The 288,358-nt window shown below is 35.1% G+C and overlaps 2 protein-coding genes across 4 annotated transcripts; both read left to right on the top strand.

The window, feature by feature from the left end:
• The first annotated feature begins 48,064 nt into the window (after positions 1-48,064).
• Positions 48,065-203,279, top strand: RET (ret proto-oncogene). Of its 2 annotated transcripts, none has more exons than XM_074296688.1 (20): positions 48,065-48,532; positions 145,726-145,989; positions 149,642-149,929; positions 155,255-155,496; positions 158,805-159,000; positions 160,735-160,934; positions 167,315-167,573; positions 169,146-169,271; positions 169,889-169,999; positions 170,785-170,904; positions 173,774-174,030; positions 178,843-178,990; positions 180,987-181,094; positions 186,074-186,288; positions 186,466-186,588; positions 191,252-191,322; positions 196,339-196,476; positions 197,618-197,717; positions 199,229-199,376; positions 200,930-203,279. In XM_074296688.1, exons 1-20 carry the CDS (start codon positions 48,487-48,489, stop codon positions 201,085-201,087), a joined length of 3,318 nt encoding a protein of 1,105 aa, XP_074152789.1. In that variant the 5' UTR covers positions 48,065-48,486; the 3' UTR covers positions 201,088-203,279. The 2 variants fall into 2 exon arrangements, with proteins under 2 accessions (XP_074152789.1, XP_074152790.1); XM_074296689.1 differs by having other exon boundaries at positions 48,066-48,532; positions 199,229-199,316.
• Positions 203,280-222,471: 19,192 nt separating this feature from the next.
• On the top strand, positions 222,472-271,285 carry CSGALNACT2 (chondroitin sulfate N-acetylgalactosaminyltransferase 2). 2 transcript variants are annotated; one of them, XM_074296686.1, is made up of 10 exons: positions 222,473-222,867; positions 230,802-230,918; positions 244,647-244,720; positions 245,071-246,020; positions 260,724-260,940; positions 261,225-261,326; positions 263,095-263,273; positions 266,685-266,779; positions 267,448-267,529; positions 268,442-271,285. In XM_074296686.1, exons 4-10 carry the CDS (start codon positions 245,348-245,350, stop codon positions 268,732-268,734), a joined length of 1,641 nt encoding a protein of 546 aa, XP_074152787.1. In that variant the 5' UTR covers positions 222,473-222,867; positions 230,802-230,918; positions 244,647-244,720; positions 245,071-245,347; the 3' UTR covers positions 268,735-271,285. The 2 variants fall into 2 exon arrangements, with proteins under 2 accessions (XP_074152788.1, XP_074152787.1); XM_074296687.1 differs by lacking the exon at positions 244,647-244,720 and having other exon boundaries at positions 222,472-222,867.
• The last annotated feature ends 17,073 nt before the right edge of the window (positions 271,286-288,358 follow it).

Below are 288,358 nucleotides of genomic sequence, written 5' to 3'. Positions count from 1 at the left end.
ATAAATTCCCCAAAATATGGCGCCCAACGTGGGGCAAGGACTTTTGCTTATCTTGACAAGAGGAGCTAGACCAGACCTTCACAATTCCCGTGGAACTACAATTAATCAGGAGAATAGGAATACATCATGGGATGCGAATGCGTCATTGATTGGCAGGCTAATTCCATGGAAGAGTTTAGAACTCTAAAAGAGTCAGTTATAAGGAGGAGAAAGACACCATGAAGGGTGAAGGGGATGAAGAGAAAGATACTAAAGGCAGAACGCTGTGATGGGCTATTCCAAAAAGGTTAGCAAAGATGGCATGGGCCCTAGAAAGATTTATAGGGGAAATTTAACCTTGGGGGTTTGACATTTGGTTGGATACAATAAGATGGGGTTACCCAAGACATCCACTGGGAATGGAATTGTAGGGTTAAACTGATCCCCATCAGTGCCTTTTCAGGTAATAATCTTATCAGGGCTTCAGCTAACAACCGAGGACCTCATCATTTGGGCAGGGAGTATTTTGGGGAATTTATTGTTAATATAGTGGCTGGTAGAGGGTACTTAATAAATGCTATTTGAATAAGAATATCTTTATGACAAGGACACACCCATAACTAGACTCTAACTTAGTGATGTCATTCTGGTCCTCTTTGAGAACAAAGGACAACAACCAACCACCAATCAATCAATGAGATGCCTGGGATATAGGGACAGCTTAATCCAGAGTCATTTGGCCAGAATGTGCTAATGACAAGAATGGAAATCAGATCTTTATGACTGCAGGGCTAAATCTCTGGAGGAGTGACTTCCCTTCCTGCAGAGAGCCCCGTCAAGCCTGATGCAATTCAGAGTCTTCTTCTATCTCTGGGAGTCCTCTCTTTTATTCTCCCAGAGAATGGGCGTGGGATAATGCAAGGGCTTCTGGGAAGAACCACCTCAGCCAATGAGCCTGCTCCTTCCATCAAGTCAACCTGAGTTCTCACCTTGTAATTGTCCAACCTGAATTCTCACCTTGTCACTATCCAGACAACCCGAGTTCTCACTTAGTAATCCTAACAGGGCAGAACAGGATAAAGGGCAATAAGGAAATGCTTCCTGTAGAAGAAGAGATTTTAGTTATGATTTAAAGGAAGCCAAGGAAGCTAGAAGGCTGATATGAGGAGGGAGAGAATTTCAGACATGGGGGACAGTCAGCAAAAAGCATGGAATAGTGACATACTATTGTTCAAGGAACAGCACAAAAACTAGTCCCCCTATATCACAATTTAGGTTGAGTGGATATTAAGTGGTGTTGAATAAAGTTATAAGAACCCTGGTAAACTAAGAGAGGCCAGGTTTTAAAGGGCTTCAAGTGCTAAATAGAGGAATTTATATCTTACCCAGAAAATGATTAGTATATAGTGAATAGGTGGAAGCATGGGAGAAAAGTTATAGTCATACCTGAGCTTTAGGAATATGTGTTTGAAAGCTGAATGGGGAATGGGTAAGAGTGAGATTCAAGACAGAATAGACTTAACTAATGGGTTATTGCAATCATTTAGGTGTGAAGCGATTAAAGTAGCCATGACAGAACAGGAAAAGGGCACATAAGAAAGATGTTGAGAAAATTAAATCACTAAAATTTAAAAACTAATTTCAAGATTAAGTCAAGTTTAAGATGTCTATGGGCCATCCAATTCAAAATACTGAATAGGCAGTTGGAGATATATGTCAGGAGGTTATGACTGGATAAGGCGATCTCAGAATGTCTATAACATACAAGGATTATTTCAGATGGACTTACTTTAAGGTTTACTCCAGCTTTACATTTAGGATCCTATGAGTCTGGTCTCTCTTCTCTATAACAACCTTTTAGATAGTTGAAGTAAGATATGATTTCTATCCTTCCTCTTCTCTTCTCAAGGCTAAGCCAACTCCTCATTTTTATAAATTAAAAAGCAGAGGTAAAATGGCTTGTCTAAAAAGACAATAAGAGATAGAGCTAGGATTCAACTCTTTTCAGCACTTGATTTTGCCCCTGTGCTTAAATAAGTTTTTTTTTTCTTTCTGGCAATGGAAGATAGAGGATATTTTAAATCCCACAAATCTGCTAGCCATGCTCCATATTAGTCTCACAAGATAACCTTGCCCAGGTCCACATTCACATGCTGCTTGTTCTATAAAGGAAAAAATACTTCCTTCAGTCATTTTCAGTTTCCCCTTATCATGAGAAGCTTTCCTTAACTGTGGTTCCCAGGAGCCTCACTGAGCAACCTGTCAGATACAGGCAGAAACAAAAGGCCATTTTCCATAGGTGGCTTTGCCCATGCTCACCAAGCCAGAATTCTGTGATACTGTAGGAATACTGTGTAGATTTTCTCAGTTCTTCATTTATGTAGTGACTAGAAACACTGGAGTGGAGGAAAGAGTGACTAAAAAACAGGAGTGAGTCTAATGATTGAAATGTGTATATGGGATTTTGAAAAGAAGGATATATAACTGGGTAATTTATGGCTAACCTAGTAAACAAAAGGAAGAAATCACAATGGGGAAAAATTCATTGAAATGATCATTATTACTCCCATTTTATTAGTTTAACAAGTCTTACAGTCAGTTGATAACCTAGTTGAAACTTGAATTTAAATTTCCTGACTCCCAAATTCAGTTATTTTATTTTTTATCTTTTTGAGGCAACTGAGGTTAAATAATCACTCATCTAGTAAGCCTGGATTTGAACTCAAGTTGTCCTGACTCCAGGGCCAGTGATCCATCTACTGTGTCACTTAGCTATCCATCAATGATCTTTTCGTTAGCACCTTGACGGTATGACAATTTCTTATACACAAGAACAATAACAGCTTGAGATTTTGGCTTTATATTCCCAGCAGCTAGTAGAGTGACTGACACAAAGCACTTAATAAATGTTTGTTCAGTTGAACCAAATTTATTTGAATGAAATCTATAGACACTGATAAATGAGTAACATTTGAGGAAAGGGCACACAACTGAGTTACAGAAACTTCTCTGCCCCTGGAACAGTGAATGAAACAAAAAGAAAAGGTTTATTTTCCTAGACCAAAGCTTTTTAGTTTCCACATGGAGAGACAAAGAAGGCAGACAGTCTTGTTGTCCTATAGGTTGCCTGTGACGTGATAGAGTACAATTTAGTCACTGGGTCTCAGCCAAAATCAGCCCTCCAGTTCCTTTCATTTCTGTACTCGATCACCACTGGCTGTCTGGGATGATACCACTTCTCGAATGATTTCACTCAAGTACTGAGTGCTTTTCTGTCCAAGGAACAAAGTGAGGTCTTGCCGACAGACAATTGGCTGAATGCTAATTTGCATCAATTGACTCTGTGCCCAGCCTCTTCTCTCTGAGACGAGGAGTTTCTTGCCAGCCATAGAAGGAGACAAATGTCAGGGAAACCATGAAAGATGATGGCAACCTGCAGAATAACAGTCTTTGGAGATGGGTCATACATGCCCCAGCACCTTGACAATGGCTTGAAGCACTGCTGCTATATCCCTGGAGGGCCCAGTGGGATGAGAAATAAAACTGACTGAGCCAAACTTATCCAAGAATGCTTGAGTGTATGTGGTAGGAATGTGTGACAACATCAATAAAGACAAGGGAAAGGTTTGCAAAATTCTGGGCAAGACATAATTGCAAAATAGTTCAATCTTCTATAACATTTTAAGGCTTGCAAAATAAATTATAAAAGATTGTATCATTTGGCCCTCCCAACAATCCTGTGAAGTAGATGTTATTAACAGAACTTATTTTAAAGATGAGGGAACTGAAACTTAAAGCTGTTCATGATCATAGAATTGGTCAGTGTCTCAGGCAATATTCAAACCCATTTCTTCTTAACTCCAGAACCAGTGCTCTAGTTCTTGTACCACCCTGATTCTTTAGGTCAAGGCAAGCCACAAGAAAGAGTAGTTTAAATAAAAGCTAGTCAGGACCCAGAATCTGGGGATGAGCAAATATTGGCCCATCATCATGGATAGAGTCATCAGCAGTATTGATTAAGTACTTTTCCTACCCTTGGCACTTTTACAAAATGAATCACAGAATCATCATTTTTAAAGAGTTGAAAGGTACCTTATGATAAGTCCAGGCCCTTCAATGGGAAAATGAGAACAAGATAAGTAAAGTGACTTCTATGGTCACACAGCTAGTTAGGAAGAGATTCCTAGGACTAAAATCCATGTGTATTGGCTAAGGGTACTTTCTACTGTATCATCCAAACTCATGCAAAATAACTGCCTGTATTTTCACATAGCACATGTCTGATACAGCTTTGTGTTTAATAAACACTTACTGATAAAGTAATAAAGGAAGAAGATAATTAAGGACATCCTCACTCTTTCCAATTCAGTTTAATTCAATTCAGTGCAACAGTTAGAGTGTAACACTTCTGTCTACTTAGTACTTGCAAGTTAAGGTACAAAGGATGTAAAAAGAAAGCATTGTCCTTGCCTTCAAAGAAGCTTAAAATTAAGAGATAGCAAAGACTAATTTTAAAGACATTTTCACAATTTGTTGTTGATTTATGTCACAGGTCTAACTTTCCTTTGCTAAAAATTAAAAAAATTATAAAGATAAATTTCAAAGATAGTTCCACAATTTCTTAATTTATTACATGAATCTAATTTTCCTTACTATTACTTTCATCATCCTATTTTAATCATCTGTAAGGGAAACTGGGGGTCATAGGGTATGACTTCTGACATTTACTCCCAAGATGTCAAATTATTGGGCAAATTATGTCTCTTCTTTGAGACCCAATTTCCTCATCTGTGAAATAAAAATACTAGCTCTCTGAGGTTCCTTCTCAGTCTAGATCTATGAGCTTCAGAGACAATTATGGAGTAACACAAAACAAGCCACGGTAAACTGGCATTTCTGTCTTATAAATAGTTGCAGTCTTAGATTAGATATAGCACATCCAGATTTCACAGAAAAAAATCTTTAACAAAATCTTTAATGATCTGATTTTGGATCTTGGGATAGATGTGGCCTGCATAAAACATAATATAGTTAGATAGGCATGGAATTGGTTAAAATATAAATTCCAGTTTAAAAGAAGGAAAGAAATAAACATTAGGTTCATAGGAGGCCCCATTCACTTTACAAATATCTCATTTCATACTCATAATCACCTTATGGTAAGTGTTATTATTTTCCTCTTTTTACAGCTAAGGAAACTAAAGCATATAGAGATTATGTGACTTCTCCAGAATAACACAGCTAACAGGTGTCTGAGGCCAGATTTAAACTCAGTTTTTTCTAATTCTATACCCAGCATTCTATCATTTGTGCTTCTTACCTGCCTAGGAAAATTTCCAGAGGGCCCTCAGGGCAGAATCCTAAAACTAACTCCTTTCAATATTTCTATCATTAATTTGGATGAAGTCATAGATAAGAAGATTATCACATTTTCAAGTGAAATAGAACTGAGAGCTACAGCTTATTTTTTGAATGAAAGAAATAGGTTCCAAAAAGATTTCATCAGATTGGAATGATAGACAAAATGAAACAAGAAATGAATATGGACAAAGGTAAATTCCTCTCCTTTATTTAAAACATTTAAAACATATAATACCAATATAAGATGTAGCTAAAAAGCAGCTCATGTAAAATAATTTGAGGGTTTTAAATACACTGTGATATAGCATGAAAAGAAGTATAATGAACTTCACTGAATTATGAAAGTCATACTCTCTAGTAATTGATAGCATATTGAATAGTGTTGGAGTCAAGAAGAGACACTAAGCCACTAAACTTCTGGTTTCCTCATCTGGGGAATGAGGATAATAAATAATAGCACAGACCTCTCAGAGAGCTTGTGAGAACAAAAAGAGATAATATTTGTAAAATGCTATGCAAATCCTAAAGGACTATACAAACGCTAGTTATTATGGTTATTATTATCTAAATGCACTTGCTATCTCATCCTGAGATTGTAAGCTCTTATAAAGATTCTTTCACTTTGTGTACTTATATTCCCCAGGAATTATCACAATATCTAGTGCATTGAAAAAATATTCATTGACTAATCAATTGTACCTTGCACTAGTCAAACCATACCTGTTCCTTTCTGTGTATCACATTTAAAGAAAGACTGTTAATTGTATAATGTCCAGCGATGGTAACCAGAATGACAAGAAAATCATGCTAAATAATTAGATAAGGGAAGAGAAGACAGGGGGAAGAGTTCAGTTGGGCAAATACCATAATTTCTTTCAAATCTTAAGTGGGATTTTTGATCATAGAAGGACTTGATTTATTCTAGCAAAAGATTTGGACCAATGAGTAACCAGCCAGGAATGGTGCAGCTGAAGTGACTTCAACTTGGAGTCACAGAGGATCTGGCTTTTAATCCTGGTTCTGTCACCTATGTCACCACCAAGAAGTACCTTGGCCAAGACATTTAACTTTTCTATGTCTCTGTTACTTCATCTATAAAAGGAAGGTGTTACATATATTGTATCTAGGATATACTGTAACACATTTATTATATATGGGATTGCCTGTCATCTAGGGGAGGGAGTAAAGAGAGGGAGAGGAAAATTTGGAAAAGTGAATACAAGGGATAATGTTGTAAAAAATTATCCATGCATATGTACTGTCAAAAAATATATAATTATAAAATTAATTTTAAAAAGGAAGGTGTTGAACTTGATGACCTTCAAGGTCCTTTTCAGGTCTAGATTTATGATTCTATATTTGGTTCAGTATCAGAAATTTCAAATAATTAGAGCTGTTCATAGACATTGAATGGACTGTCCTTTGAACTTGTACTCTGCCTCTAAAGGTTTGAGCATATTTGATGGTTGCTTGTCCATACATTATAGAGGTAGCTTGTGTAAGATGTAGAATAATTCCTATCTCATATCCAAGGGTCTTCCAAATCTGAGTCTTTATGATTCTGTGTTCTTCAGTGAATATAATCTCACAATTGTTTGCCTACATTTCTTAGCTCTACCCCAACTTGTGCAAAGTACCAGACACTGTGAAAACACTCATTTTTTTCTCTCATCCATTCATATCATATTTAAATACACTAAAAAAGGGTGCCTGGAGTAAATCTTTTCATAAAGCAAGGAATCTCCCAAAACTTTTTTTTTTATTTTGATGCTATGAAATATTTTAGTTGTATTATTACAGAGAAAAAACTGTGGTAACCCAGGTACTACCTGAGTAAATACACTTGCTCCTGTATCAAGTAAACTAATTTGATATATGGTGCTTAGGAAAGACTTGTGGCCTTTTACTCTATATCTCTAAAACTGTACCATTTCTCTGGGCAACAACTTTCCTTTAATTGGTAACTTCTTCCCAGAGACCTGGGTATAATTATCTGCTCAAATCCAATAGCTTCCTTCCTCTAAAGGCATCTCTAATCTACATCCTCAGGCTGGAAGGTGGTCATTTCCTTTTTTGAGTATTTAGTTTCTTTTAGTATTCAAGACTTCAGAAAACTTGGCAACTCTGTATTCCTTTATTGCCTAACAGAGCATTTGAAAAGTCTTTCATGTGCTGAGATTCTTCTCCTTTCATGCCCACCGTTTCAGATTGAAGCAGAGATGCTATCTAGTTCCTGCAAACCTGAAATGAACTCAGACCAAAGATTGGTTGTGTTGATAACAGTCTCTCCTCAGATTTATTTTTTTTCCTAATTCTTTAAGACTCTTAATTTAAAATTCAAATAGTCCCTTTTTGCCTTAGGGAAAGGAACTGACTGGGTTGCAGAAACCAACTGATATGAAATGCTATGATGGAAAGAATAGTGAACTGAGATCACAGATTCTGAGCTACAAGGGATCTTAGTATAACCTCACTCAGTTTACAAATGATTAAATGTTTTCCATTTTATTGCAATGGGTTCTAATATTAGTTTTGCTACAAAAGTAGCTATTAACAAGTCATCTTACTTTTCTGAGCATTTATTTCCCATTTAGAAAATTGAATTGGACTAGAAAAACCTCTGTATCTTTTTCAGCTTTAAAATTACATGATTTCCCTCTTTAATTTTTTTCTTGCTTCTGAAACACATAGACATAGTCAAGTAAAATATCCCTACTTTTGCTGTGTCTGAAAATGTATATCATTCTGCATCTTTAATCAATTGATTCTCTGACAAAATATGGGTAGCAAATTTCCTCATCAGTTATTTGGAGTCATAGTTAATCATTACATTGTTTGGTATTTTCAAGTCATTTTTTATAATGTCTGGAATATTGGCTTCGACTGCCTGCCCATGTGCCAGATTGTCTCTGTTATAGAAATTGAATGAAATATTAGTGTGCTCCTTGCTATTTGGTCTCCAATCTTCCCTTCATCAGATACCTTTAGTCTGGGAACTGAGATCATACCTGCAGGTTTTAGTTATATTACCTTCATAGTATTAACAGCAGAAAAAAAAAATTCAGACACCATCTAGTCCAACTTCCTAATTTTATAGTTGAAAAAACAGTTAATAGCTGGTTAAGAAACCAGCTCAAACTCACAACAGTTAGAACAAAGCAGAAATGGAATTCATATGCACATCCAGTGCTCTGTCCACTCTAAAATCCTGCCTTATCTTGCACTTGCTATCTTTTACAAAGATCAATTAAGGAAGAATCATAGATATAAAGGTGTATGAACTTTGGAGATCATTTGCTTTGACCTCATTTTACAACTGAGGAAACTAAGGCTTAGAGAGATTATTACTTGCTCCAGATCAGAGAGGAAATGGTAAAAAGTGGTATCTCAACCTGGGTTCCTTGATTCCCAAAAAATACTGTTTGCATTTTTTCCTGTATTCCCTTCCTAGCTGAAGATGTTTATCAGTGATTTTCCATGGGTACAACTTTAGGGAAAATGGAAATGAACCATATATGGGAAGGCACTTAGAGAAAAGGAAGGTGGGAAAGATATGGATCAATCAATTCTCAGAGTTTTCAGTTAAGGTGAGGACCCAATATAAAAAAACATTAGATGCTACATGTAGGGATGTGTTATCTTTGGTCTAAAAAACTGAAATGTTCTCTCTCCTTTAAGGAAAGAATCTCAGTACTATTCAGTCTATTTAAAAAGTAAATGAAATAATCATGGAGGTGGGAGGAAATCTAGCAAGATGTGAAAAGAACTGAATTTGGAGTCAGGGAACATGATTCAAAATTTGATTCTGTCATGGGCTATCTGTGTGAACTTTGGCAAATTATTCACTTCTCAGTGTCTTCATCTATTAAAGAAGGGGTCAGATTTGTAGGTCCCCTTTCCAAATGATCTATGATTAAAACCTCAATCTCATTTAAATCAGGAAATTCCTACATGGGTCCTCCTGACTTAAGTCAAGTTCACAGAGGTCACATAGAAAGCACTTTGCCAAAATTATATTACCTAGAGATCATGCTGATAAGTTCAAGATCATAACTACAGGATATTTTCAAGGGTGAAATGAATGTTACTATAGAAAAAATTATTTTGGAATTTTATTCAGGATGGTGACTTTTCAACCACAACATTGAATTAAATAAGTTGGCATTAGTAAATGAAAAAGAACCCTCAATTTGGAATTTTAACAACTGAGTTCAAAGCCTGGCTCCACTACTTATTACCTGTGTTGCTTTGGGAAGCTCATTTCAGCATGAAATTTTAAATGGATACAGAACTGTTGAGAATTTACAAAAGTAACTCCAAATTCATAATGGATAAATTTCAAAAGAAAAAAAAACTAAATTATTAGTAATCATAGGAGAAATGCTTACTCTTACTGATAACCACAGAAAGGCAAATAATTTTTGAAAGGCAAATTTAAACTTAGGGATACAACCTCATAACTATTAGATTGGCAAAAGTAATGGAAAGCAACAAATATCTGATATATTGAGAGACTTTCATTCATTGCTGAATGAATGAATCACTGAATCACAACTTAGTGGGGCTTTGGGTGAAAGCCATCTGGCAGAGTGTAGTAAATGGAATGAATATAATCATGCCCTTTGGTCCTGTTATGGGAACATACCCCCCAGAATGTTCTTTTGAAAATAAAAACAGAAAAGGACTTACCACTTCCAAGGGTTCTTTAAAGGTAGCTAGGTGACACAATAGATTGAATGCAGGTCTGAGAGTAAGGAAGACCTGAGTTCAAATCAGACTCCAGTAACTTATTAGTTGGGTGACCCTGAGCAAGCCAGTTAACTTCTGTTTGTCTCAGTTTCCTCTTCTATTAAATGGGGATAATTATAGCATTTAATTCCCAGGTTTATTATGAGGATCTAATGAGAGTTTTAAAGCATTTGAAATAGTGCATATTACACAGTAGGCACCATAGATAGATAGATAGATAGAAATATAGATGCTTATATTTCCTTTTAATAGCATTGATTAACATTGTAAAAACTTGGAGAAGAAGTTCAATAATAGGTGAATGATTAAACAAATATTGGCCCCATTTATACTACAGGCTATTGTAATATCATTATGATTGACAAGTAAGGAGAATACAAAGAAATATGGAAATAGTCTATGTGGAAATAGACTAGCAAGGTTCTTAATTTTTTTTTCTTTCATGAACTTCTCTGGTAGTCTAGAGAAGTCTATGGACCCAGGCTCAAAATAAAGTTTTTAAATGCATAAAATAAAATTCATGGAACTGCAAAGGAAACTGACTATACTGAAACATAATTATCAAACTTTTAAAAACAAATTCATGAATCCCAAGTTAAGCATCCCTGGTTTGGTTGGTCTCCAAGTTATCTTTCTTCTGTAAAGCTTTGATCCTTTGACTCCTTATTTTACAGATGAGGAAATGGAAGTACAGAGAGTTGTGTTGATTTGCCCAAGGTCACCAAAGTCGTAAATATCAAAGGTGAGATTTGTATCCAGGTCCTATCATTCCAATGGTATTATTCTTTCCTACATAATCCACTCTTACCTAGGTACAATTCAGTTTTAATTGGTTGCTTTGATGTTCACTATTTAATTCATCATAAATCATTATTGTTTTCCTAAAAAGAAAGAAAAAATAAACTGATGCTGCTTCAGGTTCCAGTGACTCTAATCCATTGCATTTTGCTGTGACTGTCACATCCTCCATAAGACCCTGAGCTTATCAAAGAGGAGATTCATGGTTTTGGAAGCATCTGTGGAACTTGGTTTAGGCTCATACCTCTATAGGACTATTTTTTTAGTTATACTCAGGGGAGCCTTCCAATTTATAGTTAAGGATAATTATATTATTCATTGCCTGAATACTTGTGTTCCTTCTCTAGGACATCAGTTTCCCAGTTAGTCAAACCTAGGATGATGAGTTAGTAATCAGAAAGTTGCTTGGTTAGCCTGGAATAAAGTCAAGGGAATGTGGACAATCTTATAAGATATTATAAGCAGATCAATGGAGAATTCTCCTACTTCCATGACAGTTTTTTTTCCTAGCGATCTGAGTACTTATGCATATCAAACATAGTGTTTCTCACCCTTGAACTATGAGAAATAAATAGAAATTCTGTACTAATTCTCCTTTTTTTTTCAATATTTCTTATCAGTTATAAAGAACATCTATCATTGCAACATTGCCTCAGAAGAATGTGACAATCAATTAGATTATAGCTTATCTTACATTAGTTACATTTTTAGACATGATTTATGAGCCATATTTACACATTTTCTCTTAGGGCAGATTATTTTCTGGGAAGATTTCCATAGGTGGTAAATCTCATAATTTTATAATGATCTCTTATCAATTCCAATTTCAGAGGATGAAATTTTCTAACCATACCCTTGGATTCTACATCTTTTGGTGATTTCTTCTTCCAGGTATTCAGCTTTAGTGTTTTGCTGATGACTATTAAAGCTAAACTCCAGCTGTGCCCTCTTTCTTGAGCTCAATGTAGTTGAGAACTAGATTTCCAACAATCTACTGAAGAAATGTTCCTGGATACCTGTAGTAAGTCTAGAGTTCTCCCTCTTCCCACCATTCATGGCAGGAATTAGTTTTCACTAGGAGAGACAAAGCTGTTCTCAGGACTTGATTGGCCTCTGCCTCCCATGATGTAGTTTCATGGTCTCTTAAAAGCATATGATAGGGGCCTTTCCGAAGTCAGAAGACCTTAAGAGTTATCACACCCTACCTTGCTGACCATGATGAGAATTAGGTAAGGGATAAACCCCTTTTGGTTCGGTGAAAAGATACATAGTTAAATCCAGTCTAGTGATGGCACAGAGTCCCCTATAAAGGAATTTACAGATCCGAAAACCTAGACTGATTAAAAAAAAGGCTTATTGTAGGGGTTTGGAAGTAAGGGTAAAGGTAGAAAGATGCCAGGGCCAGAACTGGTCACCGGGCAGACAGGAACCCTTACATGGCCAGAAGCATACCATGTTTGGGGGCTCTGCAAAGACTGGGCTCCAGGGTTCCCTTTTTATAATGGGGCCTCTTGGTGATCTTGAAGGTAGGTGGAGTCCCAGGCTCCTGGCTGGTTTTGGCCAGGATTAGCATTGAATAGAATTCAATGGGTTTTTAGATAAGGAAGAAGCTGTTTGTGGGGGTTGGGGAAACCTGAGCAGATAGTGGGGAACTGGGAAAGCTCAAGTTAGCTCAGATCCATGGGGGCTGGGAAAGCCCAAGTTCATTGGAATTCAAAAGAGTGCTTTTGACTAGGATTTGTGAATCAAAGCTTCTTCAGCCATGGTGGGGTTGGGAATCAGAAAGGAATCTTAAAGGGACCTCAACCCACATCAATCAGACCTGTTTCCTTATAGGGAATTTCTAATTCCCCAACTACCCTCACATTCAAATAGTCATATCAGTTCTATCCCTGAAATAATTCTCTTCTTTTATCAATTCTCCAAGCCACCAACTTAGTTTAGAGTTTCATTATCTCTTATCTGGGTTATTATAAGAAACTCCTAACCAATCCTCCCCAACTTCAATCTATCTAAGTAACTGCTGAACTAATCTTCCTCATGCACAAATCTGATCATATCACTGACTTCTCCCCAACCATCAATAATTCCTCCATTGCTTACTAATATAGAACTCTTTAGCTCTCATTCAGGGGCCTCTATAATTATACTCAACATCAATCATTTTCTATTTATCTCACTCCAGATGAAGATGCCCTTCATTTTTTCTATAATAAGTTAGTCTGTAAATATTTTTGAAGTACCTTCTATGTGTCTGACACTGGGCTAAGCACTGGTTACACCCAAAAAAATTAGTCCCTATTCTCAAGGAGTTCACAAGTTAAAGGGGCAGACAGTAAACCTATCCAGTTTACAGATGAGGAAATAGGCTTAGAACTGTTAGTGATTTAACAAAGATAATACAGTTAAGGAAATGTTCTGAGGCAGTATTCAAATGCCAATCTTCCTGATTCTGAACCTTTCTATTGTATCCCATATCTGTCTCAAATTTGATCCTCAGAACAATTTTTACAGATAAGGAAACAGAGCCTGGAAGAGATTGTGGAACTTGTCCTGGAACAAACAGTTAATGAGTGGATGAGATAGAACTTGGACATAGGTCTTCCTGAATCTAAGTTGACTACTCTATACATTTCCCGAAGCATGCTTTGTGCCAGCTCAAAATAGGTTCTTGGGAGTCTACTGTTAAATTTTAGAGGTAAGTATTTGCATCTTGGAAATGGGCAAATGATACACATAAGAACTTGATTAGATCAATCCATTTCCTTTTTCTTTTACAAACCTCAAATTTCCCATGTCTACAATTTTATTCATACAGTTTTCTATGTCTGGTTTAAATCCTCAAAATTTATTTGAAATTCCATATAACCTTCTCTTTGGCCAGAAATAAATTTGTCCTTCTATACCCTATATCCATTCCTAACTTGAGGATTTAGATTATCCAGTTCTTCTGCTGGAGCATTCTTCCTGTCTCTCTGTCTGCCTTTCTCATTTTCTTTCTTTCTATATCTATCTTTCTCTCCCTTCTTCCCTTTAATATCAATTTAATATGTATTTCCTTCTCTCTCTTCCTCCTCTTTCCCCCCTCAACCAAAAAAGCAAACAAAAAAAGGTGCATTTAATAAGTTCTTGACTTACCTTTTAACTTTATTTTTCAAAATGTGGAGGAGATACCAATGATGGTACCTTCTATTTTGACCAATAAGGAAGAATTGATTGCCAAAATGCAAATGGCAGGAATCTTGAAGGAAAATTACCATTTATTCTCAGAACTTAAGATAAAGAGAAGAAAATTGGGATGTCTACATTTCAAAATATTCACAAAAATAAGAGGTAGGAGTTTGTCTTAAAATGTGATAGAGAAAAAATATCTGAGGATGACTGGGAAGTACTAAAGAATAAATAAAGAATAAATAAAATAAAGAAGTACTACCAAAACTGTAAAAAAAATTAAAAAGGAGGAAGTTTAAAATTTTAAATATTTATTCACTTAAAATAATTAAGTCCATTACATCTTAATGTAAATAACATTTTAATGAAAAAAAAAAGTAGTGAGAAGAGCAAAATTATTTTACATACTTTTACAAATCTCTTTAAAATCTTGCTCAGTAAAAGACTGCTGGATTCTTCTTCTGCATTCAATCTGTTGTAATATTGCCATTTTGATTGAAGTTTTCCTCACCTGAAGAAAAACTGGTCTTACACAGACGTGTATTTGGAAAGGGAAGGATTATTTTAATAGGCAAATAATACCTTAGGGTTGTTATGAAAATGTTTGATCTTGTAATACCCCTTTGTTTTCTTTTTTTGGAAGCTTATTTTCCTTCCTTCCTTCCTTCCTTCCTTCCTTCCTTCCTTCCTTCCTTCCTTCCTTCCTTCCTTCCTTCCTTCCTTCCTTCCTTCCTTCCTTCCTTCCTTCCTTCCTTCCTTCCTTCCTTCCTTCCTTCCTTCCTTTCTCCTGAGGCAATTGGGGTTAAGTGACTTGCCCAGGGTCACAAAACTAAGAAGTACTAAGTATCTGAGGCCAGATTTGAACTCAGATCCTCCTGACTGCAGGGCTGGTGCTCTTATCTACTGCACCATCTAGCTTCCCCCCCTTTATTTTCTTAATGATATTTTATTCCCCCCCAATTACATGTTAAAAACAAATTTTAACATTTGTTGTTTTTTTAGTTTTGAATTAAAAATTTAAATCTTCCCTCCCTATTCTTTCCTCTATCTGAGATAGTAAGCAATTTGATATAGGTTTATACCTATGAAATCATGTAAAACATTTCTATATTAGTTATTTTTGTGGAAAAAACTCAAACCCACATCAAAAAATGAAATAAGGGAAAAAAGTTTAAAATATCATGCTTCCATCTGTATTTAGATACTATCAGATTTTCCTTTGAAGGTATATAGCATTTTTCATCATAAGTCCTTTGGGATTGTATTAGGACATTGTATTGATGAGAATAGCTAAGTCATTCACAGTTGATCATCATACAATATTGTTGTTACTATATGCAATGTTCTCCTGTTTCTGTTTACCTTACCCTGCATTAGTTCATTTAGGTCTTTCCCATTTTTTTTCTAAAATCATCAAGGTTGTCCTTCCTCTCTCTCTCTCTCTCTCTCTCTCTCTCTCTCTCTCTCTCTCTCTCTCTCTCTCTCTCTCTCTCTTTTTCTTTCTCTTTTCCTGGCAACACAATCAGGGCTAAATGACTTAACAGGTTCACACAATTAGTAAATCACACAACTAGTAAAAGTGTCCGAGGCTGGATTTGAACTAAAAGTGTCCGTAGGCTGGATTAGTGAACTGATTCCTGTAAAACCCTGTGTTCCAAATTTTTCTCCCTCTCTCCCCCCTTTTCCTTCCTTAAAACTGAAAGCAATCTGATAGAGATTAAACATGTGCGGTTCTTTTAAACATATTTCCATATTTATCATGCTGCACAAAATAATCAGATCAAAAGGGGGAAAACATACGAGAAAAAAAATACAAGAAAACAAATAACATCAAAAACAAAGATGAAAATACTATACTTTGATCCACATTCAGTCTCCCTTGGTCTCTTTCTGGATGTGGATGGCACTTTCTATCATAAGTCTATTGAAATTGCCTGGAATCACCTCATTGTTGAAAAAAGCCAAATCACAGTCAATTATCACATTGATTTTCTTATTGTGTGCAATGTTCTTTTGATTCTGCTCACTTCACTTAGCATCAATTCAAGTAAGTCTGAGGAAGAACTTTTAAAAGAGACAATTGTGGATACACAGGGAACTCAGCAACTGACATCAATTTTTAAAAGACATATGGAGGTACCTGTAAACAATATAAAATGCTTGGGAGTCTACCTGCCAAAGCAAACCCAGGAACCATATGAACACAATTACAAAACACTTTTCCCACAAATAAAATGAGATTTAAACTGTTGAAAATATCAATTACTCATATGTAGGCCAAGTCAATATAATAAAATGGCATTTCTACCTAAATGAATTTAGTTATTCAATGCCATACTAATTAAACTATCAAAAATTATTTGATAACAGCAAGGTGATTCAGGCCAGTTCCAATGGTCTTGGGATGGAGAGGGCCATCTGCACTCAGAAAGATGATTGCAGGGACTGAGTGTGGATCACAACATAGTATTTTCACTATTGTTTTCATTGTTTTTATTGTTTGCTCACATTTTGTTTTCTTTTCATTTTTCCCCTTTTTGATATATTTTTTGTGCAACATAATAGTTGTGGAAATGTGCACAGAAGATTTGCATGTGTTTTACATATATTGGATTACTTGCCATCTAGGGGAAGAGATGGGGGAAAGGGAGGGAGAAAAAAATTGGAACACAAGGTTTTGCAAGGGTTAATGTTGAAAATTATCCATGCATATGTTTTGAAAATAAAAGGCTTTCAAAATAAAAATAAATTGGGGCAGCTAGGTGGTACAGTGGATAGAGCACCAGCCCTGAAGTCAGAAGGACATGAGTTCAAATCAGGTCTCAGATACTTAACACTTCCTAGTTGTGTGACCCTGGGCAAGTCACAACTCCAATTGTTTCAGGAAAAAAAATTAAGTAAAAATAAAAATAAATTAGTTGATAGAGCTAGAAAAAATAATAACCCAATTCATCTGGAAGAACAAAAATCCAGAATACCAAAGAAATTGATGAAAACAAGACAAAGGAAGATGTCATAGCAATACCAGAGCTCAAAATATATTATAAAGCAGTAATCATCAAAACTATTTGGTACTGGCTAAAAAATAAACCAGTGGAAAAGTTTTGGTTCACAAATCACAGTGCTCAATGATTATAGTAACTTGGTGTTTGATAAATTGCAGTTTTTGTACTAAAAACTCACTATTTGACAAAAATTACTGGGAAAACTAGAAAATAATAGGTATAGACTAATATTTCACTCCATTTACCAAAATAAGGTCAAAATGGGTGCATAATATAGACATAAAGAGTATTACCATAGGCAAATTAAAAGAGCAAGGAATAGTCTACCTATCAGGTCTATGAATAAGGAAATAATTCCTGACTAAAAAGGAGAGAGAATGCATTAAAAATATAAAATAGATAATTTTCATTATATTAAATTATAAAGCTTTTGTACAAACAAAACCAATGCTGCATTCGAAAGAAAGCAGATAGCTAGAAAACTGTATGGCAAGTATTTCTGTTAGAGGTCTCATTTTAAAAATATATAGAGAATTGAGTCAAATTTATAAGAATAACAGCAATTTCCCAAATGGAAAATGGTCAAAGAATATGAATAGGCAGTTTTCAGATGAAGAAATCAAAGCTATCTATAGGTAAATAACAAAGTGTTCTAAATCACTTTTTATTAGAGAAATGCACATTAAAACAACTCTGAGATACTACCTCACACCTATCAGAATGACCAATATGAGAAAAATGGAAATTGATAAACGTTGGAAAGGATGTGGAAAAATTGAGACATTGATGCATTATTGGTGGAATTGTGAACTGATTCAACAATCCTGAAGAGTAATTTGTAGCTATGTCCCAAGGACAATGAAATTGTACATACCCTGGAGACAGCCATACCCACTACTGGATCTGTATTCCAAAAAGATCATTAAAAAAGTAAAAGGATCTAATGCAAAAATATTTATAGCAGCCTTTTTCATGGTGGTAAAATATTGAAAATTGAGGGGAATGGCTGAACAGGTTGGGGTATATGAATGTAATGGGATATTATTGTGCAATAAGAAATGATGAACACGCAGATTTCAGGAAAAAAAACTGACTTGTATGAATTGATGCAAAGTAAAAAGAGGAAAACATTGTACACAGAAACAGCAATATTGTGTGATGACCAGCTAATGACTCAGCTCTTCTCAGCAATGATCTAAGACATGTACAAAGGACTCACAAAGGAAAATGCTTTCTATATTCAGATAAAGAACTATTGAATTCTGAATGCAGATTTAAGTTTTTTTAGTTACTTTATTAATTTTTTGTTTTTTTTTCTTTGATCTGTTTCTTTTTTTACAACTCTGACTGATATGGAAATATGTTCTACATAATAGCACATATATAACATAAATCAAATTGCCTATCATTTTCAGAAGAGAGAGATAAATTTTGAACTCAAAATTTTCTAAAAATGAATGTTAAAAATTGTCTTGGCACATAATTGAGAGAAAATAAAATGCTATTAAAAATTTTAAAGATATATGAAGGCCACAGTATCAGCAGCATATAATGAAGAATGAATACACATTCTTATAACTATAGCACAGAATGAGTTGAGGGAAAGAATACAAAGGACAACAAAAGAAAAAAAAAACAAATTAAAGCTCCATTAGGGAAAAAAGATCAAAGAATGAATAGGATTGTTGCTCAGGGTAGATGAAACAGTGATAAGAGATTGCTCAGGGTAGATGAAATAGTGATAAGAGATAACAAAGAAGAGACAAAATTTCTCCAATCTTAAATACTTTCTTTCTCTTCCTTCCTTCCTTCCTTCCTTCCTTCTTTCCTTCCTTCCTTCCTTCCTTCCTTCCTTCCTTCCTTCCTTCCTTCCTTCCTTCCTTCCTTCCTTCCTTCCTTCCTTCCTTCCTTCCTTCCTTCCTTCCTTCCTTCCTTTCTTCTTCCCTTTCTTCCTACAAAACCCAAGGAAAATAAAAGGATAAGTTTAAAAGTACTTGATGGCTTTAATGACTTTATGTCTATAGACCTTGATGAACTATATTTCAGACTCTTGTACGATATGGTTGCTGAATCATTCATTGTCAATGATCTTTGAAAATGTATGAAGAAAGTGAAAAGAACAAACATCCCAGTTTTCAAAAAGGTCAGGGGCAGTTGATTCAAGCAGATGACAAACTGACAGCTTTCCTTAGATTCCTATAACAAAATTCTAGATCATATTACTAGAGGCAAGATTGGTATATAACTAGTAAAGGAAGAAGTCATCACAAAGAGACTGAGTGGTGTTTTGTTTTGTTTTTATATCAAGAACAAGTCATGGTAGATCAACTTCATTTCCTTCTCAACATTGTGAGTATATGGGATATTTTCCTAGAACACTATAGATTATTTGCCCAGCATGGACCCACACTTAACACCACATACTAAGATAAGATCAAAATGGGTCCATGATTTAGGCATAAAGAACGAGATCATAAATAAATTAGAGGAACAGAGGATAGTTTACCTCTCAGACTTGTGGAGGAGGAAGGAATTTGTGACCAAAGGAGAACTAGAGATCATTATTGATCACAAAATAGAAAATTTTGATTACATAAAATTAAAAAGCTTTTTGTACAAACAAAACTAATGCAAACAAGATTAGAAGGGAAGTAACAAATTGGGAAAATTTTGATTACATAAAATTAAAAAGCTTTTTGTACAAACAAAACTAATGCAAACAAGATTAGAAGGGAAGTAACAAATTGGGAAAACATTTTTACAGTTAAAGGTTCTGATAAAGGCCTCATCTCCAAAATATACAGAGAATTGATTCTATAAGAAATCAAGCCATTCTCCAATTGATAAATGGTCAAAGGATATGAACAGACAATTTTCAGATGATGAAATTGAAACTATTTCCACTCATATGAAAGAGTGCCAACAATTCTGGAGAGCAATCTGGAATTATGCCCCAAAAGTTATCAAACTGTGCATACCCTTTGATCCAGCAGTGCTACTACTGGGCTTATATCCCAAGGAAATACTAAAGAAGGGAAAGGGACCTGTATGTGCCAAAATGTTTGTGGCAGCCCTTTTTGTAGTGGCTAGAAACTGGAAAATGAATGGATGTCCATCAATTGGAGAATGGTTGGGTAAATTATGGTATATGAATGTTATGGAATATTACTGTTCTGTAAGAAATGATCAGCAGGATGAATACAGAGAGGCTTGGAGAGACATCAATTGATGCTAAGTGAAATGAGCAGAACTAGGAGATCATTATGAACTTCAACAACAATACTGTATGAGGATGTATTCTGATGGAAGTGGATATCTTCAACATAGAGAAGAGCTAATGGATCAGAATAAGCTACACCCAGAGAAGGAACACTGGGAAATGAGTGTAAACTGTTTGCATTTTTTGCTTTTCTTGCCAGGTGATTTTTACTTTCCGAATCCAATTCTTCCTTTGCAACAACAACAACAACAAAATTCGGTTCTGCACATATATATTGTATCTAGGATATAATATAACATATTTAATATTTATGGGAATGCCTGCCATCTAGGGGAGGGGGCGGAGGGAAGGAGGGGAAAATTCGGAACAGAAGGGAGTACAAGGGATAATGTTGCAAAAAATTACCTATGCATATGTACTGTCAAAAATGTTATAATTATAAAATTAATTAAAAAAAGATTATTTGCCCATATTTCAACAAAATTTCATGTTTTTCTTGAAGATATGGAAGTAGTTTAGTTTAGTAGAGTCAACATCTGAGTGAATGACTGAAATCAGAGTACTAATTAGTAGTTGATATCATGAAGGGAAGCATCTAGTTCAAGCTCTAAAGACATAGCCTAATCTCCCTGTGGCCTTTCATTTATATCAGTTATTTAGATGAAGTCATAGAGAGAAAGTTTTATCAAATTTATAGATAATATAAATCTGGGAGAGGTTGCTTATGATAGAGGTCAAGTTTCCAATAACACCTTGAAAAACTAGAATATTGGGATAAATTTAATAAGATGAAATTTAAATGGAATAAATTTAAAGTCTTATGCTGGGTTAAATATATATATATATATATATATATATATATATATATATATATATATATATTTCAAATTAATAAGAAGATGTGTATAGATAGCTGCTCATCTACAAAAGACATCAGAGTGCCTGTGTACTTCGAGTCCAATATCAGCCATATTTTGATAAGGGCAGCCAAGAAAGTTGATGTCCTATTAGGTTTCATGAAGAGAAGGAATAGTGCCAGAGAGAAGACAATAGTCCTTGAACTGTGTCTTGGTGAAGCCACATCTGAACATTTGTTCAGTTATGCATATTAAAGTTTAAGAAGAATATTGATAAGCTGGACAGCCTCTGGAGAACAATCAAGATAATGAAAGGCTTGGAGATCATACCATAAGAGAAACAATTCAGAAAATTGGGAATAGTTAATCTGGAGAAGAGACTTAGAACATTATATGACATCTTCAAGGATTTGAAAGACGTACATGGATGAGAAATCATGCTTGATCTACTTCATCCCAGAAGGCAGAATAGGGCTTAAAGAGTAGAAGTTGCAAAGAGCCAAAGTTAAACTTGATTTAAGGGAAAAAACTAACTCCCTAAATGTATATTGGGTTGCTGCAGGAAGTAGAGCAAAGGTTGGATGATCACATGTTGATGATGTCTTAGATGGGTCTTGGTGAAATGCATGCTTCAGTTAAGTAACCTCAGGGGTCTCTCCTAACTCAGATTGTGTGATTTTTTTGAATTTCCATGATACCTTGTACTTTTCACATAGATCTCATATCTTAGAATCCTTTCAGTCTACACATTATATTTATTTGTAAATATCTTTTATCCACTATAAGACTATAGCTCCCTGAAAGCAAGGATTTATAATATTCATCACTGTGTCATTCCCAGTGCTTAGCATAAGGTTTTGCACATAGCAGAGCTTCCATAATTTCTGAATTGAATGAAATGGAAAGATAAAAGAAAGCAGTGGAGGAAGGAGGAGGGAGAAAAAGGGAGGAAAGGCCAGAAAAAGGAAAGGAGAGGGGGAAGGAGCAAAAAAAGAGACAATTATCTAGTAAAAAAAAGTCAAATATCCTCCCCACCCAACAATTTTTTCAGAGGACTGTCAGTGGCACCCATTTGATGGGTTAATTTTCCAAGCTCTTCACTAGATTCCCCCTAAAATAAAGAAGTTAAGTATTACCCTTACAAAGGCAAGATTCAGATTCTTGCAGGCAATGTAAAAGAAATTATAAAGAAAGAATGTGACCTGCCAGCTAAACCCTTCAGGGTTTTTCCTCCCTTAATGACCACAGCTCCATATATTTAAAGGTCCAAGATAGCACAGACTAGAGAGATTTTCAAGCAGGCCTAGCTCATATTTCCTAATCTATATTGATTGTAATAGTGAAACATATGGTACCAAATGTAAATCAGTTTAAACAGATCATTTAACTCAGAGGGGGTTAACTTATAGGTGAAATCCCTTGTAAGTCCCAAACCTGATATTTTTATATTAATTCCTATAGTGACTAAATTAATTTTTATTCCACCGAATGTTATCTCTTCTTTATTGACTTGAGACATCTCTTCACAGTGTGTATCTAGTTAAATAGCAGTAATTCACTGGGTATTTCCCCCTCCTCCTCTTTCATAAGGTTTTTATTTAAAGAAATGAAAGCCAAGCATGGAAAACTAGATGAATTCCTTTATTCTAAAATATCAGTCTTTGGATGACTGTAGACAATATGCTTTCCATCCTTTGTGAGTGTCATTTGAGGTTGCTCTGAGATTCTCATAATAATAACTGACATTTATCTATTGCCTCAAGTTTGTAATGTTCTTTACATATATTATTTCATTCGAACCTATTGGTAAATGCTAATGGTATTATCATCCCCATTTGACAGATGAGAAAACTAGGTCTGGAAAGCACATGCCTGTCTATAACCATAGTTCAGAATGTGATTTTAAGCAAAGTAACTAATAATAGTGTGAAAGGTTTGGGGTCTGATTTCAAGTCTGAGGAGTTAAAGGCAAAGTCAAGTGTCCTTTTACTCAGTCTTCTCTGGGCCTCAGTTTCTTCATCTGTAAAATGGTATATTAATACTACTTACCTCCCAGGATAACTCTGAGGATCAAAAGTGATAATATTTATAAAGAACTTTACACATCTCAAAGTAATATATAATGCTAGTTATTATTAGATACTGGCTGTACCATTACCTATAAGTGTGACTGTGTAAGTCACCTCTCTAGGACTCTAAAAGAATGCTAAATTTAGACTCAAAGACATGGGTTCAAGACCTCTCTTTTTTGTTATCTAGTAAATGTTGCATTAGGAATTTGGCCATATTCTCCAATTGATAAATGGTCAAAGGATATGAACAGACAATTCTCAGATAATGAAATTGAAACTATATCCACTCATATGAAGGAGTGTTCCAAATCACTACTGATCAGAGAAATGCATATTAAGACAACTCTGAGATACCACTACACACCTGTCAGATTGGCTAAGATGACAGGAACAAATAATGATGAATGTTGGAGGGGCTGTGGGAAAACTGGGACACTAATACATTGCTGGTGGAGTTGTGAAAGAATCCAGCCATTCTGGAGAGCAAGTTAGAACTATGCCCCAAAAGTTATCAAACTGTGCATACCCTTTGATCCAGCAGTGCTACTACTGGGTTTATATCCCAAAGAAATACTAAGGAGGGGAAAGGGACCTGTGTGTGCCAAAATGTTTGTAGCAGCTCTTTTCATAGTGGCTAGAAACTGAAAAATGAATGGATGTCCATCAATTGGAGAATGGTTGGGTAAATTATGGTATATGAATGTTATGGAATATTATTGTTCTGTAAGAAATGACCAGCAGGATGAATTCAGAAAGGCTTGGAGAGACTTGCATGAACTGATGCTGAGTGAAATGAACAGAACCAGAAGATCACTATACACTTCAACAACAATACTGTATGAAGATGTATTCTGATGGAAGTGGATATCTTCAACATAAAGAAGATCCAACTCACTTCCAGCTGATCAATGATGGACAGAAATAACCACACCCAGAGAAGGAACACTGGGAAGTGAATGTAAATTGTTAGCACTACTATCTATCTACCCAAGTTACTTATACCTTCGGAATCCAATACTTAACATGCAACAAGAAAATGGGATTTACACACATATATTATATATAGGTTATACTGTAACACATGTCAAATGTATGGGATTGCTTGTCATCTAGGAGAGGGAGTAGAGGGAGGGAGGGAGGGGAAACTTTTTAAAAATGAATATAAGGGATAATGTTATAAAAATTACTCATTACAGCATATATACTGTCAAAAAATTTCTAATTATAAAATTAATTAAAACATTAAATTAAATTTAATTTAAAAAAAAGGAATTTGGCCATTTTTCAGTCATCCTTATGAATAATTAATAAATTAACAGCTACTTAACTTCTAGCTGTTTGGAATGAAGGAAGGGAGAATGGGCCCCTGTTCCTCCTCCTTGGCCCCATTATGAAGGTGGAATGCAATATGTCATGTTGATTAAATCGAGCAGTTGATTTTCCATCATGAATAGAGCACAACACTACTGATTCAAAATTGACTTGTACCTTGCAGGAACCACCATATCTGAACTCAGTACTTACTAGTCTATGAATAGGAATTTGCCACTTTGGAGAAGTAACTAAGAACATAGAGATAGTAAGCAAGAAAGGTGAGATTTGAACCCATGTTCTCTGACTAGAGTGAATGTTTTTTTGCAGGGGATCACACTGCTTCTAGGAACTTGTAAATTCATAGTTATAACCAACAAGTAGCCAAAAAATTGTGCTAAGCAGGGGAGTAAGGTTGGGATTTAAAGGGGTAGAAGATTTATGCTTACACTGATATTGGAAACTTTTAATGTCATAAAATTCCTTCTACCAATGCTATCCACACTTCTCTGCAAGATGTATGTGTGCTTGTATGCATATGTATGGCTCTCATACATTTTTGTTTTGAGAAATGTATTCCATTTATTTCCTTTGTGACTCTTCTGGTAGTTTCTACCCAAATTCTTCTTCTCTCATCTAATAACAATATAATTCACTTGTGTCTTTTATCTTTTTTTATTAAATCTTTTTATTTACAAAACATATGCATGGGTAATTTTTCCACACTGACCCTTGCAAAGCCTTCTGTTCTAAATTATCCCTTCCTTCCCCCCACCTTCTCCCCTAGATGGCAGGTAGTCCAACACATCTTAAATATATTAAAATATATGTTAAATCCAACACATGTATACATATTTATACAATTATCTTGCTGCACAAGAAAAATCTGATCAAGAAGGGAAAAAACTGGGAAAGAAAACAACATGCAAGCAAACAGCAACAGAAAGAATGAGAATGCTATGAGGATGCTTCCTCTCTTTGGGTGTATATAGCTCTCTTCATCATTGAACAATTGGAATTAGTTTGAATCATCTCATTGTTGAAGGGAGCCACATCCATCAGAATTGATCATTGTATAGTCTTGTTGTTGCCATCTATAATGATCTCCTGGTTCTGCTCATTTCACTTGGCATCAGTTTTCATGTAAGTCTCTCCAGGCTTCTCTGAAATCATCCTGCTGATCATTTCTTATAGAACAATAATATTCCATAACATCCATATACCATAACATATTCAGCCATTCTCCAGTTGATGGGCATCCACTCAGAAATGGCTGCCACAAACATTTTTGCACATGTGGGTCCCTTTAAGATCTCTTTGAGATATAAGCCCAGTAGAAACACTGCTGGGGCAAAGAATATGCACAGTTTGATAACTTTTTGAGCATAGTTCTAAATTGCTCTCTAGAATGGTTGGATCCATTCACAATTCCAACAGCAATGTATCAGTATCCCAGTTTTCCCACATCCCCTCCAACATTTGTCATTATCTTTTCTTGTCATCTTAGCCAATTTGACAGATGTGTAGTGGTATCTCAGAGTTGTCTTAATTTGCATTTCTCTGATTAATAGTGATTTGGAACACCTTTTCATATGACTACAAGTAGTTTCAGTTTCTTCATCTGAAAGTTGTCTGTTCATATCTTTTGATCATTTATCAATTGGAGAATGGCTTTATTCTTATAAATTTGAATCAATTCTCTATATATTTTAGAAATGAGGCCTTTATCAGAATCTTTGAATGTAAAAATGTTTTCCCACTTTATTGCTTTTTTTCTAATTTTCTCGGCATTATTTTTGTTTGTACAAAACCTTTTTAACTTAATAAAATCAAAATTATCTATTTTGTGATCAATAATGATCTTTAGTTCTTCTTTGGTCACAAATTCCTTCCTCATCCACAGATCTGAGGCTCTCATACATTTTTAACTGAATTAATTTTGATTGGTGTCTTTCCTGATGCATAGGTTTTCTTACCTTGCTTTTGGTACATTTGTAACAAAATGGGAAAAGAGAAAAAGAAAAAAGCTCCAGAAGAGTTTACTGCATTCCTCCTCCAATTATACTCCAAGAATCAACAATTAGTATAACTTATTATATTTGTTCCATCAAGACATTAAAATAATAAGAAGAAAACATTGAGTATATTGGATAGCCCCTCTATGAGAGATTTCTGGAAAGATAGGAAATGAGAAAAGTTTGGGTTTAAAAGCGATACAGAAAGTAAAATTCAAAGGACTAGTTGAATCACAAATTCATAGAAGAATTTATGTCACAAGTGCTCAACTTTTCAGCATTTTTTTAAGTATTTCACCCTTTCTGCCATTTAGACTTTCTTATATTGTGCTTAGTGGGAAAAAGAGAGAACATACAACAGCTAAAGATGTGGCTTTTTCAGCAAAATCTTACTATTTTTTGCTAATGGGAAATACATTCACAATTTTGAAAAATCAACAACAACAAAACCCCAGGCACTGTGGAATTTGGAGAATGCTAGGAAATGCCAGACACAGATGATCTGCCATTCTAAATATTGAATGGTTTCACTCCCAACAATCAAAAATAAAACATTCCTAGACTTAGGCTAATGTCTTTCTCTCCTTCACTGAAAACTGACAAGGCAAAGAAAGTCCCCCAAAGATGTATTATATTTTCTTAGCTGGTTTTAATTTATTAGCTGCCAGTTTCGATACACAGTCCTTCTTCAAAAGGTTGCTGTGCATTTCAGCAAAGACATCACACAAAAGCAGTCTGGTTCCCACTAAGAAAGAGAAGGAAGGTAAAGCTTTAGAATACTGAATAACATTTCATACTTTCAAAATCTCATCTTCCCTTTTAATTTTTCTCCTTTGGCCAGCCCCTATTAACCCTTGGTGATGAAGTGCAGGAAGAAAGATGGGGAATGGGAGGTGTTGTTTGACAAAGGGACAACATCTGAACATCTGTACTGTTAACTGTGCTGTGGATGGGGACACAAGTCTAATGAGCTTAACTGATGCTGTCTATTTGCATCTCAGAAAAATTAATAGTTCCTGGGGAACTGAATCGACATAGAAATGGAAAATCAAGCTGTCTGTTGGTTACAGCTGTTGGGACTATTTAAAATATGGTTTCAGTCACCCAAAAAGATGTTGCTTCTGTGGAAATATGAGCTCAGTGGGAAAAACACACTTTCCCCTTATCCATCCATGCTATGAATTTTTGTTTGTTGCTTAAAGTTTATTTATTTCCTTCTTTCAGATTAGAATTAGAAGAAAAGGAAGCTTATAGATCATAACTTTCTTTTATATTCTTCTTTATCTCTATATTCTTATATATACTATCTACCCCACTCACTCCCAAAATCAAGGAGCTCCCACCCACATTAAAAATGAACATTTGTATTCTCATTAATTCTAATAACAAAGACATCTGTCCAATCTGGATATTTTCTGCCAAGAGAAGCAAAGAACTTGTCTGTGGGGAAGCCATTTTTTCCCTACTTCTCTCTTTCTCTTTTTTTTCCAGAAGTCATTAAAAATTATTGCTGTCTTGTTTTTACACCATAGTCATTTTTCCCAGTTTGTCCACACATACCCAAAAACCCACACACACCCACACCCACATCCACACCCATTTCCCCCACACACTCAAATTGAACTCTCACGTTACAAAGAAAAACACTTAAGTGCAACCCACCATATATAGTGAATAGGTCTGACAGTACATCAGACATTCTTCATCCCCTGTCTTCCTTATCTCTACTTGGGGAAAAGAAAACTATTTCATTATGAATTCTCCAGGAATGAGACTGGTCATTACAATTAATCAATGTTTGGCTGCCTTTGGTGTCATTTTCAGTTATATTCTTGTGAACATTATGTATGTTTTCCTTATTTCACCCTGCACAATTTCATACAAGTCTTCCCATGTTTCTCTGATTTCCTCATATTTGTATATCCTTATTGTGTAATAGTATTTCATTACTGTTATATTCCCCAGTTTGTCCAGATATCCCAAATGATAGCTGGCCACTATTTCCCCACCCTCCAAATATTTTAGTATCATTTAAAAAGTGTCTATAAATCAGTTTTCAGCCCGGGAGGAGAGAAGAAACATAGCTGAATGAAGAAGTATCAAACTCTTACAGACTTTGCAATCTAACTTCTTCCAAAGTTATAGTTTAGACCTTGAACTAAACAATGAACCCCAAATTCCACTCAAGCACAAGTTTAGGTCAGTACAAAATAACTGCATAAATTAAATAGAGTAAAATGTGCAGAATGAAGCTTCTGAGTGAAAATTGAAATTACTGGTCTTGGGCATTTGCATTATCAATTATCCAAATCAGCTGTATAAAGGTTACACAAACATTGAAGCACATACTATCAATAAACAAATCAACAGATAATGTTGAATTCTTTTTTTTTTTTTTGAGAAAAATACATGCATTCTTGCATTCTTTTTAGGGGTTTAAGAAATTTAAGATCCATGTCTTCAAGGCTTCAAGGCACTTTGAATCCAATTGAGTAAATAATATGAAATGGTAAGTAATGGCGTGAAGTAATTTATATGTATTTATAGTATCATTGAACCAGCCCCCTTTTTTGTAGAGTTCTAAGAACTTCCCATTACCTCCAGGATCAAATATAAACTTGTCTCCAGCATTTAAAGTCTTTCAAAACCTGGCTTATTTTTTATCATTTTAGCCTTAAAATACCTCATTCTCCTCCATGAATTCTACAATCCAGCCTCAATGGCATGTAGTTTTATCTTCCACATTACCACTTTACCCATCATGGTATCAATATATTGTAGTCAGCATAAGAAATTAAATAAGAATTTGGAGGCAGTTTTGGAGGAACCACAGACAACATGCAAAAGCCAGTAGATGACACAAAAAAAGTTAAGAAACTCAGAAATACCTAAAATAAATGTAAAATAGTGTATATTATCAATACAAATTTTATAAGATACTGTGAAACTTCCATTCAAAACAAAACAAAACAAAAAACTCAGACTTCTTCTCTCATATGAAGGGAGGACCAAAAAAAAAAGTATATGGGTTTTCCAGATCATGGGGCATTATGTCCCTAATCCCCACGATATGGAAGGGATAATTATTTCCTTTAACTATTGCTTTAATGGGACATTCCATCTCCCCTCTCCTATTGGCTGTACTGCATGCCTAGAATGCTCTGATCTCTCAGGCCATCTCTTGATTTTTTGGGGGAGGGTTGTTTTTTTTTTTTTTTTAATTCTTCAAGGCTCATCTTCTGCAGTATACTTTTTAATGTTTCTTTTAGATGATAATAACTTTCCATTTTAGGTTACTTTATATATTCTGATTATGCCTTGTATGTACCTAGTATCTGCCTATTGTCTATCCCATTTGAGTATATACTCCTTGAGAACAGGATTGCTTTATTCCCTTCTTTCTTTGTATTCCCAGTGCTTATCACAGTTCCTGGTTTATAGTAGATGTTTAATAGATACTTATTCAATGATTTAGGAAGAATGCTTACTAAAAGGAGACTTATAAATGCAACATATTAAGAGGATAGTATATTTTATCCACCACTTTTTATTCCCCATTGATTCATTGTCCAATTGAATATCGTGGGTATTGGACTTTGTCTCTCTTTTCCTTTCCTCTCTAATAATAGATATATAATTATCTTTTTGTTACTACTAAGACTCAGTCAGAGGCAGTGCTTTTGGCAAAACTCTTAGTGTTTGTTAGATATACCTCTACTTCTTTGTGATTATCTCCCTTTTATTTGTCTCTTCCATGAAGAAACTAAAAGAAAGCAAAGTGATGAAGAATTATTGACTTGAAGTTTGTAGTTCAGTGGAGTTTCAGAAATACAATTTCTGTCTCAACATAGCTCATGCATGATTAGTTCAAGCAGCCTTACTACCACAGTCCTAGTACCTTTTTTATGGCAATTACTTCTTCCTGCACATTTTTCCTTTCTTATGACTTCTTCTAACTTCCTGCTTCATAATTCCATTTATCTTGTCATCTTATCAGAAGCTGCATTTTTCCTTGATTCATTCTCCTGGACACAGTGAACTTATTCAGAGGCATGGCCCATCATTCTTCACCCTATCCTATGGTGACCTCTTTGATTCACTTGAAAGTCTAAGTCTTACCTCATAAAAGAATCACCTAAAAGAATGAATTTTTAGTTAGTTTAACTCCTCAGTACTCAGCCGCTTTTCTGTTCTTAGCTAACTCCTTTACCTAAATAAAATGAGTGTGGCCCTTGAGCAAGACAAAAAAAATCATAATTTTATTTTTCTCTTTCATCAAATTTATTATAACATTTCATCTGTAACTGAAAATATTTCTGTCCAATTTTCCATTATAATTTGAGTTAACATTATTTGTATATTTACTATTTTTTTGCTTCTTGGAGGTACTAATTATATTTTATTCATCTTTATATCTCTCATAGTTTTTTGCATATAATAGAAGCCAGTGCCTAAAGGTCATCAGCACTAACAGCACCATTACCATCATTCACATTTGTATCATATTAAAATTTTCAATGTATTTTGGAAACATTATCTCTTTATATTCTCACAACAACCCTGTTAAAAAAAAGTTATCATTATACAGATGAGGAAACTGAGGCACAATGACATTATACCACTTACATAAGAATATCATTAAAATCAAGTCCAGTTTTCTAGCCTCTAAGCCATATTGTTTCTCTAATATTACTTTCACATTCTTGGGCTTTCAATAGTATAAGATTTTAGCTGTTTTCCCTAAATGACACAAAATCAATCTGCAGGTGTTTATTTCTATATATGGCTCTTCATTAGGTGTTTAGGGAATGGAGATACCTTAAATATTAGGTTTAGTCCAGCACTGAGCTTAAAATTAAATTGGTTAGATAACATGAAAAAAATTGATACACACATACACACACACACCCACAAACTGAAATCAGACATAAAGGGTACAAAAAGTAAAGTTTTAGAATTGTATCCTTTGTCACTTGACATGTATGCAGATTTTCAGCCTTTATTGGAGTACATTGAATTTGTGTATCGGTGATAAAATAAAAATTTATCTGTGAACAATGGATTTTCTTGGTAGTTAAAACATGCAAATTTATTAAAAAGTCAAATTAAAAAGTACTCTTAGTCATAACACCACATCCCTCACTACACCCATGAGTGCCCTACTTTATAGCCTATCATGCTTACTCCTAATCTCAGCCTTGATCCAAACCTTTCCTGTCTGTCTTCTGGAAAAAAGAAACTTGTTATTAAGAAAGCAATTGTGACCATTTTGATCCAAGACCTGTATCTAAAGTTAACCAATCAAAGGAATCCAGATAATGGTAAAGCAACTCCCCATTTAAATATTGTTTCCCCTCTCTTGTTTAGAGTTGTTTGGCTAAGTGCTCCTTCTTCAAATTAGATTTTAGGTCTTTAGTTCTGGAGATCTGGAAGATAGAACTCTTTGGCTCTAGCAGTAGTGATTCCAGGCAGTCACTACTTCCAGAGAAAAAGCTGAAAGGTCTATATATTTTACCAGAGCCTAAAAAGGGGTTTATTTTCCATCGATGCAAAAAAAAAAGAATTCAAAGAAAAATCTTCATTTGGTTGTGTGGATCCTTCAAGAAGCATTTGTGCACAATACTTTTAAGATGAGAAGATGTATAATTCGGTTGTATTTACTAGCTTGTAATCTTGCACTAGTGGAAGAAAAACCCAAATTAATGAGATGAGGAGTCTGTGAAGGCATCCAAGCAGTGGTCACTACTATGTTCCTTTATTTAAAGAGCCTATTGAGCTTCCTTTCAGAGATTTTGCAAAATGGCCTGCAGTTTTATTACATTCTTGAATCTATTTAACACTTGTGGCTGACAGTGAAAAACATGTTACATTCATATACTCTTCTCCTGGATCACTTTTCATAATGTATTAATCTAAAGAGTGTTACTGTTTCATCTTAAAATCCCTAAATGTCAGCACTCAAACAATTTATTGGAGGTAAGTGTTTTTTTTTTTTAAGTTCTCTCTGGTTATATTCTAGCTAAATCTTTTTGTCAGTTCTTTCTATCAAAATATGTTTAAGGTGCAGCCTAGATTCATTTGACAGAAGGAAGAAGGGCTATAGAGAATGGCTTCTAGCTGGTTAGATGTGACTCTTTCCAACCAATTTAAATGTGTTTAATTTGGGGGGGGGGAATATGAGTTATTTTTAGCAGAGTGCATTTTTATTTTCCTGCCACTCACTTCTTGAGAACTTTAGGTGAGAAAAGAAAGAAAAAAGGAAAATATACCTGTTTTTACTTTTTCCAGTGGCATTGGGCAAGCAATTACCTTTCTTGGTATCAGTTTTCTCATCAGAAAAATAATAGAGCTAAAATTAATAATCTCCAAGTTTCTTTTCAGCACCAATAGTGTAGAAGTCTATGAATTTGATTGTCTCAGATTGAGATGTTTATAGGTTAGAGTGCAAAGAACACTGGATAAGGAATCAGGAAAATTGAATTCTGGTCCTGACTTTACCACCAGCAGCAATGTGGTTTTAGCAAATTGCTTAATGTCTTCATTTCATCTTCTGTAAAAATGACAGTTACTTAAAGCATGAGATACAATATTTATTCCATATTCTTTTATTATAATATTATATACATATTACATAATAATTATATAATACATTATAGAGCAGTTAGAATGCCAGTCCTGGAGTCAGAAGAATCAGAGTTCAAATTCAGCCTCAGACGCTTATGGGCAAGTTGTTTAACCCTGTTTGACTCAGTTTCCTTATCTGTAAAATGAGATGAAAAAAAAAAAGTGACAAAGAACTCTAGTATCCATGCCAAGAAAACTCCAAATGACTGAACTTTATCTCTCTCTCTCTTCTCTGTCTTTATGTCTCTGACCGCCTGCCTGTCTGTCACTATTTATACATATAGATAGATATGTGTGTATATATTTATGTGTATATATGTATATATTACACATATATACATACATTACATATATACATAATAAATTATATAATCCTGTGGTTGGAATGGATCTGTGTAAGTCATGAAATACAGTGGGATAGGAGTAGAGTAAAAGGGAAGATAGATAGAGCCTAAGGTATTAAAGATTGAATTGATTCTTTCCTGCTGTTTGTGCCCTTGTATTCATTGAGTATGTAATAAGAAAAGCATAAGTTTGAGGCACATTGTAAGTCAATATCCAATGAAAACTATGGATCCTGAGCCCCCATAGATGTATATTCTTTTAGTAGAGAAACCATAAGTCATACTAGTTCAAAGCAAAACATACTTAATAAAATAACATCGCTAAATAAGTACAAAAGAGAGCTTTCATACCCACAGATTGCTTATATTTATGTTTTGAAGAAAGAAAAATATTACTAAAGAAATTTGTTCTTAGTAGTTTCTAGGACTGTAGGTGCTGGAAATCAAAGGATTTCTGGTTTTACCCACATGTGTATAGCTCTCTCCTTTTTGCCATCTGAAGTTTGTACCCTGTCTCCATCCTCCATCTTTCTTTTCATTCTTGCCTCTGCTTCTCCTTTAGAATTCTCTCAACTATTTGTTACCATGTTAGCATAGATTAAGGGATATATAGGAAAAAACATATGAAGGACCATACACAGTAAATGCATTTGGGTACACATACTAAATGCATAACTGAGGATTTCATAGCCTGACAATTAAAAATTCTAACGTTCCTAGAAAACTGTGGTCTCCATTGAGCTGAAATCTCCCATGCTCTGACATCTCTGGCACAGTAATCTCTGCTAGATATCATAGCTGACTTTTCAATATACCCACATATTTCTCTCTGCTGTCATCAGGTGGTGTTTATTTGCAGTTTGATTTTTTTCTTCATAGGAGAAGAGCTATTTATTTTTTTTTAATTTATAGTTCAGAGGTTATCATTAGTCTTTTTGTGATATAAATCCAACCAGAAACAATATTATTGTGTTTCTACATATAGACTTCTCTTTCCTGACAAATCCCACATTATCCTTCCATGCTTCTTGTGAATGAATGGCCAGCTTCATTGTAAAGAATCTGCTAGCCCCTTAAAACCAGACCCAATCAGAGGGAGGAAGTCTAGAATCAGAGAGTGCTGAGAAGATATGAGTTTCAGAGTTTTTACACTTTTTTAGGAAAGAAACATGTTTCTAAAGAAATTCATCCTTAGTAGTTTCAAGAAATGTAGGTGCCGGAAATCAAAGGACATTCTGAACTTCTGGCTTTACTCACATGTATTATGGCTCCCTCCTGTTTGTCATCTGAAGATTGTACCCTATCTCCATCTTTCATCTGTCTTTTCTCTCTTGTCTTTGCTTCTCCCTCAGAAGTATATATGTGGCATCACTGAGTTGTTTCTGTGATGGCACAGAAATTTATATTTTATTACAGAGCTCTTTCCTTCCTGTCCCTCCAGGAAACCAGTTGATGTAGAATGCTAGACCAGCAGTCAGGAAGACCAAAGACCAAAGTGTTATCAGATGTTTACTAGCTATGGACAAATAACTTCTGCATTAATTTCTCCACCTGTAAAATGGGAATAATTATAAAACTTATCTTTCATGATTTTTGCAAGGATAAAATGAGATCAAATTTGTAATACATTTTGCATTAAACTACTACATAAATGCTAAATATTGTCCCCCTTACCACAATCATCATCATCAATACCATATGGAAGTGGGGCTATATATGAATAAAATAATAGGAAGAATTTTGGGAATGCCCAAATAATTCCCTCAATGATACCTGGAATTTAATAAATTTCAATTCTTTGAGTTGAGGTATCATCCTCTATCAGGATGCAAGTACCTAAGGACTAGTAAAAACAACCAGCCATTAGTATTTTGGTGTAAATTTGCTTATATATTTTCCAATAAACTGATTGCACTAGTAGAATTCTCTGGAAAGAGAAAGAGGGGAAATTAAGTCTCATGCTTGTGAAGTTAAGCTTGAGTACAGTGTGGAAGAAATCACAAGACAGAACCAAAACAGAGAGAAGAGGATCACATTCTAAAGAGACAAGAGCTATTAAAATGTAAAGTGGGAAATGTTGAAGGCTGACTCTGTTACAGAATGTGCCCTTCCAAAAACTGTAAGGAAATAATAAAATAGATCAATAGGGATTTATATTTCTTTTTCCATGACTGTAAAAACCATGGACTTTGTAGGCCATTTGCTACTACTATTCCTTCCTGTCTTAAGTTATGGTTCTTAATGTAGTCTCAATGCTTATTCGAAGAAGGGAGAGATATTCAAAATCCTGGAGAAGTTTTGAAGCCAAAGACTGATTGAGAAGTCCTGACATTTTATGTAGAGATGAATTGAGGATGGATTGTTGTCCTGGAGGAGTTATTATGGGGCATTAAATGCATAACCTTCTTATTTATTAAACATTCCTGAAGTAATTGTTGGCACAGCAGGTTTTGTCAACTCAAAAAGACCACCTGGGTCCAAATCTGCTCTTTAAATATCCCAGCAATAAATACTTAGAGAGGCTAGATGTGAAGGCATAGATGAAGGCAAGTGTGAGGCTGCCAAGGAAACCCTGTTCTGGGAATAAAATGAAAAATGACTTTTTAAGTCTGAAACTCTCATAACATGTGCCTTGTGGGTGAGTTAATGTTGTTGTCTGAATTTCCTGCCTTTTCTGTCTTCTAATGTGTAATGTTACTAACTATATTCCTTAAATTTATTTAGAAAACAGAAGGGGTATAACAAAAGGACTACTTTATTAAAATATGAATTTCTGCACCATAACAATGTTTCTCTGTGTTCTGATTCTCATACTAGTTTAACAATTAGTTTTTTTTTTCATTATGAAACCTCCACTCAAATCCTCTTTCTCATTATGGGAAAAAAGACATCCCTGTTTTTCAAGGCTTCACCTGTAATGCTCAAGTTCTATCAAGTCCTCCCAAGCTAGAAAATGTCATGGGGATATGGGACTGGATGAAGAATAGCCCAGCTAAGTTTGAAGAACTTCTGATGACTTTGGTCTTGGGGCAGCGAAACTTTGCTCTATGGCAAATCACAAAAGTCAACTTTTAAGTTATGGAAGGGTCATCATATGAGTGGTAGGAGTAACAAAATCACTAACAAAAATCATATTCTTGAATTCTTGAAGCATTGAACTGTCTGTTGAAATGCTAATACATTTTTAAATATCTCCACTGTAGGGGAGAGATCTAAGATCTAACTCCACAACTGAATGGCTATGTGATTTTGGATGCCACTTAATCTAGGCAGGCTTCTTTCTCCATATACTGAGAAGTTAGACTTTTAGGGTTCTTCCCTTGGAGTCTGAACTTGTTTTTTGTAATATTTTCATAATTGTATTTTGATATAATTTATTTTATTTGCAATACTATGTATTTTAATTTTGTGCATTATTCTTGGAAGGGTTCACTGGCTTCACCATCCTGCCAAAGGAGATTATGAAGCCAGTAAAAGGTTAAGAACTTTTGGCTTGATGATATGACAGATTTCCAGTAGCTTTAATTTTCTAAAATTCTATTATGCACCAATTCTGCAGAAAAGCTATGGAAAGAGTACTGATTGCAGAATGAGAGAATCTGGGTTCAAATTTTCTCTCTGATATTGTGACTTTGGGGAAGCTGCTTAACTTCTCTGCACTTCAGTTTCCTTATTTACAAAATAAAGAAATTGAATTAGAGACCTCTGAGGTCCCTTCCAGCTATCAATTTGTGTTTATAGATTTGCAGTGTGTTATAATGCTCTATTTAGTAGTCAAAAAAACATGGATTCGAATTCTTCATCTGACATATTGACTATATGACTCTGGACCATTAACTTACCTTCTCTCAGCCTCAGGTTTTCCATTAGTGGAATTTAAAAATATAGCATCTGTCTCTTAGGGTCTTTGTGAGGGTCAAATGAACAAATGCATATAAACTGCTTTGTAATGATAATTATTATGGTTTTAAAAATATCTATCATTTTTGCCCAAGAATTGGTGATCTTGAGATTGCCCAGAGTTTTAACTTTCTTTCAAAATGAGCCATAGACCAAAATTCCAGCCATATTCATCTTATGAAGTTTTGTATTTTAGAATTATGAAAAAATAAGGAAATGCCATAAATAGATCTAATTATGGGAAAGGTATATTTTATTTTTCATCTATACCTAGCTAACAAATGACTGGAACATGTGTTTTTCAGAATTGAAAGAGGAGAAAAGAAGAAAAAAAGAAAAGAAAGACAAATGAAGGAAAGAAAGGAAGGAAGAAAAGAAAGAAAGAAAAAACAAAGTAAAGAAACAAAGAAAGAAGAGATAGAGGGATAGAGGAAAATAGGAAAGAAAAAGGGAGAGAGGAAAGAAAGAAGGAAGGAAGAAGGAAGAAAGGAAGGAAGGAAAAAAGGGAGAGAAGGAGAGAGGGAAGAAATAAGATGGGAGGGAAGGAAAGGAGGGAAGAAAAAGGAAGGGAGAGGCAAGAAGAAAGGAAGGAAAGAAAGATATATGGAAAGAAGAGAAAAAGGAAAGAAAGAAAAGAGAAGATTCACAGTTACAGGATAATTTGTTAGAAAGTTATGAGTGAGTAAAAGCATGGAGCTGTATAGGAAGTGTATATTGAACAATGTGATATACTAGATTATAATTGCTGGTGCCTTTCTGATCAATAATACATGTTTTCAAAAAGCCTCCTGTTTGCATTTACACAATGGACAGTAACCACTGCAAAGAATCCATTAAGGTCTATTTTAAAAAGTGCATTTGTAAAAAGTTGTCTAAAACTGCATTACAAGGCAGATTATGAAACCTCCTTGAGAAATAAAAAGCATGCCAGCCATGTTTGAGTTAAGACTAAATCTCCATTCGTAGGTTGCTTCATTATTTCTACATGAATTAGCCCTACATAGTATGGCAGAAAATGTTGGATTGGGAAGCAAGAGACCTAGGTCCAGAACCTTTCTTGACATTCCTTAGTTGTCATGGGAAAGGAGTTGAAGCTCTTTGCATCTTGGTGTCCTTATCTATAAATGGGCCTAATAATAACTATTTTTTCTTATTACCCTTAGTCATTGTGAATTATGTGAAATCTGTTAGTGTAACATATGGGAAGTGTTTCAAGAATCTTCAAGTGATGTGTAAATGTTATTATAATTGATTATTTTAAGTATCTCTTTTGAAATCCTGAAGCTAGGCACAATGGAATCCCTACTATTCTCTCTTCACTATGGAGAGGACTAAATTTTAACAAGAAAAATAATGCTTACCTGCATAATGACTGCTATAAGTAACATAGACTTTCTTTTTTAAAGTGTCTGTTTTAAACATTTAGTTTTTTAATTTAGTTCCAAATTTTCTTTCTCTCTCCTGCCCCTTTCCAACCCTTGAGAAGGCAAGCAATATGATATCAACTATATATGTGAAATCATGCAAAACATATTTCCATATTAGCCACAACAAAAAAATCCATCAAAAGTCTTTTCTTTTCCATATTTCCATACTTAAATCACCTCTGGATTAAGTCCTTTGTTATAGTCTCAGAGAAAGATGTGACCTTTCTCCTTGCAAACAATAATCATCTCTATTGATACTCTTAATGTCATTCCCTTCTTTTCTCCAGAAGCTAGTCCTGTTCATCATTCTTTTTCTGTCTAATCTTTAAATCTTTCCTTATCCAATAGATCCTTCCCTATTGCTTATATTTTCTAATTTTCCCTTTCATTTAAAAAATTCATTTCAAAAAAACCTTTTCATCTGATTCTATCTTCTCTCAAATTCTCATCTTATGTACTACCTCATTTTTACAAACACCTAAAAAACTCACTTAGATAAGTCACTTAACCTCTTGAATTGTGATATTTTTACTGAAAATCTAAGATGATCAATTCTTCCGCTCGTATTTCCAGGCTAATAAATGGATAAGATAAGGATGTGTCTTCTGCTTAAAGGAATTGGGGAGGGTGAGGTATGGCAAAAAAAACAAAAACAAAAACAAAAATAAAAAAACATTTTCTGTTTAGTGTGAAAATAATAAATGGAAAACAGTCTTTTAAAGAAATAAGATCAGGAAAGAGATGGTTAAAAAGAACAAAAAAACAAAACATGCATTTTGTTCAGTGATAGCCAAAGTGTAAATTGCCAAAAGAAGGGCAATAGAGAGAGAGGGACAATGTGGAGTAGGATGACTGTGGAGATTCATCACTTTACTTCAAGTGAAAATAGCTCTCATATGAATAACCTTTCCCCAAAAGCTAAGTGGTCAAAGGATAGGAATAAATATTCTTAAAAGAAAAAAATAGTAAATTAATAACAACCATAAGAAAGATTGTATCAAATAACTGATGAGAGAGATTAAAAATAAAAAAAAAAAAACAACAACTGAGGTTTTACCTCATGTTCCATAAATTGGCAAAAGTGATAAAAGACAAAAATGCGATGTTGGAGGTATTGAGGAAAGATAGGCACACAAATATACTGTCAGTCAAGTTGGGAATTAGTTTAGACATTATGGAAAACAATTTGTAATATTACTTTAAAGGTGACCAAACTATTCATGCCCTTTGACCCTGAGATTCTGCTGCTAAGCATATTACATTAAAAAAGTCAAAGAAAGACAGATCCTATATGTGGTGAACTATAAAAAAGTGTATCACTTTTTGTGTTAAAGAAATGAAACAAAGTAGATGTTTATTATTTGGGGAATAGCTGAAGAAATTATGGTATATTAACATAAGAGAATTTCATAATATGATAAAACTTGACACATGAAGGATTTAGAGATATTTGGGAAGATCTATATGAATTAATGATGAGTGAAGTAAATGGAACCAAGAAAATAATATTGCATATACAATGAGTACTACAATGTAAATTGAAGGAAAATAAGATAAAATTGAATGTTGTAAAGATCATAATTTTCAAACTTTTCCCTACTGAAGAGATGAGAAAATGTACCTCCCCTTCCTTCTTGCATAGCTGGGGGAGTATGACTATATAATATGGTATGTACAAGAACATTTATTCTTATGTATATAGCATTCTACCCCATACACATAGTTGATACATAGGTTAGTTTTTCTGAGTTGCCTTTTCCCCATTTCTTTTAACTTTTAGTTTAAACAAAGAATGGCTCACTGGATAAGGAAGAGAGAGAGGCTATATTAGAAGCTGAATATGACATAAACCTAAAAGGTATCAACAAAAATAAAATTTAATAAAAATGGATTTTACATTGACATTATTAAGATTATTTCCTTCCTAGAATCAACAAGTATTAGAGAAGAAAGAAACCTTAGAAAGAAACACATTTATGTCACAGATAAAAGATACTAAGCAAGTATCAGAGCTAGGAACATAGCTAGAAAGGAAGAGCTGGCATTAAAACCCAAGTAGATGGATGACAAGTCTGACCTTTATACCATGCTTGCTCTCCAGCTAGTTTGTAAACTCCTTGAGGGCAGGTCTGTTTCTCATATATGTCAAAATATCTAGAATAGTACTTCATACACATGCTTGGGAAATACTTCAATAAGTATCAATATACTTGTATCAATACAATATCAATAATTTAAAGCATTTGGAGCTAAACAATTTTAGAATCATAGACTCTCAAATTTGGAAGAGATTATTCACATCCAAAGTGATATAGGAATTCCTTCTCAATATAGCTGATAAGTGGTTATGTACTTAAAAGTCAAATACTTGAAAATAGCTATGTCATTCAAGCATCTTTAATTTTCCAGCCTAAATATTTCCAGTACTTTCTCCTTACACTTTGTGTGATATGATTTCTGGTCCCTTTCCATTCTGAATGCCCTTCTCTAGAAATGCTTCAGTTTGTCAATGTCATTCCTGAAACATGGTGCACAGAATTGAACAAAATATTCCAATTGTTCTCTACTCAGGACAAAGTAAAATGGGATTATTATTTCCCTGTCTTGGATACTAGCACTACATAAAAACAGTCTTTAAATATCATTAACTTTTTGGGATAATTTAGCTTGCTATTCTATTGACTCATACTGAGCTTATAATTCACCAAAATTCTCCAGATATTTTTTAGAACTGTTGTACAGGCTCATTTCTTCTATCTCTTTTGAATTTGTGAACTTGATTGTTTTGAACCCAGATAGGAGACTTTACATTTATCTCCACTGGATTTCATTTTTATCAAATCCCACCCATCATTTTTGGGGGGGAATCCTAATTGGGGTTTAGTGATTTACCCAAGATCACACAGTTAGTAAATGTCTAAGGTTTGGATTTGAACTCAGGTTCTCCTGACTTCAGGGCTCGTTCTCTATCCACTGTGCCACCTAGCTATCCCTAAGGGAATCCTTCTAACCTGTTGAGTTCTTCTTAGATTCTCTTTTTTTCAACCACCTTGCTTGCTATCCTTCCCAAATTCTATATCATTTGTAAATTTTATAAACCTGCCACATATGTTTCTTATAAATCATTGAAAAAAATTAAAGGCACATGTCCAAGGACAGATTACTGGGGCATTACACTAGAGACATGGTTAACATGGTTAACATGGTTGACATGGTTGACATTAATGCTTACTTTTTGGATCCAGTCATTCAGCCAATTCTGAATTTAAGTAACTGTACTATTCTCTAGAATATATCTCTCCATCTTGTCTACAAGGACATCATGTAAATGATAATGTGCTAGGTGTTTCAGTGGATAGAATGCTGAGGTAACAGTCAGAAAGACTCATTTTCCTGAGTTCAAATATAGTTTCAAATATATATTAGCTGTATGACTTAAGCCTATTTGCCTCATATCTAAAATGAACTAGAGAAGGAAACGGCAAACTGCTTTAGTACCTTTGTCAAGAAAAGCTCAAACAGGATTCTGAAAAGTCATTCACAAAGAAAACAACTGAACAATAATAATTACCAAGAGAGTGCATGATTAGAATGACCAGGGAGTTGACCTATATTTAAATCCTGCTTCTGATACCTGCCCTTTAAGTATTTCCAAGTAATTCTTTATGTATGACTATTAGTTGAAATATGAATGGCTAATTGACATTGGAGGAATTTCCTCCCTGGGAGTTCTCTTCACAAATGAAATCACAGATTCAGGCTTCTCTTTCCTCCTTTCTCCCAAACTAATTGTAAAAAGGTGTTTAATAAGAAAAGAAGGTCATGGGGATGAGTAGTAGAGGCTTCTCAGAACCAAAGATAGCTATAGCCTTCTTGGGCACCAAGTTCCTGTCTTGTTTTGGAGAGGGAGATTTCAACTGAGTAGAAAAGTCTGAGATACTTATGAATATTATTTTCCACATACAGTTTACTTTACATAGTTATGATTTTAAGAAGCAGGTGAATGTGTGTGGTAGGTATTTAAGAAGAGAAATATTCAATGGTCAATATTCAATGTGTTTATTCAAAGTGTAGTGTCTAGTATATGTCAGACACTGTACTAGACTCTAAACTAAAAAGAAACTGTGTCTGCCCTCAAGGAACTTTGCTCTAGTGGATGAAAAGGAATTACTATCATCTCATTTCATTTCTCCTTATTAATCTCCAATCTTACTCCATGAAAAACACAATATCCTCCTTTATTCTTTAGTGCAGGAAAAAAAAAGTGGAAATGGAAACAAAAAAGAGAATGGAATAAAGCAGAGTGTCCAGAGAAGTCAGTACATATCCAGAATGAAACTAAAGTCTTCTGAAAAATGAGATTCCTTTATTCCTTCCTCTCTACTCTACTCCCAAGCTCTGTAGCAGATGAATTGCATTCAAAAGGTACTCAAAAACTCTTCTAATGTCCCTGCTGGAGCAAATGGATCAGTGCACAGAATAAACTGGGACAACCACACAGTTCAGAAATGCAAGTTTCTGAGGAGTAAATCCCCAAAGAAGCCCTGGTTTAAGATGAGGCAACCTAAAGAGGTATTTCTCTAAGAGACTCAAAGGGAGAGAGAGAAAACAGAAAGGATAGCGAAAGACAGAAACTTTTTTTTTAGGACTACTTCAATGGTCCTCCTCCAATCAATCAGTTATTTATCAAGTTTTTTAAAATTTATATTTGTGTTTATTTTGTTATATATTTCCAAATTACACATAAATTTTTTAACATTCATTTTTTAAAATTTTGAGTTCCAAATTATTTTCCTTCTTCCCACCCCTCCTCAATCCCTTAAAAAAGCATGCACTATGTCAATTATACAAGTATCCATATTAGCCATGTTGCAAAAATAACCAAGAAAAATAAAGTTCACTCTGCACCCAGAGTTCATCGGTTCTTTCTTTGAAGGTAGATAGCATTTTTTGCCATATGTCCTTTGGAACTGTCTTGGATTATTATCTTGATCAGAGCAGCTATTCATTCACAGTTAATCATTGTACAATATTGCTGTTACTGTGTGACAATGATTTCTTGGTTCTGCTCACTTCACATTGGATTAGTTCATATAAGTCTTTCCAGGTTTTTCTAAAACCATTCTACTCATCATTTCTTATAGCGTAATAGTATTCTGTCACAATTAATACCACAATTTGTTTAATCATTCCTCAATTGATGGAATCCCCTCAGTTGTTAATCTTTGCCACTACAAAAAGATCAGCAATTATTTATTGACCAGCCTACTACAGTACTCAGTTTGTCCCATCCCATGTACTCTTCCTTATGCAAATAGCTTGTTTTTTGCCATCTGGGTGCTTAGAAAATGATTTTTAAAAATATTTGTATATGAAAATATCTTTATAGAAAGTATGATGCACCAAATGCATAGCTGCTGCAATATGGTGCAAAAGATCAAGCACTCACTTTGAAGTCAGAAAACCTGAGTTTGAATCTTGTTCCACTAACTACCTGTTTATTATACAATTATTGCTACAGAACTGGCTAAAGAACTTCAGAGATAGTCTAGCTCCAGAATTGGAAGGTACAGTAAATCCATTTAGTACAACCATCTCCTTTCACAAATAAGGAAACTTAGAACTAATAAAGTTGTGACTTATCAAAATTAGGTAGATAGTATCATACATTCTCCTCTTCCCCTTATCTATAGATGAAAAAATTAGAGCCCAAAGTAATGTACTACTTTGGTACATTAATTTGCCCAAAGTCACACAGATAATCAAGCAGTAGAGCAGAGATTCCAACCCAGATCCTTTGCTTCTCGAAGCAGTGTTCTTTCCACTGTGCTGCAGGATCTCCCTGGGCTGGGTTTTTCATTTGCAAAATGACGAAGTTTGGTTAGGTAATCTCTGAGGCCCATTCCAGCACTAACTCCCATGGTCCTATGAGTCTAAATACAATTTAGTCAAGTGACATAGCCATCCTAAGAAGGCAAAAGAAGTCAGGACTGCAGGAAGAAATGGGCAGAAGGCTGAGGTACTGTCACTAGTACTCCCTCTGGTACTACCCAGACTACTTGTAAGACAGCACCTGTGCTTCAGCCCTGCCCTCTACTGGAAGAGATGCCTCTTCCAGTTCTTGTGGGTACAAATCGGAGTTGTATCTCTAATTGATCCCCAGGGTCATCATCCTTAATGCAAAAGGAGACCTCAGTGCTCACTAAGAAACGACAACTACCTGTTTGTTTGCATTTGGATACACATAGTCCTCAGTGAAAGAGAAAAGCCAGGGAGGGCATGGCTCCCAAGTGAGTCTATCAGAGAGACACCAGCTAGTCATCTGTGATGCACTAAGCTGAAGGGGTTTCCCTAGAGTGTTATGATTAAGACTGCAAAGGGCTGAATAAGTCAAGAGGGAGGCCTTGGGGAGAGGATAGAGGGTCACAATCTTTAAAAGATGAAAGGAAAAGGGCCTTCAATGCCCTTCTCTCTGGTCTTTATGTCTTCCTCCTTTCCTCCCACAGGGAAGTGTGAGATCCTGTCCTGGCAGCAAATGAGTCTGTGTCAGGAAGTTTCAGAAAGTGTCATGGAGAATGTGGGGGTGAGTGGTTTACTGTTTCCCACTGTCTTGTAACTAATTTTTGTTCATGTTCCCTATATCTGAACCAAGTCCCAGGCAAAGTTTAGAAGATAAGAATCTAAAATGGGGAGATGGTTCAATAAACTGGACTGGATACTTCTATAGGGGAGAAGAGGTGGAAAAAATAATATCCCAGACTCACTAAACAATGTCTGAGGTACAAGCAGTAGTTTCTGCTTTCAGAACTTCCCTAACCTAGGTCAGCTCCTAGGGTGCATGTCCTTATTGCCTTCCAAACTGAACCACCCAGAGAGACCATATAGCTGCTCTGAAAGCTGGTCCTTGCCCTACCTTATGACTGAGTGTTTTGCCATTATTGGGTAGAACATACTGGGTCAGAGCCAATTTGTGTATATGCCAAAGCCTTGAAGCATTTTCTCATCCATCCTGCTGGCTGGTTCTCCTCACAGTGCAGGCTGATTTCACTTTGACTTCCTATCTGCAGGGTGATTTGCAATTGCTTATTTAGTTCTGACTCCATCTCAGTGAGGGAGGGCTAGGGAATTGGAATCCCTACTGTAGGACAGATTCCTTCTAATCACATCGAAGATTCTGGATCCCTCAGATTTCCTCCATCCTCAGCCAGAGGCTTCAGTCTTCCTGCCACCCTGAAGAACAAAGGCCCCTTTCCTTTTGGATTTGATCTACAGGACTGAGCCTGGGATTTCCAAAACCTGTTTCTATTGGAAGAGGCTGCTGCAATTTGGGGAGGAGTTCTTAGCATACTGCTGAGCCTTCTGAAAACTCATAATAATTTTAAGTGGTATTTCCTAGAACCTACTTTAGAGGTGGGAAAGTTTAAGTGGCATTTCCTAGAGCCTAGAGGGGGAAAGCATCTAGAAATGAATTGTTTTCCCTGACAGCCTCTGGTTCCCTTAACTTAAAAAGTACCTTTTTCTTTTCTTTTCTTTTTTTTTTTTTTTCATTGCCAAGCAAGAAACAATTAGAAGGACTCACTGTGATATACCTACCCATACCCAAAGATTGAATTTGGGCCCATCTCCCACTGTCTGCTTTTTTGGTTATTCAGCATTAATGTAATGTGTTCTTCCTAGAGCCTTTTGGTGCCTTACAGGAGATGGGCCCTAGGTATTTGAAGGATTTGCTAAACTTTGGAAGATTCTACTAAGTGAGGAAGTTTTGAAGGTAGGAAGAGTCAGAACTTCAGACTGTAGGCCTTTAGTGTGAAGACCAGTTCAGTTCAGACTATCTCATCAATAAAATGATGGTACCCACTAGGCAATGAACTGAGGAGGGGCCACAGAAGTTCATGAAGACCCTACTGAAAATTGAAGACAAGAAGTATCTACACTACTAAATTCCCAGAGATTTTCAATTTCTTGTGTCAAGGAGGTTGGGTTTTTTGTTTTCTTTTTTCTCTTTCTTTCTTTGTTTCTTTTCTTTTTCTTTTTCTTTTTCTTTTTTTTTTTTTTTTTGAGAGAAAGGCAAAATTAAGTTTATGTGGGTTTGTCATTCAAGATAAACCTCCCGCATTTTTCCCTTTTATCACCCTGGAAGTCTACTTATTCTGTGAGAGTGCACATTCCCATCCCTTCACCCAATGACAGTGAGAAGTGTCCCATTTTAGGATCACACAATTTGTAAGTGGAAAGGCCGTTAACTTCATCGAATCCAACTCTTTCATATTACAGGTAAGTAAATTAAGGCCCGGAAAGGTGGATAGCTTGCCCAAGGTGATTCAGACAAGAAAGGAGTGCAGGTCGTGCTTCTCTACCCATCCCCTAACCTTTCCACTCAATACTTTAAGGAATCTATGGAGTCCCTTTCCCTACAACCCAGGAGCCAAGAACCGCACCTTCAGCCTTCCCTCGGGGCCTCACATCTCCATTTCCAGAAAGAGCCGCCCAGTTCCATTTTTGTGTCAATCCTCCACTTATCTGGATCGCACCGCGCCGCACCCAGGTGGTGATGCGCCTGGAGACTGCCCTTCCAGCATCTGTCTCTTTGCAGCAGCTGGTCCACGGGTCCTAGTAGCGGCGCTCCGCGCCTCAGTACCCCGCCCCCCTCCTTAGGAAGAAGTGCAAGCCAAGCTGAGCTGCCCGAACCCCCGCCCCGCCCCGAGCCGGGATCGCTTCTCTGCAGAGCGCTCCCGGCTCCTCTCAATGCTCAAACCCAACCCAGCCCTCCTTACCCAGACCCCCAGACAGCCCCTTCCACGAGCGCAGCCTTTGGGAGAGAAGGCAGCAGCATCCTTTTCCCTATCGCCATCTCCCACTCTTCTCTCTTTTCGCTTCTGGAAAGTTGCGCAGCTAGCGCCGCTTTGAGAGCTAGGCTGGGCGGGAGGGGCCTTCCCCGGAGCTCGGACCACGGCCCCGCGGGAGCGAGCCCTTAGGGGAAATATAATAGAAGGGTCAGACAGAACACGTAGGGTGGGGGGATATGAGGAGCCCTCCCCATCAGAAGTAAAAGACCTAGAGAGCAGCACACCCAGGTCAGGGGCTACAGGCAGCTCTGTTTAAGGGCCTCTGGGCTGCAGGTTCACACCCTTCTCCCTCTGCCGTGTGTCTGTGTCCGTGCGCGTATCCGTGTGTGTGTGTGTGTGTGTATCTCTGTGTGTGTGTGTGTCCGCCTGCATCCCCACTTCTCCCTCCCCACCCCTCCCTCTCCTATTTTCTCTCCCCTCCCTCTCGCGCTCTCTCTCTCCCTCTCTCCTCCTCCTGGTCGTATCGCCACAGTTCCCAGAGAACAGAAGAGAGAGCGCACCTCCCAGCAGATCCGCATTCTTCCCAGACTATGGGGCAACCGGGCTGAGACTGCCCAGGCAGACCCTGCAGCAGCAGCAGCAGCAGCAGCAGCAGCAGCAGCAGCAGCAGCAGCAGCAGCAGCAGCAGCCGCAGCTGCTGCAAGTCAGCCAGCCACCCAACGCGGAGACCCGCAGGCGGCCAGCGGCACCTCTCGGAGGACGGACTCTCAGAGCCAGCGCCTTGCCCGCCTGCGCCCGCGGGACGCACGCGTGCCCGGTTCTCTTGCTAGTTCGCTCCGCTCTCGGATTTACTGGCGGGCGAAAACGATGTCTCTTCGCTGGGGGCTCGCGGGGCTGCTCCTTCTTTGTGAAGGTGAGTCGAGCTCAGTTCTGTCGGGCAAGTTAGTTTTGTCTGGTCCAGGAGCCCCCAGATGTGGGATGTGGGGGCTGGGAGAAGGATGGGAAAGAAAAAGATAAACAAGATGCTAATAATGCTGATATTTCGCTCTACTATTTCAGCTTCGAAACTAAGTTAGAACAGATGTGTATTCGCTTGCCCGTAAATTTATGGCGTGGAGCAGATGGATATTAAAGTGTGTTTCTATTTTAAGGTTGTGAAAGATGATTTTTCTCCCCCCCCCCAATGGTTTTAATATCAGCGAAGTAAATTTTGTTTAGATTAATAAACGAAAAAGACTGAAAGATGAAAAGTTATTGGCTTGTAACATTGACGAGGTTTTCCACAGCTGTTGGGTTTCCAATGCAAACAGAAAATCATTGTATTTTCTCTTATCTCCATATGGACATGTTTTGCTAACGTGTTTTTCTGATGTTCACGCGAATAAATCAGAATTGTAGTGTTGAGTGTCTCCCCCCCCTTTCCCCAGGGAACTTTTCTCAGTCCCCTCTGGAGACATCCGAGAATGGGGATTTTTTTTTTTTTTTTTTTTTTTTTTTTTGGTGGGGGAGGGCAGAAAGTCCCTTTCTGGGGAAAAAAATCAAAACACCATAGTGTTTGTTGATCAAGGGCGGGGGTGGGTGGGTAGGGTGGGGGGGAACGTGTTGGTTAGGCTTTCTCATTTTCTGTCCTAGCTGGTAGTATTTCATAGATGACTAGAAATATCACAGTTTAGTTGCTAGAAAAGATCTACTCAATTATGTTTCCTATTTTAATAGGTAATTGATTGGATCCTTTATTTCTTAGAAGCAGTTTGCACCTAAAGTTGAAAGGACCTGCGGAACTGGGGAGTGGGGAGGGACGAAGAAAAAATGCAGAATGTCAGGTTTTAATTTATATAATAAGAAAATTCTGTCCTACCTTGAAGCTCTATCAAATGTCTGATGCTTGTTTGAAAATTGTATCATTTTCCTTAGTCGGCATTAGAAAACATAATGTGTATTTCAAGATTACTGTATTGCCTGCAAATACTTTTTATCATAGCTGAATTTTCTGTCCTTCCCACTCTACTAGGCTTTTTTCCCTCCCCATGAGTTAATTTGAAAGTAAATTTTCTTCTTGGCCCAGGTAAGTTTAAATACAAGTGAACATACTTGACATATTGAAATTGTTTGTATTTTTATGAATCAGATTTACTCTTTGAAATTGTCATTCTCTTTAACTGTCATTTCCTTTTTTTTTTTTTTTCTAGGTCAGTAAACTCATTTGTCAAATAGACATTTATTTCCCATGGCAAGTCTTAGCAGAGGATGTTGGGGGGGGGCTCCCTGCTGTTTGTTTTAATATGATTTTTGCTTGGGGAGGGGGGAACTGCCTAAAAGTACCTGAAAGTGCCTTTACATGTATTTCTCAGAAAATTTTCATTGAGCCAAATTGTAGGCATTTAGGTGTAGCTTTAACTTCTTTTCATCTGAAATACCACACTTGCTCATTTTAATCTTTTAGTATCACAACTTTCTTGGTTCTTAATATCCGAATATTAAAGCTTCACCTGAAGAGAAAGGATCTGTGTCCTCAGCTAGGTTGAGAAAGTTGACAATATTAAGTTGTAGAAATCCAGAAATGATCTTAATGACTCCTGCTTAATTCAGGAGGACCCTGGAAAATTTGTTATTAAATGGTCTTCCTTAAGTGTTAACTATGGTATGCTAATTCTAGACAGCACTAAACTTGAACCTCAGTTATGTGTCTTCTTGCCTTGGTTTACCAATTGTAGAATCATTTGCTTTAGGGAAGATAACTTTGAGAAATGTTCCAATCTATCAAACCTCTTTTGTTCATCCATTATAGTATGTAATAACCCCTTCACTAAGAAGAATTTCTTTTTGCTGGGGTGACCTCAAGCCCAAGTGTTCCAAGCAGAATCTTACTGCCTTCTGTTTTCATCTCAGTGGAGAAGAAGGGCTCACTTTTTGTGATGGTCCTTTAAGTATTCTCTCCTTTTCAAAGACCTTTTGGTTGTTTTTCCATCTTTCTCTGTTCTCAACATCCCAGTGTCCTTATTGGTGAGGGAGTGAGACTTTTGTCACGTTGTTTTACAGCCCTCTGTCTAATCAAAGATACCCATCACCTTTAATGTTGATTCAGACTGGCTTCTTAATATTAACAAATAGCCCAGCTGTGTGAGGGCTTAAGGGGAGGGAAGTTCGAAGACAGATCCCCCACATCGGGTGGAGTCCTGTGTTCTTAGGAAGAGAAATTGCTTTTAGAGCTGATGAGAGGTAAGATCTCTGCTTGCCAAAGGGGAATAAGAAGGGAAAGAAATAAGTATTTTAAGATTTTCCTCATAACCTTTTCCCAATGACAGCCTGTCTTCACCCTAAAATGTTGTGTGTTAGAAAAGCTCAGCTTTCTCTCATGGGCTTGGAAACTTTATTCATCTATGAACTTTGTTTTTCCTCTTAGCTTCTCTACCCAGTCGCACCCCCACTAGGTGAACAAGAAAAGAGATACTTAGATTCTATCTTTCCCTCCCTCCTTTGATTTCGATGAATGTGTATCGTGGAACCTCCTCCCTGCAGAGCTGAGGAAAGCAAAATCTTTTTCCAAATCCCAGGGGACTCTTGCCCGGTGAATTGGGGCTTAGGGTCATCCTGACCCATAGGCAAAAGAAACAGGGATCATGCTTGCTAGGGTTTGGTTTTTGACTGCCAGCGGGAGGAAGCAGGGGCTGAGAATTTTGGCAGAGGAGTAAATGAGGATGTTTTTAAAGCTCTCTTGTGACCCTGAGTGGGCAACTTTGTATTCACAGAGGTTTGATGTGTATTCTCAATACTGTCAGTAGCAATAGGAGAAATTGTTCTTCTGGGAGACTGATTGATGATGTCCTCCCTGAAGAGCTTCCTCTCTGCCCCTCTAGATGTATCTCTGGTGCCTAGGATTTGAGGAATTTGCCTCCACAGGATGGGTTGCTTCCTCTGAAAGAGCAAATCCTGCTGGCTTCAGATTGCTTAGCTCTGTATCCTCATCTTTCCTGAACTGTCATCTCCTCTCCAAATCACGTGGCCATTAACTTTGATCTGTTTTTATTTTTCAAGGTTAAAAAAATCTCTGTCTCAGTCTCTGTCTCTGTCTCTCTCACACACATACTTGTTCATGTATACGTATACATACACACAACTGTAAATCCCATTCTCATCCACACAAATCCCTTCACTATATAGAATACAGATATTTATTTGCTTTTCCCTCCCAGCTTTGCTAGCTCAAAAAAGATTCCCTCAGTTTCCTGGTCAGATAAGGTTGCAATGATCAAAACAGAATGTATCTTGCTTCAAAAGTAAGATAGGGTCAGAGACTGTGATGTTTTACTTGGCAGTATATATGTGAGCCTCGTCCCCCATTAGGGAATCAGGTTTTTTCAGGGAGATGTTATTTCTCTTGTTTACATTATGATAAGTTACAGGATACAGTCTAGGAAGTAGAGAACTGAAGAGATGGAGAAGGAATATAGGCCTCTTTTTTTCCACACACTCTCCCCCCCATCCCCATCCCAACAAAGGTGCAGACTTTTTACCTCTGTGCACCCTCTTTTATTGGGAAAGGGAGTTAGACTAAAACCTTTCTACCCTTAACCCCCAGAGACATTGAGATGCTTGGAGATTAGATTAAAGAGACCTTAGGGACCTGAGGCTAATTAGAGCCTCTCTAAGGAATGAATATTCCTAAGAGAGGAATAATAGAGCCTCCCAAACTTTGGATTTTGCAACTAAGCCATAGAGAATGGGTTATTACCACACAGATGATCTGCTCACATTTAAAGAACCCCAAGATCTGAACTAGAAGTTCCTAAAATGGAACATCAAATACTCTCTTTCTGAAGCTTGGAAATAATTGGGTATAAATAGGAAAGTGCAATAAAGTGCAATGGATGGCTCCCTTCCCATCCTTGCTAGACCCAGGATCATAATTAAATGGAAGGGATGTTAGATTAATCTCATTCAGACTTCTCCTTCTACAGGTGAGGAAACTGAGACCCAGAATGACTTGCCCAAGGTCATGAAGAGAGCAAGTGGTAGAACCTAGGCTTAAAACTAAATGACTCCATAGGCAGCATTTTTCCTACTGTGCTGAACAGCCTTTATTTACCCTTGTAGTGAATTCACACTGTCTCCCGTAAAGCCATGGAAGCTACAGCCAGAGAAGATACTAGAACAAAGTATCTCTCAGTGCTGATGTGTTTCTGGGGCCAGGGCAAGGCAGAGAAGGAGGAAGTGTGATTAGGGTTACATAGAAAGCCTCATGTGGATCATAAAGCTTGACTGACCCTTGTGCTCTCTGAGAATTAAACTTTAGGGAGATCTACCACTTCCAGGACATCTCAAGGCCGAGGGATGTAAATAACTTTGGTTCAGGAGATGTGTATTAACCAAAACCCAAGCCAGTTTTTGTGTGCATGTTCACTCATAGTCTTTGCCTTTCTCTGCCCCTTTGTCTCTATGACTCTGTATCTCTTTGTTAATTTGTGTTTCTCCCTGTCTCCCTCTGTCTCTGTCTCTCTTTCTGTGTCTCTATCTCTTTCTGTCTGTCTGTCTTTCTATGTCTGTTTGTGTGTATGTGTCTGTTTCTGTCTTGTCTCCCTCCCTACTAACTCTGCCCTCTCTCTCTCTCTGCCTTCCCCACCTGTCTCTTTCTTTCTCTCCTTTTCTTTTCTCCTCTCTCCCTCTTTGTTTCTTTCTGCCTCCCCCTCATTCCCATATTCCAGGAGAGTATTGTTTTTCCATTTGGATTATGACATTGGATATCTAGTTCCACTCGATTATAATTCTATCTCCAAACTGGCATGGATTATTGGATGTGTCTCCCAACATCCTAGTTAGGGACTTTCCAATATATTTTTAATCCAGGGACAAAACCTCTTGCCCAAGGCAGCAACAGGCCTGAGCTGCATTAACCAATCAGTTTCTCCACTGTCCCCAGAGTCTTCTTAGTTGCTTCTTGGTAGTTCATCACTTGTATGTTTCTGGCCAACGGCTTTTTACCTGGGCTCTCCCTAGAGAAAAACTAAGGTAAGAGAGAAAAACTGAGCCCAACTTACCTGTCTTTTTCAATTAGACTGAGCCCTAAATTAGCACTGGTGCAGATGCATTAAAACAAAAGTTATGTTTATGGAAAAGTTGTGAGGCAAAGGATAAAAGCCCAAATTCACTATTTTCAGAATATTGTATAAGGTACCCCAAAATCTTACTGCAGTTTTAAGCTTATTAAAGCTAAATTAAAGTAATTTATTTAAAGATATAAAATACCTTCTTGTTTAGAGGCATGTCAATCTTTTAAAAAATAACTTTAATACTTGAGGCTTTTTAAAAAAAAAATCTTTTAAAGATAGCTGACAATCTATAGATACAGACTTAAATGCAGAAGCATGAACCTAAAGAAATCCTTTTTTTAAAAATTCTTTTAAATTTCCCTGCCATGTTCTCTTGGGTTTTGGTATTTTCTTAAAATATGGTCTACTTATACTTGGCTCTTTATTAGAAAGTAAGTAAAATTTCACTCATTGGTCTCTAGGGCTCCTTCCACTTCTTCCATATGATGTATTTGGAAGCACATCAGTATCACTGATATAATGAGCAATTGGATCAAATTGGAACTTCTTGGTGAGTTTCCCATGGTATTATGGATTAGGAAAATAAAAAGACTGAGCCAAATTCAACTAACTCCTACCTTTCCTTCCCCTAAGTGAAAGGATTTCCTGGGATAACAGATATCATTTAGATAAGGCAATAAGATTTGAGGACAATATTTGCCCACCCCAGAGAACCTTATATAATGGGAAATTTATTTTGGAGGATTATTCTGACACATAATATAGTGTTTTCCAAGGCACCATATTTGGCCTCTCCCTTTACACTTTTCTTGCTTCCTTGCTGATTTTATTAGATCCCATGGGTTCAATAGCTTTTACATAGATAACTTTCAACCCTATATACATCTACTCCTAATCCCTTCCCTAACTGTAAGGCCATCATTTCCAAGGGCCTACTCATTCTCTTAGCCTGGATGCTCTTCTTAGCAATTCAGACTTAACTTGTCCAAATTGTAGCTTATTTTCCATCTCACCCCTTTAACCCCAAAATCTTTACCAACTTTATTTATTTCTCTTGAGCATACTATGATTCCTAGGTTTACAACTTAAAGTTTTAATTCAGTTTTGACTTTTCTGTCTTCCTCACCATATGCCACATTCAGTTATTTTCCAAATCATATTTATTCTACTTTTGACAGTGGGACTTCTTAATATGTGTGTGTGTGTGTATGTGTGTGTGTTTGTGTTTGTGTGTGTGTTTGTGCACGCGTGCGTACACTCATGTGAGAGATTGACCCCTTTGAATGAAAGTTTGGTGAAGCCTCTGAACCTCCCAGCATAATGTTTTTAAAGTATAAAACAAAATTACAAATGAATCTAGTACAGAAATAAAGTTATTATTGCTCCCCCCCAAGTTCAAGGACCCCAGATTAATGACACCAGATTTGTCCTCTTCTTTCTGTTCATATAAACCTCTCCCTAGTTCAAATCCTCATCATAGTTTGCTTGAAGGATTGAAATTATTTAATAATTTGGTCTTCCCACTTCCAGGCCTTCCCTTTCAAGTCCATCATCTACTATACACTGTTCTTAAAACCTAGATTGGACCATTTACCAAAGCCTAAAGACAGAAGGATTAAAATGGTCAAATCCATGTTATGTCTCTAGGATCAAATACAAATTTTTCTGCCTTCCATTTAAATACCTTTGCCATCTGGCTACATCTGACATATATAGACTTACTTGTTTTATATTACTTCACTTTGTATATTTTTTATGTCTAAATTGTCTTGCTATTCTATTCTTGCTACTACCATACTTCCATAAAAATTATCCATCGTGCCTGGAATTCCCTTCTTCCCACCTCTGCTTCTCAGACTCCTTGCCTTTTGAGTCAACTCAGGTGCTATCCCTTATGGAAAACTCCCATTCCAACTCCCTACATACTTGTTTATATGATATGTTTGTGCCGCAGATTCCTTTGAAAATTTGATGAAGTCTCCATACCCTTTCTCAGAATAAGGCTTTTTGCCTTATACATGTTAAAAATGTAATACAATTTCATATATGTTAAAAAAAAAAACCCTACAAGTGCAAGGAAGCCATAAATTTTTGTACCCTGAGACAAAGCCCCACTTGCCATTCCTTAGTTACTAATGTAAAGGAGATCAGGAAGCTACCACTTCTTAAAGATGGAATGCTTGCTATCATTTCTCCTCCCCATTCTAGTCTGTCATAATGGACAGAAAACATTGCTCCCCTTTAAAAGATGTGGGCTCTTGTCTTGACTGGGCCAATAATGATCTATATAACCTTGGAAGGTCATAACATCTTTTTTATCTTGGTTTGTTTTTCTGTAAACTAGAACAATAATAGCTAATATAACCCTTTAAAGTTTATAAAATGCCTCCCATATTTTCTCATTTGATCTTCTCAGCAACCCCATGAAGTGTATGCTGTTATCCCCATGTTACAGATGAGGAAAAAGAGGCTGCAAAAGTTAAAATAATTGCTCAGAATTACACAGATCTAGTAAATGTTGGTCAGCATTTGAACTCAGATCTTTTTGTCTTTAGATCCAGTGTTCTGTGTACTTTACTTACCAGCCATGCTCTGTCCTGCTTTATGTCACAGAGTACTTATGAGGTTGAAATGATACTTTTGACTGGTTTATAAAAGCCTTTAGAAAATACTAATAATTCACATTTATATAGCATTCTAAAGTTCAAAAAGTGCTTTCTTCACAGTCTTAGACAAAATAGGTAGCATAGAAATTATTCTCTTCATTTTATATTTAGGGAGCAGGTACAACATTGCACAGATGCCAAGAGTAAGTAAATTTCCCTGGCCTCAGTTTCCTCATCTGTAAAATAAAGGAATTGGGCTGGATGGCTTTGGAGGTGCCTTCCAAACTTAGAACTATAACTCTATGACCCTTCAGATTGATTGTGGACATTCTTGCTACCAGTGCACAGCTCCCTATAACCGAGATGGCCTTGAAGAGATTTACTGGCCAAAAACATTGATTGCTTTGACACTAATCTGGTGACAGATTTTCTCTAACTTTACTTAGGTTGACTCTCAACAGGCTTCAGTGGCCCAAACTCAACACCTTTCTAGCTTTTTAGCATGGGTCCTAGTTTGTACTCTATTAGCATAATCTCAGAGAATTCATGGATTTAGAAGGCCTGGGTTGAAATCCTATTTCTAATGCCTACAAATTTTCTACCTGTGTTGTTCAGTCCTGCCCAACTTTTTGTGACCCTACTTAGGATTTTGTTGGCAAAGATACTGAACTGAAGTCGTTTCTGTTACTTTCTTTAGCCCATTTTATAGATGAGGCCCTGAAGCAAATAAGGTTGTGACTCACTCAGAGTCATACAGCTAGTAAGTGTATAGACTTGGTCTAAACTCATGAAGACGAGCCTGATCTAAACTCACTCTCCCCCCTGCACCATTTAACTGTGTAATCTTGGACAAAGCACCAATGCTTTCTGGACATCAGTGTCATTAGTTATAAAATAAATGGGTTGGACAAGGTGACCTCTGATGACTCTCTTTCAACTCTGGATCTAAACTCATGTCTTTTGTTGTATATTCTATACATATGTTTTGTATATATTATTGTATATGTGATATCTATGTCTATATCTATATCTATATTCACAAAAATGTACATGTGCATAAATATATCAGAGGAATACATCAGGAATAATCTGTGCAAATATATGTTTGAATACACATACACATTATTATTTTTTTTTCCTGTGGCCTGCTGTTAGAAAGGAGAAATACTTGGGGATGATAATGATGATCTGTCATCAGACTTCTTTTCAAGTGTACCTGAAGAATCTGGTGTTTTTTTGGGAGAAGGGTTTGGAAGTCCATAGAGCACCCTACTTTCTTCCCTGGAGAATTCCCCCACAGCAGGGATAGGGAGCTGCCAAACTGCTGATGTATCTTGAATTTCCTGTAATATGGTGCTATAGTTGCTGTATGCAGCTGTGGGTATCTTTTGTATCTTTAATGAGCCCGTTACCGGGAAGGCAAAACTGCTGGATGAGATTCTGACTTAAGTTATAGCTGCTGGTTGGCCTGCCTGTTGCTGGCTGATTCAATTTCTTTCTGGGAATCTCTCTGCGTCACACGCAAGAGTCTGGTGCTCTCTGTCGGTTTGTGTGGCGATGAGAGAGGCAGATAGAGCTGCTTGATGTGCAAAAGGAAAACCCAGCTTTTCCTTTTAGTGGCTTCCTTTAGTTCTAAGCTTTCAGGAAAGTCAAAACAGTGGTGAACATAGGTGAGGCTGAGGTTGGGAGGAGAGCTCCTGGTAAGGCTGTGATTGATGACTTTGGCCATACCTGTCCTTGGGATCTTAAAAACAGCCACGTTTGTTTTTTAGAACACCTGCAAAATTTCCACTGGGGCAGCCATATGGTACAGTGAACAGACCCCTGGGCCAAGAGTCATGAAAACTCATTTTCATGAGTTCAAATCTGGCCTCAGACACTAGCTATGAAATGTTGGACAAGTCACTTAATTCCTATTTCCTTTAGTTTCCTCATCTGTAGAATTAGCTGGAAAAAGAATTGGCAAACTGTTCCAGTATCTTTGCCAAGAAAACCCCAAATGGGGTCATGAAGAGGCGGACAAAATGAAACCTGAAATGACTGAATAACGACAAAAGAATATTTTTTAATCTTCTTCTTTTCTGACTTTGTGCCACTCACTCCCTATCTCCTGCACCAACACATATAGTAAGTACACAATGGGGTCCTTACCTTTGTCTGCCTATTTGCAGATGTCTTGAGCTCTTAAGGAGCAAAACACTAGAGATATACCTGATCTTAGGGATTTATACACAGGTAAAATAGGCAGTCACCTATTTTCCTGGTTCCCTCCTGTTCCAAGCCTTTTTCATTGTAGCAAATATTATCAGAACCATAAAACATCTGGAAGAACTCCTTTAGGGAAAACTGGAAGTCAAGAGCCACCTTGAAAAGATATATATGTCCTCAAGATGCCAAATGTAGCAAATTATTAGAGGATTCCCTTTTAGCTGCTATCAGAAATGGCAGCAAATCTGAGCTGAGGCCATATCTCTTTACTGGTTCTTTGAACTCTGCTGATCCAACCGTATGCTGACTCATGTCTTTGAGCAGACCTTGCTCTCTGATTTGGAACCCTTTGCTTGATGCCATCTCCTGGTTCTGTGATATTGACCTAATGCTTCTAGTCCCTCACCAAAAGCTCCAAAATTTTCCTGATCCCCATTTTGAGGATGACAAAATGTCACCCCCCAGCTAATGGTCTGCTGTGGCTTTTGGGTGAAGAAAATGGATTCAGAGTAACATTGTAGTGGTGTTGGTAAACCTATTTCCTAAAAGAGCTCCTACATATAGTGAAGGAAGTCCAACCATTAGTGAGTCATTTCTTTAATTATTGCTCAGTCCAGGCTTCTCTTTAAAGAAAAAATACAATCTTTCTTGGAAGGTACAAGATAAACCTTGTAGTATACAACAGATATAAAGCATATAATATACCATATAAATTATAACTGCAGAACATCAGAAGTGGAAGTAGCATCTAGGACAACCCCCCTTTTTTGTTCAGTTGAAAAAAATAACTGAATTAACTTGAAGTACTGAATTAGTAGCAAAGTAACTTTGTCGGTCACTTTCTGGAGGCACTGGACACTTAGGTGGGGATGTCATGAAGAAAAGAAAGGGTGTGGGGAAGCAGAAGAAAGCAAAAGTAGCTAACAACACATTATCTGACTGCCAAGAGTTAATGTCTACTTGCACATGAGGTAGGAGAGGCCAAAACAGTGAGGGGAGATGAGCAAGTTGTGTCATTGCTCACCCTCCTATGTTGGCAGCATGGTACATGTCTCCGCCACAATGTTGGCTGAATCAATTATTACCATCTTCACTTGGGCTGTTTTTACAAAATCATAGGCAAGTTAACAGCAGTAGCATTCCATCACATTTTAAAATCTGCTTGGATTTATTCTTTGGCGACTAACCTTTGTCTTAAAACAATGGGGAAAAAGAATTGAAATAATTATCACTACCATGTGCTGTCAAGCTTAAGGGTTCTCTCTGTGGGAGAGTTTTGCCCTGGGGGCTTGTTATCTGAACTTGGGAATCTGAGAGCACCCACTTGCCTCACTTCCCCAGTGTGTGTTCAAGTGCAGAAGCTACTTTGGATTATTGAAAGTCTCTTATATCATATTTTAAAAAAAATAGATGTGGAGAGATGTGTGCCCAAAACAGCTGCACAGTTTTGGCAATGCAGAACATTGTATTTAGGGTCACTTAGAAACAAGAACATTGTGCATCATTGGTCTCAGAAACCTCCTGCCAGAAAGATGCTCGGCTCCTAAGGGATGGGATGAGGAGGAGGGTGGGGGTAGGAAGAACAGACTTTATAGACAGACTCTGGAGACACAATTTTCCTACCCAGTTGCTTGATGACTCTTAATCCAGATCTCTGGATCAAGGAAGAGCTAAAATTTAGCACTTCTCACAGTGCCTACCCTCTGGTTTTCCTAATTGGCCTATGTTTTCAGGAAGAACAAAATTTAGACCTCTGCTTTTGTTATAGATTCAGTCACTTATTTCTTTCTCCTCTTTCACCCCATGATGTTATCACATTATTGACCAGCTCTCTTTTCACCATTTTCTTAAAATTGGGGAAGGATGTGTGTTTGTGTGTGTGTGTGTGTGTGTGTGTGTGTGTGTTTGTCTGTCTTGGTACATTCTGAATTAATCTATAGATAATGTGCCCTTTGTACTTGAAGAGGCCCAAAATGATATCACAATGTCAGGGTAAAGGAACAGTGTTTCTGTAGGCAGTGGCCAGCACAACATTACTGGTTCCAAGAAAAGGGGCAAAGTATATTGTATAACCTTGAACTTGTAATAGTGAAAAGAATGCTGGGCTAAGGATCAGGGTATTCAAATTCTACTTTTGTGGCTCTGATGCTAACCACTTTTGAGACCATGAACTGCATCTTTTATCCTCCCCCACTTGGCTCACCTGTCAAGTGACATCATGGGGATAATCCCTAAATTTCTTTTGCCACTTATGAGAGTCTGTGATTCTTATCTGGTTTCTCTTGACCACAGAACAGTAATGAAGAAAAGTTACTGTGGCCAACAGGAATTGACAGATGAAACCAGATGATGCTTCCCATACTCAGCTTTGTGAATGTAAAGCTGAGTGTAAACTACCCTCCTTGCCTAGTTGACTTTTGAGACAAGATGACATAATTGAATAAACGAAGTTTATGTTCCTGCCAAAGAAAAACTTGAAGATGGGGGATGCAGTTTCTCATCTACCATCCATTTTCTTTCTTTTGTAAATTGAAATAAATGGGGAGAGTACTGTTTTAGTATTCACACTACAATGAACTGTTATGATCACTTGTGACTTTGGGACAATCAACCTGTGGGCCTCAGTTTCCTAATCTGTTAATTGAGGATGGTTAAGCTTGCCTGTCATCTCCCAATACTGTGGTTAGCATCTAGTAAGATTTGAAAGGGCTTGGTAAACTGTTAAAAACTATACAAATGATGGCATCAATAATTTCCATTCAGTCACTGCATTCTCTTCTAACCTTGGTCATGATGGGGAAGCTAAGTTTTGAAGCTTCCTTTGGTCCTTCCTTTGCCTATTCTTATTTTCTTCCTCTTCTTTTTCTTGACATAAGACAGTGAAAAGATCACCAGCTCTGGATGTAAAGGTTCTGAATTCAAATTCTATCTTGAATGCTTGGTGATTTTGTGGTCTTGAGCAAGTGACCTCCCATCTTGGATATCATTTTTCTTAAGGGGAAAAAGAGGAGGTTGGACCAGATGATCTCTGAGGTTTCTTCCAGTTCTAAAACTATAACCTTAAAGTTTTCTCTTAGTTGTCTCACTCTTCTCTAGGGTCTGAATTAAGTATTTCTCTTCCTGATCGGAGACTGGCGTTTTAAGATGGATCAAAGGACAAAATAATAATGGAATTTGAAGTTTTGGTAAATGGTGCTGAAGTCATAGTAGGAAGCCATTCTGTGTATGAATGGATCCACTTTACCTGACCCTGTCTAAATCTTGTCCTATTTACATCTTTTCCCTCTTCCTGAGATGGTTTCATTGACAACTTAGCCCTGTTGTTAGCATAAATGGTTTCACACCATTTCCCAGGAAGGAGCTCTGATTACCGGATGGATGGATGGTCTGGAAGGCAAATGGTCAGCTGGAGAAAAGCCCAAGACTGAAGTTGATAGTGGTATAGTGGGGTGGGGTAGGGTGGGGTAATCTGTGTATCCCCCTAGCAGAAAGGAAATGTGAAAGTTTATTGAGCTCATTGTACTAAATGGCCTTTATTCTTCAGAATTACTTTAGGAATTGAGCTAAGTAAATCAGTGTTTCCTTTGATTGTAGGAAGAAAATGGGCTACATTATACCTAATGGTTAGCTAATGGCCTTTTAGCTATGTGTTTAGAAAACTAATTATAAATTATATTTAGCTGTTAAAACTTTGTCCCAGATTGGTGGCATGCCATGACTTAGAGCACAGGACTGGGAGCCAGAATTCTAGATTTTCTGGCTCCACTGGAGGCAAATTGCTTAATTGTCCTGGGTCTGATTTGCTTAATTGCCCCCGGTACTGTGGAAGTGGGAATGATCATATCAATCCTTCTTTGTTCCTCAGGAATGCTTTAAGGCTACCTTACTTCAACACAGTAAAGGAGCCAAAATTTCTTTGAGGCACCCCCTTCACCACTGCAAATTTCCAACCCTGTGTAGTTTTTATGAGTTACTATGGGTGAAAAATGTATCCCCTTGTAGCCAATCTGATGGTGAACCTCTGTAACAGCTGAGTTGGTCCTAGAATTAGCTTATTCAAACCTCAATTTCCCCATCTGAAAATTAGTCATGGATGAAGATGATGATACTCAAGATCCCTCCTAGCTCTCAAATTGTTCAGTGATATGATTTCAGGTCATCAAGCCGTTTTCCTGTAGTTAACAAGATTTTGGCAACTCTGGGTCTTTTGTTCGTTTTAAGCACTGTCTGAAAAGGGTGGCTTGAAAGCTCCAATTATGGTCTGTCAGTCTAACAAAGTAGTGAATGGGGGGGCGGTTTACACCATAGTCCAGGTCCACTGAGCATGCTTCTGTGTCTAAATAAGTGATCCCTTCCAAGCTCTCATCTGTGACTAGAGCCCTAAAAAACTACTTAATTTTCCTGTCTGTTTATAAAACACTTCCTTTTCTTTCTTTTCTAGTTGTTGTTGTTGTTGTTGTTGTTGTTTTTAATTTACTTCACTTCCAGATTCTAAATCTTATCTGACTAATACTTTCCCTTATACCAGTGCCAGAATTCTGTAGCATTCTTTCCTGGGCCTGATGGGACGAAGGCAAAACTTAACTACAAGCCACAATGTCATTGTCTAGGGTGGTTCTGGGATGATTTTTTTCAGAGGTGCTAGCTTTTTAGTTGCCAGAGTTAATATGATGACAGTGGTAATGATAAAAATAGTTATTATAATTATATGATGTTAAAGTTTGCAAAACGCTTTACAAATATCTCAATCGAAACCTAAATGCAACCCTGGAAGGAAGGCATTATTGTTCTTATCTTCATTTTACAGATGAAGAAACAGAGATAGATCAGGGTTAACTGACTTGCCAAGGGTCACGCAACTAGAAAGCAACTGAGTAATTCAGGCCTTCCTGATTCCAGATACACTGCTATATCTATTGTGCCACCAAAAGTAAGACCCAAGGTAATGAAGAATTGGTAAGAGAGCATATAGCTGCTCACCAAGGAAGTCAGACCATTAGATCCAGAACTCTCCTTTCTCAATTGAATTGTTACCAATGGGATCATGGAAAGATCTTTGAAAATCAGAAGATAAAAATATGTAGGTGTTGACTCAGTTTTTTAAAGAAGGAGAAGTTAGTAGTGATGTCCTATTTAATATCTATTCCAGAAAATTTTAGAAAATATTAAAGACGATGGTCTGGGAACATGGAGAAATGGAAGCAGTAAAATGAACAGCCACTAGGGCTTCATCAAGAACAGATGTGATTAACTACACACATTTTCCTCTTTGGCAAGGGAATCTAAGACAGAAAAATGCTGTAGACAAAATACCTCAAATTTAGCAAAATATTGAATTCTACAAAGGCAATTAGTCCATTGTGATCAAGATGGGAAAGAGGTGGAGGAGATAGAACAGTTAAACAAATTCATAACTGGTTGACTGATGGGGCTCCAAGAGTCCCATTAAGAAAAATCTCAAGTTGAGTTCTCCAGTGGCATCATAAGTCTTGGGCTGTTTAACATTTTTATAGTGTTAGTACTTTGGAAGAAGGCACAGATGTCATATTTATCAGAATTGTAGATAACACAAAGTTGAAGATAAAGTACAGATAAATTAGGTGGGATAGGCAAATAACATGTTTCATGAAAGAGTTAGGATACAAAAAAATTTCAGAAGGTTATTAAAATCTGAAAAAAGGACTTCATGAAGACAAATATAAAATCTTATACTTAAGTACAAGATGGGATGGGCAGGCTAAGACCACTCCTTGTAAACAAAAATTGGGCATCTTAGAGAATTACCAGGTTTTAAATTGGAAGGGATCTTGGGAGGAGGATGTAGTCTTTTCCATATATTTGCTCTATCCATTGAGCCACCTAGCTGCCTCTCTAATTATACAGACATTTTGAAAAGTTATCTAGGCCCATAATGGTTTAAGGCAATTCATCTTTCCTCTCTGATGGGTCTATCTTCTGCAGCCACCTATATGTAGTTTTCCAAAAGTGGGGAAACTTCCCCCAAAGAGAAAAAGCACCAAAGGAAAATAATTCTAGAGAATAAACCTCACTGATTCTTACCTATCAATATATCACACATTATCAGTAAGGTACTATGTCTGGCCTAAATTTCAACCTCGGTCTTTTTCCCATAGTTCCTGGCTTTGAATCATATCTTTGGTTTTATCCAAAAACTTCTCAGCTTGGTACAAACTGTTCCTATTCCTTGGCCATTATGTTCCTTGCCCAGATTCCTACAGGCCCAAGATAGGGGCCTCACTATAGTTGCTAATTCTGGAAAAGAATTGGATTTGGGGTAAGAAAGACCCAAATTGAAATCCTGTTATGTACTAAGTGTAGGACTCTAACTCTTCTGAACTTTAATTATATCATTTGTAAAATAGAGAGAGCAGATTTGGTGACTTCCAAAGTTCTTACCAGTTCTAAATCATGTCCCTTTGATTTTATGAACTTTATCCTCAGTGTTGTGTCATCTCCTCAATGAGAATTCAGGAGATGCTATCACACCCATCAAAGAGTTGACCTTGTCCTGACTATTCTGCACCTTGTTCAAGAGATATTTGGAAATAGTCGCTTCCAGGGACATACCTCAACCTGTCTCCCATGTTGCTATTGTTGTTCATTCTTTATTCTCAAAGCAGACCAGTGACATCATGAGGATTGTGTCTTGACTTGAGCATGAAGTGGATTTAAGTGAGGCAGAGGCTCACAAAGTCATTAGCTTTCTCTTTCTACTAAGTCATGGAAAACAGTGACAAGAAGGAAGTCAAAATGACTGGTGATATTTTGGGTTGAGGTGACCTTGCCCTTTCTAAAAGTCTTTCCCAGGCTTCATTTGTCTGAAGCAAGGCCCTTTCTATGACATGCTGTTATCTTATTCCTGGATCCTAGCTTATACCTTCCTCGTAATTGGAGTTGCAGAATCCTATAATTGTAGCACTAGAAGAGACTCTGAAACCTACTTTATTACAAAGAAACAGGGCTGAAAATCAGGATTCCAGTTTCTCTTCTGCCAGAATAATGTTGAGTGTTTGCCACATTGGGATTTAGGAACTGTGGGATAATCTCGGCTCAGTGTTTGCTGGGCCAAGTCTGTAAGAGTTCATCTCCAGGTCCCTGGCCATCTCTTGTCAAAGAGCTAACAGCTAGAGTTGCCTGTCTCTAGCAGGAAAAATAAAAGCAGGGTGGTACGCTAAATAGCCACTGAACAAGAATCTGAGCTCACCTTGGCATTTTCTGTTTGCTAATTCCATTGATTCGCGCTCTGGCTTCTCAGTCTATTTGCTTTGTCTCCTTGGTTTCATGTACCTGCTTGACCTTTTATGCCTCTCAAACAACTCCTTTGCACTTGACCTTCCTACTTTTTTATCCTTAGTATCCACATAAAATCTGCAAGGTTCATACAGATTTTTATTTCATTAGGCCACCCCATTTGTAATACCTGTCAGTCTCTTCCTGCTTCTACAGAGATGCCTGTTCTTGATACTATTTGATCAGTTTTGTCCCGCTGACTCCCACATAGGGGCTTGTTGGAAGATTATGGTATGAGTTCAAGCTTGAAATGAATGAATGAATGAATGAATGAATGAATGAATGAATGAAAAAGCATTTAAGTCTTTTCTCTAATACAAAACATAGTAAATGAGGTAAATGAGATCATCCCTGCTGTGAAGGAACTAAATTGTATTGGGGGATATTGCACCACAAGGATAGTAACAAACATCAAGTAACCCAGTTTGGTTGTATGGTAGAATTTATCTAAATCCACTTGCAAGACAAAAGTCAAGATATCCAGACATTGTTCTTTTAATGTCATTGGTTCTCTTCAAGAGCAAAAGATCAACAACAATAATAATGTAGAGTTTCATCATTATGTGGTTGATATACCAAACATCTTCTCTGCTAACATTTTGATCGATAACAATTGTTTGACTTTGTGAAGGACTTTGGTGACAAGAACTTTGCCTATAGGTCCTTCCATAGATGTGACAACAGATCACATGAGGGTCATAGCATCCACAGGGGTAGCCACCAGCTGTCCCCACTGGGTTTGCTCCCCTGAAAAATGTGGGTAGGTCAGACTGGAGACAAGGCTAGGTGCTTGGGGACCACTCTACTCTAGAGCTCTTGGACTATCTTAATTGGATTCTGAAAAGAGAAGTGATTGTGGTTTGCCCAACCTCCCTCCTGCACCTCCAGGAAAAAGGAACATAGGGTGTGGCAGGAAGGAAGGGGAAGAGAGAACAATCTTTTATATTCTTATTAGGCTAATTGGACACTTCATTTCACTTGCATGTCTCTTTGGGGTTGATGGCAGGTGAAGAAATATTTGTAACAATTTCAGTAAAATGTAAGCTCATTTTAAGTAAGGCAGGAAATTTCTCACGTTTGCTTTTGTTTGTATCCTCAGTGCCTAGCACAAAGAGAGGAAGGATACAAGCATTTATTAGTTTATTATTTATTTAGCCAGGCACTGTGCCAGTAAGCACTTGACAAATGTTATTCTTATTTGATCTTCAAAACTACTCTTTGAGATAGATGCTATTATTATCTTCATTATACAATTGAGGATAAGTCTATGGGCATATATTAATGCCTGAAGTCAAATTTGAATTCAAATCTTTATGACTCCAGACACAGTGTTCTTTAACTACTTCTACTGGTTGGTGAATTGATTGACAGGGAAAATTTTTTTTAAATTAACAGATTTTGCTTGATTTTTAACATAGATCCCTCCCCTCAGCTTTTTTTTTCCAGACCTGGGAGACATGAAATTCCTACTCTGACCTCCTTTATGTGACAGCCCAACTGGTCTAGCCCACAGAGGTCTCCTCATAAAGTTGTCATGGTAGTTGGATGGTAACCAGGACCCAGATTGATAAATGCATCTGTTAAGGGAGTTCCCCAGCATCTCTAGCTAAGACCTGACCTAGCCCTGAAAGTTTTTTTTTTTTTTTCTCTCTCTCTCCCGCTGTTTAGATCATAAAAAAGCCAGCTTGGGATGGAAATCCATTAACATGTGGGACAGTTCTTACTGTTTCTTAATCTCTTTGAGATTCCAGGGGTTTGACATTTCCTTTGCTGGAGATGATGGAGGCAGGCATTATTTCTTATTCAGGGGTAGGTCATTTGGAAGCTATTTACTTGGGCTAGCCTTTTTTTAGTTATTGGGTCAATGCACTCAGGGATGTTGTAAATCATTGTAACATGGATGTTTCTTATAAGACTCTTCCCTAAAATTTTATCCTAAGCACCTGGAAGGAACTAGGAAACATGCCTCTCAATGCAAAGTGAACAATGTCTTCCTTTTTGTCATCACATTGTACATTATGCATGACTTAAACCTCAAAATGGGCTCAATTATCCAAGTGCATCTGCTCAGTTCTAGCCCTCTACATAGAAGACCACTGGGCTTCTGTCTAGGAAGCTTGAATCTTAAAGTTCAAGAACATTGACTGCTGCCATAAAGAAAATACGTTGAATTTTTCTGAGTGAGATCAATAAACTAATAAGGATAAGTAAACTAGTTCTGGGGAATACAAAGAAAAAATTTCATTTCAGCTCTAGGAGTTAAATTCTATCAGAGAACTATCAATGTTGATAGCTTAGTAAATATAGGATGAATATAGAACATATAGGAATTAGAAAGGGACACAACATCTGGGACAATTAGGAAAAAACAAGTAATGATGGTATTACTTGAAATGAGCCTTCAAGGGAAGTAGGAATTTCCAAGTTTCCTTTAGTTAAGAAGGGAACATTATAGGTATGGGGGGATAGTCCATTCAGAAACATGGAGGCAAGAGGTAGAATATTGTTTACAGGGAACAAGTGGGCCAATTTGGTTGGAACACAGTGGAAAACAGGAGATCATGATTGGGCCAGTCTTATCAAGAAGTTTAATTGATACATATTTTACATAAAGACAAATGGTGAGTAACTAAAATTTATTGAACAGAGGGGTGATACGAAGAGATGGTGCTTTAGGAAGATTATTGTGGTAGCTATGTCAAGATAAACTGGAAAGGCAGGTGGCAAGGTAGTCTGGTTAGGAGATTGACAAAATAAAGGAAAATGACTTCTTTCCTGACTCAATCCTTTTCTACCTGTGTGATCTATGGCAGGTCATTGTTTTCTCTGGACCTATATTTCTTCATTCATAAAATGATGATGATGTCTTAGGTTATGTGATTATTCTACTATTCATATCTGTTGGGTAGGATTTTGTCAATGGAGAAAAAAAAAGTTCTTACATTACATTAACAATCAAAAGGAACTTAATTTTGTATAATGGCCCAATGTAATTTAGGCATATCTCTTATACTTTTTAACCTAATGTAAACTTCACAGGAAGTATGGGAGTGAGGTGGGATATTTTTTTTCTCAAATTTTAGCCCTCATGCTTCCTGCATGAGTAACCTTGTTGCCTTTACTTTCTGCCCTCCTCCTACCTAGAAGGGTTATATAAGAGATCATGTATTTCTTAGGAATAGAAGCTAAGTCCAGAGCCTGGATTTATTTTGTGGAAGGGCACAGGGGGATAATAACTATATTTGGAGGCAGAAAATTTAGGATTGCAGTTTTGGCCTGGACACTCAATAGTTGCAAGAGCCAATCACTCAAACTCTTTGAGCCTCAGCTTCTTCACCTGCATGTAATCAGTTAATCAAAGGACATTTAAGTGCCTACAGTGTTTCAGATACTGTGCTAAACCCTAGGGATACAAAAAAAGAAACACCAGCCCTGCCTCATGCAGCATACAATCTAGGGAAAGATGATAATAGTATCAATTATAATATTTTCCTCATGACTCTGAAGCTCAGAGTTGGAGCCATCTTCTGAATTTTAAAGAGATAGAGAAAGCACTGTGCTCCATGCTCCTCCTTGAAGAACTGGAGAATTAGAGGAAGGTTAGGGGCTGTTCACAAGAGGCCTGTGAAGTTTATTTTCACATATAGTAACAAAAAAAATGCCTTATGTAAGTCTATTACGTTGCAAATAGGGGTTGATCTTCATTCCTAGAAAGAATTCCCTTTAAAAAAAAATAAGCCTAAGGACCTACTAGAAACAAACCAAAAAAATGCCTTATGACTCTTGTCCAATTAATCACTTGGTTTTGTGTTTCTCAGATGACTTTTTGAAACATACCTAAGTGGTATAGGGCCAGAGTCTTCAGGAAGAATCTCACAAGTTGCTTACTAGCAGAGTGATACTGGGCAAGATAGAGCCTCAATTTCCTTATCTGTACAATGGAGATGTAAATAGTAATCCCTACTTCACAAGGCTTTAGAGAGAAACAAATGAGATATTTGGAAATTGTTTTGCAAACCTTGAAGCTCTTTATAAATATCAACTGTTATCATTATCATAATAATCAGTTATTTCTTAGCTGAGTAATTGAGTATTTTTTTTAATGTTTGTGTGTGAAATACAATTATATTTTCCAAAACAAACGAAATTAACAAGAATGGCATTGCTTTGAATATTTTTTACAAACCTCTTTAATGTCTAGCTTAGTGAAAGGCAGCTGGGTTCTCATATTTTTTGTATTAAATTTTTGTGGTATGTTGAGATAGTCTAAGTATGTTATGATATGTTGTGGTACAATAGGTAGGACATTAGACTTGGTGTTAGGAAGTGTCCTGATGCTTATTAGCTTTGGAATCTGTGCAAATCACTTAACTATTTGCCTTATCTCATTTGACCTCTATTTGTCTCAGTTTCCTCATCTGTAAACTAGTGATAATAATAGCACTTATATACCAGAGTTGTTAAAATCAAATGAGATAATATTTGTGAAACATTTTACAGTCTTTTAAGTACTATGTAAAGGTCATTATTGTTAAATTATTTTTGCTGTATAATTAAAATACAGAGTATCTCAAACATCTTAGAGCAGTTTTAAACTATTAAAGCTGCACTAAAACTTTTGGGACACACTCTATAACAAACACAGTCTTATACAGCCATGTAGTTGGAAGAGCAAGGGGCATTTTGATGGGTAAAATAATGTCTTGGCATTATTATTAAAATAGTTTTGACTCCATAGACCCCCTGAAAAGACTTCAAGTACCTTCAAGAACACTTTCTGAGTACTTATATCTTAGAGCAGGACTTCTTAAACTTTATCAACTGAGAAATTTTCATGTGACCCCTTGGGTATATAGGTATATAAAACAGGTTTACAAATCAAGCATTAATTGAAATTAAATCATAGTTTTTCAACTCCCACATTCAATTATGAGACCCCATATGGGGTTAAGACCCATTGTTTAAAAAGTTGAGACTTAGAGAACTATCTGGGAGGACTAAGCTTTGAACATCCTCTTCCCCACCCCTCCCCTTTGCCCAACCATAACTAGTATGTATTACGGTAGGGCAGGGCTTGATTTCAGATCTTGTTGACACTGGCTGGGTTTCTAACCATTTCACCAATCTGCTTTTCCTTAACTATAATAACAATATTATAACACCCCACCTACCTAAAAGCAGGTAAGATTGGCAAGTTCCTAAGGTTCCTTAAATCATTAAACTGTAGGTTGCTCTGACATCTCAGTGCATTGTTTTAGGCAGCCTATGTGATTAGGGAGGCTGATCCTCACAAACAATTTTTACATTAGAACATCCCCCAAAGTCTTTAGTGGTCACTTTGAATCCCATCTTTTCTCAGCTTTCAGAAACCTAAGACTTGGTGTGTGTGAGGGAGAGAGAGAGAGAGAAATAGAGTTGTTTTCTTTTTAACTCTTAACCATGAATTCCACATACCTCCATCTCCAGTACTTGCAATGCTTGCCTAAACTGGAAGGAAGGGAAAGGAGACAGATGAGGAAAAAGAAGGAGGTAGAATAGGATTGATGACTTTTAAGAAATGGGAGAGTATAGAAGTAGACTAACCCCCCCCCTACTTTAGACACCAGTGGAAATTGGGCCCTGTTGTGAATGAATAATAGATCTCCTGCCAGGAAAGGGGCCTTGTTCTAAACTAGAGGGAAAGCAGGTGGGAGAGAGCAGGTGAACTTGCATGAGCAAACACCTTTGTTTATTTTTTGCTCAAATGGCTCTTATTAAAGGGAAACAATGAGCCTGGCTTCTAAATTCAGCAGGCACCACCATATCATTGAGGGTGTGGTGACCATTGTCCATTGACATCATCACAGTCCCTCTGGGAGAAGCAGCATCCTGGGTGTTTAGCTCCCACATCTGTCATCCCATAGTAAGCCTGTTACTTCCTGGACCTGGGATCCAGGTTACTGGGAGATGGAGGAGGCTTTGTTGGTATAGATATAGTGGTTCCATTTTCCCATCCTGTTTCAGAAGAGGGAAATGCATTTCCAACTCTCTAAAGGTTCATTTTAATAGGAAAATGGGAGAATCCAGATCCTAAATTATGGGAGAAAGTACCTTATAAGTTGTGAAATAGAATAAATGGCACTTCTAAAAAAATAAGCTGAGCTAGTTGTGGGGGCAGGGGCCTGGGACAAAAGGAGAAACAAATTTTCAAGAGAATATTACTTGTCTCTTAGACCTCTGAGGTTTTTCATCCCTTTCTCTAGAAGGAAGAGAGGAAGGAGCTTGAAATAAATAAATGAGAGATAAAGACAGAGAGAGTTATAGGCAGTCATTTGATCTCTCTCTCTCTCTCTCTCTCTCTCTCTCTCTCTCTCTCTCTCTCTCTCTCTCCCTCCCTCCTTCCCTCCCTCCCTCCCTCTCTCCCTCCCTCTCTCCCTCCCTCTCTCTCTCTCTCTCTCTCTCTCTTTCTCTCTCTCTCTCTCTCTCTCTCTCTCTCTCTCTCTCTCTCTCTCTCTCTCTCTCTCTCTCTCTCTCTCTCTCTCTCTCTCTCTCTCTCTTGTTTGTTTGTTTGTTTATTGGTTCTATTCCCTAGAATTTTGCTGTCAGCCAAACTTGTAAGCTGGAGGGAACATGCCAGGTATCAGTGCTGTGGGAAACAGACATTTTCAGATTGCCAGGTCTGAGCTCAGAGTTTCCATGCCCTGAGGCCCTCTTGTACCTCAAGTTACATGACCCCACAACTGACCAGACTGTAAGTTCCAGGCTGTGCTAACAATATTTCTCCTTGGTTGTCCAGAGTCTGTAGAAGCATTTGTTCTCTTAGCATTAAGTTTCTGCCCAGATTTAATTTCCATAGCTACCCAAATCCCCAAGACCCTCTTTGTAGCAGATGAGTTTATCTTTAATCTCAGTAAAAGTGAAGAGGGAGGAGCCTGCCAGGTGTGGTGAAATCATCATCATAGAAGTCAACATGGGCCTCCTTTGTAACCTGGAAGAGGCCCAGAGGAAGATCAAAGGCAAGAAATCATTTTTTCAACCAAGCCTCCTCTTCACTGTCCCCCTCCCCACTACACTAAAAAGGGAGTGTTGTAATCCTGGCCAATGTATTAAAGATTCTGGAGAAGCCCATCTTTGAAGGAGGATGGGAAGGGGAAGAGAAGATCAGACAGGGTCAGTGCAATCTCAGGATTCAGGTCACAATCCCCACCTTATAGGGAAAAACTGGATCTGATGGCATCTTTGCCAAATAGAGTTTTAGTCTCTCTTGATAACTCTCAATAAAGTCTCTAAAAATAACTAAGCAGATACACTGTAAATGGATTATAGGTAATTGCACTGGCTTAATGTAGTCACAGCTGTATCAAGTCATGAGGTCATCCTTCTTAAAGCAATTTTTGCGGGGAAGTGCCCCCAAGCCCACATCATCCTCCTCCCATCACTAATCGAGGGCTCCTTCTGAATTGCTCAGCTCCATAACTCTGACATGAATCCACTCTGCTTCAGCTCTTTTATCTGTAACTGTTCTTCTCTTCCCCTCTCCCTCCCCTCCCCTTCTCTAAATGGCCTTGCCATTGCAGGAGGAGATAGAGAATGCCTTGGATCCTCTAATGAGTTCAGACTGCATGAGCACAGTTAAGGGAATGTAATTACTTAGTCAAAGGTTCCGAATCTGCTATGGGCAAAGCTCTTAGAGTATCTGATCTGTCTCTTTGCCAGTGTACCCTCTTGTTTGTTATTCATCCTCCAAGCTTCCCCTCCTTCCCCTTTTTCAGATCACACTCCACCCTTTTCATGGCTGCCACTAATCAATTAATCTTCATTTGGATTTTCCCAGGAGCTACTTTCAGGGAGTACAATGAACAGTGGATTTGAAGTCACAGGATTTGTGTTCAAACTCTACACTTGTGGGACAAAGTGGGATTTTGAGTTCCTAGCTTAGTGACTTTTTAAAAGTCTATTAATCTTTCTGAGCATCCTCGTCCTAAAAGGACTAGGTGGCCTCTAAGGACCTTTGTGGCTGAAAAATCCCCAAATCCCTATGAACTAGGAAAGTTTTGGCTATTGGTCTGATAAGAAAACTGACTCTTATTGGATGATTCTTATCACTGATAAGTTGGGCACTGGGTGATGAATTGTTTCTATATTTCTTAGGGGTGGAAGGGCCAAACAAATACTGCCATCCAGGTGATAAATGTACACAAAAAACTAGGATATAAGGTAGAAAGAGAGAAGTGGATAGGAAGATCAGAGGAGATGACTTAGTATTTGTTTGACTGTGGTTAAGTCACTCAACCTAACAGTCTTTCACTGGCTTCATTTATAAAATGAAAGGGTTAGAATTGATGATTCTGTGGTTCTCTGTTATCTTGTATAGCAACATTATGTGGTTTATGGGTTCTTCTGAGGATTGGGAATAGGGAGGTTTCTTTGAATCTAGATTCTTAGGAAATAACCAGTTAATAAAGGCATGCAATTACATTGACATCATATTGGAGAACCATGGATCTCCTTGTTCAGTGTGTTCACTGGAGCCAGACAATTAGGTGGTGAAGTGAAATATCTTTTTTGGTTGTTGGGGAACATTGTCTGTTCCAAAACTTTTCCTGTGTCCCCATTCATTGGGTGGGTGAAATTAATCCTTTTATCTCTCTTTTAAAAGGCAAAGCATCTTGTTCTGGTGAAAGGATAATGAGGACTGAGGCTTGATGGGAGTCATGGTGGGGGAGGGAGAATCTTTCAGATTTCCCTATAATTGGAGGTTCTTTTGATCTCTTTCTGATATTCAAATTTATTTGATTTGTAGAATTCTGCATATTTTTCAGTTTTTGAAAAATATATTTATTTTAATACACATTGTTTTATGAATCATGTTGGGAGAGAAAAATCAATAAAAGGGAAAAACCATGGGAGAGATTTAAAAAAAAAAAGTGAATATAGCATATGTTGATTTACATTCAGTTTCCTTAATTTTTTTTTCCCCCAGATGTAGATTGCATTTTTTTGTCTAAAGTCTGTTGGGATTGCTTTGGATCATTGAACCAGAGAAGAGCCAAATCTTTCATAACTGATCTTTGCACATACTTGCTGTTATTGTGTGCAGTATATTCTTGGTTCTGCTTATTTCACTCAGCATCAGTTCATGTAAATTTTCTAGACGTTTTTAAAATCAGCTTGTCATTTTTATAGAACAATAATATTCCATTATATTCACATATCACAACTTGTTCAGCCATTCCCCAATTGATGGGCATCTACTCATTTTCCAATTCTTTGCTACCATAAAAAGAACTGCTATAAGCATTTTTGCAAATGTGGGCCCTTTCCTCTCCTTTATGATTTCCTTGAGATTCAGACTGGGTCAAAGGGTATGCACAGTTTTATAACCTTTTGGGCATAGTTCCAAATTGCTCTCTAAAATTATTGGATCATTTCACAGCTCTTCCAATAATGCATGTGTCCCAGTTTCCCACATCCTTCCAACATTTATCATTATCTTTTCCTGTTTAGGAATTAGCCAATTTAAAAGGTGTGAGGTGGTACCTCAAAGTTATTTTAATTTGCATTTCTCTAATCAATAGTAAATTAAAGCATTTTTTCATATAACTATAGATGGCTTTAATTTCATCATCTGAAAATTATCTGTTCATATTCTTTTACTATTCAATTGGGGAATTACTTGTATTCTTATGAATTTGACACAGTTTCTTATATATTTTAGAAATGAAACCTTTATAGGTTTCTGTAAAGATTTTTTCCCCAGCTTTGTGTTTCCTTTTTAATCTTGTTTCTGTCAGTTTTGCTTGTGCAAAACCTTTTTAATTTAATGTAATCAAAGTTGCCCATTTTGCCTTTCATAATGTTCTAGAATTCATGCTAAAGCTGTCTCAGAACTACCACCGCCATCTTTCCAGACCTGAAAAGGTTAGAACATTGTTTCTTTAATTTCTTATGATGAATCCAGATTCCTGCCTCTTGTATCTTCCCCTCCAAGGTTACTTTACATCTATTCTATGCATATTTTGTTTTTACCTAATTATTTACATGTTGTCTCTCCTGTTAAAATGTAAGTTCCTTGTGAGCAAGCACCTCTCATCACCCCTAAAGAACTTTAATTTCTATTCAGGACTGGCTGTTAGGACAACTAACAAGTTCCTCATAGATTTTTAAGTCAAAAAAAGCCCAGATCAAGCTTAATGCAGAAGAATTCAACATCTCACTGACAGTCCACAGCACTGACTTGAGGCAATTCCTGCCCACTGTTGCTTACCTGAGAAGGAATAGGATTTAATGGAATGGTGAATTCCTAGCTTTGAAGGCAACACTGAAGCTTGAGAATGTTTCAGATGATGACCAAGACTTGGATTTAGGGGGTGTTAGCCCACAAAACTGTCTTCTTTCCCTTTAGCCCCAAGTTTTAAAGCTTTGCTTGGTCTTTACGGCCTAGTTTGATACAAAGACCATGGGTTTTTGTTTGTTTGTTTGTTTTCTGTTTTGATTTGAGTCTCTGTGGCCATGGCAAGATGCAGCAAATTACTGTATGATGGGTAAATGAAGCAGGCTACCTCAGGGGTGGCAGTGTTGAGATAAAGAAAGAAGTAAAGCCAGAGAAAACAAGCATGGGCTAGATTTTGACAGAATAATGCAGCGTGTGTGAGAAATCCGATTCATCAAAATTGCCATCTTTCAACATAAACAACCTAGAGAGCCAGGGCTCATTTTGAGTGGTATGTCCCAGGCTTTCCCTTCCTTTTCTTTCTTTGCTAAGGCATTTGGGGTTAAATGTCTTGCCCAGGGTCACACAGCTAGGAAGTATTAATTGTTTGAGGTCATATTTGAACTCAGGTCCTTCTGACTTCAGGGCTGGTGCTCTATCCACTTCACCACCTAGCTGCCCTTTTTCCTTTCCTTTCAAATGGTGAGGGAAAGGATGGATGTTGAGTCTTCTACCCTGAACAGCAATTGAGAGATCAGATGCTGTCTGTCTAAAACCCTAAGTTGTGTATCAAAAATGATTGCCAGTGAAGGAACATGATATATTCTTTAATAGAGTGTGTATGGCTTGGCCTCAAGAGCAGTCAGTCATCCAGTCACTCTAATGCTCTTTCTTCTTGAGCTTCCAGAAAAATTCAAAGTGTAGTAGGGGAAAAAAAAGCCTCAAAGGCCCCAACAGCAATCCAGGAAATGGAAATCATATTATATACTACTTGCTTTGTACACATGGATTAAAGGACATTTGTTCTGCTAATGGATTTTACTTCCTCTCCTTATATAGAATGACTGTAGTCCATGTTGGTCTCATTAAGACCAGTTGCCCTGAAAACTAATTCTGAAAGCAGAGAGGGTGGGATTGAATTTGAGATTAGTGGGGGGTGGCAAGTGTGCAGGGTTCAGAGAGAGGCAAAGGCTGAATGTATGAGAAGCAAGGGGAAAAGGAAAATTTTTGAAGTAATAGAAATAAATAGTACCAAAACTAGATATGCTAAGGAGATTACTGTTCTACTGGGGAAACTACATGTGAACATGTCATTGTTTTCAAACCAAATAAGTATAAAGTTCTTGCTACTTAGGGGGATTAGGAAAAAAGAAAATAAACTATAGTATAATATAGCTTTGGGAGTGAGCTTTAAAGACAAAACTAGGGATCCTATCAGGTAAATAGGAAGAGGGAGTGAATTCCAGGCACAAGAGAAAGAGAAGATGAGAGATGGAGTGTTTGATATACTGTTAAGAAGATTGGGTCATAACGTTCATAAAAGTAGTAAGGTTAGATCTCACAAGCTTGCCTGGAAAGGAATGGGAAAGTATTGACCTCCTTTTTCCAGGAAAACTGAGGATCCAGGTTTATCAAGTGATTTATTTAGTGCTGTTCAGGGAAATAGCAAGTAATGGTAGGTAGTAACAAAAGGAACTAAGTAAAAATATGGGAAGATAGACTGAAGATTTTCTTCTTAGTTTGGAGAATGTCACTATATGGCTTAGTGTACAATAATGTATTATTGACTTTCATATACCATTATTTAATGCCCTTAAAAGAATTCTATTTTTACATCATTCAGTCAATTCCCATGCATCTCTGACTGACTGCAAGTTAATCAGCCCAGATGGAAATGTCTTATACTTTGTATGTGACCCTGATCTTTGTTATGTCTTCTTTCTATTGCCAGAAATGGAATTCTTATCTACTGTCATTGGAGCATCATTATTTTTACTGTAGTAGAAATAGATTACATTGAAAAAAAATTTATCTTTATCTAGAATCCTTTATAACTTGGCCGTAATCAAGATGGTGGCTGACTTTGGTTGGAACAGGGTTAAGAGTGAAACTATGTTCTTGTAATTAAGCTTATTCCTGGAGGGACTTCAGACTCATTATGATGGCCTCATGCTTTCCCCAGTTGCTGGTGTTATTACTTCCCAAATTACTTTTTACTTATTTTGTTTTTATTTTGTATATATTTAGATGTGATCATGTTTACTCCCCCATTGGAAGGTAAGCCCCTTGAAAGCAAGGGTTGTTTCATTTTTGTGTTTGTATCTCCAGTGTTTAGTTAACTGCCTGACACTTAGGTAATAGAAACAGATGCTCCCAACTGATAGGTCCTTGTTATTATTATTATGCTTACTGCAGATTAAATCAATAAACTAATGATTTGGAGTATCATCTAGATAAGCTATATGTGTCTCTCAGGTTCAGCTGATTTAATGATAGCATTTGGAATATTTTGGTACTGAAAATATCAATGTTTGAAATTATTTTCTTAAAAATGAAAGCCTAAAATATGGCTAGAAGCCTGTATTCAGGAAGGTAAATGTTTTAACTGGTAAAGGAGGTAAATGTTCCTAAAAAAATAGTCTATAACTTTTCTCTCTCCAGGCCCATCTGGTCTGCCATATTCTTATTTCTTTCCACCTCTTTAAAACCTACTTATCATTTTCTCCATGTGGTCTTCTCAGTGTTGGAGTATCATGAGTTCTGCACCAGATGTACTCTTAAGGAAGATGCTTCAGAAGGTACTGAATTTCCAAAACACATTTTCTGCTGAACTTGTAGAACATCTGTCACAGCCAAAATTCTGGAATATTTTCTACAACCAAAGACTTTGACTTAGGGAAAGTCATCTTAGAAAATAGAAAAATTAAACAGCTACAGAGTGGAAAACCTAGGACAAGGGAAATACCAAATGAGTACCCAGGGGAAAACTATTCAGAAGCTCCTGACCCATATGTCTATGCTATATTTTTTTGCAGTTAGATTTTTTTTCCCTTTTGGATAATACTCTGAGATCTTAGTTTAAAAAATGTCAGGCAAGAAATTATCCTGTATTTAGAGGGCTACCATTTCAGTTGCTTCCTCTGTCCTTCCTTCACATACATTTGTTCTGTTATATAGGTTTCTGTCCATATGATAAAGGTCAGTTTCTAGATACCAGTGAAAAGCTTGTTGATTCTTGTTGACATTTGTCTATGAAGATGAAGAAAAGAGAGTCTGGGATTCTCATCATGGCTTATGGTCACAGCTTTTGCCTTCTATATCCAAATCTGCTGTGGTTACCATCTTGATGATGCCAAATTTTGCTAAATTCCATTCTCTAAACTTCTCTTTACTGTATGAATACGCAATTTTGTGCTGAATGTTTGGTCTTGTGTTGTCTTCCACTTTCTTCATTTGGATGTGACTTTTTCCAGTGTATAAGTAGTAATTCAGACTTGGGTCAAATATGTTATGCCTGGCAAGTGAGTATGTGCCTCTGTATATATAAACATATTACCAGGAAGGAGAAGGAAAACTTGGGGTGGTATTAGCCACAAGAAGGCAGCATAGGATCATAGTTTTAGAAATGGTCATCCAGTCCATGCTCTTCATTTTCCATTTGAAAAATTAAACCTGGAGACATGAAGTGACTTGCTTTGGGATCCCCTATCTAGCAAATGACAGAACTGGAATTTAAACTCAATTTCATCAGTTCCAAATATAACACTTTTTCTTTGAACTTCCTTGAGCCAGGAGAGACCAGACTGAGGAAGAACTCACTAGGATAAGAAAAAGCCTCAGAATCTCAATCATGAATATAATCTTACTGAAACTCTGGGAGTAATAATAGTTTATCCTTCAGGGAATCCTGGTTAACCTTCAATCCCAAAGCCTTCCAATTAGGGTGTAGCTTTCTAAGAATTAAATTGTACAGAGAATAATCAATGACCCAAGTAAACGATCTAGCCATTTTGGGTAGTGGGAAAGCTAGTTTAAGGAATCCACAGAAACAGACCAGTTGTTGTAGATTGTAAGCCAGGGGTTCTGGGGTTCAAGGATGCCAGTGGTGAAAGCATATAGAAAAGTAATTATTTCAATAAATGCCCCAAATTCATAATTATCTTACTTTCCCCATATCGATAGTCAGATCCTTTTGCAGTTTGATTATTATGGTGATTCCCCTTTTACTGAATTATCTTGAGAATGTTGCTAAATATCACAAGCTTTTAAAGTTCTTCTGGCAATGATTCTCAATTTGGCCTTGCATTTTTTGGAATTAGAAAGCATAGTTTTGGGATCAGAAACCTATGCTTTGCCTAAAACTTCTAAAAGATAAGGCAAATAATGCTTTATCACTTCCCTTAGTGATCTGGCTATTTTTGCCTGATATCAACCAGTAGATACTTTATGTGTAGACACTTGTTAGGAGAAGAAATGGCACCTCTTAACTTTGACACCTAGTGTATATTGCTTATCTCTCTTCATTCCCCTCCCCTCTCTTTTCTTTTTGAATTATGATGTTTTTTTTTCCCCAAGTGGATTATAAACCTCTTGAGGAAAGTGAACCTCCTTCTCCATTCTATGCACATAGTAGTTATTCAATAAAGACTTTATTGAAGTGGATAGCTTTCCATGAACAGAAATGTGCTGAGGCAGTCAGTGTAGGAAAGCTTCATGGGACAGCAGAAAGAACACTAGCCCTCTAAGCAAAAGTTCAAATCCCATATACTTGATGTCGGTGTGAAATCTGAACAGTCACTCAATTCCACATCTATAAACTTGCAGTTTGGACTAAAGGACTCTGAAGTCCCTTCTGTGAACCTACAGTGGGGTGAAAAGCATTGGATTAGAGCTGCATCTTTGCTAACAGCTGTATGACCTTGGGTAAATAAACTCTGTAGTAATGTCTCCAGATGTATGGGGCAGTTGTGAAGATCTAATTGGACTATCATTATTAATAGCTATGTACATATGAGGCATCTTGTGGCTCAGGGTGTAGATCACTAGGTTTAAAGATCTGAGTTCAAATCCAGCCAAAGACACTTCCTAACTATGTGACCCCATGAGTCACTTAATTTCTGTTTACCTTAATCTACTGGAGGGGGAAAATAACAAATTACTCCAATTTCTTTGTGGAGAAAAAAAAAACATGAACAACTGTGGTCCATGAAATGACAAAGAGTTAGACAGAACCGAACAATTGAACAACTATATTCATATGTTGGAAATACAAAAACAAAGGGAACGAGATCTTGCTTTCAAAAAGATTACATTTTTTTCAGAGAAGTTAATATGTAGATATAAAGTGATGTGGGGGATGGTGGGGTGGATCAGAAAGAATTGTAGAAGGTGACTCTTGAGAAGTCTTGAAAGAGACTAGGGACAGACTTTGCAAACTGCAGGCACCATCTATTCAAATTTATGTTATTAGGTTTATTATAATATCTGTTTTTTATGGAGCAGTCTTATGAGAATTAAGTTGAACTGACTTATTGGGAAGTAAGGCCAGTGTTTTCCTTGAGCAGAAAAATGAATAGCTTCTAAGTGTATTTTTGTAGGATAGTGGGGAAGGCTGTTGAGAAACAAGATGAAAGGGCAACTAGGTGGCGCAGTGGATAGAGCACCAGCCCTGAAGTCAAGAAGACCTGAGTTCAAATATGGTCTCAGACACTTAACACTTCCTAGCTGTGTGCTCCTGGGGAAGTCACTTAACTCCAATTGCCTCAGAAAACAAAAAAACAAAGAAATATGATGCGGAGGATTATAACTGGATTTTGCTGCAGTACTTTTGTTAAGCTTCCAGGCCAGAGAAAGGAATTTGTAAATGCAGTTATAACCCACAACTTCTGCTCACTAGAACAAACAGATGGAAATTCCTAGAAAGTAGATTTTTAACTCTGTCCATAAGAAGAGCTTAGAATCCTTGTCTAGAATAATGTTATAATTTGGAAGGATTTCAGAGTACATATACAAACTATTACTAAATTGTGAATTCTTTCTCAACATGTTTAAGAAATAGTCATTCAGTCTCTACTTATTGATTAAAAAAAAAAGTCCAGTTCTCATGCCACTATATCACTCTCCTGGTACAAGATGATGAGACAAAGAAAGATTTAGCAGATTATAAATTCAGCACTGGTTTTTGTCAACAAAACTACAATGCCAGCTACTGTGATCCAGTACCATATTGAACCAGCAGCATTAGTATAATGTCCATAATTATAGAAAATAAATAAGGGAAAAAATAGTTCCTCTTCCCCCTCCCTCCTTTTCTCCCAGCCTACATCTCCTCTCTCTAATCTCTATCATCTCTACACTGGTCATACAACATACCTAGGTCTGGGTGCTGTATTTTCAGACACAGATTTGAATTCAACCAGAAGCAAATGACCAGGATGGTGACAACAATTTCATATAATTATGGATTTAGGGGGTTCAGAATGTTTAGTTCAGAAAAGACACAACTTGGAAGCATTATATCTAACTTCAAATACCTGAAGGATTGTCAGTCAGTAGTCAGAATTAGGAATGATAGATTCAAATAAGTCAGGGGGAATGTAATGAGACTATAATATTCTTGTTGCTTTTCTGGAGGTCTTTGGATCAGTCTTCCTTTTCAAATCCTTTATTATCTCCTTCACAATCTAGTTTCCTTGCCTGGGGCCTGGGCTAGCTTTCTTAGAAGCCTTCTGGAGTCTTGGTTTTTAGTGGAGAATCTAAGGAGGAGAGCCCTGCCACCATGATGATGTGAGATGGGATGGATGAATCTGTCTCTCAGGCCCTGCTGGCTGCTATATACTCTATTATAATTACATGATTGTAGGTGTGAATCTTATAGAACTATATTAAGTACTAAGTATAAGTACTGAACTAGAGAACTATTAATCATCTTGCTAAACTAGATAACCATTGTCTTATTAATTCCACTTAGTTAGAACCCTGTACGAATCTTTGTTTTAAGTACAAGAATTCTGGCCCATAAAATGAGACCATGTTGATTGTGGTTTAGCTGGATAAATGAACACTTCTTAGGTGACATGGTTGGTACATATCTATACTATCCTGATTGGCCTTAGAGAGAACATCAGTTTCCTAATGTTTGAATTCCCTCCTCTGCAAATGCATGGGGACAGTGCCAGTAAGTGACTGGCCAAAAATCATCATAAGTTCAAATGAGTTCAGGACAGAAAGGGTCACCAAGTATGTTCAGACCTGGCACTTGTGTGTCAGGGAGAACGGGTGAACATTCCTTTCTTGACAAGATACTGTCCATGCCCAGTGTTTCCATGTGGGCCTTCCAGGAAAATTCAAGCTAGTCAGCCCGGAAGAAATAAGACTATGCCTGGAAAGGACTGCTGTCAGGTTCAAGGGAACTTTCCTTCGTGCTTGTCCAAAAATAACTAGATTTTTAAAATAGCACTATGCTTGTGTATCCCTCTCTTTAATTTTCTTTCTCCTCCCAGAAATCACTTCTCTGTTAAGTCATTAGTGTAGCCAAGGAAGAATGAGGAGAAACCCTTTAAGGCAGTGACAAGTGAAAGAAATTAGTTTTTCACCAGATATTCTCTGAACTAGATTTAAGAATTTCAGATCTAAAGATTGTTAAGCCCTATGTAGTCACATTGCACTCGAGATATTCAGTGGTTATATCTAATGTCTTCATTTCCTTATGTTTCTCTGACTGTCACTCACTTGCCAAATGCATCTCATGCTCTTTGAGAACCTCTGAGTCATGCAAGACTAACTAAAATGCAACTTTTGATTCCTTCCTGATATTATTTTTTCTCCACTTTTCCTACCTAGGATATTAACTAGTTTCTGATGTTCTTGATTTTATTTTAACTTTTTTTCCAAAAGGCTTATCTGAAAAACAGTGATGTTGAACTTGATATGATCTATTTGTTCTTTTCTGAATCCCATTGACACTTGTAATCAACATTCCTGAGATGAGGATTCCATCTGTCCAATAAAGTGGGACAGCTAATTGAATTTGTACTCAAATTTTTAAACCAAAGCAGAAATAATTAACTAGCCTTTTGCAAATCTGATTATATTTTATCCTCACAACAAGTCTAGGAAAATAGAGGGGAAATTGCAAAGGAATGTGATTCAGTAAGGATTTATTAAATGCATATTTGTGTCTAAAGTCTTATGTTTTGTGAGGGCAAAGCAAAGAAGAAAGAAAAGCAACCCAAAGAATGTGTTTTCTGTCAAAAGGTTAAGACACATACACAGACACATAATATAAGACAAATTGGAGAGAGTACCAATGGCTGGATAGTGGGAGAGATTCATAGCTCAGATGCCACCTAGGCTGAGGTTCTGAAAAAAGATAAGCATTCTGAGAAGCCCAGATGTGGAGGGTATTCAGTTCAATCTTGAAAGACAATCTGGGGGGATGGTTGGAGGTAGGATATAAGATGTTGCCGATCTCAATAGACAATTTTGACTGAAACAGACTGTATGAAGGGATTGTGGGAGAAGTGTCTGAGGAAAGAATAATGTTAATACAGTTTTGGCAAGTTGGTTGGAGTTAGATTAAGTAAGGCTTTAAGAATGTAATTTGAGTTTGTATTTATCTTAAAAGCAATAGAGAGGCACTTTTGAGAAGGGGAGTGTCACAATGAGATCCTGTGCCCTGGGGAGATTATTTTGACAATTATCTGGAGGATATATTTTGGAGGAGAGAGAATAAAAGTAGGAAGACTGGTTTGGAGGATATTGTAGTGATCTAGGTGAAAGATGAGGGTTTGAATTAAGGTATGAGTGGAGAATAGGAAGGAAGGGATTAAAGATTTGACAACTTGGAAAGAGAGAAGATTCAGAATGACTACAGCAGTATGAACTTGCATGATGAGGAAAAGGGTAATATTTTCAACTAAATTACAGAAGTTTAAAGGAAGAATGAATATGAAACTAAAGATATATAGAGGGTATGATTTGAGGGGTTTTGAAGGTTCCTTCCTTAACCAAGATCAGAAATTATTTTGTTTGAGAATGTAAATACCTATCATTGGTAATATTTTATTACCATATATTTTGGTAAGAAAGAATTCAGGGGGCAGCTAGTTGGTGCAGTGAATAGAACACCAGCCCTGAATTTAGGAGGACCTGAGTTCAATCTGGCCTCAGACACTTAACACTTCCTAGCTGTGTGATTCTGGGGAAGTCTCAACCTCAACTGCCTCAGCAAAAAAGGAAAAAAAGAAAGAAAGAAAGAAAGAATTTATCCAATTTTTGTTTTGTTTTGTTTTGTTTTGTTTTTCTTGATGGGAAAGATCCTTATAATAGAGGCCTAGGGTTCTGATTTTGTAGATGAAAGGAAGAAGAATGAAAGAGACCAAGGAAGCTGAAAAGGGGCAAAATGGTTCAGAGGGGATATGAGATTTACCACTTAAGAATTTTGTATGTGATTGACTTTTATTACATGTTTGTATTTAAATGACTCTGAGCCCTGGGTGAGAATATTCTCTGGCTACCACATGCCCCAGAGAGATGAAGAGCCAGATGAGACTTAGAAATTAATCATGGGGCTTTCTCTGGGTGGTCATTACCTTTCCAGCCAGGCCTTGCCCTGGGAGAGAAATTAATTGTAACTCTAATTGGCAGTTTCCTTCTCAAAGAAGCCGGAAGGAACTGCCAGAAAGCCCAGTGATTATCCAGAACAGCAGCTGGAGAAATCAGATTTAGGAGGGAAATGTTCATCATTCTCAAAGGGAGACAGCACAAGCCTGGTCAGTGGACCTTAGGGCAAGTTTAAGTTGAGTTAAATCCCCATTTAGAAATTCCATGTTCTCCTCATGACTAAGGCATGATTTGGTACAAGTCATTTTTCTGCCTTACCCAAGAGTTAGGACAGTGCTCTGAAGTGAGAGTCAAGAGGTCTGGACTTTAGCACCAGCCCTACCACAAAGTAGCTGTCTTATCATAGGCAAATAGCTTCATTGGAGCAGTTTTATTTTTGATTTTTGATGGAGTGTATTTGCTGCTCTTCATTTTCTTGGAAGTCTCAGTACCATTAAGATATGGCAGTAGATGGGGATGTTGCTGACTCTAAAACTGATGGACAGAGCAGGAAATAATTAAAGCATCCCCTTCAAAGGAATAGTATTTGAGAAGATATTTGTAAATTACTTAGCACAATGGCTAGCACATATTTGCTCCTTTTCTTCCTTCCCATCCCAGTCAACAAATAAAGACAGTTGTACAGAGTGGGGCCAGGTAACAGTAGCCATATTGGAGACATGCCAGTTGGAACTCTGATTGTAGGTTTCTACCTACTAGTTTGTAATCCCAGAATCTATGAGATTCTTTCCAGCTAAAGAAATTCTTTGATTTCCAGGGAAGGTAAACAGACATCTTAAATTAGTCCCAGTAGAAAAGTGAACAAAGGAAATACATATGCATTTGTTAAGGGTAGAAATGCAAACTATCAACAACTATATGAAAGAATACCTTAGACAACAACTATCTTGTATATGGGTGCAGGAATCTTTTGAGAAAAGAGAGGTAAAGGAGGGTGATTTTGGGAAAGGTAGTAGTCAGTAGCAAAACACTTTTGAGGAAGGACAGGGTGAAAGGAGAAAGAATAAATGGGGGAAATACAATTAACAATAGTAAGTATAAAAATTTTTCCAAAGTAGGTTTCTCTGATGAAATGTTATTGTTTTCTGGGAAATGATGAGCAGGATGCTCTCAGGGGGAAAAAAAGTCTGGGATGTCCTCCACAAACAAAGTAAAATATATTGCATATAAAGTAATAGCAATGTTCTGCAATGACCAGCTGTAAATGACTTTGTTATTCTCAGTAGTACAATCATCTAAGGACTTATGATGAAAAATCCTACCTATTCCCAGAGAAGGAACTGATTAAGTCTGATTATAGATCAAGGCATTTTCTATTATTCTCTCTATTTCTCTATTTTTAGCTTTATTTTCTTGAGGGTTTTTGTTTTCATTAGGGTGGGAGATCTATGTTTTCTTTCACAACTTGACTTGTATGGAAATGGTTTTTATAACTGAACACATAGTTTCTTAACTGTGGATTGGGATAAGAGAGAGAACCTGGAAATCAAAAATCTTAAAAATAAATGTAAAAAATTGTTTTGAATTTAACAAGGGGAAGGTATCAAATAAATAAAACAAAATAAAGAGAATAGAAAGGGAGCAAGAGGCTAAGTGAACTTTCATAATCTGAAGTTGTTGAAAGGGTTCTTAGCTGCCATAAATTCCAACTCAAGCAAATGATCAGTCAGCCTTTATTTGAAGAATTTCAGTGATGGGGAGCCTACTTCCTCCATTCTTTTTTTAGACAGCTATAATTTTTTTTTCTTTACATGTAGCCTAATCTTCTCTGTGTAACTTTTGCTTATTGCAATTCTCTCATTCCTGGACAAGAAAGTGGCCCAAAAGTCTTACTTCTTTTTTCATATGATACTGCTTCAAATATTAGAAGACAATGATCTATCCTACCCAAGGCTTCTCTTTGTCAGGGTAAACCTTACCATATGGTGTAGGATTCAGTCCCCTTTCTATTGTTATGACCTTCTATGTCCTTTGAAAAATTTGTACCCAGAACTGAACATAGTAATTGAGAAATAATATGACCAGGGCAGAACCATGTAGTATGATTAGGGAAAGGTTATCACTGCTGTCATATCACACAGCTTATACATTCATTGGAAATACAATCTATTAAAATTCCAGGTCTAGTTCATATGAATTATTAGTTAGCTATTTTTCCCTTCCTCTGTTCTTGTGAATTTGTTGAGGTTGTTGTTGTTTTTTAAACCAAGCATAGGGACTTGACAGGTATCCCTATTAAATCCCTTTATTTTTTGATATGGTCTCTCATTCCATTCTGGGATGGGGCCTAACAGTTATTCATCAAGTTGATTTCTAAATTGTGCCATCTCTGATTACCTGTGCTTTCTTTTATACCACTGATAAAAAATGCTAGAGTAGTATACTAGCAATTTCTACTTTAGATATATAGGACATTCTAGTAAATACTTCAAATTAACATCCATAATCAACCTTGATTATTTTCATTAAACCAGCTGTGAATCTACTTTTTTTTCAAATTCTTTCCTGAAATCCAGTTGTACATTGTCTATGGTATTCTTTTGAGATGAGATGCTTTTAAGAATGTAATTCTGATTTTATATACTATGAATGAGTGGATTGAATGAATGACAAGCATTTATTAGGCTCTGAGTATGGGCAAAGCACTGTACTAAGTACTGTGGATATAAAGAAAGAAGCAAAATAGTCTGCTCTCAACAAACTCCTATTCTCATGGGGAGGCATATACAAGTTTTCAGCTATAAATCAGATGAAAAGGTTTCATCAACTTGAGTGTACAAGAAGAAAGCAGATGTAAATGATACAATTTAAAAGCTATTTCGAGAAATAAAAATCACCTTTTGGCAGATTAGATTTCAATAAATTTTTATTCACGATTTCTCTTCTTACATTAACGTAGTTACCTCAGTTTCCCTTTGTCTATTTCCAGAGAACCATTCCATAAAACAGTATTTTTTTAGAGAGGGAAAAAAACATCAGTGCAACTGATCAATAAGTTGAAAAATTCCCCCAATTATGGCCAAACTTGTAGGCATACCATTTTCACAAAAGGGATATCCTCTCTCATATCTTTTCATTTGATTCCTCCTTGATCTTCATATTTTTAGCATTTTCTTTTGGTTTTTGGTGTGTAAATTGTTTTCATTTATATTATAGTTACCCATAACTATAATATGGGTAATTGTTTTGATTTATATTGTAGTTATAGGTATATTATCTTCTTGGCTCTGTTTACTTCACTTGGCATTAGTTCATATAGATCTTTCTAAGCTTCTCTGTGTTCATCATATGCATCATTTCTTACAACACAGTAATATTCTATGACATCCTTATGCCACAATTTGTTTAGACTTTTTCTAAGCAATGATCATTTACTTTGTTTCCAATTCCTTGCTATTATAAAATTGCTGTTCCAACTATATTGGTGTATATGGGAATTTCTTCTTATCATTAGCTTCCTTGGAGTATAAGCCTAGTATCAGTTTCTTATGTGGAACCATTTGATAGTGCCAAGGACTTTATTTTTTGAATATTCAATAGATAAGGTTGTAATATCTATAGTAATAATTGCAGGTCAGCTTCACCATAAAGATTACTTCCCCAAATTTCTATTTCTAAGGTTCTTAGAAGCTTGGTCTGGATGGCTTTATTAGGATGCAAGGAAAGATGGTGGTCAAAGTGGTAATGGGGGTTTGACCTCCTTTTGGTATATGGTATATACTTGTTGCTTCAGTTTGGCTGGTTCTTATGTCCTGTGAATGAATAGCTGCTCCTTCTCTACAGGAATTGTACCCTTGGATGACTACTATAAGGGCTAGGCTGGAAGCAAGAGCAGCCAGTACTGTCACTTTGAGTGGGACTCATCTCTTCAAATGAGAAAGAAAAGGCAACAATGTGAATGACCAAGGAACTTAACAAAATTAAATACAAAATCAAGAAATTTCTAGCTATATTTACCATCTCTGTGTCCAAATAACCTTTTTTTCCCCAGTAGCAAATAATACATAGATATTCAAGCATTTATTAAGTATCTCAGACATGCCAGTAACTGTACTAGGCACAGAAGATACAAAGACAGAAAAAAATCAGACTTTGCACTCAAAGAGCTTAGGAGATAAAATATGTAAATATAGAAAAATATAGAAAAATAAATTTTTTTGGGCAGGAACTATTGTGAATAAAATACACAAATGCTTTCATTTTAATTTAATGAATCTTTATTGAGTACCTATTACATACTAACCATTGTGCTTTCACTAATATAATTATACTATGAAGTATCACATGTATTATTGAAATTGCCTTTGCAGTTATCTCCTCCTCTCCCTCTCATCTTTAATCTTGCCCTTCCTATTTGTTCTTTCTTTGTTGTCTACAAGTATGTCCATGGCTTCCCCATCCTTAAAAAGCTTTTGCTACATCATATAATGCCTACCAGCTGTCTTCTTTTTATCTTTCCTCCCCTTTTCAGTTAGATATAAAAAAGCCATCTATACCCCATGCCTCTACTTCCTCTCCTTTCATTTTTTTAACCTCGCTGCAATTTGGTTTCCAAACTCATCATTCATATGAAAATTACTCTCCCAAGTTACCACTCATCACTTAATTGTCAAATTTAATATCCTATTCTCAATCCTCATCTTTCTTAATTCATTCTGTATAATTTAATACTATTGATCACCTCCTAGATACTTTTTCCTCTCTGAGTTTCTCCTGCTATCTCTGTGACTGCTGATATCCTTTATGCAGGTCATACCCACTAACCGTGGATGTTCCTATAAATGCTTTGTCCTAAATCCTTTTCTCTTTTTATATGCCAATTTATTAAATTTTGTTAACTTTTAATTTTATTTTATATCTTCTCTTCCTTCTACCTATTGAGAATTCTTAAGAAAGCAAGAAATAGAAGAAAATATGTTTCCATCTGCACTCTGAAGTCTGTCAGTTCTATTTTTTCAGGTGGATAACACATTTCATCATGAATCCTTTGAAATTTTGGTTAGTCATTGTGTTAATTATCAGAGATACCAAATATTTCAAAGTTGATTATCTTTACAATATTGCAGTCACCATAGAAATAGTTTTTCTGGCACTGTTCATTTCACTTAGTATCAATTCATACGGGTCTTTCCAGGTTTTTCTGTAACCTTCATTTTTATCATTTTTTTATAGCACAATAATATTCTATCACACTTGTATATCGTAAATTATTCAGCTATTCCCCAATTGGAGGAATTCCTCAATTCAAATTATTTGCTATCACGAAAAAGTTGCTTTAAATATTTTTGTACATAGAGACCCCTCTCCTCTTTCTTTGATCTTTTGGGTACAGACCTAGTAGAGATATCTCTGGGTCAGAAGCTCTGTACAGTTTAACAGCTTTTAGGACATAATTCTATATCACTTTCTAGAATGATTGACCTCCACCAGTAGGGAATTAGTGTACCTTTTTTTCCTCTCATATCCCCTCCATTATTAGTCATTTTTCTTTTTTGTCATCTTGATAGATATAGTATGATAGATGTGGGAAGGTTCCTAGGAGTTGTTTTTTAATTTGTATTTCTCTAATTGTTAGTGATTCAAATCATTTCTATGTGAATACCAAGAGCTTTGATTTCTTCCTATGAAAATTGTCAATTCATATCCTTTGACAGTCTATCAATTGGAAAATGGTGTTTATTCTTGTAAATTTGATGCAGGTGTCTGTATATTTTAGAAATAAAAACTGTCAGAGAAACTTGCTGCAAAGATTCTTCCCACCTAATTTCCTGTTTTTCTTTTCATTTTAACTGCATTGATTTTGTTTCTGCAAAAACTTTAATAATATGTAATCAAAGTTATCATAATATTTTTTATCTCCTATGAACCTTTCTATCTTTTGTTTAGTCAAAACTTCTTTTCCCTTCCTTAGATCTGACAGGTAGTCTCTTCTGTATTTCCCTAATTAGTTTGTGATGTTTCCCTTTATGTCTAAATCACTTAAGACACTTTGAGCTTCTTCTGGTTCAGTGTGAGATATTGGTCTATACCTAGGTTTCTGCCAGGCTACTTTCCAATTGTCCCAGAAGTTTTTGTCAAATAGTGAGTTCCTGGCCCAATATTTGGAATCTTGGGTTTTGTTGAATGCTGGGTTGCTGGGCTTATTTGCTTCTCCATACTGTCTTATTCAATCTGTTCCACTGATTAGCCTCTCTATTTCTTTTCCAGTACTAAATTGTTTTTTGACAATTATAGCTCTTTGTGTTATTTGAGTTCTGGTAATAAGAGGCTCCCTTCCATCCTGTGTTTTTTTAAAATGATTCGCATGACATTGATTTTTTTTTCCTCATGATTTTTGTTATTTTTTCTAGCTCTATTTTTTGAGGAGTGATTTGATTGGAATGGCACTAAATAGATAAATTATTTTGGGTAATAGTGTCATTTTTATTATATTGGCAAAGGTGACTCTGAACAGTTATTCTGTATTTGTACAAAGTGTTTTATAATTGTATTCATATAATTACTTAGCAAGTAATCTCTCAAGTATTTTGTATGCCCTGTAACTGTTTTACATGGAATTTCTCCTATCTCTTGCTGGTTTGTTGGAAATATATGGAGATGCTGATGATTTGTGTATATTTATTTTATATCCTGCAACTTTGCTGAAGTTGTTTTTTGTTTTGATTGGATTTTTAGTTGACTCTCTAGGGTTCTCTAAGTAAACAATCAAATCATCTGCAAAGAGTGATAGTTTGTTTCTTCATTGCCTATGCTTATTTCTGCAGTATCCTTTTCTTATTTATTGCTATAGCTAGCATTTCTAGTACAATATTGAGTAGTAATTGTGATAATGGACATTCTTGCTTCACTCGATATTATTGAAAAGTCCTCAAGCTTATCTTTTTTTTTTTTTTTTTTTTTTTAACAGATAATACTTATCATTTCAAAGGAAACCTGTGCTAGCTGGTATTTATAACAGGAATAGCTACTGCATTTTATCAAAAGCTTTTTCTCCTCTGTTGACATACTTATAAAATATTTGTTGTTTAATATGCTCAGACATGATTATAGATTAATTAATATTGAACCATCCCTACATGCCTGGTATAAATTCCATTTGGTGATAGTATATGATCATTATGATATCGTGTGATAATTCTTTTGCTAGGAGTTTAAATTTTAGTTTTGGAATTTAGTATTGAAAATTTGCATTAAATTTCCTTAAAGAAATTGGTTTATAGTGTTCCTCTTTTTTTGACTCTTCCTGGCTTAAATATCCAGATCATATTTGTGTCATAGCAAGAATTTGGTGGGACTCCTTCTTTATGTATTTTTCAAATTTATGTAATATTGGAATTAATTTCTCCTTAAATGTTTGGTAGAATTTTGCTTGTAAGTCCATCTGTTCCTGTTTTTTTTTTCCTTAAGGAATTCATTTATATCTTATTCAATTTATGTTTCTAAGATATAGGTGTTTAAGCCTTTACATATAAGGAATTAATCTTTTTGTAAATATTCATCTATTTCATTAGGATTATTAGTTTTATTGGCATAGAGTTGGGCAAAGTAACTCCTAATAATTTTTCTCTTCTTCTCCTTTTCCTTTTCCTTCCTCTCTTGTCTCTCTAATACATCTCTCCTCCTCCTGTGTCTATTTTTTATCTTTGCCCCTTATGTTCTTTCTCTTTCTGTTATATTCCAGATAAACACAAAGACCTCTCACAGGTGTATCAGTTCCCTATCAAATCTGTCCTTGCAAAGTGTTCTTGCATGTGAATGTTGTAGGTTCTTTTAGGATTAAAAATTGCATTATTAATCCATAATGATCATTGTTGAGAGAAAATGAATTGAACTAGAAATTTCCTCCAAAGTCTAGATCAATTGCTTGTCTTCATTAAGTAGACAAATTTTCAAGAAAAAGTTGTATCTGTCTTACCGAATAAGATCTAGCCCACTATAATATTATTTTACATCCTTGTTCTTCATCTCAGAAATTACTCTTTGGGAAGGGAAGTTGAATTCCCCCTATTCCCTGATATAGAAAACTTTTAAAAATATACTTCAAGTATGAAGAGAGAAATGAATCAACACCCAGATTCACATCCAGAGATGATAGGAGTAGAATTGAAGTGACCAAGTACCATGCCTCTTCCTGAGGGAAAGGGAACTGAATCTCAATTAGGTGACAGATATGAAGTCACAAGTAACCCTTTCATAGCATGTTTGCCTGTGGCATAATCTTCTGGACAGTCAACCAATACTGTCTGATCTCTATGCCACAACTTCATTGATTTTTCTATCAGAACTTTTTTTCTTCTTCTTCTTTCCTCTTCCCTCTAGTAAAACAGGTTCCCTGAGATAAGCAAGAGCTCTTAGGACTGATGGATGCTGACAGAAATAAGTATTTTGTCATGGTGATCCAATATTATTCAGAGGGAGCAAAGCTGGAATGAAAAATATTGTCTTCTATTAATAATGGTCATTTATAGGACTTTTGGCCAAAATAGAACAAATTCAAAGGAGGAGCAGTCTTCTGCTTTTAAAAATGCTAAGGAACATTTTCTTGCATACATTTCTTCTAATGTGGTATTATGATATATGATATGAATTAAGAGTTATAAGTTCATTAATTGTTAGATTTTAAAAGTTAATCTTTGTGAGGAGGCCTAGGGATAATTCAAGAGGGGTGATACCCACTTCTCTGAAGAACTACAATAGTCCCAGGTCCATATTCTGAAAATATTTTGCCTGCCAAATGGTGGGTAGGATCTCATCACATGCAGACGAAAGCTTTTTGTTGAATGGGGAAAAAAGCAATGTAGAAACAAATGAGGTTAATACAAATTTTAAACTGCCTTTATTGCTCTAGCAATGAGTGAAAAATAACTTTAAAATAAGTTTTCTATGCATTTAAACCTAGAACAATTATGAGCAATGTTTTTATATTACATAAGTATTTTATCTTCCATCATTTTAATAAATTATTAAGAGATTCTGTTGGCCTTTGGCCAAGTTTTTCCTGCCAATCTGCAAATGGATTGATCCTTCTGTAGAAATGATGTCCTTTCTCTCTCTATGTCTCACCATGCACATCACATATTTTTGATACATATACATATATTAAATATAGAGAGGCTGACCTAAGTATTCTCCATAGGATACTAGAAACAACTGTGGGACTTTAAAGTGGCTTCATAGATTTAAGATTTTTTGTGTTCTAGGTGCCAAATACATTTCTTGGCATCTTTGCCATGAAAATCACAAGGTCTTTCAAATGCTTTAAATCCATGAGAAAAGATCTACATCCTTAATTTTTTAAACTTTCTAAATTCACATTAGTCTCTTTAAATAAGCTAACATCTATTATGATCCACTTTATTGTTATCATTCCTTATCAGGCTGACATCCTGAGTCATAATGGTTAAAAAGTTGGTCAAAGAATCTGACTACTTACAAATCCCAATAAACCACCTAACAAATTCAGGAGGGGGCAAAATGATATCCTTGGGGGGAATATCAAAATATAGAAACAGTAAATATAACTGGAGATACTCTATGTCTTGTTTGTGGGGAGAGATCCAACTGTGCTGACATAAACAGCAACAAGCTGCAGTCATTACCCTGCTGCAGCTGCTATGCAGTAACATTAAAAACACATTCCACCACATAACTCTCCCCCCCCAATATGCTAGAATTTGTCTTTTACTGGCCAAGTATTTCTATGTTTTGTTTTCCATTTGTGGTAGTGTGAAAACAGAAAGAAGTTCCAGTAGTATGAAACTGTACATTAAAAATAACTTGTGTATGTGTGTGTGTGTGTGGGGGGGGGTTACTCTAAATATATATTGAGCCAGTATGAGCCAACAGTGTTTATGATGAGAGAGGCAGCAAAATTTTATCTTTTACAAAATGAGGGAAGGAGAACGAGTGGAGGAGTTGTAATGTGTAGAACACAGGGCACGAAAAGCTATAAAACATTTAAAAATAGTTTAGTGCTATGAAAATGGCTGGTGAGGACTGCATGCAGTTTTATTGGCTAGCAAATGGGAAGGTTAACAGCAAACAAGAAGAGTTCAAGATAAAAGAACAACAGTTCGTGATTTGGGGTTGGGCCAGGCATAATGGAGGGAATGGAATTCCCCCAAGAGGGTGCAAAGGAATACCAAGGGAAAAGGAGGAAAGAAGAGTGAAACCCTCTCCGAAGAATACTTCTTTCGGAGCTAACATAGATATCCAAAACTTATTATTGTTACTGGGAGAACATTATAGCTATTTCTCCTTCCCACCCCAATAGTCCTTAGTGATAGGTCTTGGGAATTCAGACCTGGCTTCTGTGGCATATAGGGATTACTTAAGCATTCACTAAAAAATACTTTAGAAAATGCCAATTAAAGACAGTAACTATGTGTTGGAGCCATCACAAAAGTAATCTGTGGGGGATGACACACACACACACACACACACACACACACACACACACACACACAGAAAGACAGAGATAGAGAGGGGGGGAAGGAGAGGAAGGGAGGCAGAGACTGAGAAAGAAAGATGGAGAGAGAACACAATCATTATACTATATGGCTGGCACTGGATAATGCAAGGAGGATATAAAAATATAAACACACATGACAATGTCTAGCCTCAAGGCTCTTGCACTGTAATGGAGACTTCAGCATTTAAAGGAGAAATAACCAACACATGAACACCAGTTTTTTTTTTTTTTTTTTCTATTTGAAATAACAAAACATGGGAAATGTGTATGCATCACAAGCAAAGGAAAGTGAACAGAACCAGGAGAACAATTTATCCAATAACAAGACTAAAAATCACCATTAAAACTAATGATTTTGAAAGACTTGAAAAATGATCAATGCAATGATCAACTTCAGTTCCAGAAAACTAAGGTTATACAATGTTACTGTCTTCTTGATAAAGACGTAATAGTTTCATTAAACAGAATAAGACATACATTGTTGTCATAGACAATGTAGAAATTTGTTTTGTTAGACTGAATATTTGCTACATGGGTTTTTTTTTTCTTTTTAAATTGAAGGAGAATGAAGAAAATTTTAATGAATGAGTGAATTTAAAAATAAAAAATAGAATGAATAAAAAAAGAGTTTGTTAACTGAAAAAAAATGAAAGGGAAGAAGAAAGATTACTGGTAGATAAGCCCCATTCCAAGCTGTAGTTCAAAAAAGCAGATCCTTTTGTTCAGCTCCAATATCAGGACTAAGAACAAAGTGACCTTCTATGCTTATTTTGAAAAATACAGCCCTCTAAATAATTGGAGAGTACATAGCAAGATCAGTCCTTGAGAGTGATAAAAGAGTTAGGGCAGTTCATGCATGGATCTACCCTAAGAAGAAATCCGTCCTTGTAACATATGGCATGGGGGCCCATTTTCTCTTGCATCTTCGAGGAGACATATTTCCTTCAATATCATAGATTTTAATCCAGGGAAAATGGATTTGGATTTTCATGTCCCTTAGAGAACCTTGTTTCTGCTTGTATATGTAGGAGTTGGGGAAATCAGATGGGGTTCCTGAGCTAGGCAAGGTCAATAATGAATATTTATAGGGTCACTGATTTAGAACAAAAAGGAGTCTTGCAGGTGGTTTACACCTAAGCTTCTTAATCTTTGGGTCATCACCCCATGGAGGGTCATATAATGGAATTTGGGGATCAGGAAATTATGATTTACTATTAGTAAATGTTTGGTTTGTATTAACCTAATTATATATCTATATAACTACATTTATGTAAACATTTCTTTAGTGAAAAAGGGTCGTGAGTGGAGAAAGTTTTAAGAAGCCCTGATCTACATTGTAGACTGATCTACAGTTTCTTTATTCTGTATATGAAGAAACTGAGACTCACAGACTTTAAGACACTTATACATTACAAAGTTACAAAGAAGCACATATTGTCACCATCCTGACATAGACCTTCATTTTCTCATCCCTGAATTACTGCAGTAGCTGCCTGGCCTTCTTGTCATAACATTTTTCCTTATTCCACTCCGTCCTCCACTGAGCCACTAAGGTGATTTTTCTAAAGCATAGGACTGACTATGTCACCTTTCAGTTCAATAAATTCCAGTGGCTTCTCATCTACAACAGTGGCGTAAAATTTAAACCACATATTGACTAAGAAAATGACGGATCAATGTCATCTATGTTGCATTGTATTTTTATTTCTTTTGTTAAACATTCCTCAGGTACATTCTAATTTAGATTACAAAGTTTTGTACCTTTGAAAGGTCAAATATAAAATCTTGTTTGGCATTCAAATCCCTTTATGACCTAACCACATATTTCCTACTTTCCAATTTTCTTATACCTTATACCACCCCACCCCAGTCAAACTTATACTCACTCTTTGATCCCACCTTCTTGCTGTTCCTTAAACCAGACACTCCACCTTCTGATTAGTCATTTTCACTGACTATCCCTCAGGCATGGAGTTTTCTCACTCTTCATTATCTCCTCTTGACTTTGTTAAGAATGACATTTTCCTTCATGTTCCTGGTAAAAATTTCACTTTCTTTAAGAAGCCTTTACCAATCCTTCTTAATTCTAGTATTTCCTTATTTCCTCTTTAACTTATATATAGATTTGTTTGTTTGTTTTTTAAATGTTAGGAGACTTGGAGTTCCAAGAGACCTGAACTGTCTTCTGCCTTATTTTGTTTCCTCAGTGCTTAATAAATGTTTATTGGCTGTCTTCAAATCCATTCTTTGCATTGATCTACTCAATGATGACATCAGGCCAATCTGGAGACATAAATGAATACTTTTCTGAGAGCTATCTCTTTGTAGTTGTCTTATCTCTAAAGTGTTTTAAATGTGAAAAATCAACCCATTATGATATCTTGATTTCGGGAATACTGGAGATCAAGCCCTATCCCAATACAAACTGGGATGTCATTGTTACCATGGGCAACTTCCTTAACCCATCTCTGTAAGACTGTTGAGCTGCAGACCAGCATTATTAGGGAAAGTTTCCCGATTTGGAAAGTTACAAGTATCTGTGAAATCATTAGGTATAGATAGTATTACCCATCCCAAGGTATAGTATTACCTCTATGGATTTTTCTTCCTAAAATTGTGATAACCCAGGATGAGAGTATATCAGTAAATACCTTTGCTACGATTAAAGATTTATGAGATCTTAAAAGATTAAAGTATATTGAGTATTTTTCAGAATGGCACATCTATATAAAAGATGGCCTAATATGCTAATTTTTACATTAAATATTTTGAGATTGCTATTAATAATGACATAAACTAAGTGCTTCCAACAGAGGTGATGACTCATGTGAAATGGAATGGATTAGAACTAAACCTTTTTTTAAACATACAGTAGACAGCACAAGAATATTTGCTAAAACCAACAGTTAATTTACATTGGGCAGGGCTGAAATGGTCCTATCTACTTTTTTCAGAGACAGCAAATAAATTAAGTTGTCAGCATACACTCCAAGGTTACAAGTCCTAACTCACAAAACTAGAAGGTGTAATATACAGGTATTCACACTGGTAATTGGGACATTTCACTACAGATTCCACATATACCCAAAGAAATCTCTTCTGATTTTCTTCCAGGCACTCAGGCCCTTGTTTTGCATTTTCTTAGAGACCCACTGATAAATGAAGGAAGGATAATCGGTTTTCTTTCTCTTGCCCTCCATATCTCACAAGGACCCAATAATAAAGGCCCCAAACCTGTTTTTAATCATCTAAATTCTTAATTTTAAAGTCTTGAAGCCAGTAGGTAAAGGTTTCATTCAGATTTTACAGACTGAGTGCAACAGATAGGTGATAAAAATAGGATTTCAAAGTTCCTGTGATGGGGAGGAAGGTTGGGGAAATTTGTGGGAAATAGGACTAACACATTAGATGCACCATCAGAAGATACAAATGATAAACACTCAATAAGATACTGACTGAATCTCCCTCTAATATTTACTAGGATTTGGGTAGAATTTGGAACCTCCTTTTCCTCTCTCTCTCTCTCTCTCTCTCTCTCTCTCTCTCTCTCTCTCTCTCTCTCTCTCTCTCTCTCTCTCTCTCTCTTTAATGAGTTATCTAATGTAAATACGTGGGGATATAATGCCATTCTATCATATGAGAAAAATAAGGGGTTTTCTCCAAAGAACTTTCCAGACTGTCTTTCTTCCTCTCCTGTGAACATTATTCAGTATGATTTCCCTCTTTATCTTCAAAGAGTTAAGTAAGCTATAATGGGAAAAAAAAAAAACTTTGGGCCTTGAATCAGGAGAGACTCCAATTCAAATCATAGCTCATCTTGGTACAAGTCACCTAAACTCTCTGATCCATGATCAATCAACAATAATTTATTACAGAGTTACTATCTTCCAAACATTATGAGAATCACTGGGTATACAAATAAAAACAATAATGTCAGCCTTCAAAGAGCTCTTTTTCTGATGAGGGATTATGTAAATATAGTACTAGATGGTAGCCTTAAAAGGAAGGTCACTAGTGGCTGGAAAGTGATACCAGGAAAGCATCCTAGAGGGGTAGTGCTTAAGATGAATATGAAAGAAAGCCATGGATTCTAAGTCAATCATCTAGCACTTATTAAGAGCCTAATATATGCCAGGCTCTGTGTTAAGTGCTGGAGAGAATTTAAAGAGGAAAAGCATTCCAGCAAGTGAAGATGTAAAGAGACAGGAGACAGGATCTCATATGAGGAACACCAAGCAGACCCGTATGGCTGGATCTTAGGCAAATGAAGGAGAGTAAGAGGTGGATAGAATAGGAAGGAAGCAGATTTTGAAAAGTTTAAATGTTAAAGAAAGAGTTAATATTTGATCTTGGAGAAAATAAACATTGATATTTGAAAAGTAATGAGTTAACAGGGTCAGATACACACTTTAAGAAGATCTTTTTGGCAGTTGAGGAGGGGATAGATTGTTGTAGAAGGTATAGAGGGCTTTGAGGCTGAACATTTCATTAGAAAACTTGAAATAATCATAGTTCTAGAACTGAAATGCATCTCAGAGGCCAATCAAACCTCTAATTTTACAGATGGGGAAACTGAGATTGAGAAAAGTGAAATGATTTCTCCAGTCACCTGAATAATAAATAAGTGAGGGAGAATTTGAATTAAGTTCTTCCTGACTTTGTATACACTATCTACTAAACTACCTAGCTGTGTGAACTAGTATGATGAGAGTCTGAGTGAGATCTCTATATTGAAGAGATGGGAACCTATGTAAATGATGTCATAAAGAAGAAAATGAAAGATTTGTTGATTGGATATGTGGAATAAGTAGGAGTGAAACATCAAGAATGATAGGGTTTCTAAGTCTGAGTGACTAAAATTATGATGGTTCCCTTAAGAGTACTAACCAGGTTCAGAAGTAGGATAGTATGAGGGGGATGGAGAGGATAAAGAGTTTTGTTTTAGACTTGTAGAATTTGAGGTGCCTTTGGAATATCCATTTTGAAATGCCTTAACAGGCAGGTGATATAAGAGTAGAATTCAGGAGGGAAACTTAAGGCATGAAAATTATTAAGACATGATAATTATCTGCATAGAAATGATAACTGAACCTATGGAAGTGATGAGATCACTGATTGAAAAAATATAGACAAGAGGCCGAGCCAAGATGGTGGTGTAATTTTTTCCCTAGTTTTCCTAATACATTTGAATTTTGATCGGGAAAATCAAGAAAAAGTCAGAGTGAGTCATTTTTTTTTTTTTCCAATGCCGGGTAACTCAGTCAGACAGAGCTCTTCAAACATTGGAGTTGGGGCTAGCCTAGAGCAAGAGGCATAGGACAATGGATTGGTGGCTTCTTTAAAGACTTAGCTCAATCACCATCTTCCATATAAAGCTCAGCAACCAGTGCCTGATCTTCCTATGTTCATTTGACAAAAATAATGTACCTGCTTATATATGTAAATGTTGTTTCCCCTGTTGGAATGTAGCATCCTTGAGGACAAAGGATTGTTTCACTTTTGTTTCTGTGTCTTCAACAGTACTTATCTCAAAGCCTGGTACAGAGTACGTACCTAGTAAATATTAGTTGATTGGTTGGTTGATTGTAGAGGAGTATGATGAGTACATAACAGAAGCAATCAATTCTGAAGGTGATGCATTTAAAAAGAAAAAAGCTTTTTATTTTCAAAACACATGCATAGATAGTTTTCAACATTCACCCCTGCCAAACCTTGTGTTCCAAATATTTCCCCTCCCTTCTCCCCATACTCTTCCCTAGAAGCCAAATAATCTATGTTAAGCGTGTGCAGTTCTTCTGTATATATTCCCATAATTATCATGTTGCATAAGAAAACACAAATCAAAAAGAAAAAAAATGAGAAAGAAAAGAAAATGTAAGCAAACAACAACAAAAAAGTGAAACTACTATGTTGTGATCCATACTTAATGCCCATAGTCCTCTCTCTGGGTGCAACTTGATCTCTCTATTACAAGACCATTGGAACTGGCCTGAGAGGTGATGCGTTTTTTTGTTTTTTTTTTGAGGTGATATTTTTTAAAGGCACTTGGAACTATCTTGAAACTTGAATCTCCAGTGTTAAGTGAAGTGAGTAGAACCAAGACAAAATTGTCCATAGCAACAAGAACATTATGGGATGATCGACTGTGATGAACTTGACTCTTCAATAATGGGGTGATTCAAGACAATTCCAATAGACTTGTGATGGAAAGTGCTGTCCATAACCAGAGAGAACTGTGGAGACTGAATGTGAATCAAAGCATAAGTGTATCTTTTATTTATTTTTTGGATGATTTTTTTTCTTTCTTGTGTTTTTTCCCCTCCTGGTCTGATTTTTCCTGCACAGCATGACAAATATGGAAATGTGTGTAGAAGAAATGCACATGTTTAACCTATATTGAATTGCTTGCTATCTATGGCAGGGGTATGGCAGAGGGAGGGAGAAAAAAATTGGAACACAAGATTTTGCGAAGGCGAATATTGAAAATTCTCTTTGCATGTATTTGGAAAAATAAAAAGCTTTTAAAAATAAAATTGATTCCCAGCAGAGGAAGATTCCAAGAGTGTAATAATTTATTAATGATACTATTGGTCCTAAAAGGTGATAGTGAAGGTATCAGTAATTACTAAATCATAAACCTTTCTTCTCTCTGCCCATTCTTGACTCTCGCCTTTCTTTTTATGGTTATTGCAGTCTCTCCTTGCTGTTTTACATCCATGATATTACACTTTTGAGTTCTGGGACTTGGTACACACTGTCTGGAATACCTGCAATGAATTGCCTCTATGGCCTCTAGCTTTCTTTAAGGCTCAGCTCAAGCTCTCCTTCCTAGAACACCTGGTTTTTCCTGATTTCTTCATTGTCCCTCCTTCCACATTGTTAGGGCTGTTCCTCCCCTAAAATCTGCTATTACTTTGTTCAGTCAATTGATGATCAACTTCAATAAGAGGAAATACATGGACAGATGTATGCTGACAAAAACATTTGCTACTTTCATGGAGGAGGTCCTGAGACAAGTTCAAGAAGGATTCTTTCTAGACATTGGGAACCTTCCCATGTGTTTGTGGGTGGCCTCATGCTGATTACATCAGGCCCATGAGATCTATCACCATGAAGAGGTCAGCCTACCAGTGTACATAAGCTGGCAGACAAATAGCACTGTGACTCTTTCAATATGCCAATATGACAAAGATCTCATAGTTCAGTGAATCAAAAGATGATGGATTTAAAACTGGGACTCTCTGGGCCATCAAATTCCACCCTGTCTTTTTCCACATGAGGAAATTGAGCAAGCAGAGGTTAAATTCATACAATTACTAAATGTGTGAGGCTAAATTTAAACTAAGCTCTTACTGATTCCAGATTTGATATTCTATCCATTGTCTGAGAGCCCTTTACACTTGAGGTAGAAAAAAAGTCATTTGAAATAGACCTAGATATTTTATTTTTAAAAATGCCACTTTTAGTTTTAGTTTCAAATTCTTTCTCTCCCTCTATCTCCCTTCTTCCACCCACTGAGAAGTTAAGAAATATGATACCAATTATATAAATGAATAGAATTAGGTATTTTCCTTTTTCTAATTTAACTTTTTAAAAAATTTTTAGTTCCCAATTCTCTCCTCCTTTTTAAATCCTTCCCTACCCATTAAGAAGGCAAAAATACAGTTCCTATTATGTATATGAATAGTATTAAATTTTTCAAGAGCTCTATAATAACCTGCAAATTATGGAAATTGTTTATTTGTTGATATCACTACCTGGGATTTATTTAGATTTCTAGTTATCCATTTGGAGCTCTATATCTCATATCTAAGCTAATTTGCTTAAATTCAATATCTGTCTTTGGTCATTATTCCTTTATATGTATTTTTCTCCTCATTAGAACATATGCTCCTTGAGGGATCCTTATTTTTGTATTTTATCTTCAGGTCTTAAAATAGTGTTGGGTACTTAGTAAGTTCTTAATAATGCCTTTTCACTTATTTTTCCACCGAATTTCCACTTGGTGTTCTTTTTATCTTATATACCTTAGTATTTAACCCTTCTTATATGTTTTGTCAGTTGCATTTAACTATCTGCTTTCGTAGCTAGATAATAAGCTCCTTCAGGACAAGCAGATTCTATTATATTTGCCATACAATCATTATTCTAGACATATAAGTCCTCAGTAAAAATTTACTCTTGAATTTTCAGTAAATATTGCTTAGTTTGCAAATACAAAATATTTAATATTTGTTTGCAGTAAACAATGGCAGCAACCAAAAATAGTGTAACAAAATAATTTCATTTCTTTTTAGATTAGTTTACCTAATCCAGAAGATCTCAAAATTTCTGGTCTCAGAACTCTTATATTCTCTTTTTTTTTAATTATTAATTTTATAATTATAATTTTTTTGACAGTACATATGCATGGGTAATTTTTTTTAAACATTATCCCTTGTATTCACTTCTCCAAATTTTCCCCTCCCCCCTCCCTCTACTCCCTTCCCTAGATGACAGGCAATCCCATACATAATAAATGTGTTACAGTATATCCTAGATACAATATATGTGGGTAAAACCGAATTTCTTGTTGCACGGTAAAAATTGGATTCCGAAGGTATAACTAACCTGGGTAGAAAGACAATAGTGCAAACAGCTTACACTCATTTCCCAGAGTTCCTTCTCTGGGTGTAGATGATTCTGTCCATCATTGATCAACTGGAACTGAATTGGATCTTCTCTATGTTGAAGATATCCACTTCAATTAGAATATATCTTCATACAATATCGTTGTTGAAGTGTACAGTGATCTCTGGTTCTGCTTATTTCACTCAGCATCAAGAACTCTTATATTCTCAAGAATTATTGAGAATCTTTCCCCAAGAGTTTTTGCTTATGAGGGGGTCATATTTATAAAGATTTACAATATTAGAAGTTTAAACCACCTTAGTATTATCATAAAATAGTTTTGATCTTCTGGATCACCCATAAAGGTCTTAAATACAATAAATCAATAAACATTTATTAATTGCCTAATATGTGCCAGGTACTGTGCTAAGCACAGGGAATACTAATAGAGAAAGTCAGTCCGTGGTCTCAAGGAGCTTAAATTCTAATGGGGGAGATATCATACAAAAAGTAGCCAAAGAGGAGGAATGAAGGGAAGAGGACAAAAGTACCTGACATGGAGGCATGGTGAAGTTAGAGAAGTCTTAAAATAGTGCAGTCAAATGAGAAATTTGATGTCTAAACTGAGCTCTCCTCCCAAATAAAGATTTAGAGTTCATGACTCCAACTTCCAACCAGAGAGGCAGAGAAAAATGATGAGATACACAGTACCAGCTGATGAGATTTTACAGGATGATGAAGTTATTCACCTGTGAGTTATCTCTGCTAATAAAATCACAGGTCTGGTTCCTATTCCCCTCCCTATCTCTATCCCTACACACAAGACATGTAATAGATAAAAGAACTAGAGATAAAAAGACTCATTCCTTAAGTAACACAGGAGGTAATAATGTTATTGTTCAGTCATTTTTAGTCATATCTGACTTTTCAGGACCCCATTTGGGGCTTTCTTTTGGTAAAGAAACTGGAGTGATTGCATTTCTTTCACTTAACATATGAGGAAATTGAGTCATACAGTGACATATGCCTAGGGACACAAATCTAGTAAGTATATGAGTTCAGATTTGAACTCAGGAAGAATCATCTTCCTGATTCCAAGCCAAGTGCTCTATTCACTGTTTCACTTAGGCACCCAGGAGGTGTAATAAGTGAATTTAAATATATGCAAATATTTGGAGAAAGGAGGCAGAATTCACTAATAATCATGGAGACAAGATTTGGGATTTCACTTAATAGTAGAGAGTTTGGTTGTTTTTGTTTGCTTGTTTGTTTCTTTAAATTTGAATCTCTTTTTCAAAGCTTAAACTGAAAAGAGTTCTTTAGAAATTATTCTTGGGAACAAGAGTAAAATAAGCATAATTTCTCATTTTTCTAATCTTAATACTTTTTTGCATTATTAGTACTTAGAGAGATGTGATATAGTGTACAAAGCTCTTGATGTGGAGTTAGGAAAAATCCTCTCTGGGACTATCAGCATATAATTTACTCAGACCCTCTGCAACCTCACCCATAAAATGGAAATGATACTAAACCTATAGGGTTGTTGTGGTTTGTAAAGGATTGGATTTGTAAAAAGATTTAATTTATAGGTAGCTTTTGTCAGTTTTGAGGCTCATTATTTCAACTCTTATTTGACCAGGCAAGTTGGCTCCCCAAAGCTGAACCACTGTATCTTTCCTCAAAGGTTTAGCAGTAGCCTGAGGAGTAAGATGGGGGCTATCTTTCTAGTATTGTAGCTTGGAAGCTCCTAATGGTGTGCTTTTGATTATGATTATCCATTGATATTTATTAATCAGAAAAGCTAAGCTTTTAAAAGTCTTTACTAGGATAGTAAAGGAATAACAGTTGATAGAAGATATGAACATTGCTCCCCCTATAAGTAAAAAAGAAATCTTTAAAATCTTTCACAAATGCATACAGAGTCTAGAAAAAAGTGATCTCAGTTTAGCGCATATATGAGAAAAGGGTAATTCAAAGCTCTTTGAAGGCCATTTGGTCAAATCCTTGAGATATTTCTTTAAGGAATTGTGTAGTTTTTCTTCAGGGCTCAATGTAGTTTCAAATTTGTGTCCAATTTTGACTCCTAAAAGAGATAGTGTCATCAACTGATTTGAATGAACATGCTACTAAGATACTGATAGGAAGATGGAAAGTCCAAAATTATCTGTATTTATGAAGTTCAAAAGATCTTCTTCCAGGCAAGGAGAGTGGGTGATAAATATCAAAACCAAGATGGAAGCCTACAATTGAAGCCCTTCTCCTTTGTGTCCAATCAGTTCCTTCTCATGACTTTAATTGGAATGTTCTTTCTTCTGCAAGACACTCTAGTTCTCTCTAGTTATGAACTAAATCCCTGGTTTTTTCAAGATCCCTCACCCAATTGAAACATTTCCTGTCTTATCTAGTTGAAATATCTTTGATTGACTTAAGGAAGTGTTGAGGTTTTGTTCTTACCTAGAGAGTAATCTAGATAAATTCTTACCTTATAAATGTATCATTTCCTTTAAGTGAAATGGAATTACTTGATTGATTTAGTCCATCAATCCTCACCCTTATATATAAATGTAAGTGCAACTTTATTGTTATTAAGACAGTTAAAATGTTAGGCTGTCAACTGAACTATAGTCATCAATTTTTAAAAATTGCATCTATGAATTCATTGGTTTCGAGGGCACTTATGAAGAAATTCACTCTAATAATGGACATTTTCCTAGAGCATTGAGTGCCTTGAGGAAGGTTACAAAGCCTACAAGTGCCAGATAGGTCTTGAATCCTGGTCTTTCTTCTTGTTTCTCAGACCTACTCCCTACCATGCTGCTTCCTTTTTTTTAAAAGATAAAATAAAATGACTTGCCCAGGATCACAAAAGTTTGACCAGCATTAAGTGTCTGAGGCTGAATTTGAACTCATGTCCTCCCAATTTCAGAGCTGGCACACTATTCACTGTACCAGTGATGGACTTCATAGTGTGCATGTTTGTGTGTGTATATACTAACTTGGAAATTCAGACAAAGGTGTGGCATTCTAGGACTTAGAACTCTATCTGGAGCCACAAGGATATTGTGAAATTGCAGTCAAAGAGCCTAATGCAACTCTGACCAGGCTTCCATTTCTTCCGTTGCCTCATTATACTTGAACCCACATTCTCTTTTATTATTGCTTCTCTCCCTTTCCTTTCTTCCTCAGCCTGTTGGTAATGCCAACAAAAAGGTTTCACTTTTCTTTGTTCATTCTCTTGAGCTGGGATTTGGCCAATCCGGTTATGTATCATCCTCCCACTGTCTATAATATTTCATCCCACCTGTCAGGATTCTCTCTGCCATCTGCCTTCTTGACTTATCTTCCAGAGCTACCAAACACAACTTCAGGAACAATTGGGTTCCCTATTCATTTGCAGTCCTCATTGCTAAACACTAAAGCTTCTTCTTTCTTAATTGAATCCCCATATCTTTTTATACATTTGGTGTTATTCCTCTAGCTGTTAATACCTTCCCCACCCATTATAGATATCCTTTATCATTAATTAGAGTCATTGGATCCTAGATTTACAGCAAGAGAGGACCATTTTATTTTTCATAGAGGATACCAAGTTTCCAAAAAAGTGAGGTATTTTGCTTATGGTCACACAAGTAGTTGGCATTAGAGCCTTTGACCCCAAATTTCATAGTCTTTTCACTATACCTCTACCTCCTTAGAGAAAAAAAGCCATATGCTGAGAGCTCACTCTATATGTGTCCTCTCCTCCTTTTCTCCAGTAGCTAAGGAACAGATGGCTGTTCTCCTTGACAAAGCCCAATCTTCTATCTGTGCATTCATACATATTCTATCACATCTTCTCCAGGAGTTTGCTCCACTGAAAATTCTATCTTTTATCTTCTGTCTTCTCTATTCACTGGCTTTTTCTCGGTTGCCTGCAGACATACTAATGCAAAACTTCTCCATCTGGGTTACATAAACTGAATGTGGGAGTAGAGGTATTATGATTTATTGCTTATAATATTTGATTTGTATACCTGTTTTATATACCTATTTATTTGTAGTCATATAAAATATTTTGGATGAAAAGGGGTCGTGAGTGGAAAGTTTAAGAAGTCCCGCAGTATACTCTATCCTAAAAAATCTGCACTTGACTCCATCATACTTACAATCAAGCTATCTTCCTATATCTTTTTTCCTTTCCACAGACAAATTCCTAGAATTGCCTATATTCACTGCTTCTACTTTATCATCAGCCAGTCAGTTCTAAATCCTTTGAAATTTGGAATCTGAGGCTACCATTGCTCTTTCCAAGTTAGCAACAGTCTTAACAGAGAATAAACTACTGCCTTTCTTGCAGATCTTAACCTCTTTCACTTCCCTGCGATTTTGACACTGTTGACCTCCAAGATGCATCCTTCCCTCCAAACACTGAATATTCTCTCCTTTCTTGGCTTACATGTCATATCTATCTTCCTTGATCTCCCTCCTATCTGTCTAGCCATGATTTCTCCAACTCTTTTCCTGGATTATTATCCTTCATCTCCTCACTTTTTAATGTGATATTTTCTAGGGCTCTGTTCTTGGGATCTCCTCTTTTCTTAACCAAAACATTTTCTTTGGAGAGTTCATCTCTATCCTTATGGTTCCTAAACCCCATTCTGCCTGATCAATTAATCACACATTAACAACTTTCTGCTTATATATATCTGTCAAGATGACCTGTGGGCAACTCAAGTTAAACTTAGCCAAAAACTAAACCTGCCCTTATTTCACATTTCTCTGGGATCCTCCTGGTACAACTGTTGCACAACCTTAGAATCTTCCTTAACTTATATCTTAGTGATTATACTTCTGCAATTTATTTTATTTCTCTCTGCATTTTTTTCCTATTCATATAGATATTCTTCTTAATTTGTCCTTCATTTTTTATTCTTTCCTGAACTACTGTCATCACCCCCAGGTATTTTCCTTTTTTTCAGTCTCTGTCCTTTCCAATCCATCCCCCAAACAATCTTCCTAATGTACATGTCTGAGCTTGCCACTTCAACATTCAGAGGCTACCCATAACTTATTGTATGAAATATGAACCCCCGATCTGAGACTTAAGGCCCTTAGCCATTGGGCACCCACCTCACTTTCCCAGCTTTATTTTAATTTGCTTCCATTCAGGAACTCTATGACCTAGCCAATTTGGACTGTTCACCACTCTTGATAGTCCACATGATACCTGTGCTCTTGCATAAACTGTTCCTCTTAATGGAAATGCATTCCATCCTTAACTTCCACCTTTCAGAATCTTTGGATTCTTCCCTAAAGAATTAACACAGAAAACCAGCTCTTTCAAGCCTTTCCTATTAACCCAGTTTTAGCACCTAATTCCACTTCAGATTTTTATGTACCATACATATCTAAATATGTTTTACATGTCTCCAATAAATATAATCATCTTGAGGATCAGACTACTTTTTATCAATCATCCTTGAATATAATAGAAAATGATTATTAAATTTAAATTGTAAAGTTCATTTCAAGTACTTGCCCTACTGATGACACCTTTGCTGAAAAAGGTAGATTTTCTGCATGTAAGTTCCCAAAAATAAGTATTGCTTTAAAAAATCCTAAAATACATATATATTAACCATTCAGTTTTCTTATACTTTATGATTAGTACCAATCTATGAAAAGTGAAAAGTTCATATCTTTACACGAATAGGTCATTTTAAATGTACAAGGGGGTTCCTTATATCTGTTTTGCATCTGAGATGCAATTGATTGGGATTAGGGGTATAGCCCTCTGCTACCAGGATTGAAAGTGTTCTTCATCTGTGGTCTGTAAACATTTTCAGAAAATTGATAACTAAATTACAACATAATTGATCACCTTTGTAATGCTAAATATTTTGTTTTTATGTACTTGAAAGTATTTTTCTGAGAATGGGTCTGTAGACTTCACCAGATTGCCCAAAAGCACCATGACACAAAAAATGGAAACCAAGAACCTGTGTACTAGAGGAAAGCTTAACAGGTTCCCATGAAGAACTCAGGATCTTTGATTCATTAGCACAGACTTTTAAGCAACTGAGCTACCCATCTGTGCTTTGTATTTTTGTGTTTATATGACTAATGTGCTTTACAGGATCACCCTGAGGGAAATCCCATTTAGAAAAATAAATCTTCCCTTGGGTGGTCCAAAGGATTGGAAAACAGGATTTGGCTCCTCAAAGCAGACAGGGAAGCTCTCTTTGGATAGAGAGCCCTTTTGGCCTAGAGCCAAAGGAGGGGGTACAGCAAGAATCCACTCAGTCACTTTGAGAAAAAGACGGGCTAAGTCATTGGAACTATTGGACTGTTGGAACCCATTCTGTGAAGTATACCTTGCTTTGCCTTACTACACCACCAGGGAATAGCAGTTGGAATCACACTCATATCCAGCATCGGTGTTGGGAAACAGAGGGATATGTGTGTAGAGAATGGGGAGAAAAATGGCTTTTAAAGATGCACTTGGTAAAAAGAACCTTTGACAGGGATGATGATCTCTCCTTTTTGTTATTCACTGAGGAATCTGTTAATACCTGTTTCTCAGATTTGTTGTAGATGATACTGATTGGCTCCTTGGGATTAGGAAGCACTTTTACCCACTTAACCTTCTCTTCCCGTGCACTCTGGAATAGGACTTATTCTTTTGGCCCCCATCAGGGACTCATTTAGTTAAGAGTCCCAGGGCAGGGAAATAGGTCAGGTTTAATTAATCAGGACTGATAACAATTGATCAGTATTGAAATGTGTTGGAAAATATGGTTGGTTCAAGTTTTATTGAAAGCCAACTGTAAAAGCAGACCATTTCAGGTGGATATGGGAGATGGATTAGTAAGGCTTGATACCATAAAGAATATAAGGAAATAAGATTATAGGGTGTAGAATTTGAAAGAACTTTAGAAATCATCTGGTCCAGGGAGTCCATAAGCTGATTTTAATGATGGGACCCATAAGCTGATTTTTACTATGGGGTTCATAAACAGATTTTTTTACTATACAATTCATAAGGCAGTTTTTACTATGGTGTCCAGAAGCTGATTTTAAAAGTACATTTGCTTTTATAATTATATTTCAATATAATTATTTTCCTTTATAATTCTATATATTTTATTTTATACATTTAAAATTTTATTTTTAGCAAAAATACATAATGTTCACCAGATTGCCAATGACATAAGAGTTTTGATTTTACAAAGGCGGAAAAAATGAGATTCCAATATCTTTGCAAGTTCTAGATTTGGCCATTTCCATTCATGATCAGCTCCTTGTGCTTACAGTGAAACTAAGCATTAGAAATTCGTCGTTTCAGATATGATTAATATAACATTCAGACTCCTTCATTTGTGGTGTCTTAATTTTCCCTAGCAGCCCTCCCATTGAGAAGCTGAGGGCTCCAGTCAGATTCATTATTACCCTAACTTTTCAAAGGCTGAAACTTCATGGGGTGTCCACTTTCCAGCTTAAAACTTGAACAATGGTCTGACAGCTCCCTGGAGTGTTGGAAAGGGGAATAGCAGCTCTTAATATTAAAGCACTTTCCCATGAGGAGAGGTATTTGCTCATGTCATTATCGTTCTTCTGGCATATTTTCAACCACCAACAAAGAAAGTTTTCATTGATTCCTTTGTATCGAAAGGAAATGATGATCCTGCTGTCTTGGCTTTTTATGAAATCTATGGATCAGGGGGAATGAAGGGAGAGGATGGAGGGAGGGATTGGACAGGAATGGGTGCATCAGAGTCTTTGGTAATTTATCCAGGGCATGAATGGGCTGGGGCATTGGAAATATTCACACATTAAGGAAAATATATCACAGAATGTCATGGCAGGACATCTTAGCTCCCTGGTCTTGACAAGGGTATTCTGTAAGCTGAAGGACAACATCTCACCTTCACCTAGCACACAGCTTCTTCACATATCTTCAGAGGGACAAGATGATGGGTTTGATCAATTCCTGTTGAAAATGTTAGAGGCTAATAAGAATACCTTGTTTATATGGATTTGCATAGTGATTTATGTCATTTGACCCTTTGAAAAACTATAGCTAATAGTAGCTAACATTTATATAAGGCCTTAAGATGTGTAAGGTGCTTTTTATTGGTTATTTGCTTTTACACCCCCCCAACAATCCTAGGAGATAGCTGCTGTTGTTATCCCCATTTTGCATTCAAGGAAGAGGAGGAAAACAGAGGTTAAATGACGACAAGGGTCATATAATTTTGAACTCACAGTATTTTGATTCCAGGTTTAGTACTTCATCCATAGTACTCCAAACTGTTTTCTAGTAGCCCTTGAGAGTCAAGAGACTATTCCTGTTCACGAAACTATTTCTGCCTGAGAAAACAAACACTAAACATACCACCAGGGAAATTGATCTCACTAGGAGCCAAAAACTCAAATAGGAAGTAAGGAGGGGACCTAGGACTCCAAGATTAAGATGGCATGGCTGACTGAGTCCCGTACTATATCCGTTTTTCACTGAACTGCTCTTATAAAGTTTCAAGGATCAACTCTTTTCTCTTGCTTCAGTCCCTTGTGGTTTTCACTGTCCCAGTATGGACCAGATTCATAGGTATCAGACTTTCTCAGGTCACCTCCCCCTGACTCCCAAATCCCAGCTGCTAAAACCATCCTCTCTAAGATTACCTTCTGTCTGCTCTGTACATATTTTTTAATATAACTTTTTATCTCTTTTATTAGACTAATCTTTTTGAGGGCAGGAAATGGTGTAAGTTAGGGAAAGTTTTAGATCAAAGTCAAATTTGCAATCAGATATGGCAAATTCACCTAATCAGATATTAACCTTGAATGAGAATTTAACATAAGTAACTTCATACAGTTAGGTGAGAACATATGTTAAAGGGACTTAGGGTTAGCCAGCTGGCACAGTGGTCCTGAAGTCAAGAGTAGTTGAGTTCAAATACCGCTGCAGATACTTAACATTTTCTAGATGCATGTCCCTGAACACATCACTTAAACCCAAATACCTCATCAAAAAAAGGGGGGAATAGATAATGATTTTTATAAAGTGTTTTATTTGGAAAGCACTTTAACCGCATGATCACATTTGATCATGACAACAACTCTGTGAAGTATATATTCTCTTAGGTTCGGGACACTGCAGTTCAGAGAACTTTAGCAATTGATCCAATATCACACAGTGTCAGAGTGGTATTAGAACTCGGGTCTCATATAACAAATTTATGACCAAACTCCCAATAGATATAACATCAAATATCATTTTTGTTTGGCATTTAAAACTATTCACAAGACCTATTCTTACTTTTCTACTCTTTTTTCTTATACATCATTCCCTTCCATGGGGCTTCTGCTCAACTATACCTGATTACTTATTGTTTTTCCCACAGGATTCTCCATCTCTCACCTATGTTTTTCTGGGCTGTTGCCCATTTTCAGGATGTTCATACTCTTCACCCATGTCTCTTAGAAACCCTGGATTCCTTCAAGATTCATTCAGATACTTCTACCTTCAGGACATCTTTCCCAAGCCACCTCCACTTGACTCCCAAATCCCAGATGCTAGCATCTTCCTCTATAAGGTTGCCTTCACTAATCTTTTTGAGGGCAGGGAATGGTTTTGTTTTTTAATTCTTTTTAAAATTTTGTATCCCTAGTACAAAATTATGTTGAATAAATACTTTTAAATTAATTCAGGTCCAGCACTTCCAAATCTAGTACTTTTCCCATTTTCCCACCTATCTCCTAGGATTGTTGGGGAGTGTAAAAACAAATAATCAATATAAAGCACCTTGCACATCTGAATGCCCTATAAATGTTTCTCATATTCCAAAATGGTAAAAAATACTTTTCCAGGTCCATAGAACTGTTGTTGGGCAAATTGGACCTCCGTTTTAGGTAAAGAGAGATGTGTTTCCAAGCCTACAAAACTACAAAGTGAGCTGCTAAAAAGTCCCATCCAAGAGAAAGAACATTCAGGAAGGGACAGCAAGGCCTATCTCAGCTCTTCAGAGACCCATCTTTGAGTGGCCACTGGGGAGAACAAATTCCCTCCTTCTAATTCCATCTTGAGCCCTGCCTCTATTCTTCAGTTTCTGTACATCTTCTTCCAGAAAGAAGTTACATATAGGTCATTTAATTCCTGTTTTATGTCATGAGAATATGTGAATTGCTTTTTAAATGAGCATTTTCTGTACTTTATAATAATTGTAAACATTTCTCTATCTCTGCCAGATGAAAATTCCCTTATTCATAATTCTCTTCAAAGGTTTTTATAACTTGTAGCTTTTCTACTTAGTTTTTCTTTGTCTATAGGAAGAAAAAACATCTACTCTTCTAAGGCTACGTGTCTGCCTGGAGGGGTACAGAATATGCAATGCTCACCCTCTTCTGGTAGGACCTTTAAGCTCTGGTGGCATTGATTCTTTTGATATCTGATTTGTAATTTTTACCATTCATTTAGCTATGTCTAAGGATAGGCTTATTCCCTAGAATTTTGTAATTGCATGTGTGAGTTTTCCTTTGGGGAATGTAAATAAATTGATAATTCATGCTATGAAATATATGCACACTTAGATACATTTAGACATAGCTGTAACTAATAAGTGAGAACATTCTTCTTTTGTTGGGATCTTATATCAATTCTTTTCCAATAACTAAGTAGTTCAGAGCAACTATTGTCCTGTATATCTAGACACATTTGTTGCTTTCATCCCTAAAACCAGGGAAGGTCTCAATCTGTTTCCCCAATTATACCTATATAGATTAATTTCAGTCTGGGTCCAAATGACCCCACAGTACCTCAGATCATAGATGAGACCCTCCACATCTGCCATAAAGCAGATCAAAAGATATATCAATCTTATAGTCAAATGAACCTCAAGAAATAACAATGCTCAAGGATCCCAAAGTACAGATTTGAAAGCAGACATAATAAATAATGTCTTTTTCTTCACCATTCAACACCTTGGAATCCCTTGGCATTTCATAGAAGAGGATGTTTTTAATCAGCGAGAGTTCTGATTGCTTTTTATATTGGTATGGATGTAATTCCTTCATTGCCAATATAAAATATGTCTCTGGGAAACCATTAGTAAAAATATACTAGCAAGTTGCTAAACAGAAATTCATTATCTTGTGGATTAGGAGGATTTAGCAAGGTCAAGTAGTAAAGGGCTTTGGTTTAACCCAATTTCACCAGGAGTGTATTTTTATTTTGACATCATGTTTTCCCCAAAGTTATAGCCCTTTTCCCTTCTTCTGTCAGAAAATTATCCTTTAGAATGGAGAATAGAAAAAGGCACTTGAAATAAAAAAAAATCAGTATACCAATCTAGACTGACAATATGTACGATGTCACAGTGTCTCACAACTATGGGTACAGTCCCCCATTCTGAAAAAAAAGAAGAAGGAGGAGGAGGGGGAGAAGGAAGTACATTTGTTCCTTTCTTCTTCAGGGCTAAGATTAATTGTAATTACACAATATTTGGTTTTGTATTTTTTTATCCTTTTCATTTACATAGTTGCAGTTATCATATGTACATTGTTTTCCTGATTCAGTTTCACTTTGCATCAATTCTTATACATTCTCTACATTCTTTATATTTACGGATTCTGATCACAATAATAAGCTACATTCACATATAATTCATTAAGCCACTCTCCAATCAATACCCATATATTAGTGCCATTATTATTACATTTCACTGATTAAGGGAACTGAGAATCAGAGAATCAAAGCAAGGCCACACAGTTAATGAATGGCAGACCCAGTCTGATGTTTTTACTCCTAAGTCAAGTGGTATCTCTAGCGTGATCATTGCCTTAGCATTTCATGAAAGGAAGCATTTTCAGTTAGTGAATATACATTTGTATATAGAGACTTTTTCTATACCAAAGTCTCATCAGCAAAGATGCCAGCAAGGGGAATAGCCATTGGATATGTTTGTTACCTTTTACATGGCTACACTAAGAGTTTATTCTTATTTCCCAAGTTCAGGTGGCAGAGGGACTCAGTGAATTTTGAATCAAAAGTAAATTTTGAGATCTGTGCCTACAGTACCCATGTCTAGCTATTAGTATACCCCAGTGAAGAGGAAGCCCAGAACACAATCCTTTTTTTTTTAATTTTATAATTATAAAATTTTTTGACAGTATATATGTATGAGTAATTTTTTAAATAACATTATCCCTTGCATTCATTTTTCCAAATTTTCCCCTTCCTCCCTCTACTCCATCCCCTAGATGACAGGCAATCCCATACATTTTACATGTGTTACAATATAACATAGATATAATATATATGTGTAAATCCAATTTTTTTTTGTTGCACATTAAGTATTAGATTCCGAAGGTATAAGTAACCTGTGTAGATAGACAGTAGTGCTAACAATTTACATTCACTTCCCAGTGTTCCTTCTCTGGGTGTAGTTATTTCTGTCCAACATTGATCAACTGGAAGTGGGTTGGATCTTCTTTATGTTGAAGATATCCACTTCCATACTTCCATCAAAATACATCTTCATACAGCATTGAAGTGTACAGCGATCTTCTGGTTCTGTACATTTCACTCAGCATCAGCTCATGTAAGTCTCTTCAAACCTTTCTAAATTCATTCTGCTGGTCATTTCTTACACAGCAATAATATTCCATAGCCTTCATATACCATAATTTATCCAACCATTCTCCAATTGATGGACATCCATTCATCTTCCAGTTTCTATCCACTCACTAAAAATGGCTGCTACAAACATTTTGCACACACAGGTCCCTTTCCCCTCTTTAGTATTTCTTTGGGATATAAGTCCAGTAGTAGCACTGCTGGATCAAAGGGTATGCACAGTTTGATAACTTTTGGGGCATATTTCCAACTTGCTCTCCAGAATGGCTGGATTCTTTCAAAACTCCACCAACAATGTATTAGTGTTCCAGTTTTCCCACATCCCCTCCAACATTCATCATTATTTGTTCCTGTCATCTTAGCCAATCTGACAGATGTGTAGTGGTATCTCAGAGTTGTCTTAATTTGCATTTCTCTGATCAGTAGTGATTTGGAACACTCTTCCAGAACACAATCCTATTCAATCCATGGGCTATACTCCCACTGGCTGACCCAGAGCAAGAACATGTGGTCATTCAGTTTGCAGATGACACAAAGCCAAGAGAGATAGATTACTTTCAGGGTATAAAAGTCACCATTCAGAAGGATCAGGCTAGACGTCAGTGTGTCTGAAAAAGGACTGGGGGTTTTAGTAGACTACAAACACAGTTTATGAGCTATTCTGCTATGGAAGCCAAGGAAGCTAATTCAGTTTTAGAATGCATTAAGAAAGATATTGTATTCAAGGAAAACAAGGTGACGGTCTCATTTTCAGACATCATCACAAGTCTTGTGTTCCATTTTAGGCATCATTAAGACATTGATAAGCTGGAGAATATCTAGGATACAGAGCACCCAGACTAATGGAGGGCCTCTAGATTATGCTACATGAGGATTATTTGAAAGACATGTGCATACTTAATCTGGAGAAGAGAAAGACTAAGAGAAGATATTAAATGAGCTGAGTTAAGTATTTCAAATGTTGATACATAAAAAAATGAGGCAGTTTTCTTGTTCTGCTTGGCCACAAAGAGCAGAACCAGGGACAACAGTCAGAAGTTACAAAGAGATCTGTTTAGCTTTGACTAAGGGTCAGCTAGACAGCAGTGGAAAGAGTGCCCAGCATAGAGTTAGAAAGACCTGAATTCAAATTTGGCCCCAGACAGTTAATAGCTGAGTGATTCTGGGTAAGTTACTTTACCCTGTTTGTCTCAGTTTCCTTATCTGCAAAATGACCTAAAAAGGAAATGGAAAACCACTTTGTTATCTGCCAACATAACCACATATGGGGTCACGAATAGTTGGGCATGATAGAACAATATCAAGGCTTGACAGAAGGACAGACTTGATAAAAATGAGAGCTGTAAGACCCTACAGATTTGAGCAAGTCTTGGGAAACTGAAGGGGCAGAAACTCTCTACAATGTGGTAAAGTCTGGTTGCAGTGGGCCCTTTTTTGGCTGCTGTGATGACCTTTATCCAGAACAAGAATCTCTAAAATGTATAAAGCTTTCCTTACAATAGTCTTGGCCTATAAGTGGTCCAGGATTATTATCACCTCCCTCTAATCCATGAGGAAACTGAGACTCAGACTAAAATAGCATAGTACCTAGAGCTAGAGGAACCTCAGAGATCACTCCATCCAATTCTTTCATCAATTTTTAGAAGCAGCCAAGTTCTAGTTAATTTTAATTGAATTTTCCAAAGATCACAAAACTACCAATGTTAGAACCAAGATTCAAACCCAAGCTTTCTGACTACAAGGGATTTAATGACTCTTACCACCTTAACCCTTTTACACAACCTTGTTCATGTGCTCTCTGGAGTCTCTCATTGCTACTTCAGACTACACCTCCTCACTCTTGTTTGAATGAATTGAATTGTTATAATTCACAATTCATGCTTCATGAGTAGTGACTGTAGAATGGTAGAAAGAGCACTGACTATGAGGTCAGAGAATTTGGATTCAAATGCAGGACAAATTGGTCAATCTTTTGCACCTCGATTTCCTTATCTATAAAATATGCAGTTGAACTACATGACCTCTGAGATCACTTCTAGCTCAGATTCCGTCAGTCAGTAAGCATTTTCAAAATGTCTTTGAAGTACTAGGTATTGTATTTAATGCTAGAAAGGAGTATTTTTATTTTATGGTAAAAACAAGTTCAGTTCATATTATATGTTGGAAAGACCTGGGGATGTATGTAGCATTAACTCTCTTTGTTTTTTTTGAAGAGGGGGATTATATTTGTTTTAGTTGGGCCCAGAATCAGACCTAGAAGCAATAGAATTTATAAATAGGTAGATTTAGATTTGGCTTAAGGAAAAAAGTTCCAAATGGTTGAAGTTACCCTTTGGAATAATTTGTTTCCATGCATAAGAGGCCTTTTTAAGCAAAGCCTAGATGACCATTTGGCCATGGTTTAGAGGACATTCTCATTCAGCTAATGATGGGTGATCTAAAAGGTCTTCTAATTGTGAGATCCTATGATTCTATGCAGTTCAGTAGGGTTAGCCTGCTGTGGACATTGAAAGATAAGTCTGATTTAAATTCCAGGTAGAGCATTGACATTTAAGTTGTACTTAGGGGTATGGCAGCATTTTGCCTCAGTTCTTTGCATAATATAACTTCAATCAGTGTGTGTGTGTGTGTGTGTGTGTGTGTGTGTGTGTGTGTGTGTGTCGTGTGTGTGTGTGTGTTTGTGTTAACCAATACCAGATGGAATCATTTGGTATGTAATAGGAGAAAACTGATTCCCTTAGGGCTGTCCCTAGAGATTGCAGGAGTACTGGATTTTGGCAGTGAAAGAAACATATTGAGAAGCATTTGAAGAAATTCTACCCAGGAAAAAAGAGGCCCAATAGCTGGACCTTTTTAGAATTATACTACCAGCAACCAGTCAAAGTACAAAACTTAAAGAAAGGAGCATGGTACATCTTTGCTTGTGATTTTCTATCCCAATTGAAGCTATTGACATTTCCCATTGGTTTTAAATTCAATTCAATAAATATTTATTAAACCTTTGGGCCCTGGGGATACAAAGATATTTCATCAAGCATTCTCTATCTGTAAGAAATTTACACTGTTCTCTTTTAATAGGGAGGTATTTGGCCTCCAAAGCTGCTAGAGTTCAGATGGCAAATCATGAGCTCATAAATCTAGGACCAGCAGGGACCTTGGAGGTCCTGTTCTCCTTTCCCCCCACAAAATGTCATTCTTGCTTTCAATTTTGGGGGAAGTTTTGAACAAGTACAGGCTTTAAAATATTATACTTAACCTGAAGCATGATTTTAAGGCTTTAATGTTTCAGGGTTTGTTTGGTTTGGTTTTGTTTTTTTAAGGTGAAACCCCTTATTTTATAGATGAGGAAGCTGTAGCATCTTTATGTGATTTGCTCAAAGTCTCAAAAGCAAGGTAGCAAAATAAAATCAGGATTCAAACTCAAATCCCATGATTCCCTAGTAAATAATTTCCAGGGCTTTTTTTCTACCTAATATTTTCAAAAAGGATGAGATGGGGTAAAAACTGAAGTGTATCCTCCTCCCCATTCCATCCCCTTTCCCCCATCCTGCCCAATTCAGTAACTCCTGTGACTCATAATTACTTTCAGATTCAAATATACCTTTCTCAATATTGGCATTTAAAACTTTTCATAACCTTCTTCTATTTCCTCATACCTGGAATGTTTTCCCTCCTCAACTCTGTTTCCTGACTTCTTTCATTTTTAGTATTTTATCTTATCCTGAACTTAATAAAACAAGTATTTCTACAACATAGTAGAATAAAAGAGATGATTGTACAGTTTCATATATACATATATATGTATATACACACAAATACATATGTATATACGCACATACATAGATAAATTAGTATTATAGAGACATTAATCATCTCTTATAGACTTTAAGTAAAATATTTATTTATGGGAACATTCATACACCTAGTAACAGCCAACACAAGTACACATATACATATCCTAATATTGCAATCACAGACATTTGAGAAGTGACATAAACATAGCTTTTGACCTGAATTCTTTCTATTAGATGGATGGATGGATCATTTCTTAGGGTTCTTTTTATTAATCATAGCTAAACAGACACCTGCATCTTATTAACAATCCACCCTTTTCCCTCTTGCCCCCCCCCCCCTACACCAATCTGTCTCTGGTGCTTCATGAATGAAACCGTCTGTCAATATCTGACTCCCAGAGGAAGCTGTGGGAGTATGGCTCTCTCCTGGGCCTATCCTTCAGCTGGAATAGAACTGTTTTCTTATCTTTTTAGAGAGCAACCTCAGAGACAAAAAGAAAGAGATAGAGATACAAACTTCCTTCACACCCTGTTTTCTGGGTAGTGATGAGCAGGGTCAGGCTTTCTCTTTCCATTGGCTCCCTAGGTAGGATCAATGAGGAGCCAGCCCTGTGCTCTAGCCAGCCTGCCCAGCAGGGAAGGAACATTTCCTAGGTCTGTTTTTCATTCCTATCAAAGAAGAAAACATTAGGAAACTGACTATTAAATAGATTCTTATGGGTCATCATAAAAATGTCATCTGCCTCACTTGGATGTTTATAAGGTAAGCTGAGCCCACGTCTCATATTGTTTTAAGTGAATTTCTTTTTTCATGAGCCTCACCCACCCTTCTCCACAAGCTGCCTTTTCTGCTTTTAATTTTGGGGAGGTGCTGAGTGAGTACAGACTTTTTTTTTTGCTATAAGTATGAGTTTTTATATTTTAGTTTCCAAGAAGCCTTGTAGCCTCTATGGCAAAAAAGAAATAATAAAGCCTGATATAGTCTAATGGAGTCACAGGGAAACATCCCTTCCCTGGTTAGTGATAGGTATTTCTATATTGGGTGTCCAACAGGGAACTGTTTAAAGAACAGGGCTGGCAGTACTTACTCTGTACAACAAATTGGTTAAATAACCCAGTTTGAGAAACATAGCCTTCATCTTCTAGTTTGAGTCAACAAACATTAAAGTACTTATTTTATGGATAGAGCAGGACCTGACATTCATCTGTAATGCTGGGCAATTCAAGTGTGACATCTTTGAGCCTCAGCTTCCTCATCTGGGAAATAGCTATAATAATAGCTCTTACTTCACAGGAGGGTTCTTTCAAGAGTCCAATGATATATGGTATGCAAGGCTCTTTGCAAACTTTATATAAATAGCAGTGATGATGATGGTGGTGGTGTAGTATTAATAATATTGCTAGATCTGAGAGAAGCTTAGGTGAGAGGAGATAATATAGAACTCTTATTATTTTCTCTTTCCTCAATCCCCCTAGGGATTTTCTTCCAGCCAGCTGTGTGTGTGTTTTTCTTGTATTGAGTTGTAACCAAATAAAGGTGAAATATTTTTGGAGCAAATCTCTGCTTACAAGTACTTTGTGGAACATAGGAGGAGGCAGTTGGGAGAGAACCAAACTTCCAAAGGGTTTAAAAAAAAGAAAGGTATTTAATTACAAAATAATGATTAGCTTTATTGCATGCACAAAAAATAAAAATCAATACTTAAACTTGCAAATATGCTGATGGATTTAAATCTAAAGATTAATGTTAAATGAGACTTCATGGTTTATGCATGGGGTATGATTTAATGCAGTCATTAATTTCAGTGTTATTGTCTGAATTGCAGCTAATGGATGATACAGATGTTACTTGTGGGGCAAGATAATGTTAGAAATAATGGCTCAATGCTTCAGATTTCTGAACTATGGTTGTATTATCCTACTGCCCGAGGTCAGGTTCTAAAAGTTGTGTTTTGATGGTCTGCTTAGTGGCTATTTGTCAGATACAGTTATTTTGTTCTCCTTGGCGTGTGAAGTAAAGGGATTACTCTCATTCCTCTGACACCAAGAAAATCTGAACAAGAAAAGGCATTAACACAATTGAAGATTTACTGAAGTATAGCAACTATACAAAGCTAACAGTTTGTGTGGTTCTGAACGAGAAAGGGAGAATACTCTGGCTGGTATACTTTGGTGTCTGTCTCTTTGCACAGTTGATTAAACATTGAGTTGTTGGAGATTTGCATCCACTGAGAATGAAACCTAGTTCCTCTTATCCACAGGTTGCATTCTCAGGGGAGACACTAAAGGGATGGTGGAGCAGAGGGACATTTTTTAGAGGTCTGTGAGTTTAGATCATGAAAAAGACCATATTCAGACTTTATCTATCTAGATAAAATCATGGAGTAAGGGGCATATTTTATTACTTCTAAGTTCCTTTTCTCAACCTCAGTTACATTTGGGGAACTATTGATGGAACATACTTCTATCCACTGAGGTGTAGACTGTGGGAATAAGCTGTTAAATATTACCTCTTTATCCACTATTTAGGCTTTGATGATTTGGGGGATTATTTATTTATTAGTTCTTTTTTTATGGGAAGCTTTCAGAAATTAAGTAACCTAACCCTGTTCTTACAGTTTATAAATGCAAATGATATGTAGATATAAGATAGGTATGATTCTAAATCTAGTATTAGGCTATTATTTCCTACCTCTAAGAGCTCTTTCCAATTCTGAAATTCTATATTCTTCAGATAAAAGTGTTGATAGCAATCACTACCCTTCCAAATCTGACCCTCCTCAGTTTATGAATGGCATATTTTAGGAAACAAGGACTGTACCCATTTAAAATATAAACTCATTTTTCAAACATAGTGGAAGGGCTATTGTCTCCAAAAATAGCATAGCAGGGAAAACAAGTTCATTGAAAGTTTGACAAGAGACCCTACTAAGCCATAACCTTCTGAGAGCACCTGATGAAATAAGAAGAAAAACAGCAAGCAGATGAAAAATGAATACATATGTAGTGTTTCTTTCTGTTTCTTTTTTAAATTTAAAAAATGTTAAAAAAATTTATTTTGTTTTTCCAGTGCCGTCAATTCCAAATGTTTGCCTTTTTCTCTCTCCTACTTAGCACACCATCCATTGCAACAAAACATAAGGAATAAATAAAAAAGGAATAAAGGAGTTCAGTGGATAAGCATTACATCATCCAAATCTGACCTCTCATATACCATATTCTGCATCCATAGTCCCCCACCTCCTGCAGTATTTCTGCAGCATTCTATTTTCATCATCTCTTCCCTAGTGATATGCAGAAAATAAGGACAGTGAGGGAAATGAAGTTATGAAGATCATCTGGACCTATACACAGTATGTGCATGTGCTGAGAAAAACATATTTGAAAACATTCAGGCAAAAAGGCTTTAAGCTATCTGAAAGAGGGAAAGTTACCCCATGACTAGGGAAAGGAGAATCACAAATAGCACTATTACCTACCTTCCCCCAGCTACAATTGAGAAGATATTAGTAACTACTGACCTATGCTTTCTAATCATCATAAAATCATTATGAGAATAGCATATATATTAAACAAGGATTATTAATGAAAATATGAGGAGAAAAAGTAGCCCTTTGAAAATGATTTTCTGTTCTATAACTTTTATCTTCCCAATGATCTAGATAGACTAAGTAGGTGGAGAGAATGTAAACATGGGTGTTTATTTTGCTTTATTCCTCCTTTTCTCCCAGCTGCTACTAGAGTAATTTCTTTTTCATATTGTATCATTTGTGTGTGTATATGTGTGTGTATATACATACATACATACATATAATGTGTACATAATGTTTTTCTCTTGGAATATAAGGGGATGTCAAAAAATGCTTTCATTTGTTTTTATATCATCTTCAATAGTACGTGCTACATAATGACTGCTTAATAAATACTGGGTAAGTGATTATTGATTATAAAAAAAGTGAAATTGCAGCCCAGGACAAAATGCACTCTCAAAGACTCTCTTCCCATTCTTGTGTGTCCCATGCATATGTTAAGATGATTCAAGATGGCTCAGTTTAATGCAAATGCTGAGATCACTTTCCTTAAAAGTTTCTCTGTAACTTAGTAGTTGTTAACCAAGGGATTTATTGCTCTCATAGAATATCCTAGGTTGTTTTTGTTTAATCATTTTCAGTCTCACCTGACTTTTCACCATTCCATTTGGGATTTTACTTGCAAAGATGCTAGAGTGGTTTGCCATTTCCTTCTCCAGCTCATTTAGATGAGGGAACTGAGACCACGTTAAGTGACTTTCCCAAGGTCATGTTGGAATACATGTCAGAAGCTGGATTTGAGCTCAGGCCTAGAGTTCTTAGACTTTATCCACTGGGCCACCTAGCATATCCTATGGAAAGTATAAATAGAAAAGAGATTTTTTTGCTCTTATTTACAGATAACATATATGGAGATGATTTCTCAAGAAAAATCATATGAATGGAGAATACCCATTGTCAAGAATTATGACATTCAGTAGGAAAGATGGTCTGTTCAATTAGTGCAACAGTTCATACACTAAGACATTGTATAGACATTGATCTTGGCTCTAATGATCTCAGGCCACTAGCTAAAGCAAAAGCTCATTTTTAACACCATTCTCCTTTCAGTGTTACTTCATAGTAATCAATATTGCAATTCTAGTTTCTGAAGAAACCAAACTCTAGGGCAATTGAGAGTTATAGGATGAGGAGAAGGAGAAGGATGATGATGATGAAAACAAGGCTTCAAGAGAGAGGCAGAGCCAAGATGGAATAGTAAATGTAGGAATTCTCCCCCCAAACCACTCCATATTCCTTTAAATAATGGTTCTAAACAAATTTCAAAGCATCAAAATGCCCCAAAAGATGGAGTAGAACATTTTTTTAGCCAAAGACAACTTAGAAGATATGTGGAATCAGAATGGGAACCCAGCATGCAATTTTAGTCCCACAGAGCCCTGGTTTCAGCCCTAGCTCTGACCCAGCCCCAATGACAACCTCAGCTGTGGCCCCAACAACAGTGCTGGTGGCTTCTGTACCTCTCTATCTGGGGACACCAGGAAGGACTCAGAAGGTCAGCGGAATGTAAGGAGACAGAAAGGTCTGTGGCAACGGAGTAAGAGTCCAGCCTACAGTCCCAGCAAATTCCATGCCAGCACAGCCCTGGCCCCATCCTTGAACTTTGTGTCAGCAAAGCAGAACTCTGTTGGTTATTTTTACTTTAGCACATCAGATCTTACAGTTGAAGTGGGGCAAGGACACTCCTACCAGCTCCAGGGTAGAAAAGAGGGCTTGTGGTCAGGTTCCTAGAAGAATCTTTGAAAATAGCTGCATATAACTCCTAAAGTTTGGGACATGAACCCTTGACCCTGGAAACAGAGCCCTATTTTAACAAAGGATTAAAAGCTAAGTAATAGGCTAGGAAAATGAGCAGATAACAGAAAAGTTTCAGACAATTGAAAGTTATTATGGTTACAAGGAAGATCAAAACACATACTCAAAAGATCACAACAAAGTCAAAATTTCTACATCCAAAGCCTTTAAGAAAAATAAAAATTGGTTTCAGACCATGGAAGAGCTCAAAAGGGATTTTGAAAATCAAGTAAGAGAGAAGAAAAATTAGGAAAAGAATAAAGAGAGGTACAAAAGAAAATGCAAAAAAAAAAAAAAACAACAACAACAACAACTGAGGAGAATAATGCCTTAAAAAGAAAAATTGGCCAATTGAGAAAGGAGATTCAAAAGCACTCTGAGGAAAATGATTCCTTAAAAATTAGAATTGAGCAAATTGAAGCTAATGACTTTATGAAAATCCCAAGATAAAATAAAGTAAAACCAAAAAATGAAAAAAAGTGAAATATATCATTAAAAAATAACTAATCTGAAAAAATGGATCCTCAAGAGAATTTTAAAAATATTGGTCTACCTGAAAATTATGATAAAAAAAGAGCCTGGACATCATATTTCAAGAAATTATCAAGGAAAACTATACTCCTATTCTAGAACCAGAGGATAACATAGAATTGAAAGAAACAATTCAAGTATAATAGAGTCACAGTCAGGATAACACAATATTTAGCAGTTTCTACATTAAAGGACTGGAGGGCTTGGAATATGATATTCCAGAGAGCAGTGGCTTGCAATCAAGAATTACCTACCCAACAAAATCAAGTATAATCTTTTAGAAGAAAAAATAGATATTCAAAAAAATAGAGGATTTTCAAACATTTGTGATGAAAAGATCAGAGCTGAATGGAAAATTTGATTTTCTAACACATAATTCAGGAGAAGCATAAGGAGATAACCGAGAAATAATATCATAAGGGATTTAATTATGTTTTTATTTTTACATTCCTACATTGGATAATGATAATTATAACTTATTAGAATTTTCTCATTGTTATAGCAATTTAAAGGAATATATATTTGGACATAGGGCACAGGTATATCATTAAAAAATGATGAGGTGAGGGTGAGAGAGGAATGTCTTTGGAGAAAGGGAAAGGGAAAAGTAGAATGTGCAAATTAACTGCCATAAAAAAGGGGCAAGAAAAAAACTTTTATAATGGGCTGGAAAGAGGGGGATGAGATGGGGAGTGAATGAACTTACTTTCAGCAGAATTGGCTCAAAGAGGAAATAACATACATACTCAATATTAGTATAGAAATATATCTTACCCTAAAGGAAAATGGGAGGGGAATGGGATATGGAAAGTGGAGTGGGGGATTAATAAAAGATGGGAGAAATTGGAGTAGCAAAATACTTTTGATGGGCAGGGTGAAAGGAGAAAGGGAATAGAATAAATGAGGAAAAATGCAGTTAGCAATAATAATTATAAAAAGAATTTTGAAGCAAGTTTCTTGATAACTTTTTTTCCCTCAAATATACAGGGAAATGAGTCAAATTTGTAAATAAAATAAAATAAAATAAGGGCCATACCCCAATTGATAAATGTTCAAAAGATATGATCTATGCTCAAAGTGCTATAAATTCATGCATGCCATTATTATGCATGAATACCAAAAATGATCAAAATGCAGAGGGGAGGTTAAAAGGACTTAACTATACAAAAATATTATGGCAGTTTTCTTCTCAGGACAAAGAATTAGAAATTGAGGGGATGCCCATAAATTGGGGGATGGCTGAATCAATTGTGGCGTATGATTATCATGGAATATGACCATATTGTTCTATGGGAGTGATGAGCAGGATACTCTTGGGGAAAAAAAAAAAACCCGGAATGTCTTCCATGAACTCAGGCAAAGTGAAATGTACTGTATACAAAGTAATAGTAATGTTCTGGGATGACCTGCTGTAAATTTGACTTTGTATTCTCAGCAGTACATTGATCCATGACCACTTGGAAAGACTTATGATGAAAAATCCTAGCCATACCCAGAAAAGAAACTAATTGTATATGAATACAAACTGAATCATCTCTCTCTTTTTTTAGCTTTATTTTTCTTGAAGGCTTTTTTTAAAAATTAGAGTGGGAGTTCTATGTTTTCTTTCACAACAAAACTTTTATGAAAACATTTTGCATAACTTCGTGTATGGTTTCTGAATGGGGGCTGAAAGTGTGGGTAAGGGAGAAAATCTGGAACTCAAAAGCTTTAAAAAACAAAACAAAACAAAAGTAAAAAATGTTTTAAATGTAACTGGAGAAAGTATTAAATAAATAAATAAATAAGAGGGGAAAAAAGACTTCAACATAAATATGATAATGGCCTCTCTTCAGAAAACAGTATCTCTTGGCATGATTTTGAAAGAAGGTAGGGCATGTATTAAAAGAACGATCATAGATGTTCAGCCCAAGTGTCACAATGGAATTGACAGAATGATAGAAAAAGGCATTTGGGGTGTCAGGTAGATCCCCATTAGAAGTTTGTGCAAAGATAAAGACAGCAGTTAAACAGGATGAGAAAATGTGAATGAGATAGGATATCTATTGTCTCATAATCTCACTCTACAGATGAAGAAACTATAACACAAAGGAGATGTAATGACTTGCCTATGGTCACAGATATAGTCACTGATAGTAGAATATGCATGAGAACGTGAGACTCCTAATTCCTGAGCAAGTTTTGGATAGTTTAAAAAAAACACCATTTCTTGATTATTTATATCATCTGAATTTATTCAATAAGAAAGGATTCTGGCTAGAATATGGAGAGAAACCTTAAACTAGTATAGTTCAAAGAAATAGACTGGAAAGCATTTTAATTTTATTTAAGTTAGTTTCTGTTCACTATCATCATCTTAGCCATATATATGTTTTTTGGCAGTATTATATTTCATGGACCACATGCATTCTGTTTATCATTGTCTTTGAAAGGAAATATAGGTACAATGTTACATTTGCACATGTTTATTAACCAACTCCATAAAATTCACATGTAAACCATAAAATGTGGAAAAATCTGCAAAAAGCTTTTAGAATATGAAAAGAGGGTTTCTCTTTTGGATAGTACTGGAAAGAGTGTTGGAGTTTGAGAACCTGGTTTTGAACTCTGATTCTTCTTTATACTTGTATGAGCTCAGACAAATTACTTCTTATCTCAGGACCTTAGTTTTCCTGCAGATAAAGTGAAATTGGATTGGGTGATTTCTAAGATCTCAAAATCTATTTCTCTCCCAGATTCCTTTCCCTTCAAACTCTTTCTGCATTCTCCAATTCTATTTAGAACATTTATTTAATGCATTGTTAATTGCATAACTCTCAGATGCTGCAGTATGGGATATCTAGAATCCTCCTTGAAAAATGTTTTATTAGAATTACCTATTTTCTCAGGGTGGGGCAGAGGAAGTTGAAGGAGGGAAGAAGAAAATTTGGAGCTCCAAATTTTCTTTAACAAAACCACATGTTAAAATTGCTTTTATATGTAATTGTGGAGAAAATTAAATACTATAAATGAAAAAAAAATTTGGTCAGATGACCTCTCTAGAGCACTTGAAAAAATAATCTTGCTCCCACTATTATATAACCCCTGGTCCCTGTTGTGATTCCATGGGTGATAAGAAACTTAAGAGAATGAACATTGTATAGTTAATAGAAAGCTGATTTCAGTCAGGTAAGCTTGGATTCAAATTTTGTATTTGGATCGTATTGCCAATGTGACCTGGATAAATCACATCCTCAGTACCTCCCAGTAAACTTCCAAAAACTTGAGTGTGCAATGGGAGATCTGCAAAATAGATTTTAGAATGTGAAAACATGATTATGGGCATAAGGGGGAAAGAGGATCATGGATTTCCCATGATATTAATATTTTATTCACTGTGTGCATATTTTGTGAAGTTGATCAATAATCAGTATTTCCTATTTAAAATCATGTATAAAAACATGCAAATGTGAGCATCTGACATGTCTTTCAAAGACATGAAAAGCAAAATGCCTTTGGTTCGTGAAATGAAGTCCTGCCAAAAACAGTGTATGGCTAGATGATGATAGTGAGTGAGCAGAAACCAACTTCAGTAAAATTGAAACGTATTCCATTTCCTGAAAGATTGCAGATCTATATTGGTAGAGGAAATTACTCAATGGGAATTTCCTAAATTGAGTAAATCACAGATTTGTTTAAAGAAAAAGAAAAAAAAAGAACTATGTGTATGGAAATTCCCTTCAATAATGCAGCTTGACAAACACTTTAGTAACTTCCAGTTTTGGAGAATAGCTGAAGACAATGAAGGTTAATTGACTTCTCTGTGCACCCATTGGTAGAGGATATCAGAGACCATGCTGGAAAATTGAGGTTTCCTTACTGCAAACCTGGCCTTCTAATCAAACTGTCACACTCTCTATCGTGGAAATAATGATGAAATTCATTCCTTCAACTTGGTTAGGTGATCATTCATAAATCTGATTTACTGATTTATCATCAGTAAAATCAAAGTGATGGCTTGGCTCACATCTGAATTGGATTTAAGTGGAGGGAAGTTGCACAAATTTGTCAGCCTCACTTTTCCAGAATCATCCAAGTTCAATAGCACGATAAAGACCAGTCAGTGATTACCCAGGATGCAGTGGATGACACTGATGTCTTTAGTGTCTGACCAAACTCTTAAGTGTTCCACACCATTTGCTTCAGCTGCCTTCATGGTTATTGAAATAAATTGTTCTTATCTGCCCATTCCACTGGGGGAATTTTCACATGGTTAAGTTAGACAACTCCAACCTCACCAATGGGTTTGTGGCCCATCAGTTATTCTCAATTCACAAGTGTAATCAAACCAAGAAGTACTTCAGAAAATTGGGGCTGCATTAAATACTTTCATATAATGATTATATGAAGCATAGAATTACTTTTAGAATCAAATTATTTATTTTGCACCTCCTTCCTGGGTGATAATCCCCTTAATCTTAAAAGAGAATCTTCATTTTGCTTAGGATCTTAGCCCTTATTCAGACCCCAAGCAAAGAAGGACAGGGGTAAAGAAGAAGTAATAAAGAGTAGTTTCAAGAGTAAGATTCAAGAAATTTACAGAATTATTGGGGGAAACAAGTAGAAGATACTGCCTTCAAGGAGTTTACCATTTTAATGGAAGAGTGAACTATACTTGTATAAAAGCATAAATAGTAGTATATGAGCTAAGTCAAAGGAATAATAGAGACACTATTATTAAAGTTTAGTAATTTATGAAGTCCACATATAGAATTTATACTCTTAAGTTCTCCAAAACTTTAGTCATTTGTATCCTACCACTACAACTTTTAATTAGCCCCACCCTTATTTTATAGCATCATTCCCTTAGATTTGCTTTTTACACTTGTTTTGTACAGTGATTTTTTTTTTCTTGACAGAAAACTCCTAATTCTTCTCCATAGTATGAATAGCTTTAGCTTGGGTGGAAATGTAACATGAAGAGCCATCTTGTTAAGACAGTACTACCATTGATACATTATGATAACAAAAATAGACAGATTAAAGGAATTGGGAGAATAAGTTAAGCTAATAAACAAACATTAGAAGACCAAACTGATAAAGGAAACTGAGCAACCATCTAGGAGAGTTATGAATTCTGGCAGTCCAGTGTTTTTTTCTCAAAGGATTCTAGATTTTTAGAATTGGAAAGGATCTTAGATATGATGTAGTCCTACCTTCTATCAATTAGAAATTCTTATTGAGAAAAACTTGATAAGAAGTCTGCAAGTTTTTCCCAATATTGAATTTATATTTTAATCATCAAGACCACTGTTAGCATTCACTTTTACAAAATTTTGTATTTCAAATTTTTCTCCCTCCTCTTCTCTCCTCTCTTCTAAAAATGGTAGGGAATTTGTTATACGTTATACATGGACTATTATGTAAAACTTTTCTATAATAGTCACAATTGTGAAATAGAAACAGATCAAAAGGGGGAAAAAGACAAAAAAGAATAAAGTAAGTGAAAAATATGCTTCAATCTGCATTCGGAGTCAATCAGTTTTTTAACCTGGATGTATAGCATTTCCTCCATGATTCCTTTTACTTATCTTGGATCATTGTGTTTTTGAGAAGAGCTGAGTTATTCATAGTTGATCTTACCACATTATTATTGATACTGTGCAGTGTTTTCCTGGTTCTACTCATTTTACTTTCTATCAGTTCGTACAGTTAATTTCTTATTACACAATAACACTGCATTACATTCATATACTACAGCTTATTCAGCCATTTCTCAATTGCTGGGCATCACATCCATTTCTAATGTCTTTTCATCACAAAAAAAGCTACTATTAATATTTTTGCCCATGTAGGTGCATTTCCCTTTTTTGTTATTTCTTTGGGATATAGAACTAGTAGTGGTATTGTTGAATCAAAGGCTATACAAAGTCTGATTGCTCTTTGGGCATAGTTCCAAATTACATCCAGAATTGTTGAATCAGTTCACATATAGTTTATATAGTATTGAAATAATTGTTCTTTGAATGTTTGGTAGAATTTAATTGTAAACTCATCTGATCCTGGGGATTTTGTCTTAGGGAATTCAATATTGGCTTGTCCAGTTTCTTTTTCTGCATGTTTTTTTTTTTTTGTTTGTTTGTTTGTTTGTTTACATTCTATTTTGTAATCTGCTAATCTGGGTTTTTTTATATTTTCATAAATTGTCATTTATTTCACTCATATTCATATTGTGAGATTTATTAGCATATAATTGGACAAACTATTCATAATGGTTGCTTTAATTTTTACTTCATTGATGATGATTTCTTTCTTTACATTTTTTATACCGGATAATTGAATTTCTTCTTTCCTTTTTTGTAATCAAATTAACCAGTGACTTATCTATCTTATTGGTTCCCTCTCCTCTATAAATCCAGCTCCTAATTTTATTTATTAGCTCAATAGCTTTCTTACTTTTAATCTTAATAATCTCACCTTTGATTTTCAGATTTCCAATTTCATGTTCAATTGGGGATTTTAAATTTTTTTCTAGTTTTTTTTTTGTTATATGCTCAATCATTGATATGTTCTTTTCCCATTTTGTTGGTGTAAGAATTTAGAAAAATAAATTGTCTCCTAAGTACTTCTTTGGCCGTATCTCATAATTTTTGGTATGTTATATTACATTGTATTATATATAACATTAGCTTTTTAATTGGCTATATTCCATTGTTCATTTGGAATTGGTTAAACCTCTCTTTATTTTTCATACAGATTCTCCTGATAATCTTCAATGAAATTATTATTTGTTTCTATGATTAGTTTTTTAACCTATTTGTTCTTTAGGATTAGATTACTTGGTTTCCAATGAATTTTAATCTATCTTTCTACTTTGCTGAGTGTAATTTTTATTAATTACTTTATGTTCCTAAAATATTTCATTTAATATTTATGCCTTTCTATATTTGATTTTGAGATTTTTATACAGGGGGTCAGTGTTTGTGTGGGTGTCAGGTACTGCTGAGAAAGATACATTTCTTCTGTTCTCATTCAGTTTTCTCCAAATGTTTGTCATATTTTTCTAATATTCTGTTTACCTTCATTTTTTTCTTGTTTATTTTTTGTTTGAATTTATCGGATCCTGAGAGGGGATAGTTGAGATCTTGTACTAGTCTAGTTTGGCTGTCTATTTCTTCCTGTAATTCATTTAATTTCTCCTTAAAATTTTGGATGTTATGCCACTAGGTGCATTTGTGTTCAGGATTAATATTGCTTCATTGTCTATGATACCCTTGCCAGTATTTGCTTCTGTCTACCACCTAACCTGATCTGCCCTCCCTTCCGTCAATTGCCCACCTCCTTACTTAATTTTCTCTCCTTCTTCCCTGTGGGATAAGATAGATTTCTGTATTCAAACGTGAGTTTTATTCCCTCTTTGTGCCAATACTGATGAGTAAGTTTCAGGAGATGCCCAATGCCCACCATCCCATTTCCTCTTCACTATAATAGATCTTTTGTGTCTCTTTGCATGAAATAATTTCTTCCATTCTACTTCTCCCATCCTTCTATATGTAAAGTACTCCTCTTTCCCATCATTTAATTATTTTATGTAAATTTTTTTCAAATTTTACTTTATACCAATATCACCAATGTATGTGATTCCTTCCAGCAATATTCTTAGTGATATAGTTTTTGAGAATTACAAGTATCATCTTAATATGTAAGGATGTAAATAGTTTAGTTCTATTGAATCCTTTATATTTTCTTTTCCCTTTTTACCTGTTTATGTTTCTTTTGGATCTGATATTAGAGATCAAATTTTTGGCTTAATTCTAATCTTCTCTGCTTGAGATCCTTCTATTTCATTGAATGACCATTTTTCCCTTTATGTATTAGATGTTTTTTAGTTGTAGTTCTAGCTCTTTTACTTTCCTAAATATTGTGTTCTGTGACCACTAATCTTCTAATTCTATATCTGTGTATAGCTGTGTAATCGTGATTATAGATCCCAGATATTTGAATTATTTCTGACCACTTGCAATAATTTTCCCTTGATCTGATAGTTCTGAATTTTGCCTGTGTTTCTTGGACATTTACTTTAGTATCTCTTTCCTGAGATGATTGATGGATTTTTTTTCAAAGCCGTTTTTGCTCTCTGATTCTAGGATATTGAGATAATTTTCTTGGATTTTTTCTTGAAAGAGGCTCTCTATGTCTTCTTTCTGATTATGACTTTTAGGTAGCCTAATGATTCTAACATTATCTCTTCTAAATCTATTTTTCAGCTCACTTGTTTTCCCCATGAAACATTTTCTATTATTGTTTCCATTCCTTTGAAGTTTTTGTTTGAATTCTTTCAGTAATTGGAAAAACCACTATCCTCTGATAGAGTCAACTATCATTTGTCATTGGCTAACTGTGATATATTATGTTATAGTGTTCTTCTGTTGTCTCAGATCCTTTTTTGGAATTGGTAAGGATACAAATTGTAAGTGCATAAATGAATAACTTGAATACAAATTTGTATAAAAATACTGGTCCCATGTCATCAAAGATGATTGAAAAAGGAATTTATATTGGTCCTATGTCAAGAAGAAAGGGGTAGTCGGTAGAAAGGTCAGAGTTTCAAATGATGATTAGGAATAGATGCTTTTCCCTGGTGGAAGTAATACTTGCATAAGTACAATCACAGATTCATTGTTGTACTAGAATGCTGGGCTCTAAAGTGTCTTCTTATAACTTAAACTTAATATGAGTTTATCCTTTTGAGAAACTAAAGTCTGTTCTACCTTTCACATTTTGTTATTCAGTTATTTCATTCATTTCTGACTTTTAGTGGCCTGACTTGGGATTTTCTTGGCAAAGATATCTGAGTGGTTTACCATTTCTTTTTTCAGCTCATTTTATAAGTGAGAAGACTAAGGCAAACAAAATTAAGTGACCTGCCTAGGGTCACACAGCTAGTAACTGTCTGAGACTGGATTTGACTCAGATCTTCCTGATTCTAGGCCTTGCACTTTTATTCATTGATCTGCTATCTAGATAACCTGCCTTTCAAATATTTGAATAAAGTTGCATGAACTTCTTGAGTCTTCTCTTTTTCTAATGGTGAAATTAGTACTAGTCTTTAAATCATTATTCCTAAGATAAGTATGTGAATTTATCATCATTTTATTTGCTTTTCTTTGGGTGCTTTTCTTTTTGTTAATATCATTTGAAAGTGCAGTCTGCAACTTTACTAGTCACAAACTTCCAGGACTGGACTAAAAAGTTCAGGATAAAGTAGAATTGTCCCTCCCTGTCCCACATTGTAGCCCATTGTCTTCTAATAATTTATTCTGATATTACATTAGCTTTTTAATTAGCTATATTCTATTGTTCATTTAGAATTTGGAATTGATTAAGCCTATCTTTATTGTTATTATTTTTCATCCTGGTTCTCCTGATGAGCATGTCACCTTTGTTTTCTGAAATTTGGTTTTTGAATCAAAATGTGTTTTGAATTTACCCTTAGTTCATTTCACCTCATCTTTTTGCCTATTGACAATTTTGAATTCTGATTCTTCTTTCTAGAGGCAGCTTGGTAGTATAGTGGTTAAAATGATATACACAAAGTCAGAAAGTCATGAATTCAAATTCTCCCTTAGCTGTATGTCACTCTTTGCAAGTAATCAACTTTGTTTTTAGTCACTATTTCTTCATCTATACATTGGTAATAATAATAGTAATAAGAATAACACCTACTCAACATGGTTGTTATAAGAATCAAATAAGATAATATATGGAAAGCACCATAGGAATGTTGTCTGTTATTATTTCTGGTACACTAGTTATTCTTCTGATATTTTCATTATATAATTATTTAACAAGCATTGCTATGTATATATTTACCCGGGACAAGGTCTATTTAATGGGTTGATAAAATGATAGGATGAAGTGGGGGAGGCCTAAACTTTTATTCCTGGATTCTATCTTAACTTCTCATCAATGTTGATAATTTCTCTGGCAGTAAATAATTGTTTGTCCTGAGTTCTTCAGTTGTACAGAAAGGCTCATGTCAAAAAGATTCATGTTCACTCTAGCCTTTAATTGCCAATTGGCAATAATAAGTGCCCAAGCAAGAAACAGGGTGCCTAAAACCCACAGCTAATTGATTGCTGAAATCTGATCCTATTCCACAGATGGTGCTTTATTAATAGCAAATCTCAAGGTTTTTTTTTTTCCCCTGCTTATACTGCCTAGTTAGTGTCCTGCCTTTAGAGTTGAAGCCTTTCAGTATAATTATATTAATAACATGAGAACCCATTTCTCCAAGTAATAAATAGATAATGGTCTTCGATGTATTCTGTACAATAGGAGGGAAAGATTCATTGTTTATGACTGGTAACTTTATCTTCAGAAAAGATTTGGAGTAGCTTAAAGACAATTGGATTGGACAGCTTGTGTATGTTATGTGAATTTGATTCACCAAGTTTCTTATTTCATTCATTTCCTGAATAAACATGTTTCTTCCCCTTAAATTGTTTAAATCCCAGCCTTCTTGAAGAAAAACTCAACTGCCATTGTGTCAGGTATCTAAATTTGCCCTTCTTGCAGTCCCCTCCCCCAGAACCTCCACAATGGATCATACTTGTATCTTGGGGGTGAGCAGAATTTGGCTCATAAGTAGAGAAATGAGTCTTAAGGATATTTTCTGGGAGTAATTCTGAAGGGGATGTATTCAATTAAAACAAGCCAGTCAGTAAAATACTATCAAAAACCCATCTGGGAACCATGTAATCTAAATGTGAAAAAACCCTAGTTGTTTTTTTTTTTAAATTGGTCTTGTCTTTTGCTATTTAATAAGTTGTTTCTTCCCTAGCCTTATCCCCTCCTCCTGCTTTATTTACCCCTTGTTCCAATTTTCTATAATTCTTCCCACTAACTAACCATTATCAAGTTACTTAATTTATCTGAATTTACCTTTCTTCTAATATAAGAAGTTAGCACTAGTTGACCATTCTTAGTTCCTTTGCAGTTAAAATATACAAACATGGTAACAAAAGCTGTTATCTATAGGCTTTCTAAAGGTCTAGAAGCTTCTGGTTTAGAAATGTGCAATTACCCAGCTCATAGGTGCTGTTTCCTTGAGACCTTTGAGGCAGAAAGCAATCAGACCCACTTGAGTGGGAGCTCTTCCCTTGATAAAAAATACTTGGGCAGCTCTAGTTCCAGTGACCTTGATCCCAGGACTTCCTTCACACCAGAGCTAGCTGCTTTAGGTTACCCAGGAATCTGTGCATGAGTTTGATGTAGATGTGTGCCAATGCCTAGGAGCAGGCTTATCGTGCTAGATCAGCAAGTGTGTTCCCTCTTCTTTCAGTGGCTAAAACACCATTTTCTGAGCTTCTTAGACAGTATCCTTATATCTCCCCCAATCCTAGTGTGAGGGAATAGGTTGCCCTTCTTTGAAGGAGTTTCCAGTCTCATTGTAAAGAATTCATTTGGTGGCCCTTGTTAACTTCCTCTTGTTGGCACTGACTCCTGTTCCCTTGGCTGTGTCCAGTTAAGTCACGTGGCTTTCTCTTTGGACCCTTCCCCTTAAAGAGACCAAGTAAAAGGCTTGCTGCTTTCAGTACTAACTTATCTAATGGCTCTTTATTTAATCCTACCAACAAACACTGAGAATCATGACAGATCATAGAATGTATCTAATCATGCCTTGCCTGATGAGGAATTCCCTCTACAACATCTTTAACAAATAATCATTTAGAGGCTACTTGGAGTTCTCCTTTAAGTAAGAAATGTACTACCTCTTGAAACAGACCTTTCCAGTTTTGAATTGCTTTGATAATTACAGAGTTTTTCCTTAGGACCATAGCTAGAAAGGATCTTAAAAGTCATCTTATCTAAACTTATGAGAAAACTGAAGCCCAGGCAGGTTAAGGAAATTGCACAAGATAATAAAAGCATTAAATGAGGGAGGTTCAGTAAGTTGGAGTTTATTGATTCCAAAATTAATACCCTTTCCTCTCTCCCAAGTTGTCACATATTAAACAAAAATCTTCATCTTTACTCCTGGTCCTTCCCTTTGTTCTGAGCAAAACAAGTCTAATCTTTCTTCTAAAAGTTGTTGTTGTCAAGTCATTTTACTCATATGTGACTCTTTATGACCCTATTTGGGGTTTCCTTGACAAAAATAATGGTGTAGTTGGCCATTTTAGTCTCCAGCTCATTTTGTGGATAAGGAAACTGAGCCAAATAGGGCTGCTAAGACTTGCTCAGGGTCACATAGCTAGCAAGTGTTAGAAGTTGGATTTGAACTGAGGTCATCCTGTTCCTCTGAAGAGCATTGGTTTTCCTAATCTGAACATGCTCTAGTTTGTCAGTGTCTTTCCTTAAAGATAGCCCTAACAACTGAGCAGCACATTTTTTAAGTAGAGATTTTCAACTTTATTTTTTATGGTTTTTTTATTTTCAAAATATATGCATAGTTTTCAAAAATCCTTGCAAAACTTTGCGTTCCAAATTTTTGTCCCTTCCGTCTCCTACCTCCTAGACAGCCAGTAATCCAATATAGGTTAAACATGTGCAATTCTATTAAACATGTTTCCACATTTATCATGCTACACACACACAAAATCAGATCAAAAAGGGAAAATAAATGAGAAAGAGGGAAAAAAGCAAGCAAACAACAAAAATGGTGAAAATACTATGTTGTAATTCACATTCAGTTTCCATAGTCCTCTTTCTGGATGCAGCTCTCTCCCTCACAAGTTTATTGAAATTGGCCTGATTCACATTGTTGTTGAAAAGAGCCACGTCTATCAGAGTTGATCATCACATAATCTTGTTGTTGCTTTGTACGATGTTCTCTTGATTCTACTCAATTTCATTTCTATTCTGGGTTCTGTGGCTTATTCTCTGAGTCCAGTGATTCTGCTTAAATTTTTCCCACCAAGGAATTTCCCTTTTGTCTTTGTCTTTCTACTATTTGTCCCCATCCCTCTTCACTGAATCTTATATCTCAAAATTCAGCTTAAGGCATCACCATTTTGTGCTCCCCTAATTCAATCTGATCCCACAATTTGCTTATGCCTCCTTTGCCTTGTCTTGCTCCACATCCCATTTCCTTTTATTTATTTTCTGTGTACTTACAAATATAAAGTAGTCTCCCTAAATAGAATGTAATGTCCTTGAAGGTCTTGACTCTTTTTTCATCTGTGTATCTCTAGCATCAACCTGAATACATAGCAAGGATTTAATAAATGCTTATTGAATGATGCTACCTCTTTTTAAGCTTCCTCCTCTTCCTTAGAGCAGAGATTCTTAACTGTTCTGGGGTTATGTATCCTTTTGGTAGACTGATGAAGCCTGATGAAGCCTATTGAATCTTTTTCAAAATAGTGTTTTTAGATGCACAAATTAATATGTATAGGAAAGAAATATATAAAAAAGAAAATCAATTATGTAGAAATATAATAATCAAAATATATTTAAAATATTTGAAAACTCAATTTTTTAAAAGTTTACAGGCTCCTTTGTTCACAGAGGTTCACAAGAACCTCTGTCTCAGAAGCATTTTGGTGTTCCAAACCCAGCATTGGATCTGCAGAGATTGTGAGAGAGAAAATCGTTTGTTTGTTAGACATGGAGTCTTCAGTGCTAGAGAGACTTGTTCATTGGGACCAAATAATAAGTCAGAAGTGGAATAGCCTCTTTGGGATTTAACCAGAAATAGTGGATGTTTTTCCTAGGGAAATCCTATAAACTTTTAAGAATGTATTTCAGAAGTCTCCTATGTTAGGACAAAGTGAACCTGTTTTTCTCTGAAAAAGTAGATTTCAAACAGGAATGCACTTTTTCCAATTAGACAATAGTTATAGCTTTTGAAAACTGGAGGAGAGGTACACAAATACTGATAGGGGGATAAAATATCAAAGGGAAAAGAAAAATGATGATCTATTAAAGACCAATATTATGTAAAACAAAAGATTAATTCTTAATAGGCAGCCTAATCACAACAAGACTGGTTTTAAATGGAGTGGATGATATCATCTGAAGTAATTATTTCCAACTCAACATGGACCAGGAGCTTCAAAGGACAGAAGTGGAAATTAAATTAAAACTAATTCAGAGGAGACTAAAGGAAAGGGTTGGGGGTGGGGAGAGGAGTAGGGAGGAAGGGTCTGTGGATTAATGAATGTTCTGAGTAATCCAGGAGGACTGATGGTTTTGAGGGAAGCACTGAGGGCATTTATATAATGAGCTGATGAGAAATTTCAGAAAATTGGCTGGATATGTCAGGAGAGAAATCTAGGAAACAACTAATAGGTGAGGGCTATGTTGGCACTGGAAGTCCCTGAGCTCTTCATGATGCCAGTTTTGTTGAAACTGGTTCCCAGACTGCTACCCTACCACCTCCTACTAGAAAAGATTTATGGGATTTTATAAACCTGAGTGGTACTTACCAAGAGCTAATTTTAGGCAGCTATGCTTTAAGCACCTTAACTTGATCTGGGAGTCTAGAGACCAGTTCATTATCTGCTGCTTGTGACTTTGGACATGTTTTTTGTTTTTTGTTTTTTGCTCCTCTGAACCTCCGTTTCCTCATTTATCAATTGAGGTGGTTGGATTAGGGATTTCTAAGACCATTTTCTAGCACTAACATTGTGTGACTCAGTATGAGAGTGTGCAGTTTCTCTTCTTTGACATCATGTCCTCTACAACATCTCTACACAAACAGTATGCATATTCCTCATTCATAATACATTTACCCATAGGGTTGTTATGGAAAAAAAGGAACCTCAGTGGACAGCTTGTCCAAAGAATACTTAATGAGAATTCCTTTTGTAGCATACTCTAAAAGTCCTCTCAACAGGAGAAATCCACTCCCTCACCAAACAGCTATTCTAGGTTTGGGCAATTCTAATTATTTTCTTGATCCTTGTGACTGTCAGTGTCTTCCTTCCCAAACTACTCTGTTTAACCATTGTATGATTAGTTCTTTATGCTATAATAGTCAACCAACTAGCTTTTATTAAGTATCAACTTTATGACAGACACTGTACTGGGGATACAAATAAAAACAAATACATAGTTTTTGCTGCCTAGTAGCTAACATTTTAATGGTTAGACAATATATAAGTAACTATGTATATATTTTTTATCCACACAAACATACACACATTGTAAATGGAAGTTTAGCTCAGAGAGAAGGCACTGGCAGAAGGAAGGCAGAAGTTGCCTCTTCCCAAAGAGTATAAACTCCTTGTATGTAGGGATTATTTTATTCATTTTATTTGTATCCCCAGCAGCTAGTATAGTACCTGGCAAATAACAGGTACTTAATACAATAGAAAGTGTTTGTTGATTGATCAAGCCCAAATGTGCCTTTTTGCCATTTCTATCCCTTACACCTAATTCTGCTTTCTGGGACCAAAGAGAACAAATCTAATTCTTGACACTTTGACAGTCTTTCAGATAGCTTTTATGTACCCCACCTCTCCAAATGTCTTCTTCTTTAGGCTTAGTATTCATAGTTCCTTTAGCTGACATGAACTTAAGAGAGTGCTTTTAAAAGTCTCCAGTGATATGTGGGCAACTAGTGTAACCCTGTTTGCCTCAATTTCCACATTTGTAAGATGTGCTGGAGAAGAAGATGATAAATTTTTCCAGTATCTTTGCCAGAAAAACCTCAGTGGGGCCAGGAGAGTTGGACATGACTAAATAACAAAAAGTGATATGTGAGTTATTGTTATTATTGACACCACTGATATTCTTTTATGTTTTAGTCTAACCATACAGTAATAAGATTTACTTTTTAACCCATGCATCAGAATTAGATACTTTAATAGATCCATGATCTCATCAATCTGAGTAAAACTGCCCATGAAGTATATCACAATCCATCATGCTACTCTTGCCCATGTCTTCTTTATTGAAAATTCTCCCCAGAGAATCCCCCAGAGAGTTTTTGGGATGTCTCCCTTTGTAACTTTTGATATCATGTAGATTTCAATCAAACCTAAGGGCAAAAAGATGCTTTTCACAAACTCTATGTTGCTTTCTTTTCTGGTCATACATGACTCTGATAATAGCTTTTATGTTGCCCCTTCTGAGTATTTTCTAGCTGGTAATAGAAGAAATTATAAACCTGATAAATGATTTTTTTCCTATGGAGGGAAATTGGGAAATTATGATTTCCTTTCCTAACTCTGCTTCTAACTTTCTGGACTTGGTCACCATGCCTTGAGTGCAGCAATCTCACCTTGGAACTTCCCTCTGCACCAGTGGTACTAGAATATCTAGCTATCCTTGGAACTTTCTCCTTCAGTAATATTCCTCTGCCAGGTGAATCCTCCCTCCTCTTTGGATGAATCTTCTTACGACTTCTTGGTTTTTTGAAAGGGCTCAAGTTGTTCAGCTGCATTCCTTCTGTCTCTGATTCTGACTTTCTGAAATTTAATACCATAATCCTGTGTGGGTATACCCTTCACTTTCAGATTTCTTTTTGTGTGTTGTATTCCCTCATTAGAATATAAGCTCTGTGAGGGCAGGTACTTTCCTTATTCTTGTATTTGTATCTTTAGTGTTTAGCACAGTACCCTGCTTTATCCAAATCACAATGCAATCGTTTCAACTGTCTCTGGAGCTCCTATCATAGAATTGCCTTTGAAAGCCATTTTTATGAATTGTACAAAACAGGAATCTCTTGTTCTTATCAATCAAAACCTATTTGTAAGTAAAAAAATATTTTCCAGATTGATTAGCCACATTTTCATTACTCTTGATTCTCAGTAATCATTGATTGATTCCAAAAATAAAATCCAGCCACATAGAACGAAGCTGTCACACTACTGAAGAGCAATATCAACACACATTGCTGGAGATTCTCGAGATAGTTCTCAAATAGGAGACTTGGTCAGAAGCATGGTTGAAACAAGCATATAGCTTTCCAAAATGACTTTTATGCTTAGCTATTATATTTTATATATTACAGTTTATAGAAATGACTTTTCTAGCACTTGGCACAATGCCCGGTATATGGTAGACAATTAATAAGTGTTTATCGATTGATTATTTTGAAGAAGACAATTGTTACTTGAATGTGCAAGTTCTGATGTTTGTTATGAAATCAATCCATTTAATATAATGCTAGAACTCATGCATTGTTCCTCTGAAAAGGTCTTGTTTCATTTATGCAACTATTGAAAAAGAGGGTGAAACATTTGTAACCTGTATTTGATACATATTTGTGCATGCACACACACACACATATGCATAGGTATATGTATATAGACACACATATATCCAGACATGCAATCTGTTTTTGTTGTTTGTTCAGTTGCTTTTAGCTGTATTCAACTCTTCATGAACTCATTTGTTTTTGTTTTTGTTTTGTTTAGTTTTTGCCATTTCTTTTTCTAACTTATTTTACAGATGAGGAAAGTGAGCAAGCAAGGTTAAGTAGCTTGCTAGGGGTCAGTAGATGTCTGAGGTAGTATTCAAACTTAGAAAAGAAAACCCAGTAGCCATCCTTGGGTGAGTTCCTGGAAGATGCCAGAGGGGAAGGGGTTTTAGTCTAATCTTAAGGCAGCCTTCCTAGGGAAGTGGACAGCTCCCATGTGGGAGCCATTAAAACAGTATGACTTCATCAGATTTTATTTCCTTGTTTGCAGAAGAATCTTAAAACAAAACAAAACAAAACAAAACAAAACAACCCCCCCAAAAAAAAGCACTTTGCAGTGCACATAATATGACCAGATTCATTTCTTTCTTTTTAACTCTTGGTGCAATCAGAATTTAACATGACCCCAACTACTTAAAAATTCTTTCAAATTCTTGTGGTTTTTATAGCTTTTTTGAAGTTTATGTTGCCTTGCTGCTCAAGTGCCATAATGTTTTGCAAACCTTAAAGTGATTCAGAAATGCTATTATTATTATTTGTCATTGTTGTTATTTTCATCATCATAGTCATTGACAGTAAGGAGCCATGGAAAAGCTTAGGGAAGACCACTGGTGTCATAATCAGATCTTGGATTGTTTACCTCTTCATTAATATGAATAGAGACTTTGGGAAGGAAGTGATAAAGGTATCCTCTCTGTTAGGAATAAAAAGTTTAAAAGCCAGTGCCACATAGAATTAGCATTTGAGTGTGAATGAGGTCACTAACCCTGGGCAAATCGCTTAATCTTGTTTGCCTTAGTTTTCTCATCTGTAAAATGAGGTGGAGAAGGAAATGGCAAATTATTACAGTATCTTTGCCAAGAAAACCCCAAATGGGGTTACAAAGAGTCATACATAACTAAAGCAAGTGAACCAACAAGTCCTATTATGGTGCAGTTGGTCAATTCTATCCTCAAATGTAATAAACCCACTTTGCCCTGTTTTGCCAAAGATGGAGTGAAGAGAAAAAAAAATCACTGATTGGCTTACTTTATTGGACTTAGATTCCCAGTAACCTGGGTTTTAATTCCATTTCCCATGTTTAGAAAATGGGGAAAATACTACAATGCCTCCCAAGACAATTGTTAATACCAAATGAGATTATTTAAAGTAAATAAATTGGAGTTGATGTGATTACTAACATGGAATCCTGGATTGGAGCTGGAGAGTCTGTCTGAATGAACTGCTTGTCATTCTCTTCATTTTTCTGTACTATCAGCCTTACCTGATTGTTGTGAGGCTCACGTGAAATAACATGTGTAGTGTTTCATTAAGTTGGTGGTTGTTATTTCAGTCATACCCATCTCTCCTCTTTTTTCTCCTCAGCTGTATTGGGCCTTTATTTTTCTCGGGACACTTACTCAGAAAAAGTATACATTGATGAACCTGTTGGAACACCCCTGCTCTACGTTCATGCCTTACAAGATACCAGAGGGGAGGTGCCACGTTTCCGCCTGGGCCAGCACCTCTATAGTACCTATCGGTCTCAGCCGCACAAGAATGACTGGTTCCAGATCAATGAAGATACAGGCCTTCTCTACCTCAACCAAAGTCTGGACCAAAGGGCCTTGGAGAAACTGAGTGCCCGAAGTAAGTGAAGGAGTTAACTAAATGCAATTCAGCAAACTCTTGATGAAGTATGTCCCAGGTATTACAGGTGCTGGGACTATAAAAATGAAAATTGGTGCTTGCCCTCAGGAAACTTAAAGACTAGCAGTGGACATAAGTCCACAGATAATTGTAACACAAACCAGAATACCATAAATGTCTAAGAGCTATAAACAGAGGATTGTGAGAGATTGGAGAAGGCAATTATTTTGAGTTTTAAGGGATCACAGAAGGAGATGTGGATATTAGTCTCATGTGTGAGTGACAGTATAAGCAAAGATATGGAGGTGGGAAAAGGGTAAGGGGATGATGAGTAGAGTTTTTCTGAAGCATAAATAGTGAGTTAAAACTAGAAAGGTTGATTGGGAAGCAGTATTTAAGGGCTACTGCTGTCTTTACTCCCAAAAAGAATCTAGATGTTTTCAAAGAAATCCAAATGATTGAGTGCAGCAAATAAAAGCATTAGCTTTGGAATTAGAAAGCCTGGGTTGACACCCCACTTCTGCTACTCATTATGGGCCATCACATAAACTCTCAGGGCCTTAGTCCTTAGTTCTCAAATGAAGGAATTGGACTAAATAGTTTCTGAGGTCCCTTTCAAATGCTAGTGGTATCCCTTTCAAACTACTTTATATTAGACAGATAAGTATTTAAGTACTTTGCATTCATTTTCTTTTTATTTATTTTGTATGTCTTTCCCTGATATCTCCCATTAGAATGTAAGCTCTTTGTGAGTACACATATTCCATTTATCATGTTTATATCTCTGGCATACTACAGTTCTCAACATACAGTAGGGATCTCATAAGTGTTTATTTGTTAATAAGTATGTCAGGATTGCTGGAAATGAAACGTTAAAAATTCAAATACATTGGACCACTCTCCGAATTTGAGCTGTTTATAGAACAATGTTGACTGGAAAACAAAATCTTTTCATCCAGCATCAATAATTAAAAAGAAGCACTGCACTGTGTGCTGGAGGTACAAAGATAAAATAAATCAGTCTCTGCATGAGAGGAATCTACATTCAAATAGAGAAAAAGAACAGGAACAATTGAGATGGATGGATGGTTGGATGGATGGATAGATGGATGATAAAGTGAGGGCTGGAGAGAGATGGATGATAAAGATGAAGATGATAGAGACAGATGTATTGACAGATGATAGATATAGGTAGATAGATAGATGGACAAACAGGTACATAGAGATAAGTAGAGAATTGTAGACAGATGAATGTATCAGATAGGGAGAGAGGTAAATAGGTAAGTAGATGAGATAAAGATAGTGCTATATACACACGTTTGTTATAGGATATGGATTTCATAAATAAAGTTATGCCATGTTTACATACACATATACAAGTTATCCCCAAATCAGTTAAGCCCCTGCTATGAACTCAGCACTGTGCTAGGTAATGGAAGAGATTTAAAGAAAAGTCTAGGATTACTACTACCTGTTTAGGATTACCAGGTGAGAACTCAGGTTGTCTGGACAGTGACAAGGTGAGAACTCAGGTTGTCTGGACAGTGACAAGGTGAACTTAGGTTGTCTGGACAATTGCAAGGTGAGAACTCAGGTTGACTTGACAGCTCTCTGGCTCAGACCTTTGGTTCAGGCCTTTAAAGGGAATTTACACCTTAGGAATTCTAAGAGGAGCAAGTTCATTGGTTGAAGTAATTCTTCCCAGAAGCCCTTGCATTATCCCACGCCCATTCTCTGGGAGGATAAAAGAGGGCAGCTCTAGAGGAAAGAGAGAGTTTTGTCTGGATGAGACTTGAGGCTACTCTCTGCAGGAAGGAAAGTCGGCTCTCTACAGGAAGAAGAATCTGTCCGAGAGATTTGAGTTGACACAGCAGATCTCTATCCAGAGAGCGATCGGCAGTTTCTGGAGACAACAGCACATTACATATTTGTAATTGTCCAGACAACCTGAGTTCACCTTGTCACTGTCCAAACAACCTGAGTTCTCACCTTGTCACTGTCCAGACAACCTGAGTTCTCACCTGGTAATCCTAACAGGTAGTAGTAATCCTAGACTTTTCTTTAAATCTCCTCCATTACCTAGCACAGTGCTGAGTTCATAGCAGGGGCTTAACTGATTTGGGGATAACTTGTATATGTGTATGTAAACATGGCATAACTTTATTTATGAAATCCATATCCTATAACAAACGTGTGTGTATATAGGACTACCTTTATCTTATCTACTTACCTATTTACAACTACCCTTACACATAATATTACTGAACTTGATTAAGGGCCATGAATGACCATAAGCTCTGTACAGATTCAGGGGCTAATTGGCAAATTCAGGATGGAGATGAGTCTTGAATTGGCCCATTGAGGAATTGGATATGAAATTTCTTGGGCTATGCAGAAAAAAAAGTTTTTGTACCCCTGGACAGAAATAGCTCCTATTTTCTTTTCCTTTAATTTACTTTACTTGCAAATAGATATAGAATCTGATGAAAGACAAGATTTCATTGGGCTTAATGGCCTATTCCCTTGGCTAACCATGAAATGCCAAGATTGCCCCGCTCTAGGTATGGATCTGCCCAGGTGCAATGATAGCAAGTACTGAATGTCATTACAATACCAGTGGGACTCCCCCATAGGGAGTAGGGATAAGGAAGAAGAGGTGAGTTTGGACTTGGCTCTTTATTCTCCTATCATCTGAATCCTCACAGTTAGTATTTGCACAGCTGGGAAAACTGTGGAGCATCATATATCAGCAGGGTTGAGGAAAGTGAATTTACTCTGGGTACCTGTGGGTTTCCTGTCATTTTGTATTTTAGGTTTTTTTTTCACTTTTGAAAGTCCTTTAGCTTCTGGCACAAGCAGGGAACATACAAATTATTCCTAAGAGAGACTTAAAAGTGTAATTGAGCACTCTCCAAAGCTGGCTAGATTACCAAAGGCTGGCCTTGAGTTGAAGGTGAGCTTTGGAGTTTTGTGAATTGATGAAAGTAAGAATGTTCTGAAAACCACAGATGAAAGTACCCTCAATTTATTAATTTGTAGGATATTCTTTTAAAGGGCATTTCAGAGTCATTATATCCTCACTATAATAGTCTCAAGAGGCAGAAAGAGCAGGACTTATTATCTCCATTTCACAGGTGTGCAAAGAAGGTCCAGGGGGCTAACCAAGTTACAAAAGACTCAGTAAGTTCTGGTGCAATGCAAAGGCTAGACCACAAGCTTCTGTCCATTAGGTCAGTTTATTGCCCTCAGATCTTTCTGCTTTCCCCTATTTAAAGGAATATCCATTTTCATATCCAATTCTTTATGATTCTATTTGGAGTTTTCTTGGCAAAGATGCTACAGTGGCTTTGCCATTTCTTCCTTTAGCTCATTTTAATTATGAAGAACCTGGGCAAACAGTGTTAAGTAATTTGCTCAGCATCACACAACTGTGAGGTGATTAAGACCAGAATTGAACTCAGAAACTTCTTAACTTCAGATCCACTAAGCTACTTAGATACTCTTAAGATTAGTTTTATCTGTGTCTTTTCCACTACAAACCAAACCAATTTGTGATTACCTGGGCAGATATTCACTCTGCTTTATTTTAAATCTATTGTCTTAAACAATAGATTTATAAAAGTATACCTGGTCTCATCTGTTCTCTCTGCAGATGGAGGATTTCCCCTACTCACCATCTACCTTCAAGTATTCCTCTCACCAAAGCCATTACGGGAGAGCGATTGCCATTGGCCCAGCTGTGCCAAAGTGATGCTGTCCGTCATCAATACCACCATGCCAGCCTGCAGCTCTCTGAAGCCCAGGGAATTCTGCTTTTTGGAGACAGGGCTCTCATTTCGCATCAGGGAGAATAAGCCACCGGGTACTTTCCACCAATTCCGTTTACTTCCTGTGCAGCATCTGTGTCCAAATATCAGCATTTCCTACCAATTGCTTGGAGGTAAGGATGGCATTTCCTGGATGTCTTCTCCCCATCCCCTTATTAAGATAATAGAGACTTCTCAGAGAATGCTTACCCACATTCATTTCAGCCTTTTAGCCTTGGTAACTGAAGGGTGGCAACTACCTGTGTTGTACTGAATGAACTTAGAAGCAGAAGACCTAGATCCATGTCCTGGCTCTGATATTTCCTATTGAGCGGCATTGAACAAATTAACTCAACTCTCTGAGCATAAAATTCCATCATGAAAATGGGGGTATTATCTGCACTATCTGCTTCCCATAGGTATTGTGACAGTGGTTGGTTGTTGTCTTTTATTCTAGAAGGCCAAAATGACATTAGTATGTTAGAGTCAAATTGCAGTGTGTCTGACTGTGGCTGATCAGCTTGATATATTTGGAATGTTCTGCTACAGATCAGGCACAAATAGTCCCTGTAAATATTTGGGGTGGATTCTCTAACTTTACCTATCCCATGTTTCTTCTAAGCTAATTCTATTCTTCTTTGCACCTTCTCTGATGAGAACATACTATACTGGGCATGCCATTCAATCAGTTCTAAAGTTCTTAAGAAAGACCTTGAGAGTGTCCTTATATTGCTTTTTCTCCACCTTGTGAGTCTTGCTCCGTGTGAGTTCTCTATAAATTAGGCTTATTGGTGAGTGTATGTTTGGCATTCAAACAATGTGGCTAGTCCAACAGAGTTGTGTTCTCTGCAGTAGAATTAGAATGCTTGGCAGTTTAGTTTGAGAAAGGACCTTAGAGGATAGTGCTCATATACCATCAGGCACCATAGGCGTGTGAGCTTTTAATGTATATTACAAGACTAATGGAATCAGAAGATTTAGAGATAGAAGGAGCTTAGGGATCATCTTCCTACATCTTTTCATTTTACATGTGAGACAACTGGAGCCAAAGAGATTTAGACCTAGTTTCACACAGTCAGGGCCATTCAATCTCTCAAATCCTAGAACTTTTAATCCAGTTTTATTTATACTCTACTGTTCTGATTATGGTTGCTGCTAATGGTACCTAACCTAGAAAGCATTTATTATATGCAATGTAATAATAATAATAATAAGCCAGCATAATGTTTAATGTTGGCAAAATGCTTTATAAATGTACTTTTCATTTTATCCTCATGACAATATGTAGGAGGTAAGTGCTATTGTTAGTCCCATTTTAGAGCTGGTAATTCTGAGCACACTTAAGTGATTCATCCAGGAAAACATGGCTTACCAAGTGTCCAAGAACAGATTTTTACCTTGAATCTTCCTGATTCAAGATCCAGAGCTCCATCTACTATGCCACCTCTGGATATAAAGAAAAAAACAAAAATTCTGTTCCTGCCCTTGAGCTACAAAGCTGATATTCTACTTATTGTGCTTACATAAAAACACCAGATCCTTTCTTTCTTTTCTCTGACTAATGATCCATCTAATTCAGGACATATATCATCTTTTAGGAGGACTCCAAAAGACAATTTTGGAAAATCATGATTGTTGACTCTGTTGTCAGCCTTGAAGTTAAGAACATCATTTATAAATCTATGATCCATAAGTTTATCTAAAGGTTAAATTGCCTAGTGGTTAGATTGCTAAGCAGTCAGAAAGAACTGAATTTGAATGCTTCTTAAGTCACTAACTGACTATGTGTTTCTGGACACGTCACTTAATTTCTCACATCAGTTTCCTCTTCTTTAAAATGGGGATGATAAGAGCATCTACTTCACTGAAATGATGAAAGGATCAATTGAAATGAAGCATGAAACATTTGGCAAACTTAAAAGCACTATGTAAATGCTGTTATTGTGTCATATTTTTAAGTTGTGTCCGAATCTTTGTGACCCCTTTGGGGAAGGTTTTCTTGGTAAAGATACTAGAGTGGTTTGTAATTTCCTTCTCTAGATCATTTTATAGATAAGGAAACTGAAGTCAACAGAGTCTGAGGCCAGATTTGAAATCAGGTCTTCTTTATTACAAGCTGTGTGCTCTCAACTCTACTACTTAGCTGCTCTAATAGAATAAATAATAAATATCAATTATCATTAACATTATTACTGTTAATAAGAACAATAAGCCCATTTGTATACTCAGACTGTGTAACTACTCAGAGTAATTTATTCCATGACTTCCTTGAATTCAACACTCAAAAACTACCCTATGCAAGGTGCACTGAAAATATCAATATGGAGGATCCAGAGAAGGAATTCCTTGACCTCATGAAAGTCCTTAGTTCTGTCAAATGATTTTGGACCAGAAACAAGCATTTTTTAAATGAAAATGACAGAAACAAAAGTTCTTACCATGTGCTTTGGCACTGTGCCCTAAGGAACACTGGACCATCCTCCAAAGATGAACCTTTCTTTTTTATTTTATTTTATTTTATTTTATTTTTTGAGGCTAGGGTTAAGTGACTTGCCCAGGGTCACACAGCTAGGAAATGTTAAGTGTCTGAGATCACATTTGAACTTGGGTCTTCTTGAGTTCAAGACTGGTGCTCTATCCACTGCGCCACCTAGCTGCCCCTCAAGATGAATCCTTCTTTATGTGTTGTCTTCCCCATTAAGATGTATATAACCTCCTTGAGAGCATGGAATTTCTCCTCTCTTTGTGTCCTCAGAATTTGTTGTTGTTGTTTATCCTTCATGCTCCAAGAGGTCCATAATATTGGAAATGTGATGTCATAATTTACAAGGGATTTGGACTTAAGCAAAACAGGATAGTGCAAAGTCACCATCCTTAATCACCCCTCCAAAGCCATATGGATCCAGGGGCAAGACATGGTCAGGATGACTAGGAATGACCCTGGATGCCGTGGAAGGTCTTGGTCTTTTAAAGCTTTCAGTTTGTCTGAGGTAACACCCATTCAATGATTAGGCTATGTTATAAAAGAGGCAAAAAATGGTTGCTTTTACCTACTCAAAAACAAAACAAAACAAAATTAATCAATATGGAGGGGAAGACCTTCAGGTTTTCTGGCCAAAACAGAAACAATTTATTTACACTTACCCTGAGCCAGTAAAACCCAAACAATGACAAACTGAGACTTGTGTTGGATCCATTATGGCTAGTGAATGAAAGCTAGAGTAATTTGAAGTTAAGGTATAATCAAGAGTTCCATATGAATCAGAATGGCTTTATTGATGCCGGGTTTTTAGAATTCTATTTCAAGAAATTTCTATTCCTTATAAGATCTTTGTTTGAGGCAGAATCCATTCAATGATTTAAGGTTGGGTAGAGTCAATTAATCAACATTTATTCAGCACCTGTTATATGCCAGGCACTATGCTAAGTGCCGATGTTTCATTCATGTAGTGCCAAATAAATGCTTTTTCCTTCATTTGTAGGATCAATAAGGCAAGCTCACAAATGATGAAAGCATACATTAAAATATGGTTAAATGCATAGGAAGAGTCAAAGTAACATGAGAAATTCAAGAAGAAGAATAATTTTTATTTAGGGGAATCAGAAATGTTTCATGGTGGAGATAGTACCTGAGCTAGGCTTGGGAAGAAAAATGTTTGAAAATACTTAGGTTTGGAGTTCTGTTCTTTGCATAGAGAATTGCACACAAAGATGAACAAAGGATAGAGAATATAGGATAAGATTTAGGAGTTAAATAATTCAATTTAGCTGGAACACAGTGAAAGGAAAAGATAAAACAAAGCCTGGAAAAAGTCCATTAGGGCCAGAATGTGAAAGGATCTTGAATTATAGTCTGAGGAGTTGGAGGAAGATGATATAGTCTTCCCTGGAACAGGTAGCGGTTAAGAAATTAGTTTTGGAATAAAGAAGTAATGTGATCAGATCTATATATTTTATATATACATATATATGTACATATGTAAATTATACACACAAGTACACACATATACATTTAGGCATACATGCTGTTATATATAAATATATGTTATATTTGTCATGTTATATATGCACATGTATGTTTAGATACACCCACATTTAGTGCATGTTATATACATTGATACATGTGTGTATACATGTATATATATTAAATATAAAATATATATGTATGTACTTTTCACAGTAAGATGAAAGATTAATTTCAAAGGGGCTAGATGAGTCCAGCTATTAATTCAGACATTACTACAGAGGAGTAAGCTAAATGGCACAGGAGATAGAGCACTAGACTTGGAATCAGAAAGATTCATCTTCTTGAGTTCAAATTCAGCCTCAGAGTTCAAATCCAGCCTCACATATTTACTAATTGTGTGATCCTAAGCAAGTAACTCAACCCTGTTTGCCTCAGTTTCCTTATATATCAAATGATCTGGAAAAGAAAATTTCAAACCCCTTTAGTATTCTTTGTCAAGGAAACCTCAATTGTGGGACCTAATTTCACAATGAATCAAATGTGGCTGAAATAACTAGATGTGCAAGCAGTATTCATGAAAAAGAAGGGGACGTGAACAAATGATAGTCGCCATGGGATTAAAATTGGGACAGACAGACATAAATGGCAAAGCTAAAACAAACTCAGAACTTGGCAGAAACTAAGAATTTATTGGGAAAGAAGAAGAAAGAGGCAAAGATGATGTTTTTCTCTTATCAGATAGTGGGAAAAGGACAAGAGGAAAAGGAGGCAGGAGCATGGGCAGGATATAGGGGGAAAGTGATGAGTTTTTTAATGGTCTTAGACATAGAGTGTCTCTGGAGATAATTTGATGAATAGTTGTATTAGACTTGAAATCCAGAGGTATTGAGTCCACATCTGATCTTCTCATGTTGGCTGTACAGACATGGATAAGTCCTAAAGCCTCAGTCTTGTCATCTGTAAAATGGAAAAGAAAAATATTACATCATGGGATTATTGCATAAAATGCTTTGCAAGCCTACAATTCTATTTTATTTTCAGTTATTTATATTTGTTTCAGTATTCTTGAAATTATAAGGCCATTTGCATGCTAGATGACTTTATCTTCATTTGGTTTTTAGTCTTTCTTCATTTTTATGCTGTAGTCTTGATCATTTTAGTTATCCTTTCCTAGTATAACTTCTTTCTCTTAACACTTCCTTTTTAAGGATTGACAGCCAGAATTAAAGTATTTCTCATGCAGATAATAGCTTTGTACAATACTTCTGATCTTTTCTCCTTTTTATCTCCTTCCCTCTCTCCAACAAGGAGTGTACAGGAGCAAAATTAGATAGCTAGCCCCAACATTCCTACCTCTTACCCCACCTGTCAGTCCAATCAGGGGCAAAACAAAGGAATTTCTGCCTCTGTGTCTGGATGGCATGCCATCCCCCCCTCCCTGCAAAATTTTGTACTAACACTGTTGTTCCCTGTCTTTGCTTTGGTCACTTAGAAGAAGCCCTTCCCTTCTATTCTGATAAGGACACCATGGAGGTAAACATGAGGCACTCACTGGACCGGGAAGAAAAGGAGAAATATGAATTGATTGCCAAGTGCACAGTTTGGGAAGGTTTGCGAGAAGAGGTTGTGATGGTGCCCTTTCCTGTGACTGTATATGATGAAGATGATTCACCTCCTAATTTCCCCAATGGCATCAACACAGCTAATGCAGTTGTGGAGTACAAACGGAAAGAGGTAGGAGAGAAGTATCAGGCATTCTGGCAGTAGTATTAGAAAGCATTCTTAGGCCCTAGACCAAGAAAGAAAACTTAGATAGTTGAGACAGAAAATTCTGGCTTTGGAGTTAGGAAGACTTGAATTCCATTCCTATAAGCCTCAGTCAATTAATAAGCAGTGTGATTTGGAGCAAATAACTTAAGCTTTCTGTGCCTTAGTTTCCTCATCTGTAAAATGAAAGATAGATTCAGTGGCCACCTCAAACCTATGAGCAAAGGTCTTGCTTGATTTCCTTTCCACCATTCCTATCATGCCAGGTGGCTGAATTTTAAACAAGAGAAGGAGAAAGTAGGCATGAATAAATGTACACAGATAAGGGACCTGTGTGTGTGTGTGTGTGTGTATGTGTATGTGTGTTTGCACATACATGATCACTTCTGGTTTACATTCCACACTGAAAGAAAAATTAGTGAAGAGTTTTTTGTCTGTTGCTTTTGAGAAGCCTGTGCCTTTTCTTTTCTTTGTCATAGCATGGCTGATTCAGAACCGAATCTGTAGAAACAATTCACATTGGTGATGTATTTGATCCCTGTCATGGCACAAAATTTGTTTTCCTTAGTTCTTGATTGCTTGAAGCTTACCCCAAGCTAGACTTAGGAGCTGAATGTTTACCTCCTATTAAGAAGAGGGATAGAGGAAGGGGGGGATGGGGATAGCTCTTTCCTTAACTAAGGGTTATCTCTTAAGAGGACAGCTCGGTGATATATTGGATATCTATACTGGATAGAGCATCTGAAATCAGGAAAATTCTCTTCATGAATTCCTTTAACCTGTTTGCCTCAGTTTTCTTATCTGTAAAATGAGCTGGAAAAGAAAATGGCAAATCACCCCAGTATCTTTGCCAAGAAAATCCCAAATGGGGTCTGGAAAAAGTGGACATGACTGAAATGTCTAAACAAACTTCCTGAAAAACAAAAAGGTATAATAGACCATGAATTTAAAGGGTGATTTTAGTTGTAAAACACGGAAGTCAAACTAATTTTCATCTTTCCTATCCCTTGATAAGATCATTACCCTTTTCCTATGTGTAAAGCAGTCCTGTCATTGGTGGATGATAGCAAGAACATGACTCACAGAATGGATTCTAAGGCAAATTTTTGAAAACAGCAAAATTGGTTTATACCAGTTGTGGTCACTAGATGGCATAATGGACAGATCATTGAACTTGGAGGTCAAACATTAGTTTAAATCTTGCCTCAGGCACTTTTACTAGCTACATAAAGTAAATCCTCCATGTTTCTCTTGCTCTTCTTGAAAAAACGGCAAGGTTGAACTCTTCTTAGTTCTTGTCTTGCTTGAAATCTTTGATTTTATCATTGTTATACTTGTCCATCTTCCTGAGCACCCCAGACAGCTGTTGTGTCCTATTTTAAAATTCATAGCTAATTGTCAATTATTAAGAAATTGCTAATTTTTAATTGTTCATTTAGTTGTTAACTAAGGTAGATATAACACTTCCTTTGCAGAGATTTGTATTTTGTAATAATTTCTCAGAATTGAAAAGTCTGTAGCAGGTAATAAATGAGAACCTGCCAGTTCAAAGTTTTAGATATAGCCAACTCTGAATACTTAAGTCCCCAAATTCTTTTCCTTCTGTCTTAGAAGCCAACTTCAGCCCATAATGTGTTTTTTCATATTATTTGAGAGGCCATAACCTTTTTCTCTGGGGTCCTTTTAAGAGAAGCCCATGTTTTCTATTAGCAAGATGGTGTGGTCCTGCCTCATGGTTCCCCACCTAGTCTACTTAATACTTGTGCTGTCTTCACAAGGTACTTAAAGTCACTGGGCGTAAGTTTCCTTACTGAAAAAATGAAGGGGTTGGACTAAAATGGTTTTGGAAGTCTTCTAGGTCTTAAATCCATTGATCCTGCAATGACCATCATTTCTATCAGAAATCAGCAGGAGTCCTGAAGATGGATTATGGTGTGATTTTTTTAAACAGGTAATCTAAAGAGCCCATAAGTTAGCTAGTTTTTTTGTAATATAAATTAATTAATATTTATTAAATGCTCATCCTTTGTGTGGGTTAGCATAGTAAGTGCTATGCTTGTACGGTTTTAAGTACAGGGAATACAAGTACATTTCCCGCTCAATGGGACCTTACCTTCTAGTGAGAGTCAATACATATAAAAATACTTAGAATATAAAAATGAAGAAAAACAAAAATATTTCAGGTAGTGGAAAGAGAGTACCTAACATTGGGGAATCTGAAAGATTTCACGCACAAAATAGTACCTCAGCTGAGTTTAAGAGGTGATGTCAAGGAGGGGGTACTACTCAGACACGACACGAGGGAACTACAAAAGCAAAAGACTGGAGACTAGAGATAAATTGAAGTGAGTGTGTGTGAGAGTGTGTGTGTGTGTGTGTGTGTGTGTGTGTGTGTGTGTGTGTGTGTGTGTGAGAGAGAGAGAGAGAGAGAGAGAGAGAGAGAGAGAGAGAGAGAGATTGAGAGAGAGAGAGAGAGAGAGAGAGAGAGAGAGAGAGAGAGAGAGAGAGAGAGAGAGAGAGAGAGAGAGAGAGAGGGAGAGACAGAGACAGAGAAACAGAGGTCTCCATTGAAACTGGAAAGATAGGTTGAGGCCAGGTTGTATGAGGTCTTAAAAGCTAAAACAGCAGAAGAATTTATATTATTTACAATGTATTCCCTTCTGATAAAAAAAAAAAAGTTTCTACCCTCTACTTCTCTTCAGGGATTCTCACAGAATCAGACCTTATCATGAGCTATATTCCCAAATGTTTCATTATTCTTGTAAGTAAATTGGCCATTAGATCTGTTCCTTCTGGCGAGTTGCCTTTGAATTTTGGAAAATTGCTGCCCTCTAGGGGGAGAATGAATTCTAGCTCTATGAATAGAGCTCTAAGCTATTCATGAAAAGCATCATATATTTTAAGAGTTAAAAGGACCTTTAAGGTGTACTATAACAACCCACTTGTTTTAGTGAGAAAGAAACTTGAGAATTGGGGGAGGGTAGGAGGAGATGGAGTAAAAGCAACTGGGCCCCTAGGGTGAAGTAACTAATTAGTGATAGCACTGGAAGGGAAGTCCAGATGTGAAATGAGAGGGCAAAAAGTAGCCTATGAAAAGACGTAGGGAAAAGAGATAATCATTTCTTCATGGTCCTAGATGTGTGTCAGGGCCATTCTCAGAGGTAGCTGGAAAACTTTAATTTTCAGTGTATAAAAGCAGATCACAGAGTCTTTCTGCCACTCCTCATCCCTATTCCTCTTCTCCCTACCAACTCTTGCCTTGTGCTTCCTCCTAGGGTACAGTATTGGCAGTCCTGCAGGTTTTCGATGCAGATGTGGTGCCTTCTTCTGTGGACATCCCAAGAAAGTACATACATACTATGCTCACCAGTGACCCTTTGGTCAATGAGTTCTTTCGTGTGGAGCACTCACCAAATGAGACTTCATACAACTCTAATGGAAGCCGTGTGCGGGCGATGATGCATGATTACAGTAAGGGGGATTAGGGAGTAAAGACAGAGAACAGAGGGAGGTGGGGCATTTGGGATCCCATCACTTCTCTATACCTTTCTGGGCTACTAACTTGACTGACTGAAACTAATGCATTAGAACAGATAAATGAAAGGAAGCAGGAAAATTGACTCTAGCAAGTTCTATCAGATGATCTCATTTGAAGAGATTTTAAAAAATATCTTCAGTACTTCCTGCTGCTTTGATGGATATATTAAATTTAGGACATGGGACTATACATCATGAGCTTGTTTTAAAAAATACCGGAACTATAAAACAAATTTGATCTAATTCAAAGTAAACAGGGGTAGTAGTATAGCAAGTCACTTATTGATATTACCATTATTCAGTTCTATTTCATTTTATTTTCTTTCAATTGATTTTAGATATTATAAAGCATTATTTGCATCATTTCCCTCCATAGTAGCAAATGATCATGTTCTGAATTTTTAAAAAAAAAGTCAGCATTAGCATTAATGAAGGTAGTTGGACTGATGCTATTAGAAGAGTAAGTAGGATGTTGAGGGACTCAAACATCATTCTGGAGAAGGGTTTTTGAAGGAATTTCAGATGCTGGAGAACAGAAGATGTGATGGGATAAAATAGTTTTCTTCAAGTCCAAAAGAATGTCATAAAAAAGAAGGATTCTCCTGGAATCTTCTGGAAAGGAGGAGGAGGAAGCAGAAGTTGTAGAGAGAGATTTTGGCTTGCAGGGTGAGATCTGAGAGCAAGGCAGGTGCTGGAGTCAGCCCCTACTATTTTGTTACAGCCAATTGTTAAATATTCAATGTGAGCGTTTACACTTCCAAAATCAGAAAACTCCTATAGATTAAGGTTTTATTGTTTGGTTAATTGTCTAGCTTTAAAGAAATAATGGAAAAAATGCCAATAATATCAGACTTTAAAGTATATGTGTCTTGTATGCAATATTCTTTTCCTTTTTTATGAGACTGGTTTTTCTTTTTTTATATTTTTAAAGATTTACCATCATATCACAGCCAGTGAGGCTGTCTGTTTTAACTTTATTCTGAACAATACTCTCCACAACATACCTTACAAGTTACTTTTACATAAAGATACCAGGCAAGAAGAAAAGTCATTACCTCCTGAAGTGGCCCATTCCTTTGGGAGTTTTAATGATCTCCTTACAGTAGGCCAAAATCTGGCTCTTTGCACTTTTCACCCATCACTCATAGATAAATTCTCTGTGGATTCAAGAAGATAATTTATTTTCCATGATATAGCTTATTCAAATGCTTGAAAAGAGCTGTCATGTCCCTCTAGAATCTTCTCTTCTCCAGGATACATGTTCCCAACATCTCTAAATATCCCTATAATAATGTCCTAAGACATGATCTTAAGGCTTTTTACAATGCTAGGTACTCTTTTCCCAAATTCTTTATAGCAATGTAGTATAGCAGAATGAGTGTTGGATTTAGATTCAAGAGTGATATGGATCTGAATCTTACCTCTGACATTTACTTGTTGGTGGATTGTTGATAAATAACTTGATCTTTCTGTACCTCAGTTTCTTCATCAATAAAATGAGAGTATGTTATCTCTTGAGGATGAGATGATAATTCATGCAAGGCACTTCAAAAATCTTAAAAGAATTACATAAACATTAGTCCTTATTTATTATCAGTATTCTCTTTAAGGTGCAGTGCTCATTTGTGGATTGGCAATATGTAAGAATGTTGATGTTTATTTTTGCAGAACTGGTGCTCAACCGAAGCCTTCCTATCACAGAGAGCCATTCTTTCCAGCTGGGAGTCCTGGTGAATGACACTGACTTCCAGGGTCCTGGAGGAGTACTCCATCTCTATTTCAATGTGACCATCCTGCCTGTCAGCATACGGTTTCCAAACATCTCCTACTCCTTCTCAGTAAATCGGAATGCTCACCGATATGCACAGGTGAGTGATGTATGGGCTATTTCTTATCGGATGAGAAGGAACCTGGATCACATGAACAGAGGGAAATAGGAAGATGGTCCAGATGAACTTCTTCATCTGCCATAAGATAAAATGTTCTTGGTAATTTGTGCATTCTGGAAGAAATCATTTAAGTATCATTTGGAAGATTTTTGGCAGGCTTTTTATCATGAGGGATACAATAGAAGAAGCAATCCTTACTTCCAAGAAATTTGTGTTCTTGATAGAAGAAAGAATACTGCATACATGAACCAATTAGAAGGCCATATCAGATGGCTTATAAACCCATGGATGTTATCTGGGACTTGAAAGACTCTGGGATATTAGGAAAGGAAAGCTCAATCTAAGTTGATATAATCAGGAATACTGATTGTGTTCCAACCAGAGTAACCTCTCTTACCTCTTTTGAAGCTTCTTTTAGAAGAAGACATTGGTTTCTTGATGAAAGGTTCCTACATTTCAAAATACAATGGGAGATCTTAACCTTTTTAAGCTAAGGTCTTCAACAGGTCTCAGTTTGAGACCACATCCATTTAATGATTAAGTCTAGGTAGATGTTGAGACAAATAATGGCCTCTTTCATTTCCAATCATCCTGATAAATAGATATTCCCTCAACCCAGATGGCTCTGGAGGGGAAAGTGAGATGAGTGACCTTGCACAGCCCTCATTTAAATCCAACTCACTTGCATGTCATGGCATCAAATTCCTGATGTTATGTTCCTTTTTGGAATGGACAAACAACATTTCAAAAGGCAATGTGGAGTAACAGAAAAAGCATTGAGCAAAACCTGGCTTGGAATTCTGGCTCCAACAGAACTTAGGTTTGAAGGTTTGTTAGCTATGATCCTGGCTGACAGTCCTTTTCATTTCTTGACCTTTCATGTTTTATATTTTAAACTGAAATACATAATAATGCATTCCTGCACAACATTCAAAACATTTCATAACACATCATATAAATTGGGATATTATTATATATTCATGAACACTACTGTTCTCTATTCTGCTTTCTAATCTTCACATATATTTCCCTGACCCAATCTTTATCTCCTTAATATTTAACTTCTTGTTTCTTCCTTTGTTTTAATTAAATTTTCTCCAAGCTCATTAATAATGTCTGTTGATAATGCCAATGAAGAGTTGATATTAACTGAGGGCACATTGCTGTTGACTTTGTTAGGAAATGCAAGTGATGTTTGCCTACTGGCACTGGAAGGTAATTGAAATAAGTGTTTATTTCAGAGAAGGTGGAGGGAAGGGGGAGATTCCAGTGGCTGACCAGAGTGTTGGTCTCAGGTTTGAGGGCTGGCTCTGGAACTTGGTTACTTATGGGAAGTCCTTTAACTTTAGAGGTTACTACATTTCCAGAAGAATATGGATACTTTTTTAAATGGGCTTTTTTTCAGGAATAAGCTTGGAGTCCCTACAAATACATCAATTCCCCAAATACAACTTGTCCATCTCTCCTTAGCTTATCCAAAAACTTAGCCTTAGTCTTCCATCCAAAATGTTCCTATATACATATTTATGTATGTATGTATAGATAGATATAGATAGCTAGGGCTATATAGATGTTTATCTATATAGATATAGACACAAGCATCTATGTGTATATGGATAAATGAATAGAATATGTTCTCTATTGTATGATATTTGAATATATGCATGTGTATGTATACACACACACACACACAATTTCATTTGGAAAATTGTTCAATGCTTTTAATGACTCCAAGTTTTCCCTAAAAGAAGGATATATTCAAAAATATCAATATCCTTCTGGAGATGAAGCCAGCTTCAGTAGGCTGTTCCTCTTCCTTCATATTAGTTGGCATATTTGTACCTATGTAGGTAGCTAGGTTGAACTCTTGAGTAATTGTGAATCTCACTTAAGGGTCTCCACAGCATTTGAAGGCTTGAGGAAAATAGTGTGATGTTATTCCCAAATAAGAACACTCAGAGGGTCTTATCATCTATCTATAATTTCTCTTTGATTTGGACTTCAATATTGCATGCAAACAGATTCCAATTAATAAGAACAATGAATCCCTCTAAGTGGTTGAATTATTCAAATTGTATTGTATCATTCCTCTGGGCTAGAACAATTACCATATATTAAATAATTATAATTTCGAATAGTGTGCATTCAACTACAAAGAACCACTATATGCTAAATGATTCACACTAATTGGAATTTATCAGGATTCTCCTTGCTGGTGGCAAATATATGTCACCCTGATTTATGTTGATGTTAATAAATTAATCAGAGGGTTGCTGCTTGTTCCACTGCTTTCTCCACTGATCTCTGTGCAATTCCAGGAGACCTAGAGGAAAGCCTTCCCACTATGTCAGGGAGGTCAGAGACAAGTCACTCTACATGCATGAACATGAATGGGGCTGCAGTTTTCCCCAGTGGAAAGAACACTTAAAGAGAGGAGATCATAGATCCAGTAACATATCACAGTATAGTTAATACGTCTAGGAGATCTCAGGAGAAATTTCAGAGCTCAGGGCCCATCTTTCAAAGGGCTCTTACTAGTCCCTTTCTGCCTCCCTTTTTTTCTTTTTAAAATCTGATTCAACTATCATCAATAATATTGTCTTTCTTTTTCTTAAATACACAGTAAAAACTGTGGAATAATAATTTCCCAAATATTCAACAGTCCTGTTTTGGCACCCTTGCACAATTCTCCCACTAGTCAGACAATAATATCCAACAATTGATATTTAGCCCATGCTTAAAAGTCTACAAATCAATGCCTTTCTTCAGGGCATTGACGATCCTAGCTGGAAGTGATTTTCTCCTCCTCAAATATTCCTGAAGTCTTTGCTTGGATCTTTCATTTCCCTCTATCATATTCTATTTATTATATGCAGAGCCAATTTTCCAGAGTCTAGCACAGTTTTCTGCATGTACAAGGTCCTTAGTCAATGTTTCTCATATGGAATGTGTTTTGTGATGGTAAAAAGCATGTTATTATTGCTATTTTGGAGATAAGAAAGCTAATACCCACAAAAATGAAAGGCCTTCCCATAATTATATAGCTAATGAACACTAGAAAGGCATTCCAGCCCTAATCTCCTGGTTTAGGGTCAGCAAACTTTTTAGTATCATAAATTACTTCCCCCTAAAATCTGCCTCTTTTTTAGAGGTATACAGCTATACCTGTTTTCCTCACACATGGACTTCAAAATATTTGAGATTGAAGTGGAATAGCCCTTTGATGTAGATCACCGAGAGCTATTTCACCTCTGCTTCCCCTTCCTTGTCCTGCCAGTTTTCAGGCAGGTATGAAAAATAAACTTATTAGACCCCTGGCTATGTTATCACCTAGCATGGAAGGGATAAACTCCAGTGTGCTTGAGCTCATAGTGTCATAGAATCCAACCTTTTCTCCAGGTAGAAATCTCTGCTACCCCAGAGGTATCAAATCTGCAGGCCAGCCAGAATCAAATTAAAATGTAATTGGTTAATTTTTAACAGCATAAATAAAAATACAGTTCAATACAGATTATGTTAATTTGTAACTTTCTAAGACAACACACAGCAATCAGGATCCCTTTCTATTTGAGTTTGATTCTAGCGTTCAACTATATTCTTTCTGTGATACTCCTTTTCTTCATAATAGACATTTTATAAAATACTTTTTACTAGATTGCTGTTTCTTGCCCATGGTAAGAAATAGCAGAACCATGATTCAAGCCAGTCCTCTGATACCTCTTTTGTTACCTCTCTTCTATGAAGTCCTTTTCTTCTATCTTTTGTTTTAGCTTTTAGTTAGAAAGGATGTTGTGAATTATCTGGTCCAATTTCTTCATTTTAAGTGTTTTGTCTAAGGTTACAGCTAAAATTTGAACCCAGGCCCTCTGATCCTAAAATCCAGTCTTCTTTCTCCTACACCATACAAGCTTATCACCTTCATATCTGAGTTCCTCTCTTCCTTCTCCCATCCAAATAATTGTCCCTTATAACAAAGAATAAAAGGATGTTGGTAGGGAGGAATGAAGAATGGCCCAGACAGAAAGAGAATGAGTAAATTAATTAGAGACAGAGAAAAATCCAAACAGTTCATCAAAACTGACCAATACATCAAACAAGTATAATAGTATATATGGCATTCTGCACTGATATTCTCCCACTTCTAGGAACAAAGGAGAAAATTTTTATTTTTTTTAAATCTAATCTTGGGGTCAAGCTGGATTCTATTATATAGCTCTATTTTTTTTCTTTCAAACATTTATATTGTTGTCAGTGTGCATATTGTTTTCTTGCTTCTGCTTATGTTTAGTCTTTTTTATTATTCATGTTGCTTTTTTGCATTTCATAAGAGCTAGAAAGTTTCCTTAGATCTTGCTAAAGAGGTCTGAAACTTAGTATACCACCACAGATTGTAGAATTTCTTGTATTATTGAAAGAATAAATAATTAGACATTTATTGAACACTTACTGTATAGAAAGCCATGTTTGATACATAGAGAAAATATAAGTCATCTCCTGCTTTCTAGGAGCTTATAGTCTAATGAGAAACAGCACATATAGTGGGTTTTAGCTGAAAATCAAATGGAAAAGGTCCAGGGTCCTTATATTTTAGTTGTTTTTTTCCCCTAAGGGGAAATATAAATGACTTGTACTCCTGAAAAATGTTGGATTTTCAGCCTTTCCAGAACATATGAAAGCCATGTTGCATTAGAATTGGGGGAGGATCTAAGAAATCACAGACCCCAAATCTCATGTTCACTCAGCCTTTCTTCTTCAGATGCCTCTCTTGTAGCAGAGTCCATGTTTGTGGCTCATGGGGCCCACCTCAGCCCTCATCCCTGGAAGAGCATCGAATGGGTTAGTCACCAAATGTAAACAGAAAAGAACATGGAGTTCTAAATAATAAGCAGGACATTCCATCAGCTGAGTCACGACCCACTTGAGCCTGGAATGATGCTTTGAGTCTAAGGAGGTGCTGTTGAGACAAGTTGACCTTGGTCCAGATTAGGTGCTGCTTTCTTATGAGAGATGTTTGAAATGGAAGCACACTCCTTTGATCTCCATCAGCCTAGAAATGTGCATCCCTCCAGCTAGTTTTTGAAATTCTACAAGAATTGAAAGGGCCTTCAAGGGAATCTAGTCATAGAGTCACACGATTGTTTTTTAAATATTTTTTTGGAAATAACAAATATTTCAAAATTTTAAAAAATGAAAATATAAATCTATAAGAAACTATTCACTCCTGTGTCTTGCTTTGGGGTTTTGTTTATTTTTTTAATGTGTGACTAACAAAGTAGTGACCAAATTAATCTCTTGCATGCCTTGTTTTCTGATGTGTATAATTTTTAATATTGTACAGTGAGTAGAGCACTGATTTGGAGTTAAGAAGACCTAAAATAAAATCTATTCTCAGAAACTTAAAAGTCAAGTCATTTAACCTCTGTTTGCCTCAGTGTCCTCAACTATAAAATGGAAATAATAAAAACACCTACCTCATGCAAATGAGATAATATTTGCAAAGTGCTAAGGAATCCTAGCTTTTGTTTTTATCATTGTAATCATATATGTGTCTTCCCTCTTCTCCCTATAACCTACATGCACATCCTGTCCTCCCCACCCCCCCATACACACATATCCCACTGGACTGTTGTGACTATTATTATATCTCCAAGAATGAGCATAAAATTTTGCTTGCAATAAAATAAGTAATGCTTATGTGTTCCACTTGATGTTAAAAAATAAAAACCTCTGACTTTCTAATAATGCAATGGTATGTTACTATACCATTGAAAATTACAAATTTGAGAAATTCGGAGCAGCATGGGAAGAACTGTGTGAACTGATGCAGAGTCCAGGAGCAGAACCCAGTAAAATAATAAAAACACAGTGACCATAGTAATTCAATGAAGACAACAGCAAAAGACAGCCAAACTGACCAACTATAATCAGAGCTTGACATCAGAGAACAGACATTAAAATATGCTTTCACATCTCTCTAGCGGAATGGGGAAAATCTATAGATAAAGAATGTTGAATATGATGTCTTACATAGTCTCTTTTGCTTAATTGTGTAGTTTGTTTCTTTTGGTGTTACAAATGTATCGGTAAGGAGGAATACATTGGGAGGTAACTAATGTAAAAACAAACTATATCAATTCAAAGTCTATAATAAATAAGATGGATTTTAAAGTTTCTTTAAAACTATCATTCTGAACATGATTTTTAGATTGTGGAAGTTACATCCTATATACACTTTAACATGTTGAGTACCGAGTTTTTCTTGTCCTCATGAATTATAAGCAAATATGATTACAGACAGTTAAGTATGATTTCCAGTGTTATTTAGATGTGTAATGTTCTCATTTCTTCCTTGAGCCTAGATTGGAAAAGTTTGCATTGAAAACTGCAAGGAGTTCCATGGAGTAAATATTACCTACAAACTACAGTCACTCAGTGTTAATTGCACTGCTCTGGGCATCATCACCACCCCAGAAAGTACAACAGGGAATCTGTTTGTGAATGACACCTCTATGCTGCAGAGACCAGAATGCACAGGAATGAAATATTTGATAATTGCATCAGACAGACAGAGCAAGAAACAATCCAGAACAACATCTACTATCTCAGTAGAAGGAAATTGTAAGTATACTCCTGGGGCCTTTGCTCTCAACTTTCTTTTAAGTACTTGTCATCTACCCATTCCATTCACATGACATTTAATCCCCTACTGCATTGTGTTCCAATTATTTATATTCCTGGAACTTCCCCAGCTGCATTATAGTTTGTCCCATGAGATTGTAAATTCCAACTTCAGCATCACACTCTGCAGCAATCTACATGATTTTGTGAATTTTAACCCAATATTTTCTCAGCTGTCTAGACTGATTTTTATATTTTCCACAATCTTATATAAGGTACTAAATATATGTAGATTACCAAATATATAGGCTACATATAGGCTATCCAAATATTTTTCAACTGAGTTAAGTATTCATTAAGCACTTAAAGTGCGCCAGTATATATTAAGTTAAATACTAGGATTATAAAAATAAAAACAATATAGCTCTTGTCTTTAAGGAGCTTACATCTTGGGGGAGGCATGATGTGTAAATATACAGATGTGTTTAAAGATGTTAAAATAAAATGCAAGTTTGCCTTGTAAGAAAAGGCATTAGCAAGAGGAGGTAGGGTGGGGAAGGAATCAGAAAAGGACTTTGGTAAAAGGTGGCACTTCAGTTAAGTTTTGAAAAAAACCCAGACATTCCAGGGTTGGGAGAAGAACATTCTAAGCTTGAAGGCAGGAGAGGGAGAATAATTAACAATTGGTAGGAAATTTGGGTAGACAATAGAAAGTGTGGAAGCAGATAATGTTAAAAAAAATTGGAAAATTAAGAAAGGGCCAGGTTAAGTAGTTTGTATGTAATTGTGGAGGTAACAGGGAATCCCTGGGATTTGAATAGAGTCAGAAGATGGTTAGAGCTGTGTTTTAAGAAAATTCTAAAAGGGCTGGACTAAGTAGACAGAAGCTTGGGTCAGACGGGCCCATTAGAAGATTATCACAATAATTCAGGCAAACTGAATGAGCTATTTTAGTGGATGTATGAGAGAAGAGAAAGTTACATATGCAATAAATATTTTAAAGATATCTATAAGAAGTTTTGGCAATTTATTGGATATATCTGGTAACAGTGAGAAAGTTCAAAATTTCAAGGGAAGGAAGTTCAAAAGAAGGTTGGAGAGGGGAAGGTAATGAATTCTGTTTTACATATTGAATTTGAGGTGCCTCCAGGACATCCAGTAAAAAATTAGATATGAATATACCTGAAGATTTTGTTCTAAGCCTTCTCCCTTTCCCTCTATACTCTCTCACTTGATAATCCCACTCCCAAATCTAAATAAATAGCTCTAATCTCTGGAACTCCAGTCCTACACTGCCAATTGGTTTTTCGGAATATATGGCATAGGCATTTAATGGATGCTCATTGGTGACTTTAATTGATCTTTTCTGGACATTTTCAAAGGACTTATCTTCATTAGAATACAAGTGTATTAGTTTCAGTGTCTCTTGACTTGAACTTGATCAGTGCTATCCATGCTTTTGGAAGCTTGGTAGACATGACTCTTGCTCTAAAAGACACTGAAAATCAAAAGACAGATTGCTAACTGGAATTCCACAGTAAGTTCCATGCTTTGTTTTTGCCATTCTCACAGTTTTCCCTGAGGAGGAGGGCTGTCCCATTTCATGTGCAGTGAACAAGAGACGCTTAGAATGTGAAGAATGTGGTGGCTTGGGAACCCTGACGGGCACATGCCAGTGGAGACAAGGAGATGGCAAAGGTAAGCCATCATTGTAATTTTCATTGTTGACCCAATCCAGTCAGTAAGCCAGTTAACATTTACTGGGTGCCAGGTTTAGGCTAAGTACTGTGTTAGATGCTGTGAGAGAGAAAATAGAAGTAAGTCATTTATTTTTCTTCATTAGTCTGATTATGAAAGGAACCTGGAGGACTCAGTATCTTTTACATGTTCAAGGAAGTCTGGGATTTAAGTTGGGACACAGATGGAAGAGAAAACATTTTTATTTTCATTTCAAGAAGATTCCTTACAGAAATCTTGGGCTAAAAAAGGAAGATTTTTATTTTATTGTATTTTATTTTCCCTTTATTTTTGATTCTTTGGAAGGAATTGAGCTAGAAAGTAGGAAAATGTGGCCCCATTTAGCAGCAAAATGACAGTTTTCTGTAGCTCCCTACTATAATTAGGAATTCAAATGTAGGGATGTCAAGAACACTGGATTGTGTATAAAAACATGATTTCTCATCTTGATTTTACTATTCTTTAGTTGTATGACATTAAACATCCGTCCTAGAAGGTGACAAGGCTATTTGAGATTCTTGGATTTTGGATAATTCTGTGAAATAAAAGATGTCCAAAACCATTTGTTCTGTTTCTAGGAATTTCCAAGAACTATTCAACTTGCACACCAAGCCTCAAGACTTGTCCTGATGGCAACTGTGATGCAGTAGAAAGTCGAGATCTTCATATCTGCCCTCAAGATTGCATACGTATGAAACCCTTTCAGACCATTGTCCCCAGAATATAGCCCCGGTGACCTTTCTTTTACCCTACATATATTTTTGCCCTTGTTTTGTGTTTTTTCCCATCTGCCCCACCATTCAATCATATTCAACAAATATATACATATATATATATATACGTATATATATATATATATATATATATATATATATATATATATATATATATATATATATATATGAGGTATATGCAGATGGAAAAAAGTCCTTTTCCCCAATTCCAGTCTAATTGTAAGGAGAGGGGAGTAAAGACAGAGGTATGTGTATTCAAACATCCATGGTGCATATATTGATTTCTTAACAGTTCACATGCTAATCTACCTTCAAAAGGCCTTCTAATATTCTCAATATAACTTGTATGATTTGCTTCTCTCTGCCATGCTCCGCTTTCTCTTCCCCCCACTTCTCTGGAGCATATTAAGTCTCCTGAAGTCAGCATTAGTGTAAGAACCCAGAGAACAGGATGACATCCCTTGCTTTTAGCTACAACTGACCTTGAGTCAACTTATTCCTCTTGTGCCTCAGTTTTCCTGTTCTGCAAAATGGGGATAGCCATTCCCGTTATAATGAAAGCTAGAAGTGAATGCCTTTGGAGATCTCTAGAGCCCAGCTTCTGTGTAAATGGCAACTTTGTTTGTGGTGAACTATCCCATTTTGTGGAATAAATCCCCTCCCTATGAGCCTAAAATGAATAACAGAGGTTCATTATCATGACTGAGAAATCTGCATTTCTTGTGTCTGTGTCTCATTAGGGGGAGACATTATTGGTGGTCATGAGAGAGGAGAATGGAGGGGAATCAAGGCTGGATATGGAGTCTGCAACTGCTTCCCAGAAAAAAAGAAGTGTTTCTGTGAGCCGGATGATGATAAAGGTTAGAGGGAGGGGGTAAGGGAACCCTTACAGGAAACAATGTCTGCATTACAAGTAGTAGCCAGCTGTCAAATGTAAGGATAATCAGTTTCATTAGATGTTCTAATCTAGCAAAGCATTCAGGCTAAACACCAGATTGAAATGTTTGTTAATATTTCTATATTAGCTATTTGGTATGTATTTGTATATATGGAAGCTATACTGATGCCTTGCTTTCTCACTTCCTTAACTGAATACTTTCTTCCTTCTCTTGAGCCTGTTATTCCTTCTAGGGGAGATAGAGAAGTTTGATGGCCTCTTATTGGATGCTTCTAATCTACTTGTGACACATCAAATATTCATTATACTGATGTTCACCAAGATACCAGGGTGGAAGTCTGGTCCTCTGTCTATGATAGAAAATGTGTTTTGTTTTTTTTTTTTTTTTCACTAGATAACATGAGGGCACAGTCTGATACATAGAACTCACTTAATAAATACTACTTCATACAATAACAATGTGTCTCAAATGTAAGGCCCTAAAAAGTTCTAAGAAAAAGTTTTTATTTAAGGATGATTTTTGTTGAGCATTCATTTTAAGATTCATCAGTTCATTTTTATTAAGCTCTTGAAGGTTTATAAAGTAATATCCTCACAATACTGTGAGATATATTTGCATACAGTCATTTCTCATTTTAGATCCCAGGAAGCTTAGGCTTGAACAGTTTCACTTGAGTTTATTTGTTTATAATCGTGTAGCTTTTAAATGTCTGCTGCCTGGAATTTGAACCCAGGTTTTCTGACGACCAAGTTCAGCACTATTTCCACTACATCATGCTGGCTTCATATGATCTAACTGGCATTATAGCTTAAAGTTCAGATAGTAAATGCCACCAGAGGATAGAAGAGAGAAAACTCAGAGTCATCTGATGTACTTGCAAGAAAGTCTCATGGAGGACATAGACCTTGAGCAATGAAGCAGACTTAGGTGGATGAGAAGCACCAAGATGAGAATGTGACAATAAAAACTGAACATAGAGAATATTCAGAAGAACTGGCTATGTAGATTAATCTGCTGATGTATTCCTGAGAAATCAGCACCCTAGAGTTTTCTTTTTCTTTTTTTTTTTTTTTGTCTTTCAGAGACAGACTATCATGGTCATTATGATAAAAAGAAAAAAAAAGCCTACCAGGAAGGAAACCAGATAAGCAAGGATGACACAAGCCAAAATAATTTTTATTCTTTTATTATACACACACAAAACTTAAAACCATGTAGTATCCCACAGTTTGATCCCAAAGTACAGTATATTCAAATGCTGTAAATAAAATACTGTACCAATATTTTCTAAGATAAGGAAGCTCCCCAGGCCTCTTATTGTATACATAAGGCCAGACTAGCATTTTTGTGTTGTCAGAGTGATGTTTCCTTACGGTCACTGGACCTTATAGTAAAAGCTTCCATAAAGGCACCCAAATGACATTTTTTTCCATGGGAAGAAGATAATAATGGAATGGGAGAAAGAAGGGAAAATTCCACTCTACAGTGTCCATTTTTTTTTCTGGCTCCAAGATATTACTGACTGAACAGCTCAGGAATGTCTTTTTTCACCCTTGACTTTCCCCTATCCCCACCATCCTTTATTTTTTTCTTTAGTTTTTGCATTATTTTTGTGGAAAATGTGACGTGATGCAAGAACATGTGTGTGACTTTCACACACACATATTTCACACACATATACACATAAATGAGAGAGAATTCATTTTACTATGAATACAAGGCAGATTAGAAGAAAGGAAAGAGGAGGAGATAATGAATTAGAATTGAAGTTTAAAGCTAGAAGGGAACTTAAAGATCTAATTATCCAATCTTTTTTTTTTTTTTTGCATGTGAGAAAATGGCAATTCTTAGTAGTTGGGTAAAGTGTCCAGAGTAACAGAGCTTTCCTGATTCCCAGGACTGTATTGGTTCCAATGCAGTGCTTCTTTCCTTGATTTAAATCTCACCTTATATATTAATCTGCTTTTTTGGGCACAGTATTTAATATTTTCTTAGCCTTGGTTTTTCCATCTGCAAGACTGGGGAGAGGGGCCTAATAGTACTTACCTTTCAAGATTGTTTAGCAAATCAGATGAGATAATGTTTCTAAAGTATTTTGCAAACTTTATAATACTATGTATATCTCTATCTTATTTATTTATTTATTATTATTGGTTGACCTGTGACTTTCATCAATTTTCAATAAGGAAACTCCCTCTAACAGGCAGATATACTAGCACTTATATAGAGTTATTATAAGTATTTTAGAAAATACAGGTTCTTTTCCTTTTTCCCTAGTCATCTTGAAATGACTCACATTCTTAGAGATTTTTTTAGAGTTCTTTATACATTTGAAATATGAGACCTTAATCTGAGAAACTCTCTATAAAATTCCCCCTCTCAATTTCTGGTTTCCTTTTGATCTTGGCTATGTTGGTTTTACTTGAACAGAAACTTTTAAATTTAGTATAATTGGAAATTATCCATTTTATACTTCACACTACTCTTTCTCTCTTATTTATTCATAAATTATTTGCCTTTCCATAAGTCTGATAAGTAATATATTCTATGTTCTTCAGACTTCCTTGTAAAATCAAAACATTTCAGTCATATGAAAAGAAATGCTCTAAGTCATTATTTATTAGAGAAATGCAAGTTAAACCTTGAGATAGCATTTGATATCTATTAGAGAGTTCCAGGCACTCAGAGGCCACAAGGTCACACAATTAATGTGAATCAAAAGTGAATCTTTAACGGAAGTCAGAGTCTATACCCTCCATGTCATTCTGCTTCTCAGAGGCCGGCTCTCTCTACACAGCGTGTTAAACTCTTTGCCCTTCCTTGCTCACAGAACCACTTTGTGATGAAGTCTGCAGAATGGTCATTGCTGTAGCCGTACTCTTCTCCTTCATCTTCTCTGTGCTGCTCTCTTCCTACTTCATCCGTCGCTACCACAAGAATTCCCACAAGCCACCCATTGCCTCTGCAGAGATGACCTTCAGGAGGCCTGCTCAGGCTTACCCCATCAGCTATTCTTCCTCCAATGTTCGCCGGCCATCTTTGGATTCCATGGAGAACCAGGTCTCAGTGGATGCCTTCAAAATCCCTGTAAGATTTCATGCAGGAAGAGAGTGGGCAATTGTATCAGATCTGTGGGTTCTAGGTCTGTGCTGTTCTGTGTTTGGGACTTGATTGATACTAAAAGAGATCACAGTTATAAAACTAAATAGAGGGAAAGAAACCCCCAAACTGCTCACTGGGGCCAAACTTCCATCTGGCCTGTTTTTCTGATCTTATATGTTTGTTCTGGGAGTTCTCAGAAGGAAGTCTATTGGGATCATCATGGGATTCTAGATTTAGAATGCAAAGGCACTTTACAGATGAGGAAACTGAAATCCTAAGATCATTATAACTTCTTCTAAAATATTAGTTAGGAAGGAGCTATCTGGGCCAGGATTTGAATCCACGTTTTTTGACTATAGAGTCAGTGCTACTCCTCCTGTGCTGCATTGTCTCCTAAAGACACCTGAACATTATCTCTGGAAGATCTACATGTTTTTTTGCAACCCCTTCTTTTTTCAGTTGAGGAAATAAAGTATTTTGCCTCAAGTAGCAGAGCTAGTTAAAATCCATATATAACTCATGGTTCAGTTTTCTTCCCATTGTACCACACTGCAACCAAGAAATTAAATCCAGTTCTTTGTACATCAATTTCCTTCCTATTGGAATAAGTCTTAGAGAATGATTTGGATTTTAACTGAAAATCCCATTGCTATGGTACTGTAGCTTCAGCTGTTCTTCCAAAAACAGTCTTCTGGTCCCCCACCCCATGATATAGTACCAAACAAAACCTGTTCCAGAGAAACTACAAACTTTGGCTTTAACAGCGCAGTCCACCAGGAAGTCTGTAGCTCAGTTACTACTGCCATCGCCTCCTCTGCTTCAGTGTGTTATTACTATTCAGAAACAGGAATAGTACAAACAGTACTCATCTTCCTTTGGTTAATTTTTGGGGGAAATTTCACAAAATAAAGAAAACAAATTTACCACAAAGATGCAAATACCAAATCAGGCCCTAGTGCTTTCAAGACCAGTAGGCAAAGGCACACTTAAAATATTGGATTTTATCTAAGCTTTGGAATGTTATTGAGAATGAGACCAACAAAGGATTATGATTCTAGGGGACACATTCCCTTTGTAGGAAAAACCCCAAATCAATAACTTCTAAAAATTTCATTACATTTAAACAAAAAGAACACAAGATTGGAAGTTAGGAGATTTAGAGATGGAAGGAAGGGACTTAAGAGAGAGACCCTTCTTGATCCAACCCCTTCCTTTGACAGATGAGGAAACTAAAGCCAAGTAAGTCAAAGTGACTTGCCCAAGTTTTAAATGCCTATTCTACTGCTAATTAGCTATGTGATATTAACACAGCTGACACCCTCTCTTTGCCAGCTTCTTGATCTGTACACGGAAGATAATAATGCCAGACTTGCTTCCTCCACAGGCTAATTGTGAAGCTCTAATGAGACAATACTTGTCAATTATAAATGACATGGATTTAATGATTTAGAGTCAGCATAGTAGTCTATTAATCTTGTCTTATTTGACCATATAGCATGCTTCTGAAGCAGGTACCATCTGGATTATTATAACTGTCTTATAGGTGAAGAAAGGCAAATTGGCTTGCCCATATTAACATAGCTTGGTTGGTGTCTGAAGGAGACCTGAACCTTCATGCCAAGTCTGACACTCCTGCATATGACACTATGCTTCCCCTTCATATAGAAGTGCTTTGAAAAATTAAACATGCTATATGAATGCAAGGGTTTATTATTTATGTCTCCTTCAAGCTACTTAGACTTTCCTCCTCCAAGCTGTCTTTTTGGCCTAAGTCACAACCCTGTGGAGTGGAGAGTGTTCCTATTTTATATCAGAAAACAGAAGCTATTTAAAATGTTGTTTTGCTGTGAGCTGTGAGGATCTAGATTCATTGGTCTTGTCTTTTGCCTACCCTTCAGACTCCTTTACCTAGGTTGCTATCCCCATTTTAGTTCCAGACTGGTTTGAGTCTGTACAGTAGAAATTTGAGTCTCAGGAGACATTTGGTATTAGTGTTGTGCTTTGATCTTGCAAAAAAGGCAGCTGCCTGAGTCAAATACTACCGGGCAAGTTGTGTAAATGGGTAGTGGTTGTTTTCAAATTAAAATTTAACTCAAGAATGTTTCAAAAGTCATTAAAATGTGGTAAGGTTTTCTACAAAGCCAGAAAAAAAAATAGAAACTTAAAAAACTTGTTACAAGGATCTGTATTAACAATGAACTCAGGATCCATTTTAGGATTTATTGAAAACACTTGGTCCATTCCCCACCCACCAAGCTAATCATTTCTCTGTCCTGAAAGAGTTTTCATTGTTCCCATTGACATGGAGGTGCTGCTTTCAAGCTACTTCCCAAGTTCGATGTGTTTCCTATTGAAGTCCGAAGAGATTGTCAGTTTTTTGGAGGCATCTTGCCAACTGGAATCTTGTCTCTTTGTGGGCAGGGGCTGTAGCACTTGGTGAATGGAGTATCTTTATGGCACCATAATCTTTGTTTACTTGGATTTCTTAAGTGTTTTATACATCTCTCATCATCTTGTGGTAGAAATTATTTGGCTTTTTTCATAATAGAGAATGAAATCTATGATGAATTCTTCTAATTTGTTTGTTGGATTTTTTTTTAAGGAAAAAAAAATTGAAACTGTGCAATAGGGTTGCACAAGAAAGAAAAATGCATGAGTATTGTTTGGGTAAGCGAACATTGTCCCCAGCTGCAGTAAAGTTATTTCCTTGCTCCTTGGAGTAGAAGTAAAATTTGGTTATTTAGTTAAATTTCGCAAGACTTTATTAACTGCCTTCCTTTTGTGAACTGGATGATTGAACACAACAGAATGATAATCTTTTGGACAGAAATCAAAAATCTTAAAAGAAAGTAAAAATTATCAGTAAAGAAAAAGCATGGTTTTCTGTTGTTGAAAAGTGTTAGATTTGGGGACACTAGGCCATATTTAACTTAGCTTTCAAAGCTTGTTAGTTGTGTGACTGTGACCAAGTCAGGTTCCTTATCTCCAAAAAAGAAAAAGTAAACCCCACTTAGCTCATGGGGACATAAATATTAAATAAATGTTAAATATGTTAAATATCAACTACTCTTATTAGTGCCTATCATTTGCACATACATCTGCATACACATTCTATATTCATATTATGCCTTATTTTGTATTCTGTATTTTAAAGTTATGTGTATATGTATACTTATATATCCACACACAGATGTATATATTTGTGTATATATAGATGTACACATACAAACATAGGGGTTTGTCTTTTTGGGGTTTTTTGTTTGTTTGTTTGTTTGTTTTTTGGTGGCAGTGAAAGAGTGAAAGGTCCGTACCAGTGATAGCATACACCATGTCAGTGTTAGAAAGTCTTGGTATGGAAATGATTTCCATTAATGCACATTAATACTTCTTTAACTCCAAATTTTAGAGTTGCTTGAGGCACTGAGAAGTTAAGTTTAAATGACTTGCCCCAGCTTCTGGAGCTCATATGTGTCAGAAATAGTACCTGAATTTTAGATTTTGCTTGACTCCAATGCTAGCCTTTTATTTACTTTTCTCTCCTGGTACATAGTAGACATTTAAAACATACCTACTGAATAAAATTGTAAATACTTTACAAAAGTAAAGGAATGATAAGAGAACACTTCAGTACCCTCATTGAGTTTAAGTCACTGGGTTTTAATGAATTTTATCCATGAGTCCTGAAAGAGATGGCAAATATGATTGCTGAGCTGCTTTGATGATCTTTGAAAATGATGGATAATATTGATATTCCATAGGCCTGCAAATGATAGATGTTGTCCAGATTAGTGCTATGTGAGAGAGCTTGACTTGGATTCATTTGATCAGTTCAAGAACTAAAGAGGTGGTTTTTGAATGTTTGGAAAGGGAAATGGTAACCACTGAGTACTATTGACTTCATCACAAATAGGTTCTGCCAGAGAAACTTCAATCATTTTTTTAGCTTGGGTTACTAAAGTGAAAGAGGCAGATAAAAATTAAATGACATGTCCAGGACTTATACAACTAAGAATATTTTTGTTTTATATATTTTGTATAATCATGCAGCAATATCTTTCAACTTGCCTATTGGTCAAGCTTGACTTGAGAGTAGAGACTTAGCTGGGCATTTCTGGCACATAGATTGTTTCTTTGTCACATTTCCACAGGAATTTGGTAAAATCTATTGGAAAAGTGAGATTATAGCTTGGGGTCTATGAAAATGAGAAATAGACCACTTATAATCTGTACATGTAGATAGTTGAGTCTCAGGAGAAATCTGGTACCAGTACTGTGCCTTAAGTTATAAACCAGATGCCTGAGTCAGATATTACTAGGCAAGTTGTGTAAATGGGTAGTGGTTGTTTTCAAATTTAAAGTTTAGCCCAAAAATGTTTCAGGTCCAAAAGGCATTAAAATGTGTGGTAAAATTTTCCACAAAGCCAGAAAAAAATTAGACTAGTTAGAATTTGGGAGCTTCCCTAGAGGAAAGTCTTTGTTTTGCTTCACTTTTTGTAGATGAAACTCACTTATAGTGATTTGGTGTATGTACCCCTCATCTTGGATTCCAATCTCTTACCAAATTCCAATCAACCCAAATGATTCCAATTTGAGTCATGCCTTTTACATAGTTGATATATAAAATTACTGACAGAATTCTCTCTCCTAACATCAACACTTTGAAAAGTGATGGGCATAGTTATTTTTAAAATGTTTAAAACATTTTGTTGCTAGTTATTCCATAAGTTTCTTTTTATTTTCCTATCATCACTTTATCCTTCTTCTCTCCTCTTGCTTTTTTCTCTCCTCCCAATTCAGGAGGATCCAAAGTGGGAATTTCCTCGGAAGAATTTGGTTCTTGGAAAAACACTAGGAGAAGGAGAGTTTGGAAAGGTCGTCAAAGCAACAGCTTTCCGACTCAAAGGGAAAGCCGGCTATACCACCGTGGCAGTGAAAATGCTGAAAGGTATCTTCCTGGCCACACACTTTTAAAGATGTTGATTAGCCACCCACCTCTAACTATAAACAGACTGGTAGGATTTGGATGCAGGCCCTGCTGCTCTCTTTGCCAGATACCCAGCAGCACTTACCGAAGGCCATTTATTTATATTCAACATTTCCTGAGGAGAGCGAATTCAGATAGTGCCATGATGATGTAAGCCATAGTTTCCACTGGCCTGGGCTTAGGTCATGCAAGGAAACACCAAAATGCTTCTAGAAGGCCAGAACTTTTATTTTTCTACTCCTGTAAGGCGACTATGCTTAGTTAAAATCAGTCTGTATACAAACAACTCTTATTTAAAGCAGATGATGATAGCCTCCTCTTACAGAACTACCAGGAAACTTTCACCATGCTGAGAAATTCCATTGATCAGGAATATTATTAAGTAAGGTGACATTGGCTGTGGTGACAACAAAAATTCTTATTCCAGGGGAAATATTAAAAAGTATACTCATTATACTTCTCCCTCTGCAGTTTTCATTTGCTGGAGGATTATATTTCAGATAAAACATGTGATGGAGATAGAGAAAAGTTTAAAAAGCAACCCATCTGAAGATTGCATCTGATTCCTACAGAGAAGCAAATAAGCTTCATTATTAAAATTACAGTTGTTGGAAGAGTCTTAGCAACCAAACATCTTACATATCCCTAACCTTAGAATAGTATGGTAAGGAAAATTTATTTCCAAGACAAAAATAAACCATTATATGACATTTTAAGTGAAATGCTCATTGTCTTTATAAGTTTGCTAAATACCTCTAGACATTTACAAAGTGATTTGAGTGATTTCATCATCAATAAAACAGGACTGAGTCAAAGTGTCCAAATGGATGGTTACAAAACAACTGGCCTTTATCCCAGGTGATTTAACATTTGATTCTTAATGCAATTAGCTAGGGCAGAATTAATGCCAGCCGGGGAAAGAGGAGATGGTATATGGAGAGCTAGATTTTAAGTGTCCTGCTCTAATAAATTAGTATGGCACTTAGAGTAATTGCCCAGCTGTTAATGAATTTTTGTGGCACTCAGAGAAATCACCATCATAAATGCACCATAAAAACTTGTCTTAAATAAGGTCATGTTGGAAGGAGTTACAGCAACTGCTGGGACAGGGATTTGTGTATAGTTTAATTGGGGTTTTTGATTTTCTCAATCACCACCTGACTGCAATAGCATAGTTGCCAAAAATGGATTTAGGAGTGGGACAGGAAACAATCCCCACTCATTTTCCCAGCATGATTTGTGCTATGGTGGATATGGTTACAGGGATACTTATTATGAGGCAAGAGTGCTAGTTAAACATATAACTCCAGCATTTTTAGGCATTCAAATTACTCACCATTGCTATTTACCTTTCAAATGACTAATCCTCATGTGACAAATGAGCTCATACCTCACTTTCAACAGAGAGCCAAGACATAAACTCCCTTTTCCAGAAAACCCTTAAGCACCAACAACCTTAGAGAAATCTCTTCCTCTGGGTTTGAGTCTATGGACCTCAGAATCTCTGTCAAGCACACATTATGGATCAGGGAAAAACAGCAGTCAACATAGAAAATGATGGCAGAATTTTGAATGTTGGTAGGTTGGGATGACAGCAGTGCAAAGCCTAAACATGGTGTCAAAATCTGTCGATTTTTAATATTTAGATCTTTCTCTGACAGCCATACAGAATGCAGTTGGGAATGAAGAGCTCTTTTAGATGATTTATTTTAATTAAAAATATTATTAACATAAAGCATTGGTATCACTTGACCCCCTCTGTTTACTCTCCCTATTATTTATGTTTTTGTTTAAGATTAAGACTGTTTCCATTATCAAGGTGATAGTCACCAAATACATGACTTTCAGTATTACCATACTATCGATCTGGGCTTGTAAGCCAGAATGAAGCTGAACTGGATTGAGAAAGACCAGAGGAGATAGGTTTTTAACCAACTCTGTTTCTAATGCTTTTCAGAAAATGCTTCTCCAAGTGAGCTCAAAGACCTGCTGTCAGAGTTTAACCTGCTAAAACAGGTCAACCACCCCCACGTCATTAAACTCTATGGTGCCTGCAGTCAGGATGGTAAGGATTTCCATAGAACCTTGTAATAAAACAAATAAGGAAATCATACTCTTGTACAGAAAAACTGGATATTTAAAATGACTTGGAAAATGAATTTTAAGCATCTTCTTTTTCTTGTACCATTTCTCTCACTTTCTCTTTCTCCTCTGCTCTTCCTAATACTCCTTTTTTCCTCTAATTACTTCCTTTCACTCTCCTCCCTCTCTGATTATCTTTCTTCCATTTGTCTTCTTTCTTCCTCTCAGGACAGAGAGATGCATACCAAAAAATTCACTTGATTCATGGAGACCTAATTACTTTTCATGGTAACTTACAGTGGGCTTGCCTTTTTGAAACAAATGATTATTTCATAATTTCATAATTTTTCAACAGCTCATTCTGCCTTATAGTGTCATTTGTTTTTTGTCAGTATTTGGGTTGACTTTTCCTTTACCATGTATACAATGGGTATTTATTTCTGTGTTGCAAACACAAAAAAGCTACCTCTCCCAGCTGTGTTTTCTTGGACAAACTGCTATTTAGCCCTTCTTAGCCACATTTTGGATTTCCTGTTGGTATTCTATGGTCTGTAGGCTGTATGATGCCAGTGCACATTTATAATTCTGTTTCCTGCAGAAACCAAAAAGCGGGCTGTATAGTGATTGGTATCATTTAACAAATGTTTGATATTTTATATAATTGTAGGAAAATCCATTTATGAATTTCCTTAGAATGTTCCTGGTGAGAGCCTTTTTTTGTGTAGTATAACATGATAATATGAAATGATACTTAGAAGAGCAATATATAAGAATGACTCATATCCTAGAACCAGTCAATAAACATTTATTAAGTACTTTATACATACCAGAATTAGGTATTATTATTATACATAACAGAATTTGTATATATTTAGCACTAGGTATGTGTGTATATATATATATATATATATATATATATATATATATATATATATATATATATATATATACACACACATACATGAAATCATTCATGCCTTCAAGAAGCTTACGTTGTTTTGGAGAATATGATGTGTAAATGTACAAGAATAGACATAAGTATACAAAGTAAATAAAAGGTAAATTGGGGGAAAACTATGAGCTGTAAGAATTAGGAAAAGTATCATATAAGCCAGCACTTCAGCTATGCATTGAGGGAAATGATGTTTTCCTTGTGTCAGAGAGCCCTTCATCAGGATGTCAGAGCCATCACTCACTATTTGGTGAGAGTGCCCATAGCATACTAGGGTTATGTTCATCAAGAGTCAAAGGAATTGCAAGTAAAATGTTATTTTTACCTTTAGGAAAAAGAGACATTTCATTCAAGGATCTCCCAAGCTGTGAGACTTTTATCATAGAACTATATCTTAGAGATCATCTTGCCTAACCACCTAGCTTACAAATGAGGAAAGAGGCCAAGAGATTGTCTCAAAACTCACTGGTACAATATGTCTGAAGTTCTTTCTGTATTTGAGGCTGCCTTTGGAGGCCATCTTCATTCACTTAGTAAGAAAGAACTAAATAATTATTGTATCTACTCCTTCTGATAATGCTTGAGGGAAAAATAATTCCCCAGGGGAAAAAAAATCACTAAAGTATTTTCCAACTTCACTGTAGCAGATCAGTCAACATTTTTAATCTTCTTATTTTCAGTTTTGGTGGCTCAATTAATGGTAGCCTTGTGAAGATACCACCATAAGACTTTGAGATCTTTATTTAATATAGAAGATTGTGCTTTTATGGAACATTAGCTATTTGTGGATCTCATAGCATTTTTAAAAAATGTGTTGATATTTTTTATTTTATATCACCTTCTTGTCAGTCAGGTAGCATTTATTAAGTTATCTACCAAGTGTCAGTTCCTGTCCTATGCACTGTCTTCCCACATTCAGAGAACAATAATTTAAAAGAAACTGTAAAAGAAATTGGGATGGGGCAGAGAATGACAATTTAGCAAAACTAAAGAGAGAACAGTGATATTGACTCACAGAAGAGACAAGTAAATAAAACTCTGATGTTTTTATCAGTGGGAAAAGAGGAAGAAGAAAACAGAAAATGAAAATAGGAAGTTATATTTCTTGGGGCAACTTTCATCAATGTAACACCTATAAATATTCTGTGCATCAGTATTTAAGAAGAAATATGCCAGTTGCAGGTCATATGTACTCAGATGAATAGTGTCAACACTAGAAAAGGCTTCCCTAGAAACTCCAGGAAACCAAGTTGCTTAAGCATCAAACAGGGGTTTTCCTGCACAGCTAACAGATATATTAGCAAGAACTATGGGAAGCAGATATGATAGAGCAGCATGTTATAGTGAGCTAGAGAAATAATATATGTATGTATATGTAGTAGTTATTATTTATTTCTTGAATCTACCATATTTTTGTATACATACATGTATGTTTATACATGTATATGTAGTACTTATTTATCTCTTGAATCTACAATGTTTTTTGTGTTTGTATGTATGTGCATGTATGTCTCTGAGTCCTGAAGAAAAATTCCAGAGTTATGGAAAGAAGTTGTCCTATCCTCTACCTTATTAAGCAGAATTAATTATTCCCTGAAAAAATAATAGCAGAATTTCAGGAGAAAACAACAACAACAAGAATTGAACACATAGTGAGTGCTAAACCATTTAGAAATTATGAAACCACTCTTTATTTCAAACAAGTTGGAAAAATGCAAGTAAGATTTAATAATCTGATAAAAGTAATTTGACTCTCTGAACAAAGTGGGTTTGGGAAATTAATCTTTACAATTAGAGAAAGGAAAAAATGAAGCATATTCTTTTCTCTCCCCTTTCATATACAAGGTCTATTGGGAGAGTGAGCTAGAGCTAAAATAAACAAGCAAAAAGTATAAAAATGATGAAATGCATGAAAGGGACTACACAAGACAAAGGGGAACCTCACAGATTGTGGTCACTGAAAGTCCTTTTGCTCCTTTGTAGAATCCTTATAAAGTTTCTGTTGGGTATAACTCTGCTGGACTCCAAGAGCTAGCACTTTTTACAGTTCATAGCTGATACTTAGCTCTTTCCACTCTGAGAAGTCATACTCCTTGAAACAAACTTCCTCCAGCTTATCTATATTTATCCTCTCCATATCATAGGGGTTAGGGACATGGTACCCATCATGATCTGGAAATTCTGCATAAAATAATACAATAAAATCTGCATAAATTTTTTGATCCTCACTTTGGACCAGAGAAGTCTAAATTATTATGATATTAAAAACAAAATATGTTGACATTGTATAATACTATACATATATTTTATGCAGTTTTGATTTTCTAAACTTTTTTCTATATCATCGCTAGTCTTTATATGTTGTCTGCAGCATCTGCAGAACTTCCCCCAAATTCCTTTTTAATTTGTTAAGCCAACCCAAGGTATGTTAGATGCATGATGGGGAAAGTCCCAATATAGAAGGAACAATTGGAGTTTGTTCTTGTATGTCTCTTGGTTCTCAATGCAAATGCATGGGCAATATCTATTCTTGTGGATACTGCTACCAGTGCTGCTGGGGCTCTAGCTCTTCTAATCTTTGGGTGTTGACATGATCAGATTTGTCTCTAGATATTTAGTCATACAAAATTTTAGTACATGATGAACCTAAGAAAAAAGTGGCCATGTGTTCATAGCCTTCATAGCTTGGACAAGGAGACAGATGAGGCAACTCAGGAGACAAAGATGTTTCGCTCTTCTTAGGAGTTTTTCTACTTTCCCTCTCATCATGTCTTTTGCTAGAGACAGTAAGAAACATTTTGATATAATAGAGAGCCAGCCTCAGAGCCTATAAGGAAAATGTGAGTCCAAGTGCAATCTCTGATACTATCTGTGTGGCCCTGGGCAAATCATGTAACATTTTAATTTTCTCCACAACTCCTTAAAGTTATAAGGTACAGAGAAGGTCCCAACCTGGTAGAAGAAGATTCCTTACCTGGGAGTTTCCTATACCAATGAAATCCAAGATCCAATATCTATCCCCTATATATGTTATACACACACATACACACACACACAGTCACACACACACATATGCACTTACATACATATATTGTGTATATATATAGATATATATATATATATATATCTATATATATATACGTATATATATATATATATGTGTATATACACATATTGCAACATGCTTTCACTATCCTATTTTCTCCCTTCTGGGGTCAGAGAAGCAAATAAACCAAATCCAATCTCTTTTTTCCCCTGATAACCCTTTAAATACTTGAAGACAGAATCATATCCTCTATGAGTTTTCTTTTCTCTAGCTTAAACATTCCCAGTTACTTCAAAATATCTTCAAATAGCATTACTCTGAAGGCAAAGATCTTTGAGAAATAATCTGGATTTAGAGTTGCTCTTGGAAATGGGTAAAAATATGAATTAAATATGAAGTTTGCTTGTGGTACTCTCGCCTTTCTCTTTCTATGTTCTTTGTACTTCTCACACAAAGCTCCCAAGTGCTCTTATACTGTTTTTTATTCTTTTCTACCTGGGAGAAATGTGATTTGACATGTTCATTAATATTAAGGTATTAAGAACTTAGTGTATATAAAAACACTATACTTAACATCCCCCTTCTTTATCTCTGTCTTTGTTTCTCTCTCTCTCTCTCTGTCTATTTTTCTTTACACATACACACCCACACACACCCATACACACACACACACACACACACACACACACACACACACACACACAACTTTCTAATGGCAAAATGTGTGTCTTTCAAGCCATTTTATCCCTTTTAATGCCTAGAAGAATTCCTTATATTTAGTAGGCACTAAATTAATTTGTTGATTTGAGATATTGGAAGGACATTTCTGTTACAATCATATCACATTATAGGAACAACCAGATTCAATACACAGAGCCATCCTTGTTTTTGAGTGTGTAGATAGTTCAATTTCTTCCCTACTTAAACCATTTCCATAATTAACCTGTTTTCTTTTGCCCTTTAGGACCTCTCTACCTGATTGTGGAGTATGCTAAGTATGGTTCTCTGCGGAGCTTCCTCCGGGAGAGCCGGAAGGTGGGACCCAGCTATTTGGGAGGTAATGGCAATCGGAATTCTAGCTACTTGGACAATCCAGATGAGAGGGCACTGACCATGGGAGATCTCATTTCCTTCGCCTGGCAGATTTCCCGAGGAATGCATTATCTTGCAGAAATGAAGGTACCGTGCTTACAGACTAGCCTTGCTGGGTCTACAAGGAGAGCCATCCTTAAATATCATGAGTTTGTGTTTACCCCTCTTGTAATCAGCATTGTTCATCTCATCACATGTCCTCCTGGATTATTTGGTATTGGGGAGTTTTTGTTATTGTTATCTTTTTTTTTTTTCTTCTTCTAGCTGGTCCATCGTGATTTAGCAGCTAGGAATGTCTTGGTGGCTGAAGGACGCAAAATGAAAATTTCTGATTTTGGCCTTTCCCGAGATGTTTATGAAGAGGACTCCTATGTCAAAAGGAGCAAGGTAATATATTTAAGCTATTTAAGCAGTGGCAATAATTGTCATTGGAAAAATTTGTGTAGTGATGGTTAAAATGTCATTTCCAGTATAAAAGAGATAAAAAGATAGGCCTGATAATTGTCTTATAAAGACCAAGTATTCTAATGCCATTAGACTACTTACTCCTACTTTAAAATGAGAGTATTGGGTTGGGTTGTTTTTTTTTTTTTTAATATTTAACCCTGCTTGCTGAAGATGATATTTAATGGGCTTCCAATATTTTAAGATAACCTTGCCCAGGAAAGTCCAGATGGTTCCAAGAAACAATCACTTGACCAATGAGATATTCTAAATGCAGGATGATTTAATGTATTTTGTATAAGGAAGAAAAAGAGAAAGACATTTTTGTTTATTTTTCTTATCCTTTTAAACTGAAGGGAGAAAAGTTACATTGTGCCCTTTAGATATAATCTTTATTCTTTGCTGATCACAAAGAAAAGACTTTGAAATACATTAATGTTTCCTCTAAATGTGTTTTCAGTTATTATTTACTTTAAAAAAAATCATGATTTCTTTTGAAGGTCATCTAGTGCTATGTTTTTCTTTTTTTAATAATTTTCTTCTCTTCAGTTCTTCATCTTTAGTCTTTAGAGGAAAAGGTCATGATATTCTTTCTGTGTAATTATAGCTGTTAGCTAACAAAAAGCTGAAGTAAAATAAACAAGAAGTGATGACTAATACTCAGTAGAAAGTGCCATGAAAGTAGTTCATAGGAGCTGGAAACTTTCCTCAAAGCAGGCAGTTTGAGGACTGAAGTCTAATCTGCGCAGATGGAGGGGAAAATGATGTGCTAGGAAGCCCCAAGCCTCTCAAATATGCTCTCTTTAGTGCCAATTGACTTCTGGAACTGTAAAGCTATACCAAATTCTCCGAATTCTAGGTTCTTTTGTCATCCTAGGAAAATCCTGTTGGTTTATCACCTTTTTCAATACAACCGCATTGATTTATCTCATTAATTTTATTTACACCCTGTGCCTCAGGTTCCTGGTTTTAATTTCTCTGCAAAGGAAATGGATTCAATAGCTTTAAGGAGTGAGAGAGATGATGGAACTGGGAAGTTAGTACAGAAAGGAGAAGCAAAATACAGTAAATATTCAAGGCATGATTAGTGTAACTTATTATGCTACATCTAATAAAGGTCAACATAGTATAAGCATTAAAAATGATGTTTTTTTTCATTATGCTAGTTATGAGAACCAGAAAACAGCTATAGGAAATATTCTTTTTGCTACGTGGTGCTAAGAACTGCCTTTTTGTTGTTGTTGATTTAGTGAAAGCAGTATATTTCCCTTCTTGAGCTCTAGTTATGTATGAAGCTAAAGCTACCAACTAAATATAAAGTTATATGAAGAAATGCTGCCTATTGACCAACTGCATGACTTAACTGAAGAGGGTTCTCATTTTCTACTTCCTTTACAAAAGGAGAAGAGTATATTTATTACTATAGAGTTTTGTATTAAACAATAATATTAATTTGTGACATGGACAAGTTGACATCCCAAAGTCGAAGTTTAATGTAACTAGATAGTTAAGAAAAGCATCAGAATGTAATGTGTAGAGTGCTAGATTTGAAATATGAGGAGCTGTCTTCAAATCTTCTGATGTTTATTTTCTATTAACTTAGTTTTTTCTCAAATGCAAAATGTGAATAATAAGGTCTATAGGACCTGCTTTGCTGAGTTACAGGGCTCAAATGAGGGGACAATTAAATAGGTGAGTGGATAGAAATATTATTGAGACAAAGTGACATTGTTAACTCTGTGCCAGGCACTATGCTGAGAACCAGAGTTTTAAGAACAAACAAATAATGCAACCCTTGTACTCAAGGAGATTATATTCTAATGGGCAAAGATCACACATGAAGGAAAAGAAGATGACATATTTAAAGTTTTTAGCCAAGTTTGTAATGCCATATAAATGCCTATTATTATCAAATCCTCAAAATAATTTTGAGCAGAAGATACTACAGCAAATAATGCTAGTAAGAAAAAAAAAGAAATCTACCACATTGTCTTTTTACATTTGTGAATACTTTGGTTTATAGACATTTTACATGTGGTGATTGACCACAAGTCTTGACCAATGTCTACAGAGTTCTAAATTCCTGGTAGGGAGTACCTGGTCAGCTGCCCTTTTGTATATAGTATAGAATCAAATAATAATAAAATTGGGACTTTAGATATCACAGTTTGACCTCATTTTCTTATGGAAAAAAATGAAACACAAGAGAGGCTAAGGGATAACTCAGTTGAGCTGAGTTATTTTTCAGTCATGTCTAATTTTTCCTGACTCCATTTAGAGTTTTCTTGACAAAGATACTGGAGTGATTTGCCATTTCCTTTTACAGTTCATTTTGTAGATGAAAAAACTCACACCAATAGGATAAAATTACTTGCCTAGAGTCACACAGGTAGTAAGTGTCTGAGGCCAGATTTGAAGTTAAGAAATTGAGTATTCTTGATTCACTGTGCCGTCTAGCTACCTGGATAGATTAATTTTTTTCACATGACTAATAAGTGGTAGAGTAGAAAAGGACTCTGAGTTTGTTGATTGCCAATGTCTTTTCCCTTATGTGCCTCTATCCCAATTTTTTCTAGCTCTGCTACTCCAAATTGAATGGGTTCTCTGAAGCATGGAAAATGATATATGATGATGTACTGTCAAAGAAAATGTTATAATTATAAAAATTAATAAAAAACAAAATAAAATATAAAAAAAAGAAAATGATATATGATGGTGATAATCTACTACATTGATGTTGCTATGCACGTGACCATCTGAACTATTTTATGGAATCATAGATTTAGTTGGAAGGTTTTTTTTCTTTTTTTTTTTTTTAGTATTAATAATTTTTATTATATATATATTTTTATAATATTATCCCTTGTATTCATTTTTCCAAATTATCCCCCCTTCCCTTTATTCCCTCCCCCCGATGACAGGCAATCCCATACATTTTACATGTGTTACAATATAGTCTAGATACAATACATGTGTGTGAATATCATTTTCTTGTTGCACAATAAACTTTACATTCCGAAGGTACATGTAACCTGGGCAGACAGATATTAGTGCTAACAATTTACATTCACTTCCCAGTGTTTCTTCTCTGGGTGTAGCTACCTCTGTCCATCATTGATCAACTGGAAGTGAGTTGGTTTTTCTTTATGTTGAAGATTAGTTGGAAGGTTTTTAATAGATAACTAGTCCAGCTTTCTCATTTTGTTATTTAGAGGGAGGTGTGTTGTCCATTATGATCTCCTGGATCATTTTTTCTATGCGGCAGTAAATCTGAACTCATTTCTCAGAGAGGGGTAAAGTGGTTTAGGGTCATATAAGTTGTAGAGTTCTGAGCAGTCTAAGGCAATTCTCTTCTTTTCCATATTAGGCATATTCTAGTACCACCTCCTCACTCCCCATGTTCCTTGTTCTACTTTTTAGTTTCTTTTGGACAAAGATTGGTAAATGATAGACTGTGAGACTAGATAGGGGAAGGTTGAGGGAATATATGTCATCCCTTCCACATTGCATTTACCTTTACCAATTGCAGTTTTGATATATTGTGGGTCAACATAAAAGAATTTGGGGAAGGTTGCAGAAATCACAGATGACCTGTAAGGAACCAACAGACAACACAAAATCTATAACCAAATACTTAACCCAAATTTTATAAGAAGGCACTGTAGACATTCCATAAAAAGAAAAACAAACGAACAACAAATTCAGGGGCAGCTAGGTAATACAGTGGATAGAGCAGCAGCCCTGAAGTCAGGAGGATCTGGATTCAAATCCAGCCTCAGACACTTAACACTTCCTAGCTGTGTGATCCTGGGCAAGTCACTTAACCCCAATTGCCTCAGCAGGAAAAAAATACATACATATATATTTTACATAAATATACATATATGTATATATATATGTGTGTATATATATGTATGTATGTATGTATGTATGTATGTATGTATGAGATTTCTTCTCTAGGAGGAAGGGAGCACCTAAAATTTTTTTGTGAATTTTCCAGATTGTAAGAGTGCTGTTCCTCTAATCCATGCTATGTGGAAGGGATCACTGTATGCCAGTTACCTTCTCATTCTGATAACTGGCAGCTAGGCACAGGGAGAAACCCTAAATAAACAGGATATTGACCAAGTTGTTTTCTAGGATTTGGGCCTGAGTTTCCACATCTCTAGAACATCTGAGCTTCAGTTTCCCTGAGTGACTTGACTAAGGCCACACAATTTACTGACAGAACAAGAATCTGAACCCAGATATTCTGACTCCATTTCCCTTTCCTTCTACTGTACCATGAAACTAAGCTTCTGAAGGATTTCCTGGGGTGGGAAAACGAGACTGGATATTTGAGTTATCTCTTAGTCAACAAACAATTTACTTGGAGCTTACTTTGTGTCAGGCTCCTCAAAAAATCATTTTATTAAAATTTTTGTAAAGTGTCTCATGTACCTGGATGCCTAATATTTCACCTAGCGAGGGATAGTATGGGTACTTGTGGTTGTAAAATATGTTATTCCATTCACCACACTATGTATTACATTTCCATTTAGAGTTTTATTGGTTGATTATAAGCTATATGAATATCTTTTTCTTTTTTTTTTTCTTCCTCCTATAGGGCCGGATTCCTGTAAAGTGGATGGCAATTGAGTCTCTTTTTGATCATATCTACACTACCCAAAGTGATGTGTAAGTGTGTACTTCTGTGGCGATTTTAATGATTCTAGTATATTCTAGAATACACTCATAATTACAACATTTCCTATTACATTATTTGCAATAATAATTCCTATTACACTGTAGCTCTAGGAGTTCATAGCCAATCATGTTTTTTTTCCCAATTCAACTCTGATTTTGTAAAGATGTGGTATTTATAAAATCAGAGTTGAATTGGAAGGAATCTTTGTTGTAAAGCTTATAACTGAGAGAAATTTCTGCTGTAATTATTCATCCTTCATTTTCAAAAGAGTACTGATGACATCACTGGTGATGGCTTGACTTGCTCATGAGTTGGATTTAAATGAGAGAGAATTGCACATCAGCCTCATTCTGTCTTCCTGAGTCATTGAAATACAGTGGCAAGATACAAGTCAAGACAAGTAGCAGTGGCTAAGGATGCAATGAATGACATAGGTGACTTGGATATCTGACAAAGATCTAAGTTCTATAGCAGTTGCCTCAGCCACTTTCATAGTTGTTAGACCCTATTGTTCTCATTTGCCGGAGTCTTCTTTTTTTATCATAACAGTTTTCCTGATATTGAACAAGCCCCGAATTCCTGGTATAAATGCCATTTGGTCATAGTGTATTATCCTGCTGATAAGTAGCTGTAATCTTTTTGCTAATATTTTATTAAAAATTTTGCATCAATGTTTATTAGACCAATTGGTCTGTAATTCCCTTTCTCTGTCTTAGCTCTTCCTGCTTTAGGTATCAGTACCATATTTGTGTCATAGAGGGAATTTGGCAAGATTCCTTCTTTATCTATTTTTCCAAATAATTTGCATTATATTGGAATTAATTGTTCTTCAGATGTTTGGTATAATTCACTTGGCCTGAAGATTTTTCTTAGGGAGTTCATTAATAGTTTGTTCAATTTCTTTTTTTTTTCTAAAATGAGACTATTTAAGTAATTTATTTTCTCTTCTGTTAATCTGGGCAAGTTATTTTTTTGCACATATTTATCTATTGTGATTAGATTGTTGGATTTGCTGCCATACCTCTTAATTATTTCTTTAATTTCCTTTGCATTGGTGGTAATTTCATCCTTTTCATTTTTGATACTAGTAATTTGGTTTTTTCTTTCCTTTTTCTAATCAAATTAACCAAAGGTTTATCTATTTTGTTGGGTTTTTTTCATAAAACTAACAGTGTTTTATTTATTTGTTCAATAATTTTCTTAAATTCAATTTTATTAATCTTTTCTTTGAGTTTCAGAATTTCAATTTGATATTTAATTGGGGGGATTAATTTGTTCTTTTTCTAGCTTTTTTAGTTGCATGCTCAATTCATTGATCTCCTCTTTGTCTATTTTAGTCATGTATTTATTTAGAGATATAAAATTACTCATAAAAACTGCTTTGGCTGCATCTTAGAGGTTTTAGTATGTTATCTCATTATTATCATTCACTTGGATGAAATTATGTATTGTTTCTATGATTTATTGATTGATTCACTCATTCTTTAGAATTAGATTATTTATTTTCCAATTGGTTTTTAGTCTATCCCTGACTCTTTATTGAATACAATTTTTATTTCATTGTGGTCTGAAAAGGAAGCATTTGCTACTTTTGCCTTTCTGCATTTGACTATGAGGTTTTTATGATCTAATACATGGTCAGTTTTTGTATAGGTTCCATATACTACCAAGGAAAAAAAGGTGTATTCCTTTATTGACTGTATTCAGTTTTTTCCAAAGGTCTATCTTATGTAGGTTTTCTAGGATTCTATTAATCTCCCTAGTATCATTATTCTTTATTTTGTGGTTAGTTACACTGAAGTTACTGTTCATTGTTTACAGTACCTTTTATCAAGGTGTACTTTTCTTCTTGATTTATTTTATTAAGATCTTCTTTTACTTTTGCTTTATCTGAGTTCTAGATTGCTATCCCTGCTTTTTTTTTTTACTTTAGCTGAAGCATAATAAATTCTGTTCTAGCTTTTTACTTTTACTCTGTATGTGTTTTTCTATGTCGAATGTTTCTTGTTAAACAACATAATTTAGGATTCTATTTTTTAATCCACTTTATTATTTGTTTTCATTTTATGGTGTAGTTCATCTCATACACATTCACAGTTATGATTATCAGCTCCAAATTTTCCTCCATCCTATTTTTAAAGGTGGTGTTTTTTTAATTTGACTAGTTGTATTTTTAAAGAGTTTCTTTCTTCAGTCAATTTTTCCCCTTTTTTCTAAACTGTTCTCATTTCTTTTCTCATTTTTTTTCTTCTACCTCTCTTATTTGTCTGTGCAGTGGCTAGAGCATCAGACTTGGAGACAAGAAGACAATATTTCAAGTCTTTGAGATTTGACTTTTAGACACTATCTCTATAATTCTGGGCCAGTCACTTAATCTCTCTCCTCACTTTCTTTGTATATGAAGTAGGATTAACAAAAAGATTTAACTGGCAGAGTTGTGAGAATTTGTGAAATTACATGGAAGGACCTTTCCAAACTTTAAAGCTGTGAAAATCCTAGGAAATGTGAAAATTGGAGGTATTCTAAAGACCTCCATTGAAGAGAAGTCCAACCTATTTTTGGCACAACTTTTATTGTTAGGACGTTTTTTCTGACATCAAGTTAAATTAACTTCTCTGTGATATCCATTCACTGCTCCTTGTTCAGCCCTCAAAATCCAAATGGAATAAAATTCATTTCTTCTTCCAATGGCAGCCCCTTATATATTTGAAGACAGTTATCATCATCATCTTTCTTCTCTTTTCCAGTCTAAACTCCTCAGTTGTTTTTTGTTTGCTTGTTTGTTTGTTTGTTTTCCAAATGATCCTCATGTGATATAGATGTAAGGCATTTCATCATTCTTGTTGCCAGCCTCTGGATATTCTTGAGCTTCTTCATGATCTTTTTATATTGTGGTTCTCAAACTGAATATCACCATAGAAGTGTATTCACTTTAATGATGCAGAAGGACTTTCTTTTCCTTATTCCTGAAGTCATACCTCTTTTGTATAGTCAAAGATCCCATTTATTTTTCTGGCTGTTGTGTCCCAAAGAAGACTCATTGAGCCTACAGCCTCCTAAAAGCCCTTCTGGTGTTTTTTTTTTTAACTGATGGATCCAATGCTTTTCAATGTGAGGGAGAAGATAATTCTTGAAGCCACATATGAATTCTTCCTATTGAATTCCATCTTAAGTTTAAACAAAGTATTTCCATATCCTGTTCAGTCTTCCTTACCAGTTTGATATCATCTAAAGATTCCCCAAAGACCAGTTTCTTGAAACTTACTTAGTACTTCTGTTTAAGTCATGGTATATGATGACTCCAATCATATTCCTTCTTGCTGTGATCTCAGTCTTCTCTGCTTTGTTCTCCTGCGAACTGTACAATATCATGCTTCTTTTTGTTCTCTCACTTTCTTCCTCCTCTCTCTATTCTTCCTCATGCAAGTCCTCTAAATAGTTGGGTGCATGCTTTCTTCCTTTTCAGGAAGGGGTTATTTTTTATTTAAGTAGGGGAGGGCAGGAAGAAACCTGGCTTATTTGTGATAGCAAGCCAAACTCTTCAATATATTGGAGACTACTCTTTTCTTAGAATTACTGTTCTGCCTGGGACCAAATAAAGAAGAGATAACCTATTCTCCATTTCTTCCTCCCCCCCATCTTCAAGGTAACTTGGTGCCAGTTGTTAAATTATAATTTTGCAAAGGATGCTTGAATATCCAGACATTTGTGTATTTTTCTGAGAAATCACTGACTTCAAACTTTTGACATTAATGACCCTTAATTTTAGCTAGGCAAGATTTTCTTACCATATAACTGATTAGATTATATTTATAGTGGACACAGATATCAAATAGCCAGCTGAGAAATTTGGGAGAAGGGAAGTCTTTCTCACTAAAATGTTAGCATGTATGATACCAAGGCTTGTCATTAAAGGTGGCTGTCAAACATGAAAGACAATAGGGTGTTGTGAAAGACTTGTTTCTTGGACTCTAGAGTCTAAGAATCTGATTGGGTAGCTTCCTAATGATTTGATATATGAGGATTATTTCCTGACAGAGGTTTTGTAATTTTTTTTCCTTTCATCTGAGGAAAATTTTCTCTGCATTAAAGCACTATTAAGCACTGTTGATATCCCTTACTTTCTGAGTTCTGGAAGGGGGATTTCATCAATGATTTTATTCAGTGCCATGGAAAGAGCATTGGCTCAAATCCTGGATCTTATGCTTACAATCTGTGTGACCTTGGAAAAGTTATTTAACACGGGCAGGTTGGTGGTACAGTGGATAGAGAACTAGCTCTGAAGTCAAAAGGAATTGAATTCAAATCTGACCTCAGATATTTAATATTTCCTAGTTGTTTGACCCTTAGCAAGTTACTTAATACCAATTGCCTCAGCAAGAAAACAGTCATTTAACATATCTTTGGGACACAAACTTCTTTACCTCTAAAATATGAATGGTTAACCTAGAAACCTCTAAGATTTCAACATATAGTCCCATGAATTATTAATTTCTTATATATAAGTGGGGATCCTATAGATCATATTTCCAGTTACCTTACTGTGCAGATAAAGGAAACTCATTCACAGAGAAGGCTGCACATCACTAAGTCAAACAGCTAGTAAGTAGCAAGCAAAAACAGAGCCTGAGCTCTGGATTAGAAAGAAGCAGACCTTCCTGTTTTTCTAAAGAGAAAATAAAGTCAAAGCATCTAGATATTTTAGATTGAGCCTGACTTACAGCTAAATCAAAGTTAGTTTCTTAGCTAGTGTAAAAGGTTATATATGAATATTATCACATCATTCAATCTCCTTTTTTATGGATAAGACAGAAATTTTTAAGGAATACTAGTTATATCTTTGTGATTAATAGAATGTGAATGTGTACAGATCTGTTCTTAAAGGCTGGATGTATTTAGTTTGAGAGCTTAGGAAAGGTATGCATCCATCATCTATAAAAAGTATAAGGTTATTTGCAGTATTCCTGGCTATTTGAACCATTTTAAAGACTTGCTTATTTTCTCAGGTGGTCATTTGGTGTGTTGCTCTGGGAAATTGTAACCCTAGGAGGAAATCCTTATCCTGGTATTCCTCCCGAACGTCTCTTCAACCTTCTAAAAACGGGCTATCGAATGGAGAGGCCTGAAAACTGCAGCGAAGAAATGTAAGTATAATTGATTTTATTCATGTATTTAAATTCTGGGATTTTCAAGGAGGAAGCAAACTGTTACATGAAACAATTAGCAGATGTCATTATGCTGATCTGATTAATTACTAAGTGGCTTTTATACTTTGGTGACTGAGCATGTCCTATTTTGCACACATATTACAGACTGTAGTTTCTCTGTGTCAAGGTCAAGATACCCAGTGGTATCATATGAATATTCAAGAGCCAGCCAGATATTTTAAACTAATACCCAAAGATAGCTGCTTAGCAAACAACTATAAAAGAAAAAAAATTAAAAGTAGGAAGAATTAAAAGTATATTTAAGGTACAGATTTTATGCCCTTAAGCTACCTTTGTTCTCAAAGTAGGAGCTTTTTACTTACCTGACATTTATATATCATATTTATTTTATTTCCTTTGGCCAATATCTTATGGATATTTTACATTGAAATAAAAAAAATCATTCAGCAAATGACTAGAGACAGATTTCATAATGTTCTAATAAAATCTAGAAATGATATCAAATTTCAAAATGACATGCTAGAACTAAACTGGCATTTTGTGCTTATAAAGAACCTATAAATACCAAGTGACAATTTCACATGGTTCATCCAAAAGTCTGCTGCTGAGCATGGATCCATCAGTGCCCCAGATAATGAACCTTAATGGTTTTCAAAATAATCATTCAGTTTATAATAAGTGGTTGAGTGAATAGAGAGCTGGCTTCTAAGTCAGAAAGACTATAACTTGCCACACAAATATTGGTAGAGGGAGTTTCCTCTTTGAAGAATTGCCTATGTTGATGTATGTTCATTTTAAAGCTGGAAGGAACATTAGAGGTCAGTTAGTTTAACCTTTTTATTTTACAGATTAGAAAACTGAGGTCAAGTGAGATTAAGTGACAAAATCATTGCCTCATAAGTAGTAAGTAGGTGCATAAAGTGGGATTTGAATCAAGATATACTTGATTATATAACTAGTACTCTCCTATAACATGTTGCCTAGATCAAAATAATGTACCTGAAAATGAATGAATGTAAAAGTTAAAATATTTGAAATTATTATCTCTGGATATGATGACTAAGAAATCAGTCCAAAGCCATCCTCCTGCTCCATTGATTTGTTTTGTCTCTCGCAGGTATAATCTGATGTTGCACTGCTGGAAGCAGGAACCAGATAAGAGACCAACATTTGGGGAGATCAGCAAAGACCTAGAGAAGATGATGGTGAAGAGTAGGGTAAGTTTACTTAGGTTTTTGGCTTCTCTCTAGGCTGATTTAGACAGTTAAGGATTCCTAGTTCTGAATGATCCGTTGGCATTTAAGATACTCTCTAGCTGGGAATTTCAAATTCAGCAGTGAGAAATTTGCTGCTTTAATCAACAAATGATTCCTGTATGTTGGTCACTGAGAAAGTCCTGTTTTGTACATATATTGCAGTCTGTAGTTTCTCTGTATCAAAGTCATGATGCCCAGGAGTTATCACTCGATTATTCAAATACTAGTCAGATGTTTTAATCAAGCACCAAGAATGACTACTAGCAAACAACTATAAGCCCCACCCCCCAAAAAAACCTAACTGAATCAGCTTTGGTAGGATTGGAAAAGCTAGAGCAAGCTTTAGATATCTTGTTATTTCTTGGTTTGAATAAAGGCAAAGTATCTAAAATATATTATCTCAGCCAGGAGGGGTGCTGTACTGGTAAGTCCCTATTACAAAGATTGAGGCAGGTAAGTCACTTGAATTCCAGAGTCCTGAGCTACAGTAGTGCTAAGACTGGCACCAATATGGTCAGCCACTCTGGAGGAGAGGTCCAAAGGGCTGCCTAATGTAAAAGATAATTGACTCAGAGCAGAAAAGCAGAGCAAGTTAAAGATTCTTAGTCAATTAGTATCAAGATATCAGGTCTTTGAGTAAGTGCCATACTCCCATCCTGAAGAAGATAGACCCAGTCTGAGAAAACAAAACAAAACAAACAAAAAATCCCTGATTGGTCTAATTTTAGTAATGAGAGTCACCGAAATTTATTAGGCTGATCTTTAGTTGACAAAGACACACACCACTTTGAAGCCAATATTTTAAACCTTTTCAGGATTTTGTTAGGCCTATTATTTGAACTTACATTCCACTGGGTTTGAAGAGCTCCATCTATAGTGAAGTAGCACAGTGTTCAACTAATAACAAGCATTTATTAGGTGCCTGCTATGTGCTAGACACTATGTAATGCACTGAAAATCTAAAGAAAAGGAGAGGAAAAAACTTTCTAATAGTGAAGAACAGGATAGCAGTTTAGAGAATTCTTTATTATTAAATGTTTTAAAACACCAATGGGACATTGTAGTAATAGTATTTTTTAAAGGAAAGTTAAGAAAGTATCAAATATATCTGGTGAATTTTTTCACATCTATTATACATATTATAATTATATATAATATAGTAATATAACATATAGATATTAAACATTATATTATAATATACTTTTATATACTTATTAGGAAATACACATGTATATACTAGTATATACTTAATGGGAACATAACAAAATATGAGTAATTTAAGGAAGTATGTGTTCTAAGGAATTTCCCATTCTTATTTTGGTGACTGAAATACTTGTAAAGAGGTCATGTAGAAAATATTCTAGATTGTTTCAGTATTTACTCTTCTATCTGATGTCTTTGGGAAAGACTACACTTAACATTGTTTCCTTTTTCTTGACCTGACTTTTTCATTTTTACCTCCATTCTGTTAGGACTACTTGGATCTTGCAGCTTCTACCCCATCTGACTCCTTACTTTATGATGATGGCCTTTCAGAAGAGGAGACTCCCCTCGTGGACTGTAATAATGCTCCCCTCCCTCGAACCCTCCCTTCCACATGGATTGAAAACAAACTCTATGGTAGAATTTCACATGCATTTACTAGATTCTAGCAACACACACACACACACCCATCCACCCACTCCTGATTTTTTTTCCTTCTGCACTGTCCTCACACTCTGTATCCCTTTAAAGAGTGCTTCTGGTTTGAATGAAATCAAAGCTTGCTTTGAAAGCTTTTTTTTTTGTTTGTAAATGTTAAACTTTGCATTAGGTTTATATTTCAGGCATTTTGCAACTCTGTTTAAAAAGAAAAGGGATGTGAAAATAAGTAAAAATTACCAAATAGATATGATAAAAAGAGAAAAATAGATCAGGGAAGTATTCTCAGGGGAGGTTTTAAATGTGGTTAACAAATCAAAGTGTACACTTTTGGGGGATGGGGTGGGAAAATGGGATCCATTATATCAGATTAATATACCTGTAATTTAACTGCTTGGGCAAATCAACTGGATTTTGGTAAGCATTTGCTTTGGGAAAAAATGAAAAACATTTAAATGAATTTGGGATTGGGGCCCAATATATTTGAACAGTCTTGTCTCATACAATATAAATGCTTCAATCTCTACTCTTGTATACAAGTGAGAGGTTTATTGAGCAAAGATATGTGCTTAACTTGAGATGGGATCTTAACTTAACTTAGCCTGTCTAGACAGCAGAAAGAAGTGAGTGCTGCTCCTAGAGCCTTTAAAGATAATGCAGTAATGGCAACTCTGGAAAGTAAAAGCAGTCCACTGTTTTCACATCCTTTGTGTTCCTACATAGCATTATGATACCATCATAAAAAGCTGTAGCAGGTATTTTGAAAGAAGAATATTCTAGCATATTGTGGTAGTGAGATGGACAGTAAATATGGTTCTTGCCAAAACTCCTACTTTTTTGTCTCCTGATTAGATGTTCAAAAGATTATATTTTTTGTCTTGTAATTTTGTAATTAAAAAAAATGAAGTAGAATTTTTTCTTAATTGAGGGTTTTCCATTTTTCAGGACATTGAATCTATGATTTGCAAATGACTGGATTTAGTTTAGATTCTAGATGTGGTATCTTGCAGGCATATGCATGCTTCTCTTGGAGATTTAAGGTCCTTATCCCTTGTGGAATAAGCAGAAGTATCTGGTTCCATGATGACTAAGTAGGCTTATTTTGGCTTAAAGTATTTTCCATAACAACAACAACAACAACAACAACCAAAAACAAACAAAAAAAACCCCAAAAGCCAACCAAGAAATAAACAAAAATCTTAAAATCTTTTGGTTATAATAACCTGTTTGGGACAGTATCATACTGTTTTCCTTTTTGCTGCTATCAAAATATGTTTTGATACTGGAAAACTTATAAAAGCCCAAGCTGGTAGTTCCTTCAGAGTTGATTTTATCAAGAAAACTTTTGATTTTCTTTTACCCATTAATGTAATTTGTGTATAAAAAACCTGGAAACAATGTACACCATGTATTTGGTGCAAAAGTTAGAAGTTTGGTTTTAACAACAAAGGGAGTTTTGCCAAGGGCCTTACTGTCTGCACATGAAGTTTTGGTTCTTCAGTGCAGAAAAAATTATCTGTTTTCATTTTTAGGCATGTCATACCCGAACTGGCCTGAGGAGAGTCCTGTCCCACTCACAAGATTCGATGGCACTAACTCTGTGTTTTCAAGATATGCAAATGATAGTGTATATGCTAACTGGATGGTTTCACCCTCAGCGGCAAAATTAATGGACAAGTTTAATAGTTAAAATTTCTTTGTAAAAGGTAATGGACTCACAAGGGGGAAGACACATGCAAAGAATGCAAAGTCCACTGGCTCGTTCTTTGTGCAATTTATACGGGTTAAGCCAACATTAATTTCTAGAATAGCAAACTCATTTTTGGCAGTTTGTTTTAACTTTTTTAAAATGGCTTTACTTAAAGCCCCCCATCTTGGGAAACATATCAAACTGGATGAGAATTCTAGTTCCAGTATTTTATTAACTTTTTTTTTTTACTCCTTCCCCCATTCAACAGAAAGTTCCAGTTTGGTATCTGATCACTACCTAATGAACACTTCATGCTTAGAATTTTTCAGGTTAGTTATTCACAGACAATGGTATTAGTATATATTAATTGTTTTACCTAAACCACTAATTTTTTGGTTGCTGTGAAACAAGGCAACACAAGAAAAGCATGAAGCACAAAAAATCATAAAAATATTGTTCCAAATTAATTGTACCTGTTTGAAAATCAGAAGGTTAGCAAAAGCTTGATGCTATAATGAAACCCCGTCATGGGGTAAAGAGAGAACAGGAAATCTCAGTACAGAATTATCTCAACATTTGAGATCCTGAAAATTTATTTTACAAAGGTGTTGTTATCTTTTCTTAGCAAAAAATTGTTTTTACCAGATTTAAAACTATCCTAACTTTTAGCACAATGAAGAGAAGTTTGATACCAGATAAGCTATATATAAAGACTTGATGTAAGTGAAGAGTGCTCACAAAACCACAACATATTTACCATTACATCCATCTTACTGCTATTACATAATTCCATAATCATAATTATTTCTATGAAAACAGTGTAGAAAATACAGAGTATTTTCAACTAAATATGTTCCAGAGATTTCTCTCAGTAATTCTGGATGGCAGAAGGGACCTTTTCAGCTTCCAGTCCCATTGTATGCTTTCAATACATAACATCACTATCAACATAGCTTATAGTAAATTGTTCATCTTGCAAGTTAATGAGTAGCTTAGACTCGCATTCAGTTTAGTTTGTCCAACAGTTATTATTACCAGCTTCTTTATATAGGAGGCATTCTAGCTAATTATGTTAAAAATAGCATTAACCATGAAGAAGAGATGCTACAACTTGGAACAGGAGATCATACAGTTTCAATAGAGTTCAGAGAATGTTTTGGCTCTTATAGAGCTTCCATGAAAAGGTACATGGATGGACTATTTTTTTTCTTGTGTTTTGTAATTTAAAGCTGCTGTAGCAAGAATTTTTGTTCTTTTAAAAGTATTTGAACTCACAAGCAACTTATTATATAATTCAGTGTTCCTGAATAGTCATATTTATTCAAAACATGATTCATGTGTTGTAGTTTGACTTGTAAGTCTCTGTGGGTATTATTTTGTTGTCAGCACAATATGTTACCAGTATGCTCATATCTATCATTTCATAAAGGAGAGTCGGGTTGCCAAAACACTGCCTGGTCTTTAGATTTCAAGCACTGTGATAGGATTTAAAATAGTTTTCATAAGAATACTGTATTTTATAAAAAAAAATTTAAAAGTAGTACTATTTTAGCTTTTTGGTTTGATTGAAAGAACTAGTGTGTGCATTGGTGAAAAAAAAATATATATATACACACATACTCATATATGTGTGTATATATATATTCTTACATTCTTATGTATACTAGAAAGGAATGAAGATCTGACTTATCATGGTACAGAGCCTTGAGTTTATGACATTTTGATGGTATACTGTGACAGTTCTCTTTTAAATAGCTTTTGTGGCTAAATGTTTGCTTTTTATGTTTTATGATAGCTTTATCAAATAGAAAAATTTAAGGATAAACTCTCTAAAAGTGCTTACACAGTAAAGGTGCATTACTGTAGTAAGTTGACCAGCCCCTATGAGAAGAAAAAAAAGGAGGATTTTCAGAATGTCTTGGTTGATGGATATTATCTCTGGCTTCACGCATCACTTGATGTCTGTTCCTGAGCTGGGAAAATATTAATATATTTACCAGGTATATGGGTCATGACTTATGTATACATATGTGCAGGAGAACTTACCAAGGACTGAGTAAAATCTCAGTTATTTTGGGGAAAAAAAAGATTTAAATTGTCATTACTAAAGGCAATTATACTATGCTGATTTTTTTTTGACAATCAAACCAATTTCAGTCATTTAAATAAAAAAAAATCATGTACCATAAAAATTGCAACCTTCCTTTTTTTACATTCCTAGTTTGAAGCATCAAGTTTTAATTTATGGAATCTTAGGAATAAAAAGTTACCCAAACATAATAGATTTCATAATGGAAACTAATGGGAAATGTTTTAGTTACAAAAATCACTTGAAGTCACTTAACCCCCAGTTGCCTCAGGGAAAAAACAATCACTTGAAGACATCGCACCTGGCATCTTGATACACAATTTAGCCAACTAAGGAAAAGCATTGAAGAAAAAAAATCTTATTACATGTAAAAACAAAACCAAAAAATGCACACGCACACACATGTCCATGTGTAAGTTATTAGTTTAAAATTATCAAACATTCAACTGGCTACTTTTTAGCCCCTTCACCCTCAGTTGGGGGAATAAACAAATGTAATCTGCCTCATTTACTCATTTGGGAAGCAAACAAAAGAGGTGGTGTTTTTTCTTTATCTTTTTTGGAGTGGGGAGTGAGATGGTGTTAGAGAGACATATACAATATGTAAAACATTTAAACACAAACAAATTCGAGGGCCAGGTTGAGATTTCACCCCTAAAGTCAGTAAAGCTTGACTACTTAATGTTGGCTTTTCAAAACTTCCTATCTAATGACCATGAATTGGAGATAATTTTATATCAGCTCTTCATTAACCTCACAGCAATAAATGAAATTGAGAAGAATCAGTTGAAAATATCAAATGTTATGTTCTCTCAATTGACTTGTATTTCCACATGGAATGTTTTTGTGCATCTCTCATCTCCAGAGTACACATAAAAACTAAGGCAACTTAAGAGTAGGGATTATCAATGTGTTTGATACAGGTATTCCTGATATCAGTGCCCCATTTATGTTGTGTGGTTTCTCTTAGGACCCAGAGGAAGGATATAGGGATCTTGGATATCCCTGATATATTAGTTCCCTTTGACTTTTGAAAATCCCCAAACTTGTATATTTCATAGTTCCCCAAGATGCCTTAAAGAATTAACAGAAAACTATGAATGTAAATAAGAATTATAGAAGAGATTTCACCAAAAGATTAATAGGTCCTGCATACTCTGAAACTAAGGCTTCCCTTTAAAACTCAGAAGCCAACATATGGTATGTGATCCAGACCTAGTTGTATGAATTGCCTAAAATCAGAATTTGGGCAAATATATTATCTCAAAAAATTAGAAGGAAAAGCATAAATTTCTCCATTCTATATAAGGCAACATGAGACATTTAAGATAAAAAAATTATTGTTTCATATCCTTTGCTTTGAACTATAATATGGAGAAAACCTACTTTGGGAATTATGAAAACAAGTCTAAGAAACTTCCTGCTTGTAGGACAACTTCAAATCACTATTAACCGAAGGGGGAAATTAATTGTTAATTCATATCAATTTGTATGTAATTATCATTATTACAAGCATGAATGCAAAGAATCACTTAATATATTAATGATCCTATATGTACATATATATTTATTACCCATAGTCCTTAATGGGAAATTAAATTCCAATCCACACCAAAATGTATTGTCCTTGAAACTGGTACTACTTCTACTTATCCTTCACTTATTAACTCTCTCTCTTGGAACAAATACACTTCAATGACAGGGGAAAAAACTCTTCATAAATGTTTGTTTCACTTATCTTTTTGTGAAAATGAATTAGATCTTTGTCTTTTTCTTTGACCTGTGTAGGTCTACACCACTTCTCTAGAGAGAATAGATGCAAATTGTCATGGCTTATTATGTATTAAGAAGAAACCAAAGTTAAATTTGTTAATACAAAATTCCCATTTTCTGTAGCTGAGTTATGTTTTTCTTTCTGAAAAGTTTGGACTTTTTAAGAGAATGAGCAGCAATCTTTGGCTCTGCTTCACTAATAAGCCTGAATTGGAATTAATACAACAAATTCTGGAAATGCTCAAAAGAAATAGTGGTTTAACATTAGCATTTTAATTTTTAAAAATACTCTGTCAAGTGTCACGAACATTAGAGAATGTTCATCAGAGCATTGAGTAAAGAAAACTAGGTTTAAAATTGTCTGTGGTACATTTGACATGACACATGCAAATTCCCTCTTAAAAGAAGGCAAGTTATTATCTCATGATACTATAACAATAACACGAGATGTTAAGATACAATTTTAGGAAATGATCTCTACAAGGCTATACATCTGCCTGTTCTCAGATAAACTGAGCATTCGGGGCTTAGTGGATGAGCTATAGAAAGAAGATTTTATAATTTCTCAGGTGATGAAAAGTTGGGGGGATGCTCGAATACAGGATACATTACAATTATATATGTCAATTTAAAATAAAATATTAAAGTTTGTTTTAGGTGTCTGGTTTCTTATTATATCTATAAACAATATCATACAGATAACAGCAAAATATCAGCCTATAATTTGGTGGCATTATATGATAGTTAAACGGTACCTTGTTGGTTCTGCTTACTTTGCTGTGTGAGATTTTTAACCATTGAACTTTTTTGTCTTATAAAAAAATCCTCACTTTATCAAGTATTAGGAGCTTTAAAATTTGACATTTTCTGGGAAGAATCACAACTAGTATTCTCATATACAATTTTTTTCTTTCACTTCACACATCATAGGTACTGGCCACATATCCAAAACTTTAATATTTGTTCTAAAGGCCTATTACCACATTAAGTAAAGCTAGTAAATCTTGACTATTTGGATGACTACCAGTTCTCTGTGCTACCTTTGGTTTTGTGCAGCTACCTCTGCAGTCAATGAATGAATATTTATTTCCCTTTCACTTCCTACTTTTTCAGGATGGATTTTCATTTTTGTTCCCTCTCTTTACTATATATTCTCCTTTGTAGTGGAAGGAACTCCTTGTACTCCAAAGTCTTGGAGTTCTAAAGAAATGAGTTTAATTTTTTTGTGTTCATAAAAGGAAAAATGCTAACAAATCTCTGGAAGCAACCCAGTGCCAAATCAAGATTTGATTACTCTGGGGGCCAAGATCTTAAGACTCATGAAGAATAGATTAAATCATATTGTATTGTTAAATGTCTATGCAGCTTCTTGCATGTGTAAATCTCCTTAAGATTTCCAAAATCTGGAACATGAGACCATTTCAAGGATTTGGCAGCTTGTAGTAGTGCCCAGAAATGGAAAGAACTGTTGATAACAATTGATTAAAAGGAGGAGAAAAAATGAGTTGCATGAATTGTACAGATTTAGGTTTATAAAATAATTCTCTGAACTGTGAGAAGAGGAAAAAACATGACTTTTTCAGGGAATTATCATAATTATCAACCTTCTTTAATGCCTAAGAGTCAACAGCCAGAAAATTAAAAATGAATCTTGTGTTTCTCAACTGTAAAATGAAATTCAATGAAGTATGTTCATCATAAAGGAACCACATTATACAAATGTCTCTGTCTTCAATTTTTCTTTATTCAAAGTAAAACTTTTCAGAATAACATAAAAATATCAAACTTTAATCTTCCCTCAAAATATGTCTCTTCATTTCTGAAGATCATGTTGCCATAATAATCAGTGCATGCCACTGTCAAAACAAATTTCTGTAAAGAGGGTCATGTAAATCCCAGACACTCAGTCCCACCCTCCAAAAGACAGTGATGAGTATGAGTCAGGAAAAAAGAATGATTGTCTCCCTTAAATAGAGAGGATGGGTCAACTGGGTGGTGCAGTGAATAGAGCACTGGTTATGTAGTCAATAGGAGAACCTGAGTTCAAAATTAGTTAGAGATACTAACAACATGATCTTGGACAGGTCATTTAACCCCTATTGCCTCTAAATAAAAATTAGAGGACTTAATCTGAAAGAGCACTAGGCTCCATGAAAAATGAAAGAACAGAGATACTTTTTAGTCTTGGTTCCATAATGTCAACTTGTGAATGATCCAACCTTGCTGAACTGTAAGGGAATGGAACTAGATCTCTGAAGGTTAGACCAAACCTAGAGCTCTTAACCTTTTTGTATGTGAAATGATTCCCTTTAGTCCTTCTCAAAATAATGTTTTCAATGCATAGATTATAATACATGAAGATTACAAAAGAAAACAATTATACCAAAATACATTTAATTTTTTAAGTTCACTGATCCCAGTTTAAGAATCTCTATTCCTTAAAACATATTCAAAAATCTGCAAGTTCTGTGGACTTAACTGAAATACTAGATATCCTGAAAAAAAAGAGGAGGTTGTTTTTGGAGAGTGCTAGGAAGCTAATATACTCGCCTTTTGTGCATGTTTGAAATTTTCAGTGATCTAGCTTGAAAGCCTACATGTTTGAAACTGACAACTTTCCTTCCTAACCTGAAAAAAAATCTATTTCTTCAAAATAAGGTTAAATTATGTTGTTGGTATATAGTTAAGATATGCATCTCAATTTAGTTGATAATAAGTATAAATGAGAACTCTACCATGTATTTCATATTTGTTGTAGACAAATTTTTTTTTTAAAGTCTACCCTCAAGGAATTTTTATTCCAATGATGGGTTATGACATTTTCATAGATTAGGAGAAGGGGAAATGCTAACATCTAGGATTGGAAATGGGGCATGGACTGGATCTTGAAAGAAGCTAAGAATTCTAAAATGCAGGGGTAAGAAGGTAGTACATTTTATTTATTATTAAAAAGATAGTGGGGCAACTAGATGAAACAGTGGATAGAGTACTGGCCCTGGAGTCAGGAGGACCTACTTCAAATCCAACCTCAAACACTTAACATATCTTAGCTGTGTGACCCTGAGCAAGACACTTAACCTCAGTTTCCTCAAAAAAGAAAAAGATGAGAATTTCTTACATTCCTAAGTAAAAGACTATATCCCTTTCAGTTTTTTTTTAAGGTAAACCAATCCTTGAGTTTCCTCTAAAAAGGAGCTAATTTTATAATGGGAAACAAATTTCGTCTTTTGATTTATCATAAAAACTGTCACGTTTGCATACCTGTTTAGGATTTACAAAGTCTTTTCCTCTCAGCATGTCATGAGATGCTCCAAGTACTGTTTTCTTCAGTTTGCAGACAAGGAAACACAGCAAGGTTTAATGACTTCATGGGATCATACATGTAACAAATGTTGGAAGTAGTGCCGGAATCCTGATCTTTTGTCAGTATTCACGTTGCTTTCATTCTAAATAAAGATTTATTATTGCCATTTCATTTTCCTTTCAGAGTTTGCTAAAAAGATAATTTGGAAAGGCATAATAGGAAGATATTATAAAACTTTAAGGGGTTATTATTGTAAATCTTTCTATAAAACTAACACCATTTCCTAGGACCTGATGTTAGAGTTTCTTCATTCTATCATAAACATACAGTCAATTAGGAACTATTTCATCATGGAACATCATAGTTTTCATCTGGAATAAAGTTGTATCTCAGAAAAAAGAAGGAAAAACCAACTATGTGCCTAGGCAGTGGAAAGGAATCATTCTTTGGGGGGTAACAGTTGAGTCTTTCATTCAACTTCAGTATTCCTATTGCTTTACCATGGTGTTGTAAACACTTTATTTTAAGAGGGGTAATCTGTTCAATAAATTTGATTTAATTCCTTTTTTTGCATTATGTCACTGGTTTGATTCAAAGATTGTAAAGCATAAATTTCTTGAAGCAGAAACTAGTGAATCCTTTAGGTTTGAGTATGGAAATGGAGAGAGTAAGAAAGATTTTTGCCTGAAGAGATCTTTTCATCAGTTTAACTATTAAATTTTCATATAATTCCTTTAATTTAGTTAAATATAACTTATTTTTTAACTAGTAAATTAAAGTGTACTGTAAAATAAGGATTGACCTTTAGCTGAATGACAATAGTACATCAAACAAGGGTAAGAGTTCTAGAATTTAAAACTATCTATTCATTGTTCATGTAGATTCTGGTCAGTCATCTTTGTTTAGCTATTGGTGAATGCTTCAAGTACCCAATACTGTGGTATTCTTTGCTGTGGTTATTCTTACCAGCAATTCAGATTAAAATTAGTAGTTATTTGAGAACTGCTTTAATAAAAAACATACTAAATTTATTTTTAATTTTGTCTAAATAATGGGATAAAGAATTTAGGTAAAGATAGGCTTATTTTAAGGGCAGAAGGTAGTGTAGTGTATAGAACAGTGGGCCTGAGATCAGGAAGACCTGAGTTCAGGACCTGAGACCTGAATTCAAACCTTAGCTATATGACCCTGGACAAGTCACTTAATCCCTCTTTGCTTCAGATTCTCATCTGTAAAATGGGGACAACCTGGAGAAGGAAATGAACCACTCTATTATCTTTTTCAAGAAAATCCAATGAACTAAGGTCATAAAGACTTGGACATGATGGAATAACAGAACAATTACAGAGTTCTTATATCTTCATCTTGATCAGATTAATTTAACAAGCTAGCTATTTTTTTTTTAAAGTGGATAATCTGCTAACATGTTTAACCATGACTTTTTTATAATAGCAAAATACATGCAAACATAGTTTTCAACACTCACCATTGAAAAAGCTTGTGTTCCATAATTTTCTCCCTTCCTTCCTCTAACCCCACTCTCCTAGACAGCAAGTAATCCAGTATAGGTTAAACATGTACAGTTCTAATAAACGTTTTTCCATATTCATCATACTGCACAAGAAAAATTAAATAAAAAATGGAAAAATGAGAGAAAAACTACAATAAAGTGAAAACACTGTTGTGCTCCACATTCATTCTCTATAGTCCTGCCTCTGGATGCAGACGGCTGTCTCCATAACAAGTCTATTGGAATTGGCCTGAATCACATAATTGTTAAAAAGAGCCAAGTCCGTTCCAGTTGATGATCACATAATCTTCTTGTTGCTGTGAACAATGTTCTTTTGGTTGTACTCACTTCACATAGCATCAATTCATGTAAATCTCTCCAGGCCTTTCTGAAATCATTCTTCTGGTCATTTCGTATTGAACAATAATTTCATTATATTCATGGATTATAACTTATTCAGTTATTCCCTAACTGATGGGCATCTACTCAGTTCCTAGTTCCTTGCCACTACAAAAAGGGCTGCTACAAACATTTTTGCACATGAGGGTCCTTTTCCTTTGTTATGATCTCTTTGAGATACAGACCCAGTAGAGGCAATGTTGGATCAAAAGGTATGCACAGTTTGATAGCCCTTTGGGCATAGTTCCGAATTGTTCTGCAGAATGTTAACCATGGATTTTCAACAATTCCATTATAAAGAGTTGTTCTGAACATTCTGGTGAAAAAAAAAAGTTATTGTACAATGTTCAGTAACAATTCTGCATATATATATATATATATATATATATATATATATATATATATATATATATATATATATATATTTCAAGTCAGTTTTCTAATATTCTTCCTTTATGATTAAGTTTGTACTGTATAGTACAGTGAAATAAAACTGTCATCAGTATTTAAATCATCAAAAGGTTTATAAATAATGAAAAGATGGGTTATAACAAAAACAACTGTTAAACTATTAACAAAAGTATGGACTATTTAAAAACTTTTATTAAGTATGGACTATTTAAGAAAAAAAAAATCCTAAAATTTAAACCTGGGATGTTTTAAGAAAACTTGGATTAGCAAATACTCTCTAATTTTGACTCCTTTGTTAATTCTCTTTTTAACCCCCAAAATACCGATGTAATTTTGTAAATTAATTCTTAAGATTGTCTAGCCAAAATGCAATCGATTTGCCATGAGAGAAATATATAGTAAAATCAAAAATGAATTACATAGTATCTTAGAGCTTTTAAACATATGTATACACATATACACTTGGATTGTGCACAGTTCTATGTTTGGTTCTTAACAGTATCCTTGAAAAATGAATGTTTGTCTTGAGTTTTCTTCTGGGGTATTGAAAAATATCCAATTATGTCATATAAAAAACCAATATTATTACCAACTATGTAAAAAGTTTCCTGTATATTGTACAATTTTTGCAGTTTTACATAAGATTTTATCTGTTCCTGGTGTAGCTAAGATTAAATATGCAATATTTATGGAATATTAAAAATGCAATAAATATACTAGTATGTTAAAATTCCATACTAAGGAAAACTCATTTATTCAGATATACTATGTAGTACCAAAGGTTATTTTATCAGATATTTTAAAAATAAATTCTTCCCCCATATTTAAACTTTTTCTAAACCTGGATATAAATATATTCAGTTGTTAAGGATAGAGCAAGGTATTCATGCTCCTGAATTATGTTTCTAGCAACTGACACAGAATTCTCACTCATTTTTTCTTTCTCCTGGGAAAGTTTGAAATATGTAAAATATGATAGTGTTTGAAATATACAAAAAATTGGTAGATATTATAACTAACTTCTTTTTCTTTGCTGGCTAAAGATGAGAAGAGAAAGTATTTTAGTACCTTGACAAATGGAATTGTGTCTTATAAACAAGCATATTGCTATATTTACTTCCTCGTCACAGCTTTGGGAGAACATCAGAGCTTAATGAAAGAGATCTGAGGCTGGCTTTTGTGTCTGCTTACTTACTTACCTTTAGTTCTATCATATGATTTCTAAATTCATCTCTGCCATCAATTAATTGTAACCTTGGGGAAATCACAACAGTTCTTCAGGACCAAGTTTTCTTATAAGCAAAATCAGGGGCTTGGCTTAAATTATCATTTAAAATATTTTTCAGTTTTTGTGAGCAAGAGTAGTCCTCCTAAGCAACTACAATTTAGCCCAAGTGCTTACTGAATAAGTCAATGGAAGATTCTATGTGAACTTAGGCATATAGAATGTTTTCCAAATGAATCTTATATAGAATCTTCAAGTTTCATAGTCTTTTTCATTTCTTTCATTTCTTTTTCATTTCTTTCCCTATATGTCCTATATGCCCAAAGAAAAAATGAAGAATAGAGAAAACATTTGTGAATTTAGAGTTTAGAATTAGCTTTTAAAATTTTATAATGATTTTTCCTCAGCCAAGTCAGTCCTCTATTTTGCAAGGTACAAAAAGTCACATCTTAATGTAACTTAATATAACTAACATAACATAATGTAACTAATAATGAACAAGAATATTTTCTGAATAGCTCCTACAAAGTTAACTTTTCTTTTTTGATAAATGGCATTGTTTCTAATTAACTCTCAATTACAGTGTGTTTTTTAGTTTCTAATAAATCCAAAAGGATCACAAAATGAATGTTCAGTGATAATATAATTTTAGCACATTAAATTCCATGAAATGTGTAAGGGGAAAAGTAAAAAGGAAGAAATTGCAACATTCATATTTGAAATCTAAATGTAACTCTTGGTACAATTCTTGTTCTTGGGGGAAGAGAAGAGAGTTTGGACATTTTCCAACAAACCATAGTTTCTACTAGTTTGCTACATTAATAAACATATATGAAAACACACACATGTAACATGATAATTGAAATTGTTTTGTGAAAACCCACTCCCTTCTATTCTTCTAATATTATATTACATACATACACACATGTATATTTATGTGTGTGCACATGTACGTATATGAATTTTAGTAGAATTGGCAATCCAGCATTCACTCCAGTTCTCTTATACACACGAACTAATAGGTATATTTTAAGTACAAGATGTGTTCCTGAAAAAAATGAGTGTAACACGTATTTTTATAAGTTATATCACATATTAAATTAGTTTCAGAGACATTTTTCTTCATTTTTTATTGATCTTCATCTAGAAGCTTCCCTTATAACAATTAGCCAGAAACTGCAATGAAATCATTAAAATAAAAAAAAGAACTATCACTTAAAGGCATCTTTTGATAATTCCCTTTATAAAGTATGTTACAAATGTCATCATGATTCAATTATAAAAAAGTTCCTCCCTGTGATAAAAATAACCCTTCTAATGTGGGTGAAAATTAACGTATTAGTATATATTTACAATATTTTTATATTCCTTGTGACAAATGTAACAATGAACAATAGTCTGGATTTGTAAATAGGCTAGATCCCCAGGAATATGACTATCAATCAACCAGCATTTTGTGCCCACCTCTACCACCATCATTGTATCATTGTTACATTTGGAATTCTCATCTTGAAATAGGGCCCATTTCAGTCTCTGGCATAGTTTGGTATGACTATGGAAGTCATACCTCTTCTTTCCCTTTCCTTCATGTAACTTCATTTGTCTATCTTCACTCGAATTTGTAATTTAAAGTTTAATTAGATTGATGAAGGTAATGCAAAATTAGAACTATTAACTGCATGTCATTTAGCTGATAGAATTTATTTGATTCCCCAGATCAACCCTTTTCAAGGCAGAATCTCTTTTTAGGCTGGAGTCAGCATGGTTTTGTATTTTCTGCAGCTCCATCCAGCAGCACATGAACAGACATGAAAGTAATCCAAGATTGAAGTTTTGCAAGGTAAAATCAGCGATAAGAGCAGAGGACAAGTGACTTGAATGTAGAAGATGACATACAATTTAATTGATTCTTCAAGGGATTAATATGAATAAATGGAGAGAGTAGCTGCCCAGTAATAACTTGGGAAAGAAGTTCGGCTGGTGCTACCAGAGGTCATAGTTAGCATGAAAAATAAAGTTATGGATTTTAAATGATAATAAGGATAATAAACAATTATAGTCAAATAAAATAATGTTTGTATCATCAATGTAGAAGTGAAACTTGTAGGTGATGACAAGATGGATGATAGAAATATCTTTATGTGTAGCTAAAGTAAAGAAGAAGAATGTTATTGTTCAGTTATGTCTGACTACCTGTGACCTATTTGGAGTTTTCTTAGCAAAGATACTGGAGTGGTTTGCCATTTCCTTCTCTAGCTCATTTTACAGATAAAAAATTGAGGCAAACAAGAGTTAAACATTGTATAATCATGGGACAGCTAGTAAGTGATTTTCTTCCTGGGGCTAGTGTTTTATCTACTGTGCCACTTCCCTGCCCCAAAATAGAAAAAAAAATATGCCATTGGAAATGAATATTGTTATGAATATGAAATTATGGTACTGGAAGAGGACATTGTCAAAATCTTGATTGTTGACTAGCTCTTGATATTGTTTACTACCATCTTGTTTGGTTGTTAAGTTTAGACTGAATTTGCCTTGCAGGAAAAGAAGTTATAGAGTGGTTTTATGCTTTGTAATCGTACTCCAGTGCCTTGTATAGTTGCTGGCACATAGAGGTGATTAAAATCTTCCTGACTGATAATGGTCCAGGGAGAATTTGGAAGTGGCAATAGAAAACAAGTATTCTAAATCCTCCACCATGACCAATGAATTACAGACTGAGCAAAAGTGTATCTAGGATTTGAAATTGTGGTCCAGAATGTAGTGTAATCAGAAGAGAGCCAAGGCTCAGTGAAAGCCAAAAGGTGGAGGGGCTAAGAAAAAAAAAGTTTTAAGATGAAAGTAAGTTTATTCATTATGGAGCAGGTATTCTATGGAATAGTAGAAGGGGGCAATTAATTCCAGAGACATGAGAAAGGAATAGGATTAAAAGTAGTAGTAATAGTAATAGTAGTAGTACTAAAGGTATGGGAAGTAGAGAGTGACACTTGGTTTTACTCAATGATATCCCAGAGTTTAGAATCGAGATGGGGAAAGTCTGAGATAGAGGGAGTATACTAATGAGGTAGTATACTACTATTTCATACCATTCCATACCAATACCACTCCATATCAATACCATTCTATCAGTGGAGAAAAGGGGTCTCTGATGATGAATACAAGTGAACAGACTATTCAAGGGCCTCTCTTGAGATTCTACACACCCAAAATCAGAACTGAGTTAGTAAAAATGAGTGAACAGGGGGAGGGATGAAGAAAGGAGTAGTTTTGAACAGGAATAAAAATATTCTGGGCTTATATTTGACATAGTGGTTTTGAATTTGGCAGGTTAAAAAGGAAAATGTCAGAGACCAGTTATGATCACATGGTAATATTAGTCCTAGATGCCAATCCAGCATAGTGTGTAAAGGAACCAAGTTTTACTGGAGGATAGAATTAGCCTTCAAAACCAACAAGTAAGGATGCCAGATTGAATTGAAGTGTAGTATAAGAACTGGGCATGATGCCCCTTTCATTCATGCCAACAACATGTGGCTACACTGTATTTATCTTTGGATAAGATTTCTCAGCTTTTAATTCATCAAGGCTACATGTTTTCACAACATGATTGCTCTTCTATAACCTGTGTAAAAATGACCCTGTAGAAAGAAGAGTTATAATTGTTCTTTTCCAAAGGAAAAGTGATATTTCTTGGTGCAATTTAATAATTTTAAAAATGCACTTGTTTAGCTAATCTTTCTATTTATAACAGTTCACAAGATTATAATGTTTAAAATAGGGAAGATTACTTAAAGATGATCTAGTCCAAGAGTCTCATTTTGTAAATAAATAAATTGAGGCCCAGTCACCCCTCTTCCCCATTTGAATGATGGAGGAAATGAAGGGACTAAGTAATAAGTAGTTGCCGCATAAGTGGTATGAAGTTAACCCAGTAACCATTTGACTTACATATTTTTCTTTTCCCAGATACAAATTTTAAGCAAATAGCATGTTATCTGGCTAAGGTGATTCATGTTGAATAGCATATGTATGTGTTTTGATGATGGGAAAATCTAAAAAATAAAAAAAATATTAAATGACAAGTTTTATACTGAGGTAAGAGCATGGCTAGTCTAAAAGCAAAAAAAGTCATCTTGGTGCTGATTTCATATCATGTTACTTAAGTAAAAGGGCATTTGGCATGTTACATTTTGTGGTAAGGGAGAAGGATTGAAAGGAAAAAATGGGGAATATTAAAAGCAAAGAATATTTAGACTATTAGGTTAATTGGAAAGGAAGAGAGAAAGAGAGAGAAGAGAAAGAGAGAGAGATAATTGGAAAAGAAGAGAGAGAGAGAGAGAGAAAAGAAAGAAAGAAAGAAAGAAAGAAAGAAAGAAAGAAAGAAAGAAAGAAAGAAAGAAAGAAAGAAAGAAAGAAAGAAAGAGAAAAAAGAAGAAAGAGAAAAAAAGAAAAAGAAAGAAAGGAAGGAAGGAAGAAGAGAAGGGAGGAAGGAAGGAAGGAAGGAAAGAAGGAAGGAGAGAAGGGAAGGAGAAAAAGGGAGGAAGGAAAAGAGGAAGGAAAGGAAGGGAAGGAGGGAAGAAGGAAAGAAGTTAACATTAATGGAATCAAGAAATACTTTCATAAATCTGGAATTCTATGTAGTATATTAGGAAGTTAGATTTCTAAAATCCTTAAAAATTAAAGCAGTCTAGTATAATTGCTTAGATTTGGTTCATTGCAAAGATCTCCCATTTGACTACTACTAGATGAAAATTAATCTTACTGTTCTTATTAAATTATAATTAACCAATGATCCAAGAAGCAAAAAAGGCAATTAATCTGGCAGTTTCACTTGAATGAATGAGAGAGGTATTACTGCAAAGTTTGGTTATGCTCTTCATTTTTGTGTACTGATTACTTGCCCTCAGGGTAGGTAATGTTTACTGATGAATGAATGAATAAAAGTGTTCATTGTTAGCAAGTACAGGCTAGAAAAGATTTTTATTAATAGGAATTGTAGGAAGAATTTGATTTGTCAACAAAGTTCAGTAGATTTGCTAATATATATGTTATATTATGTGTGGTTTTTTATGTAAACTGCAACTTAAATGTGTATATATATATATATATATGTATATATATATACACACAAATATATTAATATTATGTTCTTTTGTTTCACTTTCTTAAAGAAACTAACTGCTCTGAATCTTTAGCTAATATTTTTCTCACTTTCTTCTTCCGCATCTGCCCTATTCACTACTATTGCCAAGAGAGCAGGTTTCAATGACCTAATCAATAGATTGGCTCTTTCAAACAATGCTGTACTTGTGTAGGGTTATCATGCCCCTGAATTTGTTCCTCAGCTTTTCTATTTTATCAGTTCGGAAAGGAGTGATCAAACTTTAAATAATTGGATTATGTCAAGTAAAAATCAAGAGACTATTAAATCAGAATGCCTATTTATTCAAATGGAACACACACACACACACACACACACACACACATACACACACACACACATATATCTGGCTAGTGCCTTACTAAGCAGCTCTCCATTTTGATTCATAAGCCCCATTAAGGAGACCAAATCTTAGATTATAAGGTTACTTGGAGAACAAAGAATTAGGGCAAAGGGAATTGACTCTTACTAAGGAATATTTCTATCAAGCTAAAGGAACAGATGAGTTAAACTAAGACCAAACATATAACAGTTATTAAGGCCCTACTATTTACAAGTTATACAATCACTACCCTTAAGGGGAAGAAATGGGACTTATAGGAACATATGGGCAACATAGTTTTAATTCTCAACATTACAAAAAGAGAGGCATTAGAGAGAGTAACAATAAGAAAGTAATGTGTGAGTTCTTAGAGGAATTAACTAAAAGTTTCAGTAAAGTCTCCCCAGAATAGGAAACATTTGACTTGGTTTTGAAGCATGAGTAAGACTTACACAGTAATTTCATAGAGAAGATGGGCATTAAAATTATAGAGAACAGTAAGACTAACAATGGAATACAGTGAATGTTCTGGATCAGAAAGTGATTCAGCTTGGCTGGTGTAGAATACATGAAAAGTGAAAAAGTAAAGTAGTAAATTGAAGTCTATTACTGGAAGTGTTTCTTCTTAGGTTTACTGCATATAGGAATTAATGAGTGATGTATGGATTCCTATTAACTTTTCTCATGAAAATGATATTATTTATTGACTTTGTACCTTTGTTCATTAGACTTTATCTCACTTTTAGACCTATAATCCTTTATCCAGTAGCTATAGTGCTCAAGAAAATTTGTATTCACTCCGTTAAAATCCTACAATTTTTTAGAAACTTAAAAAAAAGTGATGTAAGATCAATACCATTCATTTAAAACTTTATAACCATTAAGCCATTTTTCAGGGTTAATCATTTATACTTCCTACTTTCTTGTGGACTTGTCTCTTTTAACTTTGGTGATGAGGCTTTAGATATACAATGACTTTCAGGACTAGATAGCAAAGAATTTTTTGCTCTTGGTAGGATCTGTCCTACCAGATGATCATAGATTTAACAGTTGGAAGAATTCTTGAAAGTATCAAATCCAGAACTTTTATTTTACAGGGGTTTCAAAAAGTCAAGTGATTATCCCAATATCACATATAGTGTCTAAAATGAGATTTGAACCAAGATCTTCCTAATAACAAGTCTTGTGCTATATACATTAAAACAAGTCTTATTTTCAGAAACTTAAGGTAATGCAGTGGGTGAAGCACTGGCCTGGAGTCCGGAAGATCTGGGGTCGGAGCTGGCCTCATATACATACTAACTGTGTGACTCCAGACAAATCACTTACCCACTGTTTTACCCAGTTTCTCATCTGTAAAATGGGAACATACTAAAAATGGAAATGGTTATCCACTTTCAAATCTGAGTTTCAAAAAGCCAGACATAACCAAACAACAACATGAAAGTTGTCAATAGTTACCATTGCTAATCTTCAACTTCTCCTCAACTTCTGGAATGAGTCAGATTTTTTTTTCAGCAAAGCTCTCTGACTTCTGACCCCAGTAGAGTCTTCTTCCATTGTGATCCTGGGGATAAAGTAAGGACATGATGGCCCCAAAACTGAAAGATGCTAGAGGCTCCATGTTTAGGACCATTAAGGCTGAATACTGGCTGGTTTCCCTTAGGCCTCTTGGAGCAAATAGTATTGGAGGGTATCTTCCTATTTCTTCTTGGATAAAAATAGACTCCTATATTTGATATTTAACTATTGTCAAACTGAAAAGATTGTAGGCTTCTTGACACTGCAGAGATTATTCTTGTATATATTAGTGCCACCCCCATAGCACTACACAAGGATTTATGCCTTATTTGACATAAATATAAATATAAGAAATGCTGAGATTGGTACTTTATTGAAATCAAAGAATTTTAAAACTGAAAGGAATCTTGAATCATCCAATTCCTCTCATATTGCAGATGAATAAATTAATGCCCAAACAAGGTTAGCTGTATATTTAATAACAACTGGTTAGTGGGAAAATAGGACATAGAAATCAATTATTCGGAATCCCATCCTATTGTTCACTTTATCATTCCTTGTTGTCTCTATATTATGAGTTAGTGTGGCCTAAATTCATACTACATTCATTATTAATAACTAAGTCTATGCATATTATTTAATTTCCTTGGTATTTGTGTAGTTGGTTTTGCTCATTTCTACAGCCATAGTTACTACAGATCTTGACTTGCTCATAAGAAAAATACTTCTAAGTATTTTTTGACACTTCAGACTCAGATTTAATTAGGAAATACGTGATTGTTGGTATTATTGTTTTGGGACTGTAATCAATTTAATTGAAATCTTGCACACAGTTATTTGTATTTAGGATTGAACAAGTATTCTGAGAAAAGAAATTAGAATGGCCAGCTCCTTTAATTCAGGAGCTCTCCTCTTGCTAGTAGAATAATCACAAAAAATTTCTCTCCAAAGTAATTTTTCAAGAGATCAGCTAATAATGTGTGCTTTCTAGAACCCCCAAGTTGGGATGCCAAATTGTACTATGTTTTCTAGAGTCCCCATGCTAGGGTGTCAAAATATACCATCCAGACTAGCTCTCTGGAGGATCTTGGGAGCAGTCTGAGTCCTTGGTTTTATTGGAGGAGTGATGAAGTGAGATTCACATGGATGGTCAAAATATGGAGTATGTTTATTTCAAATTCTCTCACCATTATATACCTTAATACCCTTATATAACCAAGCAACTCTTCGTATGCACTAACTATATACTGCTCATGTGGGGTCACATAAACAACTTGCTATTGGATGTATATGACTTTTTGCCACTTGGTATCATTCTGCTTCAACTACAACTCATGTTGTCATTGCCCTCTGACTTCTCAGAAAAGTTGAGAGCTTTTAGGGGAGATAGAGATAGGGAGCCAAACCAGACATTGTTAGCAGGTTTCCTCTGGGCTGAAGGGTCTTATACCTCACCCAGAGTTTGCCCACTATCTGTGGCTCTCTAAAAGCTAAGAAAAGATCTTCCAGATTATATAGATTAGGGTGAGTTCACCTATGTTAGGTACACCAGGGATCATTTGTAAATAAAGCTTGTCTTTATTCTCAAAGAAGGGCTGACCTTTAAACTGTTTTTCCCCCTTTAGTAGAGACACAAAGAAAATGAAATAAGAATACCTCCTACATTATAATATCCTAAATACACAGACTTAAAGCAAGAACATCAGAGAAATTACAACTAAAATATGAGAAATACTCAAATGTACTAGACTAGCAAAAAACCCAAAACAAACAATTCTTTTTTTTTGGGGGGGGGGGAGGTGTTGGAAGAGAAGAGAGACATCTTGTAGAATTTCTGTCATTATTAGGAAGAGGAGGAAAAAAAGAGGAAGAAATGGACCCTGAGTTTATTAGATGGTTTTCTCCATAGGGATTTATATGGAAGATAGAGAATTCAGTTTTGCCCAATTCTTTTCTTTCTTCTTTGAGCAGTTCAATAAATTTTGGAGGCTATACTTGCCAGGTTTTCAGCCTAAAATTACTTATAATTCAAAGGATTTTGGTGTTAGAACTGGAAGAGATCTTATGAAATTAATTGGTCACTTTACAGATAAGGAAACTAGGAGGAAACTATTGAATATATTGAAATTGACATAGTGAGGATTTGAACCTGTGTCCTCTGGCTTCAAATCTAGGATTCTAGATCAAATCCCAAACATTTGTGCTATTTTATAAGTCCAAAACCTATTTTTAGAATATACACATAATCTTTTAAAAGTTAACTTGAAAAGAATTAAATCCTACCTTCAAGAAAATTACAATTTAATTGGGACTCAACCAAACCCAATAGCTCACAGTCCTAGGCCTTATGTTGGCTCTGAATATAGACACAAAAATAAAATAATCTTTTTTTTTTTCCATTCTATTCAGGGAAAACCAGGAAAATAAATTGATGATTGAGAAATGGCTATAAGTGCCAAATGAAACTGAAAACAAGGGGAAATTTAAGGTGGTCATAGAGGGTAATAGAGGAGGGAGAAGGGGATTTGAGTTAGGCCAGGAAGGATTGGAAAACAAGTCCTCAAATTCTGCCTGGTAAAATGTCCAGTGGACAGGAAGGGAAAACTATATAGAAAAGAGTCCAAAGGGCAACTGTTTAGTTAGGAACACACACACACACACACACATACACACACATAAGATATAGAAATAGGTAGGTAGATCATTAGATGACTGCATGAGTGTGTGTGTGTGAGCATATGCCATCATGAGGAGATAAATATAGCAAACAAATGTTCAACTTTTTTTCCTTTCTCACCAATTATTTTGTTGTTGCATATTTTTTTTTTTATTTACCAGATATATGCATGAGTAATTTTACAACAGTGACAATTGCCAAACCATTTGTTCCAATTTTTCCCCTCCTTTCCCCCCCAGATGGCAGGTTGACCAATACATGTTAAATATGTTAAAGTATAAATTAAATACAATATATGTATACATGTCCAAACAATTGTTTTGCTGTACAAAAAGAATCAAATTTTGAAATAGTGTACAATTAGCCTGTGAAGGAATCAAAAATCATCAATTATTTTATAATCCATGAAGTTAAGAGTGGTGAATGGGCTGCCAAGGGTTGGACATAAAGGTGCAAGCTTTCTCTGTCTTTTCTGTTTCTTTCTCCCTCTATCTCACTTTCATTGTCTCTTTCTGTCTTTGTCTCTCAGTTTATCTCTTTGTTGCTTTCTGTCTCTGCCTCTGTCTCTTTCTGTCTCTGTGTTACTATCTCTTTCACTCTTTCTGTGTCTCTGTCTCTCCCTGTCTTAGTGTCTCTGTCTCTATTTTTCCCACCTAGGTCTCCACCTTTGCCTCACCAGTAATGTCCCCTCCTCTTTTTTTTCTCTCAGTTCCTTTCTCCCTCTCTCCTTTCTTCCCATCCTCTCCCTTCATCCTTATTTCTACTCATTCACTTAACTTCTCACTCTTTTCCTTCTCTCTCTTTTCATTCTTTCTCTCATCGACCTTTTTCCTATTCCACTCCCCTTTTTTCTATTCTTTTTCCTCTATCATACTTTTCTCTCTCTTTCCCCACCTCCCCCTTTCTCCTCCCCTTTTCTCTCCTCCCCTTCCCTCTTTAAGCGCTTGACAGGAGGAGGCGGGAGCAGACTGTGGGCGCGACGAGGCTCCTCGCCTCGTTCTCGAGTGGGGCTCGAGGGCTGGCTCCCCAGCTCCCCGCGGCGCCGACGTAGACTTGGGGGAGGGGCAGCGCGCGCAGGACTCTGGGCCCAGGCGGTGGCGGCGCGGGAGGGCGCGCGGCGGCCTCATTTCCTCGCGCACACAGGAAGTGGCCGTTATTCCGGGAGGCTAGGCGGCCCGGGCTGGGGGTGGTGCTGGTGCGAGGAGCAGTGGGAGGAGGCGGCGAAGGAAGTTGCGCCTCTGGCCCCTCCGCGGGGACTCTGCAGCAGCGGCAGCGGCAGCAGCGGCAGCAGCAGCAGCCGGCTCCGAGGCGCCCCTCGCGCCCGCCTGCAGGCTCCACCGCTCGGCCTCGGCGCCTGTCTTCGCTCTCCTCTGGCTCTGCCGGCTGGGGTGAGTACGGCGCTCCACTCCCGCGGGGTGACATCTCGGCTCCGGGCTCTGCACGCGCGGACTGACTGCGGGCTGGCTCCGAGAGCGCAGAGCCCGAGCTGGGGGCGTGCGTGCCCGGGCTCCGCCTCTGCCCGCTCTAACTTTATTTTATTTTACTTTTGCAATGGAAAAGCATTCATTGTTCTCTCCCTCTCCCACCCATTAAAACCCAGTACCCATCCTCCTCGGAAATGATTTATGCTTCGGAGTCATTTCGAAAGAGCCGGGGCTCTTCCGAGGAGGGTTGGGCTGGTGTTGGGAAGAGCAGCCGGGCTGCCAGTAAAGGGGAGCTTTCTACTTGAGTGTTACAGTTTCTTTTCTAACCCTCCTCACACTCTCCCTTTGCCACACTTTGCATTTTGCAAGTTACTTGGTAATAAACAAGCAACATTTTGTTATTCGTTGAATACAATGTTGCATTTACTTCTAAATGAGGCAAATCCAGAAATGTATTATACCTGAACTATTATTGAAAACAGCTTATTTACCGCTTAGAAGAATTGCAAATGGTTTAACCTATATATCGGATTGTTTGCTGTCTTGTAAAGGAGAGGGGATAGAGGGAGGAAAGGAGGGAGAAAAATTTGGAACATAAGGTTTTGCATAGGTGAATATTGAAAGCTACCTTTCCCTGTATTTGGAAAAATAAAATAGCTTATTTCAGAATTTGGAAGGTTTCTTTTTGTTTGCTTGTTTTATTTTGTTTTAAGTGTTGAAGACATTTGTTGAAATTAGTAGGGTGAAAAAAGAGAAAACTTTTGAATATGTGCATATCCATAATTAAATCCTACTCCAAAGCCTTAGCTCCTTTTGGCGTAGAGGAGACCCTGGGTTTTCCCAGGCGAGGCTCGTAGGTCCGAAGTCTCCCTCTGATTGGTGTAGAGGGGACCCTAGTTTCTTGAGAAGCTGATAGTAAATAATTGGTCCTTCCAAAGCTAGTAAACTACCCTTAGTGTAGCTGCTGCTTGACGAAATGTCTGTCTTTGGAGGATCATCCTAGCAATGTCGTTTTAGAGGTTCATCTGCAGGTTTACTTCAGGATGGCCTCAGCACATTTTTTTTTCCCTGAGGCTGGGGTTAAGTGACTTGCGCAGGGTCACTTAGCTAGGAAGTGTTAAATGTCTGAATTCAAATTTGAACTCAGGTCCTCCTGAATTCAAGGCTAGTGCTCTGTCCACTGCGCCACCTAGCTGCCCTAGCCTCAGCACATATTGAAGATCTTTTAGTAACTTTTTGAGAGACTGAATTGAAAGGCAGGTTAGAGTTTAGTACATATTCATTCCCTTAACAGCTCTCTGCCAGAGTTTCCATTTTCTTCAGAATGGGGATTAATTGAGCCATTAAATGGCCAAATCTTGTATTTTCTTATTTCATATCTTTTGGTTCTTTGTTTTCCTTTCTAGGTTATTGTGATAAACAAGTAGCTTTAAAACCTTAAATTGCTAGGGTAGAAGTTATTATTGTTATTTTTGCCTGTCTAGAAAAATCAAAAATCCTTGTGAAATAAGCTGTTTAAATTTAGATGATGATAAAACATCCTGTATTCTTGGCAAGATTAGGGATGTGGTAGTAATTGGAAGCCTGCCCCTGCCCTCTTTTTTAAGTTTAGTAATATCTTAAGAATTTCTCTGTATTTTTAAGCTTGATCTTATATTGAGTACTACAGTCTAAACTTTTATTAAAAAGTTATGCAATATGTATTTTAACTTTCTGAGAACTATTGAAGTGGCTGTGTCTTGTGTACCAAGATGAACTCCATTTTCATTAATACTTTCCTTGTAGCACATTATTAAACAGTAGCTTAGAAAGTGAAAAGAAAAGTTTATTTTTTCTACATAAAGTGTGAAGATGTTTATGATAATCTATTAGTTGTAATTATTTGATTTGTACTTTATTAAAATAGTGGATTGTAAGTGGAAGGTCTTTCTGAGGGCTGCTTTCCAGTATTTATTTGTGGCTTAAAGAATGTTAGCAATGATGAATAAGTAAGTATGAAATCATTTCCTAATCTAGTGCTTACTCAAAATTATATAAAACTGTGATTTCTAAACTGAAACAGGCCAGATTTGAACTCAGGAAGGTAAGTCTGACTTTAGACTCAGCACCTATCCACTTGTTTACATGCATATATATATACATATTATATATGGAGATATGTGTATATATGTATAAAAACTGTATCTGTATATATCAATATAAATATATACTATTTATATATCATGTTTATATATAAAATCTATGTAGTACATATCTGTATATAGGTATTCACATCTATATACCTGTCTATACATATACCTATCACACCTGTACTGCTATAGCAGACAGCTATTAGGACACTATTGAAATAATTCAGGTGTGAGATAATGAGGGCCTGAATAGATACAGTGACTATGTATAAGAAAAAGAGATGTGAAAGTAGAAACAAGATTTGGCAACTGAATGAATATTTGGAGTGAGAGAGAGTATAGGAAAGTTTGGAAGAGGATTGGAGTTGTGGGAGGAAAAAAACTACAGATGTCTGAGATTTAGATTACAACCTGCCCATGAATTGAAAGTTCATCCTATGAGACTCCTGCTACCACACCTCAAACATACAGGGGAGAAAATAGAGTTCTTAGCAATCAGTGGCCTGAACACAGAATTTGTGTACCTAGCTAGTGATTAGGTTACAGGTGTGCTTAGGGGCAGAATCTCTGTGCTTAGAAGAGGGAGAGGAAGTAGGGGAGGAAGAAGGAGGAGGGTTTACACAGTGAAAGGCAGCAGCAGAATTTTGAGTGTCGGGGCACAAGGACATGTATGCCTGAGTTTTGAGGTAAGCCCCTATACATTGACTGTAATAGGGAGGATGGAATATATTAACCCATTTTGGAGCCCTCCTTGTTTCAGGCCATAATTCCCTTGGGTCTGGTCCCCACTGTGGAGACAGTTGGGGAAGGGGAAGGTAAACAAGTATTTATCAAATATCTACTATGTGTCACATTCTTTTAAACATTTTACAAATATAATTAAGTTTGCTCTTCACAGCAATCTTTGGAAGTAGATGCTATTATCATTCCTATTTTACAGTCGAGGAAACTGAAGCAAACAGTTGAAGTTAAGTGACTTACCCACAGTCTCAGAGCTAGCATGTCAGAGGTCAAATCTGAACTTTGCTCTTCCTGACTCTAGGCTCTCAGCCTCTACCCACTGAAATAGGATATATTTTTCTTTTTCTTTCTTTGTTTATTCTTCCTTCCTTTTTTCCTTTATTTCTTTTTCTTCCTTTCCTTCCTTCCTTTCACTCTTTCCCTACTTTCTTCTCCTCTTTCCTTCCTTCCTTTTTTTGGTGGGGGGGAGGGTCAAGGAGTAAGGGTTGAGATTGGTTAAAAAAAAAAAAAAAGGCAGTATTAGTGATTAACCTGAACCAAGAAAAAATAAAAGGGAGGAGAAAGATTTAATCACATGGAAGTAATTGTTAGAGATTGTAATGTTAGGAAATGGGTAGATTAACCTAACTGATATTTATGAAGATTAGATGGGTTAAACTTCCATATTATTTTAGCCAATTGGAATTCAACATAAAAGCAGTTGCAGAATATTTTGTCAAAAGTGTTTGAGGCTGGATTTAAATTTAGGTTTTCCTGGCTGCTCTATCCACTGGTACACCTAGTTACTTATTAAAACCTACTAAAAAAGAAAATAAGGCAAGAAAGAGGTCAAATATAATAAAAACTCATAGAATATGTGAAATATAGGCCAAAGCATATGCAAAGAAAAATATATAATGTATCTTTAGATATTCTGAAATAGATAAATGACACATTAAAAAAGAAATAAGGATAATTAACACTGACAAACATATCCCAAAAGGAAATAGAGGATAGATTTTAAATTATCAAGAAAAATTAAAAATTGGACATTGAAAGGTATTAAGAAATATTAAGAAGAAATAGTAGGGAAGATGATAAATGTGGAGACTATATAGACCTAAAATATTTTAAAGAAATCAATAACAGAGTTATTGAGGAAGTAAAAAAAAAAAAAGATTAGAAAATAACTGATAGAGTTTGAAACCACCTGTAACCAAAAGATAGATCTGGAGGAGAAACCTATATATATAGCAAATGCAATATTTATGTTACTTCAGACTATTAGAAGAATCTGAACACTCTGTTTTAGGATAAGTGATTCAACAACACCTATCAGAAGTTTTTTTGCTGTTTTTAAAGCAAACAATTCATGAGTAGCAAAAACAAACAAACAAAAACAAAACCAAAATGGACTTGGTGATATTTTTATTGGAGCCTTGCAAAATGCTATATAATTTTAAAAGCTATTATAAGAGACCTATAAGAGCTTTCACATCTGGTATTTTCCACATTTAAGAAACTCAGCATCAGAGAAGTTAAGTGACTTGATCATGGTCTCAAGTGTTCAGATTCTGGATTTGAATGTAATCTCTTTCAGCTGTGCCATGCAAGCATTATAACCACAAGCATAGTAAATTGTAAAAACTGAACTTAAACAACATTTAGTAAGCACTTGGTAGATAAAATGAGTTTAGATAACATAGAGCTGCTGGGCTAATTACTCCTGTGATATGCTAGAGGTATGACTTATTTATATAGATTTGAATATGTCTTATACCAAATTCTGTTTGCAACTTGGTCATGCTTTTTTGTCCAAGTTGCTACATATAAATCTTACATTTCTAACAAAGTATTTCTTGATTATCAATTCATCATTAAAATTTTTCTGTTATCCTTCACTCTAGGAAAAAGACCATCCTTTAAAAAAAACCACATGTCCTTTGTCTCTAAGTAACTTTTCATCCACTAAATCATTTTGGGGAACTTATTGTAGTATGGCTACAGGTTCTGTTTTTTACCATTTCCTTTGAATTATCTAAAATTTCAGTTCTAAGATTCTAGCATTCTATAATTCTCAGTCATAGAACATTACTAGAACAAAATTGCTTTTTTAAAATATGGGGTTTTATGGCAGGGAATAGGTTGGAATCTTAGAAAATGCAATATAATTTCTTAAATGCAATCTACTTCATTATCTTCCAATTAACTTGTGAACCTAGCTCCTCATCTCTCTGTAGTGGTTGTCTGGGATATATTTACTGATTGGATTAATTCAATGATCTACTCATCAAACTTTATGAAATTATCTGGATCCTGTTGGATCCAGAGGAGAAAGTAAGGTTGGTGACTTTGTGTAGCACTCCCTCACCTAAACTCAATTTACTTTCATAGTATCACCTCCCTGATGTCATAGTCCTCTTCAAGAAGGAAGAACAAACAAACACCTTTGTGAGTAGAAGTAGGAGCTGAGTCCATGGGGATCTAATTGGAACTGGACAGTTGGGAAACACAACCTAAGAGTTCTTTCTTTTCCTCTTCCTCTTCCTTTCCTCTCCATACCTTTATCTGTAGGTATGCTGCCCAAAGTAATGTAAATTTTGATCTCTGAAATCTTGCTATATATCTTCAAGTTTTCCAGCCTAAGACCATGCCTTAAACACCAAGTCACTCTCATTGATTGACCAACTGTAGATCCCAGGCCAAGCCTGAGTTAGTTATTTGACCCTTCATTGGGTAAACATAAATAGCAATTGTTTCAGTTTTGTGCAGAAACTCTGAGAGTCTTATCTTCCTAAGTTGATTTTTTTTTACTAGATAAGAGAAGTCATTCTCTGCCTCATTTCTTGCCTTGCTTTAATCACTCATTGGGTATTGCCTTAGTCATATTGAGACAGACCTGTTAAAGATTTTAGCTTAAAAAGGCCAAAGTCTTCCACTGCATCCAGGACCTTCTCTTTGTTGAACTGATCTATATCTTGCCACTGGATCCACATGGCTGTGGAGGAGAAAGTGAGGCTAGTGACTTTGTACAGTCCTCCCTCACTTAAATCTCATTCACTTGCATGTTATGGCATCACCTTCTTGATGTCATGGACCTCTTCAAGAATGAGGAACAAAACAAAAACAAAAACAAAAAAACCCAATAACAATATAGATAATAGCTCATTTTCCTCTATTTCTTCCTAGTTCAATCTCTTTTTTGAGTGGTCATTAATCTAATTGAGACCTAACTGATCTAATATATACTTCAAATCACTAATAATAAGAGAAAAAAATCAAAACAACCGAATTTCCATTTCACAATTAGCAAATTGGCAAAGATAACAAATAATGAGAATAGTTAGAATTGGAAAGACTGATAGAGGTTGGAAGACATATGAACACTCTGGGGGAGCTGTGAATTGGTCTAACTATTCTAGAAAACAATTTGGATTAGTGATAAGAAAATGATTAAAATGATTTTATTTTTATCAAAATGATTATATGTCCAGAGCATGTAAAAAATAAAAAAACAAAAAATGGTTCCACAATATACCCTTTGTCCATAAGCAGGTTTTTTTGCTCCAGTAGCAGATTACTAGGGTAGAAGTAGATTAATTTCATTGAGAATGACTAACCAAATTGTGGTAGAATGGATGATTGCTGTACTGTGAGAATGAGGGAGATGCAGATTTTCTAGATGAAAAGTAAGAACAAAAAGTGATATGCAGTTGCTGCAATGTAAAACATTGTACAGAATAGGGAAACTGAACAGCAGTAGAAATGAAAAGAACCAAAAACAGTACACAGGTAAATATGTGATGACTTTAACAGTGTACATGGATCAAAAGAAAAACAAAACAAAACAACAAAAAACTCAAACCCCATAGTTATAATGACCAAACTTGTCACTGAAGAAGAGTTTTAAAAGAATTCATATCCTCCAACATTCAGAGAAAACAGTGGAGACTGAATAAGGATCAAAGCATATTATTTTCACTTTGCTTTTGGTTTATTTTGTTTTCTTAAGATTTTTCCCATTTGTTCTGATTTTTTCATTCACAACATGACTAATATGGAAATATGTTTAAAAATGATTGTACATATATAGTCTATATCAGATTACTTGCTGTCTTGGGGGAAGGGAAAGGTAAGGCAAGGAGGGAGAAAAAAATTTGGAACTCAAAAATTTTACAAAAACGAATGTTGAAATCTTACCTGTAATTGGAAAAATAAAATACTATTGAGGAAAAAAGTGCATATCCTTCTTAAGAACTGGGGGACTGTTTGTATGGAATATTGTATATAATATGAAACTTGATGAATTTTCCTTTTTTATTTTTGTTTTAAAATTTCTATGCTTTTTGGGTGGGGAATGTATAGGGGATATATTTGGAAATGAAAGTGATAGAAATGTAAATATAAAAATAAAAACAAAAATGTTTTTAAAAGGTTAAATTTTTAAAGCTTTTTAAAAATGTTGTAATATCCAAGGGCTATGTATGCTATTGTTTTTTGTTCTTGAACCTTGTTTAACAAGAACAAAAAGTGTTGTGTATCTTCAGAATTTAATATAGTACTTTGATACTCTTTTAAATTTGTTAAGTGCTAATAAAAACTGCAATGATTACTTTTGTTAAGTACTGATTCAAATTAAAATTTGTATTCCAAAATTATAGTTATTAAATACAACTCAGTTGATGAAAATAAATTGATGGTTATTATATAAAATGTTCACCTTTCTATTGGCTAATTGTAAGTGCTGCTTAATGCGTATATGTTAAATATATGTAAAATTCATTTGCATTTATTGTTTCTTTTTAAATAATGTTCATATATAAACTAACCTTTGTAAGGTAAGGATTTTTTTTCTGATATAACTGTCTTTCTTTCTTCCACTGACAAATCTGCTATAGTCTCACAGAAACTCTATTGACCTGTATTTTACAAATTTTATTTGAAAATTTACTAGATGGAAGGACAGTATGGAGTATATTTAAATCAGAAAACAGCCTTAATTTTGCAATGAGAAGTAATATGTTGTTGTTGTTGTTGTTTTTCCTGCAGAACGTTTGTGACTGTCGATGATGGTTTCAACTTGGCTTACAATGTGCATGACCAGAGGTTGGGATTTCAAACAGCCTGATGATATCTGCTCAACATCTTGATCACATAGCTGATGAGGTATGGTTACAGAATGACAGAGAATGAGGAAGCTACTTTGATGTAATATACATAAGGCACATGATGGTATGTGAATATGTGACAGTCATTGAATTTGCACTCAAATGTTGAACCTTTGTGGCAATTTGGAAACAATTTGATGAAAGGCTGAGAAATTACAAGAACATGTATCTGGTCAAAAGAAATCAGAATTTGACATAATTGCTTCATAAACATTAAAATTGTGCACAAGATTGTAATGGTTTTGAAGCATTGCAGGAGCAGACTAAATGCTTTAAAGCCCTAGTATGCTTGTTGTCACAAAGGAAAAGTATATTTATTTATCTGACTTAATTGATTATCATATCAAGGTTTATACAGGCTCCTTTTCCCTTCCACTGTGTGTGGGGGGGGTTGGGTTCTTGGGGGGAGGGAGGAGATTTAGTGAGGTGACATTACTTCTGTAATATTTCATCTTTATCCTCTGAAATTTTTTTGTGATTGATCTTGTATTCTAGACCTATATAGTCCTTGGTTCTATTTTTTACTACAAAACATGTGTTTAAATGAAAATTTCTGGGCTCATTGAATCTCTTCACTCTTTCAGCTATTTCATATAGATTACATTGCTCAGAAATTGAGATTCATAAGCAGTAATATTACTAGAAAAATTATCCTCAAATAAGCAAAACATATTGATCTCAAAGATAGAAGAGGTAGACAATTTAAAGATTAAAGATCTCCTAGAACAAAGCCTCTTAAACTGTGGGTGGCAAGGCCATATGGGTTCACATAACTGAATGTGGGGTCATAAAATTATGATTCATTATCAGTAAATTTTGATTATATACCTCTTTTATACACATATGTACCTAGGACTGAATAGAAATTTTTTAGACAAAAAGTAGTCACAAGTTTAAAAAGTTAAAGAAGCTCTGCCCTTGGAGAATATGACCAAAAAAAAAAATAAAGCTGATCCCCATGATGCAAAAAAATAACACAAGAAAATTGCTGAAAATTTTTGAATGCAAAACAAAGTGTCAATCAAAAGAATCTGCAGATAGCCTTTAGAAACAAACAATGATTCAAACTCTAAGATACAAAGTAGTTAAATATAGTAGTTCCAATAACACCATAGTCTATAAGTAATGGAGAAAAATATCTTCAACCATAAAGCAAAAGAAAATCCAAATGACAATACTATTTTGCAACTACAAGAGGAAATGAAATAATATGTTCCAATGAACAAAAGAATTTAAGATATAGCTCAATCTATAAACTTCAGCCTATAAATGAAAAAATATGGAAATTAAAGTAAATTTTTTAAAGCATTTAATAAAACTAGATGTGAACAAATTATTTGTTTTTCATACATCCCAGATAAAAGAAATAGAATAAATTTCTCTCTGTGGGAGAGATCACTCTTCCTACCTACAGGAAGGGAAGCAGAGCTTGTGGGGACAATTAAATTCCAGAAAAGTAGGAAGACAGATATCCAGGGAGGAGATTCTTGAGGTAAATAGGGGGAAAATAAACAAGGCAGGAGAAAAGGTCAATAATGAATTCCATGATCAGGGATGGAGGAAAATTCCTTTTGCAGTAAATGATATTACTAAGAGTGAGGTGCAACAGACAAGGGGAGTCAAGGAATAAGAGCTCAAGGCAATAGCAGAAAATGGAACCTAAAATAAGCTACCCCAAAAGTTTTAAATTTATGAGAAATAAAATAAGAAAGGAGCAAATGAACATAAGAACCATGAACAAAAAATAAAATAAAAATAAAAATAAATAATGAAGTGAATGAAGGAAAGAATTTTTTTCTTGGAAAAAGACACAGAAAATGAAAATTTAAAACTAACAAAATGAATTTAAGGAAAGGAGAGAATGGGGGATTCTACCTGACTACTTAATTGAGACAAAAAAGGAGAAAGAACTAACTAGATAAAAAGCAGGAAAGAAAAATATGCTAAACAATAAAACCTCTGGGACAGTTAATTTTGTACTCTTTAATTGAGGTACAGAAGACACTTGTAATAACACAATTGTGATATGAAATTTCAGTATCATTCTTACAGATAAAAGAAATAGAGAATTGAGGAAATCCTAGAGAACAAGAATGAAAAGACTTCTGGTAGCTTTTAAGTGAAACTGCTAAAGTATATAGTTATTTCTCAACATAACATTGAATGTTAACCCCCCAGAAAAATCACTTATCAGGGCACAGAGAAATTGTAAACAAAATAAGCATGAAAAATGAAATATTAAGTATAAAAGGAATAAATAAATTGAAATAGAAATAATAGACTAAAAAATAGTTCTTTGGAAAAACTTCTCTCAAGTGATTAAACCTTTAAACAGTATTTTAGAGAGAAGACAAGAAATCAAATGAATGAAATAACAAATGCACAAGGTAAAGTCATAACAAAACTAAAAGAAATAAAAAGAATAACCAGATGCTAATATGCAGTTATATGTTAGCAAACTCTAGAACACAAAGGAAATGGAAGAGTATCTTCAAAAATATGAGACTAACAAAAGGCCAAATAGCAATCTTAATTCAATTTCAAAAGAGAAAATAAAACTAGATATAAAGGAATCAACAAAAAACAATCTCCTGGTCTTGATAGATTTATATTCTATCAAACTTTTAAAAATTATTATTACCCTTACTGCACAAATTATCCTTAAAAGTTGAAAAAGAAAGCCTTGTGCCAGAATGATTTTATGAGACAAATAGACTGGATAAAGCACAGGAGAACTGCTGATCATTGTCAGTAATTAATATCTAAATGTTTTAAAATAAAATCCCATCAAATAGACTGTAGTGATTTGTCCAAATTGGATTAATATCAAGGATGCAAATATGATTCAATTTTAGAAAGATAATGAATATAATCATATTTTTTTTGTTTTTTATTAATTTTTATAATTATAACATTTTCTTTGACAGTACATATGCATAGGTACATTTTTTTTACAACATTATCCTTTGTACTCCCTTCTGTTCCGAGTTTTTCCCCTCCTTCCCTCCACCTCCTCCTAGATGGCAGGCATTCCCATACATATTAAATATCTTATAGTTTATCCTAGGTACAATATATGTGTGCAGAACCGAATTTTGTTGTTGTTGTTGCAAAGGAAGGATTGTATTGGCAAGGTAAAAATAATCTGGGAAGAGAAACAAAACAAAACAAAACACTCACAGTTTACACTCATTTCCCAGTGTTCCTTTTCTGGATGTAGCTGATTCTGTCCATCATTGATCAATTGGAATTGGATTAGCTCTTCTCTATGTTGAAGATATCCACTTCCATAAGAATACATCCTCATACAGTATCATTGTTGAAGTGTATAATGATCCCCTAGTTCTGCTCGTTTCACTCAGCATCAGTTGATGTAAGTCTCTCCAAGCCTCTCTGTATTCATCCTGTTAGTCATTTCTTACAGAACAATAATATTCCATAACATTAATATACCACAATTTACCCAACCATTCTCCAATTGATGGACATCCATTCATTTTCCAGTTTCTAGCCACTATGAAAAGGGCTGCCACAAACATTTTGGCACATACAGGTCCCTTTCCCTTCTTTAGTATTTTCTTGGGATATAAGCCCAGTAGTAGCACTGCTGGGTCAAAGGGTATGGAGTTTGATAACTTTTTGGGCATAATTCCAGATTGCTCTCCAGAATGGTTGGATTAATATAATCATATTAAAAACAAAATATCCAATACTCCCATTATCTTAATAGATGCCTTTGACAAAGTATAGCACTCATTTCTATTAAAATTCTATATCTTAAAAATATTTATCTGAAACCAAAAGCAAGCATCATGTATGTTAGACATATATCAGAACATTTCTCAGTAAGTATAATAGTGAAGTAAGTATGATCATTCTCTCTACTGTTGTTTGAATATTGTTCTAGAAATTCTAACAATAGCAATAGGAAAAGAGAAAGAAATTGAAGGAATAAAAGTAGGTAAATAGAGACTATTATCTCTGTTTTCTAATGATAAGATGATTTAGTTAAAAAATCCTAGGGAATCTTTCTAATGTTAAGATGGCTGACTCCAAAGTCCTAGAAAATCAGCAATTATATTGAGGTTGTAGCTTCCATAAAGGTGCTACTAAAAAAAACCCAAATACTCACAGATCAATAATATGCAGTGTACAAAACTCTAACACATAGCACAGTGCCCGGCACATATTAGGTGTTTAATAAATGTTGATTGATTAATAAATAAACCTAAAAAAAATATGAGATAATATTAGAAAGGGACATCTCATTTCCCTTCTTTACCCATGAAGGATAAAAGACCTAACACTATCAAATGCATAAAAAACGGGTTCAGTGTAATAGAGTGTACAAAATACTTTTTTTTAGCTTTTTATTTTCAAAATACATGCATAGTTTTCAGCATTCGCCCTTGCAAAACCTCATGTTCCAATTTTTTTCTCCCTCCCTTCCCCCTACCTCCTCCCTTAGTAAGTAATTCAATATATGTTAAATATGTACAATTATTTTATTCCTATTTTGATGATCATCATGCTGCACAAGAAAAATCGGATCAAAAAGGAAAAAAATGAGAAAGAAAACAAAAAGCAAGCCAACAAAAACAAAAAAAATGAAAATATTTTGTTGTGATCCACATTCAGTCCCCACAGTCCTCTCTCTGGGTGCAGATGTCTCTCTCCATTACAAGACTATTGGTACTGGCCTGAATTTCATACTTGTTGAAAAAGCCATGTCCATCAGAATTGATCTCATAATCTTGTTTTTGCCCTGAACAATGTTCCCTTGAGTCTACTCACTTCACTTAGCATCAGTTCATTTAAGTCTCTCCAGGTCTTTCTGAAATCATCCTGTTGATCATTTCTTATAGAACAATAATATTCATAGCATTCACATACCATAACTTATTCAGTCGTTCTCTAAGTGATAGGCATCCATTCAGTTTCCAATTCCTTGCCATTACAGAAAAGGGCTACTATAAACATTTTTGTACATGTGGGTTCTTTTTCCTTTTTTATGATCTCTTTAGGATAAAGGCCCAATAGAGATACTGCTGGTTCAAAGGGTATGCACATTTTGATAGCCTTTTGGACGTTGTTCCATGTTGCTTTCCAGAATGGTTGGATAGGTTTACAACTCCACCACCTACATATCAGTGTCACAGTTTTCTTACATCCTTCTCCTGTCATCTTAGCTAATCTGAGAGGTGTATAAGTGGTACCTCAATGTTGTCTTAATTTGCATTTTTCTGAACAGTTTGATTTTGAGCATTTTTTTCATATGAGTAGAAATGGTTTTAATTTCTTCATCTAAAAATTGTCTATTTACATCCTTTGACCATTTATCAATTGGAGAATAACTTGAGTATGCAAAATATTTGTATAGATTCAGCTAAAATTAATAAAATGCTGTTTATTAAGTACAGAAATGTGAAAATCAATATAAACCAGTCTGGAGTCAGTCTGATGTCAGACAATTCAATTTAATAAATATTTGCTAAGCAACTACTGCATGGCAGACTTAAAAAATTAAGAATAACTTAAATAGGTAGAAGAATAGTCAGTGTTCATACTAATATAATAAAAAAATTATGAAATTCTTAAATTTATAGATTTTAATGCTATTCCAAATTAATTTTTCAAAATGATACTTTATAAAACTTGAAAAAATGAGGACAGATTTTGTTTGGAAAAATAAGATATCTAGAATATAAAATGAACTATTAAAAGTAGGAACAAACAAACCTCAGATTTATTATAAGGATGTAGCCATCAAAATCATCTGGTATTGTTAAAAAAAAATTGATCTATAGAACACACTCTAGACAAAGAGAGTTAAAAAAAAAAAAACTCAAAGCTCCTGGGGAAACTGAAAAGTTGTCTGACAGAAATTAAAGTTAGACTATCACCTTTCAGCATCTTCCCCAGAATATTGTATGACTTTAGCATTAGAGAACATATTTTAAAATAATTAGAGGAGCATATCATATGCCTCCCACACTATGCATGGAGATGTGTTCTTAACCCAACAAAAGGTAGAAGAAATTATAGAAGATAATAGTTATCTTTAATTATAGAACATGAAAATGAAAGCTTCTCAACAAACAAAATTAATGCAAGTTGGTTGGAGTGTATTTGAATTGGAGGAGAATGTATAGGATTTGGTATCTAAGTTATACATTCATTTAACAAATTTATCACTATCATATTTAAATGATTTGAAACATTTCATTTTGTTTTAAATTTTTTTGTTTGATTAATTGGAATTATATAAACAAAGTAATTAAAATATTTATACCTTTTGACCTAGAAATTCTATTACTTACACAATATATCCTAAAGAGATCATTATACTTATATTTTTAGCAGCACTATTTGTGATGGCAAAGATTTAAAATCTACTTTGTTTCCAGTTATTGGGAAATATTGCCAGTTATTAGGAATAAAGAAATTGTGGTATATCAATGAAATGGAATATTAATTATATTGTAAGAAATGATGAAATGAATTTAGAGAAGCAGGGACATGTATGAGTTGCTGCAGGGTAAAGTAAGTAGAGCCAAGAAAATCATCTTCATAGTGACAAAGGAAAGAGTAACCACAAAATAATAAAAAGTTATAATTGCAAAATGGCTCAAACCAAAACATGGCTCACAGAGATATGAGAAGATATTTTTATCTTATCCCTCAAAAGAATTGGGAGAACACAGATATTTTAGATTGCATATTTTCTTTTTTTTTTTTTTAATTATAGCTTTTTATTTACAAGATATATGCATGGGTAATTTTTCAGCATTGACAATTGCAAAACCTTTTGTTCCAATTTTTCCCCTCCTTTCCCCCAGATGAGATTGCACATGTTTTCAAACTTTTTCCTTTTATTGATTAGTTATACTGGTGTTTTTTTCCTCTTTTCTTTCTTTCTCTTTGTCTATTAAAATGTAACTTGTTACAAAGAATGACTCTCTGAAAGAAAGAGAAGATAAATACTGTGGAAAATTGAGGTAATGTAAAAAAAGCAAAAAAGCACAATACAGAAGTTATTTTCTTTTGGAAAATTGTGGTGATATAAAAAAACAAAGATGTCAATAAAAAGTCATTTTAAAAAACAAAAGGCATAGGTTTAATGTATTATGCTAATTTTTCTGCATCTTTGAGTAGAATTGGAGCTCTTATAACTATATGTCTTTTCTTCCTTTTTTATTTGTTGTTGATTTTGACATAACTGCTGTACACAGAAAATTAATCCTGATTTGACTCATATTTGTAAACAGTCATTTCTTATGCTCAAAATGTTTTTATTTTCAAAATTTTGTGTAGTATTTGACACATGCAGCATTCTCTTTGAAGGAAGTATTCATGATATATAGGTATAAAGATTTTGATTACTACATGATTAGCCTTTGAACCTTTAATTTTTTAATCCCTAAGCATTTTTTCATATGTGCTTTTTTCTTCTTCATCAACATTTTTTTGGTATGTCATCTTTCCACATTAAATTTTTAGTTCCTTGAAGACAACTCTCTTATTTGTATCCTCAGTGCTTTGAATAGTACCTGCCACATAGCTGCTTAATACACATTTTTTTAATTAAATTGAATTATCTACCTTCAAACTGATACCATCAAATAGCAAAGCTTATGTTGATTTTAGTTATAGGCTTTTTTCACATATTTATAGAATTTCTCAGCATCATTTTTTGCAAAAAAAAAATGTTAATATATAGGTACTTGTCACTTGGAATGTTTCATATTTTGATTGTACTCTTTATTCATGGTTCAGTTCAAAAGCTTTATGAAATTATCACTGACTTTTCCTTTTCAATCACAGTGATCTTCCTCCCCCACTCCTTTTCCCACCAGTAGCATGTATTATATGTTCTTTCTTGGGGATACTTGTTGCCTTAATTTTAATCTTTTCACATGTATTTCTGTGTGCCTTTTCCACAAAGGATTTAATGTTTACTGATCATGATGATGGAGGTAGTGCTTTTCTAATCTGTGTTTCCAACATCCTGATTTGGTAATTAGTTATAAGTCTTTTTCAAGCTGTTCCCCTTCATACATTGAAATGGTAGGGTCAACAACTTGAAGGTTTCAGCTGCAAAGAAGTAGACTAAGGAAGCACAAGGATCTTAAATTTGATAAAACAGAATTCTTTAGACTAACATGATACTGTAGAATCACCTTCTGATCTGGATTATCAGGTTGTACTCAAGTTCATCTCCATTATTGGTGTTTAAAATTTAGCTGTTTGAAAGGTGCCACTGTATGTTAGAGCAGATAATTCACAACTGTCATTAGCAGCATTCACTAGGTCAAAAGTCAAAAGTAAAAATTAAATGAGAGATTTTCTTAATATTGTTAGAAGATAAGATGAAATTTTTGTAAGTCACATACAAATGCTAATGTACTTGAAATTTAAGCATCTTTAACCAATACTGGTTACCTTGTCTGAAATATAGCTAACAATTTTTGAAGTACATCTGGAAGTAATTTATGAAAAGATGGAAGGAGAATTTCTTATACTAATAACCTTTAGTAAAACAAAACTATAGAAGATTTTTTTCTTAAATTTTAAAATATTATTTTTCTGTTTTAATTAAATATATGTTGAAATATTGTTTAGATAGAATATGATAAACTGCTGTAGTCAAATTTCTCCCATTTTCATAATTATTTCTTAAAATAGCTAGAGTTTATATGAAGTATCATCTCATGATTATTATCACATTTTTATGTGGTGTTAAAGATTTTCCAGCTATTACTTTCTCATTTTTCTATTTTATAGTCTGTTTTCATTTTTGTTTTTTCCCCCCTGAGGACATATATATACATATATACATATATATATATATATGTATGTATGTATGTATCAAGGTAAAGTTTTAATGTTAAAAAAAGAGAAAAAAAATCTAATTTTTTGTTGAGCAACATATAGTAGATATTTAGAGGAATATATATTTACAAAAAAGAAAAGTTAAAATGAATCATTTTCATTTGTACAATTATACTATTATCTTGAATTAAATACCACTTTTATTAGCATACTTTAGCAGACTACAACCTTAAAAACCCTGTAATCTTAGTTTTAAAAAAAAATAGTTCTTTGGGGGTAAAAGTGCTTATAGTAAGGTTGGAAGAAAAAAACTTTTTTATTTTCACCTTTCTCTCTACTTTTTGAGGCCTCCAATTTTTTTTTATTAGAGTATTTTATTTTTCCAAATACATGTGAAGATAGTTTTTGTCGTTAACCTTTGTAAACCTTGTTACAATGTTTTTTTCCTCTCTTCTCCTTTCCCTTCCAACACAGTAAGCAATATGATATGTTAAACATGCACAATTATTGTAACATATTTCCATATTCATCATATTGTCCATGAAAAAAGTGAAAAAAAAAAACCACAGGAAAGAAAAAAAAAAAGCAAGCAAGCAAACAGCAACAACAAAGGTGAAAATACTATGCTTTGATCCACATTCAGACTCCATAGATAATTCTCTCTCTGAAGGTGGAGGCACTTTATATCATAAATCTATTGGAATTGCCTTGAATCAGAGCCAGTCTATCACATTTGATCATCACACAATCTTATTTAACTGTGTACAATATTCTTTTGGTTTTGTTCACTTGGCATCGGTTCATGTCTTTCCAGACTTTTCTGAAATTAGCTTGTTTATCATTTCTTATAGAACTATTGTATTGCATTATATTCATATACCAAACTTTTTAAGACATTCTCCAACTAATAAGTATCCACTCAATTTTTAGTTCCTTGCTACTACAAAAAGAACTTCTATAATATTTTTTGGACATGTGGTTTCTTTTCCCTTTTTATGATATCTTTGTGATATAGACCCAGTAAAGACACTGCTGAATTAAAGAGTAAATACAGTTTTGTAGCCCTTGGGGCATAGTTACAAACTGATCTCCAGAATGGTTGGATCAATTCACAACTCCACTGGCAATGCATTAGTGTCCTGTATTCTCCACATCCACTCCAACATTTATCATTATCCTTTCTTGCCATCTTAGTCAATCTGAGAGGTGTGAAGTGAGACCTCAGAGTTGTCTTAATTTGCATTTCTCTAATCAGTAGTGGTTTAGATCATTTTCTCATGTGACTAAAAATGGTTTTTATTTCTTCATCTAAACATTTATATCCTTTAACCATTCATCAATTAGGGAATGACTTGTATTATAAATGTGAGTCAATTCTTTATATGTTTTAGAAATGAGGCCTCCAATTTTAAAAGATAATTTTATTTCCTATACCTTTAAGCATTTTAATAAACATTTTTTTAATTTCTTTTTTCTTTTTATATTTTTGTGCTGTTTGTTTTTGTTTCTATTTTTATTAATTTGTATAAAATATGCTAAAGAGCTTGAATTTTTTTGAGTAATTTACTCAGATTTTATGTATTTAAAAGTTGTGATTATAATGGAAAAGAATTGCAATTTTTAAAGGAGTTTAAGTTTATACATTTTAATCATTTTATATATATACATATGCATATATTTTGTGTGGCATAACTTCTCTTATACCAGATTGTTTAAAGGTAATAGACTAGGGATAATTCTTTAGTTCTTTCCTACCTGTTACTGAACTTCTATTATATTAATCAGTTGCTGTGAATAATACACAGGATTATATAATCATAACTAATCATAACTTGTTAAAGCAAGTGTTTACAAATTAAAGCTGAGCAAAAACGAATTAAACTTATAAAGGAATTAGTCTTTTGAATTTGCTGTCTTTGGTGTTCTAGTCTATTTTGGTATTCTTGGCTAAAGGAATGGAATGCAAGATCTTCCAGAATATTTTAAAACTTTGCATTTTGAGTTCTTGTTGGTATTATTGATTTAGAAAGGATCATGTGAACTTAATTGTTTTTGACAGTGAATATCCAGCTAAAATTGATTTATATTTCTTAAAAAAATGCTCACCTTTATTTGAGGAAAGGTTCAAAAAGGAAAAAAAAAACCCTTTGTTCAAGAATTTTAATACTTTGTGTGTGTGTGGTTAAAAGGTCCTTTAATATTTTTCTAGAACCACACCTTTGAGACTACATTAAATAGAAGGATAAAAAATGAATTTGTAGGTCAGAAAGAAAGTCTCATTGAAGTATTATTTATATTTCTAGAAGTAGCTGATAATTTTAGTTGTCAAAACAATGTTTTGGGGACACATTCAAACTGTTCCTTCTCCCTTAGGGAGTGGATAAATTAAATGCTTGACTCTGCTTACATCTGCTTTATAGAAACTACCTGACTATATGACTGAAATGCATAGTCTCTGAAGTGTCAAAATATGGAACTCTGGTTGTAAATAAAGTTTTAATGAAGAAAATTTAATGGAGAAATATTTGAGTAGAACTTATGTAACAGCATGATAGGAATTTTACATATTACACCCTCCTTAAACTATCAGAGTTGGACAGTGCATCACAAGCCATCTATTTCAGTCAGTACACAAATATGATCTCCTGTACAACATACCTGAAAAGTGACCATTTATCCTTTCCTTGAAGCCCTTTTATGTACAGAAAGCTACTACCTCCTAAGGTAGCCATTTCTGTTTCTATATAGCTCCAGTTGTTTTTTCATGCATTTAGATAATGTCATCTGCTACTTTGTAATTTCTACTTGTTTTTTCTTATAATGTCCTTTGGAGGCATAAAGGACTAGTCTCAGATATGTGAAGGATTTTGTCAGGTTCCTCCTAAATCTTATCTTTTCCAGGCTAAATATCTTTATCTCCATCACCATCATCTGATCTTCTTATGGCATGTTTTTAAGGTTTTGCCATTCTGTTTTTCTTTGCTTGGAGGCTTTTCTGCTGACCAGTGTCTCTTTTTTAAAATATGTGTCCTTAAATTTTGCATTTATATAACATCATTTCTTGAAGGTGAAAAATGTATTGGCTTAAATTTTTTCAATTCATAGGTTGATATACTGGTAAAGAGGATCCCATTGACAGAAATGGGGAAAGCACAAAGAATAGCTTTTGGGATAAAGAAGTTAGATTTGGAACTTTTGAGGTCGCCTGTACACATACAAAACTTACTTCTATAACAGTAATAGCAAATAGCCATTAATGAAAGGATCTTGGTGATGAACTACTTTCACCTGGCAGGATTAATTCTTGAAAAAAAGATTTAGTTTTTCAACTGGACCTTCCTTGAAGCTTCTACAACTTGGTAATGTAGAATGAATAGGATGCAAGGCCTTTAATCAGGAAGACCTGAGTTCATATATGATCTTGGAAACTTACTGTGTGATTCTGGGTAAGTCACTTACCCTGGTTTGCCTTGGTTTCCTTATCTGTAGAAGGAAATGGCAAACCACTTCATTATCTTTGCCAGGAAAAGCTCAAATAGAATCATAAAGAATCAGACATGACTGAAAACAGCTAAACAAGAGCAAAAACCATTATTTGTCACTGGCATAGTGAGGCAACAGAATTGAACCACTATGATGACATTTTTTTATTCCAAAAATAAACTATATATAAGGGAAAAAATGGGTTTGAGGCTAAGACTAAAAAGATTTCCAAATGTAAATTAGAATTAACTTCATCTGGTTGCTTCATTGGTGTAACAAATGCTTAAGTCTGGTGAGGTCTTTTCTTTAAAAAAATCTCAAAATTTGGATTTCTTATTAATTTCATCTTAATGAATTTCCCTCAAAGACACACATTGCAATGTATTCCTTATTTGTCAATCATTTAAATGACATTATAGCAGATATGGACCTGAATGTTGAAAATTTCACTAGAAGTTCTCTTTTAAAATTGTAAAAATTATAAAAAATAAAAACAGAAGACTCAGTTATAAGTTGGGGTAGCAGTTTCCTACCCTGTTACTCTGTTTCCTCCCTTTCTTCTCTCCCCCCAACTTATAATAAACACTCTTCAGTAAAATAGTACCATCTAGATAGTACTAATTTTGGAAGAGTTCATTTGCCCTTTCCTAAATCTTTCTTCATCCTTAGAAAAAGAGGGGGAAATTTTCTAATTTAGAAAATTGCACCAATAAAAGAATTAGGGATGATTTCCTTTTAGAAATGGGGAAACATTTATTTGAAAGAGGTTTTACATGAAGTTAATGGGAATTAATAGAAAAGCTTTTATGTCCTAAGTAGTAGATTGAAAATTTTCTTTTTTGCTCTTTGACAATTTTGGTCTAAACCATTCCAGACTAAAAGGAAAATTGTTGCCGTGTAACACAGTGGAAAGAATTATGTGATTTTATAACCAAATAATATAGTAATCATGTTGAGGTCTTTGGATGTTAAAATTTCCTTAATGTGATTTCCAGATGTCTGCATCCTTTGTAGTTCTAATGTACAATTTACTTTGCCCTCATTTAGTCTTAAGGTTTTTTTCAGTTTGCTGGTTGAACTTTAGAAATTGATGGAGCTAAAATGTAAAATAGATGATTTGGGTTTGCTGAAGGATGATAAAGAAACTATGACAAATAATTAGATTATATCTTTCATGAGACAATAAGGAAAATAGCTTTTAAAGGTTTAACTCTAAAACTATAAAAACTTTCATAATTGGAGAATCATATACTAGGTTATTGAGTATTCTAACTTATGTGAGAGTTACATAAACTATACATAGATTACTGATTTTAAAAGATATGAATATAGTAAAAGGCACTTCACAGTAAAAGTCTACTGATATAATTTAATATTTAACTAATTAAGAATATATCTTGGTATCTTCTAGGATAGATATAATGGAGCACACAATCTACATAAAGATCCCTGTGAGGTGCAGATTGACTTACAAAACCACATTATGTATGTTTTGTTGTATTTTTATTTATTTTGTTAAAAATTTTCCAATTATATTTTAATTTTGTTTTGCCTATACTCAGGACTGTTGTAGGCCAAGTAAATATTTGATCCTCTCATCTATTATCTTAGAGTTACTATGAATACCAGCTATGATCGTGATGTGGAGACTTGGAAATATTGACTATTAAAATTTGTTAAAAAGTCAAATGATAGTTTATGATTTTCATAAAGTACATTTGATTTCATAATTTCCCCTGTACTTAATATTTGCTCCTCCTGCTGATTATTATATTTAATGGTTTCAAAATACTGCATTTTGAAATTAAATTTTTTTATTCTAATTTTTGTTACAGGCAAATCATCACCCATATAATGGATTTTTTCTGACTTGCTAGATCATATTGAAATATCTCTCTTGGACTTTGTGGTAACAGTACAGGAAATGTTCGTTTAATCTTACTGTGTCTGCAAACAATCATTACTAATGCATAAAGATAATTTTTTGAGCGACAGCGGAACTAATGTTTGTGTTCTTTACAAGAATCCTGTTTTTATTCTTTTGAAAGATTTTCATAATGATGTTTCTCTAAAGCATGAACAAGAAAAGAACTTGTAGCATTGAGAAACTATATGTTGATAAGAATGCCTAGAAGAAGTTTAATACTTCAAGCCAGGACCCGTTGGCTCCTATTGGGTCTTGCCCTGCTAGGTATTTTGATATTATTTATGTATCTTCTTGAGTGTGCTCCACAGACTGATGGCAATGCCTCTCTTCCTGGTATCATTGGAGAGAATTATGGTAAAGAATATTACCAAGCTCTTCTACAAGAACAAGAAGAACATTACCAAACTAGGGCATCTAGCTTGAAACGTCAGATTGCCCAACTGAAGCAAGAATTACAGGAGATGAGTGAGAAAATGAGATCATTGCAAGAAAAAAAGAACACTAGAACAAATGGTATGGGTTATCAAGGCACCAAAGAACAAATACCTAGTGATCTTTTGGAGTTTCTTCATTCTCAAATTGACAAAGCTGAGGTAGGCATTGGAGCCAAACTACCTAGTGAATATGGTGTCATCCCATTTGAAAGTTTTACCTTAATGAAAGTCTTCCAGTTGGAGATGGGTCTCACTCGACACCCGGAGGAAAAGCCTGTTAGAAAAGACAAAAGAGATGAATTGGTGGAAGTTATTGAGGCTGGGCTGGAGGTTATTAACAATCCAGATGAAGAAGATGATCAAGAAGATGAAGATGGACCAGTTGGGGACAAACAACTATTTAATGAAAACGATTTTGTAGAAGGTATTGTAAAAATTTTATTTAGTTTGGAATCACTTTAGTTTATTGTTATTTATGATATTTAAGGAAGAATGTTGTATCTTGTTAATATAAATCATTAAGCTGTTAATAGTAGTCATATAATGGTTCTTTTGCATCAACCCTGATAAATTTAGACTTTTCAAATCATGAAAGTGTATTTATTAAGTAAGTAGTAGAAACTGATTTTTTTTTTCCCAGTGGGGGAAAATATATACTGTGAATTCAGTAACTGTATTGAAAATTGGACATTACTTTGTATGAGTTTTTAAAATATATATATGGGGGGCAGCTAGGTGGCGCAGTGGATAGAACACCAGCCTTGAATTCAGGAGGACCCAAGTTCAAATCTGGTCTCAAACACTTAACACTTCCTAGCTGTGTGACCCTGGGCAAGTCACTTAACCCCAGCCTCAGGGGGGGGGGGGAATATATATATATATATATATATATATATAGACTCTAATATAAGATAATAAGAGTCAAAAATGCCACATCTAAGATTAGTTTTGAATTATGGCACAATTTTGGGGAAACTTTTAGCCATTATCTGTTTTACAATGTGTAAAATGCAAATGTCTATATGTCTTTACATGCGTTATTTAATCATATGAATTATGTAACACACCCCCAAATGACCAAATAGAGAATAACATTTTTAAGCATCAAGTAATGCTGACACTTCATTTGTTTGTTATAAAATGATTAATTCTCAATTCAAAGTTTCTTACAATTTTTAATCTGTTACAATGCAGAAAAATAGTAACGTTAGGGGCAACCAGCGTATAGCCAAAAATAGTACTATACTGAAAATCAGGCCTGGATTTGTTCCCCAATCAAGTCATTAAAGTCACTTAATTTCTTTTTACTTTTACAAAATGAATTGTATAATTTTAAAAGAATTATTTAAGCTTTGACATTTTGGGATTTATAATGGTAATTATGACTTTCAGGACAAGTCTGGAGTGAGTAGATGGCACAGGGAATAAAGCATTGGCCCTGAAGTAAGGAGGACCTGAGTTCAAATTCAGCCTTAGACACTTAATATCTCTTAGTTGTGTGATTCTGGGAAATCCTAATTTCCTCAGGGAAAGAAAAAAAAAAAAGGATACATCTAATGACAAGGAATATGTATCCTCCCCTCCCCCTTCCCCATGGTGTTTAGTCTGGGTAATAGTTATTATTGGGTTTCTTTTTTATGTAATATTCTCAGTAAGCATTCAGTCATAATTCATCTTCATCTGAGAGTATGGACTGAAATGAGGAATTGGTTTTTATAATCAATTCCATTATTAACTAGGTGAGAGATGTTTAGTGATTTATTTTACATCTCAGGGTCTTAGTTTTCTTCTCCTTAAAATAAGGATTTTAAACTCCTTTTGTATCCTCACGGATACAAAGTGGATTTTTGCCAGTCTGGTGAACTCTGTGGGCCCCTTTACCTAAAAGTTTTCATTGCCTACATTTATAATTGAATGAAATGCTAAATTTTTGTTAGAGATGAGTGAAAGTTCTTTTCCCATTTAGTTCAATTCAATTCAAGGATCCCCCTAAAATTTAGGAGTCATGGCAGCTACAATAAAGAACTCTAATATAATGAAGGGGCTGAAATAATATCCTGGTCCCTTTCCAGTGTGTCAGTGTATCATTCTAATGTGACAGAGCACATTACTCTTGGGTTGTTTTATGTTGTGTGATGTAAGAATCCTCATATCAGAGCTGAGGAATTGTAAATTTTAATTAATCCCATTTCTGTCTTAAACTGTGACCTGGAGCAAGATTTCTCAGAATCCTTCAGCTCCCAGTCTGGGATGTTGAATTAGCAGCTCTCTGAGTTTTAGTGGTACTGGGAGAACTTGATCTCTAAGACTTGTAGCTTCAGAGGTCTGTGAAGAAGGAAGTTAAGGATCTTTGAATTTAAGGATTGGAAGCAACTTAAGAGATGCAACTCCCCTGTTTTACAGAGGAAAAATCTGAAGGCTATTGGTTTCAGTGACACTCCAGAGGTCACATGGACAGTAAAGCCATCAGCTTGGTATTAGAGTCAGTGTCCATTTATCCCCTTCAATAAATTACCCTGAACTAAATAATGTTCTAGTTAATGTTTTAATTGTCTTTTTTTGGTGTAGTGGAAAGAACACTGATCTTGGGAACCCTGAATTTGAAATCTGGCTTTTCCACTTACTGAATGACATTGAGTAAGTCATTTAACCTTGATAGTCCTGTATTCCTATTATCAAATGAGGGAAATTGAACTAAATGATTTCAAAGGTCTCTTTCTGCTCTAGTGATTATGACCCTTTTCTTTTGTAGTCACCTGTTTACTGGTATCTTTTATTATGCTTCTCAGTGAGTTCTTTCTCCCTTTCTCAATTTGATGTTTATAACTACAGTTAATTGCCTACCTCCTTTTATGATCCTGAAACCCTTACCTAAAGTAGAAAAGGCTATCAATTCATGCTTTCAGCCCATTCAAATAATTAAATATGATACATAAAATTAAGTCACATCTGCTCTTTGAGAAAAGAAGAGATAAAATCTTTCTTCTCATCTGAAATAAAGTGATAATCTAGGTTCTGGCTCTGTTAAAATACTTTCTTTCAGTGGGTAAGGGATTAGGGATGAAAGTCCTTGAAGGCTCTCTCAGCTTCTAGATTGAAATCATCAAACTGTTGATACCCAAATAAGTAGTGTAACTATTAACTAAACAGAATTCTATTTTTTTTTCCTTACAACTTCTTACTCTTCTTTCCGCCCCCTCCCTTCAATGGTAGTGTTTATATGTAAGGTCACCAAGAGCAGGAGCTGTATCTACCTTATTATTATATTGTGTGGGTGTGGGTGTGTGCATGTACTCCCTGCTGTCTATCATAGCCCATTGCAGTAGAAATTGTATGTAAATATTTTGATTAAAGAGAAAAGACATTTTTTAAAAATTTACAATATTCCCTATTAAAGAAACAATTGGCTCAATAATGTTGATGATTTTACCTGACTTTTCTTGAGTTCAAATGGAGAAGCCATTTCTGGTGACTGTTTTGAGAAATTTATTAAAGGCCTACTGTTGAAATTCCATAGATTCCAAAATTGCATCATGAAAGAAAGTCTTGAAAATTTTACATGGTTACTCAGAACAATTTCTGGGAGAAACATTGCTATTAAAAAAGGAGGGGGGGCAGTTCTCTAAATTTTATACCAAAGACATGCTATATATCTTGGCAACAAAGTATCCAGCTTCTAAAACTTTTATTACCTAGTGACTGTCTTGATTTTTCTGAGGTATAGATTTCTTCAGGGAGAATGGATATGGGCTCTTTGAGTAAATGCTTAATTAACTAGCCTTGCAGATTGTTTCCAGAAAATCTACCAGCCCTCATTATTCTAATCAGTTTCAACAACACTTAGCTATGTTCCTGGCATCCTATCTCTGAGTGTGATGAATATCAGTATAAAGTAACAGTCCTCAATTTCAGGCGTGTTAAATTTTTAATGAAAATTCTCAATGTTTAGTTGTCAAATTTCTAGTCTTCCCTCCCCACCTCCCACACTTTTATTTCTTTCTGCTAAGGCATCTGTATAATATTCATTATTGAACATGAGCATTGGTTGATTTGAAAGCTCAAGACAGTTATTTTAACTCTCGGTTTTATGGTTGGTGATATTTTTGGTGATGGAAACTTGGTTAAGTGGGGAAGATACTCTTATTTGATAAGTTGCATGTATAAGAGAAGGATAATTTGGCATATTGGAGGGAATCTGTAATTAGAGTAGGAGTAATTAGAAATCACTTTCTTTTTCTCTAGAATACTATTATATAAAATTAATCCATTGTTAAAAATATCTGTCAGTTTGTTAATTCTATAGTCGATCTGACTATGAAGTAAACCTTGACTTTTCTAATTCAAAATTAAAACATCATTTCTTCCTTTCTCTAGCACACTTATGAAACTGTAAACATAGCTACTATACAGTTATAAACTAATACCATATATTTTTGGAAACAAGTCTTGAGGGAATGGGAGATTTTACAGTATTAAAATATCCAGATATTATATAGCAAAAATAATAAAAAGAATACATATCTTTTATCTTTCTTTCCAGTCAGTATATACAAGCTTAAAGGAATTTTCTGGGTGGTTTTCTTTTTTTTGTTTGTTTGTTTTTTTAATATTTGTAAGGGATTCTTCAGTATTAGAAAGATGTAAAAGGTGAATGTTTGCTTTTGTGGTATGCAATTAATTTCTCTTTCAAGCACTAGTGTGCCTAAATAGTAACTATATTTAATTAGATTATATGGATTAGCTTTCATAATTTTTAAAGTAACTGTACTAAAAATTCAGTTGGTATCACTTCTTTTGAAGACTTTTTAAAAAGTTCCTCACAAAGAAAGGCAAGTAGGCTAATCATATTTTACAAATCTGAAGCAAGAGAGTATAAATTTGAATTTTGTGTATCTTCACATATTTTAGGCCTTATTACTATAGTTTGGTTTAGATTCATCTTTAGTGTTAATTATTTTAATCAATTTCAAGCACTTGTATTAAAGAAACTAAAAATTATTAAAGAAACTATTTAAGAATTATATTTCATGTATGTGTGTTATAAATATTAGTGAGACAATGATTGCTGTGTAGTGTTTTGAAAAGTTTGTAGGGATGTACACATATATATGAAATATATTTTATGTAATTTAATACATTCATTACCAAAAATACTTTATGGTTAAAAAAAAAAAAAAAAAAAGATTTGTTATAGGTTTAAAGAACCTCAGATTTTGAATTTGACCATTAATTATATAGTTACATAAGACATCCTTATTCAGAGGAGTAATTTACATTTTCCCAATCTTGTCTAGTATTAAAAATGCAATTTTTAGCTTGCTTTTGGTGGTGATTAGAGAGAGGGGAAATAATTGTATTATTTGGGAAGAGAGATTTGATGTGACACCTAAATGTCTGATGTTTAGTTTGTTTATTTAAATACTTAAATGGATGAATGATCCTCTCAGTTTGGACAACTCCCACACTGGAACAGATTGAAACCCATCTCTGACTTCTTATATTACATAATTTTCATCCACATTCTTTCATTTAGAATTTAATCAATGTGCTAGAGACTTTGTTCTTGAAAAAATTTTTTTGATGTTTTATGGCTACCATTGTAACATTTGGACTATCCATCTACGTATCCTCACATCAATTCACCTCTATCTCTAGTAATATACATCTTCAGAACTGACTTTTTACTATTTCTTGCACATAGCTTTGTCATGAGCAATTTGCTATAGACTGTTTTCACCCACTGTCTGTCTTTCTGTTGTTATTTGGGTTACCTGTAATTCTGATTCTCCTGAGATTGTTATTCTATTATGTTGTACCAGATAACATTGAAAGATGTTGAAATTTAAAAAAAAAGATGCATTTTAGTATCAGGGAACAACTTGGTATACTGAAAGTGTAACTAACTCACTTCCTAATCAAATGTGGACTTTCTATCTGCTGTATCAATTTAAGATGTATATGCTGATGAACTGACTCAATGGGTTCCCCAACCAATTGAATCTCTACTCTTTCCTGTCCTTACAAATTTGATTTTATAGATAAATTGCTAGCATTTTATGAGGGGAAATGTAGCATTTTGCATATGTATATAGCGAAGATTATCTTATTTCATTTTTTGCATCATGTCAGCCAGATCTTCCTTTTGGATGTAATGTCATCTCACTAGCTATAACTTAACACATACAAAGTGAAAATTAGATACTCTTCATAAATCTACCCTCTCTTTCATATTTGTTTCCATTGATACCATACCACTATGTCAATTACTTTGAAAAATCAATCTAAACTCTTCCTTTTCTTGAACATTGATTTTCCTCTTCTGCTTGCCCTTCCCCAAAGACCAATCAATTAGCAGATCTCATAAATTCTATTTTCACAATAGGATTAATTTACATTCCCTTCTCTTTACTCACATATAATTCCTCCTACTTTAGGCTCACTTCACTTCTTGAATGAATTACTGCATCATTTCTTTATTAGTGTTCTTTTTTCTCTTCCTCTTCTTTTCCTCCACCTTTCTACCCTCCATATAGCTGTTAACATAAATTTCTTATAGTATACTATTTTCACTTTTTCCCCCTTTTTATGATTTTTTCCCCTTTTTTGATTTTCTTTCACAACACGACTAATAAATGGAGATATATTTAAAATGACTACATGTATAACACATATCAGTGTTCAAGGTAAGGTAAGGGAGGAAAAGAAAAAAAATTTTTAAAACTCGAATTCATACAAAAATGAGTTTTGGAAACTATCTTTACATATCATTGGGAAAAAAAACCAAAATAGTTTTAAGTAAAAAAAAAATAATAATAATCCTTAGATACAGATAGGACCATTTTCAGGACCTTGATAAAAACAAAAACAAAACAAAACAAAAAAACAATGCCATAGGATAAGATGCAAACTCTAGACTGGAATTCTAATGGCATTTTCACAGTCCTTAGTCTTCTTGACCTCTCTGCCCTTTGACACTGTTGATCAATCCTCTTCTCTTTTTCTCTAGATTTTTGTGACACTGTTCTTTTCTGGTTCTCCTCCTACATGTCTGACCATTCCTTCTCTCTCTCCTTTATTGGATCTTGATCTTCATCATGCCTCTATACAATGAATATTCTCCAGTATTCTCTTCTAATCCCTCTTCTCTTTTCCTTCTATATTATTTCACTTGGTGATCTTATCAGCTTCCACCTATTCAAATATCATCTCTCTGCTCATGAGTCATAAAACTTCTTATCTAGTCCTAATCCTTTTATGGATCTCTGATCTGCCATCTTAAATTAAACATGTACCAAACTGAACTCATTATTTCCCACACACTCCTAAACCCTCCTCTTTTTCTAACTTACATATTTCAATCTAAGGTACTGCTATTTTTGCCAATTACCTAGCTTCTCAATTAAGATGTCTGCTGGAACTCTATCTTCCCAGAAATCAGCAGGAGTCAGGATCACTAAACATCTTTATTCTTGATCTTTTACCGTCACCCTCCAACGCCAGGGCATGAGTTCCAATGAGCGTGAGTTCCACGACCCAAGTTTCTCCTACTCATCCCACACAAGTCACTTCCCCCTCTTTGTCCCACCAATCAAGTCAGCACAGAATAGCTGGGGAGGGTCAACTTCAAATAAGTTAATAGGGAACTGTCCAATTGGCAATTAGTCTCACGTGCTTCATTATCCAAGTGCATTGCTCAGTTCTAGCCCTTTACACTTGTCTTCCTAGAATCCTTAATCTTTCTCAACCCTTGTATCCAATATGTTGCCAGGTCTATTGATTTGAACTTTACAACATTTCTCAAATATGCCTCCTTCTCTCTTTTGACACTGCCAGCACCCTAATACAGTCCCTCATTACTTTGCCTTTACCATTAGAGTAGCCATCTGGTTTTTCTGACTGCTTTACTTCAGTCTGTCTTCCACTCAGCTGTCCAATTAATTATTCTAAAGGAAAAATCTATGTCGCCCCCTTATTTAGCAAACTTCAGTGGCTCCTTGTCCCTTCTAGGATCAAATATAAAATCCTCTGGTATTCAAACTTTTCCATATCTTGACTCTTCCCAGATTTCTTATATCTTATTCTCCCTTTCCTCCAAAGAATCCAATAAAACTAACATTCTTGCTCTTCCTTGAATGAGCTATCCCATCTCCTGGCTCTGAGCATGTTCACTGACTGGGACCCCATGCCTGCCTTGAATGCTCTCCCTTCTCTCCATCTCTTGGAGATGGAGTTCCAGATAAAAGTTCATCTATAAGAAGCCTTTCCTGATTCTCCTTCAGGTCTTTTCCTCCTATGAACTGATGCTGAGTGAAACAAGCAGAACTAGGAATACATTGAACACAATAACAGCAAGAATGTGTGATGATCAACTAACTATGAAAGACTTGGTTCTCTTTCGTAGTTCAGTGATCCAAAGCAATCCCAATAGGCTTTTGACAGAAAATGTCATCTGCATACAGAAAAAAAAAAAAAGAACTCGGGAAACTGAATTGCAAAGCAACACATGCTATGTTCATTCTTTTTTCTGTTTTATCATCTCTCCCATGATTTTTCCCTTTTGCTCTGATTTTTCTTTCCCCAACATGATTCATAAAGCAATGTGTATTAAAAATAGCTAAACTTACTACAATAAAAGATAAAGAACAATTCCCCCCAAATAAGTCTTCCCTCCAAGGCTAGTTTCAATTTATTGGTAAATGTCTTGTTTATACTTAGTTGGTACATATTCTCTCCTTTATTGCCTTATGAAGCCTTTTGAGTGCAGAGAGTCTTTTACTTTCTTTGTACCTTCAGTGCTTATTACAATAACTGGCACATAAAGGAAGTGCTTAATAAATATTTAGTGACTGATAAAATATTTAAGAGCCTCTATAGGATGGCTCGCCTTTTTTTCCAGTCATATTTCACATCATTCCTTTTCATGAACTCTACATTTCAGCCAGAATAGGCAATTAATTATTTCTCAGATTTACTATTATCAAATTCATCTTCTGCTTCCATACCTTTATACAAGATGTCCCCCATGGATAAAATACAAGCTGTTTTTTTGTTTGTTTGTTTGTCTGGTTGGTTGGTTTTTTTTCTGCCTCTTATAATTCTTGTTTTCCTTCCAGGTTAAACTTAGATTTCATGTTATCCATGAATTCATCTCTTCTTCCTTCAATCTGCCTGCCACTTTCCCTTAGTCAATGAGAACTCTTTCTTTAATTTTCCTTTTACTATATCAATTTGTATACCTATTGAATCCCCCTTCCTCCCATAGGATGTTAATTCCTTGAGGGCAGCAGCTCATTTTTGTTGTTGTTTGTCTGTAGTACCCAGGACAAAGTCCTATTCATAGTAAGGCCTTAATGCATTTAGAATTTTTTTTTAATAATTGAATCCTTTGTGTGCTTTAATTTTTCAGGGTAAGTTATCAGGCCATTTTCTTTTGAGAGGCTATGGATTTTAATGAGAAAATTCTGTAGTGAATACAATGCCATCCACACATACATCATTTGCAAAACCTTATTACCCACATTGAATCCTTGTCCTACTTGGATTTTATGTGAGGTGTCTTCTGCTGTAGAGGTGAATTCTTTCAGCAAGCATGTATCTTCCTGTTTTATGTCTCACTTTTTTGTTTTTGAGAATTGGACCACTGAACAGTTATATCTGTTTGTAGTGCTTAAAGTTCCACAGAACGTTTTGTGTGTGATAGTTGCTGGCATTTATGTACTGCTTTTTTAAAGTTTGCAAAAATGGTTTACATACATTATTTTATTTGAATCCCACTACAACTCTGTGAGCTATAGGTACTACAGGTATTATTATCCCCATTTTACAGATGAGGAAACTGAGGCTCAGAGAGGTTAAATGACTTGCCCATGATCACCCAATAGTAATTGTCGGCGGGATTTGAACCCAGGCCTTCTCCTCACATCAGCCCTGTGAGGTAAGTACTACAGGTGGTATTATGCCCATTTTACAGATGAGGAAACCAAGTCTCACACATACTAAATCACCTGCCAGTGCTCACATATCTAGTCAGTGTCACAGGCAGCATGCAGAACTGGGTCTTTTACTAACTCTAAGCCTAGCACCTTCCCCCTCATTCCCTGCCTCCCAGCCCTAAACTATAGTCTTCTTACATGGGAACGGGACAAACTTTATTGGGTGAGAACCTTGAAGACTGAATGTTGCTTTACTTTGCCAGATGTTTTTTGTGTTCCACAAACAATAAATACAAAGTTATAGGGGTTTGTTTTTGCTTCATCACAGTCAGTTGTATATGTGGAAAATGTGGTTTGTTCTAGTCTTTCCAGCCATGTTTTTCTCAGTGAGACCTCATTTGCACAGAAACTGTTTTAAAAGACTTTATAGAGAGGGGAAAAATTGGCACATGAATTCGCGTGCACTATTTTTTTTTCTTATTTGCCTTTTATGAGTATTAATTCCATATATTATCTTTCTCATTTTTGAATTCCTCTTCTTTAAAACATACTGGAAATTTTGAAATTGTGGACCAAGTTCATTTTTTTAAATATTTGGTCAAGTTTTAACCATACTTTATTTTCTCAAGTGCCATTTCTTGCACATAATGCATTAACCATAAGAAACAGAGACAGTTAATCAACAAATATTTATTAAGTACCCACATGTACCAGAAATTGGGTTTCATTGTACGAAAGTGAAATGGAACCTGATCTCAAGGAGCTTACTTTCTTCTGGATGATTACAAAACATACTTACAAATATAAACACTGGATATGTACAGGAAAAGCAACAACAACAAGATGATTTTAAGGGGGAGATAGAAACTAGTGACTAGAAGACTGAGGAAAAACCTCTTTAAGGAGATGGGTACTTGATTTAAATCTTGAAGGGAGCTAAAAGTTGCACAGAGAGTGGAGCTAAACAGAAGGGATACATCTCAGGCATGGGCGGCGAATGCCTTGTATACAGAGAACAGCATGAGAAGGAATAGTATTTACTTAGCCTGGAAAGATGCTCTGACCAGTGACAAAGAGAAATAGATCTTTTATAATAAAATCAATGGGCAACCATGAAAACTTTTAGACTTGGATATTGATACCAGACCTATAGATACATGTTTCTGGCAGCTGTGGGGAGGAGTCGCCACCAGAATAGAAGGATAGAAATGGAGAGTTGGATAGGAAGAACAGGATTGAGATGTATGATGGTGGGTGGGAGGAATGGTGATGGGGAAGGAAACTTTTTTCTAGAATCATCTGGGGACACTGATGTACTCTTGAGTAGACATATGAATCTTGATTTAATTATTATTTCTAAAAAGAGGTAGAAAATTAAAAGAGATATGAAGGCCCTGAAAAAGAAAACTTAAAAATTCATACTGTTGTTCCTGGTGGGTTGATTTGCCCATGATGAATTTTGGTCTGTGGTTGAAGTGAGGTTTGAGTTACTTGTCAGCCTAGGCAGATGTAACTTAAGATGAATCCCAAGACACTAAGTCACATAACATCTTCAGGCCTGGTGAATGGGTCTTCAGAAATCCAGAGTTGCTGTTCCTAAAAGAAAGAGGGAAGGTGGTAGAGGGAAGAAGCCCAGATGTCAGAGTGAAGTAATTAGACGGCATGGAGCTCATTCTGGAGATGAGCTAGGGCAGTGAAGGGTAATAAATCCTTAGATTTGGTAGTCCTGCTTCACTGTCTTTGTCATCCTTGCCAATTCACTAAACTGTGTCTCAGTTGATTCTCTAAGTTTTAGCCTACTAAGTCATAGGTTTGTTGTGATTTTATTGGAGGAGTTTTCTACCTTGATGGCTGAAATCATAAATTTTTCTAGGATCATATAACTCATGGTGTATTGAACTACAGACATATTTGAGACATATTGCAGGTTCAGTTTCAGGACCCTGCATTAAAGCAAGTCACATGATTTTTTTTCTTTGTTTCCCATTGCATATAAAGTGTTTATACTATGCTGTAGTCTATTAAATGTGCTTTGTCTTTTTGTCTAAAAAAATGTACATACTGTAATTAAAAAGTACTTTATTGTTTAAAAAAAAGCTCTAGCCATTATCTGAACCTTTAGTGAGTCATAATCTTCTTAATGATACCGGGTCTTGCTTCCATGTTGATGGCTATGGTTCAATCAGGGTAGTATTTGCTGAAGATTGGGATAGCTGTGGTGATTTCTTAAAATAAGATAAAGTTTACTGCCTCAATTGACCTTCTTTCATTTGAAAATTTAAGGCTATATGGGGGTTCTTAATTGTCCTAATTTCATTATTATTGTGTCTCATGGAGGCCTATGGAGAGGAAGGGAGATAATGGAATGAATTGCAGGTCAATGAAGCAGTCAGAACACACACAACATTGTATCAGTTAACTTTGCTGGATGGATTTGCAGTACTTCCCCCAAAACAGACAAATAACATCAAAAATCTCTGATCACTGGTCATTATAATGGATATAAATATATATAATAATGAAGAGTTTGAAATATTTCAACAATTTCCAAAATAAGACATGATGTGAGTTCAATATCTTAGAAGTACAATGAAGTGATATGTGTATGTATTGAAGTTTAAATATGGAGGTTTTATGCCATTAGTACAAAAAGTGATTAAAAAGTCTTACATATCTGTTTCATTTTACACCTACTTTTCAAATACTTTTCAGCTTCATAGAGATATTTTTGAAGGATTTGAAGGGTCTCATGCTAAGTTTTCTGTTCTATTCTCCTGCTTTTTGTTCTTTTGTGAGGTATCAATGCTTAATCTTTTTTTAAATTTTCCTTCAAAAGTCACTCATCATTCTAAATCAGGTCTTCCCTTGATTGTCATGTTGTTTAAGATTTGCTAAGACTATCATATGGATATTGGATAAGATGATTTCTGAGTGCCTTTGACCTCATTGTGACATTTGATTTTAGATCAGTGATAGTGCTCTAGGAAATGGTAATAATAAGAATTAATGTTTTTTTTCCCTATTTTTTCAGCATCAACAGCTTATTTATATACAGGAGAATCTGTGATAACTGAACATGTGTCATTTTATCATTTCTTGTATTTGATATTTTGATTTTAATTCGATCTTTAGCCATTCAATAATTTGATTGTATAGAGATTCTGAAATTACTGCTATATCAGCAGCCAGTCTTTTTTTGCCTATTAAAATAGTCACCTTTTTCTAGTAATATTTGCTTGCTATGTTCAGTTCTTTCTGAAGTTATTTTTGAAGAAAGTGTTTGTAATATCCAGGCCTGACACTTCTAAATGAATAGTTAGCAAGTCTTTTCATTTTTTTTGACATCTCATGGCATTTTTTATTATTTTTCACTGGCCTCCTTGGTACCAATCTTTTCTTGCAAACAATTGAGTATCAGTGGATTTAGTCTGAAGGATCTTGCCTAGTGATTTGAAGAATTTTACTATTTATTCACCTACTACTATAGATTTTGGTGCCTAAAATACAATTATTTTTGTGGTGATGTTTTTGTCTATGCTTTCCATGAGTACTATAAAAGCAAAATGGCAAAATATCTCATGAAATATTTTTTTATTGCTTTTGGATATGTGAGACTAAATTTTCTCAACTATTTCATTAAATTATCTGAGAAAAATTCATGAGCCCTCCCTGACTTCTGGTTTTTTTTTATAATGAAAGTCTCAGTCCCTTTCTCTCTTTCCCTCCTCTCCCCACCTCCTTCACCCTCCTCCCCTTCTTTCTCTGCTTCTCCCCTCTCTGTGTGTGAGGTATATCCACTATATGGAAATCTTTTATTTATAATACCAACAGCCAAAGTGATATTTATAGAAGGAATAAAACTGATTCTTGGCAGCCACTGCCCTTTTAGTTTTATCATTATGAGCTGAAAGAGGTTCTCATGATGGAGGGGTATTAGAGGGAGGGACATTTTGTGTCTTCATCTCTTCTTTGGTAACAGCTTAAAAAAGAATTTGTTATCTACTACCCAATCTTCCCTGTTTCTTTTTCAGTTTAAAAAAAATATTGGTATATATTGATGTATTTTATTTTATTTTGATAAATTTTGATAATGGTCTAACAAATCATTTTAAAAAGAATGTGCTAAGAAAAGACTGTTGATGATTAACAGAAAGGGAGGAGTGTGTCCTTAAACTTTAATATTGAGTTATTAACATATTTGACTAGAATCTTGCACCAGCCATCTGCTAATAGTCATTTCTATACTTAGGAAATCTGAATCTCTGCAGCAGATGCTATCTATAGTTAAGCACCATACACCCATGAAACCTTTCCTGCTTGGTAGAACCTGCCAGAATTCATGTTCTGCTTTTAGAGTCCTTGTCACATTGAGTTAAGTTTTGGCAAAGGAAGGAAGGAATGAAGGAATAAACGAAGGAATCAAAGAAATAGGGAAGAAAGGAAACAGGCATTCATTAAATGCTTACTATCTGCCAGGAACTATTCTAAGCTGTGGATAAGCAAATACAAGGGGGGGAGTGGGGAGCAAAGAATTCTTGCCCTTAAAAAAATTATACTGTAATGAAGAGAGACAGCACACAAAAGAGTTGAAAAAAGGTGGGAATGAAGGTGCTCATTTTGTAAAGATTTTGCATACTGATTTTACTTTTATGAGTGTTAGGCAATATATGCAGCAATATTTCTGGGTGAGAATTTATTGAGCCTGACATTAATGCTTCCTGACCTGAATGAATGCTGTAAGGATTAATAAGATAAACTACTTTACCTGTTTTTAAATAGGATTTTTCATCTTGTCAGCATTAAAGCAATCTTGTCTCTAATTTATGTATAATGAAAATTCTAATTAGTTTGAAAACTCATGGGTTTAAATTTAGTATTGTTTTTTGACTTTATGTTTGCTGGCTAAAGATTATTTTTAATATTCACAAACAATATCTAAACACTGGTTATTGATAATTATTTGGAAAGCATTTTACATATGATAGTTTTTTTCAGCACATTTTCTTTTATGGAAATAGATATTGAGACCACTTACTCTTTTGTTAGTTACTGATTGTTTAGTAAATTTTAATGTTGTATTTTCAAATTAAGAGAAAAAATTCTTCAATTCTATTAATTGTTTGAAAATTCATCTTAAATGCTATTATTAAATCTTTATAATTTGACATGACATGCTTTTCTCTATCTTTTTTAAGGTTATTATCGTACTGAGAGAGATAAAGGGACACAGTATGAACTCTTTTTTAAGAAAGCAGACCTTATGGAATACAGACATGTCACTTTGTTCCGACCTTTTGGACCTCTTATGAAAGTAAAGAGTGAAATAATTGACATTACCAAATCCGTCATTAATATCATTGTACCTCTTGCTGGAAGGACTGAGGCATTTGCACAGTTTATGCAGAACTTCAGGTAACTATGTTAAGGTTTTTAAGAATTCATATAACTAACTTTAAAGTAACCTTCACATTCCACTCCCCCCCCACTATAGTAGAGTGACTTGAATTCATAGAATATTTATGACTTACACTTATTTGTGGTATTTGAGTAATAGTATAACTAGTGTTCTAATAATTCTTTCATATGTTGAAATGTCTTACCTCAAAAAAAAGTTTGTTTTAGTTTCCATTACTTGAAGCCCAGTTCATTTTCTTTTTGAAAATATGAATATTTTCCCATTGTGATTTTATCTTTAGAGATGTGTGTATTCTTCAGGACAAGAGGATTCACCTTACAGTGGTATATTTTGGTGAAGAAGGATTATCAAAAGTCAAGATCATCTTAGAATCAGTTTCTCGGTAAGCAAATGACTAAATAAGAATGCTCATATAGTTTGCTTATTTATTAATTTCTGTTTGGATTTCTTTTTTTCTGCAATCTAAATAATAGGTCCTATTTAAATAATAGTGTGGTTTTCCCCCTATGATTTTCTTGTGTCTTTTTCTTTTTATATATCCTGGTTTTCAGTTCCCTTGCTCTTTTTTTTGTTGTTGTTGTGTCTATCCAAATCTGAAGATAAGAGAAATTCTCTTTGATAGAGAAATTAGAAGTTCTTTGAAGCTCTCCACCCTCTCTTGCTTCCCATAACAGTGTACTTTTCTGATTCTCTTCTCTTTTTTTTGGCCTGCTCTGTCCCCTTTGTTGATTCTTTCTCCTATATCCTAAATGATTGTCCAAAATATCAGCCAAATGCTTCCTCTCTCTTGGAGTTCTCATGAATTTCCACATTTTCAGCTCATCTTTGTGAACTCTTTCTGTCTTCATTACCCTGTCAGATTTCTCTTCCTGCTTCTAATGCTCTTATTCCCAAACAGCTACTTAGCTTTTTCACTTACATTTCTTATTGACACTTGAAAGTCAACCTGTTTAAAAGTGAACTTGTCCTCATTTTCTACATCTTTCCAAAAGCTTCTTTGACCAACTTTAATCTTTCATTTAATTCTTTCATTTGTCCCAGAATTGATCATCAGTATCTTTGACTTCTTTTTTAGCACCTCACTTATTCCCAGTAACACTGCTGTGATCCAAGTTTTCCTTTCTTGATGCCTGCACTATTGTCCTAGCTTCCTATTTCCTCCCTCCTTCTCCACATTCCTGTCAGATCACTCATCCTGAAACACCACTTGAGTATTTGATCATATGATTCTAATGTTCAGAACTGTAGTGGTTCTCAGTTCCTTACAATGTTATCATGGCTATTCAAGTTGACCTTAATCTGTCTTTCTAGTTCATATTTTGTATTATTCCCCTGCATTTTTGTGTGTCATATACCCTTTTGGCAGTCTGATGAAGCCTAAGGATCCCTTCTCAGAATGTGGTTGGTGACATACATTTATAAATAAAGAAAATGATAAATCATGGTTATAAATCAGTAAAAATAAAGGTGTAACTTTTTTTTCCATTCAAGTTCATGGATCTGCTAAGGAGTTTGTATTGCAGATCATGCACGTTTGCCATGTAAGAATTTGTAGCTCTAACCGGGCTTGTCCTCAGTTCTTTGAGAGCATATTTACTTACTAGGTCACTCTACTCCCAAATTATCCCTCCTTTCTCTGAAGTCTTTTATTTACTCTTTACCACTTATTTGTCATTATTCTTATTAATGTTACAGTTGTTTTTTTTTTCATGTTTACAAATCTTATTTCCCTAGTTTTATATTAAACTATTGTTATAGTTCAGGAACTTATTTTTATGTCTCAGTGCCTTTCATGTAATGAGTGTTCAATGAGTATTGATGTAAATGAAATTGATACTTTCTCTTCAGTCCCTTGGGATATGATTTGTCACAGATGCATGATTTGAACTCATTTGGGAGAAACTAGGTACTCTTTTACTATCTGCTTGTTTTTCATTGCTAAATCACCATTGGTTGTTTTGTTTTGTGTGTTGTGTGTGTGTGTGTGTGTGTGTGTGTGTGTGTGTGTGTGTGTATGTGTGTGTGTGTGATGTGGATGTGTATATGTATATGTGTGTATATATATTTTTTCTCTAAAAATTGCCTTGGGATATTGTTTGTGAATTTTTTTTTTACAATTACATCTTCTTTTGTATCTGTTTTTCTCCTAGTGAAGCTAATTTTCACAATTACACATTGGTTTCACTAAACGAAGAATTTAATCGAGGTCGAGGACTAGATGTAGGTGCCAGAGCCTGGGATAAGGGAGAAGTCTTGATGTTTTTCTGTGATGTTGACATATATTTCTCAGCAGAGTTTCTTAACAGTTGCCGATTAAATGCTGAACCAGGTATGTAAAATCTTAGTAAATTTAATTTGAAATTTCAGAGTATCTGCATGTTTTGAATGAAGTGTTTTTTTTTTTTAATTTGGGGAAATTTATTGCTGAATTTTCAGTTGCATATGCAATTTAAAATAATATTATAGATTCTTGAACTATGAAAGTGAAATATGTAGAATTAGAAAAACAGAAATATGATAGGTAATTGAAAATTTACAGTATATCCCCAAAGCTAAAATATGAAACCAAGCTACTCAGCAAGTAGGAAAAGGATCTTTGTTACATGGATAATTGATTGGTTGGCTGTTGCCCTTGTTTCTCAAAGAGGACCAAAATGACATCACTGTGTTCGGGTTAAAGAAAGCCATGTGCTCTTTGTTCAAAGCAGAATTGTTGTAGCTCAGAAGAAATATGAGATGTACAAGCCCTCTTTACCCCAAATGTTCATATGGAATATTTGAGCTCTACCTCTGGTAGAGCTTCTGAGCTTATCTTGGTCTGCTCAGTGACAAGTATACAAGAGAACACATAGTGGTTATATGCTTACATTGTTGTTCTCCTAATTAAAAAATCGTCATCTACTATTTAAGTACCTGCTATGTGCCATGCACTATGCACATAGTGTACAAAGAACAAAAAATAGTCCCTGCTCTGAAGGACCTCAATCTAATGAGAGGGGCCACGTGAAAACCACTATGTATCGATAAGTGTAGCAGGGCCAGAACTCTGAAAAAGTATACTTGAATCACAGCATGGTGCTTACAGCTGCACATGCTCAATGTGATGTAGTGAGGTAATCGTACTGAAGGATTTAAGGGCTGGGGAGGGACAGCACTCTCAAACAGAGAAGGCTTCAGGCTCCAGACTCCAAAGTCCAGACTCCAGCTTTGACCAACCATGTGGCAGCTGTCCTGCCTCCTTCACTTCTCCATCTAAAGACCAAGGGCTCTGGCTGATCCTAAGGTTCTCCAGAGAACTAGCCTGGACATTACAAATAAGATATACATTGGAGGGAATCTCGGAGGAAAGGCACTAAGATGATAATAATTATTGTAATAGATGAAGTTTATATAGCATCTGTATGTGCCAGGCACTATTCTAAGTACTTTGTAAATTTCATTTGATGATCAAAACAACCCTGATAGATGCTTTTATTATTGCTGTTTTACAGTTGAGACACCTGAGATAGACAAGTGTCACCCAGCTAGGAAGGGTCAGAGATTTGAACTTAGATCCTCCTGACTCCAGACCCAGTGCTCTAGCCAATGTATCGACTACTTTTTGTCATGAAGAGCACATTTGTGCTTTGTAAAACGTTGGACTAAGTTAATAAACATGCCTTCATTGAGCAGTATGTGCCTGGCCTACGTGTTAGGTGTCACAGATACAAAGATAGAAATCAGACTGACCCTGCTCTGCAGGTGCTTTCATTCTGTCAGGAGAAGCAATATGTGCACTATTGCATAAGTAGCAGATATTACATAGCACATAGAGTTATCTGGGAAAGTGAGGAATTCCCAAAGACAGCACTGAGATAGAACATTTCAGGCATGAGGCATTTTTGTATGAAAAAAGACCAAAAACACAGAAACAGGAGCTAGAAAGTTGTGCACTAGAAATGATAAGATTAGGTTCACTGATACATAGAATATGTGAGGAGGAATACCATATAAATCTTGAAATATAGGACCAGAGGGTAATAGATTTATGTCATTGAGTCTGTCCCCTTTGTTCTATGAAGGAGAAAACTAAGACCATAGTTCAGTGATTTGTCCAGATCTATAAAACCAATGTGATTTTTAGGCAGAATTAAAAGCTATGTTATTCTAAGTCCAGCCCTGTATCCACCAGACCACATAGATTGTAATAAGACTGAGAAGGGACTTGAAGTATGACATCATAGAACTTGTATTTGATTTTAGTAGTCTCTAGAGTTTTTTGAGTGGGGGGGGTTATATGGCCAAATCTAGGATTTAGAAATATCCCTTTGGATGGTGAATAATAAGTGAAAGAGACTTGAGGGAGGAAACCTATTAGATGCCGGTTTCAATATTCCTAGTGAAAGGTAGTAAGGGCCTGAAGTAAGATGATGTTTATAGGGATCGGGAGAATGGGATGAAGGTGAAGATTGGGCAGCTGAATGGATTTGGAGAATGTGCGAGAGTGAAGAGTGGGTTAAAGCTAGTGGTGTCCTCAACAGAAATAGAAAGGTTAGGAAGAAAGGAAAATTTTCATGGAAAAGTTAGTTCTGTTTCAGTCATAGTAAATTTGATATACTTAGAAAATATCCATGTAAAATATTTGAGAAGCAGTTGTTGGTGTAGAATTGGAGCTAGAGAAAGAAACTGGATTGGAAACATATTTATCTGCATTGAGCTAATAATAAACTGGGAGTTACACTGAGAGAGAAAAGAAAAAGAGAGCTGAGAAGAGAGCCTTGGTTTATACCATGGTTCAACATTGGGACATGGATGATGATTAAAAAAAAATAAAGGCTTTGGTCTCAGAAGTCATAGGAATCACGAATGGAATAATAAAGTAGCCAGTAGATAGTGTTTTAAATTTTTTTTTCAATCGGTGTGAATTTGATTACAGGTCTTTGGAGCAAAATGTGGAAAGGAATAGGGGGATATGTATGTAGGATCATAAGATTTTCCATGAATATTATGATCTCTGAGTCTCTGTTTCATCCTCTCCAAAGCAGGTATAAATAATACTTGTCCTGGCTACCTCACAGGTTGTTGTGAAATTCAAAGACTGAAGTTCAAAGCTGTTTTAATGACTATAAAGCACTATTGAAGTTTAAGATAATTTGCATTTTTCATATTGGGTTTTCTTACCAAGAGATATATCTATACAACTTAAATTCCTTTTATGTTATCATCTCAAATCTTGTAGAAGCCATTTAATGTTTAAAGAATACATGACATTGAAATTCCTGTGGAGATAAACATGTCAGATTCCCTTCTCTCAATCTTCTGGTTTTCACAAGGGCTATCTTTAGTCTCATAATGGTTCTTATTTTGTGATAATATTATTTGTCATCCAAGCAGTAATCCAACGTGCAAAATTTTGTTTTGTTTTTGAAATTTACTTCTTGTACAATGTACCGTTGTACAGTTCCTTTTTAGAAGTTTGTTTTTAATGAATACATCAATGACATTAACTTTGTCTGATAATTTTAGAAAGTTAACCTGAATGTCTTAGAGAGACCTTAGCATTATGTTGAAGTTCCTTTCTCAGGAGCCAAGAGGATGTATGTATAGGATTCCCCTCAGCCTGCCTTAGATGTTTTGCTAGGGTATTCCTGAAAGCTGTGATGCTATTACAAAATTAATCATGTGATGCTGGAAAGAATGTTCATTAGGATTTTTTCTTGTAAACTTCTTTGATTCATATTGGTATTTTCTTTATTTACAGGAAGAAAAGTTTTTTATCCAGTAGTGTTCAGCCTTTATAATCCTGCTATTGTTTATGCCAATCAAGATGTGCCACCACCAATTGATCAACAGTTAGTAAGTATTGTTCAGTTATGAAATGACAGGCTTAATTTTTTTTGTTTTCTAGAATTATTTGTAATATTTTCGTTTTTAAATCTGATCAAAAAAGTTGATCTTGGTCTGAAATGAATCCTATGTTAATTTTTTTTCATTTTTTTAAATGCCTTGAAATTTATTTTGCCACTCTTAAATGTTTTGCTAAATCAAGGAAGTTTTCAATAAACAACAGAAATTAAATTAAAAAAATATTTAGCTTTCATGGAATCTGACTATGAGCTATTTGTGGCTAAAAAGGTATTAGTATGAAAGTATTGATTAAATGCTAAAGGTGATATGTTTTGTTTTTAAATGCAAATGTCTTTGGATGGATTTTGACTTCAGATATTAAGACTGAATTTAAGATATTGAGTTCTAAGCTCAGGTTTGCTACTAATTTCCTTAAAGTGGCAAGAATGCATAATTTACAGACAATGTGAACAAAATGTTAGAAAAGTTTCAAAGTATATTTAAATGCTTATAATTTTATACAAGTTATGTAAATGTCTATTTTTGGTAGAGATTAGAAAATAGTTACATTTTGAACACTGTTTTTGATTTTTTTTTCACTTATTTTTTATGTAGTCAGCACTCAACTAGCTATTTTACTGTTTAAAAAGAGAAATGATTCAAATTTTTTATTAAAGGTTCACAAAAAAGATTCTGGATTCTGGCGAGATTTTGGTTTTGGAATGACTTGTCAATATCGAACAGATTTTCTGACTATTGGTAAGTTATATTCAGCCAGTATATAATATTTTCTTTAATTTTTAAGAATAGTTTCTGCAGCCATTGATGTTTGACCACTTACCATATTTAGTTTGATGTCAAATCTTTATTTGTATTTGGAAGTGTTTTCTTATTAAAATAAAATTTCCGTTTCCATTTTCAAAGAGGATACGGAGGTTGAGAGGCAAAGTATGGAAAAGACAAATAAAAGTTATGGTACAGAAGGATTTAAAGATAAAAAATTCCCTACCACTTAGTGAGGAGACATTAGTTTATAAAATGTCATAAGGATTTAATTTATATGCTTTGTATAAGTTTTCTTTTAATCTTTAAAACTTTTTAATTCATTATAATACCTTACTTAGTTTTGGATAATTCTACCAAAAAAAAAAAAGAGTTCTTAATGTTATTAATATTTAGTATTGAAAGAACTCAAGATCCTAACTGTGAAGGTTACACAAATTTAGTGGCAAAATGGTTTACATTTTTAGGTAATTCTTCTCTTTCCTATTGCTTTAGAGGCATGAAAGATAAGGTTTTAGTGTTTCCAGTGGTTGTAGCTGAAGATAATGAATTAGGGAAGTAGTGTAATGGGAGGAAGCTCCATATGGGGCAATTCACTTCAATAATTTGAAGCTTAATTACCATATGAGTTTGGCTAGGTGATTTCTAAGGCCTCTTAGCTTTTTGATTTGCAGCAGTCAAAAATAATATATCCAGTTATCATTATAAAAAATTGATAATTATCAGTTCTGTTACCTGGGTAAGTCACTTAATCTCTATTGTCTTGCCAACAAAAAATAATTATAAACATTGGTACAGAAAAATAATTGATCCTTAATAATGTTCACCACAATTTTGTTCAGTAAACACAAAAATGGGTTACTAATAATATCAATTTTGATTTTGTAGGTGGATTTGATTTGGAAGTAAAAGGATGGGGTGGAGAGGATGTTCATCTGTACAGAAAATACTTACGTGGTAATCTTATTGTCATTCGAACCCCAGTTCCTGGTCTTTTTCACTTGTGGCATGAGAAGCACTGTGCTGATGAGCTGACCCCAGAACAATACCGTATGTGCATCCAGTCAAAAGCCATGAATGAGGCTTCTCACTCTCACCTTGGAATGCTTGTCTTCCGGGAGGAAATAGAGACTCATTTGCATAAACAAGCATATAGGACAAATAGTGAACCTGTTGGATAAATTACTTCATTATTTTAATGCATTATAATATGAACAACTACCAGCACTATTCACTTGCCTTAATTAGTTTACAGATGCAGTGCCTCTCTCAGAGAACTTTTTATCTTTCAAATCTTTTTATGTTCAACACAGTTCAGTTATTCGAAATAAGAAGAAGCAAGTGTTTAATTGAAATTCTCAATTTTGTGAGAATGTAGCCGCAAAGAACAACTGCTCAATTTATCCAATGCAAATCTAATATCTTTCTTCCAAAGTTATTATACTATCTCAGTCATGGTACTGTGTTTTTTAGACCTGATTTGATTATGTCTTTGCATTTGATCAGTTCAGTTTGTCCTATTGATGGTATTAAAATCATATTTATATTTAGAAGAAAACATGTTGTTTTCTGCTAAATAGTAATGAGGGGCCATGTTTTTTGTATCTGAATGAGTTTTGTAATCATTGAGTACTTGATTGCTCTTCCAGAGAGAATGAGAAGCCATAGTAGCTAACAGAGGCTAATTGGCTCACCTGTGCTAATTCTGCCAAGTATGACAGTTATCAGAGATTGGAACTTAATACCTTTGAATCAGTTTATTGCTTTGTCCATGAATCTCTGTGAGAAAATGTGTGGTAATAGCAAACTTACTGAGAAAAATTGATTTTAGGTGAGAGTACATGGCTGGATTAGATATGTAACATTAATGTGCCATTTCATTCTTAATTATCACATTACAAGGTTAGTAATCATATAGGAAAAACCTATTACGCTATTTTTATATTAATGAAAATAAATAATATCAAAAATTTTTGAATAATAGCATTATGGAACATTTGTTGGAAAGATTTTAGCTATCATGTAGTTCAATACCCCTGTTATATAATTAAGGAAATATTTGCTTGAGGACAAACAACTGAATAAGTGGGGAAAAGATTGAGAAATTAGTCTCTTCTGCACTTTCAGTCCATTGCTTTTATCCCCACACTTGCTGCTTCCACAGAAGATCCTTTTATTATGTCGATAAATACTTCTGTATGGAGCAGCAGTGATTAATGTATACACAAATAATATTTGCTCATGTAAGTTAAGCAGACAGTCATGTTGGGTGAATTTCAGAATGTATAAAGATTGTAAATTTAAATGAATAGGCTTTAAAAATATCTTTGTATCACTATACATAAAAAGGAATAAGACCATTGAATAATGCCCATTTTCTGACATATATTGAAAGGTACTATTTCTGTGGGAAAACTTGCTTGCATAATCTCTTCAGGTTGGTATGTTAGAACCTTACAGGAAATTATTCTGTTTACATGCAATAAGATTTCATTGATTTGGAATAATAGAAAATGAACAATGTGATATGTTGAAGTATCTCATATATTTAAAAGGATCCATTCTATTAAAATATAAACTATAAATGGAGATGTACATGAGTATTATTAATGATATATTATAATGATTTAAAATTGCATTTATAATAAGCCTTATAACATACCATAAACAAATAATTACTATAACATAAATTTATAGGAATTGTTTTATTTGGAAGTTGGAAATATGTCAAGGTGATGGGGTTTGAGGTCCCTTTAAGATTCCTTTTTAATTGCCCAACCCATGGCTAACCTTGATTCATAAATCCTGGTCAAAGGCACCCTTTGAATATCAGGGCCCAGCCCCCACTATCAGCTCAGCTTCCCCAGCCCTCACCTGATCTGAGCTAACTGAAAAGCCCACTGAGAACTTAGAGGTACCGCCCATCATCTTCTAGGTATAAAAGAAACAAGCTGGAACACCCTTTTTGCAGGAGCCCTCCCAGCCAACACATGGTATCCTTCCAGCCATGTAAAGGTTCCTGCCCGCCTAGCGGCCACCTTTGGCCCTGGCATCTTTGTAACTGAACTTTACTTCCAAATTCCTACAATAAACCTTTATTTATCAATCTAGGTTTTCGGGCCTGTAAATTCATTTTACAGGGGACACTGCGCCTCATGGGATTATCTATGTGCCGAGAAATGGGGTTCCCCCTTTCCTTTCCCTCATTAAAGGGAATGCTTTTTTTTTCAATCCTTTTGTTTGAAAAAGGTACTGATTTTAGATTGGGTTCCTCTTATTTTCACTAAGACTTTATGAAAATTTAAAGGAAGCGATATTTTGAACCTTTTAATAAATAAGGATCATACTATATTTGAATTGTTCCAAATTCCAAATTAGTGGAGTCTTACTAGGTTTTAGTGTAGTTTTGATCAATGTTTAATTCACCTCTACTTGAATGAGGTTGGAATTAGACATTTAAGACATGGAAAATATACTGTTAAAAATAATTCTGGACATCTTTTGTACATAAATTGCCTGTTATTTATTGTGAAGACCAATGTATTATGGTATTTAAGATGAAAGAATGTAATCATTTGCAAAGCTAAGCTGCAATTGTTTCTTTTTTTAATGTCAGAATTAGGTACTTTTTCTGCATTTGAATAGCTTTTTATTTAAATAAGAACATTAGGAAATGGAAACATTGTTTCCATCAATGTACGGTACCAATAAAGTATTTTTTATTACCAACAATTGTCTGAAAATCTGATTTCTTTTTATTTTGATATAAAAAAAATGCTTGCTTTTATCCCCTACAAATCAACAACTAAGAAATATAAGAAGTTGGAAGTTATGTACTTTCTAAGTAGACAGTCAGTCAAGCTTACTACTCAGGAGATCAGTTTAAAAAGTGAGCTATTTAGATCTAGAAAGAACCTGAAAGGCCCTAATTTATTCACTTACTCATTAATTATTGGCAGAAGTGAGTGATTACTAATTTTCTCCTATACAGATTATTTGAATATGACAAATGTAAATATATTTTGTTATATAAAAATTTCATTATACTGATGATTTTAAAGATTTCCTTTAACCAGGTTTCAGTTCAAGATTTGACCTATTTTTTTCTTCATTCTCTTGCTTTATATTGCTCAAAGAAACTGATCTTTTGGCACATGCTTTTGGGATGAAGGTTGCCTCAATACTGCCAAAGTTCTTTCATTAAATATTTCCTTGGGTATAAATAACCTTGCTGGTAAGGAATAAAAATGGAAATATTAGAATTAATGGAATTGTACTGGCTCCTCTGAAGTATTCTATAAAATAGAGGTCTCAAAGGGAAGATTTATCTTAAATGGGAAAGTATATCTGTTAAAGGCAAATGTCAGAAACCACCTGGTTTAATTGCTTTGTCATTAACATGATACTTAATTAAATTTTTTTAAAGACTAGCATTTTGTTTGGGACTTGTAATTTTTCATCCTGGAGTTAGCCATTAAAAAAAGAAGCAATTTCATAGTTGGAGGAGATAGCATGCCTAGAGGAATACAAAATTTGAGCCTTACTTAAATATTAACTTATCTAATTCATAGATGATCCTATAGTTTTAATGCAGTGAATACAATACCATTTACACAAAGGTGCATTTGTAAAATCTGATTGCCACATAGATTGGTTTGTATTTGCTAAATTTTGTAACGAATTTGCTCCTGTGCCTACATGTTAACATTTATTGGAAGTCAGGGTCTGTGTTTGACATCAACTAGTGTATTGTAGGTTCCTTATACAATTTTATTGAATGAATGATTGCTTTTCAGTTATCAATAGCTACTAAAAAGTTCCAAATTTCTCTGACTCAGTCTGTTACTTGTTTGTTTTTTTTTAAGAAGAGAATTTTTGAAAAACTTCATTAAGTAGTGGAGAAGCCTGCTATTAAAAAAGTTTGTAATTTAAAAAAATACTAATCATGTCCAAATTTGTTTTCTGTCTTGTAAGTTTTGCATAAACGGAATGGTAATAGTTTAACTATGTTAGTGCTAATATTATGCTATAGTTCTCTTTTAATTGTCCTGACTCAGTTTCCCTAATTGTCCTGACTTAATCATCAGAATATTTGATAAGAATAAAATATCTTATATTTTAGAATATCAGAATCCCTCTCTCCATCCCAATCAGAATATCAGATATCATCTTATCAAGATGCCTCTCCCCCATCTCTGGCACCTCCTGCCACCCTGCTCTTAGCACTCTGGCTACACCCCTGCCTCTGTCTACCCCCTGTGTCTGAGCTACATGTATAATATGTTAATGAGAACTCAGATTGTTTGCTAGATTATTGGAGATGATAATCTCATTCAGCCCTGGAACCAAACCATGGATCCGTTTGGCCCAGTAAATCTCTCCCTTTCAAAAAATATTATAACTCTCTAATCTCTGTCTTACCTCAGTTTCTTTGGTATTACACTAAGAGAAGTTAGTACTATGTAGAATTATCCTATTTGTATAGCTTTTGAGAAATATCACTGTGTCCAATGGTCAGAAAATTATTGAATGAAAGATGCTTATACTGTAGGCACAGAATGCTGCATAAAAAGTCCAGAACTTAGTTCTTTTGCCATAGGGGTTATTGCTTATTAAGTTGTAAAAGGTTGAAACTCTTAAAGGCTGCTTGAATCAGACAACAGAGCACTTAAGGCTAATTACCTAATTAGCATATGTATGGAAAAATGGCCTTTCTCATTGTTCTGTGCTGGCTTGATGTTTGGTGAATACAGATAATTGTAGGTGAGAAATAAGGGATGGGGTGAGAGGTGAGAGAATTTCACTTTGCAGCAGGACCAGGAGAAGGGAGGTTGGTGGTGAACTTGTGGCAGTTTTGTCCATCTTCTTCACTTCTTCCCCTAAAGACCAAGGACTTTTGCTTATCCTGACTTCAGCTGTTCCTGAGGACTCCAGCTGTTCCTGAGGCCTTCAGGGAGCTAGCCTGAACTTTACATTGAGTTAGGCCTATATTTTTGGCTTCCTTTTTTTTTTCTTTCTTTTTTGTGTAATCTGGTGGGACTGTCCATATAACTTGGACTGCAGTTGTGATAAAATTGTCAAGGTTCCACACAGAATATGAGGGTTTTTATTTTATATCCATACATATTGTATGTATGACTAAAAAATCAGTTTATTCATTGAAGTGAATGTTCTGTTTATTTAAGGAATATTCTTTGAATTGAATTGAATGTGGCATAGTTCAAGAAAAAGTAAATTGCATTAAAATGAATAATCTTTTAAGGCATGATAATAATTATTGATATATTTTCTAAGAATAGTATAACCTTGAAATTGTTATTCCCTTCAGTAGTTAGTTTATTATAACTGAATTTCATGAGTCTCCTTAAAGCTCCCCAACCTACATTGAGGCAGTTGTGCTTATTTTAGATGAATTTGGGAATATTCTAATTTTGTCCATCAGATATGATCTGATAAGTTTTGGCTTGATTTAGTGACTTAGATATGAAGGTGAGGGTAACAGAATAGATTATCTTGTCATTTAGTCTACGTTAGAGCACCATCTGGAGGACTCAATAAGTACAATAAGTAATTAATAGTAAAGGACTTTGAAAGTTGTGTTTTTCTTATCAGGCAAAAAGGAAAAAGCAGAATAACAAAAGAATAAATGGCTTCATATGGATTGGTCAGGAAGGATTGTCAATTGTTTTATATTCCAGCTTAGCAAAAATTGTTTTCTTGGTATCTAGTTGATCAGATGAATCTTAAAATTAATAGGTTAGAACAATTCATAGCTTCATTTTCTGATCCTAAGGAGAATTGGCTGAGGTTGGGAACCAGAGTTTATCTTTGTTGAATTTCTGACTCCCCAGAAGACCCTATTCTTATTCACTTGAGCTGGTTGGTGGATTTTCTGGTCATATGGATAGTCACGTTGAATTCTGAATGTCTCAGAAGAGGTTTCTTAAATTAGAGATCTAAACAGACTCTAATGTTTTCCTATGCAAGATGTAGTATCTCGATTGAGGTCTTGGAATGATAATTTTTATTTGTAAGTTCAAATTTCAAAGCAACATTTATTTTGTGGAGAATGGTAAAAACAGGTACAGTTTTTTAATTTAACAAAGTGAATATTGTAAATTAAACTATCACACTTCCTTTAAAAGTACTAGTTAAGAAGCATTTATTAAGCACTTACTATATGCCATATACTTCACTAAGTGCTAGAAAAAATGCTTAATTAACAAATGTTTTCAAGGGATTGTCTTCTCTTATTTTTTTCCTTTTATTTTTCCTGAATAATTTTTATTATTATATTTTGTTTTGTATCCATAATGTCTTAATATATCCCTCCATATTCATCCAAAGAGCCATATCTTTTAGTAAAGAATAAAAGAAAAAAAAAAAACAATTCAACAAAACTAGCTATCACATAAGCTATTTAACATGATGTTTAAAATTTCACTTCTTTACATAGTAGTGCAGTGCATAGAATGCTAGGGTTGGAGTCTGGAATAGTTGTCTTCTTGAGTTCAAATCTGGCCTTAGATACCTATTAGCTTTGGGATCCTGGGCAAGTCATTTCATCCTGTTTGTCTCAGTTTCCTCATCTGTAAAATGAGTGGGGAAAGAAATGTCAAGAAAATCCCCAAATGGGGTCATGAAGAATTGGGCATAATTGAAAATGATTGAACAACAACACATTCCCCCTTCTCTGAAAAGAATGGAAAGAGTAACATTCTTATAACTCTTCTCTGGGACCAAGTTTGATCATTATAATTATGCAGTACACAGTTAAGATTTTTCCCAGTTGACCACTTTTTTTTTCTTATTCTAGTTAGGTTATTTTTGCAAGCACTTTTCAATTGAGTGTAATTGAAATTATTTTTTCTATGTTGTATTCAGCTCTACAGTTAAGAATTCTTCTGTATACCAAAGAACTAGTAATAAAGGAAATTTGATTGGGGTCTTGACTAGGCAAATTGTGGTATGTGAAATATCAAAGAATAGTAGTGTGCTATGACAAATGATGAACATAATGATTATAGAGATGCATGGAAAGATTTATATAAACTAAATATACAACGAATAAGCAGAATCAGGGAAAGAATATACATGACTACACCAATTTAAATATAAAGAACAAAAAAAAAAAAAAGGAACTGAATACTGACCAAGCTTGACCCCAGAGAACAGAAATGAGATGACATTTTGATCTTTTGTAGAAGTAAGGGCTCATAGGTATAGGATACTCCTTACAATGCTAGACTTTCTAAATGAGTTATTTAGCTTTGCAGAATTTTTTATTATTTTATACATCTTTATACATACTGTGAAAGAGAACTAAAAATATGTGTATATATCTATCTATCTCTCTATCTATATATATATATATATATATATATATATATATATATATATATATATATCGACAAAATTATTTTTTAAAATATTCTCCACCTAATTAGTGAAAGATACTGGACCTAGTTCTCTCTTTTTAAAATGGTATTAACTTTAATAATTAGGGCATGCATCCATTTAAAACTTCCTGTGATGTTTCAAATAAGTTGTTGATTTAAAACTAACTTCTATCAAAACAGCTTTCTGAACAGTTTTTTGTCAAAAAAAACTCTCCTTCAAGTAATTATTGACTTTGAGTTTATTGTATTCTACATTGTGGTATTAGTTGTTTTTGATTATTATCTAATCTGTTCTGTTTATTCTCTCATATTTTTAAAGCTATCTGAAATAGTTTGTTTTTTGTTTTGTTTTGTTTTGTTTTCCCCTGAAGCTGGGGTTAAGTGACTTCCCCAGGGTCACACAGCTAGGAAGTGTTAAGTGTCTGAGATCAGATGTGAACTCTGGTCCTCCTGAATTCAAGACTGGTGCTCTATCCACTGTGCCACCTAGCTGTCCCCTGAAATATTTTTATAACTTTTTTAGTTCATAATTTGAGTTCTGGAAAAGCTGTTCTCTTTTATTCCTACTTTTTTCATTATTTTTCTTCAGGTTCTGCCAGATGCTTTCTAGCACTTCAAGGTTTTCTCCTGATAGTTTGGAGATAGTATTAAATTTTTAAGCTAATTTAGCTAGTATTATCATTTTTATTATCTTGGCACTCAGCTTTGCAATTTTCATTCTGGGACTATGGTATTGTAGTTTATGATAGCCTGCTGTATATTGAAGTAGCCCTAAACCTGACCATATTTCACCATCTTCTTTCAATTCACCCTGTTATACATAAGTGTATAGAGAGGGCAAAATTTTCTTCACTGCTTGTTCTGAAAAAAATAATCAAATACTACCATTGTTTTTGAATTGGACATGTCAGCTGCCTTCTTGATGGCTGTGTTAGTATAATTCCCAACTCTGAAACTTCACAAAATAAAATTCATTTCTAAAGATCTTTGGCCTATATGTATTGTTTTCCCCATTAGAATAATATGTACACTTTTGGAGGTGTTTGTTTTGGGTTCAGTTTTTTAAGTTGTTTCTCCAGTGTATAGCATAGTCTGGCATGTAGGTAAATAATTACTCTTCTTTTACTCATTTATTCATTCATTCATTCATTTAGATCCTCAGTGTACCTTGGTAGATGGGCTCCCAGATATTTAATGCATTTTGAAGTTATTTTGAATGGATCTTCCTTTCCTGTGTATTGTGCCAAGTTACTGAAGCTATTGATTATTTCTTTGATAATTCTCTAGGGCGTTCTAAGTATATTATCATGTTATAATCAAATAGAGGGATAGTTTTATAAAAATTCTTCTTTGCCTAACTTTATGCCTTCAATTTTTTTTCTCTTAAGTGTTATTGCTAGCATTTATTTATGTCAAACAGCAGCAGGAAAGAGGAGCATCTTTTACTCTTATTAACTGCTAAGTCTTCTAAAGATTTATTTGGTAAGGAAATTAGAATTCATTCATGAATTTAAGTATAGTAGTACATTATCCTGCTGAGAAGTAAAATAAACAACTAATTACTTTGAATAATAGCAGAAATTAGGCTTTCTTACATTTTTGAGAAACTATAGTATTGTCAAATCATTCTTTATTAATGGGATCTTCTAGTTGGCATTAAAGCCCATAATAAGGAACAAAACCTATAACATCCAAAACATATTTTTATTGGTATAGTGTGTTTTTACATTACATTTACAAATTATTCCCTTTTGGGGAGAAATCTCTTTTTTTCTTATTTGTTGAATTTTTTATTCATATTTTTAAAACTTAATTGAACATTTAACATAGTACTTTACATTTATTATCTCATTTGATACATATAATAACTCTTGAGATTGATTATTATTAACAAATTTACATTTGAGAAAACAGGATGAGAAAAGTTCAGTAACCTTTCTGGAATAACAGTGTCTAAAATAGCATCTAATTTTTAGAATAACACAACTAGTGTCCAGATCAAATCCTAATGATCTATTTGCTATACACCCAAACTGCTTGAGTTGGTTGATCGTAAGCTTCATATGCATATATATACATTTGTATCTGTATACATATATATATATATATATATATATATACACACACACACATATATATGTATATATATACACACACACATAGATATACATATACACATATACATATATATGTTATATATATACACACGTAGATATATATAGATATACATATATATATATGTTATATATATACACACATAGATATATATAGATATACATATATATATGTTATATATATACACACACACACATATATATATATATAGATATATATAGATATAGATATAGATATACATATATATATGTTTGACTACTCAAAATCTGGGACAGCTAGGTGACTCCATGGTGCATAAATGTTCTGGGTCTGGTGTCAAGAAGATTCATCTTCCCTAAAGTTTATCTGACCTTAGATACTTACTAGTTGTGTGACACTAGGCAAGTCTTTTGTCTGGGTTCTTCCTTTGTAAAATGAGCTGAAGAAAGAAATGACAAAGCACTCCAGCATCTTTACTGTGAAAACCCCAAATGGGGTCATGAAGAGTCAGGCACAATGAAACAACAACCAAAATCTAAACCAATTTGTTATGAATTAGTGCATGTATAGTATTCAGATCACAAGAAGTCATAAAATATTCTCCCTTGGTTAAACATTTGTTCAATTCTGGATAGTGCATTTGCAGCAAGATATTGACAAACCTGAATATATCTTTAGAGGACAAGTAACTGACTGGAAGCATGGTGAAAAAGGAATTAATGGTCTTTTCCCTGCCTACCATATAATTTAACCTTTTCTCAAAGTAAAACTCATAACATTCACATGACACTTAGAACATATTGTTTTTCCCTTCCTTTCAATCCCACTTTAATCTTTTTAACTTTGAAATTTTATTTTTCCCAATTACATGTAAAAACAATTCTTAACCTTCATTTTTACAATTTCGAATTCTAAATTCCCTTCCACTCTCCTTCCCCTCCCCTATCACAAAGAAGGCAAGCAAGTCTAATCTGAAAGTAATACAATAATATATATTTACAGCACTTCCATCCTGTTATTTTTTAATTAATAAATCTAATTTTCCTTCATTTTTCATCCCATTGGAGCAAAAGAACAAATTCATAGTAACATATATTAACATGTAATATATATGTGCATTAATGTATGTATTTATCATTCTGCTCCCTAAATCTATTTCCTGAATAACGTGTTTCATTACTGGCTATTGAAATCATGAATGGTCATTGTTTTGATCAGTTTTTAACCATTTTCCAAGTTGTTTGTTTTCACAGTGCTGTTTTTATTGTATAATTTGTTCTGGTTCTACTTATTTCTTTTTTATATATTACATGTATTAGTAGAATAAATTATATTGAGTGTTCATATTTTCTTTACTTCCTTCTAAATTGTTCTTTTGTTCTCTACCACATACCTTTTTATTTTATTCTTTTTCCCTCCTTTCACCCCCCCACTTCCTCCCAATAGTCTGTAATTAAGAAAGATATGTATACATATATAGATACACACACACTCCACTCCCCACATACATATCTTTCCTTCCTTGCTAACTCTTTATTTTAATTCTGTTCTTTAACTTGACTTGCTATCACTTAACCTCCCCTCATCTATGAATCTCTCTTCCTTGTCTTCTTCCTGCATCCTTTGCTTCCCAGTCCACCCATTCCTTTCCTTCTCTTCTTTATAAATTTTGAAGGGTGCTATACCCTATATGTAGAGTTGCCTATTCCCATGTGAGTAGGTTTTCAGAAGTAGGAGCCATTCTTACCCCTCTAATGCCTCTGTATCTATTCTTCTTCTATACCTCATTTGTATAATTACTTTTTACTTTAACTCTGGTCCAGTTTTTCTTTTGAGTACCCAATTGCTGATATCTATCTTAAACATATGGTATACATTTCCCATGTTAAAAAAAAACAATTTGTCCATGTTAATATCCTTGAAATTAATCTTTGATATTGACTCTTACATGTTAAATTTTCTATTGAATTCAGGTTTGATAGAAAATTCTGAAAATCTACAAGTTTGTTGAATGACCATTTTTTCTCATTCAATATTATGGATAATTTTGCTGGATATGATATTTTTGGTTACAGGTCTAGTTCTTTTGATGGTTGGTAGATATGATTTTAGGACCTGTGGTTTTTTATTGTGGCTGCTAATGAGTCCTATGCAATTCTAATTGTAGTTCCAGCATATTTGAATTTTTTTTTTGTTTTTTTTTTTTTGCAAAATTTTCTCTTTTATTTGGAGGTTTCAAAATTTGGCAATAATATATATGTCTTTGTGTTTTCCACAAAGAATTTTGTTGAAGTGGTGATGAGTGGATTTTTTTTTAATTTCTCCTTTTATATTCTATCACTTCAGGACAATTATCTTGGATTATTTTTTGCATTATTGTGTCAAGTTTTGTTTTGTTTTGTTTTGGTTTTGGTCACAACTTTTAGTTAGTCCAGTTATTCTTATATTTTCTCTTCTTGATCTGTTCTCCAGATCTTTTATTTTTGTTATGAGATGTTTCATATTATATATTTTTTTAAGATTTTGGTATTTGACTATTTCTCTTTTTTAGCTTTTAATTTTCAACACATATGTATAGATAGTTTTCAACATTCTTCCTTGAAAAATCTTGTTTCAATTTTTTCCTTCCCTTTTCCCTTAGACAGCAAGTAATCCAATGTATGCTAAATATGTGCAATTCTTCTATCCATATTTCTACATTTGTCATGCAGCACAAGAAAAATCAGATCAAAAAGGAAAGAAAATGAGAAAGAAAACAAAAAGCAAGCAAACATCTGCTATATTTTTTCACTATACTCCTTTTTGTTATCTTTTTGGCTTTCTCTTATCCATTTTTAATTTTCAAAAAGTTATTTTTTTCTTTGAGACTCTGTATCCCCTTTTGAAGTTGTTCATAATATTATTTTTTTGTTTGTTTGTTTGTTTGGATGGTTTTTATTCTTTTAAAAAAGTTTTTTTCCTTGATGTCTCATTTTAAAATTTTTTTTGAGTTCTTTTATAAATTCTCTCTGGGCAGAGAGCCATTTAATATTATTCTTTGTAGTAGAAGAAGCTTTTTTTTAACTTCAGTGTCCTCCTCTGAAGATGAACCCTGGTATCCCCTGTTCCTATTGTACATTTCTTATGATTGCATTGTTTCTTCTTTGCCTGGTCTTTTTTTTTTTTTTTTTTTTTTTAATGAGACGTATTAGTGTAATTGAGGGGGTGGGAGAATGGTGCCCCTGCTTCACTTCAGCTGTCCCCTATGATATGGAACCCCAGATCAAAAGCTTTACTCTTCTGACAGTACCCAGAAGTCCCTGTCTCACTGCTGCTACACTCCTAGTGTGAAGATTCCTTCTCACCCAGAGCCATGTCCCTGCAACACAGCTGGGCCTAGTATTCCTAATCAGCCACAGTTCCCTCAGTCTTCTTGGACCCAGACTCTGACTTCACTTGCAGCCCAGGAAGTGAAAGTCTCAGTGGTTCCTGCTGAGGCTCCAGCCACACCCTGCTAGCCTCTGGGCTCCTCAGTTGGTGTTTGTGAGAAACTAGCCCAGAGGTGTTTGCATTTCATAGGAGTTAATATCCAGCCTAGGGCTTTCTTTGGATCTTCTGAGGAGGAACTCTCTTCTGCCTTAAGACATCTTGATTTTTCACCAGTCAATGTTCACCTTAAGGTGTGAATTTCAGAGCTTGAAATTTAGCAACCTACTCCATCTTCCCAGAATCCTCCCTCAGAATGTTTTTTTAATGCACATTCTCCTAGTAATGATTTTTTTCATGTGATTGTAGATAGTCTGGGTTTCTTCCCTTGAGAATTATTGGTTAGTGTCTTTAGGCTATTTATCAATTTAGGAATAGCTTTTATTCTTATAAATTTGACTCCATTCCTTATTGTCCTAGAAATGATACCTTTATCAGAGAAAACTTACTATAAAGCTTTTTCCCAATTTTTTTCCCTTTTAATCTTAGATTTATTGAATTTGTTAAAATTTTATATAATCAAAATTAATCATTTTATCTTGTGATCCTCTTTATTCTTTATTTGGTCATGAACTTTTCCTTTATCTCTTGATCTGATTAATAGGTAATTTCCCTCCATATATCTCTAATATGTTTAAAATATGACCTTTCATGTCTAGATCAAATTCATTTGGAGCTTATCTTTGTATAAGATTTGAGATGTTGTTATAAATCTTATTTCTTCTATACTGCAATTGAATTTGTCTAGCAGTTTTTCCTAAAATAATGGTTATCCTAATAGCTGGGGTCTTTGTATTTATGGAATACATTTGTTTCTATATGATACCTACCTAATCTATTCCATTCAAAAATATTTTTTAATTAGTAATAAGGGATTCTTGACTTTCTTCTTGCTCCTAATGAATTTTGCTATTTTATTTTCTAATTCTATAAAGTAATTTGTTGGTAATAAGATTAGCATGGCATTTAATAAATACACTAATCAAGTAACATTGTCATTTTTATTATTACATATCTTGCCCATGTCTTTCCAATAATTTAGACCAGTCTTTCTTTCTATAAATTACTGTTTGTAGTTGTCTTTGTAGTGAAGCTAGATGATGAAGTAGAAAGAGTGCCGGGCCTGGAATCAGGAAGACTTATTTTCCTGAGTTCAAATCTGACCTCATACACTTAATAGATATATGATCCTGGAAAAGTCATGTAATTCTATATTTTTTGGTATATAAAATGAGCTGGAGAAAGAAATGGCAAAGCACTTTTGTATCTGCAAAAAAAACAACAAAAAACCCCACAAACCAACCCCTAAACAAAACCCAAAAGAGATCACAAAGAGTTAGACATGATTTAAAACAACTGAAAAACAAATTGTGTTTATAAACATCTTGTGAGTCTTGAAAGGTAGATTCAAGTATTTTTAATACTTGGTAGATTTCTCTACTTATTTCTTCTTGTTCTATTTTATTCATTTGATATAGAATGGCTAATGCTTTGTTTTATGTCCTTCAATTTCAATTAATTTTTATTTGGTTCTTCACATTTCTCTAAGTACACCATTATATCTGCAAAAAATGTTAATATTTCTTCCTATGGATATATCCTCATTTTTTTCTTATCTTATTGCTGCAAACAGCATTTCTAGTACTGTCGATAGGAATAGTAACAATAGACATTTACCCTTGAATTTATGAAAAGTATTTTATATTATCTCTATTATATATAATAATAGCTCTTGGTTTTATATATATATATACATACATATATGTTATTTATAATTTTAAGGAAAGGTCATTTTATTATATTTTCTAGTGTGCTTTAAAAAAAAAACAGAAATGGATGTATTTTTGCAAAGCTTATTCTGTACCAATGTGATTATATGATTTTGTCTATTATAGTTCTAATATTAAATTAACTCTGCATTCTTAGGAAAAACTGAGATATATAATTTCAAGAAATTTCAAGTAAGCGAATTTGCTCAATAACCATTAATAATGCCTTATATCTATACAATGATGATTGATATATGTTTCTTTAAACTTTGCAAAGTATATTACATAAAATTATCTCTGGAACCTCATAGCAACATGCTAAGATAAAGTATTGTTTTATTCTACTTTTTCAGACAGGGAAACTGAGGCACTGAGAGGTAAAGTTAGTTGCCTACAGATACAAGTAGTTAACTTTGGAGATGATTGTGTACTCAGTGCATTTCTGAGACTGAGATGCAACAAAGTGTGATCAGTTCTCTGCTGCTTGTGCTAATTTTAGCTTGACAACATGAAAAAAGAGAGGTTTTTCTCTAGATAGCACCACCTTATCCATATGTGGAATTATCAGTTACAACAAATAGAGAAATTTGCAATTTCACTTACCTTGGCAGTATACTTTTCAAAGATGTACAAATAGACAATGATGTTGATGTACTCATTGCCAGAGCTGATTGAATGTTTGTGAGACTCTAAAGAAAAGTTGGGAGAGGGGAGGTATTAGACTGACTACCAAACTGGAGATCTACAGAGCCATTATGTTAATCTCATTGTCATATGCCTGTGGAAGCAGGACAGTATACCTACACCTTGACAGGAAATTGAATTGCTTCCATTTGAATTGACTTTGGAAGATTTGTGGCATGATAAGGTACTGAACAATGAGATTCTTTTTTGAACTGAACTACTAGACACTCAAATTCTACTGCACAGAACACAACTCTGATGAACTGGCCACAGTATTTGAGTGCCAGGCATACGTTTGCTTTAAAAAAAAAAAAACTATTTTATGAAGAATTCATACAAAGCAAATAGTCACATGGAAGTCAGAAGAATCAATACAAGAATACTCTCAAGATATCTTTGAAGAATTTTCGAATTGATTGTGAGACATAGAAACGTTGGCATATGGCAATGACTACCTAACATGGTTTGCCCACATCAAAGAATGCATTGTGTTCTATGACAAAAGCAGATTGCAGTAGCTCAAAAGAAGTGCCATGCACAAATTTAGAGTCTGACTTATGGTAGGACTTTCTGAGCTGGTATGATCAGCCACAATGAAACAGTTTATCTTGACTCCAAAGTGGTGATATCATTTTGTTCCTCTTTGACAATGAAGGACAGCAACCAACCCACCAACAAAGCATCACAGGTGAAATTTGAACCTGTCATATACTTTGCTGCTGCTTGTTTTTTTTTTTTAAGTATTTTATTTTTTCAAATACATGTATAGTTTTCAACATTCATTTTTGTAAAACTTTGTGTTCCAAATTTTTCTACTTATTTACCTCCTCCCTTCCCAAGAAAGCAACTAATATGATGTAAGTTAAATATGTTCCATTCTTTTATTGATTTGTCTGTTTGTTTGTTTGTTTATATATATGCATATATATATATATATATATATATATATATATTTTTTTTTTTTTTTTTTTTTTTACTGAGGCAATTGGGGTTAAGTGACTTACCCAGAGTCACACAAGTAGGAAGTGTTACATGTCTGAGAACAGATTTGAACACAGGTCCTCCTGAGTTCTGGGTTGGTGCTCTATCCACTGTGCCCTGTTCAATTATTTTAAACATATTTCTCTATATATCATGTAGCGCAAAAAACCCAATAGATCAAAAGGGGGAAAAACATGAAAAAATCTTCTGGACTACACCTTCAGCTTTTAAGACATAATGCCACCTAGATGCCAGAAATGAAAGTCAGGAGATCTGAAGGCCATTTCTGATTTTAGCATTGATTTAGTGTGTCCTTGGGGAAAGTATTTCAATCCTTTTGAGCCTTGTTTTTTTTCATCTCTTGAATTAGGGGTTTGTCCAAATAATCTTTAAAGTCTCTTTCAACTCTTATGATTCTTTATTTCTAAGATCTATAAGAGAGTCTAATGTATTCAATGTTATGTTAATTTGTTTATACTTGTTGAACAAGCATAAGGTAAGTGCCTAAAAAAAAACAAAACAAAAAGGTTTCTAAACCATTCACTATTGTGGAGTTACCCCAACTAAAATATTACTTCCTACCAAATCATACAATTATAGCATCTCAAAAGTAGAAGGCACTTTACATCCATTTAGTCCAACTTGTACAATAAAAGAATTCTTCCTACTATAGACCTTTGCTTATAACTTCTGATGAATGGAAATTCACTGCTTCTTTCCTAAGGCACTTTGCAATTTCTACTTTATAATATCTGTGCTCTCTGGTAAGATTTTCTTTACTTCACATTTAGTTAAGTTTCTTTGCTTATCCTATTTCTACTAACTAGGGCCAAGCAGAATGAGTCTAATCCTTTTTCCTTATGATAGTCCTTGGATAAGCTTTTTTTAAAGTAACCATAAGAAGTCTTGTCTCCAGGATAAATAATTATTACTTTTTAAAATAATACCTTTTTATTTTCAAAATATATACAAAAATAATTTTAAACATTCACCCTTGCAAAACCGTGTGTCCAAAATTTTTCTCCCTCCCTACCTCTCTCTACCTTTTCTCCTAGATAGCAAGTAATCTAATATATGTTAAACATGTGAAGTTCTTCTATACATATTTCCACAACTAGCATGCTGCACAAGAAAAATCAGACAAAAAAAGAAAAAAAATAAGAAAGAAAGAAAAAAGCAAGCAAAACACCAACAAAAAGGTGAAAATACTATGTTGTGATGAACATTCAGCCTCCACAGTCCCCTCTCTAGTTGCAGATGGCTCTCTCCATCACGTCTCTTGGTATTGGCCTGAATCATCTCATTATTGAAAAGAGCCACATCTATCAGAATTGATCATCAAATAATCTTGTCGCTGTATACAATGTTTTCTTGATTCTACTCCCTTTACTTAGCATCAATTAATGTGAATCTCTCCAGAGCTTTCTGAAATCACAAAATAAATTATTTCAATATCATCACTTCTTATGTGACATGATATTCAGGGTCTTCACTTCTGGTTGCCTTTTTTCTTTTGTTTTCTGATGATCAATTCTATTTCTAATATATGTTATTCCAGATATTTTCTAACTGGAGGATGGTACAGTGGGACTATATCCTTCCTATTCCTGAACCCTATTCCTTTCTTCATTTAGTCTAAGATTTCACTGAATTTGCTTTGGGATTCACATTGTTGCAGCAACACACTCTGGAGCTTGTAGTCCACTAACAGCCCTTGATGTTGTCCAAAACTATGTAGTGCCCAATCAATATTGGATTTTTTTTTTGTGAACTTGACTTTTTAAAAACTCTTGTAATTTTATTCCCTACTAAAATTCACTTCATTCAATTTGGTCCAACATTTAAGCATATTGACATCTTGGAAGTATATATTGTGTAAATGCTCTCATCCTTATTGTTAATGCAATGGTATTGATTAAAAACATATATGAAGCATTTCTAAATGGCAGTATTTTCAGGAGTTTGCATTCCATAGGAAAAGCTTTTGAGAAGCTACCTCAGTGATTAGTCACCTCATTGCCATGATATAGCATTGAAAAAAGGACTTTGGGGAAGCTTGAAATTTTAGTGTCTTTTTAATGACTTGTCAAATCCATTTTATTTTTATTGCTTGGGTTAATTAATATTTAAATCTTAATTGAATATAATGAGGCTATGTCTATACTTGGAGAGACAGAAGAAATACATCCTTGAAGAGTTTATGGTCTAATTAGGGAGGTAATATTAATACATAATTGGGGCTTTGCCTTGAGTGATAGATAATATTTATAAAGGTCCAAAATTGATGCAGATCAGTCTCTTCATAGAAACAGCATGAGCAAAAGTGTTGAGGCAAAAATGAGCACTACTTGTGTTGGGGTGAGGTGATAATTCTTTCAGGAGATGTCAGCTCAAACTGACTTTCCCAAAATGACATGTCCTAGTGACGTGCCATTCTCATCATCCACTCATTCCTCAATTCATGCAACATGACTTCTATCATATTTTTCTGATGAGATTATCTTCTTTAATGTTTCCAACAATTTCATCTTTTAAATGATTCTAAGTTACATTCATATAGTAGTTTAACATTATAAGCACTTAATATATACATTTCTCCTTTGCTATTTAAAATAATTCAGTGAAGTAGGTAATGGAAGAATTATTTTTAAAATAAATTTTATTGATACCTTTTGTTCTTATTTCACTTAGATTTTCCAGTGTTTTTCTTCCTTTCACCATTCTAAAAGCCATCCTTTATGATTCAAAAAAAGAGTAAAAACTCAGCAAAATTAACCAACATATTAGAAACTGACTGAAATGGTATTGCAAAATTTTAGTCCCAGACCTTTAAGTGTATGAACATTGAGAGATAACTTAGAATATCTTTTCTATCAAACCATTCTTGGCTACTATAATATCAAGGTATTAAATTTTAATGTTTGTTGTTTTTTATATTCATTTTGTCATTATATATAACAATTTTCTTGATTTTCTTATTTCACTTTACATTAGTTCATACAAGTTTAACATATTTCAATATATTCATATTAAATTGTTTCTTATGGGGGCAGCTAGATGACACAGTGGATGGAGCACTTTTCTTGTACTCAGGAGGACCTCTTACCAGAGGAGTGGGATAAGGAGTGATTTAACTATTCCTAATTCCTTGGTAAAATGATCTCATATTTTTTCCAGTGCTCTCTTCCTCTTTAACCCTTGTTGAGGCACAGGCCAGCAGAGGACTTTGAGACATGAAAATAATGGTCTCTGAACTTTAACAGGGAAGAAATAGTATCCTTAGATTTTGGTACCTGGCAAAATCCTTGGGCTCACTATCCTAATTATAATTTTGTGTTGTTTCATCATCCCTCTCTTTCTGATTTGCAGTTATATTGGTGATATGACAATGTTTTTTAACTCTTTGATAGAAC

The sequence above is a fragment of the Sminthopsis crassicaudata genome, chromosome 2 (assembly GCF_048593235.1).
Source record: "Sminthopsis crassicaudata isolate SCR6 chromosome 2, ASM4859323v1, whole genome shotgun sequence".
NCBI lineage: Eukaryota > Metazoa > Chordata > Mammalia > Dasyuromorphia > Dasyuridae > Sminthopsis > Sminthopsis crassicaudata.
This window is presented reverse-complemented; position numbering and strand designations above follow the sequence as displayed.

Bases quoted from the DNA above. Each gene is read 5' to 3' on its own strand.
- RET (XM_074296688.1), top strand. From the start codon at position 48,487: ATGTCTCTTCGCTGGGGGCTCGCGGGGCTGCTCCTTCTTTGTGAAG. The intron at 159,001-160,734 runs GTAAGGGGGATT...TTATTTTTGCAG, and splicing joins GGCGATGATGCATGATTACA to AACTGGTGCTCAACCGAAGC. The intron at 160,935-167,314 runs GTGAGTGATGTA...CCTTGAGCCTAG, and splicing joins ATGCTCACCGATATGCACAG to ATTGGAAAAGTTTGCATTGA.
- CSGALNACT2 (XM_074296687.1), top strand. From the start codon at position 245,348: ATGTTGATAAGAATGCCTAGAAGAAGTTTAATACTTCAAGCCAGGACC. The intron at 261,327-263,094 runs GTAAGCAAATGA...TTTTTCTCCTAG, and splicing joins ATCTTAGAATCAGTTTCTCG to TGAAGCTAATTTTCACAATT. The intron at 263,274-266,684 runs GTATGTAAAATC...CTTTATTTACAG, and splicing joins CCGATTAAATGCTGAACCAG to GAAGAAAAGTTTTTTATCCA.